The sequence below is a fragment of the Mustela putorius genome, unplaced genomic scaffold (genome assembly GCF_011764305.1).
Source record: "Mustela putorius furo isolate JIRA1106 unplaced genomic scaffold, ASM1176430v1.1 tig00000585_pilon_pilon_pilon, whole genome shotgun sequence".
Lineage (NCBI taxonomy): Eukaryota > Metazoa > Chordata > Mammalia > Carnivora > Mustelidae > Mustela > Mustela putorius.
Window position 1 is genome coordinate 628170 of NW_025421424.1, and position 287590 is coordinate 915759.

General features: G+C 41.5%; 9 protein-coding genes across 22 annotated transcripts; 4 read left to right on the plus strand and 5 right to left on the minus strand.

The window, feature by feature from the left end:
- The first annotated feature begins 1322 nt into the window (after window positions 1-1322).
- PIAS3 (protein inhibitor of activated STAT 3) lies at window positions 1323-11846 on the plus strand. 2 transcript variants are annotated; one of them, XM_004779642.3, is made up of 14 exons: window positions 1323-1530; window positions 4367-4784; window positions 4939-5023; window positions 5227-5277; window positions 5538-5628; window positions 6147-6281; window positions 6473-6578; window positions 7447-7520; window positions 7655-7815; window positions 9151-9284; window positions 9365-9533; window positions 9700-9833; window positions 10024-10061; window positions 10692-11846. In XM_004779642.3, the coding sequence occupies exons 2-14, from the start codon at window positions 4370-4372 to the stop codon at window positions 10956-10958; spliced, it is 1860 nt and encodes a 619-aa protein (XP_004779699.1). In that variant the 5' UTR covers window positions 1323-1530; window positions 4367-4369; the 3' UTR covers window positions 10959-11846. The 2 variants fall into 2 exon arrangements, with proteins under 2 accessions (XP_004779699.1, XP_004779698.1); XM_004779641.3 differs by lacking the exon at window positions 1323-1530 and adding an exon at window positions 2102-2240.
- NUDT17 (nudix hydrolase 17) lies at window positions 8980-16304 on the minus strand. 4 transcript variants are annotated; one of them, XM_013049515.2, is made up of 8 exons: window positions 14179-16298; window positions 13821-14007; window positions 13547-13572; window positions 13320-13412; window positions 12955-13053; window positions 12597-12733; window positions 12063-12215; window positions 8980-9520 (listed from the first exon to the last, which is right to left on the minus strand). In XM_013049515.2, exons 1-8 carry the CDS (start codon window positions 14368-14370, stop codon window positions 9517-9519), a joined length of 891 nt encoding a protein of 296 aa, XP_012904969.1. In that variant the 5' UTR covers window positions 14371-16298; the 3' UTR covers window positions 8980-9516. The 4 variants fall into 4 exon arrangements, 3 of the variants coding, with proteins under 3 accessions (XP_012904969.1, XP_004779701.1, XP_044937750.1); XR_006607252.1 differs by having other exon boundaries at window positions 12063-12210; window positions 13821-16303; XM_004779644.3 differs by having other exon boundaries at window positions 13821-16300.
- Window positions 16305-16458: 154 nt separating this feature from the next.
- POLR3C (RNA polymerase III subunit C) lies at window positions 16459-25839 on the minus strand. 5 transcript variants are annotated; one of them, XM_004779636.3, is made up of 16 exons: window positions 25702-25820; window positions 25100-25222; window positions 24560-24765; window positions 24012-24267; window positions 23716-23901; window positions 22476-22564; window positions 21836-21940; window positions 21610-21720; window positions 20217-20297; window positions 19919-19970; window positions 19508-19568; window positions 18904-19054; window positions 17991-18092; window positions 17818-17867; window positions 17251-17400; window positions 16459-16609 (listed from the first exon to the last, which is right to left on the minus strand). In XM_004779636.3, the coding sequence occupies exons 3-16, from the start codon at window positions 24704-24706 to the stop codon at window positions 16528-16530; spliced, it is 1623 nt and encodes a 540-aa protein (XP_004779693.1). In that variant the 5' UTR covers window positions 24707-24765; window positions 25100-25222; window positions 25702-25820; the 3' UTR covers window positions 16459-16527. The 5 variants fall into 5 exon arrangements, with proteins under 5 accessions (XP_004779693.1, XP_004779694.1, XP_004779692.1 ...); XM_004779637.3 differs by lacking the exon at window positions 25100-25222 and having other exon boundaries at window positions 21610-21702; window positions 25702-25839; XM_004779635.3 differs by lacking the exon at window positions 25100-25222 and having other exon boundaries at window positions 25702-25839.
- Window positions 25840-25985: 146 nt separating this feature from the next.
- Window positions 25986-99045, plus strand: RNF115 (ring finger protein 115). 2 transcript variants are annotated; one of them, XM_004779639.3, is made up of 9 exons: window positions 25986-26293; window positions 48004-48062; window positions 51697-51754; window positions 67267-67478; window positions 91706-91777; window positions 92963-93035; window positions 93968-94061; window positions 96699-96814; window positions 97760-99045. In XM_004779639.3, the coding sequence occupies exons 1-9, from the start codon at window positions 26192-26194 to the stop codon at window positions 97889-97891; spliced, it is 918 nt and encodes a 305-aa protein (XP_004779696.1). In that variant the 5' UTR covers window positions 25986-26191; the 3' UTR covers window positions 97892-99045. The 2 variants fall into 2 exon arrangements, with proteins under 2 accessions (XP_004779696.1, XP_004779697.1); XM_004779640.3 differs by lacking the exon at window positions 25986-26293 and adding an exon at window positions 48949-49000 and having other exon boundaries at window positions 48011-48062.
- A 10115-nt stretch (window positions 99046-109160) lies between these two features.
- Window positions 109161-123397, minus strand: CD160 (CD160 molecule). Its single transcript, XM_004779634.3, is given in 7 exon segments — window positions 109161-109881; window positions 109883-109971; window positions 114138-114189; window positions 114191-114465; window positions 115322-115579; window positions 123031-123175; window positions 123307-123397. Coding segments are annotated over 5 exon segments (630 nt in total). The 5' UTR covers window positions 115389-115579; window positions 123031-123175; window positions 123307-123397; the 3' UTR covers window positions 109161-109734.
- A 13720-nt stretch (window positions 123398-137117) lies between these two features.
- Window positions 137118-175217, plus strand: PDZK1 (PDZ domain containing 1). 2 transcript variants are annotated; one of them, XM_004779631.3, is made up of 9 exons: window positions 137118-137251; window positions 153529-153740; window positions 154403-154652; window positions 156739-156875; window positions 157725-157920; window positions 160247-160443; window positions 164983-165213; window positions 172315-172605; window positions 174106-175217. In XM_004779631.3, exons 2-9 carry the CDS (start codon window positions 153531-153533, stop codon window positions 174157-174159), a joined length of 1566 nt encoding a protein of 521 aa, XP_004779688.1. In that variant the 5' UTR covers window positions 137118-137251; window positions 153529-153530; the 3' UTR covers window positions 174160-175217. The 2 variants fall into 2 exon arrangements, with proteins under 2 accessions (XP_004779688.1, XP_004779689.1); XM_004779632.3 differs by lacking the exon at window positions 137118-137251 and adding an exon at window positions 147924-148031.
- Window positions 175218-175385: 168 nt separating this feature from the next.
- GPR89A (G protein-coupled receptor 89A) lies at window positions 175386-234970 on the minus strand. Of its 4 annotated transcripts, none has more exons than XM_004779627.3 (14): window positions 234740-234969; window positions 226696-226755; window positions 225393-225496; window positions 221227-221333; window positions 220696-220797; window positions 213881-214001; window positions 212947-213027; window positions 197913-198022; window positions 195354-195463; window positions 193538-193630; window positions 178905-179000; window positions 177153-177242; window positions 176169-176234; window positions 175386-176041 (listed from the first exon to the last, which is right to left on the minus strand). In XM_004779627.3, exons 1-14 carry the CDS (start codon window positions 234779-234781, stop codon window positions 175835-175837), a joined length of 1389 nt encoding a protein of 462 aa, XP_004779684.1. In that variant the 5' UTR covers window positions 234782-234969; the 3' UTR covers window positions 175386-175834. The 4 variants fall into 4 exon arrangements, with proteins under 4 accessions (XP_004779684.1, XP_004779685.1, XP_004779686.1 ...); XM_004779628.3 differs by having other exon boundaries at window positions 195375-195463; window positions 234740-234968; XM_004779629.3 differs by lacking the exon at window positions 176169-176234 and having other exon boundaries at window positions 234740-234970.
- An 11737-nt stretch (window positions 234971-246707) lies between these two features.
- On the minus strand, window positions 246708-248524 carry GJA8 (gap junction protein alpha 8). The gene has a single exon (XM_004779626.2). The coding sequence runs from the start codon at window positions 248522-248524 to the stop codon at window positions 247202-247204; it is 1323 nt and encodes a 440-aa protein (XP_004779683.1). The 3' UTR covers window positions 246708-247201.
- A 30050-nt stretch (window positions 248525-278574) lies between these two features.
- Window positions 278575-278935, plus strand: LOC101680377 (serine palmitoyltransferase small subunit A). The gene has a single exon (XM_004779625.2). It carries the CDS (start codon window positions 278578-278580, stop codon window positions 278782-278784), a length of 207 nt encoding a protein of 68 aa, XP_004779682.1. The 5' UTR covers window positions 278575-278577; the 3' UTR covers window positions 278785-278935.
- The last annotated feature ends 8655 nt before the right edge of the window (window positions 278936-287590 follow it).

Below are 287590 nucleotides of genomic sequence, written 5' to 3' on the forward strand. Positions count from 1 at the left end.
CCCTCCTTTATGAAACCACTAAGATTCAAGGTGAGGTTTACTTTTTTTCTTTTACATTTTTACAGCTTTAATGAGTTATGATAATTGACATTCAATAAACTGCAAGTACTTTGATAAGTTTTGACACATGTGTATACCCATAAAACCATCACACAATCAAGGTAATGAACATGTCTATCACTCCAGAGAATACCCCCCCCTTTTAAAAAAAAAATCCTCTCTATCCTCCTCCTCTCCAATCACTGAAAATTCTAGAAGATAAAAACTAATCCATAGTAACTTTGGACCTAGAGGTCTGAACAGAACAAAAGCTTGGGGCCTGATGAAGACAGTTGGGTTTTAGAACTGAATACTTGAGCTTGAATTTAGCTTTAAGTCCCACCATTGCTGGAAGCAAAGCATCAGGGAAAGAACCTGAGTGTCATGGGAAGGTACAGATCTTCCCCAGGGATACAAGCCACAGAGTAGCTGGGCATGGTCCAATTCAGCAGGTACCTGGGGGTATTGCCGGGCTGGTACCTTCATTCTTGCGGCTTGGAAGGGGTCTCATGGGAAGGATTATACTGAAGGTTTAAGCTAAATGAGAGGGTAATTCATATTATTTATGATTATTTTTATGACAATTACAGGTTTAACTATCTTGTTGCCGCTGCTAGATAGAGAGCTCCTGCAAGGCTTTTTATGTCCTCAGCACCTAACAATCTCTGAACAGCATTCTAATGTTTGTTGAACAAATGACATTATTGCTTCTGTCCCAGCCACTAACTATAAAATGTTATGAGTTTTTCCAGTAGGTAGGTTGGGTAAACGGCCCTAAAATTGGTGCTTTCATGGTACCTGCATGTGAGTGATGAGCTTGGTTGAGAAAGGGGTCTCTGGAAGGTCAAAGGCTTTGGAAGAAGAGCAGGCAGTTCAGAGGGGAGCAGAAAGATGAATATTGAGGGTAAGGAACCCCCCCCCTCTGTTCACCTTCAGCTACACCAAAGGCGTGGGGTCTCTGGTGACGTTCTATTTGGGGTAGGAGGATGGGGGACCACAGGTAGAGTTGGCGCTTAGGTACACTTTGGATTCTCGAAGCCCAGGCTTTCTCCCAGGCAGAAGAGGCTCATTTCAAGTAGGAACCTCCAACTGCGGGCAGATCCCCGTCCATCCGGCCACATTTGCAGCAGGACTCCACCCCAGGCGGGCGAGAATGAAGAGATCCAAGAACGTCCTCCCTCCTGACCCGCTCACTCGAGGAGTTAATCTCTCCGCTCGCGGCTCCGAATCCCTCCCTCTCCCGCCTCAGACTCCGCCCCCTCCCTCAGTCGCCGCGGTCCTGGCGGGCTCACCCCGGAGGGGGCGGCCCCAGCCCCAGCGCTGGGCCGGGCGGAGCTCCCGTCCGGGCGGAGCTGCGGCTGCAGCGTCCAGCTGCCGGACCGACCTCCAGCCTTGTAGACAGCGGGAGCGGCGCTGGGCCCCCTCCCCCCACCTCCCCAGTCCACCCTCCGAGCCTCCCGAGCTCCCTCCCCGCTCCGTGCAACTGTGCTGGTAAGTCCCGCTCATCGCACCAAACTTTTTTGCTGTCGAGTTTGAGTCCTACCGCGGGACCACGAGCAACACCGTAGCTGGTGGTGGTGGTGGGGGGGCTTGGGGGGACGTAGGATTGAGAACAGCCGTCTAGAAATGAACTATTCACAACTCCATAGCTTCTCTGAAATGATTCAGATCTCAGGTATTTCCCGAGTTGGTAGAACTCTTGACTTTAGCCGGTTAAACTTGTAGAAGAGATGACGGTATTCGCTCCAACTCCGCCACCCCTCCCCCATATCTCTTAAAATTTAGCAGTTCTCGATACTTTCCCTCCATATTTCAAGTATCTTTGGCTCCCTAAAAGCTCATCTCCTCCCAGCTCTGGCGTGGCAAAGCCCCCTCCCCCAGGCACTTCGGGTCCGCCTCCTCTTCATTACCCCCGGGAACCCCGCGGTCTTTCGGGCTACGCTCCCTCCGGTCTTGCACCGAGGCCAAAGACGTGCAGGGGCTGGGTCCGGCGGTGGAGGGAGGGGCTGAGGCTGGGGCCTGTCCGGAGCCGGGCGGGCGGGGCCGGGAAGGGGAGGTGTAGGGGGCCGGACGGGGCGGAGCAGGCGGCATTTGCGGCCGGCGCTGGGGTGGAGAGTTGTGCGCCGGTCCCTGGGCCTGAGCTCGGGCTCGGGCTCGGGCGCCTGCGATGTCTCAAGATGGCGGAGCTGGGCGAATTAAAGGTACCGGCCCCCTCCCCCATCCCCATCTGGACTGAGCCCGGCGGTACGCCGAGTCAGGGAAGCGACCGAGACTGGGTGCTGAGGGCTCGGGTGGGGTCTGGAGACGTGGCGGAGACTAGCTGCAGGGGGTGGGAGCCAAGTGGCTGTGGGCGAGGACCGGGCTGCGGCGGGTCTCCGGGGGCGGGGCCGCGGGGCAGATGTAGGGGTGGGGCCGAGGGGAATTGCAGCTGTTGGGGGCCGAGGCGCAGGGGGCGGGGACGCGGGGGTAGAAGTCGGATTTGGTAGTTGGGGCAGATGGAGGAGGAGGGCCAGGGGTAAAAGCTGCTGTAGAGGCGTAGGGGGCGAGTTGATCGATGCCAAGAGATACCACAGTAGGGGGCGGATGTGGGGATGGGACTGGGGGGCAGCTGTATGGAAGGCTCCTGGGGAGATGCAGCTGAGAGGATGGAAGCTTTGGGGCTGCTGTTGGGATCAGAGCCTTGGGAAGTACCAGTAGGCGGCTGAGATCTAGGGGGCGGGGCTGTGCGGGCGGCTAGATCGAGGGGTGGGGCAGAAGCATCCTGGAGGCTCAGAGGAAGGTGCTGCCTTAGTGAATCGGTGTCTTTGGGCAGAGACCGAGGAGTGCGAAACTATGGGATAGAAAGGGGGAGGTTCTTGATAAAGCTAATGGAGAAATAAAAACAGGACAGAGGAAATAAGGGTGGGAGAAAGATGGAAGAACCAAGTTTTTCATCACGTTCCTCAAAAGGGGCCCAAAGCCATAAAACCTCCTTTGACGGGGCGAATTGTGGAGGGCTAGCAAGGCCTGCCCATGACAGGGTCTCCCAGAGATTCACAGAAGGGTGTCCTTTGAGGAGAGAGTTTTTGGTGCCCTCCTACTGCCAGACAGTCTTGAGGGTAACCATATCTGAGGACATCTCACAGAACCTTGAACCGCTGGGTTCATCCCCCTGCCTCCTCGCTTTGTTCTGTTTTTTGAAATGGAGCCATAGCCCTTGGTGGGCTTGAGGTCTAGTCACTGGGCCCAGCTGCCTTTAGGAGAACTTGCAGTTTTGCTCAGAGGCCCCGCGCTTTCTCCTCATCCACCCATCTGCTTAGAGCTTTGCCCTCTCCTCTTCCACCGCTGTGGAGGGGGAGGATCATTTATTTTCTCTATGTAGGAGAGAAACAGGATATTAGTTCCTGGCAGATGGAGTAAACAGATAAACAAGAGGGTGGCCTGGACTCGGTGATTTACTGTTAGCCTCTTTGCCCCAAGTTTTGGTCCTTTGCCTCCCAGAAAAACAGGACTAAGGGAGGGGTGTTCATGTAAATGATGCTTAGAAAGGATTTGGGGGGAGTTACAAGTATTGAACCCTGACTTGAAAACCCTGGCCACAAATGCTTCAGAGGCTTGGGGAAAATAGCTGAGGTAGCTTGAAGTGTTGGGAGGGGTATGCCGTGGGGCTCTCTGGCCTGAATCCTTTTCTCCCCCTCCTTCTCCCTGTCTCCTATGCTCTTCCCAAGAGGCTGGGATGGGTATGAGAGTCTGAGAAAGAACAGGAGAGGAGATAAGCAGCTTAAAGGAGCTGCCAGGCTCAAGGCAGGGATGGAGGTAGGCTGTAGAGGACCCATTGGTGTGCCTATGGCTGGCTTGCTGTCTGCACCCTGCTCCACCTGACTGACCTACAGGCATGGGGAGTTAGAGTTCCTCAAGCTCTGGGGGGCTAGTGATATGGTTGACCTGAGGGTTCCTGAAATGGGACTGAGATGTCCCTTTGGCTAGATGGACTGTGTGGCAGTCATCCATTGGCTGCAGAAGGTCTTTCTGATGAGTGCCCCTGGGGAGGGGTGTGGGGAAGGGACACTGCCTACTTGGTAGCTCAGCCCCAGCCTCCTTGGCAGTATTCTTTTTTTTTTTTTTTAAAGATTTTATTTGTTTATTTGACAGAGAGAGATCACACGCAGGCAGAGAGGCAGGCAGAGAGAGAGGAGGAAGCAGGCTCCCCGCTGAGCAGAGAGCCCAATGCAGGGTTTGATCCCAGGACCCTGGGATCATGACCTGAGCTGAAGGCAGCAGCTTAACCCACTGAGCCACCCAGGCACCCCTCCTTGGCAGTATTCTTGAGTGTCTCTGTTCTCCACAGCATATGGTGATGAGCTTCCGGGTGTCTGAGCTTCAGGTGCTGCTCGGCTTTGCTGGCCGGAACAAGAGTGGACGGAAGCACGAGCTCCTGGCCAAGGCCCTGCACCTCCTCAAGTCCAGCTGTGCCCCCAGTGTCCAGATGAAGATCAAAGAGCTTTACCGCCGACGCTTTCCCCGGAAGACCCTGGGGCCCTCTGATCTCTCTCTTCTCTCTCTGCCCCCTGGAACCCCTCCTGTCGGCTCCCCAGGTCCTCTAGCTCCCATTCCCCCAGCCCTCTTGGCCCCTGGCACCCTGCTGGGCCCCAAGCGTGAAGTGGACATGCACCCCCCTCTGCCCCAGCCTGTGCACCCTGATGTCACCATGAAACCGTTGCCCTTCTATGAAGTCTATGCGGAGCTCATCCGGCCCACCACCCTTGGTATGGCTCTGTCTTCCTCAGGTTTCCTGCATCCATACCTCTCGCCCAAACCTTTCTTAGACTTTAGTCCTGTGGGATCAGCGGCCTAGGTTGGGGGCAGCATCTGTGGCTGCCTGTCACAGGCTCAGGAGTAACTGCCCCTTTGTGTTCTCAGCATCCACTTCTAGCCAGCGGTTCGAAGAGGCACACTTTACCTTTGCCCTCACGCCCCAGCAGGTGCAGCAGATTCTCACATCCAGGTACCTATCTCCCAGCCCTCCTACCTCATCCCAGGGTGGTGAACCCTGGACTCTCTTCTCCGACTCTCTTCTCTTCTGTCTTGCTCTCCTGCTTGTCCCCATCTTCCTGCATCTGCTTTGTCTCATTCTCTTGTGTGTCTCTTCTCAGCCCTGTCCTCTGGGGGCCATATCCTGACATGTCTCCCTCTCCTTCCCTGTCACAGAGAGGTTCTCCCAGGAGCCAAATGTGACTATACTATACAGGTGCAGCTAAGGTGAGTTGATCCTCCTCCCTTCCCTGCTGGGCTCTGCGGGGCAGGGCGAGGGGGCTGGTGGAGGGAATGCCATCAGGGTGTGCTGGACACGGCTAGGAGACAGCGCCGCTCTGTCACGTCCATCCCAACCCTGGGACTCGTCGGGTGCTAAGGGCTGCAGGTGCCGACATCTCTGACGGACCTTCAGAGATTCCCTGCCTTTCCACCAGAAAGAAGAAACCACCTCCCCCACTCTCTCATCCTTTCTTCTCGCTTACCAGGTTCTGTCTCTGTGAGACCAGCTGTCCCCAGGAGGATTATTTTCCCCCCAACCTCTTTGTCAAGGTCAATGGGAAACTGTGCCCCCTGCCGGTAAATGCTCTTCCCTTCTTCTGGCCATGACCCCTTCCCTCTTTCAGTTCTTAAATGTTCAGTGCAAACCTATTACAAAGGAGCCATGCCTAGCACAGTGCCTGGGTATGTCATAGGTTGTCCGTTCACTAAGGGATTAACACAATCTCAAGAATACTGAGATAGGGCTGATGCACAAAGGGTTCTGTCAGAACCCAAAGAGGCACATTAGTTCAATCCAGAGGTTGAGGGAAGACTTCTCTGAAGTGATGACCTTAGAGCTAAGAGTTGGAAGAAGTGGGGCATCCCTGTTCTTCCCTCCTCAGGAACTCAGGAAGTAGGTTTCTGTCTCCCTGGTCAATGAATAAGCTCTCCTTTGTCCCCAGGAACGAACCCCCCCCCCAACCCTCGATAGTTCTGTAGTTTTGCAAGTCACTGAATGGGCCCCCATGTTCTTGGTCACTGAGCGAGCTGGTCTTCCCTCCAGGAAGTGAGTAACTTGAGATAAAAGTGTCTTGACCCATGTCTGCCTTCCCCAGGGTTACCTTCCCCCTACCAAGAATGGGGCTGAGCCCAAGAGGCCTAGCCGCCCGATCAACATCACACCTCTGGCTCGTCTCTCGGCCACAGTTCCCAACACCATCGTGGTCAACTGGTCATCTGAATTTGGACGGGTGAGCAGGGCTGGGGCAGGGAACCTAGAGAAGCCTGCAGGGTGTGAGGGGGACAGCATCCAGTGTCGGAGTTGGGGAAAACATCTTCCTCTGCTCAGACCCACTGTCTGTGGTCCTCCTGGGACAGAGGGTTGGGAAGGTGGTGGTGATGTGCAGAACAGAGGCTAATTGCCTCCCCTCCCTCCATGTAGAACTACTCCTTGTCTGTGTACCTGGTGAGGCAGCTGACTGCGGGGACCCTTCTACAGAAACTCAGAGCAAAGGGTATCCGGAACCCAGACCATTCTCGGGCACTGAGTGAGTAACACCCTGCCCCTTTTCCCCCCCTGATCTGGATCTGAGTCTTCCTGGTCCTCCAGCCTTTATGGTCAGACCCATCCCCCTCTTGTGACAGTACACCTCACGTCACACACGAATCCAACCCTACCCCTAGCCCCTTACCAGTCTTTGTTGTTGAGAAGTCAGCCCAATCTCAGGCACTGAGGGACACCCTTGCGTTCTCAATTATACATCTGCTTTGCACCTCATAGACCCTGCTTCCAGCTTCTTTAGACTGGAGGCTTGTTTTAAAAAAGATTTTATTTATTTATTTGAGAATGAGAGCGCACGAGTGGGGTGAGGGGCAGAGAGAGAAGCAGACTCCCTGCTGAGCCACTGAGCCTCCCAGGCGCTCCTAGACTGGCAAGAGTCTTAGGGGTCCTCTGATCTGGGTGCCTGGGTGGCTTAGTCATTAAGCATCTGCCTTTGGTTCAGGTCATGATCCCAGTGTCCTGGGATCCCTGCTTAGTGGGAAGCCTGCTTCTCCCTCTCCCACTGCCCCTGCTTCTGTTCCCTCTCTTGCTATGTCTTTCCCTGTCAAATAAATAAATAAAAATCTTTAAAAAAATAAAAAATGAAGAAACAGGATCCTCTGATCTAACCCTCTTGTGATGCTTCAGTTACCTTTAAGTCATCTCTGTCCCAGTGTCCCACAGCTGTGTTTAAGCATCTTTAGGGACAGGGAACTCTCCCTCACAGCCAGTCTTCATGTGACATCCCCCCAGCCCCCAAAGGCACTCTGCGTGGCTGCCTCTCAGCCAGAGTCGTCTGCTTCTGGCCTCACTGCCTCCTGGGCTTCATCTCCAGCTTTGCTGACCCCGTGGCTCTGGCCTCATTCTTGTTTCAGTCAAGGAGAAACTGACCGCTGACCCGGACAGTGAGGTGGCCACTACGAGTCTCCGGGTGTCACTCATGTGCCCGGTGGGTACAAGGGAGATGAGAAGGGGGAGGGGGAGCTGGATTAAACTCTGGGCCCAGATGAGGGCTCCTAGGGCGACCAGAGTAAGGCCTCCTGGGATGTGGGGACTCTGACCAGAGAACTCCTCTCTTCTCAGCTAGGGAAGATGCGCCTGACAGTCCCTTGTCGGGCCCTCACCTGCGCCCACCTGCAGAGCTTCGATGCTGCCCTTTATCTACAGATGAATGAGAAGAAGCCAACATGGACATGTCCTGTGTGTGACAAGAAGGCTCCTTATGAATCTCTTATCATTGATGGGTAGGGCCACTCTGCTTCCTCTTACCTAGGACCTCCACTAGCAACCCCCCCCCATCTATATATGGAGAGACCTTCCTTCCCCTCCCATGAACCCCAGCTCTTCACCTATCAATCCCTTTATATGTATAGGTATAATTTTTTACCTTTATAATATACCGTTGACCCTTGAACAGTGTAGGTCCACTTTACACAGATTTTTTTTTTCAATACAGTACAGCACATATAAATTTATTTCCTCCTCTTTATGATTTTCTTAATATTTTTCTTTTGTCTAACTTACCCTATTATAAGAACGCAGTATATGATACACCTAACATACAAAATGTGTGTTGATTGTTGATGATATTGGTAAGGCTTTTGGTCAACCGTAGGCTGTTGTTATTTAAGTTTTGGGGGGAGTCAAAAGTTATCCATGAATTTTTTTTTAAATAGTAAAGACTTAAAAAAAAAAAAGATTTATTTATTTATTTGTGAGAGAGAGAGAGAGCGCGCGCATGTGCTTGTGAGGCAGGCGAGAGAGAGAATATTAAGCAAGCTCTGTGCCCAAAGTGGAGCCTGACATGGGGCTCGATCTCATGACCCTGAGATCACAACTCGAACAGAAACCAAGAGTAGGATGCTCAACTGCCTGCGCCACCTAGGCACCCCATCCATGGATTTTTGATTATGTGGGGTCAGTGCTCTTAACCCCCATGTTGTTCATTGTCAACTGTATATATTTCCAACATTGAGGATTTAAAGCATTAGGCATTATGCTGTGAACTTTGCATGCCTCATCGCATTGAATCCTTATAATTAACCTTGTGAGATGGGTATGGTCATTACAGGTGAGGAAGCTGAGGCCTAGAGAGATTATCTTGCTCAAAGTTCTCAGTGTTACTAAGTGGCAGAATCAGTGCATTGAACTGATAAAATATATCTCCTAGAACAACTACCTGACCTTTCATTGACAATGGCAAAAAAGTTCTTCTGAGGGTCTGTTATACTGATCTAGCTAATCCTAACCCTCGTCCAGAGCCTAAATGACAATTCTCGTTCCCAGTGCCCTCTTTGAGATGGTTTATAGAGTTCGGTATCTTTGCTCCTTTTGTCTTGTTGCAAGTACCACGTGAAACGTGTGCTTAGAATGTTTGGAAAATTAAGCATTTAAAGTTGGCAAATCTCTTTTATATTACCTTACTTTATTTGATTCCGACAACTCAAGAGTTAGTAGAGTGAATACAGACAAGGAAACCTCAGTTCCTGAGGTTCAGGAAGGTGAGTCCCAGAACTCCCCGGCTACTGTTCCCAGCCATCTCCCAGCCCCATGAATTCCCATCTCTCCCCTTCCCCCAGCTTATTCATGGAGATACTTAATTCCTGTTCGGATTGTGATGAGATCCAGTTCATGGAAGATGGATCCTGGTGCCCAATGAAACCCAAGAAGGAGGCATCTGAGGTTTGCCCCCCGCCAGGGTATGGGCTGGATGGTGAGTGACCCCCTGTCCCCCAGCTGAACTACATCTTGGATGGCTTCGTCTCTGAGACACAGTCCTCTTACCACCCGCAGGCCTCCAGTACAGCCCAGTCCAAGAGGGCAATCCATCGGAGAATAAGAAGAAAGTTGAAGTTATTGACTTGACAATAGAGAGTTCGTCAGATGAGGAGGACCTGCCCCCGACCAAAAAGCACTGTCCTGTCACCTCAGCTGCCATCCCAGCACTACCTGGAAGCAAAGGGTATGAGGAAATAGGCTGAGTCCACGGCAGAGAGGCAGAGGAAGAAGTCAGGAATGCCTTCTGATCACTGGACAAACCCTAGGGCAGAGAGGGGACTCAGGAGGCTGAGCTGGGTAAGGGCATCTGTGGTTCGCTGGCTGCCTCAGCTCTTCCTCTTTCCTCACAGAGTCCTGACATCTGGTCACCAGCCATCTTCGGTGCTACGGAGCCCTGCTATGGGCACACTGGGCGGGGATTTCCTATCCAGTCTCCCACTACATGAGTACCCACCTGCTTTCCCACTGGGGGCTGATATCCAAGGTAGGACACTGATCACAAGGTGGGCTGTTCCTTGCTACAGCTGCCCCCAAACGAGATCAGAACCCCTGTTCCTTTTCAAAGACTTCTGGCTCTCTTGCCAAGGCTATAATCCAAGGGACTTCTTTGGGGATTTTTTTGGCCATGGAGGGGTCAGACAGGAGATTGATTCTGATTTTTCTTTTCTTACCAGGTTTAGATTTGTTTTCTTTCCTCCAGACTGAAAGTCAGGTAAGTGGTCTCTTCTCCCATGAAGCTATCAGATCTCTGAAGATTCCTTTCTAGGCACTGATGCCCTGCCCCCCCCCACCCCCCTTTTCCCTTGAGACCTAAATCTGCTTCTCTGTGAGGAAAGGCAGGGGCTGGGAGACAGGGGCTGGGCAGTTTATTTCCCTACTAGACCCTACCTGTGCTTCTTCGGATTCTCACCCATGTCTTCTTTGATCTCCTGTTACTGTTCTGTCTTGAGTTTTTAAAATTCTGCCCCCAACTGCTCTCCCTCCAACCACCCCCTTACTGCCCCCACCCCCTGCCACCCACCCACCCACACACACACACACACACACACACACAGGAGTCATGTGTACTTGAGTGCTGTGCCTGCCCCAGAGGGACATTCCGTGCATTTCAGACGTCCACAAGGCCAAAAACCTAGCAAGCTAGAAGGGCTGTCTCAAGGCAGGGAATAGGGGCAGGGCATGGGTGGGGTGGGGAAGTGGGGGAAAGAGAGTCTCCCCTGCTTCTCAGAGGCTATTTGGGGATCCAGGGGGTTGATTTATCCCAGGATATTTCTGAGATGAGTGACTGGGAGGCGGGTGAAGTCAGGAGAAAATCTTAAACTGTGCCCTTGATTCCTCCCAGCACTATGGTCCCTCCGTCATCACTTCGCTAGATGAACAGGATGCCCTTGGCCACTTCTTCCAGTACCGAGGGACCCCTTCCCACTTCCTGGGTCCACTAGCCCCCACATTGGGGAGCTCTCACCGCAGCACCACTCCAGCACCCCCTCCTGGCCGTGTCAGTAGCATTGTGGCCCCTGGGGGGGCCTTGAGGGAGGGGCCTGGAGGACCCCTATCCTCAGGTCCCTCTTTGACTGGCTGCCGGTCAGACATCATTTCCCTGGACTGAGTCCCCTGGACGATGGAAACTTCACTGCCTCCCAACACTGAGCAAATACTCTGTGCAGTCCAGACTCCTGGCTACTCTGACCCATCAGGGGGCTTTGGCCCAAGGTCAGAAAGACCTTCATGGATACCTGATTTTGGCCTTCTCTCTGCCTAACAAGGCCAGCACCCAAAGGGTTAATATTTAACCTCTTTTTAAGGACATTTGGGTTCTATTTTTGGAAATGTTCTTTAGATGGCTGGCACATTCCTTTGGGTATGTTAACCTAGGCAGTGGGAGGCACATGGGTTGGGGTGTGAGTTGGGGGAGGGGCCGAATTGGCTGGAGCGTCATGGGGAAAGGGCCTTTCTCTTGTCCCCTAGATGCCCTCTCTTCCCCAAACCTATGGTTCTGTTCCTTCCCCACATCCATTGTCTCTTCATGTCCATTCCGTTCTCTTTGGTCAGACAGACAGGCAGACATAGGGACAGAGAACTCTATTTTGGGTTGTAGATTTTTTTGTACATAAACAAGAAAAACCAAAATACTCCAAAGATGATTTCCCCTGCTTCCTACTTCCCAGTATGACTGAGGAGGACATAAGGCCTTAGCTCTGATCCCCAGGGCTTTGGGAGCAGGGCCTGGCCTGTTGCCTCGGTCTCTCTCTATTTATATATTTAAGTTCACAATGTTTCATATGCTGACCAGCTTGGGCCATGAGCTTCAAAAGGCCCATGGCCCCATGGTTAGGTCTGGCTCATTCTGCACCTTTTCTGGGAGGTGGGAAGACCTCATGCTCTCCCCATTCTCCTTTTTCAGGCTCCTCCAGGGCCTAGGGCCTATGTTGTAATTTTACTTTTTATTCTCAAAGTTGTAGCAAAGTTCTTACCCATAATAAAGGTTGTGAATGTCTGTGAGTGTCTTGGAGGTGGGCTGGGGCCAGGGGAATTATGCACTTCCATTTCCAGAGCCCTGGTTTGCGGGGAGGAGGCCCATGTCCTATGCTTCCTTGCAGACCCTGGGCCTACTTTCACATGGGCGGGGTGTCCCACTGAGGAGTTCTGGGAGCATTTGTTCTTCCTTCCTCTCTTTCATAGAGCATTCGGCCCAATGTCGCAGAGCCCTTACCTGCCCAGATGTTGCAGCCAGAGCCTGAGGGCAAACTTCGTCCCAGAGCTGACCCTCTCTTTTCCTTCATCTGTGGTTGGGGTTGTCCGCAGCAGTGTGGACACGGGCAAGGCCAGGGGTCGAGCTCCTCCATCCTCCTTTAGTTCTACTATACTGCATAATGATGGCTCCTGTTTGGGCTGTGCTCCTGTCAGTGGCTTAGCCCTCTTCTATGGAACCCTCCCAGCCACAGGAGGAAAGGGGTGGGTGGGTGTTCCCCTCATTTACCAAAAGGAGCAGGTTCAAGGGGGGTTAAATGACTTGCCCCTTTGGGGGAATGGGACTCAAACCCAGTGGTCAGTGCTAGCCAGCTGAAGCAGGAACCCCTGGAGTTGGATGGACAGTGTCTTTGGTATCATGTGCCCCTTTCATCATCAGCTGACCAGCCCACTCCCTAAATGTCCCCCAGGACACAAAATCCCCCTGAGGAGGGGAAAGAGGTGGGACTATTCAAGTATGTGTTGGTGTGTTGGAGGGTCAGGCCAAAGCTCTTACAGGATGGAGGGTGGTAGCTCCTGGGAGAGATGCCTGGATGTCTCTGTACCATCCTCCATAGTGGCCACTGCAGCTGCTACATCTGGTCCCAGCCACATAAAGGCGCTCACTTCATTTGGGTTTGGTTGGATCCGGGCCTAGGCCAGATAGTTAGATCCCCTTAGCCGTGGCCTCTCTTAGGAGGCCTGTTCTTGACTGTGGCCTACCCACAAGTGGAATGGGGAGAGACTTGGGACAGGGGCAAGTGGGGGGGAGGCTATTGGATTTCTTGAATATCTCTGACACCCCCCCCCCCCGTCACAGAATTAGTCTGCTTGGGTCTCAAGCCCCCATTTCCTTCCTGCACTGTCAGCCCTACCTGCAGCTGCTGCTGTGACTCCTGGGAGACCACGAGAAGATAGAGAATGATGTGATGGTATTTGGGGAGACCCCAGCTCAGCCTTGGAGGGTAGGCAGACTAGGAGAGAATACAGCAAAAATGAGAACTTCCTAATTCTTTTTGAGACTTTGTAAATATAGCTGAAGAAGTAGAGGGTAGAGATGGTGCAGAAGGGACATGGGTGGGGATTGTGGGTTTGGGGATTCCAAACCATCCACCCACAGTTAATCATTTCTCCTCTGGCCCAGGCACGTGAAGGGCTGTTCTTTGGCTTTGGTGGGTTCAAAGTTGTTGAGGGCTCTTGGTTAAATAAGGAAGGGACCTCTTTCAGGTTCCTGTCTCACCTCCCATAACCCCAGAGGGACCCAAGAGAACTGGTCCTGGGGCAGCTGCAATCCACTCTCCTCCCAAAGCTCTCGGAGCCCTCCGTCTAACAGCTGGAAATGAGAATTGCACAGGTCTCCTTCAAGTCCTTTGTTTGCCCCTCCCTCAGCCCACACCCAAGGCAGCCCCAGCCAGAGGTCTCTGGTTTCAGGGCCTCCAGTAAAGGTCGGGTTAGCTGATTGGTTACCTCTTCATCAAGTTCCACGTGCCCACCTGCAACAACAGTGGGACCAATAGGTAAGTGGTGATGGTCTTGGTCAGGAACCACCCCTGTATCATCCCCCACCCCCCACACTATACTACCCCTCTCCTCCAGTCGGTGTAGATGCCATTGCAACTCCTTGTGAAAAGGGGACTCACCATATTTGTAGGCTGGCCTGTTTTCCTGAGACTGGGATTAGCACTATTGGTGAAGGGCCACTTTCTTCCTGAACTTGGAATTCTGTTCTCAGGGCACTCACCTGGGGGTACCCAGAGGTTGGGAGAAAGGCTGAGGGTGCTTGTCCTTCGGGTTAATAAGACAGTCTGGTCGCTGGACTGCAGAATGACGGCCACACCCAGATCCACACCTCGATTCGTGGGCAGCTCAGACCCCCGAGCCCTGAGCTGCTGCTGGTCCAGTGCCACAAAAGGGCAGAAAGGGGGTCGCTGGTGGGGGTGCGGGGGGTAGGTGGCCGTTTGGTTTAAGGCTTCAGAAGCCGGGCAAAAATTGGGCAACGCCGCGCGATGGGGGAGGAGGTCGAGTCTGATGGAGCCTGGCCTCTGGCGCCAGCTCCACACCCCACTCCTGCCCCCCACCCCGCTCCCCTTTCTCCGGACCTGGAGCGGAAGCGTGGTCGAAGCGCCTGGGAATGGCCGGTCCGAGAGGACGAGTCGTCCTCGCTTAAAGCCGCAGTGCGTGGGCCACGGCCCGAACCCTGGCCCGGCGCCCAGGAGGCGACACACACTCTGCACGAAGCTCGGCGACACAGGGCGCCCGGACAGGAGCAGCAGCACCCGCGAGGCGGCCATAACGCGGCTTCTGGGCTGCGGTCCGCCTGGCGCCCTCTGCTGGCCCAGCGGCGCCGCCCCGAGTGTTGGGCCGGGTCGGAGAGAGGCCGGGGAAATTTAGGCAGAAGCCTTGGGGAGGAGCCAAGGGTGCAATGCTAGTAAATGACAAAGAAGAAAGCCTCTAATTCCTCGGCTCCTCTTTTTCCTCCCTCTTTTCTTAAGGAGAGTGATTCAGACTGGATGATTTCTCAACTCACATGTTCCCTCCCACCAGCCACAGGCTGTGTATACTTAAGCACCCCTCTGTAGCTCTATACACCCATCTGCTGTAGTAGGTGTCACCTCGAATTAGTGTCTTGACCAGACACCCAGGAAACATTCTTTTCCCCTCCCCTCTCTTTCTTCTCACTCATATGGCAACCCAGTGCAGTAGATTCTATCTCCTTAAAATTTCTCGGATGTCTTGCTCTCTAGCCTCCATTGTTCTAGTCCTAGCTTTACTCCTATTCTGCCAGAGATACTACTGCACATCTCCAAATAGTCCTTCCCCTACCAGTTCATTCTCTAGGGTGCTTCCAGAGTGATCTTTCTCAAACAGATCTCATCATCTTGCTTCCAACTGCTTAGAAGATAAACTACTAAGCACAGTATATTGAGGACCCCCTCACCCCCAATCCCCCTTGCTCCTGTGGGCTGTCCAGCCTCAATGCTGGCAGGACTTAGGCCCTGTTTTCTGGTTATATCCTATTTGCACTTCTTCCTGGAACCAGGCTCTGCTTCCTTCTGGGACCCTTTCCCCCTCCTACCTGGCAAATCCTCTTCTTTCATAAGACAGATTATCACTTTCTCTGCGATTGCTTTCTTTCTTGACCCTTTTCCCTCTTGCCTCTCTGTATACAGTACTTTTCTGCTAGAGCCCCACCCAGTATTTCCTTGTATTTGTCTCCTCCCACTAGGCTGTGTGTATAAGGCTTATTCATCTTTGTATCCCTAAAGCCTAGCCCACTCCTGGGCACATAACAGTTGCTCAGTAAAGAATGGTGAGTGGCTTGAAGGCAGAGACAGCAACTTATTGATCCTGGTATATTATATCCAGTATAATGGCTAGCAGTTAATTGGCACTTGATCGAACAATTAAATTCATTAATCTTAATGAATTAGAGAGAATGGACATTGAAGAGGAAACTGAAGAGACTGTAATAGCACCTACCTGCTTTAAATGAACTGAAGCTGCTGGGACAAATTACATCAGGTAGGTTAATTATCTACCCAAGTCACTAAGAGAGAAAACTTAGAATTGCTGCTTTTAAGAAACCATGAAGAAGAGGAAGGCAATGACTTCTTGAGTCCTTACTGTATGCCAGGCATTGTGCTAAGTCTTACATACACGGTTTCAGATGTGCTAGAAGCCTGGAGCTGGCAAGTTGTATTTTATCCGTAGATTCCAATGTGAATGCTGGGGCCAATCTAGGTATCTTTCAGAACCTGCTAGTTCTGAAAATAGCTTTTACTTCCCTCTGTGTGGGTATCTTTCATATTCCCTACACTGTGTGTGTGTGTGTGTTTGTGTGTGTGATTACAACTTAACAAAATAAAGAATAGGGGTAGCCTTTTGAGAACAGAATGAACTGCTTAGGAAGAAGTTTCTTCCACTGCCATGGATATTCAAACACAGGCTTGGCTTAACTTAATGCATCTAATAGTTGATTAATCTAGTTGACTTGAGGCCCTTTCTCCTAATGAGATCTGATGAGTGGAGAATACAATGATGAGGATAATACAGGATCAGCAAACTTCAAAAAACATGTCAAACTCTTTCTGATGTTTTCTGGGCAGTAGAGATAGAGAGGGCATTTCAATATAAGAATCAGCAATGGGGGCACCTGGGTGGCTCGGTCGGTCGGGCAACTGCTTTCGGCTCAGGTCATGATCCCAGGATCAAACCCCATGCTGGGCTCCCGCTCAGTAGAGAGTATGCTTCTCCCTCTTCCCCTGCTCATTCCTACTCCTTCCTTCTCTCTCTCATGTGCACACACTTGCTCACTTTCCCTCTCAAATAAATTAAAAAAAAAAAAAAAAGGAATTTGCAATGTATCTCACTGCAGAGAATGCATCAGTCACCTCCTTTATTTTTCCTTCCAACTGCCCCAGATTTTTGAGAAAGGCTCTTCTTCTGGGTCATTGCCTCTTCATGGTGCTCTCAATATATGACTCCAGTAGGAAGATGGTTTCATCCACTTGGATTTCACTAGCATCCAACCTGAGTGAAAAAGTGAAAGCATTTACACAGACTGAACATTCATTATTTAAGATCAGAGGCCATGGAGAATGGCACTGAGGGCATTTTAAGAGATGGTTTGAAGGGGGAGGTGACTACAAAAGTCCAGGAAAGAAGTGATAAAGGCCTGCATGAGGACCAAGATGAAAGGCCAGATTTGAGACACATTATTATTATTATTATTTTTTAAAGATTTTATTTATTTATTTGACAGACAGAGATCACAAGTAGGCAGAGAGGCAGACAGAGAGAGAGGAGGAAGCAGGCTTCCTGCTGAGCAGAGAGCCCGATGCGGGGCTCGATCCCAGGACCCTGGGATCATGACCTGAGCCGAAGGCAGAGGCTTTAACCCACTGAGCCACCCAGGCGCCCCTTGAGACACATTACTGAAGTTAAATCAACAGACTTGGTGAACAAGAGTGTGCGATAAGGCAGTAGAAGCTGAAATGCTTTTAGAGTTTTTAAGCCTGGGAAAACAGGTGGATTAAATTCTGCCAACTGAGCTGGGGAAGAAGAGGGTGCGTTTAGGTTTGCTTGGGTGAGGTTGGAAGGGTAACGGGGTGTTGAGGTGGACTTGTCTGGAAGGTATTTTGAAACATAGGTTGGAGATTTATGATGCTTACTTGTTGACATTACGCTTCAGGGTTTCTAGCTGCTGGCGTTCAGGAGCTGTGATCATCTCCTCTATTTCTTGGAGCTGTGCCTCCTCTGCACCTGTAGCCTGCATAGATGCGATAATGGCTTCCACCCTCTGAGACTTTTCTAGTAGACGCCTGTCAGACAAACACAGCTCTGAGGCATGTCCCTCTTGTCGATTCTTTTACCATTTTGGCATAACTCCTTCTTCTCCCATGTTCCTGGTCAAAGTGGATATTGCCACCTTCCAAAGATAGTTTTTACAAGTTTAACTAGAAATATGACTTTGCTCCTGAAACTCTTACTGCCTCTCATTTGCACTTAAAGTTTAATGCCAATTTGTACATTTCCTATAAATTTAAACTGCAAAATTATTTCACTGGGGGTATATCATTAACAGTTTAGAATAATGTATGATTTATGTCAACCTAAGCCAATAATTCAATGCAACTAGATTTGTTATTGTCTCTCTTGGTTCTTATTTCTATAGGATATTCCCCTTCAAGACTTTGACCTTGAAAAATGTTAATTACTCAACTGAAAATGCTACTCACTTGTTCTCTTTGGTTTCAAATTGTCTCCTTTCTATCAAGTTGGCTATGCTCTGAGGGGAGAGAAGAAATGCACATGGTTCTATTTAGTAGCTCAAGTAAAATGGCTAAAGGGGGCATGAGGGTGAAGCCTTATCTGTGTGGAGGGAATGGGGAGAGGGTCCAGAAGAAATCACCTTGTAGCATCTGTGCAGCAACATTCGGGCAGCTGACAGGATGTTCACGGTATATAAATAGAAGGTCCTGGATGGGGCATGGTCTGGCGTTTTGGGAATTTCCTATTTGTCCATAGAAAGAAAGAGAAGAGAAATCACACTGTTCTTCAGAAATGGCAAAGTAAACACCTGTCCCATTCAGAGCAACTCAGCTCTCTCTCTTTCACTTATACTTTCCTCTTCCCCAGTCATTCAGCATTTGTGGCAAAATCAGCCACATGGAGAGCTTTTTCTATTTGACTGTAGGCATCCTCAGTGAGGAAGAAAGAGAAGGCAATTAACATTTTCTGAGCAATGCTTATGTGTCATGTTGATCATATTTGATCTTTAGGACAAATCATATTATTCTTTATACCATAGTATTCTTTTTATCATTGTTATTATCATATCATATATCATATCATATCAAATCATATTATTCTTTATATCATTTTACTGATGAGAAAATGATGGTAGGCAGCGTTAACTGGATCAGAGGCAGAACTATGATTCTGACTCCCAGATCCACTGTCTGTTCCCACATAGGGCATACTACATGGCTGTGCACATTGTGAGGACCCAATATAAACCATTGGCAGATTTCATCTATAATAGACTTAAGGGCTGAGGAAAGGACAAAGCGTAAGGACTAAGAACTAAGGAAAAAGGGCAATTCTGGGTGATTTCATGGCTGTGCCTCTTTTTAACCAGGCTACTTAAAGTTTCCCAATTCTCTTTCAAGTCCTTGCTATGTCTCTATAATTCTTTTTTTTTTCTCCTTTTCCTATCTCAGAGTTGGAAACAGAGTTTGCTTGGGGTTCAGGATGTTTGCCTCAGAAGTTTCTTTCACCCTCAGCTAGCTCCCTTGGTTGGGGACTGTTATGCCACTGATTACCTGGAGTGATATGAAATTTCCCGAGAGCATTTTGTAAAGCATATCCTTTGCCTCCTTTGCTGGAATCATTGCAAAGTCTTCTACCTGCTTCTGTTCCAGGTGTTTCTTTTGCAAAACTAGACGGAATATTCTGGCACAGCGAGACCCAAACCTGGGAAAGAATAAAGACTAAAGAAGGCAAATGGCATGACACAGATTAGTTTTAGCTACTAGTCACAAATGGCGGTTGCTCTGTATCCATGGAGCCAGGACCAGAGAGAGGAACAGTGATCGGGGATTTCTTTTACAACTTCACAGATAGTTAATGATACTGCTAATCACGATGGAGTTACCAACTGCTGACTCACCTGAGTACCTGAGTTCCTGCATTTTAAGTAAAGGCTTTCAGAAGCCTGGTTAAATGGCATCATTAGGAATTAGGCAGTAGGGTATTTAGAGTGAAGAACAGTAGTGGATGGGATCTATAGCAATCCAGTGGAAAAATGGGCAAAATGCACCAAGAAGTGTGAATACTGGGTGCCTACATAATGATCAAATTGCTTATTCAAATAAAGTGTGGAAAGGAAGTGTCTGACCCCAACCCTGAGCAGGGTGACCATCTTACCTCTCCTGTACGACAGACTCCAGAGTGGCTGTGGCTAGGGATCCGAGAGCTTTATGCAAGTCTTCATGCAGAGCATTAAGGTCAGTAATGTTTTGGCCTGGTCACTGTGATCTTAGTTTTAATCCTACATCTCTAATTCAAAATTGAAATGCTATTTTGTTTTTCACATTGGTCTCATTTATGGTATGTAAGTATTTCAATAACTCAATTTACTAGGATTTAAGTCAGGCTTTTGTTTAACTAAAATTTGGCTAATTAAAAGTCCTTTTTACTTCTTTATCATCAATGTATTAGTTCAATTTTCTGACTTATTTAGTCTACTGAATATTATCTAATCTTTTTTGCATTAAGTCACCATTCCTCTTCATAGTTCAGGCTGCCTGACTATAAGGAAATAATGGGTAAGGATACTGATGACATACATTCCTCCACCACTGTCGCCAGACTTTCCAACAAACTCTAGCTATTAAAACAAAAACAAAAACAGAGAGACACAAAGAGTGTTAACTGAATGGAAAGTCCAGTGATTCTATTTCCAAAGGAGCAAATCTGGCCAAGAGTCTGTAGCAGGTAGCCTTCCTATCAGATGATGGTAGAGAAACTATCTGAGCTAGGTAGGTAGAAAATGAGGCTACAGAAGAAGGATAACAGGTTTCAGTGGCAGAAATAAATTGTAAACACAGCAGGAGAAAAGAAAAAACAGACTTACTGGATCATCTGCCAGCAGAGTGAGATACTGATCAAGAACTTGTTTAGAGATGTTATAGCCAACAGGTAGGGATCTGAAGATCTATGGAGCAAAAAGAGATGGTGAAAATGGGTTTGGAAACTTAGAATTGCTGACATTATTGAAATAAAGATGTTTTAATTTCAGATATCATAAGTATAAATATGTCCAAATATACAGCGATATTGTTTCTAAGAGTAAAAAACGAGAAACAATCCAAATGTACAATAATAAGGAACTAATTAAAATAGAGTACAGCATGGCCACTAAATGGAACATGAAACTGCCATAAGAAATGAGATCTACATATATATACTGACATGAAAAAGAAGGCTTCAATACACTGTCATATGAAAAAAGCACCCTTAGAACAGTTTATAGAGTATAATCCTATTTTTTTTGCTAAAAAAATGCATATAACTACATAAATTTTTTTGCTAAAAAATATACATATAACTACATAAAATTTAAATATACATATAACTACATAAAAAATACATACAACTACTTTAAAAAATATACATATAGCCACATTAAAAAAAAGGTCTGAATAAATATAGGTATCAAACTATGAACAAGAATACCCAGGGCTGGGCTGGGATCACACAAAATTACATACATATTTAAACTGAGGTATGTTACATACAATAACAAGCCCAGATTTTAGAGGTTCAGTCTGATAAGTGTTGACAATTACATATACCCATGTAACTACCACCCACAATAAGATACAGAACATGCCCACCATTCCTAAAAGTTTAGGGGCTACAACTTAACAAATATTATACATTTCTATGTAGGTCATGTAATTACTTTTGCTGAAAGAAAAGAAGCCTGAAATTTTTGTTTAATAATAAGTTTAAAATTTTAAAAATACTATAAAGTATAAATACTATTTATACTATAAAATACTTCCATTTTATAAAGTGAAAATATAACTATATTTAATATGGGTAAATGTAATGAAATAGAATATAAATAAAATGTATTTGATACATTAAGTATTCATGTTTTAAGAAACACACATACTAAAAACAAATTTAAAATACGCAAAATAAGTACACTGAACAAAACAAATATAAGTGGCCAAATAATGTTTTGAGCACCAACAAAATTTCTCAGATTCCAAACAGTGGATTCTTAGAACAATTAGGAATAGCTTTACTTTGACCAAGAGAATGGTTTAGGTTCTTAAAGGATGGATCCCTGAGACCAAATATTTCAGTACCTACCACCTGAAGAAAATCCTTGTCTTACTTCAAACAGTAAAAACTCTTTCAAAGGCTCAGATCTCAACCTCATCCCAGGCTCTGTGTATAAGAATTAAAATATCCAATAGTCTGTCAGACTAGTACTACAAGAACATGAAAATCACCTCATTGGAAGACAATGGCTGGGTGAAGGGGGCAGCAGAGGGAGTGGTAATCTCACTCATCCGAAGCATAGTCCGCACGATCTCGCTGCTGGTCTGGGTTTGAAAAGTGAACTGCAATTCAGAATTCACTCTGCTGTGATGGCTCTGGCTATATGCCAATGGCCATATCTGGCAAATAAGTGAATGTTACTGATTCAGGCCACCGTCCCACCCACTTAGGTATCACCTGGTCCATCCTGTTGGCAACTGCGCTGACAATGGCTTGGTCACGGAAGTGCTGGTGGAATCTGTCAAGGTTGGCCTGCCAATAAATCCCATCATCTGGAATGGGCTGGGAGGAGAAAAGGATTAGAGGGAAACATTTAGACACAGTGTACTTGGTGAGTTTTCTGGTAAGGAGCTTGGATTTAACTGATCACTATTTCTTAGTAGCAATTACATGGAGTAGAAAAAAATCATTTAATCATGTGGATTAGTGCCTTGACAAGACAAATTCACAATATCCAAATAGAGATTCTCTAAACTCACTTATAATCTTTCTCTATCTGAACTCTTCTCTAGTATCCTAAAGTCTCCCATTTACCCCTCTCTTCTTGCTCTCAGCACATGACCTTGCCTCTTATTTCAGAGAGAGAAAACAGAAGGCCTTTTTTTGGCATAAGATGCTGCCTCTGTCCAATGACTGAAGTAAGTTAAGCCTCAGAAGGGAGACAGCAATGGAGTTTACACTTTGTTAGTTTATTCTTTGTCAATATTTAATGACGTTCATAATCTTACTACTTCTCAACCTTGTGAACTCTCTTGGGGCTTGTTATCTAGGTGCTCTTTCTGCCTTGCCTCAGGGTGAGGACTCCTAGTCCTGTTACCTCTTTGTTATCTGTGCTATGTTTTGATCTCTTGGCTTTTGGCTCCCCAGTAGCATCTTCATCAGATGATCTTCTCCTTTTACCCTTCCCTGCCAAATAAAACAGATGAACAGCTGGGTTACATCTCAGAAAATCACTGAACCTCAGAGCATGTGTCCCTCCATCCCAAGACATCTCCAGCTGCCTCTAGGTTAATGTTGCTAGGGAGGCTGAGGAGCTACAAGAAATTCAAGGCAAGGATGAAGTCATTTGAAGCTCAACATATGCAAAAAATAAAGTACTAACTTTCTCCCTCAAACTGCTCCTGCTCCAAATACTTCCTTTCAGTGAGTGGAGGAGGACCATCCTCCTCCACATGCAAGTCAGACACAGAGTCATTCTTGGCACCTCTGTCTCCTTCACCTTTCTGTATCTAATTTTTCACTGGGTTTGTCAATATTTTACCTCTACCCCATCCTTTCTGCAAGCAGGAAAATCTTTTAAAAATACAAATTAGATCATGTCATGTCCTTTAAATCCTTTAGTGGTTTTCCTTTACTCTTAGGATAAAGAACAGACACTGTATGAGGTCCTGCATGATCTAGCCCCTGCCTTTCTATCCTTATCACATGGCTCTCTTAGCTCACTGTCCCTTAACTACATTAACCCATATTTTACTTCCTCAACTATCCTATTTTTTTTTCTCACTGCACTTTTGCCAAAAATGTTTATCCTCTGTACCCCTTCATACATTATTTCACCGGTTAGTTTAAAATCTTAGCTCAGATGCTCAAATGCTATTTTCTCAAAAAAACATGCACTCTAAACTCCGATAAATCTAGTCCCCTGTTAAATATTTTCATAACATCTCATACTTTTGCCTGGGTGGCTGAGTCGGTTAAGCATCTGTCTTCACCTCAGGTCCTGATCCCAGGGTCATGCATCGGGCTCCCTGTACCGCAGGGAGCCTTCTTCTCCCTCTGCCTCTGCCTCCCCTTAACCCTGCCTATCTCTCATGAATGAATAAAGAAAATCTTTAAAAAGAAAAAAAAAAAAACCACACCTCATACTTTTCCTCCATAGTACTCACGTGGTTATTTGATTAATCAAAGTCTTTTGTATTAGACTTAAGCCCCAAAAGGACAGAGACTTAAGTATCTAGCACAGGGTAAATTTGTGATAACTGATTCATTCATTCATTTAACAATTATTGAGGAAGAATCCACAACTAGGGCAAGTCCCATGGGTCAAAATTCCTTACCAATCAAACTAAGTTTAGGAACCAGGTACATGTCCTTTTCACTGATGACAAGAATGGGGGCAGGTGGCAGTGGACCCGGGTCTGAATTCTCAGTGGCAGGCACCCAGGGGCAACGCTGTACAAAGTGTGTGTCTGCTAGTCGCATAAATGTGTTTGATACCTCAGCATAGTCCATGGTCTTGCCATCTGTACAATAGGAGGAAAGAGGCCATTGAGACGGCTTAAGTTAGCTGAGGGTCCAGTCCTGTAGCCAGCCAATCTACACTTTTGCTAACAGCTATGGATATGCTACTGACCCTCCATAGTCTCTGTGAGTCGGTCTGCCACTTTCTTCACAACAGCTGACATTGTCATTTTGCCATTCAGTAGCAGCTCCTCCACAATGAGCTCTCCAGTGTCGCTATACAGTGTTTTGGCGGTATAGATATACCGGGGATACCTAAGCATTCGCAACACACGGCTGCACTGGGCTTCATACTCCACTACACCACGTTTGTGCACTTGATATATCACCAGGTTATGCTGGATGAGCACACAAAGGGCTTTTTTCACCTAGATAGGACCCAAAAGAGACAAAAGATCTAAAGACACAGCTCATTTTTGTTGTCAATTTTTGTCCAACAATTTACTAAGTATTCAGAGATGGCTGGGGTGCCTGGGTGGCTCAGTTGTTAGGCCTTTGACTCAGGTCATGATCTCAGGGTCCTGGGATTGAGTCCAACATCAGGCTCTCTGCTCAGCGGGGAGTCAGCTTCTCCCTCTCAGTCTCCCTCTCTCTCTCAAAAAAATAAATTCTCAAAAAAAAAAATGAATGAAAGCAAATTAAAATGTCACCCACACATACCTGATCCAGCGATGTTCCTGTGTCGTGGGCAATTACTCTCAGTGGCTGGCTGCCTGTTCTGATTAGGTGGACTCCAATTTTTTCTACAATCTCTCCAAAATGCTCTTGCAGCAACAAAGAACAAAGTTTAATTTCTGCTTGAGTCATTGTACTGAGGAGTCTCTGATGCTGGAAGTAAAGCTGCTGAGTGTAAATTCACGTGTTTTCTGGAGGGCAATTTTGACATTAGAAATTTTTAAAATTTCATTTTAGATACTCTGTCTCAAGAAAATAATAAAAATGTCACTGTTATTCTCATTATAGTGATAAACTAGAAACAACCTAATGTCTAACAATAAGGAGTTAATTCAATAAATGATGGCATACCCACACGGTGGAATACTAGCCACCACTTAAAGTATAATACGTTTGAGCACAGAAAATTGTTCATTAAGTGAAAGAAATAGATTAGAAAGCAAAATGTAGAGGAAAATTCAATTATTACAAAAAAAAGTACATATACATAGAAAAAAAGACTGGAAGATTATATACCAAATTTACCTTTATGGGATTACGTATGATTCTAATTTTCCTTAAAAATTGGGTGTAAATGGTTTTGCGATGTCATAGACTTTAGATTCTATACTTCATTGATTGTAAGACTTAAGGCCACTGTTCACAGCCCTATGGGAATGAACAGGTAGTGTCATTCCCAGTCCATGAAGAAAATGACAACTTAGAAAAAGAAAATGAGGTAAAGGAAAGCTTCTCAACTGGGTGTTTCAAATAGGAGATGAAGTATGTTGTCTGAAGGGCAGTATTTAATTCTAAAATTCCTACTCCTTCAAAAAGCAGACACAAACAGAAACAGACACAGTTGATTATACAGTATAATTATTTCCTTATTATCCCAAGTGCTCCCAATCATCGGTTTGTTCATTTATTTGCCCAAATCCCCAGAGGCCAAGTCTCTGCCTCTCAGCTCAATATTCCCAACCACACGTCTTTGGGGAAGCATCCCCAGACCCTGTGCCATCCCGGAAAAGCACTTCCAAGGAGCTTAGCTCCTGGCTGTTCACTCCCTTCACGCAGGTCCCCGTTCCAGACTTGGTCCCTTCGTCTAGAGACAGGGCCGCTTCGTCCAGGTAGCTTTTTCCACTAACCTCTGGGTCAATGCAATCTAATGCTGCCGAGTCGCCCACGGCGGCTTCTTACGGCTCCCGCGGGCCGCCGGGGCAGAGGGGGAGCCCACGGCCCTTTCTCGCAGAAAGACGGACAGCCCGGAAGGAGGTAAAGAGGAACAACGCGGGCCGCTCTACCCCGGAGTTTCGGTGGTTTCCGGTGACGCTCTTTCTTTCTTCTCGCTGGAAGGCTGGAGGACCTGCGAGCCGGTGTCTGAAGAGCCGGCGGGCGGGCTGCGGCGGGCGGACTCTCCTTCCTGCGCCTCTTTGGTGCTGGGAGGCGGGCCGCGGGGTCGCCGTCCGCGCCGCCGGCTCGCTGGGCCCGGCGGGCTCACGTGACCGACGCGGGCTCTGGGGCGGTCGGCCGCGCTGAGGAAGCGGCGGCGGCCAAGGCGGCTACCGCAGGCGGGTGGTAGCGGCCTGACAAGGGACCGGCCGCTGCCCTCTCGGACAGCCGCGGCGGAAGAGAAAGATGGCGGAGGCCTCGGCGGCCGGGGCGGGCGCAGGCGCCGCTGTTGCCGCGCACCGGTTTTTCTGCCACTTTTGCAAGGGCGAGGTCAGCCCCAAACTACCGGTAAGAGCCCCGTGCCCTCTGCGCTTAGGTATCCGCGTTGACTTTTTGCCCCGAAGTCCCCGAATGGGTCTTCAGGTTCTCGCACAGCTCTGATTTCTCTGACACCCGTCTCCCTGATATCCTCTGCTCACTTTTCTGGTCGCTGGCCCCAAATCCCGGGCGTCCCGGCCCTGATTCCGGAACTCCCGCCCAGCCCACTTCCCCCACTTCTGATGTTCCACCTGCCCCTCACTCCCTTACCGCCCTTTACCTATCCCCCTCCATCTTTTTGTCTTTCCTAGCAAGTTCTCTGACAACTCTCCCCTCAGTTTTCTTTCACTCTTTTTCACCATGTCTCCTTCCCACGTTGACCTCCCTTTCCCCCTCTCGATACTCTTTCTCTTCAATTGCTTCTCACCTTCCCCTGAGGCCTCTTCCACTTTTAACCAGATCCCCCTCCCCCATCCCCAGTGGAGCCAAATAGCGGATTGCTGAAGATTGTCCCTGTCCGGTTGTCTCTAGGGAAGGAAAGAAGAAAGGAGAGAAAGAGAGGGTTGGAAGATAACTGTAGGGAGGTGAGGAGGATTTGCTCTTCCGTGGTTTCTAGGGTTCTTGTGAAAGTGAAAATAAGTATACTAACGACTTGCAGAGTGCCTGTGCTCCCTGTTACTATTGAAGGAAATGGGTTTAGGAAGAAGGCAGGACATACTGGTGCAACTTGGTTGTTTTGGTTGTCCTGCTGCCAGTGTCTTTAACATTACCTCCCTTACCTGCCCTTCCTGGGTTCTGTCTCTTCACGTAATAAAAAGATCCAGGCCAGAATGCTGAGGACTGGATCCTTGCCATAAAATTGGGTTTTACCAGTTTCTGCCAGGTTGTCTGTTAGTCCCTGGAGAGGTGGTGCTACCGTTGTGAAGAATGTGCTTCTGCAGCAGGCTTTCCGGCTACAACACTCCAAACCCAGCTCTTTTGGGTTGGATTACAAGCTACTGCAGGGAAACCCAGAACGGTGAATGTTCAGTCTACCCTTGGCCAACCGTCTTTAGAATTAGCTATAATTGTCCTTTTCCTTGGAAATAATCCAGGTTCAGCCTTAAGACAAGGTGGCTACGTAACAACTCACCTCTGTTATTTACTGTCTCAGATACAGTCCATGAGAAATCCTCCTGAAGGTGTCTGCAGTGGTGTCTTGCTCCTTAGAAACACAAATGGAGTCTAGAAATTCAGTGTCTCACGAGTATTTTAATAGCCTTTTTCACCCAAAAGTTCTGGTTTTTTTTAGGCTTTTATGGCATTTTCTTTCCTCTGTTTGCCCCACACCCTCCAGGGTCATAGTTTCATCTATGTGCTGTTTTACTTTTGCTTGTGGAATCCACTCAGTGCGTATGCGCAATTTTTGCTATATTTCAGTGCTAGGAAGAGTAGGTGCCTTGATTTTTGTTTTTTGTTTTTTTGTTTTTTGTTTTGCCAGCGGACACCAGAGCCTCCAGAACTCTCTAACCACAGAAAGGGAGTCTGGGAATTCAGCCAGTATGTGTGTGACCACTGACATGCTGAATGTGATGCCCTGTTGAACACTGCTGTCTTCTGATCTTTTGTGCTGTTCACTGTTTGTCTTTAAGAGTGAGAAAATGGTCTAACTCCCCACAACTTAATATATCTTCTCTTCTTAACATCTCAAGTTCCCACCTCGTGCTCTTGAAAAGGGATAGTTTGAAAGACTTGGTGGGTGTTTTTATAAGCCTTAGTTTGATGCCCAGAGGAGAAGTTCTTGAACTTTTTAGTCTCATTTATTATCTGTCATGCTTGATGTGTAAATTGAATACTTCCTGCATACATACAAAGTTCTCAGCTGAATGTCCTGGAGGCAGCACCAAGGAATATGTGGTTCCTGCCCTTCAGAACCTCAAAATTTTATTGGAAAGACAAGACAAATATGGAAAAAGTAACAACACAGGTGGATGAGGATGGATAGTATGTGGTTTAGAATTCAGTGAGAGGGGGATACAGTAGCATTGGTGATGTGAAATCAGGGAAGTGACAGTTGAGATAGGATTTAAATTGGGTTTTGAAAGATAGGTAGAATTCAGATTGAGAATAGCACAGACTGTAGAAAAGAGTAAATTGAGTAAGAAGGAAGAAACATTTAATAAATCATTGTTGTCATGCATTTTTAGGAAAAGGTGCAGTGAAGTCAGGGTTATAGTTTGATTCACACATGAGACAAGTTTTATTTTGTTTCATGGCTGTTTCTAGATCCTTAAGCCTAAGCTGTCACCTTGAACATGTTGGTTTTTTTTTTTTTTTAAAGAGTTTATTTATTCATTTGACACAGAGAGAGAGAGGTCACAAGTAGGCAGAGAGGCAGGCAGAGAGGCAGGCAGAGAGAGGAGGAAGCAGGCTCACTGCTGAGCAGAGAGCCCGATGCGGGGCTCAATCCCAGGACCCTGAGATCATGACCTGAGCTGAAGGCAGAGGCTTAACCCACTGAGCCACCCAGGTGCCCCGAACATGTTGGTTTTAAGAGTGATCAGATCAGATAAGTATCTGGCTCAGTTTAAATCGGACTCTGCTACTGAAAAACCAGCCCAACACTGGTAAGTCAGTAATATGCTTTTCATATGTATAGGAAAAAAATGAAGAGTTTTATAAAAGTAATTTTATATTTGAACTTGAGATTTCCTTCACTGTAAGTACTCAGCATATAGTAGGTGTGCCTTGAACTGGATGAATGTGATGGGAAACCAAATGTCTTTTTGAGCGTAGCCGGACCCAGGTTATCTGGAATAAAGTTTGTCTTTGTGTTGATATAATTTGCATCTCAAAAGGATGCTTAGTCTCGTGCTAGTTGGATCACAAGAACAGTCAGTTATTCCTGAGTGCTATCCTCTCTGAATATGAGAGGTAGAGTATTGACTTTTACTCTCAGCTTTTAATGAGCTATATTGCCAAGTGGCTTTCTTTCTTTCTTTCTTTTTTAAAGATTTATTTATTTATTTATTTGACAGAGAGATCACAAGTAGTCAGAGGCAGGCAGAGAGAGAGGGGGAAGCAGGCTCCCTGCCAAGCAGAGAGCCCAGGTGTGGGGCTCAATCCCAGGACCTGAGATCATGACCCGAGCCTAAGGCAGAGGCTCAACCCACTGAGCCACCCAGGTGCCCCTCCAGGTGACTTTCTTCACCCAGTCAATGGGAAGGACTGCTTGCTTTAGAGCCATCTCATCTCTTTGCCAGTTTAGGCCCCTGTAGAATCATAATGGTGTTCAGTGGGATTAAGTTGCAGGGTTTTGGAACTCTTATTTCTTCTCCCTTCCCCAGTTTCTAGGGTATAGCACTTCTTGATACATTCACAAGTGTGTGCAGGTAATAGCAATAGCTTACCCAGTGGTTCAGCCCTGAAACTGTTCCCTTAACGTTTTGGGTTATTGTTTTTCTTGTCATTTCTACTACTCTGAAAGATTCTCAGGCCCAACTAACTTTAGTGTCTGTATTAAAAGAAATAATTTTGGTTATAACTTCTGAGGGGGAATGGGATATGCCTAATGCTATGTAGGTTAAGTCACATTCAGTTGAATGAATTTGGTGAAATAACAAGTCTTACTGCTAATCCTGATCTATCCATTTTAACTTTGTGTGTTTTCACTTTGGATCCTCCCAGATAAGAGAACAAAATATTCATTTAGAAAAAAGATACAAAGAAATGAAAAATCAAGATAATTTTAGAATGAAAATATATTCAGTGGTACTGTTATCATTAGATATCAAAAAAGAATCTCTGTTGGGGTGCCTGGGTGGCTCAGTTGGTTAAGCATCTGCCTTCGGCTCAGGTCATGATCCCAGGGTTCTGAGATCGAGCCCCACATCGGGCTCTCTTCTCCACGGGAAGCTTGCTTCTCCCTTTCCCACTCCCCCTGATTGTGTTCTCTCTCTTGCTGTGGCTTTCTCTGTCAAATAAATAAAAATCTTTAAAACAAAACAAACAAACAAAAAACATAGCAGAAGCTTCTACCTCACTTTACTGTCCTCTCTTGAAAGACAATGTGAAGCCAAGACTGATGGAGATACTATGCTATATTGAGGGATGACCGAGTAGTACCATAGAAGGCTGTGTCATGCAATGTAATTACATCCCTACACTACACTGTCCCCCTTTTAAATCAAGGCCAGAGATTGCATCTGGTAGAGTGTTCATTAAATGGGTGAGATAAATCATATGCAGAGTAAACTATTTTTGGTATTGATGGACTAGGGTGATTCTTAAAGTGTTTTATGGAGATCAGAGTATCCAAATTCAGAGACCAGTCTAATTAAGGGCTGTCAAGGAATTATTCACCTCTGAGACTCTCCCTGAAGGAACTAAAAGGCTTCTCTTTCTCTCACACATCTCCTTATTATTCACCTTTGGTCTAATAAAATGTTATCCTTATAATAAGTTGTTATCTACTTTGGTTCGTTACCAGGTGCTATACAAGTGACTATCATTGTGCTGTGCTTGTAATGACTTTACTACAGGAAAACATTATTAAAGAAAAGATTTTATTAGAGAGAGAGAGAACGCACTTGTAAATGGGTGGAGGGGCAGAGGGAGAGGCAGAGTATCTCAGTGAAGAGTCTGAGGTAGGGCTGGATCTCTGAGATCATGAGTTGAGCCAAAACCAAGAGTCAGATGCTTAACAAGCTGAGCCACCCAGGTGCCCCAAATACAGGAAAACTTTCTAAGCACCCCATAGTAAGAGAAGCTAAAAAGTAAATTTCATTTTTTTAATTAAAAAATTTTGTTTAAGTACATTTCTAAAGGACTTTGTGATTCTTAAAACTCTAAGCTCACTGATCTTGCTTTTTAGGTTGCATTATTTGTTGAAAGGTAACAGAGCAGTATCCAAGTAATATTAGTAATGTTATTGAACTTGGGGTAGGAATTTAGTGTTTTGAGCTGGGCTAGAGAGGTTTGAATTAATAAGATATCTTATATTCTCCTGTTGGTGGTTCACCAGCTAAAAAGTCTGCTTGATTTTCTAACATCTATCTGGTACTGTGCTTGAACGATGTGATGAGTTATATTTAAAAGTAGTGGCTTTAGTGTTGTGAGATCTTTATCAAACTGGTTCCAGTGGTACAAAATATAGGTACTACTATGTGAAGTTTGAATATACAGTGTTAGTAAATATATTCCCTGCCAGGATCTAGAAACAAGAAATACGTATTCTTCTAAGTAGAAGGCTAGTTCTGGCCTTGAAATTCTGATATGTAGACATGTAGGTACTGGGGAAATCTGTGGGATTTTTTTTTTTTTTTTTTTTTTTTAGTATGAGGAAGAACAAAAATCTTAAACTCACTGCAGATAAAATCCCTTGTACTTTTTGGGAAGTACCAGTTGAATGCTAACACTTCATGTTTCTTTATGTTTACTTGGCTTTTTATGACCTTTAGGTACATTCAGGGAGGAAATGCTAAGGTCTTTCAGACATCTATCTTATTAGAAAAGGAAAGAAGATGTGGATTCCTTCTAATTCTCTATAGTCAAATTAGAAGGGGTCTAAGAATAAGCCTGTGAATGCTGACTTTTTTTCCCATCTTTTCACAGCCTAATAATGAACAAGAAAGGAGATAGCTTAAAACAGTGGTTCTCAACTGGAAGCAGTGTTCTCCTCAGGAGAACCTTTGGTAATGTCTGTAGTCATTTTTCGTTGTCAGGATTGCAGGACGTAGGAGGGAGAATTGTTCCTGTCGTCTTGTGGATAGAGGCCACGGATGCTGTTAACATGCTACATAATGCACAGGACAAACCCCCACAAGAAAGAATTATTGGGCCCAAAATCATAAGAGACTTGAGGTTGAAGAATCCTGGTGTAGAAAGATAAAGAGATTGTTCTCTTGTATCTGTGGTGTGTAAGGTTTTGTTCTGATGTGGCTTTGATTTCTAATTTTGGGATACTGATGAGAATTTTCAGTACGATAATTGAGACCATATAATTTTAGCCAAAGCCCTGATGGGAGGGATTATTTAGAACAGTAGTTAGTGGCTGCTATTCTATGATAGCTGTATCTGTTAGGGTCATTTTCTCTCCTTGTGGTTACTGAGACCAGAGGAATTGGATCACTCCTCTCAGGTTACACACTGTAGGGCAACTTCTAAAAGAAAAGTATCCACATTTTTTTGTCAGTTGGGAATTAATTGAGGTAGTAGCATCGCTTGTAACTCAGGAAGACATCTGGAAATTCCAGTTTGAAAACAAATCAAAAAGCAGACAGTAAGCTAACTTAGTTTCTTTGTAGTTCATCTTAGCATTAATCAGGTTTTACTTTTTCTCTTTCTCTTACAGCTCTCTTAGAAGTTTCATGAACTCAGGAGATTTTGTGTTTAAACTTTTAGTTTCTTTTCGCTCTCTCTTTTTTTTTTTAAAGATTGTATTTATTTATTTGACTGGGATCACAAGTAGACAGAGAGGCAGGCGGTGGAGGGGGGCGGGGGGCCAAGGGGGAGCAGCATGCTCCCCACTGAGCAGAGAGCACGGTGAGGGGCTCAATCCCAGAACCCTGAGATCATGAACTGAGTCGAAGGCAGAGGCTTAACCCACTGAGCCACCCTGGCGTCCCAAACTTTTAGTTACTTTAAACTCTTGGCTCAGAGGGTGAATTGAATGATCAGTCCTTATTCTGATACTGGTCATTAGAGCTGAGTCACCTGACCCTCTCTGTTTACCTTAGTATATACTATTGTAAAATAATATTGAGGTGTTACTGGGAGCCTGAATGAGCATTCAGAGAAATAGAGTTATGTAGTCTTGGATTGAAAGGTATTATAGGAACAAGCAAATACTTTCCTTGGTCGGGAAATAGGGTCTTTGCCATAGTAGAAACATTTTAGGTAGTTTTTCTTCCAGAAGTTTAGGTTAGATTCTGAAAGATTTTTTCTTTAATTCTACTTTTAAGTTCAAACGTTAGCAAGTCAAAATTCCTTAGAAGTGTCAAGGTGAATGTGTATCAAACAGGAGTAAGTTGGTTCTCATGATTTTTAGCTGAGCACTTCTTATATGTTAAATTGCTTGTCCGGCCTCTTTTCCCAAATAGGCCATTTAGTTTTGTTTTCCTTGAAAATCTGTTTTAAGATAGGTAATCTCTCTCCTTGACAGTTTCAGCAAGTGTCACAGAGAAGTTCTTATAGACAAGGTATTCTTTGTTTACCTCTTTGTCATTGTCTTTGATATTGTTTAGATTTGAACAGACTTTAAATCCAGAGAACTATCTTCCAGTAGAGGTTTCATTATGGTTACTTTTTTCCATGCTTAGAATATATATTGTCAAAATAAAGAGAAAAGTCCCATAGTTACATGCTCTTTAATGCCTTTTTCTGGATTAACTGAGACCTGCAGGTATCCTACAGTGATGCTGATCTTCTGGCCTTGTGGTTCTCAGACCTATTAGACCCAGTGCCCTCATTTTATAATAAATATTTTGAAATGCTCCTTTTAATGAAATTCACATAGCACAACTTTCCTACACATACAGTTTTTTTAAAAAAAATTAGCTGTAAGATAAAGAATAAATAAAAAGAAAATTATTCATGACAAAATGTTACACATTTCAGTCTGTAAATACTCAGTTGTCCATAACAGGAAGATATATATAATGTGGTAGGTACTGGCACCAAACATTTACATAACAACTACCTGAGTAGATGTTATAAGGGTATTTGCAACTTTCATGCCATGAAAAGTAAACCATCAGAACGGTGAACAATTCTTAGAAAAGGTACAAATAAAGTATAATTTTCCCTTTTTTTACTCTGAGTTGTTTTTCTGGACATTTAGTGCAGACTAAAATTATGCAGAAAGACTTGGTGTTTATCTATAAAATGAAGGTAGGACTGAGGCTTTGAAAAAGGTGTTTTTTAAATCTACTTAACTATCCGTATGAAGTTTGAGAATAGAAACATTTATTTGTGCTGCAGTTTTCTGTGTGTTCCTCCCTCTGTCCATTAAATGGACAATAAATTTTTAAATTGCTGTGACAGCTAGAACACTTCAAGAGATATCCAGAATGTCCCCTAGATGATTGTATTTTCCTCATTAAGAATACCTTCTAGTATACAGGAAAATATTTTCCCCTTTTATGTTTACTCTTCTTTTCTCTTACTTATTATTTCCTATGTTAGTGCAGTAAGTAAAGCACATGTTGCCAAGATTCAGAGTTTGTCCTTTAGATTTGGTTTATTTTTCTTTTAGACAGTTCCTCCTGTATACCTTTAAATTTCTTACTTCCTTACCACTCTTATTATTGCCATTTCCATATTCATCAGTGGTTAGAATGGTGCTTGGTGTGTAGTATTCATTCAATAAGCATTTGTTGAATGAAGGAATTGTAATTGGGGGCCTTTTCTTCATACCACTTTCTGGTTTTATACATGTTGAAAATCATGGGGGTACTAGTGTTCATACAACACACTAAAATAAAGCACAGACCTGTAGACCACTGAATAAAAGTTTGGCTCAAAGCAGGGGTCTAATAAACCACTTATCATTAGGTAGGGGCTAGACAGAGTTGAGCCTCTTGTTTTTTGAATGTAGCTTTGTTTGTGTATCTGACAGTTTATAAGTAGAAGAGCTTCCCAGTTACCTGTCCTCCATATGAGCAGCTGATTGGCTTTTAAAATTTATGATTTATTTATTTGAGACAAAGAGTGCACACACTTACACACGTGAGCATGAGCAGGGGGAGAGGCAGAGAGACAAGCAGACTCCCTGCTGAGCGAGCAGTACCCTGGAATCATGACCTGAACTGAAGGCAGAATGACTGAACCACCCAGACGCCCTATTTTTGAGTCTTTCAAGGGCCTTAGTTTTCCTTGTTTGTAAAATGAGGTAGTTGTGTTTATTCCTCTCTGTTGGTTAGTGATTTGAGCTTTTGTGTATTTTTGGATTTTGTATGAAGGAATTTTGTTCTGTAGTTTTCCACATAGATCATGTGATACCCACTGAATTCTCCACCCCCTGACTCCCCCACTGAATTATTCTTACTGGGATATAGATTTTACTTCTGAAATGATTCTCCTTTGTAAGTTACAAAGTATATTATCTTGTTTGATGATAATGAACAATCTTGAAAATGTTAGGATTGAGGACATCATAATATAAAGCAATGCTGAGATTTTCCTTTGTTAAATGAAAAAAACCGTATACTCTTATTGCTGGTAATGTTGATTGAATAAAGTAAAACCTCAAGTTTTGAAGACTTGGGATTCTTTGACAGGTAAATTTGGCCTGGGATAATTTCTTTTTCAGGTCTTTTCTTATAAAATCTTTGTTTCTTTTATTTTTTAAAGTTCTTCAGTTAATTCATTATTCTCTTACTTTGTAAAGCTCAATGACTGCTTTTGTCAGCCAGTTTGTATGTGATCTCTACTGACCTGAGAGTTCCTGAAAGTGAACTAGATCATATTTGTAAAGTTCTCTTACCTCACTGATGGAATGTCTATACTATTTTATTTAGATGAAGAGGTATCCATCAGAGGTTCAGAGATTGCTCTTGTGGGCACATGGTAGAAAGGAGGATGGTGCTAAATTATTTTATTTAAAAGGGTTTTACTTAATGTAATGTAATCTAAAGGCCTTTATTCCTTTTGGATTTTAAACTGATACTTTTTTTTTTTTTTTAAAGATTTTATTTATTTATTTGTCAGAGAGAGAGCAAGAGAGCCAGAGAGTGTGTGTGCAAGCAGGGGGAGTGGCAGGCAGAGGGAGAAGTAGGCTCCCTGCAGAGCAGGGAGCCTGAGGCAGGACCTGGGATCATGACCTGAGCCTCGGTAGGTAATTAATCGACTGAGGCACCCAAGTGTTCCTAAACTGATACTTTTAAAAATGAAATGATGATAGTAGCTGATGATTTTTTAAAAAAATGTTTTTACTTGGCAAAATAGAGTTGACAGTCTTGTGTGTGTCCTTAATTTCTAAATTTTAAAATTGAACTGCTTTGGGGTGCCTGGCTGGCTCAGTCGATAGAGCATGTGACTCTTGATCTTGGGTCATGAGTTTGAGCCCCATGTTGGGTGTAGAGATTACGTAAATAAATAAAAGCTTTAAAATTGAACTGCTTTATGGAATCTAAAAATCTGGAGATCAGGCTAAATCAGTATTTCTCAAAAATTTGTGTCAGGAGACTTAACTATGAATTCAGAATCATGGTAGAATGCGTCATACTAAATCTTGTCTCCATTCTTCCATTTCCCCTTTGACCATACAGAATGGTATATTAATGGTTCTGAAAAATCATTCAGTAAAGCAACATACTTTTTTTTTCCAAAGATTTTATTTATTTGACAGAGAGAGACACAGCTATAGAGGGAACACAATCAAAGGGAGTGAGTGGGAGAGGGAGAAGGAGGCTTCCCGCTGAACAGAGCCTGATGTGGGGCTTGATCCCAGTACCCTGGGATCATGGCCTGAGCTCCGCCTGAGCTGATGGAGCCACCCAGGTGCCCGTCAACATACTTAATAATATTGTTTAATTCAACCTTTTCCAGATTTGTTTTTTCTTTTTCTTAACAGACCACTGATTTAATATCCTGTGAAACATGGTTTAAGAAATGCTCTACAAAATTGCTTCCAGGAGTTTATTAGAATCTACAGTTAATTGAAAACTTTATGTTCCAGGTCCTAGTTCATTAATGAAGTGTGACTTGCTAAATATCACACAGTTCGTTTGTTTCTCTGTGCTTCCAGTCCAGTTTTGATTAAAGTTCACATTCACTACTTTTCACTGCTTAGGCTCTTCTGAAACATTGCTCAGTTCTTCTTTCAAGGCGAAGTACCTGATATGAGGATATTCAGAAAAGTTTGTTTTATTTCCGTAAGTGTGATTTCATTAAAACATATATTTTGTACCTGATTTCAGTGACTTCTAGTCCCAAGTTATTTTTCTTTCCCTACCAAGAATGCTTTCTTTTCCCTCAGTGTTTGGAATGGAGAGCTTCAAATATGTTTTCTGGGAGAATGAATGTTGTCAGTTTATGTAAGAAGATTCTGTCAGCCTAAGCTGAATGCAAGAAGATAAAAATTTTCCTCCAAACCAGTGGGATGCATCAGAGCTGAAGGCAAACTTTTTGGATCATTTACCATTTTATATCTTTGCCACTGGTTTTTCGTTCTTCCTGCTGCCTTCAGTGGCAGCAAGCACAGAACATTATAACTAAATCTGTTCTGGCTATATTGTGTTGTATGAAATTAACTTTTTCTCTGGTAATTTTTGTAGTTTAGTCTGTTTTTTTCTTAGAAAATTTGGCTTCTTGTTCATCTGATCAAGCTTGTATCAAGTAAAGTTTTGTCCTGTGTGACCTGATTTTCTGCCTTGTTACACAATGTGCTGAAGAAGGTTGATTGATTATACACTCCTGTTTGGAGTCCCTGATATTGTTGGTGTTCAGTCATGGCCTGGAATGGAGAGACAAAATTATGAAGGTTGTATATGTTACTATTCTTAGGGAATGAGACCATAAATGAAAGCAGTTTTGTTGGCCTGGAACTGAATCACAGCTCTTCAAACAGTATTTAAATTGTATAGGTATCCTTGTATAACACTAAAACTAACTGTAGCCTGATGTTTTTTTTTTTTTTTTTCCTTTTCTTTTTTCTTCTTTTTTTTTTTCTTGTGAACTGGTTTTCTTTCTGGTTAATAGTCAAGGGAACAATCACTTAAGATTTTTTGGAGTTCAAAATGCTTAAACTGAAAACTTTCATCTTCTTTTTGAATGAGTAGTTGGCCACATGAAAGAGTAAGACTTTCTTGTTTTTCTGAAGGAGAGTTGGGGGAGATAGCATTTGTGCTCTAGTTTTACAGATGGAGAAACAGGTCTTCACAAAGACCTGTTACCTTCACTAAGGTAATGCTGGAACTAGAGACAGAACTCAAGTTCTTTTGTCTTTGTTTTGGGGTATACTTGATGCTTATGAAAAGGGAGGAAGTGTACCTTGGTTTGAAAAGAAATAATCAGGGGATTTATGGAAAAGGTCTCTAGAAAAAAGCAGTATCTTTGATCTACACCTGTGAGCTGGCGGGAAATTCAGGGTGTGGTGAGTTCTGGTGTAAGAGCTGTGATGTGTTTCTAACAGTGTGTGTTCCTGGGGCACCTGGGTGGCTCAGTGGGTTAAGCCGCTGCCTTCGGCTCAGGTCATGATCTCAGGGTCATGGGATCGAGTCCCACATCGGGCTCTCTGCACAGCAGGGAGCCTGCTTCCCTCTCTCTCTCTGCCTGCCTCTCTGCCTACTTTTGATCTCTCTCTCTGTCAAATAAATAAATAAAATATTTAAAAAAAAAAAAAAACAGTGTGTGTTCCTAATCCTTCCAGTTAGGAATTTCTGAACAGTTCTGCCCGATGATACTCAAAGAGACTATGAACAAGAGGATATGAGTAAATATTGTGATCTTAGTTTTTGACTGTCAGACAAGACAGAAAATAAGCTTCTGTGTTTTTTTTTTAATTTAAATTCAGTTAATTAACATATAACATATAATTAGTTTCAGAAGTAGAGTTCAGTGATTCATCAGTCTTATATAATACCCAATGCTTATTACATCACGTGCCCTTCTTAATGCCCATCACCCAGTTACCCCATCCCTCCACGCACCTTCCCTCCAGCAACCCTCAATTTGTGTCCTTTGCTTAAGAGTCTGTAATGGTTTGTCACCTCTGATTTTTTTTTTAAGATTTATTTATTTATTTGACAGAGATCACAGTTAGGCAGAGAGGCAGGCAGACAGAGTGAGTGAGAGAGAGGAGGAAGCAGGCTCCCTGCTGAGCAGAGAGCCCGATATGGGGCTCCATCCCAGGACTCTGGGATCATGACCTGAGCTGAAGGCAGAGGCTTTAACCCACTGAGCCACCTAGGCGCCCCGTCACCTCTGATTTTGTCTCGTTTTATTTTTCCCTCCCTTCTCCTACGATCCTCTGTTTTGTTTCTTAAATTCCACATATAAGGGGCACCTGGGTGGCTCAGTGGGTTGGGCTCTGCCTTTGGTTCTGGTCATGATCTCAAGGGTCCTGGGATCGAGACCCAAGTTGGGCCCTCTGCTTGGCGGGGAGCCTGCTTTCCACTCTCTCTCTGTCTGCCTCTCTGCCTACTTGTGATCTTTCTCTCTGTCAGGTAAATAGATAAAATCTTAAAAAAATATTCCACATATGAGTGAAATCATATAATTGTCTCTCTCTAATTGACTTATTTCAATAGCATAATACTCTCTACTTCCATCTACATCATTGAGAAATGGCAAGATTTCAATTTTTTTTGGTGGCTGAGTAGTATGTCATTGTATAAATACACCACATCTTTATTCTTCTGTCTATGGACATCTGGGCTCTTTCCATAGTTGGCTATTGTGGACATTGCTGCTATAAACATTGGGGTAAAGGTGCCCCTTCGGATCACTGCATTTGTATCTTTGGGTAAATAAGCTTCTGTTTTAGATTTTAAAAACTACTTAGATGCTGATAGTGAACATTAAGAAAAGCAAAGCTGTGGGAATTAGGAAATAATTTCTAGTCTATTTCATGTTCTGAGTAAATATTGAAACAAATTTGCATAAAGTTCAAGAGTATGCACAATTCAGAGTGGAACTCAGTATAAATAAGTCTTGGCTTGTAGCTCATTGTCCTAAAACCTCATATGTTTTGATAATTAATCTTGAAGTATAAGAAGGAAAAGAAAATAATGCATTAAAACTACTGTTTCCCTTTCTCTTCAGTATTACAAGTGTACTCTTGTGCTGTTCATCAAAGTGGGTAAGAATCAGGGCTAGGCTATACTTAAGGAGTTGTTCCTGATTCAGACGATTAACGGTGAAAAATATTTCTGGTTATGGGTATTTTTAGATGGAATAGGCAGTGGAACATTTGAAGCAGTTCATTCAAGTGTTCTTGCCACTGGTATCTTCACTAGAGTTTTATACAATAAACTTTTAGACCCTAGGGGAAGCAGCTTAGTTGGGTACAAACAATAAGGTTCCAATTTCCAATGATTCTGGGTAATTAACCTAGATTTGTTATACTTCTCTTCTACAGATTAAATGATACAAATGACCTAATGAATTTTTTTGATAAGACTTTGTGACTGTGTAGACTGTATGTTGGCAGTATTTTGGTTGAGGGGGGGTAGTTAGTGTGGTGACTTGATGTGTTAATGTTGAAGCAGAGAAGAGAGATTTCCATAGTGCCAGACATATGTGGGTGCTTATCATTATCCTCCTTGGGAGGGCTTGCCCCTCCTCTTCTCTTCTAACACAAGCACCTTATGCTTAAAATTCAAAACTTTGTATCTGAATATCTGTGTGTGTGTGTGTGTCTATATATGTATATATGTCAGGATGAATGATTCTAAAGCCAGGATTTGGATGTGGGAGGAGTATAGAGGCAAAGAAAGACTATGTTTGCTTCCTGTTTGACAGCACCCCCCCCCCACTTTTTCTTAGAAAGATCATTTATTTATTTATTTATTTATTTGACAGAGAGAGAGAGAGAGCGCGCACGCGCGAGCCCACAAAGCAGGGGGAGTGGCAGGCAGAGGGAAAAGCAGGCTCCTGCTGAGCAAGGAAGGATCCCAGGGCAGGACTGGATCCCAAGAGCCTGGGATCATGACCTGAGCAGAAGGCAGATGCTTAACCAACTGAGCCACCCAGGCATCCCCTGTTTGATCCTTTTACAAATTTACCTTAATTCATGGACATTCCCCAGTTAAGGTTAAGATCACTCCTGGAAAAAAATTACGGAAATTAAAATGTAAAGTAGCCATCTTTAGAAGTGACTTGAGATAAGTACTTAAAATCCAGTCTGGTTGTAATATCAGTATAGGGTAAAACTAAACTGTGTTTGTAACTAAGAAAACATAGCTTAGTAATTTTATTATATTTTGTCAGAAGAAGCAGTATGTCTCTTAGAAGAAGGTGTGGGAATTGTTGGTGAACAGGAAAAGAGTAGAAAAAAAAAGTCAGAGGCAAACATCATCCTCTTCTGGTACTGCCGATGGGAAGAGGAAACCCAGGTCCTTGATTTTTGAGGATCTGGTTTGTATTCATGGTGGGGATGGGTATCTTAGGCTGTTGTAAAGTAAAATGGCATTTTGGGTTTTATATACATGGCCTCTGAATTTGGTTTTTATGTGAATCTTTTTCTTTCTTTTTTTAAAGATTTTATTTGCTTATTTGACAGATCACAAGTAGGCAGAGAGGCAGGCAGAGGCGGAGGTGGGGAGTGGGGGTTGGGGGCGTGGGGGGTGGGGAAGCAGGCTTCCCACTGAGCAGAGAGCCCCTTGTGGGGTCTATCCCAGGACCGTGAGGTCATGAGCCGAAGGCAGAGACTTAACCCATTGAACCACCCAGGCACCCCTATATGAGTCTTTTTTTAATTTTTAGGACAGATCTTCTCTTGGTCTGCTAACTTAGATTTCTGAGTCTGTAAGATTGAAGGTTTCAGACCTTGGATTGTGTGTTTATCATGATAATGCTCCTTTATGAGAGAGGGAGGGGGCTGAATGGCTGCTGAATTTTCCAAGGCCTTATTGGGCCTCACCATAAACTTTTTCATCCTGTCCTCAGGAAATTATAGTTTCTATTACTTTCTCTAAAAGCAAAGTTATTTTTATTTAATCAGTGTGGTATAATGAAAAGAATATATGAGGAAGAGAAGACCAAGACTGATATAACTTAAAACAAAAAACTTTATCATGAAAAGCTTTAAACATAACAAAAATAGACTAGGATAAGAAGCCCACATGAACCCAGCTTTAATAATTATGAATTTAAGCAAGTCATATTTCATTCATCTCTACCCGAAGTCCACATGATGTCTCCAGATAGTTTGAAACAGTTGTTACAATTTTTGAGTCTTTTGAGTGAAGGAGTGGCACCCTCTATGCAGCTGGAAGTTAGGAAGAGTAGGACTAGTGTGAATTGAGAAGAAAAAGGGCAGTATTAAGTCAAGTGCTATCAAGCCTTTAAAAAGAAAATCTAGAAACTGGAACTATAGCAACTTCAGAATGTTATTTTGGGATTTTCAGTCCTCCAAGAGAATGGAAGTGAGATAATTTTCTAAGAACAGACCTTTGTTCTAAGATCAGACTATTGAAGTATGTAAGAAACAAGAGGGCATTTTTCTTTTTACTTTGATAATTAGAGAATGATGAGGTTACAAATTTGAAAAAGTTCTCTGTATGTTCTGTAATGTTGATTGCAGTAGAGAAAATCCACAGCTGAGAAATCTATATGTTTTATAATTAGCTACTTTTATCAAGGATAATTTACAAAGCATTTGGAAAGAATTTTGGTTCTCTTCCTTGTAAACAAAATAGAATTATTTAGGAAGGTTTGATTGTGGAGGGAGTACCTAGGGATAGGAGGGAATCCATAGTACTTCTGCAATTTGGTTTATACCTCTGAAGTGTCCTGTTCTGTTGAAAGAGCTGTTTGTGGCTGACAGCCTGGTTCCTAGAACTGTGCCTGGGATCATGATGAGAAGACTTGTACATTTTCTCTACTCTAAATCAACGCGTTTCTTGTTTCAGAGTCTTTTTTTTTTGTCTTCCCAATAGTGATTATCTGCTTTTGAAATTACTCTTTCTGCACCATACATCTTTTTTTTTTTTTTAAGATTTTATTTATTTATTTGACAGAGAGAAATCACAAGTAGACGGAGAGGCAGGCAGAGAGAGAGAGAGAGGGAAGCAGGCTCCCTGCTGAGCAGAGAGCCCGATGCGGGACTCGATCCCAGGACCCTGAGATCATGACCTGAGCCGAAGGCAGCGGCTTAACCCACTGAGCCACCCAGGCGCCCCAGTGTAAATAACCTTTTAACGCCAAAGATCTTCATCCCTACTCCATTTTAGCCACCTATGCCAATTGATATATCTTGGACTTTATGATCATCCAGAACAGTTCTTCCTCTGAAACCTCTCAAGCTCTATTATCTTATGATCCAGCCATAACTTCTTAAGTTTTCAGCTCTTTGGGGCATGTGGGTGGCTCAGTTGGTTAAGCATCTGCCTTCACCTCAGGTCATGACCCTAGTTTCTTGGGTTCGAGCCCTATGTTAGGCTCATTGCTCAGCAAGGAGTCTGCTTCTCCCTCTACCTCTCCCCCTGCTTATGTTCTTTCTGTCAAATAAATAAAATCTTTAAAAGTTCTTAGCTCTTTTATTTCTTTACTTCCATTCTATGTGTTTTCTGATTATATTAGATTCTGGTACTTTAACTCTTATTTGTGAAGTATATGGCAAGTAATTTCATGTTCATGTAGTCAGTAAATATTGAGAACCTATCTGTCCTAGGCATATACTGGTAAACAAAACAGATCTGCACCCTTCTGTTACGAAACTTGAAGCTTACTGAATGGAGACAGACATTAAAAAACATCTAAATTGTGGGGATGCCTGGGTGGCTCAGTTGGTTGGGCGGCTGCCTTCGGCTCAGGTCATGATCCTGGCGTCCTGGGATCGAGTCCCACATCGGGCTCCTTGCTCCGCAGGGAGCCTGCTTCTTCCTCTGACTCTGCCTTCCACTCTGTCTGCCTGTGCTTGCTCTCTCTCTGACAAATAAGTAAATAAAATCTTTAAAAAAAAAAAAAACATCTAAATTGTGATAAGTGCTATAAAGTGATGAATGAGGTGCTGAGGAAGAAAATAATAGGGGATCAGAAGATGGGTGAAATAGGTGAAAGGGATTAAGAAGTGCAATCTTACAGTTATAAAATAAGTAAGTCACAGGGATGAAATCCAACATAGGGAATATAGTCAGTAATACGGTAACAACTTTGTATGTTGATAGGTGATAGCTACACTTACTGTGGTCATTTCATAATGTATAATGAATCACTATGTTGTACACCTGAAACCAATACTATATCTTATGTATTCTTCAATTACAAAAAAAGAGAATAGGAGGTAACCACTGTAGATTCCATGATGAAAGACATGACTTGGCATTAAAATGGAGGCTAAAGGATTAGAAATTCCTTGCTGTTCACAAAGTTAGGGAATAGTGTTTCAGTTACAGAAGCAATATATATGGAAGCTTAGAGGCATGATGAGCTTGATGAGGCAGAAAAACTGAAAGAAGGCCCTTGTAACCGTAATATACTGAGTGGGGGAGAGTAGCATGAAGTGATGTGGGCCAGTTGAATAGAGACCTGCTGAATCAGGGCCTTGTAGGTCATGTTTCAGAGTTTGATTTTATTCGGGGTGTTTTGGGAGATAGTTGAAAGGTTTTAAGCTGGGAAATGACATGGTCCATTTTTATGTTTTAAAAATCATTCTGACTTCAGTGTGTGGAAGAGATAAGGAAGAGGCTAGAAGAGAAGTGGGACGACACTTAAGAGTGAAGGTATTTCAGTGTCTAGGGTCACTGCTGGCTTAGGTTAAGATAGTGTGGCAGTGGGCAAGGAGTAGATTTGAGAAATGTGTTTGAGCTAGGAGTGCCAGATTTGATCATTAGTTGTTGGAAGATAGGGGAGATGGACTCCCAGGTTTCCAGTATGAGCAAGCTGGTATGTATGCCACATCTTTAGAGACAGAGTATGTGTGTATGTGTAAGGAAGAGAGAGAAAGAGCACTGAGAAACCTGGTCTGGGTTGGAGATACATGTTTGGGAGATGTTCCTGTATAGGGGGTATTTAAAACAGTGGGAATGAGCGAGAGGGAGAGGGAGGAAATCATAGGGCCCAGACCTATGATTGTGACAAATTACAACACTTTGTAATTGATTCCCTTTTTCTTTTTAACATTTGACATTAGAATAGGTTTAGGGTTAGCCTTCTAAAATCAATCTCATTTGTATTCAGATAAACTTTCTTAGTGGGAGAGAAAGGGATGGAGTTACTGATAGCTTGGAGGGTGGCGGATGAAGGAGTAGGGGGAGGGGCTCAGGGATTTATATGGTCTCCAGATTATTTTATTTCTGAAGTGTACAGTGTGCCTGTTTTGAGTGTTTCTCAGCCTTCCTGTGTATAGCAGAGCAAAAAAACTTGAGAGCTTCTGATGCATAGGTTAAAGCTCATGGTATATCTGAGGTTTTCCACAATGTGGTCCCTGCCTACCTATTGACATTCAGACCACTCCCCTTCAACCTCTGTGCCTGTTAGAGTCTGTTGTGTTAATCCTTAGCCCATAATTTCCTTTCTCGTGGAGCAAAAGACTAATAATTTAAGTCACTGTTTCAGAGAAAGCCTTGCCTGGCCTTTCCTTATATTCCAAGTGTGCATTAATTATAGCAATTATTTTATTAAATTTTAATGTTTCTTGGATTGACTGTATCCTCACCAAACAAATCTTGTTGGAAAGGATTGGTCTTTTTATAGCCCTTTGGTTTTCTTTTTATTTATTTTTTTTTAATTTAAAAAATTTTTAAAAAGATTTTATTTATTTATTTGACAGAGATCTCAAGTAGTCAGAGAGGCAGGCAGGGAGAGAGAGGAGGAAGCAGGCTCTCCTTGGAGCAAAGAGTCCTATGTGGGGCTTGATCCCAGGACCCTGGGACCATGACCTGAGCCGAAGGCAGAGGCTTCAACCCACTGAGCCACCCAGGCGCCCCGGTTTTCTTTTTTAAAACAGTATTTATTTCCTTTTTTAGAGAGCGAGAGAGAGAGCAGGAGGAGAAGGAGAATTTTTTTTTTTTAAAGAAACTTTATTGTTTAAAGATTTTATTTGAGATAGAGCAAGGGCGAGAGAGAGTAAGAGAGCATGAATGGTGGGGAGGGGCAGAAGGAGAAGGGAGAAGCAGACTTTCCACTGAGCAGGGAGCTTGACTCGGTGCTCAGTCCTAGGACCCTGGGATCATAACCTGAGCCAAAGACAGGTGCTCAACCAACTGAGCCACGCGGCACCCCCAGGAGAGAGAATCTTAATAAGCAGGCTCCCAGCTGAGCTCAGACCCTGATGTGGGGCTTGATCCCAAGATCCTGAGGTCACAGGTTAAGCGGAGACCAAGAGTAAGATGCTTAACTGACTGTGCCACCCAGGCGCCCCTCTTTTTATCTCTTTTAAGAAAGCATTTGAATATTTGAGTAACTATTCTGATTGTCTTTGACTAGCCAAATGTGGCTTACATCACTTTCTGGTAAGACAAAGTTTATATAGGGTTTACAGGGAGCAAGAAAATAGTTGAAAATGTCTTTCCCAGTCTATTTTAATAGGTAGTTAAAAATAGTTTTAGAAGTATGGTAAGTGGATGATAAAGGAAAGAAATACTTTAGGATGGTTAAAAAAAAAATGTATGACAAGGCAGTCTCTAAAGTGTATTCTTTTTTTTTCTTTTTTTTTTTAAAGATTTTATTCATTCACTTGACAGAGAGAGATCACAAGTAGGCAGAGAGGCAGGCAGAGAGAGAGAGGAGGAAGCAGGCTCCCCGCTGAGCAGAGAGCCCGATGCGGGACTGGATCCCAGGACCCTGAGATCATGACCCGAGCCGAAGGCAGCGGCCCAACCCACTAAGCCACCCAGGCGCCCCGTATTCTTTTTTTTAAATAAGATTTGCTTATTTGGATGAAAGAGTATGTGAGATGGGGGAGGGCAGAGGGAGAGAAACTCGAGCAGACTCCATGCGGAGTGTGGAGCCTGACTGGGGGCTTGATCTCACCAGCCTGAGATCATGACTTGAGCTGAAATCAAGAGTCAGATGCTTAACTGACTGAGCCACCCAGGCACCCTTAAAGTGTATTCTTTCTTTTTTTTTCTTTTTTAAAAAATTTTTTATTTATTTGAGAGAGAGAGAGCCTGTGCATGAGTTGGGGGTGGGTCAGAAGGAGAAGCAGAATCCCCATTGAGGGGAGCCAGGAGACCAACCTCGATCCCAGGACCCTGGGATTCTGACCCGACTCGATGGCAGACTCTTAACCGCCTGAGTCACCCAAGTGTCCTCAAAGTGTATTCTTTCTTATCAGTACTAACGCTTGATAAGATTCTTGGTACTGAAGGAAGTAGAAGCTTATTTGGAATTGTTCTAGTTATTTGAATTAACATTTCTGTTAAATACCTGAGAATGTTAAGTTTTATTTAGAGCCATTGGTAGTCAGAAAATAGATAAGAAATACTGAAAACTTCATTGTTAATTCCTAGTTTACCACTTGATTTATGTCGTGCTTCAGTTTGTGTCTTTTACACGTGTATAATATCAAATAGCAGTTTTTGTACCCATCAACTTTATAATCCCCCCCCGCCAAAGATTTTATTTATTTATTTACTTGACTGAGATCACAAGCAGGCAGAGAGGTAGGCAGAGAGAGGCGGGGAAGCAGGTTCCCTGCTGAGCAGAGAGCCCGATTCGGGGCTCGGTCCCAGGATCATGGGATCATGACCCAAGCCAAAGGCAGAGGCCTTAACCCACTGAGCCACCCAGGTGCCCCCAGTTTTATAATCTTAATACTGCTCTGATAACTAGTGGAGGTTTTTCATTAGATTTGAAGAGAAAATTAGATCATGAATTTATCCCAGTTTTTTAAAAAATCAACCCAAATTAAAAAACAAAAATCTGACATTCTCCCTTTCAGTGGGAGCTCTCAGAGGGAACCTCTTATGAAGCTATTCTGCAAACTTCTTATCGAATTCTTTATTTGCCAGAGTGTGATCAAAAAAACCGTCCTTGGAGTCAGCAAGTACATGTAACATTTCATCGCATCAGCTTGTATACTGCACATTACTCTGAAACTACATGCTTAGCTTTCTAATGAAAGATTCCTGTTTCTTTCTTTCTCTCTTTTATAGGAATATATTTGTCCCAGATGTGAATCAGGCTTTATTGAAGAAGTGACAGATGATTCCAGGTATTGTATAAGCTCGTGAATAAATCAGGCATTTTGTTATCAAAATTGTTTTCTGTCACCATTGACTGAATGAATAAAAGGAAAATTGTTCTATAACTTATGTTCTCTGCTAAGTGGAAGGAACGGAGGGAGGGAAGAAGAGGGAAGGGTAATAAAAATGGAAGAATTTGGGATGTGATGTGATAGTGGGTATGGTGAGATCCTCTGCTTCTGATTGTGTGTGGCATTCCTTTGAAATCTCTATATCCATATCAGAGGAAATCTGGTAAGTTTGCATTTGTTTTCTGAGTCTTTGGTGTCTTTTTAGATTATTGGGTGGTTTCAGTGACCACTCTGTTGCCTAAAGGTAAATGGCTGTTAAACCTCTTCGGTCAGCTTGGGACTGACTTCTGACAAAGATATCTAAGAAGGTAAGCAGGCTGGTCTAGTCAGGGAAACCGAGTTATTACTCTCTTTTGAGGAAAGCCTTTGGATCCTTCATCTTACTAAAATTATTGCAGTCAGACTTACGCCATTTTATAGCTGTAATATTAATTTGGTTCATAATGCTTGAAATCAGCTCTTATTGGTCTTTCTAGAGATATAAACCTTATAAAAGGGGAAGTGTTCCTGAAAGTGACAGTATTTTATATTACTTTTTGGTTAATATGGATAAAACTATAAAAACTTAATAAAAAGTAGAATAGCGTTGGTAGGATGGCCTTTTATGGCTAAACATAATGGCACATTTGTTCTTTTATGGCTGTTGGTTAGATAATTTGGTTGGACAATTGATGAAATACTGACTGGATGAAAAGAACCTGTAATCTGAAGCTTCTTTTAATCTTGGAGTGACTTTGGAGATTTTAATGGCAGTAAATAATTCCTTTGCTGTTGCTATTGGCAGACTCCAAAGTTGAAGGGCCCTTCCACAACCAGGAAAAACCACACATTTTACAGTATGTACTATTAGTTTAACTTTATTAATGAGTGGTGATTATATATATATAAATGAACTGGAGCTTCTGGGGCATTATATGGCATGGGATCAGGTTTGGTACACTTACATGGTGATCTAATAATCTTGGTTTTTGAATAACACAATACCAGCTTTAAACCTGTAAGATTAGCATGACAGCAAAATGAGCAATTTTGTGAGAATAGCATGCTAACTTGGGGCAGCTTTTTATTTGTGCTTTTATAATGGCATCAAATACTTACTGCAAACACTTACGCTCTGCATGTATTGAATAAAGAGCATATTGGTTATTGGGAGGCAATTGATGGGCTTACTTTTTTGTTCTAAGTTTTTAAGTAGTAATCCTGGTTTCTTTAGCCTTGTGTATGAAGTATGGTTATAAATGCAGATAGTGATTAGCTGTAGGATGAGTCGTTTTTTTAGAAGGGAACTATGAATTTTATGGATCCTGCTTTCACTTGATTTAATTCTTTTATTTGTGCCTTTGTAGGCCAAAGGTTGTCCACCTACAGGTGCCATTAGTAGCAAATACTCAATTGTACAGATTATATGTCTTTTGAAAGGTTGGTGTTCTAAATGGTTGAAGAAATCTTTTTCTTAGAATCAGTTTCTTAGAGGTAGCATGGTATTCCCTTTATATTAAGTTCATAAACATTGGCTGATTTTTGAATACTTAGCAATTACAGTGGTAAGTAGTAGATGGTAAAAATGAACAATAGGAGGTCCTTACGTATAAATATTGGGTAGTGGGCTCCATATGTTACTGGACATTGATCACAGGGGCATCTTGTAAGTTTTCTTAAGCTTTGTAACATCTCTCAGAACATGTGGTTGTTTTATTATCCCTTCTCTATGATTAGCCTTGTTACTCTTAAAATATGGAGGAATTTTAAGGAAAGGGAATGCTGAGGAAGTTTCAGGGGGAGCAGAACTGTAAAAGATAAAGTTCATAGCTTTAATTACCAGGGATATTTGAATCCCTGAAACAATATAGTAGGCTTGAGCAATAAAATGGGTATACAGTGGTAGTTGAATTATTTACTAATTTAGCATAAATGTACCAGTACTTCTGGGCTTATTCTACATTTGAAGTGTTTTTAACTTCTGAAACAAATGCAAGTGTTAAATGGTTTCTAATTAGTGAATAAGGCCTGAGCATGACTACATAGAAAATGGCATTAGCTTTGCTTTTTCACTTTTGGTTTCAGACTAACCAAACTGTGTTTGTTTCCTTATTGAGCTGAGTGCAGTTGGTGTTCTGAAAATGAAAGCTATCTGCAGTAGTTTGTAGACTTGTATTTGGAGTGACTATGTGTACATGTTCATAGGCGTGTGTCTTGAAGTAAAAGTGATACCTGGTAGTTCTTGTGATTTTTTTCCATTCCTTTCTCCACAAAATATTAGCCATTTTTCCTCTCCTTTTTTTTTTTTGCAGATTTCATGGGGACAATGGGATCTAATATTTCTCCCCAGTCTTCAGGAGTAGTTATTTTATTGTTTACACATTTTTTTTTTTTAAGTAATCTCTCCACCCAGTGTGGGGCTTGAACTTACAACCCTGAGATCGAGTCACATGCTGTACCAGCTGAGTCAGCCAAGCGCCCCTGTTTTCACATTCAGCAATTTTATTTTCAAGTTACCAATGTAGAGTATGACGTTGCAGGGTTTTTCAAAAATGATGAATGCTCTGTATAATGTTTTACACACAGTAAACACTTTACATGTATTTGTGGTATGAACACATTCTTGATCCTCTGAATTTATATGTATACATATGCTTTTTAAGGTTTTGTTTATTTGAGAGAGAGAGGGAGGGAATGAGCAGGGGGGAGGGGCAGAGGGAGGGGGAGAAGCAGACGCCCCACTGAGCAGGGACACCCCCCCCATGTGGGACTCCATCCCAGGACCCTGGGATCATGACCTGAGCTGAAGGCAGCCACTAAACCAACTGAGTCACCAGGCACCGTGAATTTATATTTATGAAAGGAGGGAAAGGGTTAGAAGGGGATGAGATAAATTCTAGATATTAATAAGGTAGAATTTATAGTCAGAGTCAGAGTGCAGAGGGCTTTGGATCCTCATTTGGTCGGTGAGTTCAGAAAAGACTTAATGGAGGAGGTAGCATTTGAGATGAGCCCTGAAGGATGGGTAGGATAATCAAAGAATAGTATAAACTATTAAAAGAAGAAAAAATATTTATTGAGATCTTTTATAATGTGCTAAGTATAGTACCAGGCCCCTTGTAGCACTGTATTTAATCATTCCCAAGTAGGCTCAAATGTTATGTTCATCTGGTGGTTGAATGATTTTTTTTAGCAAAACGTTATTTTGAGAATCTTGTTTTATTCCTTTGCCTCCTTGAGAATAAATGTTTTTTTTCTCTTGCTAGGTCAAATTTGAATTGCATTGCTGGCTGTGGTTCCTTCTTCCTACTCTGTGGTGGCCCCTCTTTCTAATTTTTCACTTAATTTATACTTGATTTTGTGGTTTGTTATAATATCTTTTGTAGATTAATCCACATGCCAGTTCTTCATAATTTCCTTCGTAGGTGTCACATTGGGATGAGTTATTTTTCCTTATTGGGCTTTGTTCTCATTGTACTATTCTATATTTAGCTTCTGGGAATGAAGCTTGTTCCTAGGAATAGAATCAGTACTCATTTCTTTTTCTCTTCAGTTTTTTAGGTGGTGGTGGCAGCCGGATAGACAGTAGCACATCAACACATTTTGCAGAGGTAAGTTTTCCTTTGGCTGTAGGGATTCTGTAGATAGTGGGTGGATGTTTAAACCATGACAGAGTTCCACCTGCCGCAAGTGCAGCAGAACATCAGAAAGTATAAGAAAAGTGTGGGCAAGAGTAGCCCTTAGAAAGATTTGTGTTTTTAGTAGTTGGGCCTTTGACATGTTACTTTTGGTAAACCTTTGACAAAGAGAGGAACCTTCTTGATCTGTGCTGTTTTAAACCTGGTGTTGTTTCCAATTGTTTTCTACTTCCTTAACTGTGTATATGGTGTGAAAGGAAAAAAAAACCTTGTGGTGTTTGTGAAATAACAGTGCTATAAACTCTGCTTTGGTGATGTGGCAGCCAAGGAAATAGCAGGCCAGAATGAGTTGTAATTGAAGTCACCATTCAGCTTTACACAGAGGTACTGGTTTTTAGAGATGGCCTCTAATAAACATGGTGGTTTGGTATGATTGGAATTGGGGGCCAGATTAAGTATATGGTATTTACTTGCCTTCCAGATCTCAAGGTGGGACCTATAGTTAATTTCCAATTATATACATAGCGTAGCATCCATAGTTTTGGGAAAAAAATCTTAACTATGATTTGAAAATGAGGCATTAGTTTCCATCTTGGAATACTGTTTTACATTAAATTGAGAGTAGTTTTGTTTTTCATTTTATTCATTAACTTAAAATCTCTTGCTTAGTTTTTTGGGGGATTATTTTAACCATTTTTAAGTGTACAAGTAAATGGCATTAAATGCTCTATTTTTAATCATTTAGAGACTATACCCTGTAAAAGACAGACCATCTATCTCATCCTATGAGAAACACTGGTTTGTTTTGCTTCTATTGCCAGACAACTTGGTTGGCTTTAGAAAGCTAACAGATGCCAAAAGAACAAAAAATTAAATCCCATAATCATGATGTTTCTATGTGTGTGTTTTGGGATCACATTAGCCTTTTCCAAAGATATCTCAGTTGCCTAGAAGCCTGGCAGAATTTTTTGTATTTATTTATTTGTTTGTAAAGTAAAACAGTTAGCAGTACATTGGACAATTGGTGTTCAAGAAGCAGCCCATAAAACCCTAAGCTCCTCTCCTTCATCCTCTGAAATTATCTCAAGACCTGTATTCCCCCAGATTTTTATGTTGTTAGAATTATAGTCAAGGGACACCTGGGTGGCTCAGTTGGTTAAGCAGCTGCCTTCGGCTCAGGTCATGATCCCAGTGTCCTGGGATCGAGTCCCGCATCGGGCTCCTTGCTCGGCAGGGAGCCTGCTTCTCCCTCTGCCTCTGCCTGCCATTCTGTCTGCCTGTGCTCGCTCTCTCCCCCTCTCTCTCTGATAAATAAATAAAATCTTAAAAAAAAAAAAAAAGAATTATAGTCAAGAATCTTGACAAAATGTTTGAGTAAAATTTCTGTTTTACTAAAGGTACTTCCTTTTACTTATGGTCTTTGTAGTTCTTAACATCCAGTTTTAAGTTTTTTGGTTAAATCTGAAATGCCTAACATGGGCTGGTTAAAGTGTGCGTTGCAAGACATTTTGTGTCTTTGAACTACTATTTTTATTTTCTCATTTTGATAGATTGAAAAACATTATTTAAAGTTTATTCTTGCCAGGCCTGGAAGCCTTTTTAATTTTATTATGTATTTCCCTGTGTGTGTTATTTCCAATAACATAGATTGTCACTTACTAATTATATATATGCTGAAGAAACTTTATCTGATTTTCTTTAAATGTTAGTTCTCTTAGGAAATGGAAAAACATTGGTCTGTCAGTTTTATAGATATGACTCACCAGGGGAGATGCATTAAGAAGAAAAATAAATATAGGTAGTCATTTTCCTAACTTTAGTAATGCTAAATCTGTCACTGATGGCATGAGCTATCCTTCAGGTGTTAAAAGTAATTTTGCTGAATCATAGCCTGTGGCTTCATGTCCCTTAGGGTTTATAGCAAGGGCATGTTTATGCCCAGTTTTCCCTCTGTAGAGATCCCTTGTTATCATGCCTGAGTATGTCAGTTTTTTCCTTTTCTAATTATATTTTGCATTTAAAAAATAGAAAAAAATCTGTCTTTATGATATAGAAGTTGCCAGGGATTTAAATCTGTCAGCTTCTTAGCTAAATGTTTTATACACAGCATTCTCCTAGCAGTAGGGACAAGAAGCAAATGTCATGGTTACCTTGCCTGCAAGGAACTTAAAATTTCATTGGGGAACAAGTGCAAACACATGAAGCAAATGGGAAAATAACAAAGAGTATACAGAGAGTGTGATAAGCTTATTGTGGGAGGTATATAACAAGTACAGTAGAAGGGAGAGATTGGTAGGCTGCAGCCTCTGGGAAGACTGAAGTGTTTAGGAGGAGAGAGGTCAAATGACACAGTAGTATGCCTGGAACAAGATTGCCTGAGTTCAAATTCTGGGTTCACCACTTAACTGGCTGTGTAACCTGGGAAAAATTACTTAGAATCTCTTTGTGCTTCTGTTTCTTTGTAAATTGGGGAAAATAATATCTACCTCATAGGTTTGTGAGGGTTAAATGAAGTAAGACATTCTAGGTGTGTAGGCCAATGTGCCTGCCATGCAGTGAATTTCAATACATTTTAGCCATTCTCAAAACTTTGTTGAAAAGGTAAAACTCCTTCATGAGGAAGTTAAAAGAAGGCATCAAGCATTGGAACCTTACATGGTAGACAGAATTCAAATACACAATGAGGTGAAAAAAACTATCTCAAAATAATATTCATAAGCTATAAGGTTTTAGACTCATGTCCCTGGATGAAACACTTAGAAAATTATAAATAGAAACCAAAGTTATTTTCCTTTTCCATATTTTAGTTTATAAGTTTAGCAAAAGCTTATGCTGAGTTTTGTTCAGTTTTCCTCAGCCAGAGTTCCTTGTACAAAAAAGATGTTATTTTCTATAATTAGCATTTGCTGATAGCTGAATTCTTAAAATACTAGGTATGTTAGAAGAGGCTTAGTCCAAGCAAAATTTTAACAAAGTTAGTATTGATTTTTAAAATTTTTTTATTAAGTGGCTGTTGGGTCAGGAAATAGAGTGGGTAAAGTTGGAGTGAGGGTGGGAGGAGGGTTGCTAGTTAAATGGGAGTTTTGTCTGAGTATTGTGTGAGGATCAGTGTAGAATGAATCTAAAAATGTTGCTAGCAGTTTTTAGGGAGGAAGGGCATTGCTGTATTGAGGTTCCTGGTGGTAACCTGGTGAATTGAGCCCATGGCTGCCTGAGGGTTTCATTGATTACTTGAAAGTTTCTGACCATGACCTGGTGCCATTGAGACATCTGATCTGAGAGTCTCAGCTTACCAAAATGGATCACTTCAGTGCAAAAGTGGCTGTGGCTGCTGCCTCTGATTAGCAGAAAATAAGATAGGTGGCTTCCTGGAAGCAGAACTCCCAGGTATATACATGAAGGTAGACTGCTCAGTCTGATTTGTATTTATTTAAATAAAATTTCTTTTGGTACATGATGTAGCATTAAAATGACAATAAAAAAATACTAAAAACATCTGGAGTCCCACTATTCCAGGAGCTTCTTTTCTCCACATATTTCCTTTCAGGTTTTATCTTGAGTCATTGGTACTGAAAGATACTATAACAGCATTAAGATTTTTAAAAATGAAAAATCTGTATTCTCATTATTTTAGCTTTATTTCTTTGCATATTTTACATTTTTCACCTACATGATTCATAACTGTTTCCAGAGGCATTCACAGAGTATACTATATTGAATTTCTGCTTTTTAACATTTACTTAGGGTTATGTAAAAAAACTTTTTTTGTCTCCTTGTAGTTAAAAGAATATAAAATTTATGAGTTCATATTGGTTCATGCCTGTACTGTGTTAAACTGTTATCCTATGTTAAACATGTCTGGTTATGTGTGATAGTTCATTGTGGATTGTATCTCTTCCCTCCACCTCTAAATCTAGAACACATTGAGAAATACAGAAGCCAGACAGATGGAAACAAAAATTTAGTTTTACTCTTCCCTATTGGAGAACATGGTTGGTTGATCTGTGGCCAAATGGACATCCAAAGTCTATATAGGATGACTTACCTAAGAATTAGAGGTTGCAGAGGAGGCATTCATACTCAGAACCATTTTTTTTTTTTTTTGCATTTGTGTAGCTTCCTAATAGGTGAACCCCATCCGTTGGAGAAATGAATGAATGGTGAATCAGCAGATGTTAGGCTCTTGCCACTCACCAGTCAGATACATTACTCCTCTGGTAGAGAAGAATAATGAGGAATGATTGAAGAGGTCAGCGATGGAAATGAGAGATCTGATTCTTCCCTCTTCACTCTGGGTTTAGTGACTTAACCCTGAAGTTAGCAGGAGTATGGGAGTAGTGACTGTGCCATCTTGGGGAGATCAATAATATGTGATAGCAATTTTGCCTTTACCTTCATGAAGAAAGACTCTGCTCTTTTGTGTGTGCTTCTGGGACCTGTGGAGAAGGCTCTGAAATAATAAAAAAACATTAAGTAAATTATGTTGAACTAAATAAAGTTGTTAATATTCTACTATTTTTGACCTCCAGAAATGGCAATTTTATTTTATTATGTTTTTAAAAAAGATTTATTAATTTTAGAGAGAGCATGTGCTCGCATGAGGGAGCACAGAGAGGAGCAGAAGGAGAGAGAGAAAATCTCCAGCAGACTTGCCACTGAGCACATGGTCTGATGTGGGACATGATCTCAACAACCCTGAGATCATGACCTGAGCCTAAATCAAGAGTCGGACACTGAACCAACTGAGCCACCCAGGCACCCCCACCAAAATGGCAATTTTACATGAGTCAATCTAGTAAAAAGAAGTTAAAGATTTTAAACCATCTTTCCCTGGGTTAACCATTCTTTTACCTGTTTGTTATTCTCAGTCTCAGCCAGATGCCAGTAGAGTTTGGGTTCTTCGAGCTGTTGCAACTTGGATTGAATCTTAAAGTTTGGATTAATTCAACCAAATCTTTGATGTGTCTCATTTTTTAGTGTGAAGAGCTCATTTCATGTTACCTGCTTTACATCCAGTCAGTTTGGAGATGTCAAATAAAACTCCTGAGCTTTTTGCAGTTGTTGAAAAAAATAACTCTTTGCATAATTGAGTGCATACTCAATTCATACCAATGACCACAAATTAGCAGAGACCACAAACTTAATGGTAACAGATGGAAAAACGGTAAAACAGAATATTCTTGGTGTCAGTCTTGCCAGTTGCCCAGAGTCCATGGCCTGTAAATTTAAACTTATTTGGGAAAAAGTACCTTTCAGGAGATTGTTTATGGCACAGTGCTTATATTACTGGGGAAATAGGGATGTGCGTCATATTTTTTGTGTGTGAATGGCATTTGAGCTCTGTATTTTGATCAAATTTAGGAATTCGACATGGTTGCAGCTACAGTGTTGAGGTTTCTTTTTGAGGGCCCTTTCTTTCCTAGGCAGTATAGTATAAACCTCTGAATTTCCATTTACTTTTATTTTTTTTTTTAATAAGAAGGTTTTATTTTATTTTTTTTTTAAGACTTTATTTATTTATTTATTTATCAGAGAAAAAGAGCACAAGTCAGGGAGGGGCAGGCAGAGGGAGAAGCAGGCTCCCTGCTGCAAGGAGCCTGATGTGGGACTCGATCCCAGTATCCTGGGATTATGACCTGAGCCAAAGGCAGATGCTTAACTGACTGAACCACCCAGCCATCCCTCCATTTACTTTTAAGTCTTATATTCCAGGTACCCCTGAGTTGAATTGAGGATGAGCATGTTTTTTACTTTTCTTTCAGTTATCTTCTCTGCTTCTTAAAATCATTCTAATGTTTATTACTATTGTTTTAAAAAATTATTCTAATTTTTCCTTAATTTATTGAACAAATCTATTTTCCTGGAGATAGATGTCTTAAAGTATGGGTCTATTAAATTGTCCTCTTAGCTTTTAGGTTTCAGTAATTTTATTCTACCTCTAAGTAGAAGCTTTGTTTCCATGGTAAATGGGACCCCTGCACTTATTTGCCTGTTGGCTAATAAAAGCTACTGCCTTTCTCAGGATGAAGATATAGTTTAGGTCTCCAGTATCTAAAAAGCAAGGATCAAAAGTTAGGCTCCTTTTGGGTTCACACACAGTTCAAAATAAGATAAAAGGTGGTTGGAGCTGGTAATCTAATGCCATTTAACTCTGCTACCAATGGCAGATTAAAGGTAGAATGCCTCTACAACCATTATAACCATATAATAACCATATAATCTTCCCAAATGGAATATTTTGTGAAAAGTTAAACTAAAAAGAATAAAAATTATATAATTTTTTGGAAATCTACTGATTAGACAGAAAATTGGTTTTGTTATATAGGTGAACTTATTAAGCAGTTGTTCAAACATTTCTTGAAAATAAAATTCTAGGGGGGACCTGGCTGGCTCGGTCGTAAGAGCATGTGACTCTTCATATCGGGGTTGTGAGTTTGAGACCCATGTTGGGTGTAGAGATTACATACCTACCTACCTACCTACCTACATACATACATACATAAACAATTAACTAACTAACTTAAAAAACACCCCAAATTCTAAAAAATAAAAATAACTTAGGTCCTTAAAACCTGGCAGAATTTTACAAGAACAGAAAACTATGGACCAGTATCCCCTTGTGAACATAGATGTGAAAATCCTCAACAAAATTTTAGCAAATAGAACCCAACAGTGTATGAGAAGGGTTAGACATCATGTTCAAATGAGATTTATTTCATTTGGAATGTTAGTTCATAATTTGAATGTTAGTTCAACATTTGAAAAATCAAACAACGTAACTCACCATAGTACACTACAGAGTAAAAACCATATAGTCATCTCAGTGGATGCAGATTAAGTATTTGACGAAATCTAAAAAAAAATTTTTTTTAAAGAGAGAGCAAGAGCACATACTTTCCTTGGGGGGAGCGGGCAGAGGGAGAAAGGGAGAATCTTAACCGGGCTCCATGCCCAGCACAGAGCCCAACCTGGGGCTTGATCTCACAACCCTGAGATCATGACCTGAGAGAAGATCAAGAGCCGGATGGTTAATTGACTGAGCTATCCAGGTGCCCCTAACATCAATTTTTGATAAAATCTCTGAGCAAACTAAAGTAGATGGCAACAGCCTTTATCTGACAAAGAACTTCTACTAAAATCCTGTAATTAATACCATTATTAATGGTGAAACACAGTGTTTTCTAGCTAAGATCAGGAATAAGACCAGGATGTCCTTTCTCATCACTTGTGTTCAACATTGTTTTGGAGGCTCTAGCCAGTATAATAAGGTAAGATAGGTAGAGACAGACAGATGTAAGTAGTATCCAGATTAGAAAGGAAGACGTAAAACTATCTATTCACAGTTGGCATGATCATTTATTTTGAAGGAATCTGTAAGAGAGCTGTTAGAACTAGTTAGTGAATTTATTAGCAAGGTTACAGGGTATGAAAAAACAAGCAAAAATCAATTATATTTTTACTTATTAGCAATAGTTGGAAATCGAAGTTAAAAAAATAATTTACAATAGTATACAAATGTGAAATACTTTTTCAGAAAAGATATATAAGATCCAAAAGTGGAGAATTACAAAATGTACTTAAAGAAATTGAAGAACACCTAAATAAATGGAGAAATAATGTCCCACTCAGGATGAACTTAATATTGTTGGGATGTCATGTATAATTTGGTGTAATTCCAGTAAAGATCCCAGTCAACTTTTTTTTATAGAAATTGACAAGCAGATTGCAAAATTCACATGGAGATGTGAGGTGGTTAGAATAGCTAAAACTTCTTTGAAAAAGAAGAAAAAAGTTGGAGGACTAATACCTGATTTTAGAGCTTATTATAAAGCTACAGTAATCAAGACTGTGTTATTGCCACAAAGATCAAAAGAGCAGAATATCCAGAATCCAGAAGCAGACACACACTATGGACAAGTGATTTTGACAAATGTACAAAGGCAATCCAGGAGAAAAAAGATGGCCATTTAAATGTGCTGAAACATTTGCAGTACAATAATATGAGCTTAGATACAAACTTTAAACTATATATAGAAATTAGCCCAAGATGGATAGCCCAAGATAGACCTAAATGTAAAGCTTTTTTATACTTTGAGGAAGAAAACACAGGAGGAAATCTTTTTTTTTTTTTTTAAGATTTTATTTATTTATTTGACAGAAATCACAAGTAGTTGGAGAGGCAGGCAGAGAGAGAGAGAGGAGGAAGCAGGCTCCCGGCTGAGCAGAGAGCCCCAAGCGGGACTCGATCCCAGGACCCTGAGATCATGACCTGAGCCGAAGGCAGCGGCTTAACCCACTGAGCCACCCAGGCGCCCAGGAGGAAATCTTTATAACCTTGGGGTAGGCAAAGATTTCTTAGATATGACACCAAAAGCGTGACCCATAAAAGGAAAAATTGAGAAATTGGACTTCATCAAAATTAAAAACTTCTTGTCTTCATAAGAATGAAAGGACAAGCCACAGTCTGGTAGAAAATGTTTTCAGATCATTTATCTCACGAAGGACTTGTATGCAGACTATGCAGAGAACTCAAAATGGAATAATAAGAAAACCCATTTTTTGAAAATGACAAAAGATTTGAACAATTTGCTTCTCCAAAAAAGATTTACAGATGGCAAATAAACATGCAAAAAAAAGGCTGAACATCAAAAAAAGAAATGCTCAACCTCATTAATCATTAAGGAAATGCAAGTTAAAACCACAATGAAATACCACTATGCAACTGTCTGAATAGCTAAAATTTGAAAGACTGGCCATACTAACTGCTGGTGAGGCTATGGAACAACTGAAATTGAATGTAAAAATGGAACAGTCACTTTAGAAAACACACTAGCTGTATATATAAAAAAAAAGATCTGCATATATAAATATGTGTACAGATGTTCATAGCAACTTTATTTCTAGTAGCTAAAAATTAGAAACAGCCCACATCAACCCATCAGCAGGTAGGTGGGTAGACAAATTGTGGTATAGTCACCTTATGGAATCCTACTCAGCGTAAACCACTGATATGGACAAATGTCAACATAATCGATTAAAAGAAACCAGAGTACATACAATATGATCGCTATTACATGAAATTCTAGAAAATGCAAACCGCAGGAAGATCAGTGTTTTTTTAGGGGCAGGAGGAAGGGATTACCTAGGGGTATTAGAAAACATTTGGAGCTGATAGGTATGTTCTTTATCTTGATTAAATGTTTTTATTTTTATTTATTTATTTTTTAAAGATTTTATTTATTTATTTGACAGAGAGAGATCATAAGTAGGCAGAGAGGCAGGCAGAGAGAGAGAGAGAGAGGGAAGCAGGCTCCCTGCTGTGCAGAGAGCCCGATGCGGGACTCGATCCCAGGACCCTGAGATCATGACCTGAGCCGAAGGCAGCGGCTTAACCCACTGAGCCACCCAGGTGCCCTTGATTAAATGTTTTTATAAAGTTGCTTGTGACCTTTTTCAAAATTGTACTGTCGATTGATTTATCTGTATGAGACTAGGTTTTGTTTTGTTTTTGAGATTTTATTTATTTAAGAGCGAGAAAGAGGGACCACAGAGGGAGAAGCAGACTTCCCTGCTGAGCAGAGAGCCCAGAGAGCCTGATGCGGGCTCTGTCCCAGAACCCTGAGATCATGATATGGGCTAAAGGCAAACGCTTAACCAGCTGAGCCACTGGAGACTGTAGTGTTTTTATTTATTTTATTTTACTTTTAAGATTTTATTTGTCAGAGAGAGAGAGCATAAGCAGGCAGAGGCAGAGAGAGAAGCAGGCTCCCCACTGAACAAGGAGCCCGATGTGGAACTCGATCCCAGGATCCTGGGATCACAACCCAGCTGAAGGCAGCAGCTTAACCCGACTGAGCCACTCAGGCTCCACTCCACTCCACTCCACTCCACTCCAACTGCAGTGTTTTTAAAGATATAATTCGTATACCCTGCAATTTTACCTTTAAAGTGTACAACTCAGTGGTTTTAGTATATTCAGTGTACAGCCATCCCCACTAATCTTCTTCTTTTTTTTTTTTTTAATATTTATTTATTTATTTTTTTGACAGAGAGAGAGAGAGAGAGATCACAAGTAGGCACAGAGGCAGGGAGAGAGAGAGTGGAAGGGAAGCAGGCTCCCTGCTGAGCAGAGAGCGGGATGTGGGACTCCATCCCAGGACGCTGAGATCATGACCTGAGCCAAAGGCAGCAGCTTAACCCACTGAGCCACCCAGGCACCCCCATCCCCACTAATTCTAAAACTTCTTTATCTTCCCCAAAAGTAACCCTGTATCCATAATCACTCCTTTTTCTCCCTAATTCCCTCAGCTCTAGGTAACCACCAATCTATTTTCTCGCTGGATTTGCCTATTTGGGACATTTTATTTAAATCATACATTACGTGACCTTTGTGACTGATTTCTTTCACTTACCATATTGTTTTGAGTGTTCATCCATGTTGTAGCATGTATCAGTACTTTATTCTTTTTTATGGCTATGTAATATTTCATTTGTATGGATATAGTACTACACTTTATTCACTCATCAGTTGGTGGGCATTTGGTTGTTTACACTATTTAGCTGTTATGAATAAGGAATATTTGTGTGTAAATTTTTGTGTGAACATATGTTTTCTTAGATATATAACTAGGTGTGAAATTGCTGGGTCTTCTGGTAACTGTTTAACTTTTGAGGAACAGACCATAGTATTTTAAGGGATGCTAATGTGATTATGGTTAGCTAATAGCAAATTCTGGAAAAGTATTGTCCATCCTGTTTTTTATATTGAAATCTGTAAATATTTCAGCATGGGTGTTTTCAGAAGTATTTGTCTTTTTACCTCCATTCAGAGTAACATTTCAGTTTTTCAAGCAAAAATTATCAAATAAACGGTCTCTATGAATCTTTTGGCTGTTTCACCAAAACTTTGTAATAATGTTCTCTGGTTTTACTTATACATAAGCCATGTGCTGAATATCCAGTTTTATAGATAGGCTTTTTTTTTTTTTTTTTTTAAACCTCTTATGCTTGTCTAAGTTTGCTCAGAGGCATATAGCCTGAAGCTGTTCTTTTCCTTAGTGTTGATTTGGTATAAATTTGTTTAGCACACTTTATATCCTGTGTTCTGGGGCCAGTGTACACTGTTTGGGACAAATACATTGTTTGCACTAATTGTCAGTTTCCAAACATATGCCAAATACCTCATGCTTGTATTGCAGCTGTTCCTAATCTTTGGCTCCTTTAGAATTTTTGTATGTATTAGATGTGATAACAATTTGTATAATTATCAATGCAGATTATTATGCTCTTGGTACTTGATTTTTCTTCTAGTCACAATTCTCAAATATTTAGTTTTTATGTTAATTATAATGATTGCTTTGAGAGTTCTTTTCTGTGAGCAGACTTTGTGGAACTTTATTCTTATAGTAAGGGTATTGTACATTTCCTGTATTTATGTAAGTGATTTGGATGATGGAAAACATGGAAGGGGTAATACTTTTCACTTATTAAAGGCAAGTACAGTTTTGGATATTTAAAAGTTGCGTTTACTTTGGAATTTGGGGTCATGAAAATGTTGTGTTTTAAGACCACTTTTCAGACTAGAAACCAGTAATCTTTACTGGGGGGGGGGGGACTGTCATTAGAAGGGGAGATAAGTCTGATGATGAAGTACAAATGGCAGTTAAAGTGTAAAGGTGCTTTATTTCACTTTTAGTGTGCGTATTATTTTTTGTTCATCTAGTTGGACATCAGAAGTTTTTGGAAGTTATTAAAAAACAGTGTTGGATGGGCACCTGGGTGGCTCATTGGGTTAAAGCCTCTGCCTTCAGCTCAGGTCATGATTCCAGGTTCCTGGGATCGAGCCCCACATCGGGCTCTCTGCTCCTTGGGGAGTCTGCTTTCTCCTCTCTCTCTCTGCCTACTTGTGATCTTTGTCTGTCAAATAAGTGAATAAAGTCTTTAAAAAAAAAAAAAAACAGTGTTGGCAAGAGTATGGGAGAATGAAAGCTGTTATACTCTGAGGAGTATCAATTGGTATAGCCCTTTGGTGGATGGCTTGGTGTAATCTAACAAAATTTAAAATGCTTATACCCAGTAATTCTTTATCTGTGCTACAGGATATCCATATGAAAAAGAATGATTCCTAATATATTTTACGGGGCTAGGATAACCTCATAGCAAAACCAGACAAGGAGAGTATACAAAAGGAACATTAGGGGCTAATTCACTCATGAACATAAGATGCAGAAATTTACCCAAACTCCAGAAATAGAATGCAGCAATGTATTATAAAAGCCAGCTTGTGTTCATCCTAAGAATTCAAGGTTGAGGGGTATGTGGGTGGCTTGGCTCAGGTCACGATTCCAGGGTCCTGAGATTGAGACCTGCATTGGGCTCTCTGCTCAGCAGGGAGCTGCCTTCTCCCTCTCCCTCTGCCTGCCACTCTGTCAAATTAAAAAAAAAAAAAAAAAGAATTTAAGGTTGGGCTAATATTAAAGGCTAGAAGGCAGTGATGTTATTTTAAAGTGCTGAAAGAAGAAACTGCCAGCCAAGAATGTGAAATCTGGCAAAAGTGGGGCGTCTGAGGGGCTCAGTTAGTTAACTGTCTGCCTTCATTCGGCTAAGGTTGTGATATCCAGGGTCCAGCCCCTGAGTGGGCTCTCTGCTCAGTGGGAAGTGGGGTGTCTGCTTCTTACTCCTCCTCTGCCCTGCCCCCGACCCTGCCTGTGCACTATGCAGTCCTTCTCTCAAATAAATAAAATTCTTTATTAGGGGGGAAAAAAAAAACCTCTGGCAAAAGTATCTTTCAAGAATGAAGGAAAAATTAAGACATTCCCAGATAAACAACATTTGAGGGATTTCTTTGCTGATAGACCTTCTGTATAAGAAATGCTGAAGGGAGTCTTTCAGGCTCTCTGCAGACCTATTGAATTTACTTTCTGGAGTAGAGCCAAAGAATATGCATTTTAAATAAACTCTCCTATTTATTCTTACACGCCAGGAACAAAAACCTTACAATGAGATACCATTTTCTATCTAGCAGATTGGTAAAAACTAAAAACAAAAACAAAAGCCCTGTGCTATCTAGTGCTTGCCAGGATTTGGTACAATGGAAACTCTTGGTGAATGTGTGAATTGATGATAACTTTGCAAAAATAGTTTGGCATTGCCTAGTAAAATTGAAGATATATAGACCATATAAAGTTGTACAAACTGCGAAATGGAGAGACTTTTCTATCTCTGCATATATGAATGTTCACACTGGCTGTTTGTAATAGCAAAAACCTAGAAACAATCTAGATGTTTATTGAGAGGAGAAAGTGTGGTGTAAAATGTGTGTGAAAATGAATGCACTGACATGTGCGACCAAAAATGCAAGTGCTTTCATAAGGCACTTTCATAATTCGTTAAGTCACATTTTATTAGAGATACATACATTTCTAGTAAAACGATAAAGGAAATCAAGGGGATGTTTAAAAATTATGGGTTGTGGTTACTGGAGGTTGGGACAGGGAGGGACACACAGAGGGTTTCAGTGGCTTTAGTGATGTGAACTAAGAGATGGTTATGTGGGTATATATTTTATTTTCTTAATGCCTCATTATGTTTTACATGTATCAAATACCAGTATCATAATAAAAATGTTAAAACTACGTGAAATATAATATAAAAACATCCATATTGTGCTGCTATTGAAAAGAATGATAGGACTTTGTATTCTGAGTCAGTGCCTCTTTTTCCTCTGTGGCTTTAATCCCAAACATCTACAGTTTCCTTTGCCTTCCATTTGTGGGATAGTATCTCTTCAACTTAAAAATCAAATCCATTGGGGCGCCTGGGTGGCTCAGTGGGTTAAAAAGCCTCTGCCTTCGGCTCAGGTCATGATCCCAGGGTCCACATCAGGCTCTCTGCTCAGCAGGGAGCCTGCTTCCTCCTCTCTCTCTGCCTGCCTCTCTGCCTACTATAACCTGTCTGTCAAATAAATAAAATCTTTAAAAAAAAAAATGAAATCCATTGAGGCAGAGGTGTTTTTTTTTTTCCAACATCTTATTTACTGCCATATCTTAAATAGTTCCCAGAAAGTACAGAAAGAGTATATGCTAAACAGGCATTTATTGAATGAAAGAATATGTGTGTGTTAACACGGAGATATTTAAAGATTGGAATTCTACACACTAAATTAACTTCTGAGTAGGAGAGTAGAACTGTATTGCACTTTGTATTTTATATTCTGCATTTGCATTTTTGTAATATATTTATTATGTATTTTTTTAATTAAAGGAGGAGGAAACATCTTTGAAAATCAAGAAGCAAAATGTAAACTGGAGAAAGATGACAAAAAATAACATTGTTGACAAACCTAAACAAACTCCTTAATTTCAGGAATTAATTTGACAAGTTATTAGATGTTAGGTTGAGACTGGAGTTTGGTCTGGAATCAGATCAACTTTAACATACAGCTGGGCTGGTATCCCTTTCTCTGAATGTTTCTGGAGGAGACTGTTGTTAGCATGGGTCTCTGGAAGAAATAACTAGTCTTGAGCAGATGGGCTGTGAGGATTTTAAGACCTAAGATCTTGTGCTGAGCAGTTTTGTGTCCCTGTAATTATATATACACTAAATAATGTGTTTTCTGTTGGACTTAAAATTTTGAAACAAAATGAAAAGACCAGGATGTAACCAGGGTTATGTACTTGGTATATAGTAAAATAAATAGTAGTCTCTCTGAAAATACCTGGTGTACAGGTAAATACAATTTAAATTTGGTGGTTTGTTTTTTCCATGCAGTCTTTGTTGAATAATTCCAAACACCTCCCCAACCCAACCCCCCCAACACTCCCACACACCCAACAACACCTTTGTAATGATAAAATGTGTACAATAGAATGGTCTTATCAAACATTCCTGCACTGCTTTGGCAGGCTTTGACAATGCCCCTTTCTGATGCAGCTTCTAGATAATAGAAGTATTTTATAGACCTCTGTCTCTACTTTGTGGTAATGGTGCTCTTTATAAAGTGTGTAAATACATCCATTTTATTTAAACCTTAGATAATTACATAGTAGAAATGTGGATGTTATTTGTGACAAAGCACAAGAATATGATGATCTACATGATTATGCCTAGGACAGAAGTCCATGATCATGTCTGGCTCGCATTTTTACTTCAGAAGGAGACACTGGCCAGAGGCATGTGGACATGAGATCAGTGTTAAGGAAAGGGTCCAGCTGTTGGCTTGTTTCTGTATGAGGAAAATTAACTTTCTCAGTGTCTAAGTGCCTCTCCTGCACACACATACACCATGCATGCTCTTGAAAGACATTTTTTTTTCTCCTTCATGAAACTAGGGAAACATACACGTCTTTAGTTTGGAGCTACTGAATTTCAAAGTGTTAAAAACTATTCCAAAAAAATTTTTTTTCCTCTTTTTCAGTATTTATTCTTTATCATTTCCTCTGATCTTGAAACCAGTAACGTGTTGTTTATTTCTGGTTTTTTACTAGCTCTGGGAGCATTTGGACCACACGATGTTTTTCCCAGATTTTAGACCATTTCTAAGTAGCAATCCACTGGACCAAGATAATAGAGCCAATGAGAGGGGTCACCAAACTCACACTGACTTCTGGGGACCAAGCCGGCCTCCACGGCTGCCAATGACTCGAAGATACAGATCACGAGGAAGTACTCGTCCTGATAGATCCCCAGCTATTGAAGGGTGAGTTTTTTATTTAAGTTTCTTTAAGGGTAGTTTCAATGAAGGACGTACTGGCATAATCTAATCTTTATAAGGTTCTCATACTTCTTACCTTTATGGATAAGATGGAAGTATAAAAACGGAATGAAGGTGAAGTTAAATAGAATGTCTCTTTTCAGCTGCTACCAATTAACAAATGATGCTAAAACTAATGATATAGGTCTCTGGTTAATTTTATTAATGTCTTAGATTAATATATAGGTGATACATTTATTTATCGGAAGATACTGAAAGGGAATATCCAATATATTGGGTGACGTTAGGATTTAAAAAGACCTCAGTAGATTGAAACAATGGACTTAATATGAAATTTCATAGAAATAGATATAGCCTAGGGGCTCCTGGGTGGCTCAGTGGGTTAAAGCCTCTGCCTTCGGCTCAGGTCATGATCCCAGGACCCTGGGATCGAGCCCTGCATCGGGCTCTCTGCTCAGTGGGGAGCCTGCTTCCTCCTCTCTCTCTGCCTACCTCTCTGCCACCTCGTGATTTCTGTCTGTCAAATAAATAAATAAATAAATCTTTTAAAAAACAAGAAATAGATATAGTCTTGTGATGATAAAAACATTCATGCAACAAATGTTTATTGACTGTCTTTTATGCTGGAACACTTCTGTTAGACATTGAGATACAGTGGTGAGCAAAACAGATGCTGGCCCTTGATCTCATAGAGCCCATTTTGTAGGAGTAATAAACATTAATTTTTAAAAATATTTGCCATATGCATGGGATTGAACTTCATGCTTTATCTGCTTATTTAATCTATATGAATTAGTAGGTGCTATTGCTATTCTTTTTTTTTTTTAAGATTTTATTTATTTATTTGAGAGACAGTGAGAGAGCATGAAAGGGGAGAAGGTCAGAGGGAGAAGCAGACTCCCCAAAGAGCTGGGAGTCCAGTGCAGGACTCAATCCCAAACTCCTGTAACATTATATGAAGGCAGTGGCTTAACCAGCTGAGCTACCACCCTGCTATTGCTATTCTTTTTTTTTTTTTTTTTTTTTAAGATTTTATTTATTTATTTATTTATTTGTCAGAGAAAGAGAGAGAGAGAGTATGCACAAGCTAGGCAGAGTGGCAGGCAGAGGCATCGAGAGAAGCAGGCTCCCTGCTGAGCAAGGAGCCTGATGCGGGACTCCATCCCCGGATGCTAGGATCATGACCTGAGCTGAAGGCAGAGGCTTAACCAACTGAGCCACCCAGGCATCCCACTATTCTTACTTTAAATTAAAATAAACTAAGACTCAGAGAAATAAAATAACCTGGATCAGTGGTAGACCCAGGATTTACTTGAATCCTGGGATATATGAATCCAGTGCTGCATGGCAGCCACTAGCCACACGAGGTTATAAGGATTTAAATTAATTAAAAGTTAATAAAACTCAGAATTCTTTAGTCATAGTAGCCACATTTCCAGGGTTCAGTAGCCAGAGATTGCTAGTAGTTACCATATTTTACAGCACAGATTATAGAACATTTCCATTATCTCAGAAAGTCCTGTTGGACAGTGCTGTTCTAGAACCTACATTCCCTCACATACATACACCTTCCACATTTTACTATTAATAGGTTACTATACTTGCTTTATCACATATCTATCCATCTATTTGTCCATTAGTTCATATTATACTGTATGAATTTCGGGGTTAGTTGTAGACATTTCCTCTTAGGACAATGATAGGATATAAGGAATCTGATTTAATGGGATTGTCTAGGACAAAAGCCAAAAAATTGCAGACCATTGTAATGATATATGGTGCTGAGATGCAAATCTGTGCCAATTAAACTGCATGTAGATTACTTTCCTTTCTCTATGTGGTATGGACCCCATTGTTGAACTCCTCAGCTACAGTTCATCTATAGTTTAAAACTCTTGTGCACTTATTTTCTCCGACCCACTAAACTGCCAATTTTGGATCAGTGCTGTGGTCTGCGTTTTCTTTGCTCCTCCCCTAAGGGATGGCTGAATATTGCTGGAGGAAAATCATTAATATTCCCATTGGTGCCCCTACAGCTGGCAAAGTCTGTTTAATCTCCATTAGACTGTCAATGCTTTTGATTAGTCTTTTAATTTGCATTCCCCTCAGGAAATATTTTGAACTTCTGCCAAATTTGACTCCAGATTTCCTGTCTGGTAGCTGATTCTCAGCAGCTGACTTGTATTCTTCATTTTAGAAAATTGGAGCCTCAGATATGAACTACCAAAAACCCTGGGTCAGATTTTTCTACATTAATATTTATTTCTCCTTCCAGTCTCCTGAGATGAGGTATCCTTCCTTTGTTTTCAAAATAACTCCATCAGTTCATGTTTCTGACTCATTCTTTTCCTGTTTCTTCTGAGATTTAGTTTCATTCATTTTCATCTCCTTGCTTCCTTTCACCTCTTTGCTGCTCCCCCCACCTCCCACACTTTAGCAGCTTGATTTTCAACTCTGGCTGTACATTAGTGTCTCAGGATTTTTTTTTTTTTTTAAGATTTATTTATTTATTTATTTGACAGAGAGAGATCACAGTAGGAGAGAGGAAGGGAAGAGATCACAGAGAGAGAGGAAGGGAAGCAGGCCCCCTGCTGAGCAGAGAGCCCGATGTGGGACTCGATCCCAGGACCCTGAGATCATGACCTGAGCCGAAGGCAGTGGCTTAACCCACTGAGCCACCCAGGCGCCCCTCAGGATATTTTTTAAAATCCTGATACCTGGTCCCTTTCACCAAGGATTCCATTTCAGATATTCTGGGTGAGATCTAAACATTGATAATTTTAAAAAGCTTCTGCAGTTATTCTGATTGTAGCGAGTTGAGAACCATTGCTTTAGTTACTGCCCAATCTTATTTCCTTCCTTTTCCAATAAAATTTCCTGAGAGGAGTCTGCTTTTACTTTGTGTACTTCCTTATCTCTCATTATTCCTGTACCACTGTAATCTGGTCCTCCTTCATTAAAATCCCTGTGTTGCAGGGGTGAAGACCCAGTAGGTACTTCAAAATCTTTATTGTATGGGTCTAATGTACTGAATTCGATATTTTCCCCCCTTGTGAAATTCTCTACTTTTCTGACTTCCATGACAGTGAATTTTCTTGATTTACCTCTTCTCTCACTTTTCCTTCTAGTGGATACTTCCTAAATACTGGTTTCCCAAGGTGTTTTCTTCATTCTGCTTTTCCTTAGTCTGCAACAGGGTTCTTAACTTTGGAGCTTAGTGACTTTGTTGGGCTGGGTAATTCTTGATCATGTGGGGGGCTCTCCTATAATGTTACATTGTTTAGCAGCATCCCTGGCTTCTGTCTACTACCTGTAGTAACCCCCCTTATCCTCCTAGTTATGACGATCAGAACTGTCTTCAGACCTTGCCAAATGTCCCCTAGGGAGCAAAATTGTCCTTGGTTGAGAACCACTACTTCATAAGTTCTCTCTGGCCATTCTTAGATTATCTCACAATTCTAATAATTACCTATATACTAAAGACTCCCAGATCTATATTTCTGTTTTGACCTTTCCCCTTAATTTGAGACTTGAATATATATCCCCTTGTTAGACACTTCTGTTTGGATGTTCCACAGATACTCTAAACTCACCAAGATGGAAGCTAAACTCATTTCTTCCAAACTGAATCCTTTTTCTTTATTTGAATTTGATTGGGGCTACCACTCTCTACGCAGTTTAGAAACTGAGGTCTTAACATAGACTCTTTTCTTTGTCCTGCTCAACTTTCTGCTATATATGCATCCAGTTACTTATTCTTCCTGATTTTTCTTTCCTGTTTCTCATCTCCTATTTTGTCCAACCATTTCCCTTTTAGTTCACGTCCATATCTCCTTCAAACCATTACCATTCTTAATTTTTTTTTAAAAGGATTTTATTTATTTGACAGAGGGAGACACAGCAAGAGAGGGAACACACACAGGGGGAGTGGGAGAGGAAGAAGCAGGCTTCCTGCCAAGAAGGGAGCCCAATATGGGGCTTGATCCCAGGACCCTGGGATCTATGACCTGAGCTGAAGGTAGATGCTTAACAACTAACTGAGCCACCTGGGCGCCCCACCATTCTTAAATTTGATCCCTTATTACCCTTGCAGGATTATCTACCTAAATTTTCAAATCTCTGTCACTTCTCTGTATAAAATCCATTGTCATAGGGTCCATAACTTCATATATAAGGTCCTCTATGTTTCTGAACTCTTCAGCCTTGTTTCCTGTCACTTCTGCTTTTCTTTTCTTTCACCAATACAAAACTTACCATTCTCTACATACACCATGGTATTTCTAGCTTGTTTACCTTTACTTAATCTGTTTCCTTTGGCAGAAATATCTCTACTACTTTCTTTTTTTTTTTTTTAAGATTTTATTTATTTATTTGACAGAGAGAGGTTGCAAGTAGGCAGAGACGCAGGCAGAGAGAGAGAGAGAGGAGGAAGCAGGCTCCCTGCTGAGCAGAGAGCCCGATGCGGGACTCGATCCCAGGACCCTGAGATCATGACCTGAGCCGAAGGCAGCGGCTTAACCCACTGAGCCACCCAGGCGCCCTCTCTACTACTTTCTTAACCCAATTAATCCTTTGGTGAATTTAGGAAGCCTCTTGTTACCTGAGGATTAGATCAGAAGCCCTTCTTTGTGCTCTCCCAAAGCACCTCATGTACTCCCCTGCCCTAGTTCTTTTTATTTTTATTTTATTTTTCATTTTTGTTATTATTATTTTTAAAGATTTTATTTGAGAGAGAGCACAAGCGGAGGGAGCAGCAGGCAGAGGGAGAAGCAGGCTCTGCTGAACAAGGAACCCAGTGTGGGACTCGATCCCAGGACCCTGGGATCATGACCCTAGCTGAAGGCCAGATGCTCAACCAACTGAGCAATCCAGATGTCCCTCCTACCATAGTTCTGACTATACCAGTTGAAGTTATCAATACTATGTACTACATAGCATTACATAGTAATAGTACTACATAGTACTATTGTACTATGTCAAGCTTGACATCCATTAGCCCATTTAATGTTCCCCAAAATACTGTGAGGTAGGTACTGCTGAGGAATATTGAAATTCTGGCTTATTAGAGTATATATTAGTTATCTGTTGTCACATAACAAGTTATCCTAAAACTTGGTTACTTGAAAGAGTAATAATCGGGGTGCCTGGGTGGCTCGGTTGGTTAAGCGTCCTGGGATCGAGTACCACATTAGGCTCCCTGCTCATCAGGGAACCTACTTCTCCCTCTCCTGCCTCTCCCCCCAACTTGTGCTCTCCCTCTCTCTGACAAATAAAGAAATAAAATCTTTAAAAAAAAGTAAAATCATGGATTATTGCTCACAGTTCTTCGAGTCAGGAATTCAGATAGGGTAGGAGGTAGTTTCTCTGTGCTGTGTGATGTCTGGGACCCAGCTACAACACATAAAGCCTGAGGGCTGAAATCATCTTTAGGCTTATTTGTGTACATGTCTGGTGGTAGGGCTAGCTGGTGGCTGGGCATTTAGTTCATGCTATCAGGGAAAACACATGACCTTCCTTAGTTTTAAGTCAAGTCTAATTTTGTTTTTGTTTTTGTTTTTTAAAGCTGTCCACTAATTTGAATTTGTCTGATTGTTTCTTCATTCAGATTAAATATCTGGGCAAGAGTATTAGATAAGTGATGTATCCTTCTCCGTGTATCACAACAGAGGGGGCACATGTCAGCTTGTGGGTAATGTTAAGTCTGACCATTTGTTTAAGGCCTTGTCTGCCAAATTTTTCTTATAAGGGTACACTTTCTTCTCTGTAATTAATAAATAATCTGTGGCGATACTTGGATATTAAATGGATATCTGGTTCCCTAAATAGTTTTTTTACCTAATGATACTAACATCTATTGATGATTCTTGCCTGAATTATTACCATAATGGCTATAAAATAATGATTTTTCTATTTCTGTGATTCCTTCTACAAATATCAATCTTTTGTAAATGAGCTTTTTTCTTCTCCTTGCCCTATCTTATCAATCTACTTACTTATTTTAGTGTGGACTCATAGATTTTATTTTAATCATTATTCATTTTGATGCTCATAATCCCAATTTGACCAGAGTAATTTATCTAAGCATTTTAGGCAGTAACCCTCATTCACAGCCCTTAAATTAATAAGAGAGTTGAGGTGTCAGAGTAAAGTGATCAGCTTGTGTTTCTCTGATTATTAGCTGGTAATTTCTGGCCTACGAGATGAACACAATTTCTGCTGGGGGTTCCTATAAAGGAAATAAAATTCTTCCAAGAAGAATTTTTTAGTTGCTACATAGGAATGAGGAGAATTATTCTAATTTGTTCTTTGTACTGTATGAATGCTTAAAAAACACAGTATGTATGTCCTTTGGCAGCCTTGTATTTTGTCCACAATCTGAGAAGAGAAGGTAACTAGCACTTAATCAAATGCTTAGAATTTTTCAGGTACTGGGCTATATACAATCTTTTTACAGAGCCCTGGAGCTCGGCCATGAATAGCTAAAGAAGGCGGGGGTCAAATTTTAATATCTTTTGCTCAGAAATTCCTTGCCAGATTAATAAAATAATCAGTGTGAACACATTAGCTTGATTCAGTCCTCCTTGATTGCTTTGCCACTTTATTCCATTGGAAATTGTGGTCTGCTCCGTTACTACATTGTCCCTTTAACTAATAGCAGAGTGGGAGAAGGATATAAGCTTCCTTTTCTCATGTGTTCTTTTTGATAATCATATTACCTGAGTAACATATAACCTGACTTAATGATAACTTAACAAGAGGTTTTTTTCCTTACATCTAGGGAGATGTCTATAGCTGGGTGGCAGTAGGATATTTCTTTATCTTAACCATGTTAGGGTTGAATCTTTGTGGTTCTCTTGGTCTTTCTCTCATGCTTACTGCCTTAGAGCTTCAGGAAAGAAGAAAGGGAAAAAGGATAGCGTCAGCTTATTTGTCCCCCCCCCTTTTTTTTTTCAGAAAAGGAAAATCTTTTCCATTGCCCCACTCCCAACTCTATAGTCCTTGCCAAGAAAATTCCACTCACTTGGCACTATGTCACATTTTCCCCATCCCCAGCTATAAAGAAAGCTGGGCGAGCATGGATTTAGCTTTTGAATCCTTTGTAGTTGGAGGTGGCAAAGGAGAAGGGTGTTCAGAATGGATTTGGAGTCAGTCAGCCAATGTCTGCTAATGAGATATTTTATTAGCTACTTTAGCTAATAGAAAAAAATAACACGTTACTTCAAATTAATTGTAGCATAGGGTTAATATTTATTTTACATAAATAATGTTTTAGCAGTCTTCTGAAGATTTTGATCTTGTAAGATAGGTTAACCATGGGCATCTCCCTCCCTTCCCCCCCACACCTTTTTTGCAGGGGGTGAGTGTCATGAACTTAGTGATTTTGGGCTCCAAATCAGCATTTTGTATATTTTAGTCATTTAACTTTTTTTTTTTTAAGATTTTATTCATTTATTTGAGAGAGAGAATGAGAAAGAGAGCATAAGAAGGGGAGGGTCAGAGAGAGAAGCAGACTCCCTGCTGAGCAGGGAGCCCGATGCAGGACTCGATCCCAGGACTCCAGGATCTTGACCTGTGTTGAAGGCAGTCGCTTAGCCAACTGAGCCACCCAGGAGCCCTTAACTTTTAAAAAATTTATTTAGAGAGAGAATGAGAGATTATGAAAGTGGTGTGAAGGGTAGAGGGAGAAAGTCTTTTAACTCTTGTTGGTTTTTTTCTCATTCTATAATTATTATTATAATTTAAAGTTTTAAAAATTTATTTATTTATTTATTTATTTGGGAGAGGAGACGGGGGTTTGGAGGGTAGAAGGGAAAGGGAGAGAGAAACCCAAGCAGACTTCTGTGCTAAGTGTTGAGCCCAACGTGGGGCTCAGTCTCACCATCCTAAGTTTGTGACAAATCACAATCACAGAGAGATGTCACCTCACATCTGTTAGAATGGCTGTTATCAAAAAGACAGAAAATAACTAATATTGTTAAGGATGTAGAGAAAAGGGAAGGAACCCTTGTGTACTGTTGGTGGGAATGTAATTTGGTGCAGCCAGTATGGAAGACAGTATGGAGATTCCTCAAGAAAGATCGAATATGATCCAGCAGGTCCATTTCTGAATATTAATCCGATAAAAATGAAAAGACTTAATTTGGAAAGATATATGTACATCCCCACCTGTTTATTGCAGCATTATTTTTAATAGCTAAGATGTAACCACCTGAGTGTCTATCTATAGATGAATGGATAAAGAAAACATGGTATAGATACATAATAGAATATTATTCAGCCCTAAAAAAAGAATAAAATCTTGCCATTTGTAACAGTGTGGATGGACCTTGAGGACATTATGGTAAATGAAGTAAGTCAAACAGAAAAACACAAATATATGATCTCACTTACATGTGGAATCTTAAAAAAAAAATCCAAATCCCCAAACCAAGCTTGTAGATGCAGAGAACAGATTTATGGTTGCCAGGGGAACAGATTTGTGAAGTGGGGTGTGAGAGGTGAGCAAAATGGGTGAAAAGGGGGTAGGGGTCAAAAGATACAAATTTCCAGCTATAAAATAAAGAAGTTGGGGATATAATGTATAGTAGAGTGTCTATAGTTAATACTGTATTGCATATTTAGAAATTACTAAGAGACCTTAGCAATTAGATCTTAGAAGTTTTTAACATGGTGATGGATGTGAACTGGATTTATTGTGATCATTTCACAATACATACAAATAACAGATTTTTAAAAGTCTTTTTTTATTTTTGAGATTCAAATGTTTTTCGATATTTATTTTCCCCAGAATTATATATATACACATGCACATATATGTGTGTGTATGTGTGTGTGTGTTAGTGTGGGTCATAGAAGCTATATATATACCAAAAACAAACAAAAGTAGACAAATTGTATATACCACTACTACTTTGTTATTTTTTTTCCATCTCCAAAACAAGTGCTTTATTTAACTTTTTTCCATTTTATTTCTTTTCAGTGTTCCAGCATTCATTGTTTATGCACCACACCCAGTGCTCCATGTAATCTGTGCTTTCCTTAATACCCACCACCAGTCTCACCCAACCCCCCACCCCCTCCCCTCCAAAATTCTCAGTTTGTTTCTCAGAGTCCACAGTCTCTCATGGTTCTTCTCCCCCCGCAATTTCCCCCAACTCACTTCTCCTCTCCATCTCCCCATGTCCTCTGTGTTACTCCTTATGCTCCACAAATAAGCAAAACCATATGATAATTGACTCTCTCTGCTTGACTTATTTCACACAGCATAATCTCCTCCGGTCCCATCCATGTTGGGTGTTCATCCTTTCTGAGGGAGGCATAATACTCCCATTGTATATATGGACCATATTTTCTTTATCCATTCTTTCGTTGAAGGGCATCTTGGTTCTTTCCACACTTTGGCAGCTGTGGCCATTGCTGCTATGAACATTGGGGTACAGGTGACCCTTTTCACTACATCAGTATCTTAGGGGTAAATACCCAGTGAAAGTCTTCTTTGTTAAAACTAGTTGTCTGAAGGTTGTTTCATGAATGTATTGCATGTTATAAAAGGTGAAGTGCAGTAATGTCTGAAGACTATAAGTGATGGTCTTTCTTGTTTCTAATAAGATAGACTTTTATCTTTGCTTATCATCTTTAGGAAGTAATATGTTAGTGTTTAAAATGCTGTGTGGTATAATTGTAAAACTCTTTAAAAAAGAGGGGTACAGAAACTAGCCCTGTGCATTTGTTGGTGCATGAGCTGAAATCTACAGCTTTTTTGGGGGTGATGGGGCATTCCGCAGGTTTACTGTCAAGAGGTGTGGTTTTTTTGTCTTTACGAGTTTTTGTTTTTTTGGAGTTCGGCAAGGACAAACTTTAAAATTGTATTCTGCTTGCAATGTGTAGGATGGCAGAAGGATATCCTAACCTTTTGTCATGATCATATGCAGGAAAATAATGAAAGTTGACTAGAGCCCACTTTTTAAAATTTTAATTGAGTACTTCATTTTTGTAGCTGCTGCTTCTGAAAGAAGGAAAGTTTAAAAGAATGTCAGTATTTTTAGGAGAATTGAATAAACCTGTTGCAATAGGCTTCTCTTGAAACAAATGAAAAAAAATCCTGATTAACCTGGTTAATAAAATTGTCTTGGTCTCTATGGTGCTTTTGAAATGCATTGACAGGAGAGTGTTATATTACTGAGTTCTCTCTCATCTACCACAAGCACCATTGCTCTAATGTTAAGATTTTCTAAAATAGTGAAGAATGCTTGGGAAAATTTTGGGGGGAGGGGGCATGTGTAATTTTTCCTTGATTTTTCACAGTAGTTGTATTCCTGGAAAATTCAGTATATTTTAAAACCAAGTAGGAAATACTTTATACATAGAATGGAGTTGAGTTTGGGCTCAGTAAATTATAGAGTTTTCCTCCAAGTGAATGTTCACACAGGACATTCAAAGGTTGTGCGTGTTGGAGACCACTGCTGGGCATGACTATCCTCCTATTTCTTGGAAGGTTACTGGCACTTGCGAGGTCCCTATTTACTAAATATAAATGGTACCTCCCCATTCATTGTAACTAGCAAAACTGTCTCCTTGGATTTCTAAATCAAGGGCAGTATTGAGAATTCCTGGTGTCATTTAGAAGTCCTTAGAATGGTTCTCAGTGATCAGTCACTGTGTTATCTTTTTTTTTTTTTAATATTTTTATTTATTTATTTGACAGAGAGAGAGATCACAGGTAGGCAGAGAGGGAGGCAGAGGCAGGGGGGCGGTGGGGGAAGCAGGCTCCCTGCTGAGCAGAGAGCCTGACACGGGGCTCCATCCCAGGACCCTGAGATCATGACCTGAGCTGAAGGCAGAGGTTTAACCCACTGAGCCACCCAGTCACTGTGTTATCTTAAGCTGTCTGTCTCCCTTTCTCTGTCTCTCTCTTCTGTGCTTTCTTGTATTGGCATCATTATTGGATAGCTCTCTCTGTTTAAAATGAAAGGTGACTGGTGGTAGCTCCAAGTTTTCAAGAACATTAGAGCATTCATCCCAGAGGGTATATCCCTCTTTTGACTCTCAGAAAGGGCACCTGGTTCAGCTTGGGTTTTGTGCCCACACTTTTAGTGGGTGCAGGTATTATTCCTGTGAATTTTTCTTTTTTTTTTTTTTTTTTTTTTTTTTTTTTTTTTAAAGATTTATTTATTTATTTATTTGACAGAGAGAAATCACAAGTAGATGGAGAGGCAGGCAGCGAGAGAGAGAGAGGGAAGCAGGCTCCCTGCTGAGCAGAGAGCCCGATGCGGGACTCGATCCCAGGACCCTGAGATCATGACCTGAGCCGAAGGCAGCGGCTTAACCCACTGAGCCACCCAGGCGCCCCTCCTGTGAATTTTTCTAAGTTAAGGATTCACCCCCCCCCCATATGAGTATCTAGCTGTTTGCAGTGTAAATCATTGAATCATCCATCTGACCTGAAATATATATCTTTTTATATATACATTTATATATCTATAAATATATATAATATATATCTTTATTTATATTCTATAGAATATAAATAAAGATATATATTATATATATTATATATAATATATATCTTTATATATATATAATATATATATATATTATATATATATTATAGATAATATATATTATTTATATAATAATATATAATAATTATAATATATTATATTATTATATTATGTTATATAGAAATGATATATATTATTTATACAATTATATATTTATATTAATAATAATATTTATATAGATAATATATAAAAATATATATAATAATAATTATATATATAAACTGATTTAGTTTTGGTGAAGTCCAGTTCATTATTGTCCTTCCTCAAAAATGCCCTGATGCTTTTTACCCTTCCACATGGATTTTAGATAAAATTTGTTAGTCTGTGCCCTCTCTCTTATCCCATTGGGATTTGGATTGGATATGCATGGGAATGCAGCTATGCTCACCACTATATCACCAAGGCTGATGCATCGGATTTATTTATTAACTTCGGGGCATTTGTCACTTTTTATAATATTGGAACTTCTCATCTAAGTCCACAGCTCATGTCTCAATTTATTTGGTTCCTTCGTGAGGTTATTCAGCAAAAAGTTTTATAGTTTAATTTGCCTTTTTAACTGATTATTGCTGGAAAGTTCTTTGTCACCCATCCCCTTGCTATTTAATTGAATTCTCTTATTAGCTCGAATAGGTTTTCCCGTTACTCCCTCGAGTTTCCTAGCTTAGCAGTTGTATCATCTACAGATAATTGTGTTTTTTTCCCTGTTTATGCCTCATTATTTTTTATCTGTTACATTGACTGTATTATCACAACAAAGTTGTTTAATAGTAGGCATCTTTGTCTTCTTTCTGATTTGAGTGGGAATGCATGTTTCTGTGTTAAGCATGTTTACCTCTGGTTCCTCAGATACACACTGTCAGATTAAGAAAGGTTTACTTTATTCCTAATTTATTAGGGGCTTTTAATTAGGAATGAGTAGTGATTTTTTTTTTTAAGATTTTATTTATTTGAGAGAGAGAGGTCACAGGCAGGCAGAGAAAGGGTGGGAAGCAGCCTCCCCACTGAGCTGAGAGCCCAACTCGGGCCTCAATCCCAGGCCCCTGAGATCATGACCCGAACTGAAGGCAGAGGCCCAACACACTGAGCCACCTAGGCCCCTTAGGAATGAGTAGTGATTTTATCATATGCCCTTTGTAGTCCTGTCCGAATGATTTTATAGTTTTCTCCTTTAAGCAGTTAATGAATTTTATTAACTAACAAATTTTCTTTTTTTTTAAGGTCACTTTTTTAAAAAAGATTTTATTTATGTGACATAGAGAGAACACAAGCAGGAGATGCGACAGGGGGAGGAAGAAGCAGGACTCCCCACTGGGTAGGGAACGCCAGATATCCTCTGGAATCATGACCTGAGCTGAAGGCAGATGCTTAACTAACTGAGCCACACAGGCGCTCCAACTAATAGATTTTCTAATATTGAAGCCACACTGCAAGCACTGAACAAAAACTACTTTGTCAAGAAGCATTAATCTCTTTAATACATTATTGGAGTTGATTTATTCCTAATCTTTTTGTTTGTTTGTTTTTGCATCTGTTCATAAGGGGACTCGTAATTTTTTTGTGTTGTCTTTATCACATTTTGGTATCAGGATTATGTTAGTTTGATAAAATGAACTGGGAAATCTTGCTGTTTTATTTTATGCTTAGGAATAGTTTAAATAACATAGGAATTATCTATTCCTTAAAGGTTTGATAAAAATTAACTATAATTCTGTCTCCATCTGGCATCTTTTGAGGGACCAGATCTGTTACAACTTTTGAAGTTACTTCTGGGTTTAATGCTCCAGGGTGGTGGTGTATTCATTTCTATTGCCAGCTTCTAGAATAGTGTCTGTTTTATAGTGGATACTAAATATATTTGTGTTGAATGAATGGATAATTATGTTCCTAAGAGGTATATGGAATATATGCATTAGTGGTAATTATAGCTAGGAGTTTGTGCCAGGCCCTAGTCTGAGTGCATTACGGATAGTAATTTGTTTAATCTTCTCCATAATCCTATGGGGAAGTTACTGTGAATCTCCATTTTACAGTAGAAACTGAGGCACAGAGTGGTTAGGTAAACTGCCTGAGATTATAATACCAGTTAAAAATTGCAGCCAGGATATTATACAAGTGATGATATTTGTATTTGGTAGGATTATGTATGTTTAAAAAATACTCTTTTTTTTGTTTGTTTAAAAAGTACTTTAAACAAATCTAATAGTATCATATAGACTTCCCAATTAAAAAAAAAAAAAGGCATTTCTCTAACTTTCTCAGAAACTTTCCTTCCAAAGCACACATACCCGTATGAGAGGGCTATCTCTCTGCGATCTGTCACCCCATTGATGCCAGGGTTGATTTAGCCGATCTGGCTGGCTAGGCTGGTGTCTCCTTCCTCCCTCATTGCTCCGTGTGCGTCCCTTCCCAAGCTGGTGCACTCGAAGAGGAGGACTTTCTCCCCATAGAGGAGGACCCTTCTTTGGTCAAGGATATACAAGTAGCTGCGATCCCCTTCTAGAACCTCCAGACAAGCTCCAAAGCACACATACCAATATGATAGGAAGTAGTACTTTTAGTTCACTTTCTTTTTTCCTTTCCTTCATGTGAATGGAACACAACATGCCTGTTTTGGTCATGTTATTGCTCCTGCTTAGCAGGTCTACCCTTTTTCTTCTACATGATTGTTACTCCTTTACATTAGTTGTCATTGTATGTCACCCAGTGGTTTTTTGTTGTTGTTTTTTAAGATTTTATTTATTTATTTGTGAGAGAGAGTGAGAACACAAGCAGGAGAAGTGGCAGGCAGAGGAAGAAGCAGACTCCCCACTGAGCAAGGAGCCTGGTGCAGGACTCTATCCCAGGACCCTGGGATCATGACCTGAGCTGAAGTCAGACCCTTAACCAACTGAGCCACCCAGGCATTCCCTCACCCAGTGTTTGGAAAGTACATTACAATTGCATATTTTATAGATTTCTTTTTTGTTAGATTTTAGCTTGGCTTCTTCCTAATGGGATAGTTCGTTCTGTTGATTTGAGAAGGAGTATAATGTTTTATTCTGCTCATCAGGTTTTCAACTGGTGGTTTCCGTCAGCTACATTGCAGGCTCCTCCTGTTCAGTCCACGGATTCCACTGTAGACAGAGTACTTTGTCATTTAAAAAAATCATATGTCAGAGATTAATTAGCCTTCATGGGATTATTAATGTGTTCCTTACACCAGTTTAAGGAGTTACTCTGAAGTGAGATCTGTTTTCTTTTTCAATGACATGAGTGAAACCTCTTTGCAAATGTAAGGATAGGTAAGTCTCACATTGTTAATTCATTTTGCAAATACTTGTGAGAGTGTCTAAAGTATGTCCTCTAATCTGCAGCTTTCAAATGATGTTTATCCAGGTGCAGTTGGGTCCTGAGTAGACTAGCTCATCCTATCTAACCTTAAATGAATCTGACCTGTGCCAGAAGACTAATTTATTAATTTGCAGCTGCGGGTATTCTGTTTCAGTGACTGAAAAACTCATTTCTGCTTGTTAGCATAATCCTGTCTTTGAATTTCCCAGATAACAAGAAATCAAAAGCGGGGCACCTGGGTAGCTCAGTGGATTCAGCCTCTGCCTTCAGCTCAGGTCATGATCTCAGGGTCCTGGGATTGAGCCCTGCATCAGGCTCTCTGCTCAGCAGGGAGCCTGCTTCTCCCTATCTCTCTCTCTCCCTGCCTGCCTCTCAGTCTACTGGTGACCTCTCTGTCACATAAATAAATAAAATCTTAAAAAAAAAAATCAAAAGCAGTCATGGTTGCTTGGTGTGTATAAAATAAACAAAGGAGATTGCACAGTCTTTAGGAGAAATTTCATTCAGGTTGGGACAAGTCTAAGGAATTACTGATATTTTACCCTAAAGAATTCTTTTTAGGATGGCGAAATATTTATATTTGTCAGTGCTTTTTCCTTGTCTCTGTTAGATCAACACTAACACAGTCATACTTTCCAGACTTCATAGAGGTTACTCATTACTTTGCACTTACTACATTAAGACCTGTCTTTATTTTAGTTTGTTATACTCCTTTAACATTTGTTTTTTACTGTTACATTTTAGCCTGGTTTTTTGATCGGCTGTCTCTGAATCGCTTTGTAGGGCAGGTTACTACTAAGGTTTGCTTCCTTAAAAGTATGTTCCCCTGAAGGAGATTCTGAGACCATAGTATTCTGACCACTGATCACTGTTTATATTTTGAGAATTGACTTTTTTGGTTATTTAAATATATTAGGGGTTTTTCGTTTGTTTGTTTTTTGTATTAAAAAGGCAGCATTACCCAGTTATACCCTGATGCATAATCTTGTGGAACTTTTTAAATATTACACCTACATCTATATAATTGAAATGGAAATCATACTGTACCTACATTATCATCGCCCCCCCCCTTTTTTTTTAAAGATTTTTATTTATTTACTTATTTGACAGAGAGAAATCACAAGTAGATGGAGGGGCAGGCAGAGAGAGAGAGAGAGAAGCAGGCTCCCTGCTGAGCAGAGAGCCCGATGCGGGACTCGATCCCAGGACCCCGAGATCATGACCTGAGCCCAAGGCAGCCCTTCATCCCCCTTTTTTATCTTAATAGATTAGATAGGTCTTTCACTGTATTTCTGGGCCCTATCTTTGGGTCTTTTAATTAACTCAACAAACATTTGTATATTACTTTGCCAGGTATTATTCCATGTATTAACTATACAGTAGTGAATGAAACAGTCAAAAGTTGATTGCCCTTGGGGAGCTTAATAAGGGGAAAGTCAGACAAGCAAAATAAGTTAAATCAGTAGGCTGTTAAGCAGTAGTAAAGGCTATGGGGAAAAAAAGGCAGAGTAGGGAGTGTGGGAGAAGTGAAGTTTCAAAAAGTATAGTCAGCTAAGGCCTTACTGAGAAGACATTTGAATAGACATAAATGTAGTGAGGAAATGAGCTAGGAATGTGCCGACAAGAAGAGGCCAGTCAGGGGCACCTGAGTGGCTCAGTGGATTAAGCCTCTGCCTTTGGCTCAGATCATGATCCCAGGGTTCTGGGATTGAGCCCCACATCTGGCTCTCTGTTCAGCAGGGAGCCTGCTTCTCCCACCACCCCCTGCCCCCTCTGCCTGCCTCTCTACCTACTTGTGATTGCTCTCTGTCAAATAAATAAATAAAATCTTAAAAAAAAAAAAAAAGAAGAAGAGGCCAGTTAGAGCAGAGTAAGTGAGGGGGAATAGTAGGAGATAAGGTCACAGAGAAGGTGGTTGGGTGTGGTGATGGGGAAGAGAGTATTAGATAATGCAGAGCATGGTAGACTAGGGTTTTTGGGTTTTGGTCTGATTGCAGTGGAAACCCAATGGAAGGTTTAGGGCAGAGAAATGACATAGTCTCACTTCAGTCTTAAAATGATCATTCTTACTGCTATTTTGAGAATAGAATGGGGGGCTGCAAGGAGTACAGGGGCAAGGGCAGAAGCAGAGAGACCATTTTAATAGGCTGTTGCATTAATCGAAGCTAGAGATGCCAGTGGCTTGGTTGAGGGTACTGAGAAATGTTTGAATTCTACATATAGTTGATAGTGGGCATAATAGTATTTGGTAGCAGATTGGATATAAGGTGTTAAGAGTTGCAGATAATTTTAAAAAAGAGTTAAGGATGTACTAAGGTTTTTTATCTGAGCAGCTTGAAAAATGGAGTCACGATCAGCTGAAATGGGGAACCCTGGGAGGAACAGATATGGGGGAGAAGATTCAAGAGTTCAGTTTGGGACGCAGTAAGTTTGATGTGCTTATTACGCATTCAGGCGGTCAGGTTGAGTAGGCAGAGGTCTTGGGTGGCGATAAGATTTCGAAATGTGGCTTGTATGTAAAACTGGGTGAAATTGCCAAGAGTCAAAATAGAAAGAAGAAACGCTCAGAGAATTGAGCCGTAGGTCCTGACTGATTAGAAGTTTGGAAGATAAAGAGGAATAAGCAGAGAAGACAACCAAGGAACAAAGAGGAAAACCTAGAATACAGCTCTAGAGACTGGATGAAGATTCTTATATATATATATCGTCTTAGCATATGTCTTCCCCTCTAGACTGTGTGGATTGATTTTTCTCTTCTTTGGGTTAAATACACATGCCATCCTTCCCATCTTTATTTTAGCTACCTATTACTTTAACAAAACAAGATTTTATGTTTTTAACAATAAGAAGATCATTGTAAGTACTGCATGTATCAGCTGAAGATAATGTTCTCAGAATAACTCTTACACTTAGAGTCCACCCTGAGCAGACTCTGCAGGGATGTGGGACCAGCATCTGACTCCCAGGGAGTAAACAGCCAAGAGAGGGGAATCTGCAGCTAGCTCCTCAGCTGAGGTGTCCCTTGCAACTCTAAGCATTTTTGTAGGATCAGCTTCAGAACCAGGATTTAGGCTCTTTCTCAGTTAAGTACTGCCACTACTTACTGATTAGTTCAAGCACGTGATAATTTACTCTTCTAGTTATTAGCAAGCAAGGAGGGTATATTATTTATTACTGTGTAACAGATTACCCTGGAATTTAGGTGCATCCAGCAACAGACATTGATTTTCTCACAGTTTCTGGGGGCCAAAAATTTGTGAGCAGCTTAGCTATGTGGTTCTGGTAAAGGTTTCCATGAGGTTATAATCAAAATGTCAGCTGTGGCTGCAGGCATTTGAACACTCAACTGGGGCTGGAGGATCTACTTTCAAGATACCTCACTCCCATGGCTGTTGGCAGGAGGCCTTAATTCCTTACCATGTGAACCTCTGTAAAGGGCTTCTTTAGTGTCCCCATAACATGACAGCTGGTTTCCCGAGAGTAAGTGATCTGAGAGAGAAAGGAAAAGGAAAGAAATCATAATGCCTTTTATATCCTGATCTTGGAAGCCAAACACTGTCATTTTGGCCATATTTTATCTGTAGGAAGTGAATCACTAGGTCCAGCCCACATCCAAGGGGGGAAGAATTAAACTCCACTTCTTGAAGGGAGGAGTATTAAAGAATCTGTAGATTTATTTTAAAACCTACCACATTTCACCTTCTGGCCACAAATTACTACGGTTCTCTCATGTGCAAAATATACTCCCATCCTCCCAGCACCTACCTAAAGCCTTGCCCCTTTATAGCATCAACTTGAAATCTGGGTGGTTGGTCCAGTATGGATGAGGCTCCTTTGGTTATAGTTCTGCAAGTACAACTTCTTTTGATGTGAACACCTATAAATTAAATAAGTTTTCTGCCCCTCATGCACCCGGCATATAGTGATGGGACAGGCATGTGCTAAACAGATACAGAGATTCCTATTTAAAAAGTGAGAAAATGGGAGGCACGAAGAAGTCACTGACTCATAGCAAATCCGATTTTATCTGGATAAATGTTGGAAGTTTCTTGATTAGGACTTAGTTCTTCTTTTGCCCAGGAATGCTGCTCTATGGCTCGTTTCCTCCTTCAAGGCACTTGGTTTCACCCTGTGAGTTATCTTTTTTCTTTTCCATGAAAAGTAGCCCAGAATTGCAGTTGCATAGTTTTCTTACTCTGCTTCTTGCCAGTAGAATTTTGAGGGTCCAAGAAGCTTCTTTTCATTTTGTTTTGCCTCGTACCTTTCAGTGTAACCTGGTAACGTTTCTTTTTAAAACTTAGGGTCTTCTGTGAATGTTACTGAGATTCCTGCCATAAACAAAAGCCACACCCACAAATCTCTTCCAGATAATCTCCTTTCTCCCTTGGGCTTTTGCTGGGTTTGCTGAGGGACAGTACTTGCAGTGGATAGAATTTTACCCTCCAAAAAGCTATGATCAGGTCCTAACCCCACACAACTGTGACTGCGACTTTATTTGGCATAAGGTCTTTATAGATATAGATATAATCAAGTTAAGGTGAGATTGTATTGGGTTAGAGTGGACCCAACTGCAGTTGTTGGTATTCTTAGAGAAATTTGGACACAGAAGACACAGGAAAGAAAGTCACCTGAAGACCAAGGCAGAGATTAGAGTAATGTGTCTGCAAGCCAAGTAATAGCAAAGATTGCTGGGAACCACCACAAACTAGAAGAGGGCCATGGAACAGATTTTCTCCCAGGGCCTCCAGAAGGAAGTAACCCTAACAACATCTTGGTTTCAGACTCTGCCTTCCAAAACTTTTTGAACTGTATAGTTTGTGGGAATTTGTTATGGCAGCCCTTGGGAACTAATAGAACACCTACTTAAGCTTCTTGGAAGCCCAGTTGTTTAACTGAGTAGTTCTCAAGGCTATATAAATCTTTCAGAGGTCTTAACAAAGGATTTTTATAGCCACATTCTAGGCTTCCTTGTTAACCATTTTCTTTCAGCAGTGCCCTGAATTTGATATTCCATAGGAAGCCATTTCTTTTTATTTTTTTAATAAATTTTATTTTATTATTTTTTAAAGATTTTATTTATTTATTTGACAGACAGAGAGCACAAGTAGGCAGAGAGGCAGGCAGAGAGAGAGGAGGAAGCAGGCTCCCCGCTGAACAGAGAGCCCGATGCGGGGCTCGATCCCAGGACCCTGGGATCATGACCTAAGCCGAAGGCAGAGGCTTTAACCCACTGAGCTGCCCAGGCGACCCTGGAAGCCATTTCTTAATTTTAGTATCATTTACCATCTGGAGAGGCTGGGAATTTTCAGAATTATTTAATCTTGACTCCCTTTTTGTTTAATTATTCTTCTGCATAGAGGTGTCTGGCTGGCTCGGTTGGAAGAGTATGTGACCTTTAATCATGGGGTTGTGAGTTTGAGCCCTGTGTTGGGTGCAGAAATTACTTTAAAATTTTTTAAAAAATAAACTTTATTCTTTCCTTTAATTTATCCCTCTCTTCTTACATTTTAATGTAAGCAGCAAGAAGAAGCCAAGAGGTACCTTCAGCATCTGGACAATTTGTTAGCTAGACCCAGTTCATGAGCCACAACTTCTACTTAGGTGTTATGATGGACAACTTTTGCTACTACATAACAAGGATCCCTTTCCCTACAGTTTCCAAGACTTTTCTCACTTAAAGCTCCCATCCATAAATTTCTCAAAGGATATATCATACTTCTCTTTCTTCAAGGCTCTTCAAACTTTCTCTGATAATCTCAGAATCCTTCCAACTTTTACCCACTGTTGGGGTCTAACTCTATTCCCATGTTTTAGGTTTTTGTTGTAACAGAACACATTTCCAGGTATCAAAATCTGAATTAGTTACCTGTTGCTGTGTAACAGATTACACTAGAGCTTAGTGGTTGAAATTAACAAGCATTAATTATCTCATAAGTTCATTGGGTTAAGAATTTGGGGGCAGTTTAGCTGGGTGGTTCTGGCCCAGTGTCTTACGAGCTTTTCATCAAGACATTAACTATTACTGCAATCATCTGAAGGATCAACTGAGTATTACTCATACTCTGGCAAGTTTGTTCTGGCCATTGGGGAGGCTTCAGTTCCATATCATATAGGCCTTTACCAGACTGTTGGACATAGCACTTTTTCCAAAGGTGATTCAAGAGAGAGCAGTGCTCTTTATGACCTAATCTTGGAAGTCACAGATTATCCTGCCATATTCTATTGTTAAGAAGTAAGTCACAGTATGATATTGGCTTAAAACAGACACCTAAATCAATGGAACAGTTTAGAGAGCTTAGAAATAAATTCAAAAGCCAAGAATATATACAGCAGGGAAAGGGTAGTTTCTTCAACAAATGTTGGGAAAACTGGGCCACTATCTTAGACCATACATAAAAATTAACTCAGATGGGATGTAAGACCTGAAACCACAAACCTTTTGGAAGGGAACATAAGTGATTACCTCTTTGACATCTGTTTGGTAATGATTTTTTTAATCTAACTTCAAAAGTAAAGGCAACAAAAGCAAAAATAGACAAGCTAGGGGCGCCTGGGTGGCTCAGTGGGTTAAGCTGCTGCCTTCGGCTCAGGTCATGATCTCAGGGTCCTGGGATCAAGCCCTGCATCGGGCTCTCTGCTCAGCAGAGAGCCTGCTTTCCTCTCTCTCTCTCTGCCTGCCTCTCTGCCTACTTGTGATCTCTCTCTGTCAAATAACTAAATAAAATCTTTAAAAAAAAATAGACAAGCTAATAAGCTAAAGAGCTTCTGCACAACAAAGGAAATTGTCAACAGAATGAAAAGGCAGCCTATTGAATAGGAGAATTTGCAAAGCTGATAAGGGGTTAATAGCCAAAATATATAAAGGTCTCATACAATGCAATACCAAAAAAAGAAAACCAGTCTGATTAAAAAAGGGATCAGAATATCTGAATAGTTGTTTTTCTGAATAAGATACACAGATAGCCAAAACATACATGAAAATGTGCTCAAGATCACTAAGCAGGGAAATATAAATCAAAACCATAATGAAATGTCACTTTCCACCTGTTAGAATGCCTGTTATCAAAAAGACAAGAAAAAACAAGTGTTGGCGAGGATGTGAAGAAAAGGAAACCCTCATGAACTATTGGTGGAAATCTAAATTGGTGCACCCACTATGGAAAATAGTATGGAGGTTCTTTTTTTTTTTTTTTTTTTAAGATTTTATTTATTTATTTGACAAAGAGAAATCACAAGTAGACGGAGAGGCAGGCAGAGAGAGAGAGAGAGGGAAGCAGGCTCCCTGCTGAACAGAGAGCCCGATGCGGGACTTAATCCCAGGACCCTGAGATCATGACCTGAGCTGAAGGCAGAAGCTTTAACCCACTGAGCCACCCGGGCGCCCCTAGTATGGAGGGTTTTTTTTTTTTTAGATTTTATTTATTTATTTGACAGAGAGAGAGATCACAAATAGGTAGAGAAACAGACAGAGAGAGAGATGAGGAGAAGCAGGCTCCCTGCTGAGCAGAGAGCCCCATGCGGGACTCGATCCCAGGCCCCTGGAATCATGACCTGAGCCGAAGGCAGAGGCCTAACCCACTGAGCCACCCAGGCGCCCCTAGTATGGAGGTTCTTAAAGAAATAAAAATAGAGCTACCATATGATCCAGCAATTCTACTTCTGGGTATTTATCTAAAGACAAAAACCTTAATGTATCCTTATATGTTCGTTTCAGTATTATTTATAATAGCCAGAACATGGAGCCAACCTAAGTGTCCATTGATGGATAATGGATAAAGAAATTGTGACTTGTATAAATATACACCAACACACAGACACACACTGGAGTATTACTTGGCCAAAAGAAAAGAAAGAAAGAAATCTTGCCATTTGCAACAACATGGATGGACCTTGAGGCTGTTGGGATAAGTGAAATATATCAGACGGAGAAGGACAAGTATCTTATGATCTCACTTATATGTGGAATCATAATTTTTAAAAAAGCTTATTGATAAAGAGAATAGATTGGTGGTTGCCAGAGGCAGGGGGTAGGATGTGAACAAAATAGAAGGGGACCAGAGGTACAAATTTCTAGGTATAGAATAAGTAGTGGGGATGTAATGTATAGCATAGTGACTATATCATCAGGGAAATGTAAATCGAAACCATAAAATTATTATACTTCATTATAGTAACAAGTAACTAAAGTATTATAGTTAATATATTACATATTTACAAGTTGCTAAGAATGTAGATCTTAAAAGTTGTAATCACAAGAAAAAAATTTTGTAACTATGTTTGGTGATGCATGTTAACTAGTCATCTTCTGGTGGTCATTTATAATATATAAGAACATCAAATGATTATATTGTACACCTGAAACCAATACAATGTTCATGTGAATTTTACCTTAATAAAAAACAAGAAGTCACTAAGTCCAGCCTACACTCATAGGAGGATCATAAAACAATTGTGTACATTTTTTTGGTGTGGACATATTTTAAAATACATAGTCTAGTTAGCTTTAGGAATAGGGAGAGTCTAATATTGGCTACTGTCATTGTTATATCAATTGAGCCTAATAAAGTGGGAACGAGGGGGTTAAAATTATGTAACATGTCAGTTATGTCTCAGTAAAGCTGGACGAAAAAAGTGCATATCGTTCACAAAACAAGAGATTTAGGAGAAAGATTTCTTGTCTGTCTTTTGCCCACTATTGCTTTGGGTAACAAAGATCAACTCCCTAATATAAAGGACTGGGTAAGTATGCCATCCTTAGTGTTCAGAATGACAAGATTCAGGTGTGTGTATGTTTGAGTTTGTTTGTGTTATAGGCAATTGAAACACCTTTTGAGGGCTGATATAGCATGTTGATAAATGTTGGTAAAGTGGGATTATTATCAAAAAAAATTTTTTACAGGGCTTTTTGAATAATAGCTTACACAGAAACCCAGTGTGTAAAAACATTTAAAAATGGAACTACTGTTGTTACAGGATGGGCCCAGATCCCACTGATTTAGCATCCCTTTCAGCCTCGCTGTCAGGGATCCAAGGAACATCATTTGAAAACTACACCATGTAATCAGTCCCTTTCAAGCCTAATTCACAAAAAAATCTATTAATACGTAAGATGATAGAGCTCATCAAGAGCCATAATAGCAGAATAGCCCTTTACCACTTTACCAGTTAGGAGACTGATTTCTGGTGTTATCTGCTATATAATGGTCAGTGAAAACCCATCGTGATTTGGAGAAGTAGTCGATGATTGGTCAGCCATTGATATCTGTAGAATACTTTCATTAGTCTGTTGTCTCACCTAACTGTTTTTTCCTTCAACAGAATAATACAACAGATCTTTACAGGATTCTTTGCAAATTCTGCAATTCCTGGATCCTCACATCCTTTTTCCTGGTAAGTAACTAAATGCCCTGTGCCTTACTTTGCTGGAGTAGCAGCAGCGTTTTAGGTATCCATACCATTGTGAGAGAGAGCAAGAGCTGCACAGGTGAGTATATAAAGATATGATTGGCATACTGATTGCCTTTATTTGCTGAGCCCAAACTTAAATCAGAACTTTTTTTTATTTTTCAGTCTCCTGAGGGCCATCCTGGTCCCCCAGGATGTCCAGGCACTGGATGTGTCGGTTTTGGTTCATATTCTGGCCTGAGAGTTGTGTTGAGAGGGGAATGAGACAGTCCCACCAGGCCTGGTATCTGGACTTTGCAGGTTTCTTTTCTAGCTCATATGGGAAGATTTTATTCCTTAAGAATTTCTGTAATTAAGAACATGTTGCTTAACTTTCTATTCTCAAAGTAAGAAGGTTTGTCAGAAGAAACAAAGGCTGTAATTCAGTATCAGAGTGACACTTAAGTACGATAGGGGTTAAGATGGAATTTCCTCTTGTCTAGACAATTACGTGCCCCTTCTGTCTCTGCCCCAGAAGGCTCCTTTGCTCAGAGGACCTCAGTCCTTCCACACAGTTACCCTATTTTCCAGCTGCTCGTTTCTTTTAACGTGTTCCAGCCAAAGAGTCTGGGCATCTGTTATCCAGGGTAGTGCACAGGCAGCTCCAGAAAGAGGTGCTGCCAAGTTCCTTTTGTAATTGCTCTAAGTTGTGATTCAGAGAGACTGCTGTGGCTGTTACTCGACTTGAAAGCTCCACATTGTCAAGGGCCACGGGCAACTTCTTTGAATGAAGGAAGTCTGCTATAGATTTTGGCCAATCACAAAGGGAAAACTCTCTTTAAAAAGCAGCTCCATTTATGTTTACTGTAAGTGGGCACAGAGAAGACAAACTTTTCTTAGCCAGTAGGCAATGAGTCACACTTTTTGCTTTGGTGTGTCATGTGGTATTTTAGGTAGCTTCACATTTTATGTTCTATTCGGTTAAATAAAAATTCCTTACTTAAGAGAATAAGAGACTACTTCCGGATAATCTGTTTGACCTTTAAATATTGAGAAATTCTTTGCCTCTTGATTTTAGAGAACTAGTGACTTTCCAGCTCAGAGGGAGAGCAGGATCTGCCAGTATTTTCTGTGGTGTAAGGCAGAGACTGGTCACTCCATCTAATGCTGTCTGTCTCATCTCCTGTGTAGGAGCGGGATGCTGCACTCCAACCCTGGGGACTATGCCTGGGGTCAGACAGGGCTTGATGCCATTGTAACCCAGGTGAGGAGCTACCTTTTGAGGGTGTCTGTTCAGTGTGTCTCATGGTTCCACAGGCTTCCTGCTTTCCTTCTGCTACTTTCTGAAATGGCAGTCACTCTGCTTTCCCTAGTATTTTGAGCTTGTGGGTTTCCATTTTACAGAAGGAATAAATGGCTTATGGGTTTAGTTTAGCACCCATGTACCTTCTAGGTGCTAGGGACTTTTTGGAAGATGGCTTTACCTCCATAGGAAGAAAAGACTTCTATAACAAACAATATTTTGTATTTTTGGCCTCTTTTTCAGTCCTATGAGTTTTTTATAAACAAGTGCTTCACAAAAGAGGAGGGTCTCCTCACATGTTGAAGCAGGGGTTTCTGCTAGTTGGAGCAAAGTAGGGGAAGGAAGCAGAGAAAAAGGTATTCCCATGCCATGTATAATTGCTCCCACTTATTTATGTTTATTTTAATTTAATTGGGTTTTCATTTCCCTTATGGATTGCTGAGGATAGAAAGCATGTCATTTATATCCAAATCTTCTCATAAGTAATAATTTACCTATTTCTTGGCTTACTTTATGCTACTTTCCATACTCCCACCCTTTTTTTCTTCCAGCAGAATGAAAGTTTTAGAGCAGTTAAGTATTACTTTTTGTTCAGTTATAGTTTTATTCCTGACATCACAATCCTTATGCTGCCTCTGAAGTTGCTTTATGCCCAGAGGCGGACCTTGCAATGACAGTTTTATCTTTAGACTTACACTATTGTCACTCTGAAATTGTAAAGGAATTATGAGTGTTCTGGAAGCAGGAAAGAGGAAACCGAAGCCTCTCAGAGCCTTGCAGAAATAAGAGCAACTAACATTTCTTACATATGTACTGTTTATTCTCAGTTGGAGGAGCTCCCTCTCCAGGGATAATCTCTGCCACTTCTTCTTTTTCTTTTTCCTTTTTTGTAGCTTTTGGGACAACTGGAGAACACAGGGCCTCCCCCAGCTGACAAGGAAAAGATCACATCTCTTCCAACAGTGACAGTAACTCAGGAACAAGTTGGTAGGTTCAGTTCTATACTTACTCTGTCAACTTCTGATTCAAAATTCCAGCATCTTCCTATACTAAGGATCTTCAGGTGAAGCTATAGCACTCCTAAAATTCCTGCCTGGGTGTCATATATTTAAGATGTCTGCCTTTTCATTAGGGTTAGTCATGTTGATGCAGAATTGGACAAACCTTTTTTTAAATTATAAAGAGAAAGAAGGCTAAGTTAGGACAGTTGCTGATGTTGCACAGTTTTTAATAGAGAAGAGGGAGCTCCAGGGATAGACCATTTGGTGAAGGGTTATGTATGTTTGTTTGTTTTGAGGTAGGCTCCATGCCCAGTGTGGGGCTTGAACTCATGACCCTAAGATCAGGAGTTGCATACTGTACTGACTGAGCCAGCCAGACACCCATTTTTAATATAGTTGGAAATCATTATGATAAAGGACAGTTCAGAAAGTTACAGACTTTATCTTACGTTTTTAGTACATGCAAATCTGTATGACTTTAATCTTATGGGAACAAGGGAGTTTTTTGTTTTTACCTTTGGAATGTTCCTTTTTGGTTATTATTACTATTTTTTAATAAGCAGGTGTACAGTGTGTGCTCAGGATAGAAGTAGAGCCCATGCTTTGATGTTTTGTGGAGTCATTTTGACCTTGGTATGTAGATTTCCTGGGGCCCAGGAGAAGGGTCTACAAATGTTGAAGGCTGAGAATTTCTTTTATGAGCCAGTAAGTATTTCCTCAGCGGCTGCCATCTCCTTTTTCTAGGTGCCATGGAGGAGACAAAAGAGGTACAAGATAAGCCTTGATTTCTTGAAGAGCTTAGCAAGGAAACCAAGACTCAACTGAACTATTAGAAAACAGTATAAAAAATAGTATTGAGCAGATGATACAGAGAACGAGAAAAAATGGGGGGCTGGGAATTTGTTTCCTATTTACTTGCCTGATACAATTAGGTACTTTAGACACAGATATTATTTTTAAGCACTGAAGGAATTTAGTGACAAGGAACATTATATTGAACTTAAGCAGTTCTTTCCCCACAAATTCCAGATTAAGTTAGAGAAGATTTTGAAGACAGGATAGGCCATCTTAGAAGGGTCATTTTGCTCAAGGAAAAATATGAACCAATGTGAGAATGTCAACATGGACATAGTGTCTCAATCAGGTATAAGGAGAGTCACCTTATTAGCCCTGAAATAGAATCTGGTTTGGGGTTAGTGGGAAGCGTGACTGGTTAGGGGCCAGTTTGTGTGGACCTTGAAACTGGCAGAGTAGTTAGGGCTGGATATTTTAGATAGGAGGCAGGTTTCATAGCTCCCCAAGTGGAGGATTGCAGAACTTTAGGTAGTCTTTAGAGATGATTAGTTTAGAGGTGGTGTCTCAAATAGATTGGAAGGCAAAGAAGGCAGAAGCAGGGATTTAAGGGGCTGCTGCCACATGTTGGGGGTGCAGCTAATGGTGGCAGTGCTGACAGACAGGGAGGGGTAGACTCAGGATCGTTTTGAAGAAAGGCTTTCCTCACTGATTGCATAATAGGATAAAGAAGGGAAGAAGGTCAAACAAAGAGTACAGAAGGTTTTGCAGCTGGGGAACCACAGAGCTGGTGCTGCCATCTGGCAGGGGTGGGGGAATTGTGAGCAGGCCCCAGTTGGGTTATGGAAGTGATGTGATATTTTTAATTTTAAACATGTTGATTTTGAGTTATCAGCTGGGAATTCAAGTAAAGATGAGCTGGGGATTGCTGTGAAGCTAGTATTAGGGAAAAGTAGCTGGTTGCAAAGCTTAGGAAAATTTGGAGGGTTGAAAGCTAGGGTCGAGGATACTACCTGGGGGATTGTTCCAATAGACCAGACATTAAGAAATAATAGCTAGAATTGAGGTGAAGGTGTTAGGGAATAGTGGAGAGGGAGGAGTAAATCTATTAAGTGGTAGTCTCACTCCAGATCCTTGACTGCTGCTATGGGCACGTCGCACACCCTGGCCACTGGAGAGAGAGACTGTCTGGTATTGTTAGCCAGACTTGGGAAACTCTGACTCCGCTGCCTGGTACTCCCAATTTAGTTTGCGGCTGTTCCTCACAAAGTGTTTCTTGTCTCTGGACTTGGAACCTGAGCTTTCCTTGGGCTTTGCAATTCTGCAGCACCACCTCCTGGTATAGCTTTTAATTAACAACTTGTACAGAGGCTTTAGGACAACCACCCTGAAAGAGAATGCAGAGTGTGGAAAATAGCAGGGTAAAAGTGGCTTGAGATACTGACTAAGAGGCCCCCTTTTTTTCCTAAGTAGACACTTGAGTCACTTATACTAAGTAGAAACTGCTAGAAGTCTATCACACGTCTGGGAAGATGTTTTTCCTTTTTCACTTAGCAAATAATCTAAGCCTGGGGATATTTTTTTCCAAGTCTTGACTTTGAAAAGTAGACCTTAATAATTTCTATGCAGTCCTTACCTAAGCCCATTCATGTCCCTGTCTACTATCATGTCCTCCCGCATTTTGAAATAAAATTCCTGCTTCCTACCTTCTCCAGTGGCTCGGATGCACTTTGTATTTTTTCTTTATGCATTCCTTTGGTTAAAGACTGGGCTGGTTTTTTCTTCTTTCCTTTTGCTCACTTACTTTAGAATGCATTTCCTCCTCCAACAGATATGGGTTTAGAGTGTCCAGTGTGCAAAGAAGATTACACAGTTGAAGAGGAAGTCCGACAGCTACCCTGCAACCACTTCTTCCACAGCAGTTGTATTGTACCATGGTTAGAACTGGTGAGTATAGACAGCTGTCGTATGTGATGGGCTGTCTCTGCCAGTCCCATCTCTTCATGGGAGCGGGGGGAGGCGGTGGTTTGGAGTTCATAGAAAACCAAGCAGAGCAGATATTAGTCCCTGGCTAATTCCTGCTGGTGCCATTACCGTTTTTTAGATCACTGTGTGTTTGGAACTTCTCTGACCACTAGTTACCAAACCACAGCCTACAGGTCCTGGGCCTGCCACCTGTTTTTGTAAATGAACTTTTGTTGGAACATAGCTACGCTTATTTGTCGACAGTTGTCTATGGCTACTTTTGTGCTGTGTCAGCAGAGTTGAGTGCTTGCAATATAGGTGGTATATCCTATGAAGTCTAAAATATTTACTATCAGTCCCTTCACAGAAAGTTTGCTGACCCCTGCCATCTCAGGCCACTTTCTTTATCTCTTTCTTTCTTTATTTTTCTTTTCTTTTCTTTTTTTTTTTTTTTTTAAGATTTTATTTATTTATTTGAGAGAGAGCATACATGTGGAGGGGGGATTTGGGGAGAGGGGAGGGAGAGGGAGAAGCAGACTCCCCACTAAGCAGAGAGCCCGACACAGGGCTCAATCCCAGGACCCTGAGATCATGACCTGAGCTGAAGGCAGACGCTTAACTGACTGAGCCACTCAGGTGCTCCCAGGTCACTGTTTCTGGTTAGTTCTGTTTGGTGATGTGTGGTAGCTGTTGTTAAGTTGCTGTCCTAGAATTCTCTCTGGCATTTCTGTTTAAATTCTTTCGAAGATGTCCTGGTGTTATACCTTCGAGCCCAGCATGCACTGTGTGAGAATACATGCCCTTTCTGTTTTTCTGCCTGCCAGCTCTCAAGATTTCTTAAAGTGTTTAGCATTTCCAGCTTCTCAGGTCATGCTATTTACTAGGCATTTTACTATTTACTATTTACATGGTATCTTTGTGTTTCAGCACGACACGTGTCCTGTATGTAGGAAGAGCTTAAATGGTGAGGACTCTACTCGGCAAACCCAGAGCTCTGAGGCCTCTGCAAGCAACAGATATAGCAATGACAGCCAGCTACATGACCGATGGACTTTCTGAAGCTAAAGCCTGCATCTGAGCCAGGGCTGTGGTAGTCTTCTTATCACAGCTGTCAATTGTATCAAAACAAAAAAATAGTAGGTGGATTTAGGAATTGCATAAGAAACCCCAACCCATAATATTAATGCAGTGAGTGTTTTTCTTCTCTAAATTTAAAGTTAGTATCTGCAGATGGAATCGTATCTACAACCAAATGCTTCTTATTCCTGAATTCAGAGTGATACTTTTTTAAGTGTGAAACTTGATTATGTGGGTTTCCCCCGCCAGAATAGAATCACTTTACCTTAAAGTCTAGCTAGGGTCCCACTATCTGTCATGTTCTCCTGTAGTGGATGTTACCACTTCCTTCTCTAACCTCTCCCCTATCATTAGTATATTTTATAGTACATGCAGTGGAACCACAGCCCTAAAGTCCGCTGATACAAAGTCTTCCTGTTTTAATTGTACAAAAGCATCTACTCTTGGCCACAGAAGCCACAAAGCAAGAACAGATTAATTCAGGAATCTGAGACTAATGATTTTGTTTTGTTTTGAATTCTCAGAAAATCAAAGGAAAATTAGAGTGGGGAGGAGAAAATGGCTGATCATTGTACTCTTTGATTTTCTCATTTTAATTTTTAAAGACTACTTCACAAGGTGCAGTTTCTGTAGAAGCCAACATGACATATCTTAGGAATCTTAAATTGGTGGGAATCTGATTCTGGTTCCCTTTTGAAAATGGGTTGGGCAGCATATAGGCACAGAAGAAAAGGCATTTGAAATCTTTGGTTCTGAGGTTCCTTTAATAACCCCCAACTCATTGTTTACTGCCTTTTGTCATGGAGACCTTAAGATAATTTCCCTCAGAAATAGAATTATTTCATTACTGCTTCTACAGCCAATTCACTGTTTTTAGTAATTCATTGGCCTTCAGGAATTGAGATTTCACATTGTCTCATTTTAATTTTTTAAGCCCTTTTATCATCTCTGAAATCTTTCTGTTCTGCTTGATTCTGGTTGTACTTGGAATCAAACTGATTATTGTGATCATGCCTAAAACAGCTTGGCCTTGGAGAGGTGGGCCTTCTATTTTCAGCCTAACAATGTCTCATTGCACATGCACATGCTCTTTGAAGCATTTAAGTGTTTAAAGTTGAATAAATGAAGAAGATCAAGAATGTTGTTGGAACTTCAGAGTCTCAAAAGGAAATGATGGGGGCATGTAACCACTGTTAACTCAGCATAGAGGGTGATGGGGGTTCCATTTGTCTGGTCACATCAGTCCTTGACAATTTGGAATGATTTGAACAGGAAGGCCACTCTTTGGTGAGTGTCTTTCTTGGATCGGAGTCTTTCTTCAGTTTTTGCTGACTATCATACACTGGTTTTGGGGTGAAGGAAGGGGGTTAGGGATATCTTTGTACTTTGGTAGAAGATAAAGAAGTAGGGGAGGGAAGAGAGAAAGTGGGAGAGTGGCTTGCTGAATTAACAGCCTGCCTGTAGAATTGTGACCGTAAGGTCTGATTCATGTTGGGCCCAGGGAACCAAAGATGTTTTCTCCTCTGCCTCTTATGTAATATCTCTGCAGAGATCATTTTTTGGAGAATGTGAGCTATTTACTATGGGTATCAGTGTGTATCCTGAAACTACAGATTGGTTTGAAGGTGGAGGGAAGCTTGGGGAGAGGGGTGAGAGGTAGATTCTGAATATTTAATTGCCACTACGTAGATGGAGAAAGGCCATGCTGAAGTTGGAGCACATCTCAGTTTTCAAGTAGAATAGTGTCCACTTTCTCAGAAAAATTATGACAGCCAGAAATTATTGTCTCTCTGTTAGAGTCTAGAGATGCCAGGACAAACGATTGTATTTTTACTATGACTAGAAAACTAGAGAACCAGAAAGGATCTGAGTAGCTCACAAAGGGTCAGAAACAAAGTATTGGATTAGGGGGTTACTTTTTCAATACACAGAATAGTGTCAGTCTCAGTTATCTGAGATTTTGATAACTTTCTTTGCTCTGATAGAGGCCACGAGGCTCCTTTTGCTATTTCCTGTATCCTTTCCACTTAATGATTCTGTAGCATTTCTTCCTAGGAGCTATCTTGGAGTTTAAGGTTAATTTAGGTTAAGGAGTATACTAGGGTTCTCCAGAGAAACAGAATCAGCAAGGCAGTAAAAGGTGTGTGTGTGTGTCTGTGTCTGTAAAGAGATTTATTATAAGGAATTAGCTTGTGTGATTAAAGAGGTTAAGAAGTTTTAAGAATTTCAGTCACCCAGCCAGTTGATCTTAGGGTGTAGTTGTAGTCTGATTCCAAAGGCCTGAGCACTAGGAGAGCCAGTGGTATAAATTCCAATCCAAAAGCTGGTGGAAGTTTTGAGACCAAAGAAAAGCCAGTTTGTTTGTTTTTTTAAAACATTTTATTTATCTGAGAGAGAGCAGAGAGAATGGGAGAAGCAGACTCCCTGCTGAGCAGGGAGATGGGAGCAGGGCTTGATCCCAGGACCCCAAGATCATGACCTGAGCCAAAGGCATGTAGTTAACTAACTGAGCCACCCAGGTGTGCTGAAAAGCCACCTGTTTTAGTTTGAGTCCAAAGGCAGGAAAAGATGAATGTCCTAACTCAAATAGGCAAGGGGACTTCTCTCTCTTGCTACTGGAGTATCAGACATTGTGTTCTAGTTGGGCCTTTAATTGATGGGATGAGGCCCACTGACATTGAGGAGAGCAGTCCACTCTAATTAGGCTACCAATTCAGATGTTAATCTTACCAGATATACCCTCACAGACACACCCAGAATAATCTGTGACCAAATATTTAGGTACTCCTTGGTCTGGCGAAATTGACATAAAATTAGCCATCATAGAAGGGAAAGTAGAAATGCACAAAGGGAGACAAAGCATGGGACTCTTGATCATAGGAACAAATTGAGGGTTGCTGGAGGGGAAGACGGCTGAGGGGTGCCGGGTAACTGGGTGATTGACGTTGAGGAGGGTATGTGTTGCAGTGAGCACTGGGTATTATATAGACTGATGAATCACAGACCTGTACCCCTGAAACAAGTAATACACTATATGTTAATTAATTGAATTAAAAAAAAAATACAGAAATGCACACAGCAGAGTGATACCCATCCCACTTAAGTTTTGCCAGATAAACAGTGTGTCTCTATGAGAAATGTCTGCTTTGATTAGAGACCTCAGTAATAGGGTTGAAAAGTAGAAGAAATACATATGCGTCAAGGGCAAATTTGCTGTGTGCAACGTACCTATTTTTTCCTTAACCAAAATTAACCTGGAAGTCTGAGATGCGTCCCATTCTAGGAAGAAACATTGCAGATTCATTGATCTAATACCGGAACATGGCTTGGGTTAAGAGTTAGTTTTTAGGAATGTCTTGCTCTTAAATGTTTCAAACAGTTTTGGATATAGTGCCCAAGGCAGAGGGCTGCATAATCCGTACTTACATAACTTCATTCCTATACAGTTGGAAGGTTTACAGACTCAGGAATCTGGAGCCTTGATAGGAGTCAAAGGAGAGATGATTTAATTCTTCCTGATTGTCAGAATAGGAAACAGTTGCATTTTCTGATCTTTAACCCTTACACTTGAGGCCTTTATGTTCATATTAAATGGCCTGTGGATTCCATGCAGAGCCGAACTTGGCTCTGCCAAGATTATTTTGTTTTGTTTTTGAGAAAGAGAGCATGTTCACACAGTGGGGGAGGGCAGAGCAAGAGGGGAAAAGAGCGTGTAGCGTGGAGCCCAGTGAGGGGCTGATTTCACAACCCCAAGATCAAGATCATGACCTGAGCCAGTTAAGAGTCGGAGGCTTAACTGACTGAGCCACCCAGGCACCCCAACAGATTTTTTTCTTGTTTATGAATGACTTTTCTTCTTTATCTTCCCTTTGCCCACTATAGTTTGAAAATAGAGGGGTGCCAGGGTGACTCAGATGGTTAAGTGTTTGCCTTTGGCTCAGTTCATCTCCAGGGACAGGGATCGAGCCCCACATTGGGCTCTTGGCTCAGCAGAGTCTGTTTCTCCCTCTGTCTCTGCTCCTGCTTGTGCTCTCTCTGTTCCTCAAATAAATAAATAAAATCTTTTAAAAAACATTTTTTTTTTATAAAGAGGGAAGAAAACTATTTTGTTAGCACATAATTAGGAGGGAATGTCCTAGAGATTGGTAAGCTTACAAGTTGGGAACTGAAAAGGCAAATCCTTGCTGGCCTCCAAGTGATGATTGCTTCTTGGGTAGTTTCCAGGGATTTGTTCAACTCAGGTTCCTACAGGTTAGCTGGCTGGATAGAACTGGGAAGTTGGGTGGGAAGAGAAGAGTGGTGAACATTTAGCTGAGATCTCGAACGTCTTTAACACTTTTTTTTTTTTTAAGATTTTATTTATTTATTTGGCAGAGTGAGAGATCACAAGTAGGCAGAGAGGCAGGTGGGTGGGGGGGTGGGAAGCAGGCTCCCTGCTGAGCAGAGAGCCCGATGCGGGGCTCAATCCCAGGACCCTGAGATCATGACCTGAGCTGAAGGCAAAGTCTTTTTTTTTTTTTTTTTTTTTTAAAGATTTTATTTATTTATTTGACAGAGAGAGATCACAGGTAGGTAGAGAGACTGGCAGAGAGAGAGAGAGGGCGCGGGAAGTAGGCTCCCTGCTGAGCAGAAAGCCCCATGTGGGACTCGATCCCAGGACCCTGAGATCATGACCTGAGCCGAAGGCAGCGGCTTAACCCACTGAGCCACCCAGGTACCCCAACACTTTCCCAGCTGGGAGCAGGAAGAAAGAATAACTCTGCCTTTAAAAATTCATTTTCCCTCAGAATTCCTACTGCCAGTTCCCTAAAGAGTTGGGAAACGGGGAAAATCCAGAATGGCATTTTGTCCCTGTTGTTGTAACTCCTGAACTCTTCCTTACAGTGTTTTAATTTATAAGAAAAAGGTGCATCTCTAGGCAAGAGATGCGGAGACGGCTATAAATGAAATAGCTTCCTTAGCTTATTATAAATTTTAGTTGTCAACATTTGCAGCAATTGAACAAGTGCTTATTAGATGTTTTCTTTGAGCAGTACACTCTCTGGTCCAATAATTATTTCTCAAGTTCGAAGGAAGTTTTCTGGGGAAGAATTTGTTTTTTCCCCCGATAACTCTCACTTTGGTTTAATAGCTAATAGGAGAAAAAAAGTCCTTGTTTATGTCTTTGTGTTTCACATTTGTATGTGTGTGTGTGAGAGAGAGAGAGAGAGAAAGAGAGAGGATATGTGCGTTAATGGATATACGTATAGATGCACATATCACAGTAGAGGAAGAAAGGGATGTGGTGGCCACTGGCATAATGTTAACAGGTACAGCAGAGGGCTGGAGCCTCAGTGCAATTCTCTCATTATACATATACTTCAGGCCCTTTTGTTTCCATAGTTCTCTCTTATGGGGCATTGTTGGCTTGGTTGCCAGCCAGACATCCTGCTATATGGTATGAGGCCCAAGGGATTCACTGGAGGTAAAAGCCTTGTCATTTCTAAGGGTTGAGGGGAGAAAAGGCTTTGAGGATAGCCTTTCTCTGTTTCTGTAGTAGTAGAACACAAATACGATTATCTATTGCTTTTTAATTTTTTTTTCTTTCTTTTTTTTTTTAAGAAATTACTGTTACCAAATTGACTTTTCTCTTGACCTTCTGCATGCTTCAGTTTCTTTCAATCTGATATCCACTTGCTCTTTCCTCAAGCAAATTATATCAGTCTTAACAAAAACTAATCAGGAGGGAACCGTAGTATGTGTCTGTTTCAAACAAAAACCAAACAGCCTTTGGGGTGTTGGAAGGGAGGGGCTCTTCAGACTTGGTTGTTAGAGCAGATCTAGGCTAGCTGGTGATGTCTGTGAAGGAAGATGATTTTAGTGGGAGGAGCAGGATAAATAAATAGTAGCTTGAGAGGAAAGCCCTCTTCGGTTTCTGAGGTAAAGAGGTGGGAAGATGAGAATGCTTTTCATCAGAATAAACCAACAGGGATTTGGGAGTTAGGAGAGTAGACTTTTTTTTTTTTAAGATTTTATTTATTTATTTGAGATAGAGAGAGGAAGAGAGAGCACAAACTGTTGTCAGAGGCAGAGGGAGAGGGAAAAGCAGACTCCCCACTCAGCAGGGAGGCCGATGTGGGGCTCCATCCCAGGATCCTGGAATTATGACCTGATCCTAAGGCAGATGCTTAACCAACTAAGCCACCCAGGCATCCCTGGAGAGAAGACTCTTATTAAGAGTTTCCAGAATGAGTCTCACATAAGTTCTGAGGCAGGAAGTTGAGAGAATGTATCACAAGTGGCCATTGTGTGGGGGGAATCATAGCTAACTGGAATGTCAGTGCCTTAGCACTCAGGCCAGGAACCACAGGGCTGCTCCAAGGTTTAAAGTAAAATGCATAGAATACAATGTGTACAACTAGAGATATTTTCTAGGATCCAAGTAGAACCCTTGTCTTAACCAAAGGACATAAGGTTTTGATCTTCCCTGCCAGATAAGTGGAATTACAGACATTCAGCTCTAAGATTATATACATATAAACTTTGTAAAGTTTTGACAAATTGCTCTTAGTTGGTGTCCACGGAAGTAGAGTCTGTGTTGCCTTTCCCCTTTCAGTGGGATATCTGTGACTCATGGGATATAAGCTTGTGCTTCTTTACCTTCTCTAATAAGGTGTGCTGTTTTTTTAAGGTCCAATAATTATTAGACTCTTCACAACATGAAGATAGCTATGTTTTTTTCATCAAAAGGGTATCTTTTAATGAAAAAAATACATAACAAAAAGCTGCTGTGATTTGCTTCCAGTGATGCTTTTTTAAATTAAGTGGTTTTTTTTCCCCTCAAGAATCTACACCCCGGGGCGCCTGGGTGGCTCAGTGGCTTAAGCCGCTGCCTTCGGCTCGGGTCATGATCTCAGGGTCCTGGGATCGAGCCCCACATCGGGCTTTCTGCTCCGCAGGGAGCCTGCTTCCCTCTCTCTCTCTCTCTCTCTCTCTCTACCTGCCTCTCTGCCTACTTGTGATCTCTGTCTGTCAAATAAATAAATAAAATCTTTAAAAAAAAAAAAGGATCTCTACACCCCATGTGGACCTCAAACTCAGGACCCTGAGATTAAGAGTCATGTTTTTCCAACTGAGTCAGCCAGGTGCCCATCAGTAATGCTTTTAAATCCATTTGTCTTTATTAGTAACACCATAATCTACATCTGGTTGAAATATAGTATATAAATATTTGTAAGATATATATTCAGATGAAATATAGTGCTAATACAGATTCCTTGTAATAGCTCCATGGCCTCAAGGAAGTACAGATTCCATGCATGGGTTGTGAATCACTCATTTGGATTGAAGTTAGGATGTGTATTCAGAAAATTACCTATTCATGCATGGAAAATTTGTAGGCTTATTTGAAATCAATGATGTCAATAATTTGGATATAAATATTTCACATTTATGTTTAACCAAGTCTTGAGATAAGCAGAATACAAGAAATGGGACTTCTAACTTGCTGTTGCTTTGTTTATTCTGCTTAGTTCACATCAGAGCTAATAGTCTAATGCTCTTGAAGGTCTTAACAAGCTTGGACAGCGGTCATGTATCCTTTTGCAGTTTTTTGTGTGTGAACTACAATTAGTATAGCACAATGGATACAACGTTTTCTGTAGTAGGATGTGGCTTCTTTGTGAGACTTCCAGTGATTATGTAATGCTGAGAAGTTTCAGAAGATTCTTTTAATAGTAAAAAGCAAAAGACAACATCTCCACTCACATGCAGCTTAAATTTAGTTAGAAACAAAACCTACATAAAACAGAGAAAGATTAAAGTGAACATAATTTAATGGAGAAAACTTTGGAGTCAGAATTCAAGTGGCTGTGGGTTTAGAATTTAGAATCTCAGATTTGATCCTCAGAGCAATCCTATGGAAACAGAAGATAGGGTAGACAAGATCCCATTTAGAGATAAGTAGACAGAAACGGCATCTCAAAACTTCCATTTGCCCCAGGACACAGAGCTGGTACACTCAAGAGCCAGATTTTGAATCCAGGTGTTTTGACTACATGGCCTAGTCTTTTTTACCTTCCATAAGGCACAAAATCCAGAGTCCTTAGTTTGAGGGTCAACACCAACACTAATAAGGGTCTAAGCCATCTTTTTCAGCCTTTTCTCTCTCTCTTCCCACAAAACTTCGTTCCCACATTTGGCAGGTCCTGGCCAAGGATCGCAGGTAAGCTGTTTCCTTTTGATGGTTTGCTATTTAGCTCCAGTGAAATTGTCTGTGTTCTTAGAATCTCCCGTTGATGTCGTCCTCCACCCTTCCCCCTTCCCCCACTTGACTATGACAAAAGGTCATCTGTCTGAAGAGAAAGACAAGAGGATTTGTGAATTTAGGAGAGAAGAAAAGGCTGCAAATACTGCTCTGGGCATTTATTTAAAAGGAAAGAGATATGACCAAAGAGGCTGACCAGTACTTGGTTGAAGCTGGGCGGTTTTGCTTTGTGGTGCACCTGGGTGCACGAAACTTTCTTGTGCTGTGGGGGTGCTGTTGAATGCCAGGGTCTCTCAATTTCTTCATTTTCATGCCAAGTCAGTCACTGGGCTCTGGCTCTTTTCCTATCCTACATATCTTTGCTTGTTTCTTTTCTCTTCTTTTTAGTGTTAAATAAAAATTTCTTCCAAAAAAAAAAATTTGTGTTCTCATTTTGTTTGGCTGCCTTCTTTATTTACCATGTTAGAGAAGGGGGAGGAAGACTTTCTTCCGTATAAAAACACACATACCACATACTTATCCAGCATTTTAGTGAGAACTGTCCACAAGCCACTTTTGTGAAAGCTGTTCTTTATTTTTTCTTTTTTCTTTTTTTTTTCTTTTTTAAGTGGTGACAGAGGGAGAAAGAAAGGCAGGTTTCCTGTGGTGATGAGGAGGAGAGGTCAAGGAATACATTCATTTGTCCCACCTTGCATTCCCCAGATTCTTGGCATATTTAGCATCTCCTCCCCTGTGCAGTATCTTCTCTCTGTATTTTGTAATGTGAAAGGTAGCAAGCTAAAGAGAGTCAGGTTTATCTTGCTGTAACTTTGTTTTTTTTTTTTAAGTTTCTGGCACAGGCTTACAAAGCTGTAGAAAGAAAAAGGAAGGTTATGTTACTGCCACACAACTTAGATAGCTTATGTAATTCATTGTTTGATTGGTCCTAGTGACTAGGGAGGAAATGGAAACGGAAAGGAAAGAAGGAAGGGGTTATAACCCTGCCCTATAATCAGTTGTCTCTTACTGCTAAAGTGCAGATGGGACCTCTAGCAAATCTGACTAGTCTGGTTGAGGTGGGGAGGAAGCCAACCTTTGATTTCTCCTTGCGGGAAGGTAGGGCAATCAAAGAAGAAAGAGTTGCCTCCCCAAAAGTTTCATTGGTTTTCCATGTGAAGGCTGGCACAGTGATAGGACAGGGATACTGACTGAAGGTGGTTTTATGAGCTGAGGGAGGCCCAGAGATGCAGGAAACTAACTTCCTTCCTTCCTTTTTCTTCTCTCTCTCTTTCTTTTTTTTTCTTCTGTTTTTAAAGATTTTATTCGTTTACTTGAGAGAGAGGGAGAGCACAGAGGGAGAGGGAGAAGCAAACTCCCCACTGAGCAGGGAGCCTGATGAGGCTCTCTATCTCAGGACCCTGAGATCAGGACCTGAGCTGAAGGCAGGTGCTTAACCTCCTGAGCCACCCAGGCGTCCCTTCATCCTTTGGATAAACGTAAGCATCCTAACTTGATCTACGTGATCTCTCTGGGCCTGACAAAATTTATTCTACTGAACTAGAACCTTTTCATAGTTATGCTAAGCCTTGAGTTGTGGGGGAGAGGGATAAAAGGCATCAACTATCAAAAGTTCATTCTCTTCACCTGACTGGAAAGAGTTTTTGAGAGTTTTGAGAGAGTTTTTGCTCTAGTATAACTTGGGAGCCAAAGATAGTAAGTAGTCATGGGTTGCATGGTTAAACTCAATTTCTTTCTCAGAGTAGTTGTTTCTGTATGAAGAAATACAATTTATTTTACTAACAGAGTAGCTAACTATCTGAGGGATAGTTAGCAGGTCCTTGCCAAGTAACACAGATAGGTCTGTTTTCTTGTAATAGTTTCCAAATAAGAGGCTGGAATAGTGGGATGCCTGTGTCACTCAGTTGGTTAAGCATCTACCTTGAGCTCATGTCATGGTCCCAGGGTCCTGGGATTGAGGCCCATATTGGGTTCTCTGCTCAGCGGGAGCCTTCTCATTCTTCCTGCTGTTCCCCCTGCTTGTACTCTCTGTCAAATAAATAAAATCTTTAAAAAAAAAAACTTTAAAAAAAAAAGTCTGGACTATGGGAGTGTTAGGTGATCCTATTTCTGGAAATGGGAGGAGGCAATCTAAGAGTGGGGAGGGTGGTGAAGGAGAGAGAAAATACTTAGCATATAGTAGATAATTACTGAGAGCACATGGTTTTGGAGTGAGAAGTTCCTCTCTTAATTCCTGTGAACTAGAGCAATATTAAGCTCCTTGTGCCTGTTTACTGATGAGAAATCAGGGAATGTTTGCCTGGAAGGGCTATATGGGGCAAGAATCACCATATATAAAACCTAACCTATCACACAAATTGTTTAAACAAATTTATTAAGAGCTTACTATGCCTGGTACTGTCTTTTTGCTGGGGTAAATGTGACAAAGCCCCTGCATTTATAGAGCTTACATTCTGGTGACATGCAAACAGTGGTAGTTATTAATAAGAGGAAAGCTTAAAAGAATACATGGAATTAAGAATGCCAAGGACAGGGCGCCTGGGTGGTTCAGTGGGTTGAGCCGCTGCCTTCGGCTCAGGTCATGATCTCCAGGGTCCTGGGATCGAGTCCCACATCAGGCTCTCTGCTCAGCAGGGAGCCTGTTTCCCTATCTCTCTCTCTCTCTCTCTGGCTGCCTCTCCGTCTACTTGTGATTTCTCTCTGTCAAATTAATAAATAAAAGCTTTAAAAAAAAAAAAAAAAAGAATGCCGAGGACAGGTGGGGTGAGCCTGGGTGGCTCAGTTAAGGGTCTGCCTTTGTCCTTAGTCATAATCTCAGGGATCTGGGATCAAGCCCCATGTGGGGTTTCTTCCTCTTCTGTTGTGCTCTCTTTCAAATAAATAAAATATTAAAAAAAAAAAATGCTGCCTTTGGCTCAGGTCATGATCCCAGGGTCCTGGGATGGAGTCCCTGCTCAGCAGTGAGCCTGCTTCTGTCTCCACCTCTGCCTGCCACTCTGCCTGCTTGTGCGCTCTCTTGCTCGCTCGCTTGCTCTCTCTGACAAATAAATAAATAAATAAAATCTTAAAAAAAAAAATGCCAAGGATGGGCAAAGAGCTCCATCAGTTACTGGTAATTGCAATGGCAAATCATTCTGAGTTCCAATCTCTTATCCAATAGGGAAAACCGAGATCTATATTGATGTGACGCTCAGAGGACTCATCTGCAAATGTTTATACCCAATCCACCCATCACCCTTTGCCAAGAAGTTGCATTTTTAAAACCCACTTCCAGACCCAGTCTAACTCTTGCCTTGTTCATCTTCACATAATAGGCAAACATCTGTTACCTTAACTTGTAGCCTTCTGTTTGTCCCGTGAATAGAGGCAGCTGTATTTATTTCTTTGCCTCTTCCACAAGCTTTCTTTCCTAATAGGTCTGATCTCCTGGTCTCCAGGTCTGACAGATGTGTTTCATCTGTCTTCCTCTGATTAGTATAGTCTTGAGTCCTTTTGGTCCAATTTTGCTCTCATGTTGGTTTGATGTTTTCCTGTGGATAGCAGGGGCCTGCCTTCCTTCACTCTCCCACTCTAGGCTTCCTTTCTACCCTACCTGTCTCCTCCTGGAGGATAAGCAAGATGTCAAAGGTGTAGCACCCTCATTTCCTGGGCTGCTGAAGACTCTTTGGAACATACTTTGAAGGGCCAAGGTCACCTGGCTAGTGACCAGCATCACCCAGGCGTTTTCTTGGCAGGAAGCCTGAACTGAGAATGCCTTTGCTGTGACTGAACTTGGGGTGTTCTGTTCGTTTCAGTCCTTTCACTGTACAGTTCCCTGTCTCTAGTTCAAAAGAAAATTAATTGGTCAGCAGAGGGTTTCAGAAATCATTAATACCTCCTTTTGTGTCATCTCAGAACATGTTTTTTGATCTCCAAGGATAACGCTCAGCACAATTTATTGCCCAAATAAGTATTTTTTTAAACATTTCTGGGAAATGATGATGAGGTACTTAAACAGCAAAAAAAATAGATACAGAATTTGTCACACTGGGGATGCAAACAAGCCTACCTTGAAGGAACTTTCAAGTCTTGTTAACTAAAATAGCTTAGGTACCTTGGACTTGGGTGCCCCTTCACGTAAAAACCATCTTCCAGAGTGTGTCAAGCACTTTGGTCTAAGTTAAAATCTGGGCTTTGGAATAGATCTGGATTTTTATTCACCATTTACTAGCTGAGTAAAATTACCCTCAATTACCTTTGAGCCTGACTCTTCACAAGACAACAGTAGCTGGAACTTCAAAAAGGCAGTGAAGACTAAATGAAATAATCAACACATCATTCAGGACAATGCCTGGCACATGGTAAGCACACAGTGAACAGTAGACGTTATTTACTGATATTATATGTTAAGCGTCCAGCTTTGTTAGTTTCACCTTCCAAGAGGAAGTTTATCATCTCTGCATTTGGTGCATGTGCTGACTCTAATACTTCAGTATTAGAGTCTCAGAGTACTGAGAGGCTGAGAGAGGCTAAGAAAGGCAGTTTATCTTACAGAGCGCCATCACCAGTAGAAAAGCTTAGGATGTATTAAAAGAATTATAGACTATATATAGATTAGTTTATAAAGAGTAAGGGCCTTGTTGCTCCCCCCATTCTGCTCTCCAAGCTCAGCACTGCCTGTGGGATGCACAATCAATATGAGAAGCATGAGAATGACAGAGGAGTTTCCCCTCGTGAGGTAAACGGGAAGAGAGTATTCACATAAATAGAATGGCATTTTAAAAAGCCTCTGGAGTGAGGCAAAAATAATTTAGACTTTGTCCCATAGCAAGTTAAAAGCTGGGACGCCTGGGTGGCTCAGTTGGTTAAGCAGTTGCCTTCGGCTCAGGTCATGATCCCAGTGTCCTGGGATCGAGTCCCACATCGGGCTCCTTGCTCCGCAGGGAGCCTGCTTCTCCTTCTGACTCTGCCTTCCACTCTGTCTGCCTGTGCTCTCTCTGCCTGTGCTCTCTCTCTGACAAATAAATAAATAAAATCTTAAAAAAAAAAAAAGAAAAGAAAGTTAAAAGCCATTAAAACTGGTGGTGTGGCATGTACAAATTAGCATTTTAGAGAGGTTAGCATTTTAGAGAGGCTGTTTGGTTTGGAGGCAGAGATATTATTTAGAGCTGATGGATCATTTATTAGGTAATAGCTTAGTGCCAGGCCCTGGGGTAGGTGTGGGAGGAGATACAAGGTTGAGTAAGACATGGTCAGATCCCAAGGAGCTTGTCAGACTATTGGGATTTTTTTTTTAAGATTTTATTTATTTGACAGAGATCACAAGTAGGCAGAGAGGCAGGCAGGCAGAGAGAGAGAGAGATGAAGGGAAGCAGGCTCCCTGCTAAGCAGAGAGCCTGATGCAGGGCTCAATTCCAGGACCCTGGGATCATGGCCTGATGATCATGACCTGGGATCATGACCTTAAAGCCAAAGGCAGAGGCTTTAACCCACTGAGCCACCCAGGTGCCCCAACTGTTGGAATATTTTAAGTGTGAGACAATGAAGACTTGGAGAGCCCCTTTGGAAAGAAAGGAATAAAACGGGAAGAACTAGTTGTACTTAGTAACCGACTGTATGGAGAAGAGGAAAAAAAGGCACCAAGATTTTGACCATAAATCGTGGGCAGAACTAGGGTCTCAGGATAGGTTTGAGTCTGAGGAGATGGCAGAGCAGTTAGAAGCTAGGAATCCAGTTGTCAGTGAAAATGTTAAATTGAAACTTAGGAAAAGATTAGAGCTGGAAGAGTTGATTTGTGGATCATTTTGCAAGAAGGGGCAGGTTAAAGTCATGAGGGTGAATGAGAACTTGGGAGAAGCAGTAGGGGAAAGATCAGAGAGATGAGGAATGAGACTTGGCGAATGAATTCTCATGTTTGAGAGGTGGGAGGGGGAAATGGAGGCAGAGAAGGAGCAAAAGAACCCCCAGAAAGGCGGGAAAACCAGGGAAGTAGAGTCGTAGAAGCCAATAGGGATGGGCGTTTGTTAAGGGAGAGAATGTGAAGTGCTGGACGCTGTAGTGAGGTCAGAGTGGAAGACACCAGGAAGAGACAAGAAAATATAAATCAATTTAGAACAATGTAGAAAATGTGAATTAACTGCTAACCATAAGAAATGATTAAAATATTTGTTAAAAGACTCGGCTAGGTTTTTATTTGGGAGGGGGTGTAATTTTATTTTTTATTTGTTTTCTATTATTTATTTATTTACTTACTTATTTATTTTTTTGACAGACAGAGATCACAAGCAGGCAGAGAGGCAAGCAGAGAGAGAGAGGAGGAAGTAGGCTCCCCACAGAGCAGAGAGACCGATATGGGGCTCAATCCCAGGACCCTGGGATCATGATCTGAGCCAAAGGCAGAGGCTTTAATGCACTGAGCCACCAAGGTGCCCGTTTTCTATTTTTCTTAAAGTTAAAATATAGTATTTGAAAGTTCATAAAGAATAATAGCAGTGTCCTTTTTTCCTCCTAGGTCTATTCCCCCGAGACAACCATTGTCCGCTCTGAGATGTTTCACTGCATTCCTAAATAGTATGCTTATGTTACCACTTCTTGATGATAAAATTTGGGCATTATCTATTGATTTTCTGTTAAAGGATGAGGATATATTTCTCTTAAGCTGCTACCCACTTCCCTTCTCTGCATCTTTCATAAATCATTATATTACACATTGTAGTTAAATGAATTATGTAATTTGGATTCTGTAAATGTTACATTATTACGGAACCAAGTTGTGTGCCGTGATAGGTTTCCTTTTGTAAAATTTAGTGTTTTCCCTGGAGATGATGATTACCTTATTTTTTTTAACCAGGCAGAATTTTCCATATCCATATCTTTAATCCTTTATCCAATCTATCACAGGCCTTCAAAAAGATGATCTATCAATTCTGTTTTCACCTCCTCAAGATCTTCCAGAGTCCTCTTTCTTTTTTTCCTTTTGGACTAATTGTTTTGGCCATTTTTCATTTTAGAATTTTCTTATCTCCTTTCTCCTATTAGAGTCTTTCCGTTCCTGGATCCCATTTTATCCACTCTACCTGTTCACTACCTGTTTTTCTGAAGTACACCTCTGGTGGCTCCTTAAGATCACATGGGAGGCAATCTTTTTTTTTTTTTTTTTTTTTTTGAGTCATTGCCTGTCTTTATTCTTTCCTCACATTTGACTGGCAATTTGGTTGGGTATAGAATTCCAAATAGAACATAATACTTCGTTTTGAAGGCTTGTTCCTTTGGGAATATAGAAACAAGAGTCACTCTCTGCTGGCCGTATGATGAAGTCACATATAAAGCTGAGTCTAGAGGGGACCATGTTTAGGTTTTGTCTAAGTAGTAATAGAGTAGAGGAGTATGCACAAAATAAAGGAAATATGCAGAGATGAGAGACCTTGCTGCCCCAGAGATTGAGACTGTCACTGTTTAGGTTCTGTTGGCTTTCTGGTTTCTGATTTCAGAACCCGGATCTCATGAGGGCTTTATTCCTTTATTCCTGCTTTATTATTTGTTCCTTTTAACCCATGGCAGCTTGAGCAGATTCTGTTTCTTTACAACTAAACGTTTATTAAGGCAACCATCCATTTTATCTCAAATCCATCTCTGTCACAGCGTGAAGGCTCAGTGTCTGTATTTAGAACTAGGACCACATTTCTGAGAGATCTCTGAATTAGAATCAAGAAAGCCTAAATTTCAGACCTCTATCTGCTTTACTGGCACTGGTCAGCAAGACAAATTGAACAAATTGCTTTACCTCCATGTAACCCATAAAAATGAAATTATTTATCTCAATAAGATTTTTAAAATAAAAGACAGAATGAGATCACTTTTGTATTCATGCTGTGAGCATTTGCCACTACAGTGGGACTGTAGGAAATGACTGAGTCATGGGAAGGACTCTGAAGTAACTATTTCTGTCTCCAGTTGCTGACCCTGCTTATTATCTCATCTGGTGGCATGTGAGATGTCAGAACTCACCTGTGACTAAAATAGAGAAAAAGTGACCCTGGAGGCAGATGTCTGGCTTCCGGGCTTGTGGCACAACACTGGTAGGACCCACTGTCCGATGGTGTGATTTGGTTTATGGTGAACACCAAAGGAGATGGTATTTCACTGACACCATCTCTCCCGGGATTCCGTTTAAATCTCAGTTGCTGCAAGCTGGTCTCGGGGAAGCAGTCAGAAGATCTGTTCTTGCACAAAAACACCATAACCCCCTCAGCCTCTTCTTTCTTATACTGCAAAGTACAGATCAAGCGTAGTTGTTTTCCTTCCTGGTGAAATGAGCTTTGGATCTGCATGCCCCCTGGAATGGGAAGGGAGAAGAGTTAGCCAGGGGAAGTTCACTCACATAGACTAAGTGCACTCACCCAGAAATGTTGAGGCAGAGGAGGCGGCTGCCCAGCCTACATTAAATACCACCTCCTGGAAGAGTAGTTTACGGACTATACCTGTATCTGAGGGAGACCTGTAATCCCAGTTACTTGTTAATTCAGAAATGGTTTAGATTTTATTTGTACTCCAAATGGAACTTGTATAGGACCTTAATTAAAGTGCATTTATATACATCTAATCCTCGGTATAGCCCTAGAACCACGTACTGATGTTCTCATTTTATAAACTGAGCTACACAGTGGTTTAGTGGGTTGATAATGCTGACATATATATTTCAGAGAGAGGAGAGGCAGAGGGAGAGGAGAGAGAATCCTAAGCAGGCTCCACGTCCAGCACAGAGCCCAAAGCAGGGCTTGATCTCATGACCCTGAGATCATGACTTGCCTCGAATCAAGAGGTGGATGCTTAACCAACTGAGCCACCCAGGCGCCCTCAAGTTGACACACATTGTAGTATCTGGATCTCAAACCTGGATTTCATAAATTCAGAATGTATAAGATCCTGAAAGTATCTTAGATTGAGGGCCAGATTACCAGGCTCTTGGCAACACATAGCAGAGGCAGAATGTCTGATGGGGAGGGCAAAAGCATTAGTTTTAACAGAAAAAGAAAAACTATATTTTTCACCCTTCCATTAGTGTCAAGAGGGAGTGGGTCCTTTTCTTCCCTACAAGAAAAAAAACCTTGGGATCCATCCCTCCTCCTGAATCCAGGATTTTCCCTGATGGCTATCTCTGTTCTGGGGATCTGAGGAGGGGCTGTCCTCACCACCAAGCTGGGTGTCCACAATTGCCAGCAGAATGGCCAGGGCGAAGCATCCTCTGCCAGATGCCATCAGTGTCCTGCACAGTGTCAGCAGCCACAGGAACTTGAAGCGAATGTTGGCTCCAAAGATGTCCTTGCCTCACTTTCCTGAAGCACATGAGGACTCCTCCCAGGGCTCCAAGACCATCTCCATGTTCCAGGCCCTAGCTTAAGTTGGCTAGAGTCTGGTGGTAAAAGGCTTTGGCATGAGAGTCCAGCTGGCTGGGAAGCGAGAAAGTTAATCAAATGAGGTTCACTGGAGAGAAGAGAGGAGAAAAGAGGGAAGAGACAGAGACACTAAAGGCTCTATTTTCAGAATATGTTTTTCTAAATTAAGTTGCATTACTAGGTCAAAGACTAGGAACACAATTTTTTTTTCTACTACATATTATCAGATTGCTTCCCAGAAATATGGTTGAGATTCAGATATTCAGCAAGAATGCGCTTGTTAGGGCGCCTGGGTGGCTCAGTGGGTTAAGCCTCTGCCTTCAGCTCGGGTCGTGGTCTCGGGGTCCTGGGATCGTCCTGCATCGGGCTCTCTGCTCAGTGGGGAGCCTGCTTCCCCTCTTCTCTGCCTGCCTCTTTGCCTACTTGTGATCTCTCTCTCTCTGTCAAATATTTTACATTTTTGCCAATTTTGAATGAAAAATTAGATTTCACTGTTGATTTATTTTGCATTTCCATGACTAGTGAGGGTGAGGCTCTCTTCTTACATTTATTCGTCATTAGTATTTCCTCTTCTATGAATTGCCTGTTCATATCCTTTGCTTTTTTATTCCCAAATCAACTTTTTAAAAAATCAGCTTTTCTCTATATTAGAGAAATTACCCTGACTTTTTTTTTAAACAAATATTTTCTCCCAATTCATTGTCTCTTGAAAAAATGTTTTTTTCCATCAGGAAAATTCACATTTGCATGTAGTTAAATACAGTGCACCTATCTGTCTTTTCTTTTAAGTGATCTATAGTTCTTTGTATTGTTTAAGAAAGTTTCCCTCAGGGGCGCCTGGGTGGCTCTGTGGGTTAAGCCTCTGCCTTCGCCTCAGGTCATGATCCCAAGGTCCTAGATCAAGCCCCACATTGGGAGGCAGGGAGCCTGCTTCCCCCTCTCTCTCTGCCTGCCTCTCTGCCTACTTGTGATCTCTATCTGTCAAACAAATAAATACAATCTTAAAAAAAAAAACAAAAAACTTTCCCTCAGGTTGAAGTTATACTTTTTCCCAATATTTTATTGTTTTGTCTTTTATGTTTATATGTTCTTTTTTAATGTTTATATCTTCTAATCCTGGCTAAGAAAAAATGCTTTCATCTCAAAAAACCCAAATTGAACCCAAAGCAAAAGCAAGATAAAACCAGGGTTTTCATCAGTTGGAAATCCTTGAAGAAATTTTGAATCATTCATACAGTAGAAAATCATATATTATTAAAAAGAATGAGTTCTGGGACGCCTGGGTGGCTCAGTTGGTTGGACAACTGCCTTCAGCTCAGGTCATGATCCTAGGGTCCAGAGATCGAGTCCTGCATCGGGCTCCCAGCTCCATGGGGAGTCTGCTTCTCTAGCTGACCTTCTCTTCACTCATGCTCTCTCTCAAATAAATAAATAAAATCTTAAAAAAAAAAAAGAATGAGTTCTTTAAATATGAGCTTGAGGAGGGATCAATAATCCACCATTATATCAAAAAAGGCAAATTGAAAAAAAAAAAGGCAAATTGCAGGGCTATGCATATAAAATAAATATTCTTATTTTAAAAAATCCCCTCTCTTTATATAAGTGTTTTTAAAATATATTCAAACACTTTAATCGTTTATAACTTTTTGGATAGATAATTTTATTCACAGGGTTCAAAGGGGTAGAGCTGTGTAGTTAAAAGTTTCCTTCCTACTCCCACCGCCAGTGATCTATTGCCTCTTCCCAGAGTTAACCAATGCTGCCTTATTGGGGATACTTCTAGAGCTATTCTATGCATATTTAAGAGGTTCCATTTCTTTCCCTTTGTAAAAATAAATAAATAAATAAATAACAATGAATGATAGCATACTGTATATTCTGTTCTATATTTTGCTTTTTTCACTTACCAGTGTGTCCTGCGGAGACATTCCTTATCAGTACATAAACAGCTTTCCCTCCTTAAAAATTGTTGCACAGGGACGCCTGGGTGTCTCAGTCGGTTAAGCCGCTGCCTTTGGCTCGGGTCATGATCCCAACGTCCTGGGATCAAGTCCCGAATCGGGCTCCTTGCTCATTGGGGAGCCTGCTTCTCTCTCTGCCTCTGCCTGCCACTCTGCCTGCTTGTGTTCTCTCTCTCTCTCTCTGACAAATAAATAAATAAGTAAATAAATAAAATCTTTTAAAAAAAGTTGTTGCACAGTGTTCATAATTATGTGAATTTATTCTCATAGATTCCTACCAGTGAAGATTTTGATTATTTCTTATCTTTTTATAGAGGTATAATTGACATACATGATATGACTTACAAATAATGATTTGACAATAGTTATGCACTGTGAAACAATCACCACAGGAATTCTAGTCACCATTGATCACCATAAAAATTTACCAAAAAATGTTTTTCTTTTGATGAGAACTTTCAAGATTCACTTTGCTGGCCACCTTCAAATGTGCACTACAATACCATTCACTGTAGTCCCCATGCTGCGCACCATATCCCCATGACCTGTTCATTTCACAGCTGGAGGTCTGTACCTCCAGACCCTGTTCACCCATTTCACCCACCCCTTAGTCTCCTCTTCTCTGACAGCCACGATTCTGTTCTTTGTATCCAAAAGTTAAGTGGAAAATATTAAAAGAGGTGAACTTTAAGTGGGGAAGGGCAGTTCCTGTCAGTTGGGAGGCACATAAATGTAAGGAGGCTTTTTTTCCTCATATAACACTCTTCCACTTAATGTAGTACTACTACTTCTTATTTTTTTTATTAAAAAAAAAAGATTTTATTTATTTATTTGACAGAGATCACAAGTAGTAAGTAGAAAGGCAGACAGAAAGAGAGGAGGAAGCAGACTCCCCATGGAGGACAGAGCCCGATATGGGGCTCCATCCCAGGACCCTGGGCTCATGACCTGAGCCAAAGGCAGAGGCTTTAACCCACTGAGCCACCCAGGTGCCCCTACTACCACTTTTTAAAAAAGTAGTTTTATTTACTTTTGCGTGCGTGAGATAGAGAGAGAAATGGAATGAGCAGGGGAGACAGGCAGTGAGAGAAGCAGGCTCCCTGATGAGCAGGGAGCCCAAAGTGAGTGGGACTCGGTCCCAGAACCCTGGGATCATGACCTGAGCCAAAGGCAGATGCTTAACCAACTGAGTCATTCAGGTGCCTCTTAGTTTGTTATAATCCTAATGAAAACTCCCAGTCGTCTGGCCCCCAGGGCTACTGCCCTAGCCTTGACCTTGTGTTCCTTCTCCTGTGTGTTGTCTTACTTTCATGCTCTTCCATGTCTCCACCAGATTGTCCTGCTGACTCTTGAAACAAAACATTGAATGACATGCTTTGTGTCTAGCCACAAAGTATTATCTGATTTGAAAAGGAAGATAAAGAAATGAAATTTCGTCATTTGCAAGGACAAGGAAGGAACTGGAGGGTATTATGCTAAGCCAAAGTAGTCTGTCAGAGAAAGACAACTATCATATGATCTCATTCATATGTGGAATTCAAGAAACAAAACAGAGGAACATAGGGGAAGGGAAGGAAAAATAAAACAAGATGAAATCAGAAAGGGAGACAAACCATCAGAGACTCTTAATCATAGGAAACAAACAGAGGTGCTGGAGGGAAGGTGAGTGGGGGGATGGGGAAACTGGGCGCTGGGCATTAAGGAGGGCACGTAATGTAATGAGCACTGGGTGTTATATAAGACTGATGAAACACTGAACACCACCTCTGAAACTGATTATACATTATATGTTAATTAATTGAATTTAAATTAAAAAACTTGAAAAAGGAAGATGAAGAAGAATTACAGTTATTCATTTAGCCTAGGTTTGTGGTTTAAAGCATAGACTCTGGAACCAGACGGCTTGTGTCCCAACACTTACTGATGCCAGATCTAAGGAAACACTTATACTTAGGCTCCTGGGATAGGAACCATCTTCAGCCCTTAATAAATGAATATATTTGATAAACACCTGAACAACTATGATGTGTTAGGCACCACAGAGCCCAGAGAGACAACTAAAACAGAGGCTGATTCTCTCAGTGGTTCTATGCAGCCTCTAGTCAGAAGGACCCATCTGTACTCTGGCTTTGGCAAGTTTCTTACCTCTCTGAAAAGCAACTTACTGAGCTGTAAAATGATGATCATATTCTCTTTCCAGGGTTGTTCTGTGGGTTAAAGGAGGCAATCCATGTAAACTACTTACATGGTTTAATGCCAGGGTAGTGGCTGGCATAAAGACTCAGTAAATGTTAGCCATGATTATTTTTATGCTTCCTCATATTTGCAGCAATTTATAGTGTCCCAAACACCTCCACATCCACATCCACAATTGTGTTTCGTTCTTATAAAGCACGGCTTTTCTAGTTATTTAAAAATGTGTCACTTTTACCAAGCGTATGGAAGCTTAGAAAGGCATTGTGAGGAGCTTAAAAATCACAGCTTCTAAGTGAAGGAGCTAGGATTCTAACTCCCAAGTTATGCGGGTCTTTCATGTCCTTTGTCCCTCTCATTTATCTAGCCACTCAGGAACGACTGCAATCCAAGGAAGGCTGTGATAACAATAACAAGGTCATAAAGTATATCAAGGAATAGGAAAGGAGAAATTCTGCATGAGAGGTCTGGAAAGGCTGCAAGACCGGAATGCAGTTGGGCCTTGACAGATGTTTGCTGACTGGGGATCTGGTGGTGAGGTAAGGCAGGGAACGATCTGGAAAGATTGGGCTTCCAGTCCCGGCTGTGCATTAGCTAGCTGCGAGATGTTGAGAAGGTCACGTCCCCTCTCTAGGCGTATTTCCTGAGGGACTGGTGCAGCGGGATGGGAGGGGCGTGGTAGGGACCGCTTCCAAGAAGAGAGCGGCAGAGTGGCGGGCGACTCCCAGGGGCTGATGCCGGAGTGGCCGCGCTTCGTGGTGCCTAGGGCCGAGCTGGAGCAGAGCGTGTAAGTTTATCATGGGCCGTTCAGGGGGCCTGGGCAGGTGGGGGCCATGGGGAAAAGATGCTCTTGGAGTAGGTGACCTTGGTGCCTGGAGGGGGAGCACCCCGGTGTGATGCAGGCAGGCCGGGTGGAGAAGGTACCGTTGCTTCTGCATTATGACCACTAGAGGGCGCTGCCCTCTAGTTGAAGCCGGAGGTGGCGCGGGGTAGGGTGTGCAGGCTAGCTGGGGAAAACCTGAGCTAGTGCTGGAGGTGTGGGCGGTGCAAGATCCGGTCTGGGGGGTCCTGAGGACACAACCTATACTAGACCCCTGCAAAGCGGGAAGAGGTGTTGGGGAGCGAAAGGTGGGGACTTTCTGGGTCCACAGGGTAGATGCAGGTCTCTTCTTCCTCATAAGACATGGAGAGCCCTGGAGTTGGCAACGATGAGGGTCCAGGTTAGGCTGGCATCGTCACCTTTCAGCCTTCCCCGCGGTCCCTGAACTATGCTGGGTGCCCAGGACCTCTGGACTCTGAGGATGTGCCTCTGGAGGTAAACACCCTCCTTCTCCCTGACCTTAGAAAGCAGGAGGCACCTGGAGTCCCAGACTCAAATCCAAGCTTCATATGATCTGGGGCATGTTACCAACCTTGCTCAGCCTTACACTCCTCTTGTCTTTAAAGCTCCCTCCTGTGAATGTTGCGATAATTAAATGACACGTGGGTCTGTGCCTGACATTTTCTGCGGAGTGTGGACCCACTGCTGGTGGGTAAAGACTGGAAGGAAGAGGCTCTTCTTTTTGCTACCAAAGTCCTGATCTAACCTCTCAGAGGAGCTGGAAGGTTAGCAAACAGCTTCACAAATATTCGTTTGCAGATTGCCATTTGCAGATCTCCCACCAAGCTGGAAAAGATGCCCCAGACCCAGAGATGGGATTTCATCAACCACCACACACCCAACTTTCTTAAAATAGAAACAGATTAGTAAGTAAACTGAAGTCAGTCTCAGAAGGCCCTTGGAGCACTTGTCTGCTTTCTCAGGCTTGAGGCCCTGACCTGCCATGACACACAGAGTTGGGCTTCTCAACCATAACATAAATGCACCACAGACACCTTTGGTTGTCTGGTGAAGCCTGTGGGTCCCCTTCTCAGAATAATTTACAAATTAATAAAACAAAATATAAAGGATAACAAAGGAAACAAATTATATCAAAATAGTCATCTAAACATTGGAACATGTGATAGTGTAGTGTGTTTCCTAAGATCTAGCATCAGTAAATCATCATAATCTCATAGTAGTGATGAATCTATGTGACATTTTGAGAAATATGTAACAACTGTAATGAGATTTGGAAATGTTTCTGATTTCTATTGATGGCAAATTCTATTGTGGTTGGTTTCCTACATTCATAATTGAAACAAATGCTAACTTTCAGCTAGAAACTTGTGGAAATAAAGATATAATGTTTCTCTCGGGTTTATGAATCTCATGAATGGACCCTCAGTTAAGAACTCCTACAGAACAGGCTCCTTGTTTTGTAATTAGGGAAACTGAGGAAACCAGCTTTCCTGATTTCTAGATGAAAAGTCTTCCACTAAAGTGCATAACTCTGGAACTTAGAGGAAAGCCCTTTCTTTCTCTCTCTCTCTTTTTCTTTTTCTTTTTTTTTATATGGGCCTTAATTCATGACCCTGAGATCAAGACTTGAGCTGAGGTCAAGAGTCGGTTGCTTAACAGACTGAGCCACAACAGGTGCCCCAAGGAAAACTACTTGTTCTGGGACGCCTGGGTGGCTCAGTTGGTTAAGCAGCTGCCTTCGGCTCAGGTCATGATCCCTGCGTCCTGGGATCGAGTCCCACATCGGGCTCCTTGCTCAGCAGGGAGCCTGCTTCTCCCTCTGCCTCTGCCTGCCATTCTGTCTGCCTGTGCTTGCTCTCTCCCTCTCTCTGATAAATAAATAAAAATCTTAAAAAAAAAAAAACTACTTGTTCTTCTTTCTCTCTTTTTTTTTTTTTTTTGGATTTACCCATTCATTTTACAGAGAGAGAGAGGGGAGGGAAGGGGAGGGGAGGGAGGAGGGAGAGAATCTTAAGCAGACTCTGCAATGAGCATGGAGCCTACGTGGGTCGATCCCACGACCCCAAGATCACAACCTGAGCTGAAACCAAGAGTCAGACAGTCAATTGACTGCACCACCTGGCATCCCATGGAAAACTATTTCCAAATCATTATTTTCACTCTGGAATTCACAAGTTTATTCTGCCAAAAAATGCCAGTTGGCCTGAAGCCTCTCTTGTTGGTATTCCCCCTCCCAGAGCATACATCTGGGATATAAACTTCCCTTGGGGTGCTTCACAGGACCAGTCTGAAGCTCCATGGAGCCCAGTGGCTTGTCCTAGGCCAGGTTTTGAGGGATCCGGAGGACAGTGGATCCAAGTCTTGAGAACTTTCCTCTAGTGACCATGTCCTTTTTATTGATAAAAATGACCCTTTGTCCATGAACATTGACCAAAAAAAAAGTGGCCTGTAGGATTTAGAACAGCATAAGAGATTTGTGCTTGGTCAGGTTTGTTACTTCGGGAGCTTACCTGGATTTCCCTCCCATGAACATGCAGTACAGTTCTTTCACGTTTGAGGCAAGTGTTAGAATGGGGCCCGGATCCCTGGAAGCTGACTTGGGAAGAGCAAGCATGGTGCCCCAGCTGGCACAGTAACACTTCTCTTTCTAGCGTCCTAAGGGTAAAGAGCATTGCAAAAATTAGGGGTTCTCAAGGACCTCACTGGAAGCCTGTCCTTACCTGAGCAGTTCAGTCAATGGTCCCATTCCCACTCCCAGACCCCAGTTCCCCAGTGGGCCTCATTACCTTGGGACAGAAGTTCTTCTTTCTTGCTCTCAGCCTGGGTGCTCTGGTGAAAGCACTTTGAATGAGCTCTCAGCCCCTGTCTTGTTCTTTGGTCATCTCCCACTTCCGTCATTGCTCACACCTTCATGACTTGTATATATGGTCTTTGAAAACCACAGCATGGGTTTTTGTAGCAATCAGGGGTCTTCCTGCCTCTCTCTCCTCCACCCCCACTGTGAACTTTTTCTTTTCCACCTCATCCTCTGCTGCTTTTCCTCTTCCTTTTTGTGTTAGAGACAGACTATCTGCTGAGGGGGCTGAGAAAAAGCACTCTTTGAAATTGTTTCCTTCACCTTGGGGGACAAAGATTTTTCACTGATAATTCATAATGAAGGTAAGACTGATGATAGAATGACTGAGCATGTGCTCTCAAGTATAAAGAAGGGTATCAAGTCCTTTCTTGAGAGAAGGCTTTGCGTAAGGACAGGACAGAGGAGAAAGCAGCTCCAGGCTGAAGGGGGAAGCGGGTGGCACAGTGAGGGAACCCGAGGGCGGCGTGGAGGATGGAGAGGGGGACAGCCCAAACGGTCCTGCATGGGGGGGGGAATGAGTGGGTGAATGGCTGACCTTGTTTCCCCATCTATGACCCCTTCAACCCATTTCCATTCTGTTCTGATCTGTTCCTCCTTGGTCACTGGCATCCAAGGGAGGTCACTGGGAGATTGCCGGGATTATCCCCGAATTCTAGTGTCACGCACCTTGATGGAAAGAGCATCGGTCTGAGAGTGAGAAGTTTGGGGTTCTAACTTCTGCAAGGCTGGGCCAGGCTCCATGCCAGAGAGGACCCAGCACAACGAGAAGCCCCATGGTTCTGAAACAAATAACCAACGTGATTGTTGACAAATGCCAAGCTACCCAGGAGCCCAAGGACTGTCAGAAGAAGAGGGGTCAGGGAAGTTTTTCACGACAAATCTAGAGTCACTCACCCATGTGTGGACAGGGATTTCCTGGTTTGTAGTACTCTGTGGTCCTTAGACCTGAAAAGTGCTCTGGGGTTTGTGGTCCTTTCAGGGGACCCACCAAAGCCATTGTCATGTTATCAGGTGAGACAGGCATCAGCTCCATCTCCTTATTCTGTTAAACTGCTCAGCTTTCACAACAGAATGTGTGGGTTCCTGGGGGATGGAAACCAGCTGGGTGGTGGGAGGTTGCTGGGATTGCTGTGGGGTGGGGGAGGGGAGTCTCTCCTCTCATCTGCAGGTCTCTCACCATCATCCTGGGCCCAGGACCGGTCCACGACAGCCATAGGACACTGGGCCCCACAGACATGAACTGCTGAATGGGGTCTAGTATTTTCTATCCCAGCCCCTACAAAAGTGGCCAAATTTATGACTTCTCTGTTCCTTGAAATGGAGAATTGCTGGTGCTCCTCTCTGTGGGACACCCAGAAGTTTGGCCATGACACCCTTCAGTCTTTGTCATCAGCTGGAGGCTATGCAACAATGAAAAAAAGTCAAAGATAACAAAACTGTGGAGTTGCAACTTTGGGGCCCCTTGAGCACCAGCAGACACACGTGTGCTCACAGTGGTTGTTGCAAAACCCTCAAAATTCTGCAAAGACCTCAGGCTTGAAAGCGAATGGCAGAGGACTTCCTTCCAATCAGGGTGCATCTGCCCGTCGTGCAACACCTGCGTACATGATTTCCTCAAGATGCTGCTTCTGCTCCCTCCTCACTGAATGTCATTGTGTTTTGGGCCCTGCGGGGTTGATGTGACGGAGCACCAGCTGGCCTGTTCTCAAAGAGAGCACGCTTGGTGGTGAGGGACAAGGTGCTGGCCGAGGCAGAATGTGCCCGGTGCTGCAAGCACCACACAAGTGAGAGGAAGCCCAAGGAAGAGAAGGAATGAGAGAGGAACTGGAGACTGTCCCCGTGACGGACAGTGTGGGGCACTTACTTCAGTGGACAAAGTGACGTTTGAATTAAACTCTGAAAGGAGGTGGAATTTCAAAAGGCAGTGGTAAGCATTTTTCAGGTGTACGAACAATATAAACAAACATGGTATAGGGGTAACTTGACAGGCTTATTGGAAACCAATGAAGCCACTGAAGTGACCGGAGTGTCGGCTGTGTCCCCTTGGGGGGCTTGGGGCAGCCTCCGGCCCACAGCCTCCCAAATATTTATCCTGTCAGTCTTAGGATGTCTGAGGTATCTGAGGCCAGTTGTACAAGCTACCAACTGATACGTTGTGTTCTGGGTATTACTAGGAAGTGCTCAACATTAAAAGAAGATCTTGTTGGATGTTAAATAATCTCTTGCTTCTGGAGAATGGTGAGGTCTAGTCCAGTCGCTGGCAGGGTGCAGAAAATTCTAGGCCAGTGATTCTCAGACTTGAGTGTGTATTAAAGCCACTAGACAAAGGTTAAAATGCAGATGGTTGGGCCCTGCCATGGAGTGTCTGATTCCATAGGTTTGCAGTGGGGTCCAACCATGTGTTTGTGTCCCTCACAAGCTTCTTGGTGTGGCATTCGCCGAGTTGCTCCTTGCGAACTGTTGTGTGTGATCCCTCCTGCAGACTCTGCTTTCTTCTCTCTGGTGGTGTGTGGCTCGTTGCCATCCAGACTACCCGTCCAGCGTTCTCTCTGAGCACCTCCAGTTTACAAATTCTTTGTCGTATTGCCTTCAGATCTGCCTCCCGTTCACTTCCAACCATGGCTCCCTGTTCTGCTGAGGGCCACACACAGAACATGTTCTGGATGGTGGTTCAGCCCCAGGCACAGGAGTCAGACTGCGAGGTTCATCTTCTGACTCCATTTAGGAGATGGCCTTGGGCAAGTCACTCAACTTTTCTTAATTTCCTCCTCCGTGGATTGGGCCTGATAATAGCACTTTTGTCATGGGATCAATAGCTAGTTTCAATGAGAAAATGTATGGAAAACAGTTAGTGTGGTACTTGGCACATAGTAAGTACTCAGTTAATGTTAGTTATTGTCATTACCTAGTTTCCCTTCCTACACAGAAGTCCATCAAACCTCTGAAGAAAGGTCATCATACTAGTTAACACTTCTCCTTTCAGGGCTAAGTGTCCCCGGCTCCTTCAACTACTCCTTATGGTCCAGTGTCAGTGTGTCCTTCAGCCTCGTCATTCTCTCTGAACATAGTCTAGTTTGTCCCGTTCCCTTGTCAAGTACATGGAGCCTCAGACCTGCCCCCTGCCTAGCATAGTCACAGTCTTGTCTAGTCAGTGTAGTCAAAGATCGTTTTAACTTTGGTGATGAATTCTCACTTTTCACTTGACCACATTGGACTTTTAGGCAACGAAGATGCTAGCGGCTGACATCTGCAGGCAGAGGGAAAATTCTGTCATTGTGTCACATTCCCCCTGAGGCTTGCCTGGTTGCAGCCATGCAAGGCTCTTATTGTGTGGGTTTGTGGGGGTGTTGGTTGGGGAGAGTACCTCTGATCCTTGATCGGACTTGGGGCTTACACCTGTTTCATGACTGGTGTGATGGTTAGGAGCCCAAGTGACAGTGAGGAAGGATGTCAGAAGCTGAAGGATCTATATCCCTCTCTGCCGTGGCCTCAGCCCGTCCTGGCTCCAGGGACTTCGTGGGAAACCCAGCAGCTCCCCTGGAGAAGATGAACTGAGCCCTCTGCTGCAGCCAACAGTTCTCTGGAAGGAAACCAATCTCCAGGCCAGGGGACATTTAAAGCAAAGCTGTGTGGGCATTCCAGTCCTCATCCCCAGCCGCTGTCACCACTGGCTTCTTGCCCAGAGTCCTTGGTAAAATGTGAGGAGGGAGTCAGGGCTGTTTCACTATGGAGACCGGGTTTGAGTATCAAGATGGCAGAACAAGCCTTGGGAAGGATGTCTCTCTCAGTTTCACTTCTCATTTCCAGTCTTTAGTGAATGGTTCCCCAGGAATATTGACCTGAAGTTCTGTCTTGTAAATAGAAGGCAGAGAAAAATCTCCTCATGTCACTATGATGCACTAGAGAGTCTATCTTTTTTTTTTTTTTTTTTAAAGATTTTATTTATTTATTTGACAGAGAGAAATCACAAGTAGATGGAGAGGCAGGCAGAGAGAGAGAGAGGGAAGCAGGCAAAGAGCCCCATGCGGGACTCGATCCCAGGACTCTGAGATCATGACCTGAGCTGAAGGCAGCGGCTTAACCCACTGAGCCATCCAGGCGCCCCTAGAGAGTCTATCTTGTCTGTCCCTGGTCCCAGAGGACACCAGCCAGGTCAGGCCTTGTGCTGACAGGGGACCAGGCCCACAGGACCACTGGCTCAGCTGTCCAAACCCTGCCACCGGCTCACGCACTGATCTGCACAGAGGCGCACTGAGCTCTCCAGGACACACCAGCCTCATGGTAGAACTAGCCACAGTCTCAGCTCTGTCTGTGTTCTGTCTATGCGCCCCCTCACTGCTACCCCAGAGCCACGCTGTGCTGTGTGAATAAATAGGAAGAAGTCTTCTCTCCGCAACTCCGGGTACACTGAAGTCATATAACACACAACACTGTGGCTACAGATGCCCCATCCTCCTCTGTCTCCCACCTCCTGGGAGCAGCCGCATGAAGCTGTTGCCAAGTTCCTCCCTGAGGCTCCTGCCAAGCTCTGCCTTTGGCCACAGGAGCTGAGGAAACCAGCCTCCCATGCTTTGTGACATCTGCACTTTCTCAGCCTTCCCACAGCCCCCGGGAACCTCAGGCCTTCCTGATGCCCGATTCTTTGAATCAGGGATTCACATTTTGTCCTCCAGGATATTTTCAGGCTGATCTAGGGGAAAGGTAAAAGATGGTGTTTAGGGACGCCTGGGTGGCTCAGTTGGTTGGACGACTGCCTTTGGCTCAGGTCATGATCCTGGAGTCCCGGGATCGAGTCCCGCATCAGGCTCCCAGCTCCATGGGGAGTCTGCTTCTCTCTCTGACCTTCTCCTCATTCATGCTCTCTCTCACTGTCTCTCTCTCAAGTAAATAAATAAAATCTTTAAAAAAAAAAAAAAAAAGATGGTCTTTAGCAAAGAGTACCCTGCCAACAGAGGACTCGCAGGCAGTCTTCTGGCTGGCTGGGCACAGAGGCTGTGCTCCACCTAACGGCAGATCAGATGGGACTCTCCTGGTCCAGACTTGGGCTTTGAGAAGAAAATGTACATTCTTCAGTGGATAACGAAGGCAAGCATCACTATTATCTTTTTTCTGGCAAGTTAGAATTCTTTTTTTTTTTATTTTAAATATTTTATTTATTTACTCAACAGACAGATCACAAGTAGGCAGAAAGGCAGGCAGAGAGAGAGGTGGAAGCAGGCTACCTGCTGAGCAGAGAGCCCGATGTGGGGCTCGATCCCAGGACACCGGGACCATGACCTGAGTTGAAGGCAGAGGCCTCAACCCACTGAGCCACCCAGGTGCCCTGCATGTTGGAATTCTAAACAGTGGGAAAAAACAAGGTCTACATAGATTAGTGCTCCAAACTGGAGTGTCAGGAGGCACTAGAACCATCCCAAAGGAGGCAAAACTTTGAGGTAGTGGTGTCTTTAATTTTCATTCATTCATTCATTCATTCATTTTAAGTAGGCTTCAGACCCAGTGTGGAGCCTGACATGGGGCTTGAACTCTGAACCCTGAGATCAGGACCTGAGCTAAGAGTCAGATGCTTAACTCACTGAGCCCCTGAAGAAAGGGTGTCTTTTTTTTTTTTTTTTTAAAGATTTATTTATTTATCTGACAGAGAGAGGGAGATCACAAGTAAGCAGGCAGAGAGAGAGGAGGAAGCAGGCTCCCTGCTGAGCAGAGAACCCAAAGCCAGGCTAGATCCCAAGACTCTGAGATCATGACCTGAGCTGAAGGCAGAAGCTTAACCCAGTGAGCCACCCAAGTGACCCAAAAGGGTATCTTTTAAATCATGCTATAGACTTGGGACAACTAGGCTGCTCCTGGTCTTGATTCTCTCTCACTGGCCCTTCCGCCTTGGATAGTCTCTCCGTGAAGGGTAGAGGCTATAACCTCGAGAGGCCTGGTACTTTCCTTGCTGTTCTCCTGTTCCCGAACTTGTCCCTCTGGGGCCCTTGAGAAGGGGTCCAAATTTCCCAAGGACCACTGATCTTCTGTTTCTGTGTTTCTCAGAAAGACGCAGGTGGAGACCCAAATCCAGACTCTGAGAGGACTCAGACTTGGTCCAGGCAGGAACCCAAGACTGTTCATGTTCTGCACCTCAGTTTTCCTTTTAGTGGAAAAGTATTGTGTATTCTGCCCCCTCAGCTGGGAAAAAGAATGAGGGAGGGAATGACTGCTAAAGTATCATTTGCAGCCAGCTTGCAAGTGTTAATAATTCACAGCTCTCTAGGGGTCCTCGGGCCTCCCCTGACCTGCCACCTTGTTGCGGAGAAAAACGAGAAAGTTCAGATCAGCAATCATGTGGGGCTCCAATGTGCGATGTGGCGGGGGACAGTGGCCTTGCACCGCTGTAAAACATTTATCTCAGGTCTGCATCTGGACCCTGGCCTAATAAATTCCTCAGCAAGTATGCAGACTACACAGATCGTCTCTTCAGGTGGTGGATGAGGCCAAAGTAACATGGGGAGTCCAAGCGGGGGGAGGACTGTCATAAATACTGACTCAGGACAGGGACAGAAACCCACTGGAGCTGAAAAAGCTAGACTCCAAGTTAATGAGCTACTACAAAGACAGGGTAAGACAGGGATAATCAGATCTGAAGTTGGAGTAAAAATTTGGGGGTATCAGGGATGAATCTTAGAAATTCTTTTTTTTTTTTTTTAAGATTTTATTTATTTATTTGACAGAGAGAAATCACAAGTAGATGGAGAGTCAGGCAGAGAGAGAGAGAGAGAAGGAAGCAGGCTCCCCACTGAGCAGAGAGCCCGATGCAGGACTCGATTCCAGGACCCTGAGATCATGACCTGAGCCGAAGGCAGCGGCTTAACCCACTGAGCCACCCAGGTGCCCAGGGATGAATCTTAAAGGTGAGGATTGGAGGCTGTTATCTTGTACTGAGCCGGGCAGATTGGTGTAGTAGGAAAGGGCTTTGGCCTTGGGAATAAAAGTGCTAGGTTTTAGCCATGGGTCTGCTATGAACCTGAGGTGACCTTGGCTAAGTCACTTCACCTCTCTGGATCTTGGTTGCATAGCCAAAAAATTGAGACTGTACAACTCAACAAATAAAATCAAACAAGCAGATTAAAAAATGGACAAAAGACTTGAGCAGACATTTCTCTGAAGAAGATATACCAAAGATCAATAAGCACACGAGAAGATGCTCAGAAGCATTCATTTTCAGAGGAACATCACTCAAGTGAGATGTCACCTCACACCCATGAAGGTGACTATTATTGGGACACCTGGGTGGCTCAGTCAGTTAAGCATCTGCTTTTGGCTCTGGCCATGGTCTCAGGGTCCTGAGATCGAGTCCTGCATCGAGTTCCTTAGTCAGCTGAGAGCCTGCTTCTCCCTCTGCCTGCCACTCCCCTTGCTTGTGCTCTCTCTCTCTCCCTGACAAATAAATAAAGAAAATCTTTTTTTTAAAAATCAGGATGACTATTATTTAAAAAAACCCAGAAAATAACAAGTATTGGTGAGGATGTAGAGAAATTGGGAACTTTGTGCTGTTGGTGGGAATGTACATTGGTGCGACCACTATGGTGGGTTCCGAAGGACTCTAAACAGAAAATCACCACATGATCTGAGAACTCCACTTCTGGGTAAGTACCCGCAAGAACTGAAAGTGGGGACTTGTGTTCATAGCACCATTATTCACAATAGCCAAAATGTGGAACTAACAAATTCATCACCAGACGAACAGATAAGTGAAATGTGGTGTGTCCATGCAATGGAATATTCTTCACCCGCAGAGAGGGAGGAAATTCTGACCCATGCTACAGTATGGATGAACCTTGAAGACATTTGCTAAGAAAAATAAGCCAGTCACAATAAACAGATACTATATGATTTTGCTCATGTGAGATATCTAGAGTAATGAAATTCATAAAGACAGAGAGTAGAATGGTGGTTGCCAGGGCCTGGGGACAGGTGAAAATGGGCAGCTGTTTACTGAGTATGGAGTTTTAGCTTAGGAAGAAATAAATGAGAACTGAAAGGAATACATCAGAACAATTTATTGGAAAAGACCAAATTTTCCCTCTGTTCTTTGTCACAAATCAACTGTTTTTATTTGTTTGGGTCTGCTTGCGGGGGATGGTTTCCGAGTCTATTCCGTTGGCCTATTTGTCCATCTGGTGCCCATGACATATTGTAGTAATTACCATCACTCTACTGTCTTGTTATCCAGGAGGGCTTCCTGAGTCTTATTTTTCAGAACTAGCTTGTCAACTTCCACCAAAAAACCCCAACCAAGCAAGTAAACAAATATGCCCCGCGGGAAGTTTGATGGGAAATACATTAATCTGTATGTCAGTTTGGAGAGAACGAACATCTTTACAGTGTCGAAGTTTCCGTCCATGACTATGATATAATCTTCATTTACTTAAGTTTTCTTTAGTGGCTCTTAGTAATATTTTATAGTTTCCTATGAGTGTGGCAAAGTAGCAATCCCTTTAACCTTTAAGGAGTTTGGGAGAGCTTAGGGAAGATGGTCCTAGATGAGTCACTCCAGCCTTGAAGAGCCTCATCTGTTTACCCTTGTGAACTAGACAACTGTTAATTTCTGTGTGACATGGTGGGGAAAGTGTTGGGAAGCACTGGGAGGTCTTTGTGTTTTCTGTTTTCTGACCAGTTTTCTGTTTCTGATCAGTTGCACAGAATGCTGTGCCTTGGGCTGGCAGGCGTACCATCCATAATGCCCCCAAACATCCTGAACTCCTGACTTGCCCAGGGTGTACTCCTAGCCTGTTTGTTTATATGAGCTCGTCTGTACAATGTGTGCCCATAAATCAGGAGAGCATGACTTGCAGAAACAATAGTAGTAATGGTATTTTGTGCTGCACATTTACTAGGTTCCGGGAGATCAACAAATGTCTTTTCACTTAAGCCTTCTAAAAACCCTATGAGGTTGTTAATATTACTAATATTTATAGAAGAAGAAGCTGGAGCTTTGAGAAGCAAAGTAACTGATAAGTGGCAGAGTCATTTCTGGAAACATGGAAGACTGATAACCTGAAAATCTTCCCTCCTCATAGAAATGCTGGGTTAAAATATATCAAACAGTTTTTCAATAGATAGTTAAGCTTGCAAGAAAGGAAAGAAATTTCTAAGGTCCGGAAGTGAAGAGGAAGCTGAAAAAACAGCAAGCAAGCAGTTTGTTCTCATAGTGATGAGGGAGCAGGAGGCTGGCTGAGGACAAAGCAAGAGCTGGCGCCTTGCACCCCCCCCTTCATCCGCTCCCCTCCATAGGTGTAGCATTCCTCAGGCACCCCTGACTGCCATAAAATGATAAATAGTTAACTTGCAACTAAGCCTTCAATATTCTGATAGTATTCTTTGCCCCAATAGCCCTGTGTCCTCACCTACCCAACTCCTGCGTATATAACCAACCACCCCTCACAACCCGGGGCAGCCGCATCTCTGCCTGCCCACGGGCCCTGTCCCCGTGCTCTAATAAATCACCTTTTGCACCAACGACGTCTTAAGAATTCTTTCTTTAGTCGTCGGCTCCGAACCTCCTCACCCCACCGAACCTGACTTAGGTTCTGGGACTTCATCAATAGGGTCACTTTGGGATAGGAGATAAGACTGAGGAACTGGGACCCTAGATAGAGCTGAGACCCCAAAAATCCACCTTCTTAGTAAAAGGGCCAGACTAAAACCAAGCTGGCAAAATGAGATGCATATTTTCACTCCTTTGCTCAATTTCATTTTTTGAAAAGCTTGCTATAATTTAGGCTCCTATTCCAGGCACTTGGGATGCAGTGACAAATATAATCTTGTCCCTGGGAATTTATATTGTGGTGGGGGAGGGACATAAAATAAATAATAAACACAATATAAACATATGATGAAGAGGGATCTATTTATGGAAAACACAGAATAGGGAAGAACTGATCAAGGATAGCAAGGAAACCATCTATCTTGGCCTGGACTCTGTCAAGAAAAAAGAATTTCCTCCTGTGAGTTCCCAAACACCGATTTGCCTTTAGAAAGGGCTTGAGTAGAGATGTTTGGGTGACTCAGTGGGTTAGGAGGCTACCTTCGGATAAGGTCATGATCCCAGGACCCTGGGATCGAATCCCACATTGAGCTCGTTGCTTGGCGGGGAACCTGCTTCTCCCTCTGGCTGTGCGCTTGTGAACACTCTCTCTCTTTCTCTGACAAATAAAATCTAAAAACAAACAAACAAACAAAAAGAAGGCCCTTGGGTTGGGGGGCCTGGATGGCTTAGTTGGTTAATCATCTGGCTCTAGATTTTGGCTCAAGTCACGATCTTAGGATAGTGAGATCGAGCCTTGTGTTGGGCTCTGTGCTGGGCATGGAGCTTGCTTAAGATCCTCTCTCTTCCTCTCCCTCTGCCCCTTCCCTGACTCAAAAAAAAAAAAAAAAAAAAGAGAAGGGGCTGGGGTTGTAACTGATGTGAATTGTTTGCATGATCTAGAAACACTAAGGCAAGTAACTAACACAAATTGGCCCTGTTGTCAGTGTCTTTCTTCATCATTCTAAGGGATGAGGGGTGGGCTGCCTCACAGAAACAAAGCAGACCCTCCACCCAGGCTGCCAAGAGCTCCTGCAGATAAAGCCCAAACTTGAGCTCACAATAAAAAAACACAAACCCATCCAAACTATTAATGGCAGAGTTAGGGTTCACTGCAACATCTTTTTGATGCCGGAGCCCATGCTCACGACCCTCAGCCATACGGCCTTCCACATACACACCAGGGCTTACAGCACACACCTTCCTGGCTCAGCTGTCTTAGATCCGTGGTGTTCAGCATCTAACAGATACACAGCCATCCACCTCTGCTTGAATACCACTATGGAGGAGAGCACATTCCTTCTTGGGTGGCTGGGGGCCTTTTTGTACAGGTGCCACAATGCCCAGACAAGCTTCTCAGTTCTTCTGCACCAAATGATCCCAGACAGAATAACTGACCACGTGAGTTTTCGCTTTTCTTATCTGTGAAATAGAGATATTGGCCTTAATGATTGTGCCCTTTTAAACAGAATAGTGGATATAAAGGCTTACCAGGTACATAATAGATAATGCTGTTTGCTCTTCTCATTAATGTCTAGGTCTAAGCAATCAATAAGACCAATTCTGCTTTGTATTAATCAGATCAGATCCATTCATAGGCAGGAGAGCTTTTAAAACTCAAGCTCTTAGGGGCCCCTGGGTGGCTCAGTCATTAAGCGCTGCCTTCAGCTCGGGTCATGATCCCAGAGTCCTGGGATCAAGCCCTGCATCAGTCTCTCTGCTCAGTGTGAAGCCTGCTTCTCCCTCTTCCACTCCCCTGTTTGTGTTCCCTCTCTCACTGTCTCTCTCTGTCAAATAAATAGATAAAAGACTTCTAAAAAAGTAAATAAAATTCAAGTTTTAGTGAGGTTAAACCACATTTCATTCAACATTCCACTGAGAAATTCTTTAGTCACTTAAAAAAGATGTTTGTTTCTATTTGATTTTGAACCAAAGCTTTCTCTGCATTTCTTTCTTTCTTTCTTTCTTTCTTTCTTTCTTTCTTTCTTTCTTTCGAGTTCTAGCAGCGAGGAGGGACAGAGGGAGAGGGAGAGAGAGAGAATTCAAGCAGACTCTGTGTGGAGCTCAACATGGGACTTGATCTCAAGACCCTGAGATCAGGACCTGAGCTGAAATCAAGAGCCTGACGCTAAACGGACTGAGCCCCTCAGGTGCCCTGCTTTCTCTGCATTTCGATGTCTTTTCTGTTTCCAGTCTCAAAGATTGTGACTATTTCCCCTTCTGCACTGGGATGGAGGGCCAGTCTGAGAAGTCTCCTGATGAGTATATACTCCACTGGGAGGGCTGTTTTCATTTGATTTCTGTCACCCAACTTTTTAAATTTTACAAGTGTCAAGAATAAATATTACTGATGTAGGCTTCTTAGCAATTAAGATATCTTTTATATACAGTGTGATTCACCCTTTTACATGTATAGATTGATGAAATTTGGTAATTTTAGACAATCGAATAGCCACCCCCACATTCAAGATAGAGAACAAGATCTACAACAATTCCCTCACCTTAAAGTTCCCCCTTTAGACCCTTGATTTTAAGAGGCAAATTGGGGACACTTGGGGAGAAGCCATGAAGTCATGGCCTCCGCAGATAGCCTTAGGGAATAAGGGGCATTCACTTTATCCCAGAGAAAAGGTTTATGGAGAGTATAACAACCTTCAAATATCTGAAGGGCTGCTATGTAGAATAGAGTAGACCTAGAGTAACTCTGGAGGGAAATATTAGGATTTATGGACAGAAGCGAGAGACCTTTTGACTCAATATTTAAAAAAAAATAAAAACCTCTAAAAACAATATAATTACAATTATTTACAGATGATGAAGGTTAAGTGAGACTCTGAGTCAGAAATAAATTACTCTAGGGGCACCTTGGTGGCTCAGTGGGTTAAAGCCTCTGCTTTCAGCTCAGGTCATGGTCCCAGGGTCCTGGGATTGAGCCCCACATCAGGCTCTCTGCTCAGCAAGGAGCCTGATTCCTCCTCTCTCTCTCTGCCTGCCTCTCTGTCTATTTGTGATCTCTGTCAAATAAATAAATAAAATCTTTAAAAAAAAGAAAAGAAAAGAAAAATTACTCTAGAGAGTAAAGCCCCGAAATGGCAAAGTCATCATTTGAACACAGGTATTCTGATCTTCAGTCAAGATTTTTCCCTTCTCCACGGCCATTTAGGAAGAGACACAGGAGGCCCCCGGGGCAGGGCAATCCAAACGGACAGATTCTGATTTGAGTTAGCTGCTCAGATGTTTGTCATTTTTGACCATTTACCCTCTGGCTTGGGCCAAGCCTTTCTTGGGAAAACCTAAGGCCCATCCAAGGTCAGTAGCCCTTTAGGCATGGGTGGAGGAGGGGGTCTCCCATTCACGGACTGGGGTTAGTTAGCTTCGCCTTACTGCCTGGAGCACTTTCTCGCCCTCATTTGCAGTGTGGGCTGCAGATCCAGGTCAGTCAGGAGCCTGGCTTGGGTCTGCCTGTGTGGGTGCTGCTGGTAGGGCTGAGCTGCTGCTCTGGGTGCCTGGAGCCCTTCCCCACTGCCCAGGCGGTCCTCAGCCTTCCACCTTCCCTCACTGGGCTTGCCGGAGAGGGAAGTGGGTGGAAGGGGAAGGCAATTTTCAAGAGGCTAGAGCATAGAGACCGAGCATCCTCAGGTGAGGAAAGGGAGGGAGGAGAGAGCAGGTAAGAGGAGCGGAGTCTTGGAAGTAAGAGCAAAGGTTTTGAGTGTAGGTAAAAACTCCCGGGGACGCGCGGAGGAGGGCGCCTGAGGGGCTTTGCTCCATTTACTGTGGCTTGTCTGCCTCAGGTCTTCTACTAGGTAGGGGCTCTCAGAGGTTCCTGCTCCCCAGGGAGGCCTCCGTGCTCGAGGGTCCTCTGGTGGTGGCCTGCAGCGCCCCCACAACCCTGGGATGGGGCACGGTGGAGGGTTCTAATTCACTGAGTGTTGCTTGGTGTGACCAAGGCCTTTGCCAAGGGAGAGAAATGAGGAAAGCAGAGGAGCCTCCTCCCCCAATGCCCCTTCTCTTCTCCCCGCCCCCCCTTCTTTGGGAGGGGCAGACGGGCAGCAGCGTCCCCTCAGGGCTTAGGTGGGCGGTGGCACTGGGCTTGCTGCAGGTTGTCTCAGGTTTGAGCTGCTCAGGGCCCACCAGCTGGCAGGAAGCAGGACAGAGGTCACTTGAACTCAGACCACAGGTCCCTGTTAAATACATCAACTTTTAAATCAATCTTTGTTCAAAGTCCAGTGAGTTCCAAGACTAGAGCTCACCAGCAGAGAGAGAATTCCCCGGTGAACGGACCAGCTTTTCTTCTTTCCACATTCAGGTAAGAGCTGACTCTGGTCGCCCTGAGTGAGGGCACCAGCTGCCTGGGCTTGAACCTCCTTCTTTCTTTTCCTTTCTCCTTTTCCAAGCAGTGGCTGGCTATCCAGGGCAGAAGGGAGGCCTATGGGGAAGGAGCCAGGGGCCTTCTGTGGTGGGGGTGGCGGGGGGAATTGTTCACACTCTGAGGTTCTCTCTGCTCGTGATGCCTGACCCTCACAGGTTAGGGTCTGTTTCACAAAGGAATTGGTAAACTGATCCTCAAAAAAAGCTTTCCCTCGGTTGCCTAGGGGGTTGGCGAGCGGCCCAAAGGGAGCATGACAACAGACCTCACAGGTCACCAGGGGGATCCTCCTCTGACCTCCCCACTAGGCAAGGGCCTTGTGTATTAGAGATTTTCTTCTGGAAGCATCCCTTCAAGGGTAAAAGCTAACTTAACTTTCCCACCCAATAAAAACGGGCATCTCCTCTTTTCATCACATAACAACACTAAGAAATGAGAAAAAACCAGTGAGTTTCTAGGTGGCTGAGTTTTCAAGTAACCTCCCCAGGCTCTACCTTTTGAAGTTTATAATTCTTTGGGTCTTGTGTGGGTCTGAAAATCTTGGTTTCTTTAACGTTCCAGACGATTCTGGTGTGCAGCCAGGTTTGGGAACCACTGGTCTCTTCCTAAGAGGAAGAGACTAAGGGACTTAAAGGTGACTTTATATAAGGGTTTTCCAGCGGAGGAGACCCTTGATCCGGGCAGGTTCCTTCCTCCTCAGCTGTCCCTGCAGCATTGTTCAATGTGCTTGCTCTCAGTCCTATATCCAGAACTCACAGGCGTGCGGGTGTCTAGTCACCTGTAGTCACATGTTCTTTCCTGCAGCAAATAACTCAGGGACTTTGAGTTTGTGTGTTATGACTAAGTAAATTGTTCTTATCTTTAACTCTTTTGTATGTTCTCTGCACCATAAACTATGTAGTAGCTAGTAATGATGTCTTGTGTTTGTAGACAGCTGCTTCTCCTCCAGGGGAAAGGACACGGGACTGGGGCACAAAGAGCCCGTGCTGTTGTTTGGTTAGTGGTGACAGTCCGTTAGACAAGACAGCTGGGGCTTCAGTTTCACCATCTATCAGTGATGGCCTCGCTTTCCCCAGGGCTGTACTGAATATAAAATTATAAATGAGACATGTTTGAGGGGATTAAAAGCATAAACGTAAGGTGTGTACATTTCCAGTGTGAGTACCAAAGGCTCTGTGGGAGGGAAACAGGCTGTGGTCAGTGAAGGCACCTCGTCCTCGTGTTTTCATCTCAACAAGCCTCTCTGGACTCCCCTATAAATCGGGAGTTGGGACTAGATCACGGCCAATGTCCTCTTCAGCCCACCAAGTCAAGGTGGAGCCCTAAGTATGAGGACTTCATTATCCTGCAGCTCAGAAGGCTGGCTCCTTCTCATCGTCTGGGTTTGAATCGAAATGCTACCTTCCCAGGAAGGGCTTTCCAAGTCAGCCTCCCCCTCAGTCCCACCACCACGTCTCCTCGTTCATAGCCTTTGTCACCAGAGGTCCTCTCGTTTACTTTCTACTGGTCACCCTTGCCAGACGTCAGGCTTCAGGAGAGCCGAGATCTCCTCTTCTGTGTTACTGCTCTAATCCCAGCTCTTAGGAAGGCACCTGGCATAGAGCAGATGCTTAGCTATTCAGCTAAATGGGCTGCCGGTTAGTGTGGCGGGGAATGGGCTGCAAGAATGGAATCAGGGTGTTTTGAGAAACCGCTCTCCAGGAGAGGATGCTTAAGCACTCTGATACTCTTGGGGAATCTGAGGGCCTGGCTTTGATCATGTAGGGATGCACATCTCTGGCCACAGCACGGTTAAATGATTTTCATATTTGTTGCATATGAGCATAGCAAGTTCAACTTAGATATGTTTCCTCAAGATCGTGGCAACTCCTCTCCTTGGCATTTCATGAGGGGCTGCCTCACGATTTCTTTTCTTTTCTTTTTTTTTTTTTAAAGATTTTATTTATTTATTTGACAGAGAGAGATCACAAGTAGGCAGAGGGGCAGGCAGAGAGAGAGAGAGGGAAGCAGGCTCCCTACTGAGCAGAGAGCCCGATGCGGGACTCGATCTCAGGACCCCGAGATCATGACCTGAGCCGAAGGCAGTGGCTTAACCCACTGAGCCACCCAGGCGCCCTGCCTCACGATTTCTTACTCTCATTGGCTAAGTGGTGCAGAGCATGGATGCTGGAAAGCTGCACTGCAAGCAGACATATTCTTCTTTTCTGAGACTCTGTGTCCTCCTCCGTCAGACAGGCACAACCACTTCATTGTGGTGTCTGGAGGATTAGGTGGGAGAACGTACCTTGGAGGGTCTCACACACTGTGCTACTGTTATGATGATTTTTTTTTTTTAAAGATTTATTTATTCACTTGAGAGAGAGCACAAGTGGCAGGGGACGGGGCAGTGGCAGGGACAGGGGCAGGGGGAGAGGGAGAAGCAGACTCCCAGGTGAGCGGGGATCCTGACCTGGGGCTCGATCGCAGGACCTAGAGATCATGACCTGAGCTGAAGGCAGATGCTTAACCATCTGAGCCGGCCAGGTGCCCCTGTTTGATGGTCTTCAGGCAACTCTGTGATGGGCACAGCCCCAGAGAAGGTAGGACCCCAGGTAACGGCAAGGAGTTTTGATAAATAGGAACAATAGCCTCTAGGCAGCTTGAGGGTATCTCTGCAGGGTTTGCTCCTGGTCTGAGGCAGCCTCCAGCTTCTGAGGCTCTAAACCTCATGCAGCACGAACACTGGAGATCTCCTGTAAGACTGAGCCCAACGTGCTTCCCAGGCTCACCTGAACTGCTTCTTCCTTTCGACATACACTTCTTCTCCTGGCTTTCTGGACTATCCACTCTTCCTTTTACCTGGGCTGCCTGCCTCCTTCCAGTCTAACTACTTGTGTCCCCTAACACAGCAGATACCTCAGGGGTGGGAGGCTGGGGAGATGGTGAAAGAAGCCTAGACTCCAGGGGGTTTGAATCCAGGCTCTGTGGCTTATCCAAATAGCCATGGGAAACCAACTTAACTCTTCAGAGTCTTTTTTTAAATTTATTTTTTACTGGCGGCATGGGCCATTAGGATTTCCTTTTTTCTTTCTTTTTTCTTTTTCCCCCTTTTTCTCACTTTTATTTATTTATTTATTTATTTAATTTATTTTCAGTGTGGACCATTAGGATTAAATGTAAACCATAATAGAAACAATAAGCACCTAGGCTGGTGCTTGGTGCTTAGTAGGATCTCAATAAACACATTTAACAATAGCAAGACATTTTCTTTTAGATATTACTGTACCCATGCCATTTTTGGATAATTGTGTTTCTAACTTTCCCCACTGCACTCCTGGGCTCTGTGAGGGCAGGACAGTGTCTTAATTTGATTAGGGCCTTGGGATCTGTCTGTCCCAGAACCAAATATACCTTGTCAATTGTATAAATGATACTTAAAATTCAGACAACAGAGTGATGCCCTCAGACTGTGGTGCTCAGGAAAGGATTTATGTTTAAAATTGACCTGAGCCTTGAAAACAGGTAGGTTTTAGATTCATTCACTTGGAAAGAATGTTTACTTAGGAGATACTATGTATAACTAATCAGAGTGGGGAAGGTACTCCAGGCATGAGCAAAGGGCAGGCTGGGTGTGGGTGGCCATGCGCAGGCCAGCTGGGTATCTGCTGAGGGCCTAGAGGAATGAGGTAGGGCAAGATTATGCCTGAGCAAGGAGTCTGGATTCTGCTTCTTGAATGATTCTTTTGTTTTTATTTATTTTTATTATTCTTTTTCTTTTAGAGATCAAGAGGGCAGGGGAAGGATAGAAGCAGAGAGAGAATCTTAAGCGGAGCATGGAGCCTGACATGGGGTTAGATCTCACAACTCTGAGACCATAACCAAAGCCAACATCGAGAGTCAGATGGTTAACTGAGTGAGCCACCCAGGTGCTCCTTGAATGATTCTTTTAGAACCTGATAGGATGATGGCAAGATCTCAAGGCAGTAGGTGGGAGAGCCTGGGGGCAGGAGGACTGTGGAACACTTGAAAACAATGTAGGGGTAGAAATTCAAGGTCAAGAGGTCTTGTAGAACAAGATGCCAATTTGAGGGATAGCCGCTGTTCCAACCAACCCTCAGGGTGATTTGGTTATTCTCAGGTTTTACCAGCTTTACCAGGGGCAAAAGTTATCCTCTGTGAGGGCGTCTTTGTTCCCACATAATGTTGACTCTGTCCTTCTCCCAGCTTGCAGAACTCTTAGGTAAGCAAGTCAAGTGTGAAAGACCTTGACCTCCATCCCAGAGTCATGTAGGACAAAGTGTCATTCATGATGCCTGGGGACTGGGGGTAGTATTTGGTACCAGCTGGCCACATGAACTTTGAGATAAGCAGATTCATTCCTTATCATAAATGAGGAGTAAGAATTAACTCCCTGGGCCTGGAGTCACTCTTTTCCACATAATGCTCAGTGGAATGCATTTCACTAATTTCCCACATTTGAAATCTCTTGCTGGCTAAGACCAAATGGTAACTGTGACAATGGGAAAGTAAAGTTAGCAAATACATATCTTAGGCTCCCGCTTATCCTTCTGTTTTTGACACTAATTCTTTAAAATGAAGACACTTGAGTGTTTGAACTTCCACAGGTCTTGCTTTTCCAAGGAGGAACCCAGGTGGTCCCAAGTGAATTATCTGCAGTGAAGACCTAGAACCTGCTCCAGGTGAAATGTTTGTGAAGAAAGATGAAATCTTTATCTCTTCCTTGCTGGGGACATCTGTCAATCCCAGCAGGGACACGATAGGATTCCTCTTATGCCGTTGGAAGAAACTGTGTGTCTGAGGCTCTGAGGCTGCCCTTAAAGGAAGGCAGACACGCCAGGGCAGGAGGAGGCCTTGGTCAGGGCCGATGGCTGTCAGGGATTCTTGGCCTGTCCCTGTGCTGACTTAACTATCTCATAGTCTCCACCAATGGCATTTTTCTGATAGAACTCTAGTGTTTGTCTGTCTCACTCATGACACAGATGCACACCAGGGAGGGAGGGACAGTGTTCTCCATGAGGACACAATGTGCCCAGATGCCTGGTCAAGGTTCCTGGGAATGTTGCCTTCTCGCTGAAGTTCCAAGGGTTTTATAGACTAGCAAGGAGTTCAGTGCAAAGCGAATACCATCCGGGTTGAATGTTACCCTGGGCTCCCACCCTCTCTTCCCTTCATGCCTTGATGAAACAGAGCGATTTCTCTGTGGTACATCCTAGTTCTACAAAGAGCCGTCCACAGTCACAATTACTAGGGTTAAACATTATTCACCTGCTGCGTGGCTCAGTGACTGCTGTGTAGTTTTCCACAGTTCTGGTGTTGGTTACATAAGTGCCTTTTGAGGAGAGACTGTTTTCTTTGTGGTCTGGTACTCCCTGCACCACTGGTTCCCAAGTATTAGACAAGATAGCACTGGATCCATCGTGACTAGTGGCTGTAGGCACCGTGTTTGTAGACCAGTCCTGCTGCATCCTAGCCAGAAGAGCCCACCCCTTCCTTCCTGGAAGTCCTTGCACCAGGCTGTGGGTCACAGCTGACAGTGCTCTTCTGTTTTTCTGCTTCCAAACGGAATGCGTTTCTCCCATGCCCTTTCTTGAATCTTTTGGAAATTCAGGGATGTGGCCTGGCGGGTGAGCCTGCTCACTAGTTACTGCTTGGCTGCCATGGTCCCTACCTGGAGAAGCTTTCTGGGTACAAGGTCCCGCTTCCCTCATGCACCTTCTCCACCCTTGTCTGTTCCTTGGTGCCTGTGCTGGTTACCTCGTGTGCACACCTGTTAGAGCTCATCTGCTTCTGGCGGCGCCCCCCACAACTTGGTCTGGAAGTTTTGTAAAGCTCCCCAGAATCTTATGCTTCTTTGTATATGGTATTTGGTTCTATTTTTGTAATTCCCTGGCTTTCAGACTTACGTGCTCCTTCTGGGGTCGGTTGGAGAAATCGGAGCTTATTACATGAGTTTTAGTTCCCGAGGAACAAAATCTTCAGCCCTGTCTTTCCGGTGGTTAATGCTAACTTTAAAGAGTAGGGCTGCTGAGAACCCTGGCCTGATGATCAAGGGGCCCTCTTAGCCCCAGCCCAGCCCTTCTTGTCTGCTTTAGAGAGAAAACCGGAAATACTGCTCAAGTGTTCTCGCAGAAAAAGGGATTGGGGCTCCCACCAGAGGACCAGGAAGACAATGTGCATGGCTTGCCTTCTATGTCCTAGATACTGTGCTCAGATGCTTTACTTGGTTGATCTTAAGTCCTCTTCACCATGTCTATATGCATTTCCTATTCCAGGTGTACCTTTGTCTTCAGCTCAAAATTAAAGAAGTCACCCATGTTCTCACAGCTAGAAAGTGGTGATGCTGGGGTTAAAAACTGGGTCATCTCCAAAACTCTAGTTCTTAATAATGTCCTTTACCGAGACTTGAATGATATGGGAAGATAGAAATAAAAATACGGATTCCCTTCACATCAGCTATATACCTAGACATTTCTTTTAGACTTTTCATGACTAGAAATTACTCTGTCTTATAGATCTTTTAGGATGACCTTTCCTCTGTTGATCCCTTAATTTTTGAAACTACTCCTTCCATTCCTTCCTTCTCCCCATTTGTCCTGCTCAGCCAGTCCCTGGCACTCTACATCTCTCCAGCCCTACCCTTTGACTACTCTTACCTGCCAACTCATGTTGGTCGAACATTCCAGCTCTATGCTCATTGTAAGTATAGAAATCCTCATCTCCAAGCTTTCTGTTTTTTAAACATGTCTAACCCCAACTTACGGTAAAAGTTACCACTTTCTCCTTCTATTCATGGACCCTGTGGTGAGGAAAAGGCCATGAGAAGCCATCCTGATTGGTCTACTGTCAATTAATGAGATTGGCCTATCTATCTAATAGGAAAACATTAACTTAAGTTGTTTCTTAGAAAATTGTATTCAATTTGTTGACTCATTGTAGTGAAGCAATGCTGTGGCTATTGGAAATCCTTTTTGGCCAGTGGTTATAAACTGACAGCCCAGGGGCTCAATTCTGTTGGGTTTACATGGAGTTTCTTAAAAATTTGAAATAGCTGTCAGCTTTTTACAGTGGGGAAATTTTGCATAAATCTGGATTTCCAGATTCTCTTGAGAAATTGATAGGTCCAGCATTCCTGGTTCCTATCGCCTCCCAGCAGCTGTCTCAAAGTGCTAAATAGCAGAGCAAATCCACAGGCCTCTCCTGACCCTAGCGATTTGCCAGTTTGAGCCCACTGGACATTTTGGTCCATATCCTCAGAATTCCTGATTTGTCTTAGTTACTCTGCAGGAGAGATTGGAGCCAAGGTAAGTGACCTTCTTTTCTTCTTCATCTCTCTTTTTTTTTTTTTTTAAGGTTTTATTGATTTGTCACAGAGAGAGATCACAAGCAGGCAGAGAGGCAGGCAGAGAGAGAGCAGGGAAGCAGGCTCCCTGCTGAGCCGAGAGCCTGATGTGGGGCTCGATCCCAGGACCCTGAGACCATGATCTGAACTGAAGGCAGAGACTTAACCCACTGAGCCACCCAGGCACCCCTCCTGCCTTTTTTTTTTTTTTTTTTAACTTCGGCCTTTGTGGAAATATTCTACCCATCGAGGTAAAACCCATTTCCTGTGCTCCCTGTATCCTTCCTTGATACACTAACACACTGCTCATTTTTTTCACAGAATAAAACCACCAGCCCTGCTCTTCCCCTCAAGCTATTATCCCTGTTCTGTCCATCATCTGTTTCGAGATGTGTCTATATCTGTTGTCTCTGTTACTGTTCACTAGCTTCTCAGGCCCTTCTCCATCCTGGACTCCTGTGTTCTAAGTTTAGTGACATGTTCTGTTTTCATTCTCTTTACCTCTTAATGTCATTTTGCATTGTCACTTACAATCTTGAAATGCTTTTCATTTTGACTGCACTGTAAAATCTCAGCCTTCTGCTTATTCCTTCTCTGCTTCCTCTTCTGAATGCCGGGATATAGGATTACCCCAGGCCTTATCTTGGGTACCTCGTCCTCCATGTTCCCACTCGGAGGCTTTCCTTAACTCTGCGGCACATGCCCAGTCCTTTGTCCTGAGCTCCAGGCCCATACTCCCGGCACTCTTCTGTTAGTCATCAGGGCATGGGCTTCTCTGACGCCCTCCCTTGGCAACATCATACCTGAGTGGAAAACTCATTAGTCTCCTTGCTGCTATAATCAGAGTACCACAGACTGAGTAGTAGAATGTGTGTGTGCTTAAGCAGCAGAGATTTAGTTCTTCACAGTTCTAGAGGCTGGAAGTACAAGATTAAGATGTTAGCGGGGCTGGTTTCTTCTGAGGCCTCTTTCCTTGACTTGCAGATGGCTACCTTCTGTGGGCTCACATGGCCTTTCTCTGGGTGCGTGCACGTCTCTCCTGTCTCTTCATCATCTCACAAGGATTACTGGATTATTCCCTACCCTGTGACCTTATTTAACCTTCCTTATCTCTTTGTAAAGCCCAGTCTCCAAATACAGTCACCTCGAGGGTTAAGACTTCAACATCTGAATTTTGGGAGGGACACTTCTGTCCACACAGAAAGGGAGTCTAGGGCTTAACGGAGGAGAGCTCTCAGAGTTGGGTAGCAGGAAAAACTGAGCTAAGGTCATAAATCCAAGTAACACGTGGCCTTTATGGAGCAGCAGACGGAATGGGAAGATGACTGCAGAAATCGAGTATCCTCCTAGCTCAGAACGGGGAGGAACCAAAACACAGCCATGGTCTGTGGCCTCAGGGGCGGCCTCAGACGGCTGTACTGCGCATGTGCCGCTTGGCGTCCCCGAGGCACCTTCCTGGTGATGTGGGACCGCCGGCAAGCTGCGTGGAAGTAAGGTCCGCAGAGGCTGGGGAGAGGAACAGGGACCCCCCCCCCACACACACACCCAGGGGCTGCGGTCCTTTTGAACCTCCTTGTTCACTGGTCACAGTGAGTGTATGTAAATAAGTATTTTGGACCACTGTGTTTCAGAAACCTCCCTGTCTGTGGCCACCTCTGCATGGAGAAATTGGAGAGAACAGGATTGAAGAACTGATACACTCTGTCCTCGCTGTAGTTCCCCCACCACTGTCCCCTCCTCTCTGTTCTCACAGCTGCCATCCTAGGGCAGGGCCTTACTGGATAATCCTCACTGTGAGGAGGATTAGGCAACATCCTCTTACCTGGCCTCCCCACAGGGCATCTTTGCTTCAGTTCATCCCACCTGCGATTCTTGGAGCCCAGCTCTGGTCCTGTCATCCCTCTGCTTATATGCCTTGAGCTCCTTGGGCTGACATTCGAGGCCCTTACAGGCTAATGTGTCACCATGACGGAAGGACACATTGGCTGCTGTCCCTCAGTCACACTGAGTTCTTAACTCTTCCTTTACCGTACCCCAGCACGTTCCCACTTCCACAGTGGAGGTTTACATTATTCTCTGTTTAGAATGTTCTCTTCCTACTTTCATATCTGCTGAAATCCTACCTATCTGCTGTCAAGGTCTACATCAAGTCCTACCTAATCCATGGAGCTTTCCTGAGCTTGTGTCATGTTGTAGGACGTATGGCATTTATACTTTGTTCATGGTGATAGCTATTTTTGTATTAAAACTTTTCCTTCACTCCTATTCAACTACAAAGTCCCTTGAGAATAGAGGTGGTTTTTTTGTCTTTATCCCATCAACCACTGAAGAGTGTTTTGCATTTAAGTGTGAGGCAAGCACTGGTGGGATGGACTAATGAAATCAGCTTTAGGGTTCTAGGTCTTCTTGATGTTCAGGAGAAAGTTGAAGGACTTTTGTTCATGATGCTAAATAGACTTCATCCACTCCCATATGCTAAATGAAGAAACTATGGCGGAGGGATGGGGAAGAGGTTGATAGGGAGCAACAAACTGTGAGGTAGAGCTGGCAAGCATCACCCCTCCCCAGGGCCTCACAAGATGACTGGTAGAATCACAAGATGACTGGTGGGGCCTCAGACAAGGATGGAACTTGAGACTCTACCTACAGGGTGATGGGGGAGGAGGCATGGCCTCTGTGATGGTTAGATTTAGGGGTTGGGGTATGGGCCCACACACTTAATTCATAGAGTAAAGAGCACATGGGAGCTGTTCAAGGTTGGTTTCATCCGTTTTGTTCTTTTTTTTTCTTTTAAAATAAACATTTTATTTATTTGACAGGGAGTGAGCAAAGCAGGGGGAGCAGCAGGCAGAGGGAGAAGCAGACTCCTTGCTATGCAAGGAGCCTGATGTGGGACTCGATCCCAGGACTCTGGGATCATGACCTGAGCTGAAGCCAGGCACTTAACCGACTGAGCCTCCCAGGTGCCCCCCTCTGCTTGATTTTGTTTGGCTCAGAGCTGGGACTTGGGGGAGGGAGGCACAAGGCCCAGACTAAGGTCATCACACACTCCTATACTGTTGGCCAGGACATTGGCCATGGTCAGAGCTGGATCCCAAGGACCACATAGGGTGGCAACGGCCTCCCCTAACCAAGCTGCCCACTTGGTTTTTCATGTTGACTAAGGGTGAGCTTAAGGTGGTGGCTGTTAATAGTTCACTCAACCTTGACATTTTTTTCTGACCCATGAGGGTGTTATACCAAGACTGAGGAGAGAAAACAGGAGTTAGGAGCAGCAAAGGATGGTTTTAAGCACTAGTTTCTTAAGCTAGTTGGGTGGGAGTGGTTCTCAAAATGTGCATGTTCAGGTTCAAGCTGGGAGATTGAATCAGTAGATCTGAGGTAAGGTTTAAGCATCTATTTTTATAAATCTCTATAGGTGATTCTGGGGGCCAGTGGGGGTTGGAAAATCAAATCTGTAAGGTGATGGGGAGGGTTCGGTGAGGTTCTGTACCATGCCTGACATGTAGTGAGTTTTCAAATGGCAGTGAGATTTATTATTGCTGGCCTCACCTGAAGGTCTATGAATTTATACTGTTTGAGCTAAATATATCTTCCCTCTGATGAAACCAGATGGTGCCTTTGGGCATGAGTGGACGACCTCCAAGTCTGAGATGAATGAAGATCCTATATTTTTTGCTTTAATTTTCTAGGAGCTGTCCTTTCTTTTTCTTCCTCAAGAATTTGATCTCACCTGACTTGTGTTTTATGTGATCTTTGGCAACCTCAGGATTCCTTTACCAAATAATACCTGGAAGCTCCCAGGTGTTAGACAAACTCTGTGTTAGAGTAGGGCAGTGTTTCAGAGACTGTTGTATTGGGAAATGCTTTGTGTTCTTATCAGGCTCCCACTGACCTTCAGACTCTCAAATACGTGTAGATCATGGATTTTTTTGATGAGCCAAGTGGCTTTAAAATCTCTTCCCTCCTACCCCAGTTTCCTACACTGGGTACACTTGTGAACGTTCATGCCTATGATAGTTTTTTTTTTTTTTTAAAGTAGGCTCCACGTCCACTGTGGAGCCCAACACAGGGCTTGAACTCATGACCCTGGGATCAAGAATCAGACCCTCAAACGACTGATCCACGCCAGGTGCCCCTTTATGATAGTTTTTAATTAGAAATTTCCACATGTAGCCATTGTTAGAACAGAGTGTTCTATTTTTTTTAATTTTCTTGAGGTATAGTTATTGACACAGTGTTACATTAGTTTCAGGTGTACACATAGTGAGCAGACAACTTTGTTATGATATGCTCAAATGTAGCTGCCATCTGTCCCCCTACAGTGCTATTCCAACACCACTGACTGTATTCTCTCTGCTGCACCTTTCATCCCCATGATGGCAAGCCTGTCTCTCCCACTCCCCTTCACCTCTTTTGCCCACCCCTACCCCCTTCCCCCTGGCAACTGTCTGTTTGTTCTCTGCATTTATGGCCCTGTTTCTGCTTTGTTTGTTCCTTCTTTAGATTTTACATATAACTGAAATCCTGCCCTATTTGTCTTTCTCTGATTTATTTTATTTAACACAATACCCTCTAGGTCTATTCATGTTGTTGCTAATGGCAAGATCTCATTCTTTTTTATAGCCCAGTGAGATAGAGATATATATATATATAATATATTTATTTATTTTTGTTACTGGTCATTCTGACAAGTGTAATATGATGACTCTTGTGGTTCTGATTTGCATTTCCCTGATGTTAGTGATTTGAGCAGCTTTCTGTGTGTCCCTTTGCTCATCTGAATGTCTTCTTTCTTTCTTTTAAAGATTTTATTCATTTATTTGGCAAAGAGAGAGACAGTGAGAGAGAGAACACAAGCCAGGGGAGAGGGAGAAGCAGGCTTCCCTCAGAGCAGGGAGCCTGATATGGGGCTCAATCCCAGGACCCCCGGATCATGACCTGAGCTGAAGGCAGACACTTAACAACTGAGCCACCGGATGCCCCCTGAATGTCTTCTTTGGGAAAATGTATATTGAGGTCCTCTGCCCATTTTTAGTGATCAGATTATGATTATGATTATGATTATTTTGGTAAAACAGATAACTTTTTGATGTGCAAAGTGACAGGGCAGGCACACTTTATTGTAAGTCTCACTGGCATAGAGATCAGTCTCACTGTGGCCCTGGCTAACCCTGCTGAGGGAAGTCCTGTAGCTTCCAGCCCCAAAGAGGCAAATGGAGGGCAAAATGAGATGACTTCTTAGCCTTGGCCAACTAAGCTGAACTCTCCTGGCTTTTTGGGTTTTGTTTATGTAGATCACGCTCCCCTCAGGAACACCTCCTGGCTTAGACTTCTGCTCTGTGTGAGGGGGTGTTGACTCGGGGTCAGAGATGGGCCCATGTTGATGGCTGCCTGGGAGCTGAGATGCCTTGGCCTGCCTTGGACTCAGAAGAGTCCCTAGTTTCCACCAGATATTTCTTTCCTAAGGAAAACAGCTCAGTAGCTTCAGTTCTTTCTTGTCTGGCCACCTCCAGAGGTCCTGCTTGCCCTCCTCTGTTGTTATTGTCCTACCTGCCCAACTCGTAAAGTGTGCCGAACTTCCCTTCTTGACTATGGAAATATTACTCTTTCCTGGTAGCAATAATCTAATTCTTTTGGAAGAAGGGGTGGGTCTAAAGGTGTGATTAATAATTAAGAATGATTAAAAAGAACCCTGGCTTTCCACCCTGACCACCAGCCAGCACTTTGTTCTCTTTCCCACAGACAAGCAACTTTGTTGCCAAGAGTTGACTTTCTTCCCAGAGCTCAGCAGGGGTTAGAGCTTCCTTTCATTTCCAGTATTCTATTTTGGCTATCTGAACTGGGGGAAAAGGCTGCTGAAGATTTAACAGACTCCAGCATTCGATGACTGCTGGTACAGTATTATGGAAATCCATATGCCTTCACTAGTTAACTCCCTGTTCACCATAGGGGTCCAATCTGGATTTTCTCCGGAAACAAGATGGGGGCTGGGGATGAAGAAACAGGAATAAGTATCTTTAAATACAAAGATCCTTCCAGTTAGGCCCTGTTTTCCAGAGTCCCAGGCATCCTCATCACGGAGCAGGGATAGTCTTGCTACAGTCATGGATCCCAGCCCCGATTTAGGGGCGGGTGTAACACCAGATGGACCCAGATCTGGAGCTGGACTAGAGCCAGGCTCTTTGGCTTCTAGTTGAAGTGTCATTTAGTGAGATAGCAAAGGAAATCATTTTAGGGCACCAAGGGTCCCACGGAAGGCCTGGCTTTTGGGGTATCGATCTGCTTTTCTTTTTTGCTATGGTTGATGGGGTTAAATATTTCATCAGCGTGGCGTGGGCCCGGGCATCAGTGGCTGGATCTCGTGGAGGGGCTGACATGGTGGCAGGAGCCCGAGGGGGCTCAGAGCGGTAGCCATCTCCTGGCCCGCACCCGAGGCTTCAAAGACAGGTGCAGATCTGAGTGATTGCTGTCTGGTTGTTTGAAAACTTTCACCAAATAAATAAACAACTTGGGATTTTGCCAAGAAATAGAGCTTTGTCTTTCCTTGTGGGTCTCCTTGGAGACCTAGGAAAATGACGCCTCTTTCCCCTTCCCTAAACATGGGACTAGTCTGGCTGACAAAGAGTTTCACTTTCTATCCTCGTAGAACTTCAGAGAAAGCAACTACGATACTGTGGCTGACACCCAGGGTGTGAAGTAGCTGAATTTTAGGGGTGGGTGCCTTAGAAAGGAGCGTGTATGTGCTGACCACAGACCCTCTCCTCTTTTGGTGAAAACACAGTATTGAATGGTCTCTATTTTGATTATAAGGACATGTTGTGGATTTTGCAGGTTTTGGTTGAAGTTTCTCTATAATTACCCCCAAATTTCAGAGAGCCTTGGTTTTTTTCAGTTTTTAGTCCCATGAAATTGAAAGTTGAGAGGGATCTAGAGGTGAGTTTGGACATAGATGTGGGTTTGAGCTGGAAAATGGAACTGATAACACGCAGGCCAGATGCTCAGCCAAAAGAAAAATAAAGGTTCCGGGAGACCAGGCGCCTGCACGTGAGGAAGCCCCTCGGGTGCTGCCCAGTTCCCCCCAGTACCCTTCTTCCCGGTCTCCTTCCACAGCAGTGTCTTCCTGGCAGCGGGTCATGCTTCGAGAGCTTGCCCGTGTCCCCCCAGGGGTGGCCGCTGCCCACACGATTGTGGCTCGACTTTTCTTTTCCTTGGAGATGCAGTGGGGAGGGCTCAGTCCCTGGGCGAGAGGTCACTTGAAACCATGTCTCTTGGTTTGTTTTCTTGGCTGTTTAGTCATTCCTGCCACTAATGGCGTGGCTGCCAGACTCAGCTGAGACGACTCCCTGCAGTGGCCAAGCTGTCAGGCAGTGGGAGCCTTTCTGCCTAGTTTGTACTGTGTGTCTCCGTGGGCATGAAGGTCAGAGATGGCTATCTGGAATCACTGTGCTGCGGCTGCTAGGGAGCCTGGAGCACTTTGCTGTCTCTCCTCCACCCCACCCTCCATGCTCATCCGTCCCTGTCCCTCTAGGAGGGAAGGGACAGACGGTTTATTCTCCGATTTACTGGTAGGCAGCCGTGACGAGCCAAACATGGCTCGCCCTGCGGGCAGTGGCAGCAGCAGAGGCCGGCCTTCTGCTCCCCGCCTCCGCCTGGCACCAGCCGTTCTGGTCCCCACTCTTATTCACCTGTGAAAGAAAACGCTGCAGCCAGGAGAGATGGGTGACACCAGCAGCAGCCTTCCCCGTAGGGAGTGGGTGCCCAAGCACAGGCTGGTGGTTTTCACGCTTGTCCTTTCTTCTGTGGCCCCAGACCTTGCTCTGGCAGTGGGGCCAAAGGAAGCGGAGGGTGGATGGAGGCAGAGGCTGCTTCGGGTGGGGGAAGTCAGGCCTGGCCACGGGAGCTCTTTCTCTGCGGGGCATCTCTACTCTGCTTGGGCTAGTGCTTCAGGGTCCTGGTCAACCGCCTTTCTATCTCCGCTCCAATAGATCAGGCCAGCTGTGAGGGCTGCTGTCTTTGTTCTTACTTGTTTGAGGTCTTCCTGACCCTGCCCTCCCTCCCCTGACTCCCACCCATCCTTCAGGTCTTAGGAAAATCATTTTCCCAGGAGGCCATTCTTAATTCTGCCTGTCCCGCTCCCTACTCCCAACATCCTCTGTTATACTCTGCCTCATCAAATCTGTTCTTTCCTAGCATATCATTCACTATGTGTTGTGAAAATACGTTCTCCCTGATATGGGGGCAAAGGATAGGTCTGTCTTGCCCACAGATTTATCCTCAAGTCCTAGTCCTTGGGAGGCTTGTCACCTATTTGAATGAGAGTGGGCTTGGATTTTCTTAAAAATTTTTAGGTCAGGGGTGCCTGGGTGGCTCAGTGGGTTAAGCCCCTGCCTTCGGCTCAGGTCATGATCCTAGGGTCCTGGGGTCGAGTCCCGCATCGGGCTCTCTGCTTAGCAGGGAGCCTGTTTCCTCCTCTCTCTCTCTGCCTGCCTCTCTGCCTACTTGTGATCTCTCTGTCAAATAAATAAATAAAATCTTTAAAAAAAATTTTTTAGGTCAGGTATTTAGAGCTACTTTTTTTTTTTAGATCAGGGGACAGAGAGGAATTTAGTCTTAGACCTATTGAAACTGAAAAATCTGTGGTCCAGGACACAGCCAAATACATGGGTCTGAAACTCAAATAAAGAGATCACCCTTGGGGAATAGATTTGGAAATCATTAGCAAGTCCCAGAAGGTGGGCCCCTGTGCCCCCAGTGTTGGCTGCAGTCTAGGTTTGGCATGGTTAGAAGAATAGGATTATGGGGGATGGAGGGCAAGGGTTCTATCTCCAAGCAGATTTTCTTTCCTATGGGTTTATCCATTTGTTTTTCATCACAGAAATGGCTTCCACCTTCCATCCGCGAGAATGTGAACTGTCTAAACAAGAAGGACAAAGCTATGGCTTCTTCTTGCGAATCGAGAAGGACACTGACGGCCACCTGGTCCGGGTGGTTGAGAAGGGGAGCCCGGCAGAGAAGGCGGGCCTCCAGGATGGAGACCGAGTTCTTAGGATCAATGGTGTCTTTGTGGACAAGGAGGAGCATATGCAGGTGAGTGGGCTATCTGGGGTTCTTCCTCCAGGATCTCTACTGATTAGTTTTGGGGGTTGGCGGAGAGTTCCCAGCTGCCACTGGCAGGGCAGACCCCTTCATGGCCCTACCTTCTGCCTGCTACTCAAGTCCCTTCCAATGAACTGGGAACTGTAAAACTAGTCCTAGATTGAATAGTGTCAGAGTCCATAGGCATCATGTTTGCTATATGCCAGGAGCTATGCTAGGCAATTTCATATTCATGATTTTGTTGAACCCTTATCACAACCCATGAGCTTCCATATCACATGCCACAGAAGAGGGCTCAGAGGCTCAGAGAACTTCGCTTGCTCATGTGTTCATGCAGCGAACCCATGGATGGTCTGACCTGCTCCAGTTCTCCCTACCCCCTAGTGGATGCTCCTTCCACTATGCCATGCTGTTTCCATTGGCCCAGCTGGGACTGGGCCACAGTCTAGGTTACAACAGTGCTAGAGCCCTGTCCCCTCCAATCTGCCCCTGGATCTTAGGAGGGATGGGGTACGGATGGCTGGGGCCCCATCTGCTGACTCCTTGGGCTTCAGGGGTCAGCAATCTGAATCTCTAGATGCAGAGAATGAGCCAGATGGTGAGGATCCCCTATGGGGGCTTCTTGGTTAAAGTGATCTTTTTCTTCTTCCTAGGTTGTAGATCTAGTCAGGAAGAGTGGGAATTCAGTGACTTTGCTAGTCCTGGATGGGAATTCCTATGAGAAAGCAATGAAAAAACAGGTAGACTTGAAAGAGTTGAGTCAAAGTCGGAAGGAGCCGAGTTTGAATGATAAGAAGCTGCCCTCTGTGGTGAACCAAGGAGCACAGACTTGGACCCAGCCACGGCTCTGCTACCTGGTGAAGGAGGGGAACAGCTACGGCTTCTCTCTGAAAACTGTCCAAGGTGAGCTCGAGGGTGGCCTTTCCTGAAGAAAGATATTATCGGTTAATGACTTCTTTGGCAGATTTTTCAGATGCTCTGGCTGTCCAGCTGCAGCTTCTCCCTCCCATCCTCCCTCCCTCCCTGGCCTTTTCCCTTGCTTTGACAATTGCGCAATGAGGGATCCAAACACTGGACCCAGCCCAGGGCAGGGAGGGGCGCTGGGCACTGCTGTGCCCCAGTGTTTGTTGGGCTGAGCCTTAGAGGCTAGAGGGTGAGAGGCTGATGCTTCTTTGTTATTCTTTCCTTTCTGCCTTAGGGTGAGGAGGGAGGGGAGAGGGAAAGAAAGGGCAAGAAAAAGGAGATTCTTCATCATAGCTACTTTCGAATAGCTACTTTTTCACTTCTGAGTGCCCAGATGCTCCTTTATTCGGCAAATTCTGGAGCACCTGTTGATGAGGCAGACCCTGGTCTAGTTTCCGAGGAGCCTATACTAGTTCCCACCCTCTTGTGACACTGAAGTAGTGCCTAGCCTCCGCTGCTCTGAGGTGCCTCTGTCTGACAGGAAGTACTAGAAGTACTAGAAGATCTGTTTCTAGAATGAATAGAGATGCAGGCTGGCTTTTGCTCAGTTGCCCATGGTTCTGTGATGGTGTCTCTGTCATGTAGGTGGGAGACACAGAGGCTACATAAAACTTTTGGGTTCGACCTTGAATGTTGCTCCTCCCACGTTCTTTCTGCTACTGGAGAAGCACGGGTCATAACTGAGTAAATCATAAAGAGCCGAGCAATAGTAGACATAAATTGTTTCCAAGTCTGATTTAACCTATAGCAAGTGATGTAAAGTAGCTATAAGAGGTACTTCTCCGGGCGCCTGGGTGGCTCAGTGGGTTAAAGCTTCTGTCCTCAGCTCGGGTCATGATCTCAGAGTCCTGGGATCAAGTCCCACATCAGGATCTCTGCTCAGCAGGGAGCCTGCTTCCCTTCCTCTCTCTGCCTACCTCTCTGACTACTTGTGATCTCTTGTCTGTCAAATAAATAAAATCTTAAAAAAAATGTACTTCTCAAGTTTGCCCATTATTAAACATAATGGTGCAGGTGGTCAAGGGAAGCTGGGTGTTTCATAGAAGTCCATTATCAGCAAAATGGTGTAAAAGTTATCATAATTCAGGTTCTACTCCTTGGACTCTTGTGCTAGTATACATAATAAATGGTTTCGATTAGCTTTATAAAGAAAATCTTTTCTTCGTGACAAATATATAATAAAGCAACCGGAGAAATTTTAAGGCAGCAGTTTATACTGTTATTCCTTATAAATCACTTATGTTGTCTTTATGAAGTTACCCTTTGACCAGGTTGAAATATTAGTATTTTTTTTTTAAATTTTTTTTTTATTTGTTTATTTGACAGACAGAGATTACAAGTAGACAGAGAGGCAGGCAGAGAGAGAGAGAGGGAAGCAGGCTCCCCGCTGAGCAGAGAGCCCGATGCGGGACTCGATCCCAGGACTCTGGGATCATGACCTGAGCCGAAGGCAGCGGCTTAACCCACTGAGCCACCCAGGCGCCCCGAAATATTAGTATTTTGAAAGAATTGGCAGCATTTCTATAAGAAGTACCTAAGTCACATCATCTATTAATCCAGACTGACTATGTGTGCCTGCCCTTCTGCGCCTCTGTTCTCTTAAGCCGGAATGAGTGAGATTTCGGGACTTCACTGGTGTATGATGGTTGGCGATAGTACTAATTAAAGAGGACAGAGTGGAACAGAAGCCTTCTAATTCCAAAGGCAAAGAATGGGAGTAAGGCACAATGAAGCAGCAAGGGCACAGCTTGGTGCTTTCTGCCTGAAGAGGCCACTGCCCTCTGAGATTCTTTCCTTGCATTCAGCGGGGCTCAGAAATTGTACTCGGATTAATAGAAACCAGCCAATCAACATCCATGTCAAGCTTTTGTGCCAGGAGCTATAATTTTAATTCCAGATCAGAAGCCCCAGGCTATTTGACTTAGCCTAAAAATTGGAAGTTGTAATTTTGCCTTTTTGGGAGAAAACCCTTTATAATTGGACTTTCCATGGAATAGAGTTGTAATGCTTGTCCATGCCCTTTCAGGTAAAAAGGGAGTGTATATGACCGATATAACGCCTCAAGGTGTGGCTATGAAAGCTGGTGTCCTGGCTGGGGATCACTTGATTGAAGTGAACGGAGAGAATGTTGAAGATGCCAGCCACGAGGAAGTGGTGGCAAAGGTATAGCCCAAAGGGGACTTTCCTTACTTTTCACTCTACTCTTACTGCAAGTGACAGGAAGACACGAATGGCAATTTATGATGGGAGGATTATAGTGATGAGAGGTTAACCAACCCTTTGCATTAAGAGGGTCCAGACACACTAGTGGTGTCAGCAGTGTTAACATGGGGTTCTGGAATAAGGCCTTTGCTGGTTTCAGGTTTTTGGAGAAAAGCATTCTAAAGTATTGTTAACTTTAGCTTTTGGATCTTATTTGTACCTGATTGGGAGCCCCCTCCGAATTTATAACAAAGTCAGTGTTCTAATAAAATGTTTTAATACGAGCTGGCAGATAACCAATGTGGTGATGGATAGAGAGCTACACATAGAGAGTATTGGAAGACATGTTACCCCAAATCTTATGTTCCAGCACAGTTCCCTGACACATGGATAGTCCTCTGAGGTTTTCCTTTGTGGTCATATGGAACCTTGAAAACTGACCAACTTAATCTTCTCTTGGTAGAATAATTTTTCAAAGTAGACCTTTTCATGCTTTTCCAAACTCCTTTTCTAGACTTAAGAACCTCACTTAAGTACATTTCTGGGTTTTCTGAATTCTAGCTCTCACTTGGATTCAGTTAGCATCTGTGTGGGTGAGGTCATACTTAGCAAAGGCAGACACAGTTATGGACATGGAGATAGCGTTGACCAGTGAGATGGTAGGAAAGAGTATCATAGTTTAAACTTGGGCCTTACATTCCATTATTTTCTATCGAGTCCAGAGACTGTGTGTCTCCAGGAAGAAACTTTCCTGCTTCCCACACTGTTCTTGGCGATGGCTGTGGGTCTTACCTGTGTGTGCTGTTGCAGGTGAAGAACTCTGGAAGCCGTGTCATGTTCCTGCTGGTGGACAAGGAGACTGACAAGCTCCATGCTGAGCAGAAGATAAAATTCAAGAGAGAGACAGCCAGTTTGAAATTGCTACCCCACCAGCCCCGGGTTGTGGAGATGAAGAAGGGAAGCAATGGCTATGGTTTCTATCTAAGGGCAGGCCCAGAACAGAAGGGTAAGGTACTAGAAGGACAGAAAACTTGGTGGTATAACCATCTAGTTCTTCAGCCACTCTGACTCCGGAGTTCTTTTAGGCCCTCAAGTCCCTACCAGCTGCTGAGGGTCAGCGAGAGACTAGAGAGCATAGCTGGATCATTTTCCATGGGGGCCATGGTGGGCATCTCAAGGTTTCCTTAGCAGAATGATGAGGCAGAATTTTGGATCTGGGCAGTAGTATGCTGTAATTTGCTCTTGGGAAAAAAAAATGCCCTAATTTGTAGCATTTGTTGATTTTTTTTTGTTTGTTTATATTTTTTGTGGTGAAAATACTCCCAATTGCAAGCCACGAATGTGCTGTCCTAGCATGCAAAGTTGAGAATTCTTGAGCAGAATTAGTTCCGGATCTGAGTAAGGGGTGTGGGTTGGGGTCTGGGAATCAAATAGTATCCGAAATCTTTCTGATTCCTTCTAACTCAACAAGGAAAGAATTAAGGTCCTTATAGGGAAGTTGACTATATATATAAAGGAATGCAGGGTCAGGCCATTAGCAAACTGTTGTTCTAGACGTTGCTATTTTCTTTTCATCATGTATATTTATAGTAATATGAATCAAATTAACATTTGATGAATTATATAAAAACATCTTCAGGGCCTTATAGAATATCAAGTGACTCAAACAGGAATTCTTCAGTCAAGGAGCCTACTACTTAGTAGAGGAGATACAACACGTATGTCCATGACTGAAGGTGGAGGGTGCGGGGCACCATAAACTGGGGTAGAGTACTATTGGAATTCAAGGTTGGAGCAAATTTTTCCTGCTAAAAAAGTACTGGAAGGCCTCATGGTAGAGATAGCACCTGAGCTCAGGCCTTTGTAGTGTGAATAGAATTTGAACAAGTAGATGGTGTGGGGACAACGAAGGCCATTCCATGAGGATAGGATTGTGTGAACCACTCAGGGAAACGTGGGTGCAGTTTGATCGGCATCTGATCTGTGGCACAGAAAAGCATGTCAGAAAGGCAGGTTGGAAAGAGATGATGAGGACCTTTAATGCCAGGCTGAAGAGTCTGAACTTGGCTCTGTAGTTGATGGGGAGTGAAAACTTTTTTCAACAGTGTGAGAGACAAAAATTAAGCCTGTAGCATCTTGGGGGCTTTAGAAATCTCCGTTACTCCTAATAATTCTGCAAGAAGAATTTCTGAAACTGAGGGCTGGGAAAAGATACAGGAATTATTATAAGGGACAAAGAGTTATAGTTTAACTGGGATCAAATTTAGATCTTGTTCCGTTCTAGAGTCTGTGCTTGTGCTGTTGTACCCAGGAAGACTTGGTCAGACATTGCATCAAGATGAATCTGAAGGCAGACCTGCATTGGAGAAAGCAAGGATTAGGGACAGGGAGAGCTGTTGGTAAGGTGCGGTAGTTGTTAGGTAGATTTCAGGCAGGAACTAGATGAAATGTGTTTAGGGAGAAGAAGTGGGACCACAGAAGAGATGTGTCAAACATTAAGGTAGCATCAAATGACCTAGCAGTTGATTGGAATACGGGGAGTGGATACTGTGGAAGAATTGATGTCAGTGACTGGGGTGATGGTGCTTTCATGAATAGGTGACTGAGGGGAGGAGCTTTGGGATGGGGGAGATGGGCAGAGATAACTTTTGGTTTGAACATGTTACATTTGAGGGGACTATGGGCTATCTACTTGGAGATGCCCAGCAGCAAGCTGGAAAAGTGAAACGAGCTTGTTAAAATCGTGGGAGGAACAAAAAAAGTGTGAGAGATCTAAAGGCATCTGGTGAAGGCAGTTCAAGTGAGGAGAGGAAGGGTAAAGATGCATCTTTGAGGCATGCACACACAAACACATTCATAGTTGAATACATCCAATTGCTACTAAAATACCAGCATGTGTTTCTTAGGCTCTGAGTTCTTTGGTTTTGTTCTTCTTTCTTCTTTCTGCCCCATTTTAATGGCTTAGCATCTACATAAGATGTATGGGTACAAGGATGCTCACTGACTTCCTGGGAACTTGCTCACTCTTAATGCTTAGCCTGCGGTTTTGTCCAGATTATGTCTCAGATGTGTTTAGTTACAACATGATTCTTTTCTTTAAGATCCTTTCATCGGTAATGGCTGAGTTTATTCCTGGAGTAAGTTGTGGGCAGGGAATGTGGCTGGATGGTGTGCTTGTCATCTTCCTTGGATGCTGGTGGGCGGGGCAGTAGTATTCAGAATGACTTTTAAATCTATCTCATCTGATAAAATAAATGGGTCCCAGCAGAGAAATGCTACAGCTTAACTTAGGGGCTTTTCTGATGATTTTATTTCACTTTTGGGGAGGGTAGGTCAAGTCATCAAGGACATAGATTCCGGAAGTCCGGCAGAGGAAGCTGGCTTGAAGAACAATGACCTGTTAGTCGCTGTCAACGGCCAATCTGTGGAATCCCTGGATCATGACAGTGTGGTGGAAATGATTAGAAAGGGAGGAGATCAGACTTCGCTGCTGGTGGTAGACAAAGAGACGGACAACATGTATAGACTGGTAAATAATTTAAGGCTATACATTCACGCATTAAGGTTGGCGTCCATGCCCTCAAGTCCTCAAACTTTGGCTAAGTTACCACTTTGATTTTCAAATTGGAAGGGCATAGCAATCATCATTAAGGCAGCACTGAAGTTCAAACTGGTAGTGATAAGAGAATGCCAAGTAGTAGGTACATGAGTTTTAAATGCTTAGATTCAAAATTTTGAAAGAATTTGCAAATGTAACTAAAGAATTACTCTTGGTGATCTAAGAAAAATCTATGAACTATAGCCTGGGAAAAGGCGGATGTAACCCTAGCTTTCCCAAATAGGAAGCAATGGAATTTTAAACCATAGGCCAATGAATTCCATTAACCCACATAAAAGACTAGAAAGGGTTTTTATTTTTATTTTTTTTAAAGATTTTATTTATCTGACAGAGAGAGAAAGACAGTGAGAAAAGGAATACAAGCAAGGGGAGTGGGAGAGGGAGAAGCAGGCCTTCTGCTGAGCAGGGAGCCCGATGTGTGGGCTCAATCTCAGGACCCTGGGATCAGGGCCTGAGCCAAAGGCAGATGCTTAACAACTGAGCCACCCAGGCATCCCTAGAAAGGATTTTTAAATAGCTTCTAAGCCCTTAGCAAGGAAATGGAATCACGGACTCACCAAGACTAACTAACCCTAGTGTCAAACTAACCTTATTTGCTCTCAACTTTTAATCACAACTGGTGTTATCTGAATGTTTTGTTTCTTAATAATCTTTTAATTTTATCACAGGAGGTGAGGTGTTCAGACTAGTTTAACAGACATGTGGGGGTCTTCTACGTACCATCGCTAGGTCATGGTCATAAAGATGAACAAAGATGGACTTGTTCCATGCGATACACAATAATGGAAGCATCTGAAGGTGCATAAATGATACAGAGGAGGAATGTGGTAGGGTGTGGTATTAGTCCCTTTTTATAGATTAGCAATTTCTTAGTCTCTTTAAACTTCATTTAAAAAAAATGTCACCCACTTTTTAAATTTGAACCCAACCTGAATTTGAACGCAGGTTCTTTTTTTTTTTTTTTTTAAAGATTTTATTTTTTTATTTGACAGGCAGAGATCACAAGTAGGCAGACAGGCAGGCAGAGAGAGAGAGAGAGAGAGAGAGAGGAGGAAGCAGGTTCCCTATAGGGCAGAGAGCCTGATGTGGGGCTTGATCCCAGGACCCTGAGATCATGAACCAAGCCGAAGGCAAAGGCTTAACCCACTGAGCCACCCAGGCACCCTGAACGCAGGTTCTTAATTCATTATACCATATACCCTCTCAGCACATTTTGATGAACTATTTCAAGATACTTGCGTAAAGAAGATTAAAGAGTGAGCTGGACTGGACGATAGAACAGTTAATGGGTTTTTAAAATGGGTTTTAGCTAGTTGTACAACCTTACCTGAAGAATCCTTGATATTGGAACAGTGTCAGTCTGAATAGATGACTCCAGTGGTAGGCTTCTTATCTTCAGCAAGTTTATTACCAAATTTGGATGACAACATGGAAAATACTCAACATACTTAAGTCATATGGACGGCTTAATGTATTGATGGGTAATTAATTTACTAGAGATTGTATTCAAAATATCCAGTCAGAATAGAAAGAAGGGTAAAAACTAATGAGTTTAAGTTTAAACAGGAATAAATTTCAGGTACTAAACTAACTTAAAACTAAATTGTATGAATACCAAATGGTGAGACCTGATTTGAGGACTACAAAAAAGACCAGAAACCTGATTATACTCTAAGTAGCCACCCCCACCCCCCAAAAGGCAATTTAAAGTTACCTTAACTGACACTTGGCTTTTGGAGATGATAGTCTTTCTGTCCGGAGTTGTTCAGACCATACTTTAAATGACCCATAATGTGATCTTGGGCAAGTTACCCTCCCTGTGTTTGCCCTTAGTTGTAAGATCGGGATTGCTACTGTGAAGGGTTATATGAGGTAGTATTTAGAACATTTAGAACAATGCCTGGCACATAGATATGTTATGTTTGTTAAGACAACACTGTGTCCAGCTCTGAGAACATAACTATAAGAAGGCCAGTGTCCAGAAAGGAAATCAGGGCAGAGTTTTTGGAGATCACCATATGAATATTTAGTTTGACTAAGCGTAGACTTTGGGGAAGAAAGGAGAACATTTTCAAGAATTTGAAAGGCTAGGGATGCCTGGGTGGCTTAGTTGGTTGTCTGCCTTTGGCTCAGGTCATGATCCCAGGACTCTGGGATCAAGTCCTGCATCGAGCTCCTTGCTCAGCAGGGACCCTGCTTCTCCCTCTGCCTGGCGTTCCCCCTGCTTGGTGCGCTGGCGTTCTCTCTCTCTCTCTAACAAATAAATAAAAATTAAAAAAAAAAAAGAATTTAAAAGGCTAAATGGTAACTATGTAAGGTAATAGATATGTTAATTACCTTGATTGTGGTGATCACTTTACAATGTGTACATATGTATCAAATTACACCATACACCTTGAATATATACAATTTGTTAATTACACATTAATAGAGCTGGAAAAAAATGAAGCAAACACTGACAAAGTTGAAAGTAGAAATAGACAATTCTACTATAATGGTTGGGAGACTTCAATATCCCATTCTCTATCATGGATAGAGCCACCAGTCAGAAGATAAGGAACTCAGGGGCTTGAACAAAAGAAACTAACTAGATCTAACAGAAATACAGAGCACTCTGTCCAGCAACAGAACATATTCTTCTCGAGGGTACATGGGCCATTCTCCAGGACAGACCATATGTTAGACCACAGATTAAGTCACAACAGCCAAAAGATGGAATCAAACCAAGTGTCCACTGACAGATGAATGAATTTAAAAATGGTGGTAAATATAGTGTGTGTATATAAAATTAAAAAAATATATTTAAAAGAATTCAGAAGGTTATTACATGCAAGAAGCCCCTACTTTTGGGGTTTTCTACAGGGCATAGCTTAACTAAATAGAGAATGTATAGGGAGCTAGCTTTTGGCTTGACACATGAAGCTGCCAGGAACAGGGTAGCCATTTTTGCCAAGTGGTGACCTTCCAGCTTGTGGAAAAGTTTAGGCAGAAGTCAGGAGGTCACTGCTCTGGCTGCTGTAAAGGGGATTCTGGCATCAGTTCTTTTCCAGTCCCTCCTGATTTTATGACAATGATTTCTCTGTAATGTTCTGGTTTAATATAAGAGAGAACTTTGATCTGAAAAGATGCCTGTTCCCCCCCCCACCCCGCCCCACAAAAGCCCTCTAAAGTAGGTTCTGTACAGTGCTTGCTTCGGCAGCACATATACTAAAAGTAGGTTCTGTACAGGAGTGGGTGGCTGGTGGTGGGGGGAATCTTTGAGATCTATAGGTGAATCGAACAAACCAGTTCTTGGCACATACTAGGCACCCAAATATATGAAAGTGCATAAAACCTCATGAAGTGTTTAATGTTATGGTACTTCAAGGTCAGCTGCTACTATCTCATACAGCTGATTTGCCTGTTGGGTAGTGATGTCAGGTATTTTTGTATGTAATGAGTCACTGGTAACTTTCCACATTGTAAAGACAGAAAGAAATGTGGGACATTTGCAAGCACATCACTGAAAGCTCTGGAATTTAGTTGACCTGGATAACTTAGGAGTTCTTAACTGGTGCTACTCTTGTTTAGAAAGGAAGATGTGGTCTTGTGGTTAGTGAGAGAAATGATAACCAGAGGACCCTATTCTAATTTTAACCAGGTGGCTGAACAGTACAATCTGGGGCAGAGCACACATTGTACTCACTTGCAATTGCTTGATTTCCTACTCCTTGCCTAACAAATGTCCTGGATACTTGTAAGCAGTGATTTAACTGCTGATCCAGGATCTTATCATACCCAATCTACCCTATTAGTTCTCTCAGTTAAAACCCACAGTCTACTAAGCTTTTAATTCTTTTAAAAAAATCAGTCATGTGTTTCCTGTTCTAGGTCTCTTTTGTATTCAAGACTTTCACTCCCTTCTTCACATGGATGGTCTGAGAGAGGAGATGGATTAGAAGTATTTAAAGATGGTGAGGAGTTGGGCCTAACAGGAGTGTCAGCTAATGATTACAACAAAAAATAGTAAAATGAGTACAACAAATTACTCTGTGTACTTCAGATGGTGATAAAAATATTGCTCTGTTGCACTTTCTCTGATGTGTTCAAGGAGCTCTGAAGACCATCTTATTGAGGAGGAAAGGGCCCGATGAACCTATTATGCAGGAGTTACAGGGCAAGTCACAAGAAACTAGCATTTTTGTTACTTATTTTGGGATCTTTGCGTGGCATTCTGTACACTTTTGGTTTTTGTGTATTTGTGCATTTGTTTACTCCATAGCTAAGCTCCATCTTTCTTTACATGTTTTGCGGTTGGGGTAGTATAGAAATTTTCCCAACCACAATCAGATGTATCCGCCAGGCTTATGGAACATGGGTGACACCTTGTGAATGAAGCTAGCACTTTTCGTAAAGTATAACTACTCATACTTAACAATTAATGTTTTTTTCCCCCTTTATTTTCAAAAGGCTCATTTTTCTCCATTTCTCTACTATCAAAGTCAAGAACTGCCCAATGGTTCCATCAAGGAGGCTCCAGCTCCGATGCCGGATCCCACTCCTCCAGAAGTGTCAAGTCCAGATACTACAGAGGAAGCAAGAGATCATAAGCCTAAACTTTGCTGGCTGGTTAAAGGGGAAAATGGCTGTGGCTTTCACTTAAATGCCATTCAGGGTCAGCCAGGCTCCTTCATCAAAGAGGTATGGTCCTCTAGTTCTAGCAGCCCAATGAGCACAGCCACTGATGGCGTAGTAAAAAGCTTACATGGAAAGCATACACTGAGGGTTTAAACAAATGCTGTCATGGTCCTCACCCTTTAAGACAGCGACTAGTACAGCCTAAGCTCACCCCTATTCTTTCTTTCTTTTTTTTTTTTTTTTTTTTTTTAAAGATTTTATTTATTTGACAGAGAAAAATCACAAGTAGACGGAAAGGCAGGCAGAGAGAGAGGGAAGGAGGCTCCCCGCTGAACAGAGAGCCCGATGCGGGACTCAATCCCAGGACCCCAAGATCATGACCCAAGCTGAAGGCAGTGGCCTAACCCACCGAGCCACCCAGGCGCCCCCTCTTTTCTTTTTTTTAAACACCTACTTGTCTTTAGATGCTTTCAAATCAAATAGAGTGATTCGGCGTGACTGTAGTTGACAGTCACTGTCAGCTCTGAGTGGGAGTGATACTTGGTAACTTACACATTTGGCATAATGTCCCTAGCCTGTAAGGACTGACCATGAGAAGACCATCCTTATGGCTCCTAAGTTGGGAATGCAGAAAGGGAACCTATGAAGAGGAATTAGTGCCTTCAACTCAGATCTATAGTATGACATTCAATCACTGTAATGCTACACATTTTTTTTTCTGATGCTTTTAATGATTTTTTTAAAAAATTGAAGTATAGTTGACATACAATGTTATATCAGGTGTACAACATAGTGTTTTAATAATTATATATATTACAAAGGCTCATCATTGGTTAAGTGTAGTTACCACTGTGTCATACAGTTATTAAATATTGTTGACTATATTCCTTAAGCTGTACTTTTAATTCCTGTGACTTATTTATTTTATAACTGGAAGTTTGTACTTCTTAATCCCCTTTGCCTATTTTGCCCATATCCCCCATCTATCTCTGCTTTGGCAACCCGTCAGTTTTTTTCCCTGGATTTGAGTCTATTTCTGTTTGTTTTGTTTCTTGGATTCTGCATATATGTGCAATCATAAGGCACATGTCTTTTTCAGTCTGACTTATTTCTAAGCATAATATTATCTAAGCCCATCCGTATAGTTGTGAATGGCAGGATTTTTTTTTTTTTTTAATGGTTGAGTAATACTCTATTGGGACACATGCACACGCCACATCTTCTTTATCCATTCATCCATTAGTGGGCACTTAGGTGGTTTCCATACCTTGGCTAGTAGAAATAATGCTACTATAAACATAGGAGTGCACAGATCTTTTCAAATTGGTGTTTTTGTTTTCTTTGGGAAGATACCAAAGTGGGATCAAAGGGTCTTATGGTATTTCTAATTTTAATTTTTCGAGGAATCTCCATACTGTTTTCCATGGGGGCTGCACTGATTTACAATCCCCACCCGCAGCAACACTGGGGTTCATTCCCTTTTCTCCACATCCTCACCAATACTTGTCATTTCTCATCTTTTTGGTACTAGCCTTTCTGACAGGTGTGAGGTGATACCTCATTGTGGTTTTGATTTGCATTTCCTAATTAATAATGTTGAGCATTTTTCCTGTTTCCTGTGTCTCTTGGCCATGTGTGTGTCTTCTTTGGGAAAATGCATATTCAGGTCTTCTGTCCATTTAATTGGATTATTTGTTGTTATTTGTTGTTGTAGGAGTTTTTATATATTTTGGACTTCAACCCCTCATCAGATATATCATTTGCAAGTATCTTCTCCATTCAGTGGGTTGCCCTTTCATTTTGTTGATGCTTTCCCTCTGCTGTATAAAAGCATTTTAGTTTGGTATAGTCTGAATAGTTTCTTTGTGCTTTTCTTTCCCTTGTCTGAGGAGACAGATCTAGAAAAATGTTGCTAAAGCTGATGCCAGAGTTAATTATTGCCTGTGTTTTCTTCTAGGAGTTTTAGGTCTCATATTTTTAGTTTTAGTTTTCAGGTTCCATATTTATAGGTCTTAATCCATTTTGAGTTTTTGTATGTGGTATGAGAAAGTGGTCCTGTTTCATTCTTTTGCATGTACCTTTCCTATTTTCCCAGCACCATTTATTGAAGACAGTCTTTTCTGTACCGTATATTCTTGCCTCCTTTGTTGTAGATTAATTGATCATATAAGCATGGGTTTATTTCTGGGCTCTCTACTCTGTCCCATTGATCTATGTGTCTACTTTTGTGCCAGTACTACACAGTTTTGATAACTGTAGATTTGTGGCACACCTTGAAATCTGGAATTATGAGACCCTAGCTTTTTTTTTTTTCTTCTTAAGAGTGCTTTGCCTATGCAGGATCTTTGTGGTTCCATACAAATTTTAGGATCTTTCCTAGTTCTGTGAAAACCACTATTGGAATTTTGATAGGCATTGCATGGAAGCTGTAGGTTGTCTTAGGTTGTCTGGACATTTTGACACTATTAATTCTCCTAATCTGTGATCATGGAATATCTTTCCATTTATGTGTGTCATCTTCAGTTTCTTTCTTTAATATTAGTCTCACAGTTTTCAGAGTATAGGCCTTTCAGATCTCCTTCTTAGCCTTCACTGAGTTTATTCCTAGGTGTTTTATTCTCTTTGATGCAATTGTAAATGGGATTTTCTTCCTTACTCTATATGTTATGCTAAGCTCAACCACAGCATAGCTACCATCTGTCACCATACAACATTATAGCTGTACCTTTTACTTCATGATTTATTCATTTTTCCACCATTTTTGTATGTGAGAAAGTGGTCATTCTCTTAGGTAGCTGTCCAGTTTTCATATGAACTTTTATTGAAGGGACTCTCTGTTCTCCATTATATATTCTTCCCTCCTTTGTTGATTCATTCACCATATAAGTGTGGGATCATTTCTGGGTTTCCTATTCTGTTCTATTGATCGACATGTCTATTTTTTGTGCCAGTACTACTGTTTTGATTACTGTAGCTTTGTAGTGTATCTTGAAATCTGGGATTGTGATATACCAAATTTTCTTCACCCATCTCAAGATTGCTTTGGCTGTTTTGCTTTCTTTTGTGGTTCCCCTATGAATTAGCATTATTTGTTCTAGTTCTGTGAAAAATGCTGTTGGTATTCTGATAAGGAACTGCACTGAATCTATAGATTGCTTTGGGTAGTTTGAACATTTTAACAATATTCTTCCTATCTATGAACATGAAATGTCTTTCCATTTGTTTTTGTCATTTTCAGTTTCTTTCATCAATTTCTTTTAAGTTTTCAGAGTACAGGCCTTATACCTTCTTGGTTAAGTTTATTCCTAGGTATTTTACTCTTTTTGGTGCAATTGTAAATAGAATTGTTTCCTAAATTTCTTTTTCTGCTACTTTATTAGTGTATAGTAACACAACTGATTTCTGTGTATTCATTTTATATCTTGTATATTTACTGAATTCATTTATTTTAATTTTTTGGTGGAGTCTGTAGGGTTTTCTATGTATAGTATGTTATCTGCAAATAATAATAATTTTGGATTTGGATGCCTTTATAGTCTGATTCTTACAGCTAGGTCTTACAGTGTTATGCTGGGTAAAAGTGCCAAGAGGGAACGTTGTCCAATTTATTGGCTTCTAAATTTTCGTAATAGTTTCTTATAATCCTTTTTATTTCTATAGTGTTGGTTGTGACTTCTTTCGTTTCTCCTTTTGAGTTCTTTTTTTTCTTGATGAATCTACCTAAAGGTATACAGTTTTGTTTATAGTTCAGAGAACCAGCTCTTGATTTCATTGACCTTTTATGTGTGTGTATATATATATATATATATATATATATATATATATATATATTATATAGTCTCTATTTCCACTCAGATCTTTTTCTTTCTTTGACTAACTTTGGACTTTGTTCTTTTTCTAGCTCTTTTGGACATAAGGTTAAAGTGAAATGTTCTTGTTTCTTGAGGTAGGGCAGCATTTCCATAAGCTTCTTAGAACTGCTTTTACTGAATCCCAAAGACTGAATTGTGTTTTGTCTCCATGTATATTTTTTTAATTTTTAAAAAAGATTTTATTTATTAACTTGACTGAGAGAGATCACAAGTAGGCAGAGAGGCAGGCAGGAGAGGGGGAGCAGGCTCCCCACTGAGCAGAGAGCCCGATGCGGAGCTTGATCCCAGGACCCTGAGACCATGACCTGAGCCGAAGGCAGAGGCTTAACTCATTGAGCCACCCAGATGCCCCATCTCTATGTATTCTTTTATTTTCTCCTTGATTTCTTGGTTGACCCATTGTTTAGTAGTACGTTATTTGTGTTCTTTTTAGATTTTTTCTTGTGATACCTAGTTTCATACTGTTGTGGTTGGAAAAGATGCAGGATATGATTTCAGTCTTAAATTTATTAAGACTTACTTTGTGGCCTAACATGAGATCCTAGGGAATGTTCAATGTGTACTTGAAAACAACGTGTATTTAGCTATTTATTTTTATTTTGTATTTAGCTATTTTGGATAGAATGTTCTGTATATACTTGTGAAGTCTATCTGGGCTAATGTGTGGTTCAGAGTCACCGTTTCCTTTTTAATTTCTGTCTGGATGACATATTCATTGATGTAGGTGAAGGGTTAAAGTCACCTATGATTATGGTATTACTGTCAGTTTCTTGCTTTATGTCTATTAATAATTGCTTTATGTATTCTGGCACTCCCGTGTTGGGTGCATAGATATTTACGATTGTTATGTTGGACTGTTCCGTTTATCATTAGATAGTATCTTTGTCTCTAGTTACTGTCTTTGTTTTAAAGTCTATTTTATCTAATGCAAGCATTGCTACCTTGGCTTTATTTTTGGCTTCGATTTGCATGGTGTGTTTTCTAGTCTGTCACTTTTAGCCCGTGTCTTTAAGGCCTGAAGTGTGTCTCTTATAGGCAGCCTATAAAGCAGTCTTGTGTATTAAGTTGATGGTTAGTTAATTTCAAACTTTTTTTTTTTTTTAGAGTGAGCAAGTGAGAGCACACAAACAAGCACAGAGGAAAGAGGGGCAGAGGGAGAGACAGAATCCTAAGCAGGATCCATGCCCTGTGTGGAACCTGATGCAGGGGGATTGATCTCACAGCCAAGATCGTAACCCAAGCCAAAATCAAGAATCAGATGCTTAACCAACTGAGACATCCAGGTTTCCCGAATTCAAATACATTCTAAAAGCCATACATTTTTATTCCTTTCCCTCCACATTTAGTGCATGTCTTATTTTACATCTTTTTATTTTGCAAATCTTATTTTTTAAAAGATATAATTGGTTTTACTACTTTTGTGTGTTTCAACCTTCATACTAGGTTTCTACTACCTTACTATATTTTTGTTTTTATTGGTGAAATTTTTTCCTTTCATAATTTTCTTCTAGTTATGGCCTTTCTTTTCTGCTTGGAGAGGCCCTACATTTCTTGTAAGGCTGATTTAGGGGTTTTGACTTCTTTAACTTTGGTCTGGGGAAACTCTTGCCTTCGATTCTGAAAATAATCTTGCTGGGTAGAACATTCTTGCATGTAGGTTTTTTCCTTTCAGCCCTTTGCAGGCTAGAGGGGGAGTGGGATTATATATATAATCGCAAAGTTTCTACTGAAAAAGCAGTTGACAGCCTTTATGAGATTTCCCTTGTATGTAGCTAGTTGCATTTCTCTTGCTGCTTTTTGGATTCTCTATCTTTTAATATCTTTGACATTTAAATTAGGGTTCATCTTGCTTGGGATTTTCCTGGATGTCTGTCTCCTTCCCCAGGTTAGAGAAGTTTTTAGTTATTTCTTCAAATAAGCTTTCTGTCCCTTTCCCTCTTCTCCTTCTAGGGTCCTTATGACATGAATGTTACTATGCTTGATGTTGTCCCAGAGATTCCTTAATCTAATCTCAATTAATTTTTTTTTTCTTTTTGTTGTTCAGCTTGGGTGCTTAACTGTTTTTCCAGATCACTGATCTGTTCTGTATCATCTGCTGATTCCCTGTAGTGGTTTTAAAATTTCAGTTACTATAAAAACCAATCAGAGATAAAGAATATATTTTCTATTTCTTTAAGTTCTCACTGAATTCATTTACTCTTAAGTCTGGTGAGCATCTTTATGACCATTACTCTGAACTCTTTCTCAGGTTTGTTGCTTATCTCCGTTTTGTTCTGTTCTTAGGTTTTGTCTTATTTTTTCATTTGGAGCATATGCCTCTGTCTCATTTTGTCTCCCTTTTGGCTTGTTTCTATGAATTAGACAAACCTTTACCTCTCCCTGTCTTAAAGAAGTAATCTTGTGTAAAAATGTCCCCAGTGTAGACTGTGGGTACCTAGTGGCTTTGGGTGGAGCCAGCTCTGGTGGCATGGCTGAAGCAGGCATGGGCTGGGGTGATCTTGGGGTGCCTATGCCATGACTGATTTGGTGAGACAGCTGAGGGTGTCCTGGTGTGTGCTATAACGGGCCCACCTTGAGCTGGTGTGAGCTAGGGTCGAGGGTTTGCTGTGGTGGCAGAATGGCTAGAGCACCTGGACCCTGGGCCTGTCTTACACTGTCAAGGTGCAGAGGGAATGTAAATAGTGGTATTTGCTAGTACCTGTGACCCTGGAGAGCTACAGCAGTTTCCCTACCATTTGGAGGATGCTCCAGGGTTAGTAAAATGCTTCCCTTCATCGCCCAGTTGCTCTTTAAACTGCTATTTTTTTCCCCTGTGCCCCAGGTCTGGGGAATCTGTGTGCAGATTCCTTCATGCTCTCCCTCCCTACTGCAGTCTGTAGTGTCAAGGGTGAGGGTTTCATCATTATTGTCTCCATCTCTCCTGCTGTCCTCTCTGTGATCTAGCCTATCTATTTTTTTTTTTTTTTTGGTGCTGAAGCCGCTCCATCAGCCCTCAGTTCTTCAGGAGGAATTGCTATTTATGTAGGTATAGATTTGGTGTCTGTAGGAGGAGGTGAGTTCAGAGTCTCCTTGTGCTGTCATTTTGGAGCCCTCTTCCCAATGGTACTCATTTGAGTATGGAAGTTGGAGCTTTCAGAAGCAGAAAAGCATCATAGCACCTTTCTTCTATATCTCAGGGAGAAATAACATGGTTAAGAATACATTTTCAAGCTCCTCTCTCCTCTGAAGGGAAGCTAATCTAACATTCTTTTATCCATGTTTGGAAGTAGTAATTGAGAACCTCTTTTCACAGGTACAGAAGGGCGGCCCCGCGGAGCTGGCAGGGCTGGAGGATGAGGATATCATCATCGAAGTGAATGGAGTGAACGTGGTGGATGAACCCTATGAGAAAGTGGTAGAAAGCATCCAGAGCAGTGGGAAGAATGTCACATTCTTAGTCTGTGGAAAGAAGGCCTATGAATATTTCCAGGCTAAGAAAATCCCTATTGTTTCCTCCATGGCTGATCCACTGGATGCCCCCACTGATTCCAAAGAAGAAACACCGGCAGAACCAGAGCATGATTCACACATGGCAAAAGAACGAGTGAGTGACGGTAGAATTCCTTCAGTGATGTAAACTATCAGGGAATGATAAAGTCCTTAATAAGTACACTTCAGATCGAGGTTTACCACAGATTTCCTAGAATACTAGAAAATTACAAAGGCAACAAGTAAATAAAATTATTTTGGTGGAGAGGAAGTGGTAGGAGGACAAGCTACTTTTTCACAGCATGGAGTTGACAGTAACTCTTCAGATAGATATCAATAAATAAAAGCTTATCAAAATTACAATGGAACCACCAGAAGAACCTGAATCAGACTCTGTATAAATTCTGGTTCTGCCACTTAACAGCCCTGCAAATGGATTTATTTGATCTTGCTTCACTTTCCCCACCTGTAAACCAAGGAGGACTTGTAGGATTATTATTAGGATTATATTAACTAAGACTATTTTAAAAATTACTAATTTTTAATTTTTAAAATTTAAAATCAATTCGTTTCAGAGGCAGAGTTTGGTGATTCATCAGTTGTGTATATATAACACCCAGTGCTCATCACATTAAGTGCCTTCCCTAATGCCTGTCACCCAGTTACTCCACCCCCCTACCCACCTCCCCTCCGGCAGCCCTGTTTGTTTCCTATTAACTAAGATTAACGTGCTTCAAACAGTACCTAGTTAATAATGGTAAGCATAAAATGCATGGTTTTTAAGATAATTGGTAGGTATTTGTGTTTTATTAGTAGGGAGGAATAAGCATTACTCTGTATTTGTATTAAAATCCTTGGTAAGTCTATTTTTGTCCATGTTCATAGAAATGTATGGCAAAGCCAAGACTCTAAAAATTTTATATCATTCTTCTTTCCATTAAATTCTATTCCATTTACATTAATTTTACGGATTGGTCACAAATTAAATACTATTTATTAATGAATACACACTTGGTTTAGGGTGCTATAATAAAATACCATAGACTGGTGGCTTACAAACAACACACATTTATTTTTCTGAAGGACAAATTTGATGTCTGGGGAAGGCCCTCTTCCCAGGTATAGGCAACCAATTTCCTGCTATGTCCTCACATAGGGGATAGGGGGCGGGTTCTTTACAAGGCATTAATCCCAATCACAAGGGGGCCACCCTCATGACCTAATCACCTCCCAAAGGTCTTACTGCTTAATATCATCACCTGACTTTAGGATTAGTATTTCAATATATGAATTTTGGGGAGATACATTCAGACCACAGCACACACCATAGCCACTGACCTTGCATTCTTGATTGCTCAACAAAGAAAGCATTCTATGTGTCTTTAAAAAATTTTATATTTCCATAGCAAGTCAATAATAGGCCTGTGCTAGCTTTATAGAAAAGATATACAGATATTAAGAAATGTTAGTGTCAAACAGCAAGCTGGAAACAAAGCCAAGTGTAAAATTCAGGTTCCCTGGCTTCTAGTGAGTGACTCTACTCCCTGCCTTAAGTCATGCAACTGTTGCCATTCACGCTCTCCCACTTACAGATCTTTTGTTTTCTTTTGCACAGGCATACAGTACAGCCTCACATTCTTCTTCCAATTCTGAAGATACGGAGATGTGATGAGAGCAAATAAAGGCTTTGGCCGACAGCTGTTTCTGGGTATTTAGTAGGAATCCTTTCCCTAAGAATGAGCTGCCACCCATTTACTGTTTCTGTTAGAGAGAAACTCCTCTGGGAATCGGTTCATCATGTGGGACTGTCTTCTGTTGTCATTTGTCTTGGGGGTGACTACTGCAATAGATGGCTTATTTATGGTCAACTTAAGGCGGGGACCAGATTCTTTTCATGTGATCTCTTTCAAGCTTTCAGCTTCACTACATTTCTCTGTATGACAATTATCTCTTAATTTTATAGGCTCCCTGAGCACTAATGATGATTCATAAATCTGTATATGTGAGAGCTGCTACAAAGTTCTGAGCAGATAAGCCTATTAAGACTATGCTTTTGTAAGAATGCTGTGGCTGCTAAAATAGATATGCCATTAAGAATGACTTTAGAGGGCACCTAGGTAGCTCAGTGGGTTAAGCCGCTGCCTTCGGCTCAGGTCATGATCTCGGGGTCCTGGGATCGAGTCCTGCATCGGGCTCTCTGCTCAGCAGGGAGCCTGCTTCCCTCTCTCTCTCTGCCTGCCTCTGTCTACTTGTGATCTCTCTCTGTCAAAATAAATAAATAAAATCTTTAAAAAAAAAAAAAAGAATGCCTTTAGAGTATATTGGAATCTTCCATGTTAGCTGATAATGTCTTAATAATGCTTTTGTTTTTGGTAAACTTGCTTTTACGCTTTAACCTTCATTTTGTCTCCAGAAACCCAAAACATAATAAAATTCAGAGTAAGATCTTAAGAGACTTCCTGGTAATAAAACTAAGGATTTCTTTAAATTGCATTTCTCAATGTTCTATAAACTTTCCAGCATTTTCCTTTCACAGGTGGAGAAAGTAGGGGCTAGAATAGGAAAATTACTTATTCCATTTAAGAGTTATTCATTGTTTTACCCCACAGCATGAGGAAGAGATGGAAAGGGAAAAAAATGAGACATTGTCACCAAATTGAATGTACGGTAATTCACTCTCAAATAATACTAACTTAAAAGGAGATCAATAAAGATAATATACCTGAATGCTCTCTGTAGAATCTATTTCAGTAGCACATTGTCCCGTCTCCAGATAAGAACAGAGAACCCGTTGGTTATTTTAAGGGGACAGGGTCTGGCACGGGGATGCCAACCATGTTAGCTTGCACAAGCCCACTACACCAAGCTATCCTTGAGAAAATGAAGCTAAGGCCAAAGGGTTACAATCTGATTTTAATGATAGTCAATATCAAGGGAAAGCCACGTGAGTCTTGAACAGAAATTCTGGGAGCCTCCTCCCTGTGAGCCTTGAACAGTTATTCTGGGTGTTTGGCCCAGCCACCTGAGACTTCCCCTTATCCCAGAGTTCCAGTGTATTCCCTCCATCTAGTTTCTTGGCTTTCCCACCCCATTTCTCCCTGTGTTGCACCAGCTGACGCTCTCAGCTGAGTGCTAGCTTAAGTTTACTTCAGGCTCTCATGTTCTAGCCAATGCTACTCATGATCACAGTATCCACAGAGGAGGAAGACGTAAGCTGAAGGTAGAATATGCTACCTCAGCAGTTTGATTGTTTAAGAAAAGTTAGGCCCTGGTCCCATCCATTTTTTCTCTTATATCCAAATTCTGACACCACTGGCCTGTAGCAGTCTGTAATAGGCATGAGTTCAAGGTGCCATATGCTTTTCTGGTGCCTGTTTGTGAGCCAAATAGAGGAACAGTATGCTGGAGAGAGCACTGACCAGGAAGATCACATCAAACCAACGGTGATAGAAGTTGAATTGCAGCTCTCCGAGGACTTCGGTGATTATGGTGCGGTATTCCAGAGGCATGCTCATTCGAATCAGTAGCACGGAGGAGACAAAGTACATCCCCTGTAAGTCAATCCGGAAGTCACTCTGAGTGCAGTCAAGGACCAAAGGGAATTGCTGAAATACTGAGAAGTATCAACACTTCCGGGACTTTACAGTTGTGAGGATAAAACTGGGTCATCAAACTTACCATTATCTGTGCTAATAGCAGGACAATGACGTTGGAGGACTTACTGCTAGAGATGGCATAAAAGAACTGTCAAGAAAGGGAGAAGAACTTAGGCAGTGCTGCTAGATTCTTGGGTCAAGAACGTTAAGTAGCAACAGTTAATGAGAAGTGCCTCTTCCCCATAGCAATCCAGTACAGAAAACTGATATGATTAATGCTGTTAAGAAGAGAGACAGATTGAGAGCGAAGGATCCAGCTACGATGTCCCCAGAGGGAGGGTTGGTGGTTTTAAGAATTACATTACCACACGGAAGGATTCCAACTGCTATCAAAATTTTCAGAAACTATGTGATACATATGACTGTCAGATCACTATAGAATATTCAAACGGATATCTAGGCCACCCCAAGACCTTGTAATTACTAGCCTCCTGAGCTCTTTCCAAAATTGTGCTAGATACCTGGAGAGCCCTTCTCTTCTCTAACTTCTTCACTCCTTTCATTCAAACAACTCTTGGATCTTGGGCTTCCTTATACCTCTTCTCCAAGAGAAAATTTACCTTCTGCCTCCACAAAGCCTTTCTATGTTGATCAGAAAATAGTCAAACATTCTGTTTCTCCTACTTACATGTCCTCCTTATAAGTGGCTCTTAAAGTTACTCTAACATCAAACAACTATCTTGTTCATCCATTCCAAGTATCTCTGGAGCTCCTACCATGTGCCGATTTCTACTCCTAGATTCTGGTGCCACATCAGTGAACAAAACAGGCCGTGAACTCATTCTATGACCTTTGGTACATGTACTCTTCTGACTGCCGTATGATATAAGTCCATCACCATTGGTTTATTGAGCAGTTTCACTTAAAAAAAATTTTATTGTACGTCTTTTAAATATTTGTGACTGTTTAAGTTCTCTGAAGGCAGAAATCTTAATCAGGTAAAATTTTCTCATGATGCCACATGAAATGTCGCAAATAATACCTTAAACTCAGTGCTACAACTTACCTTGGTAAGAGTGATCAGTAAACCTCTGATAGATGTGACGATGATTATTCCAACCAGAATGAAGGAAATGTGCTGAGACCAGAACTTCACCTGCCACCATAAAAGAAAGGAAAAGTACGAGTGAAATCTCTGTTGAGAGACATGTGAAGGCTATTCTTCTGATGCATTCTGATCTCTTATGTGACTGAGAGGGAACTTCATTAGGCCCTGCCTGATTTAAAAAAAGGAAGAATGCAGTGGATATCTTCATAAGCAGACTTAATCAAAACTTAGGACAGCAGCAAGCAAGTGCAGTGGTGATGAAAATAACACCAGTCAAAGAAACACAGATGGAACTAATGGCACAGCTTCGATGTGTTAAGTAAAAAGCACTAAAACTGCACTAAAACACTTCGATGTGTTAAGTAAAAAGCATTAAAACTGCACAATTTTTTAACATCTGTGAATGTAGTCCCCCGATCACCCAAAACTTAAAGAAAATTTTCTTTTTATAATAGAAGAATATGTAAATAATCTCAGCTATTGGTCTAGGAAATAGTTGCCCTTCACTTGAATCACATGATATGACCTTTTTCTCCTCTTGGTTTGCTTCAAAGTAGGAAGGCAGCTTTGGGACCCTGTGCTTGATTCGGGTCTGAAATCTGAAAATTATCTGTGGGGGAACTGCTATTACTAATATCTAAAAGATGTTATTCAGAATTCTGAAGCGTGGCGTATACAGATGGATTACAGATGAAATAGACACCACAGCAACTAGCCTCAGAAAGTGCTGATGAGGAAGAACACTTCTAATAATTGAGCCTAGTAAAAATTGTAAAAGAGGAAAAGAGAACCATATGTGGCAATAGTGAAGCCTATTTTATGGTATAATTTATAAACTACTTGGAGGAAAGATACCATGCTCCCTCACATGAAAAAGTTTACACTATTGATCTAGCATCAAAAAATGGGTACTCTTGAGTTGTTCGTCAAGGACTGGAGCTCAGTTTGCTCTAGTTTACTCTCATTTTATCTAACTACTCGGAGCATATCTAGCTGAGGCGGATGGCTGGGGGGAGCGTGTGGTGTGTCACTAGATTCACAGCATAGCTACATGGCCCTCAGAGGAACTAAGAGGATTCTGGTCTTACTATCACATCAAAGTGCTAATCAGCTGGAATCACTGGCCATTTATACATATATACACACATAGATTTAGAAAATATATTCTATAAATAAAGACATTAAACTTAAATTGGGACAAGAGTGTGTTTAACGATAGTGGTATTATAAAACAGGTAGAAAGAGGATTAAAACTGCACAGGTTTCAGTTACCATCTTTAGCTCAAAGTCCACATTAATTAATTGGTAGTTTTTTTTTAATAGCAGACATAATTTCACTTCTAACATGAAACACTAATTGGTAGTTAATTTTCTACTAGAGGAATCAAAGCTGAGTTTTGGATTTGACGATGTCATGTATCACAGAGAGAAGTATCCAATATTTGGTGGGGAGAACCTGGGGAGGGGTAGTTGGCTACAGAAAAGCACAGGAGGACTACAGAAATAATCAGCATCTAAGATAATAATAAGTACCAGCCATCACTTATGGTTTTATGTCCTTCACAAATTTGCCATATGAGTATGTCAAAAAAATAGGGAAGAGTGGGAAGAACAAAGGCAGAAGAAGAAAGGAATTAGAACCCTAACAATTGTAATTTATAGCAGATAAAATTGAAATGTCTCAAACCAGGATCTTGGTACAACTCTTACATCGAACTGGATCCCCAGATAATTCACAGTGATCTCAATGCCTCTTGTGACAGGATCAGTTTTCCCAACTCGGTCAAAAACGATATTAATCGTTGCCTGCAAAGATATGGACCTTTATATTAGAGCATCTCAATAATCACTATTTCAAAAAGTGACACAAAATAAATAATCAATATAACATGTCTTACAGGTGGGTATTCCTAAAAAATGCAGTACTGGTCTCAATCTAAATCACATATAAGACATTTATTTTGGCTACTCAACAGACAAAAAAAGTTATCTACCCTATCTTTCTTTTCTGTAAAGAATAAAAGGGAAAAAGGCTATGGCATAGACATCTTAATTTCACAGAAGTTAGAAAGGTAACATTCTGGTGGATAAAGTCTGAGTAAGAGAGTCAAGAATTCCAGGGTCATTCACTCTGATTATTTTCTGAATGTTCTAAGAGCAATCCCTATAATGAAAAGAGAGAGCTAACAAACCAACAACAGATTACACAGAATTGTGAAAAATACCCAATTAATCCAAAAGAAGGCACAAAAAAGAAAAATGAAAAAAAGAACAGATGGGATAAATAAAAAACATGTAGCAACACAGTTGTTTTAAATCCAATCATATTAATAATTGCATTAAATGTAAACAGTCTAAACTAGTAGCTGGCAGACTCTGGCACTGCAATGATAGTAGTCATAGATGATGTGCAGATTCATGAATGGGCCTGGCTGTGTTCAAATAAAACTTTATTTACAATGGCAGGTGTTGGCTGGATTTGGCCTATGAGCTGCAGATGGCTGAATCCTGTTCTCAACATGCCAATTAAATGGCAGAGACTGTAAGACCTGTAAGACTGGTTAAAGAAGTAGAACCGACTATATGTTGCTTACAAAAAAACCACTTTATTTATTTTTTTTAAAAGATTTTATTTATTTATTTGACAGAGAGAGATCACAGTAGGAGAGAGGAAGGGAAGAGATCACAGAGAGAGAGGAAGGGAAGCAGGCCCCTGCTGAGCAGAGAGCCCGATGTGGGACTCGATCCCAGGACCCTGAGATCATGACCCGAGCCGAAGGCAGCGGCTTAACCCACTGAGCCACCCAGGTGCCCACAAAAAACCCACTTTAAATATAAAGATACAAATAGGTTAAAAGTACAAGAATGGAAAAAGACACATTATGCTAACGCTAACCAAGAGAAAACTGTAAGGTCTATGCTAATATAAAAGTAGATTACATGGTAAAAAATATTGCCAGGGATGAAAATGGTAATTTCAGAATGATAAAAGGATCATTTCAACAAGGAGTATACAATGACCCTAAAGAAGCAAGTACCAAATAATACTTTAAAATACATGAAGCAGGGGTGTCAGAAGATGGTGCAGTAGGAGGATCCTGACCTCATCTTGTCTCACAAGCACATCAAGGTAATAGCTACCTCTGTACAGCTATGAAAATCACCTGAAAACCAGCAGAACAGACCTTTCGCAGTTAACTATTGAGAGGAAGCTACACTGAAAAGGGTAGGAGGAGCTGAGTCACACCTGGGAACCAAACTCCCCGTGAGACTAACCATAGAGAGGAGGGACACCACAAGCCCAGGGAAGCAGAGAGGATCAGACCCCGAGCAAGGTACCCTAGGCCGTGGGGTGATGAGTTCCCAATAACATCTGGCTTTGAAAACCAGTGGGGATTAACTTTAGGAACTTTTAAAATCAGCAGGGCTTAAGTCCAGGTACTTTTAAAATTAACAGGGCTTAATTCTGGGAGAGCCAGAGGGCAATCAAAAACCACCTGCTCTTAAAGAGCTAGAATAAATAACAGCCTGAGAGACAGCACAGAAACAGCAGTTTGAAAAGTGCTTGGGTATATAAAAGATATTCATTTACTAGTCTCACCACGTGCTGGAGGGCCAGGGAGTCTTCTCTTCAGGAGACTTCCAGAACAAAAGTGCTGGTGGGCACCATTTCTCTTCTCCTCCCCCAGCCTAGAGAGCCAGACACTTGTGGGAACTAGCACTAATACTCTACCTATCCTCCTAGTGCCCTGTCCCAATTTTCACCTGGGGACCTGCCTGCCTCAGCAGGTGGTCCTTCAAAACCACTCCTGCCCCACCACACCCTGTAAGCAGCCTCAGCAGGGACCCATACCACTCCAAAAGTGACTGCAGCCCCGGAGAGAGAGAGATAACTCTAAATATCAGTGTGTCCACAGTTACAAAAGCTGAGCCTCTCAGTTGGCTATGTAGGGACTAAACCTTGCCCAGTATGACCACAGCAGGCAAAGCAGGTCACTGTAGCCAACTAAGGCAAATGCAACTCAGCCGCAACAGTAGAGTGCATGTTGCCCACACAGAGACCCTCTTGGAGCACCTGGTTCTAGTGCTTGGGGGCACTGCACTACAGGGCACTATAGGACCTAGACACAAGGCCATTACTTTCAAGACCAGGAATCATAGCTGACCCCCTAATACAGAGAAACAAATAGAGAGCTAGACAGAATGAGGAGATAGAGGAAAATGGCCTAAATGAAAGAACAGGACAAAATCACAGCAAGAGATCTAATGAAATGGAGATAAGCAATACGTTTGGATAAAGAATTCAAAGTAATGGACATAAAGATACTCAATGGACTTGAGAAAAAAATGGATGAATTTAATGAGAACTTCAATAACAATATAAAAACGAACCAGTCAAAGGTAAAGAATTCAGTAACTAAAATTGAAAAAAACACACTAGAGGCAATCAACAGTAGATTGGAGGATGCAGAATGGATCAGCAATTTGGAAGACAGAGTAATGAAAGCAATCACGCTGCACAGCAAAAAGAAAAAAGAAAAATAATAAAAGGGAACAGGTTAAGGGAACTCAGCAACACCATCAAGTGTTATAACATCCACACTATAGGCATCCCAGAAGAAGAAAAGAGAGAAGGGGGCAAAAAATTTGTATGAAGAAATACTAACTGAAAACTTCTCTAATCTGGAGAAGCAAACAGGTATCCAAATCCAGGAAGCACAGAGACCCCCTAAAAAGATTAACACAAAGAGGTCCATACCAAGATATGTAATAATTAAAATGGCAGAAAATGATAATTTTTTTTAAAGATTTTATTTATTTATTTGACAGAGAGAGATCACAAGTAGGTGGAGAGGCAGGCAGAGAGAGAGAGGAGAAAGCAGGCTCCCTGCTGAGCAGAGAGCCCGATGTGGGGCTCGATCCCAGGACCCTGAGATCATGACCTGAGCCGAAGGCAGAGGCTTATCCCACTGGGCCACCCAGGCGCTCCAATAATGATAGAGAATTTTAAAGATTTATTTTATTTTTGAGAGAGAACAAGAGCATGCACAAGCAGGGGGAGGGGTCAGGGAGACGGAGTGAAACTCAAGCTGAGTTGGGGACCTCAATGTGGGGCTCAATTTCACAACCCTGAGATCACGACCTGAGCCAAAATCAAGAGTTGGATGCTTAGCTGACTAAGCCACCTGGGTGCCTCTAAAGCAAGAATTTTAAAAATAGCAAGAGAAAAAAACAGTTACCATGAGGGAACCCTATAGTTATTAGTTGATTTTATACCATAGCTATTAGTTGAAAGTTATTAGTTGATTTTGTATGAGAAACTTTGTAGGCCAGAAGAGGGTGGCAGAATATATTCAAAGTACTGAAAGGAAGACCTGCAAACCAAGAATACTCTACAAGGCAGTTATCATTCAGAATAAAAGAGAGACAAGGGGCGCCTGAGTGGCTCCGTGGGTTAAGCCTCTGCCTTTGGCTCAGGTCATGATCTTGGGGTCCTGGGATCGAGCCCCACATTGGGCTGTCTGCTCAGTGGGGAGCCTGCTTCCCCCTCTCTCTCTGCCTGTCTGACTACTTTAAAAAAAAGAAAAAAAAAAGAGAGACAAGGGACACCTGGGTGGCTCAGTTGGTTAAGCAGCTGCCTTTGGCTCATGTCATGATCCCAGCGTCCTGGGATCGAGTCCCACATTGGGCTCCTTGCTCGGCGGGGAGCCTGCTTCTCCCTCTGCCTCTGCCTGCCATTCTGTCTGCCTGTGCTCGCTCTCTCCCCGCCTCTCTCTCTGATAAATAAATAAAAATCTTTAAAAAAAAAAAAAAAAGAGAGAGAGACAAAAAGTTTCCCAGACAAAAGTTCAAGGATTTAATCACCACTAAACCAGCCCTATAAGAAATGTAGGGGCTCCTGGGTGGCTCAGAGGGTTAGGCCTCTGTCTTGGGCTCAGGTCATGAACTCAGCATCCTGGGATCAAGCCCCACAATGGTCTCTCTGCTTGGCAGGGAGCCTGCTTCCCCCTCTCTCTCTCTGCCTGCCTCTCTGCCTACTTGTGATCTCTCTCTCTTTGTCAAATAAATAAATAAAATGTTTTTTTTTAAAAAAAGAAAGAAATGTAAAAGGAAATTATTAGAGCAGGAAAAAAAGGCCATAATTATAAGAAAGTTATGAAAGGAAAAAATTTCATAGGTAAAAGTAAACATATAATACATCTAGTAGATTAATCACTTATAAACCCAGTCTGGAGCAAAAGTAGTAAAATCATTTATTTCTACAAAAGCCAGTCAAGAAATATGCAAAATAAAAAGTAAAATATGACATCATATACATAAAATGGGGAGGGGGAGTAAAAATGTAGTACTTTTAGAATGTTTTTGAATTTCAGCTTGAACTTAAGTTTAACCATCAACCTCTGCTATACACCTAAGATATAATATATAAGCCTAATGGCAACCACAAATCAGAAACTTGTAATAGCTACACAAAAAAGAGAAAGGAATGCAAACATAACACTACCATAAGGGGAGAGAGCAGAAGGAACAGAGAAGAACCACAAAAACAACCAGAAAACAATTTACAAGATGGCAATAAATACATAACTCTCAATAATTACTTTAAATGTAAATCATCTAAATGTACCAATTGAGAAAGACAAAGGGTGACTGAATGGATAAAAAAACAAGCCCCATCTATATGCTTCTTTAAGAGACTAACTGCAGACCTAAAGATACATAGAGACTGAATATGAAGGGCTGGAAAAAATACAACATGTGAAAGGCAGGAAAAAAGCTGGGATAGCAATACTTAGTATCAGATAAAGTAGATCTTAAAACAAAGACTGTAGCAAGGGACAAAGGAGGGCGCTACATAATGATAAAGGGATCAGTCTAAAAGGAGGATATAACAACTGTAAATATCTATGCCCCCAACATAGGAGCACCTAAATACATAAAGCAATAATTAACAAACAAAGGGAGAAGTTGACAATAATACAGTAATAACAGGTAACTGTAACATTCCACTTGCAACAGTGTAGATCATTCAGACAGAAATCAGTAAGGAACCAGTGGCTTGAACAACACATTAGAACAGATGTACTTAACAGATACACACTGAACATTCCATCAAAAAACCACTGCATACACATTCTTTTCAAGTCCATGTTAAACATTCCCCAGAAGAGATCACAGCTTAGGCCACAAAACAAGTCTCAATAAATTTAGTAAGACTGAAATCACATCATGCATCTTTTCTAATCACAATGGTAGGACACTAAAATCCAATCACAAGAAAAAAATCTAAAAAGAATACCAATACATGGAAGCTAAATAACATGCTACTAAACAATGAATGGGTCAATCAAGAAATCAAGGAGGAAATAAAAAAATACATGGAGACAAATGAAAATGAAAATATAATGGTTCAAAGTCTTTGAGAAGCAGTAAAAACCATTCTAAGAGGGAATTCTTTTTTTTTTTTTTTTAAGATTTTATTTATTTGACAGAGATCACAAGTAGGCAGAGAAGCAGGCAGAGAGAGAGGAGGAAGCAGGCTCTCCGTTGAGCAGAGCCCAATGCGGGGCTCGATCCCAGGAACCTGAGATTATGACCAAAGCCGAAGGCAGAGGCTTTAACTCACTGAGCCACCCGGGCGCCCCTAAGAGGGAATTCCATAGCAACAAAGGCCTAATTCAATAAACAAGAAAAATCTCAAGTAAACAACCTAACCATACACCTAGAAAAGCTAGAGAAAGACCAAAGCCCAAAGCTAGTAGAGGGAAAGAAGTAATAAAATTAGAACAGAAATAAATGAAAGAGAGAAAAAAGGATCAATGAAACTAGAACCTGTTTCTCTGAAAAGATCAACAAAATTTGTAAATCTGTAGCCAGACTCATTAAGAAAAAGATGCAAATAAAATCAGAAATAAAGGAGAAGTAACAACTGACACCACAGAAATAGGTGAAAATAGGATTATAAGAGACTGTTATGAAAAATTGTATGTCAACAAACTGGACAACCTAGGAGAAACAGATTCTTAGAAACATAATCTTCTAAAACTGAATAAGGAAGAAATAGAAAATCTGAACACGGCAATTAGCAGTAATGAAATGGAATCAGTAATAAAAAAAACTTTCCAAAACAGAAGTCCAGGATCAGATGACACAGGTAAATTCTACCAAATATTTAACAAAGAGTTAATACCAAAGAGGTGAAAGACCTACACTCTGAAAACTGTAGAACACTGATGAAAGAAACTGAAGCTGAATCGAACAAATGGAAAGACATTCCATGCTTGTACATAAACTAATGTAACATTGTGTATCAGGTCTACCAAAATAAAGAAAGAAGAGTTAACATCTACTCTTCTCAAATGATTAAAAAAATTTTTACTGAGTTATTTTGAAGAGAGGGGGTGGGGGAGGAAGGGACAGGAGGAGGGAAAGAATCTCAAGCAGAACTCCACACTGAGCACTGAGCCTGATGCGGGGGTTGATCTCACGACCCATGGGATCATGACCTGAGCCAAAACCAAGTTGACTGCTCAACCAACTGAGCCACCCAGGCACCCCTCTCCCCAAATGATTAAAAAAAAAAATAGAAGAGGAAGGGAACTTCCAAATTCTCTCTATAAGGCCACCATTTCCCTGATACCAAAACTGGACAGACACTACCAAAAAAGAAAACTTTAAGCCAATATTTCTGAGGTACATGGATGCAAAATTCCTTAAAAAAATTATCAAACTGAAAAAAAAATTTAGCTAACTGAATTCAATAATACATTTAAAAAACTGTTCACCACAATCAAGTAGAATTTATTCCAGGAATACAGGGTAATTCAATATTCTCAAGTCAAACACGATAAACCACATCAACAAAATAAAGTATAAAAACCATATGGTCATCTCAATAGATGCAGAAAAAGCATTTGACAAAATACAACATCCATTCATGATAAAGTGGATTTAGAGGGAACAAAGTGGGTTTAACAAAACACGTGTCGGCATAATAAAGGCCATATATGAAAAATGTTCACTGGTGAAAATAGGCATCACACTCATTTGTGAAAAACTGAGAGCTCTTCCTCTAAGATCAGGAAGAAGACACGGACATTCACTCTTACCACTTTTATTCAACATAATACTGAAAGTCCTAGTTGTAGCAATCAGACAAGGAAAAAAAAAAACGGCATTCAGAATGACAAGGATGTTAAACTTGCTATTTGCAGTTAACATGATCATATAGAAAAACCTAGAAACTCCACCAAAAACTATTAGAACTGATAAATGAATTCAGTAAAGTTGTAGGATACAAAATTAATATACAGAAATCAGTTGCATTTCTACAACAACCAAAAAGATTATCTAAGAACAAACTTACCCTAGGAGGTGAAAGACCGATTACCCTAAAAACTATAAAATACTAGGGTGCCTGGGTGGCTCAGTGGGTTAAAGCCTCTGCCTTCAGCTCAGGTCATGATCCCAGGGTCCTGGGATCGAGCTCCCCATCGGGCTCTCTGCTCACCAGGGAGCCTGCTTCCTCCTCTCTCTTTGCCTGCTTCTCTGCCTACTTGTGATCTCTGTCAAATAAATAAATAAAATCTTAAAAAAAAAACCTATAAAATACTGATGAGAGAAATTGAAGGCAACATGAACAAATGGAAAGTTACTCTGTTCTCATGGACTGGAAGAATTAATATTGTTAAAAATGTCCATACCACCCAAAGCAATCTACAGATTCCATACAATCCCTACCTAATTACCAATAGCATTTTTCACAGAACTAGAATGAATAACCCTAAAACGTGTATGGAGCCACAAAAGACCCCAAAGAGCCAAAACAATCTTGAAAAAGAACAAAGCTAGAAGTCTCATAGTCCTGGAGTTCAAGATATACTTTAAAGGTGTAGTAACCAAAACAGTGTGGGACTGGCACAAAAGCAGACATATAGATCAATGGAACAGAACAGAAAAATACATGATTGGGTAATCCCACTACTGGGTATTTACTAAAAGAATATGAAAACCCTAATTTGAAAAGCTATATGCACCCCTATGTTTACAATAGCTGAGATATAGAGGCAACCCAAGGGTCTACTGATAGTTGAATGCATAAAAAGATGTGGTGCATATATGCAATGGAACATTACTCAGCCATAAAAAAGAATGTGAGCTTGCCATTTTAACAGTCTTAAAGGGTACTATGCTAAGTGAAATAAGTCAGACAAGGAAAGACAACACATGATTTTACTTATAAACAGGATCTTAAAAACGAAACAAATGAACAAAGAAACAAGCAAACAGACTCTTAAATACAGAGAACTGGTCAGAGGGGAAGTGAGTAAAGGGATGGGTGCAATGGATAAAGTGGTTTAAGAGACACAAACTTGGGCGCCTGGGTGGCTCAGTGGGTTAAGCTGCTGCCTTCGGCTCAGGTCATGATCTCAGGGTCCTGGGATCGAGTCCCGCATCGGGCTCTCTGCTCAGCAGGGAGCCTGTTTCCTCCTCTCTCTCTCTCTGCCTGCCTCTCTGCCTACTTGTGATCTCTCTCTGTCAAATAAATAAATAAAATCTTAAAAAAAAAAAAAGAGGCACAAACTTTCAGTCATGGAGATGAAATGTATAGCGCAGAGAAGAGTCAATATTAAAATAACACTGTATGGTGACAGATGGTGACTACACTCATAGTGAGCCCTCTGTAATGTATAGAATTGTTGAATCACTATGCTGTACACCTGAAGTTAACATTGTATATTAATTATAGTTGGGTAAAGAAAATATACAAAGCAAAAACTGACAGAATTAAAAAGACAAATCAACAACAATGGTTTGAAATTTCATCACTGATGAAACAACTGATAAATCAGAAAATTAAAAGGATATAGAAAACTTTAACAATACTATCAACTAATTTGACCTAATTGACATTTATACAACATTCCAGCCAACAGGAGCAGAAAACAAGTCTCAAGAAATTTGAAGAAATTTATATCATACTAAATATGTTCTCAGATCACATGGAATTAAATTAGAAATCAATTACAGAGGGAAATTAAGAAGATCCCCAAATATTTAATAACAGACTTCTAAATAATGCATGAGCCAAAGAAGAAAAATTAGAATTATTTTGAACTGAATGAAATAAAAATACAACATATCAGAAATGTTATATTTTGTGAGATGCTTAGCAAGAAATCTATAGCACGAAAACAACTATATTTAAAGTTTTGAATCAATGATCTTAGCTTGTACTTTACAAAATTAGAAAAAGACCCCAAACAAGCAGAAGACAAATTATAAAGATCAGAGCAGAAATTGATAAAGTAGAACACAGAGAAACAATATAGAAAATCAATTAATCCGACAACATGGATGGAACTAGAGTGTATCATGCTTAGTGAAATAAGTCAAGCAGAGAAAGACAACTATCATATGATCTCCCTGATATGAGGAAGTGGTGATGCAACATGGGGGCTTAAGTGGGTAGGAGAAGAATCAATGAAACAAGATGGGATTGGGAGGGAGACAAACCATAAGTGACTCTTAATCTCACAAAACAAACTGAGGGTTGCTGGGGGGAGGGGGTTTGGGAGAAGGGGGTGGGATTATGGACATTGGGGAGGGTATGTGCTTTGGTGAGTGCTGTGAAGTGTGTAAACCTGGCAATTCACAGACCTGTACCCCTGGGGATAAAAATATATGTTTATAAAAAATAAAAAATTAAAAAAAAATCAATTAATCCAAAAGCTGGTTCTTTGAAGCGTTCAATAAAATTGATAAACCTTGATCCAGACTGATTAGAAAAAAAAGACAAGACACAAATTACTGATATCAAGAATGAGATACCACTTCAGCCACCACGATGACTCTAATTAAAAGATAAGTAAGTGCTGGTGAGGCTGTGGAGAAATGACAACTGTTACACTGCCAGTGGGAATGTAAACAGGTGCAGCTGCTTGGGAAAAGAGTCTGGCAGACTGGCAGTTTATCAAAAGGTTAAACAAACTGGTAGCATATGACCCAGCAATTTTGCTTTCACAGGCATGTACCTAAGGGAAATGAAAACATATATCCACATACAAATTTATCAAAAAATGCTCACAACAGCATTATTTATAATGGCCAAAAAGTGGAAACCACCCAAATGCTTCTCAACTGATGGGTGGATAAATAAAATGTGGTATATCTATATAATGGAAAGAATGTTATTCATCTATAGAAAGGAATAAAGTGTTGCTAGAGGCTACAATATAGATGAACCTTAAAAACATTTACTAAGAAGCCAATCACAAAAGACCACATGTTGTGTGACTCAATGTACATGAAGTGTCCAGAATAGAAAATCTATAGAGACATAAAATAGATTAGTGCCTGCCTAAGGCTAGAGAAGAAATAAGGAATAACTGCTAATGAGTATGGAATTTCTTTTGGGGTGACTGCATTATTTGTGTGCACAACTTTTGAATATATTAAAAACCACCAAACTATACATAAAATGGGTTAATTATTTTGTATGTGACTATCTCAATAAAGGTGTTATACAAAAGAAGAGGGGTGATATCACTACAGATTTTATAGATATTGAAAGGATACTAAGGGAATATTAAGAGCAATTTTATGCAAATAAATCTGACTTCAATAAAAATGGACAAATTCCAGAAACTACAAAAGCTCACTCAAGAAATATATAACCTGAATATAGTCTATTAAAGAAACTAAATCCGTAATTAAACGATTTTCCTGCAAAGAAGACTCTAGGTCTAGATGCCTTCACTGGTGAATTCCACCAAATGTTTAAGAAAGAAATTATAATAATTCCACAGAAACTCTTCCACTAATTGGAAGAGGAAGGAATCCTTCTCAACCTCTAAGGTTAGCATCATTCTGACACCAAAGCCAGAGACATTACAAAAAAAGTATACTCTGATATTTCTCATTAACACTGATGCAAAAATTCTTAAGAAAATATTACTAAGTTAAATCCAACAACATACACCATGGCCAAGTAAGGTTTATTATAGGAATTCAAGGCTAGTTTAATATTAAAAAATTAACCAAAGTAACTCACTATATCAGCTGAATAAAAAGGAAAAGTCATGTGCTTCTCTCAAAAGATGCAGAAATAGCATTTGACAAAAATCAAACACACTTTCATGATTAAAAACACTCAATAAACTATGAGTAGTAACTTCCTCAACCTGCTAAATGGGAGTCCAGGAAAAGCCAACCGCTAATACCATATTTAACAAGATCAGGATGACTGCTCTTACCACTTCTGTTTAATTTTGTACAGGAGGTTTTGGTCAGTGCAATAAGGCTAAAGGAGGAGAAGAAAGAAGAAAGATGGGATAGGACAGAAAAGGAAGGGAAAGAAAGGGAAGAAATAAAAGGCATCCAGATAGGAAACAAGGAAGCAAACCCCTTCATTTGCAGAGATCTGATTGTCTACGTAGAAAAAATCCTATGAAATCTATGAAAAGCTTTTAGAATAAGGGGATTTAGCAAGGTTGTGGAATAGAAGAATCAACTGTGTATCTATATACTAGTAATATTCAGGATCTGAAATTATAAAAACAGTCCTATTTATAATAGCATCAAAAATATCAAATACTTGAGATAAATCTAATGAAAGATATAAAAGACCTGTACACTAAAACCTAAATATTGTTGAGTGAAACTAAAGAAGATTTACATAAATGAAGAGTTACACTGTGATCATCAAATGCAACACTCAGTATTAAGATGTCATTTCTCTTCAAACTGATCTCAAGACTCGACATTCTAATACATATTTCAGCAAGTATTTTGTATTCAGCAGCATTAAAAAAGCAGCTTCTAAAAATTCATATGGAAAAGCAAAGGACACAGAATGGCCAAAACAAGTTTAAATAAGAAGAAAGAGTACTTAAATGATTTGATTTCAAGCCTTATTTCGGGGTGCCTGGGTGGCTCAGTGGGTTAAAGCCTCTGTCTTCGGCTCAGGTCATGATCCCAGGGTCCTGGGATGGAGCCCCGCATCCAGCTCTCTGCTTGGCAGGTAGCCTGCTTCCCCCTCTCTCCCTGCCTGCCTCTCTGCCTACTTGTAATCTCTGTCTGTCAAATAAATAAATAAAATCTTAAAAAAAAAAAAAAAGACTTATTTCAAGACAGAGTGGTATTGGCATAAATAAAGGCAGACATACATAACAGTAGGAAAGAACAGAGTACAGACACAGACCCACCCATATGCGGGCAATTAGGTTTTGACTAAATTGCAAAGACAACTGAATGAGAAAGGATAATCTTTTCAGCAAATGGTGCCAGAACAAGTAGATATCTATATGAAAAAAATGAACTCGGATCCACATTCCAACACTGTCTGAGAAAATTAACTACAGATGGATCATGTGCTGAAATGTAAAAATCTCAAACTATAAAATTTATAGAGTAAAAGATGAAAAAATCTTGGCGACCTTGGGTTAGCCAAGATTGCTTAGGTACAACACCAAAAGCATAACCTATAATAGAAAACAAAAGACACATTGGACTTCATCAAAATGAAAAACTTCAATTCTTTCAAAGACACTGTGCAGAGAATGATAAGCTAAGGTAGTGACTGGGAGAGAATATTTGAAAATCACAAAGGGTTTCCAGAATATAGTGAAAACCTTGCAAAACCCAATAAAAAGAAATCCTAATTTAAAAACTGGGCAACAAATCTGAATAGCTCTATCTTCCTCCTCCCTCCAAAATATACAGGCGGCAAATCAGCACATGAAAAGTTGTTTAGCACCATTAGGCATTAGGGAAATGCAAATTAAGCAATCTGTATCAGCTCATATCTACTAGAATGTCTAAAATTTAAAATACTGACTACAAAATGTGAGCAAGGATGTGGAGTAAATAAAACTCTCAAACTATGCAGGTGGGGATGTAAAATGGTACAACATCCTTTGGAAAAGTTTGTCCATTTCTTCAAAGGTTTAACATCCATCTGCCATGTGACCTAGCCATGCTATACTGAAGTGTTTTCTCCTAAGAGGAAAGACAGCACATGTCCACATAGAAACCTGTACACAAATGTTCATAGCAGCTTTACTTGTAATATCCCCAAACTAGAAACAAATACCCAACAGCAGGTGAAAAGATAAACAAAATGTGGTATAATCATACAACAGAATACTACTCAGCCATGAGAAGGAATAAACTACTGATCGCATGATAACATGAATGAAACATGAGATAATTCTGCTAAGTAGAAGTTGTCAGAAAAAGGGTATCTACTCTAAGATTTCATTTATATAAAGTTCTAGAAAATATAAACTAATGTATAATGAAAGCAGATTGGTGGTTGACTGGGGATGAATGCAATACGTATTTCATTATAAGGGGACACAGGAAACTTTTTGGAAGTGATGGATGGATATGGTCACTACCTTAAGGGTGGTGACAGTTGTTGCAACAGGTGTACACATCTGTCAAAACTTACCCAACTATACCCTTAAAATATATGCAGTTTATTAAACATCAATTAAACTTCAATAATGCTGTTAAAAAAGGATATATTCCCCTAAAGTCTATAACTCAGGAAAAACTTTTTAGTAGCTTAGCTAACTGAACATACTATCTTCATTTATCTTCTCCCACTGTATGAATTAAGATTAAAAATTGTTCTCTGAATAGATATTGACATAAATTTATTATAATATTAGATCTATTAAAATCCAGAATCTTTCATTCATCTATAGAGGCCAAAATTAACAAGCTAATAAAGCTCCTCTTTATGCAAACACAGCCCCAGGAGAGTCGCAGAACCAGAAAGTCCAATTAGTCTTTTCTGTAATCACACTGAAACCCATGAATATCTACAGATGAGTCATAAGAAGAATGTACATAAAATGAACATAAAGAATAGAGCATTAAGAGAGAGCCAAAAAAGAATGAGAGCCATAAGCACCTAAAATGAATTTATTTCCAGAAATATAAATGTTTTACTTGTAGAACTTACTTTAGATTAAACTTTTTAAGGTGTATATAGATTACTAAAAAGGAGAGGTAATTTCTGTTCTGAGCTGAAGGTAGGGATTGTGTCACATAGATATACTCAAGGGTAATATGGAAAACAGAGTGTAAAATAAGAAACTTTTGTATTTCCTTCATATAGTTTATAAACTATATCTGATTAATGATTTCTGAATGAAGAAATGTTTAGGTGACCTAAAAAAGAGAGGGAAAGGAGTCAGGCTCAAGGATGTGAAAGACAGCATTCTGTGTGACTCGACTGGATTTAGTTTAGTGCCTCAGTCAAACCCACTTTTCTCTCTGCCATTAGCAGGGAAAATAACCTCAACCCTGACAACTAAAACTAATATACTTACCATGAAAATTTTCCAAACACAGTAAATAGAGAAAAAGTAACCCAAAAAATTAAAGTATTTCCCCTTGAAAGTTTTGGAATATTCTATTCTCTCCTGAGGGAAAACAAACAACAAAACACTGTTAGTCTCAGCAAAATGTAAACTTATACTCAACCAAAACATTCCTGCTTCTATGAAATTACTGTTTTGCTGGAGTGAAAACCCCATACATTACATTAATCTTAAAATAATACTAGTAGGCAACATTTATTGAATGCTTACTTTAAGCCTGAAGTTGGGAAAAACACCTTACATACATTATCTACTTTAATTTTTATAGCAACTGTTATATGTTCTATTATCTTAATTGTACACATGAGAAAACTAAGGCTTACAGGGGTTGGATAACTTGCCCAAGGTCACACAGCTAGTAAGTAGAGGAATTTATGCTCAGGTCTGTCTTCAAAGCCTATGTTAATCTCTACCCTATATAGCTATTCCTATGAAGGGATCCTTGAAAAGGATAAAAATAGTCTGAATGAACTTAACTAATAGATTTTGTATCATTTGTTCAAAAAGTTACCTTACCTTCACTGAAGTTTCTTGTATCTTTGTAAAAAATTAGTTGGGCATACTTGTGTTGGTCTGAGTTTTCTACTCTGTTCCATTGATATGTCTATACCTTTGCCAATATCACATAGTTTTGATTAGTACAGCAATATAGTAAGATTTGAAATCAGACTGAGTCTTTCCATTTTATTCTTTTTCAAAACTGTTTTAGCTGTTCTAGTACTTTTGTCTTTCTATATATTAGAATAATTTTGTGTAGATCTACAAAAAATCTCGTTGGGACATATGTGAAACCTGTGCATCAATGTAGAGAGAATCAGTATCTCCCCTATTTTGAGGCTTCCAATTGATAAACCTGTTACAACTATTTAGATACTTGGATTCTTTCATAAAGTTTGCCGCATGTGAGTCCTGTATGTGTTTTGTTAGACTTATACCTTTCATTTTTACAGTGATTGTAACTGGTATGGTATTGTAGTTTATATTGTATCTAATTACCAGTATAAAGAAATACAGCTTATCTCTGTACGTTTATTTTGTACCTTGCTATTCCTATGAAGGGATCCTTGAAAAGGATAAAAATAGTCTGAATGAATGTAACTAATAGATTTTGCATATTTAAGTTATATTGCATTTTAGATAAAAATAGGAAAACTACTTCTTATAGTTAGGTCACTTCTTGATCTGGATCCCTTCCTTTTTCTTTCTTTCTTTTTTTTTTTTTTTTAAGAGAGAGAAAAAAACCTGGCTGGTGGCGGGCACAGGGGCAGAGGGAGAGAGAGAATCTTAAGCAGGCTCTACACCCAGTGCAGAGCCTGATGCAGAGCTGAATCTCAAGACACTGAGATCATGACCTGAGCCAAAATCACAAGTTGGACACTCAACTAACTGAGCCACCCAGGTGCCCCTTAATCTGGATCTTTTAAAACATGGCTAGCTCACGGCACTGCTCTTAAAATATCACTAATTTATAAGAAATAAAACGCAATCAGAGGAGCTACCATCTTGACCCTGAATCAGTAGGAAGTGGTGTGTGCCACTTTTGAAGTTGAAAAACCTCTTGATTATCCTACTAATTTCTATTATTGAGTGTTCCAGTACGAATTTTGCTGTGGGTTGGAGCAATGTCATAAAGGATGCAGACTCCTAAAGCTTCATGGCTGATACTGGAGCGATAAGGTCACTTTCACACTGCTTGGCCATAGAGGACACTAAAAAGCTATTTAGTCTTGTTCTTTCTTCTGGTAGAAACTGGTAAAAATCATACTTTTGTTTCCTTGCCTTGTACCTTGGTAGCATATAGATCAGCTGTTTCCAGAAAAAGCTGCCTGCTTAGTTCTTCCAAAGCATCCACTTCCTGTTGAATAAGAGTAAGATCTGGCACAAAATGGGCATCAAGGCTTAAAACACATAGAAGTTTCAAGAAATAGTAATGAAGAAAGCATATGCTTTTGGTTTTTCCTATAGTAGATCTTAGGAACTGCCTATATATTCAATTTCCTGCTTCATGGACAACAGTACTCCTTTAGAGCAATTTCCCCAATCTCCAACACAGGTGTGTAAAAGCTTCTCCATTATCAAACAACTACCACTCAGTTTCTCACTAGTTCAAGTGGCTCAGACAGATGGCTTTGCTCACTGTTGCTTTTCTTTGATCAGTTAAAGTCAAATATAATTTTGAAATCTCAAATAGTTATACAGTAAAACACCTATAATACAATATAATTTCCCCTAAATTATCTAATAAATGTAATATTAGGAAAGGGAACTAATACTACTGAGTTCCAATACAGGCTGGGATTTATAAATATGACTTTTTGGTTCTTTATAGACATTATCTTCTATTGTACTCCTAACAGTCTCATGAAATAGATATTATTACCCATTTTGCAGATAAGGAAAGCAAAGCTCAGAGAGTCAAGTAACTTGCTCAAAGTCATGCAGCTAACAGGTGTGGATGCAAAGTCAGATCTGCTCTCCTTCAAGGCCTGTTCTTTCCATTACACTATGCTACTTTCCAAGAACTTACTGAGGTCCTATTAGTTTCTCCATTTAGGAGACAGGGCCTCAGAGAAGTGAAATAATCCTGATACTTTTGCTGACTTGACTTATTGTCATAAAGACAGTTTAAACCTAAACTTTGGCTTTTATGGACTTTTAAGTAATAAAAATAGTGAAGACAGCCCACTACAGGTATATCTCATTCTGTTGTACTTTGTAGATTTTTTTTTTTTTTAAACAAATTGGAGGTTGTGGCAATCCTGCGTTGGGCAAGTCTACTGGTGCCATTTATGTCTCTGTGTCACATTTTGGTAATTCTCACCTTATTTCAAACTTTTTCATCATCATTACTATTATTATTATTATTATATTTTTTAATAGGGATTTGTGATCAGTAATTACCACTCACTGGAAGTTCAGATGATGGTTAGCCTTCTTTATACACTTTTAAAAAAAGAATGCTCTTACACACTCAATAGGATACAGTATAAATATAAGTTCTATATGTACTGGGAACCCAAAGTATCCATCTGACTCCCTTCAATGTGATAGCCACTTTTTGTGATGTTCTGGAACCAAAACTGTAACATCTCTGGGGTATGCCTGTAGTATTCAAATTACTGAGTATCCTTCTGCTCCTTCCTCAATAAGGAAGGCTGCTATTCTCATGGTTCAGGCAGTCAAACAACAGGGTTTAACTAGTTCCATGTCTGCCTCTCCCATGATTAGACAGCTTCTTGAGAAAAGAGAGTATACTCTGTTCATCATTTTATCCCTTAGGACTCTGCCCGGAAATGGGAGATGTGAAATAAATGTTTCTAGATTAAATGAATTCAATGTAATCCTTTCTTTCCTCTCTCATGGTCACGTCACCCTGCCTTTCTTTGCTCTAAATCTTACCTACATTTGACACCAGAAAGATGTGCCACAATTTATAGCAAGAACCGACTACATCCTTTTCCTAGAGCTGAAGCAAAAGGGAATTTGTACTTCCACAGGCAGAGGAAGGAAGTAAGAATATGCTATCTCCCTCCAGGTGCCCCAAGTTTTAACTTAATAGCCTGGCAGCCACAAAGAGATTTTGTTTCTCAATTTGGGTGTCAGCTGAACACTGCAACCAGCTGGGACAAGAACAATCTTTAACCCAATCTCCTTAATTCTTTAAACCTAAAGTCACTGAAGATACAGCGCTGCTTAAAATTTGTTTAGAAATACTTACTGCGGGGCACCTGGGTGGCTCAGTGGGTTAAGCCTCTGCCTTCGGCTCAGGTCATGATCTTATGGTCCTGGGATTGAGCCCTGCTCAGCGGGGAGCCTGCTTCCCATTCTCTCTCTGCCTGCTGCTCTGCCTACTTCTGATCTCTCTGTCAAATAAATAAGATCTTAAAAAAAAAAAAAAAAAAGAAATACTGACTGCTTTAGAAATAGGCCCTTACCGTCCCATACATATACAAGCCATCCATTTTAGGGAGCCACTGTGTTTTAAGCTGCTTGTTCAGACTTGGGAAATAGAAGAGCGCAGTGGAAAGAACCAAGAGGAGGTCCTGTCTTTGCCACAAACCACAGTGTAAGTTAACCTCTCTGGGTCTATTTTCTCATCTGTAAAATGGAAAGAGTGACTTTTAGGACTTCAGCTCAAAGACAATGGTTTTATGATCTTTTAGAGGTGTAGGAAAGATGACTCCGTATTTCCTAAGCCTAGCCCTGGCCAGCTGGACTCTGATGTAGTCAAGTACCGTAAGAGAGACCATCCCAATACTACTTTTTTCTTCTGGCCTTTGGTTCAGAGTTGAGAAAAAGAATCAAACAGAGTGATAAAGGATACTTTCACTTCCTGGTGCTGAAGTGGTAACACTTTTTATCATTCCCCAGAATCCTGATGGTTTGTTATGCACCTCCCCCTTCTGGAACATAGTTCTCCGTGTCATTGCCATCCTGAAATGAAAGAAAAGATAAAACCTCAGCAAGGGAGCTTGGAGCCTCATGGTGTGTTCTCATCTACCTTCTAGTCTCATAAGTGCCCCTTTCCTTTGCTGAGCTGTTCAGGAAAGAATGCAAACTCTGGAGTCTCGCTTTTCTACTGTTTACAACTGAAGGGCAACTATACACTCCCAAGAAGCAATGTGGCCTAGGCAAAGGAGCACAGAATTTGGAGAAGACAGTAAATGTGGAGACTGGCTCTAACTGAGAAGCTGTGAGACTTCAGAGTTTCTATTTATTCATCTCCAGTAGGTGTGAGATTACTGAAATCATATATAAGAGTTCTTGTTATCAACTACAAGGCACTACACATATATTAATAATTATTACTGTTATCATTTAAGGACAAAATAGTCAACACACCTAAAGGACCAGATTCAGGATAGGAACTAAAAAAGTTTATCCTTCCTTTTCAAAAGCAGACCAAAGAAAAACAACAAAAAATCCCAGTAAGATACACTCTTCTAAAACATCATTCTCTAACTCTAATCCCCCCCCCCAACTATTGAATAAGTCAACAAGAAACTTACTACTATTCCTTCCTCTTGTCCTCTCAGTTCTATGGAGAACTCACCGCCTCAGCAGCAGATGCTGGCATGTTCCAGCCTACCACAATGGTGTTTTAGAACAGGGTCCTTGCAAGCAAAAGGAAGATCACTTGTACATAACGGTTACTTGAAGGGTATAACGGGCTAAGTCCTTCCAGTTTAAAATAAACCAGGTTAGGTGTAACAGAGATAGAGTAGTAGGACTAAAGAAAAGTTGAGAAGAAGATGGAGATTTTTGGGTGACAAGAGACAGAAGTGGTAAGGAGGACAGACGGCATTAAAATTTACAGTTGGAACCAATACAAAATGGTACCAGTGGTACCAAACAGTATTTCCATGGACTAATTCTTTTTTTTTTCTTTTTAAGATTTTATTTATTTATTTGACAGAGATCACAAGTAGGCAGAGAGGCAGGTAGATAGAGGGGGAAGCAGACTCCCTGCTGAGCAAAGAGCCCGATGCGGGGCTCGATTCCAGGACCCTGAGACCATGACCTGAGCCGAAGGCAGAGGCTTAAACCACTGGGCCACGCAGGTGCCCCTCTATGGACTAATTCTTTAAGCTACTGGTTAAAACAATATTAAGAAGAAGAACATTAGGTGTATTGGGCCATGCTGACTTAACTGTTTCCTCCCCTAAATGATCTCTGCCTGAATACTGAGTGAATAAAATATAGCTCCAAGCTTTAGCTCTTCTTTAATTACAGATGTTCACTGTAACTCAGCATTATTGGAAGATGTAATTAGCAACCAAGAATAGGCTCAGACCTAGGGAGATTTTTGACTTGGCAAGACTCCTAATCCTTAGTTTTCCCATTTTCATTGGTGGAAAAGCTGGAACAAGTATATGAAGAGGGAAGAGGTTCTATCTCAACTCATTTAAAAGTTCACTTCAGTTTAGCATGCTGGAATAAAGGACAGGCCTTGGAGAGAGAGGACACACAGAGAGCCATTTCTATTATCCTCAGTTTTCATGTCTTAGTACAATAAACACAACAACTGTGGAGTGGAAATGGCTGATTTTCTAAAGGTGACTGACACTATCATGGCTCCATAACAGGCAGAGAGAGAGGAATAACCACAAGAAGTGAAGGTTGTCTGCACACAGCAAGCATGACCTTGTTTTAAACAACTTACTTTCACTTTTTATCACTCAGCTATAAATTAGGTTTGCTCTTACCAAGTTAGTTGCAGATGAACAATAAGTATATATTTTCAAAAGAAATAGTAACAATATCAAACTCCCCGAGATGTGGTAAAAAAGGAAAAAAACCAGTATGAGATACTAGCGAAGTCACTAAGTTTTATATTAAACTTTTGTCACTATCCTCACCAACCCCACTGTGAGCATCACCCCTATTGCTTCATTATAACGGGTAGTCCAGATCAAGAAATTATCTCTTCATTATTAGCTGAACACCATTAAAAAACCCATAGTCTGGAAAGACACATGCACCCGGCTGAGATTTAGTGGTAGATTTCAAGTCAAGAAGTTGCAAAATATCTACTGTGGTTTAAATATGCCATTCTGTGGTTTTCTGATGGAAACCAGAAAGATGGGAATTCAGCAATCGCTTTTATAATTAAACATTTTGAGATAATTGTAGATTTGCATGTGGTTATAAAAAAAAAAAAGATCTCAATTACCCTTCACCCAGCTTTTCCCAGTGGAAACATCTTGCAAATTTATAGAACAGTATCACAACCAGGGTACTGACACTGATAAGAGTCAAGATACAGAACATTTCCATCACTACAAGAATCCTTCATGTTGCCTTTATATAGTCCACTTCCCTCCTCTCAACTCCAACTCCTCTTTAATTACCCAGCAACCACAAATTTGTTTTCCATTTCCATTTTGTCATTTCAAAAAGGTTACATAAATAGAATCAGATAGTATATACCTTTGTGGATTGGCTTTTTTCACTCAGCCTAATTTTCTGAGAGTCACCCAGGCTGTTTTATTGATAGTTCATTCCTTCTGGTTCCTTAGTAGTATTCTGTGGTATGGATGTGCCACACTTTGTTCAACTATTCATTCATTAAAGAATATCTAGCTTATTTCCATTTTTGGCTACTATGAATAACACTGCTATACACATCAGCGTACAAGTTTTGTGTGAACGTAAGTCTTCATTTCTTTGGGATAAATGCCCAGAAATGCAAACTGCTGGGCTGTGTGGTCGTTGCATGTTTAGTTTTTAAAGAAACGGCTAAATGTGATCCAGAATTACTATTACGACATTTTAACCAGCAGTGTATGAGTGATCCAGTTCTCTGCATCCTTACTAGAATTTGGTGTCACTAATTTATTTTAGCCATTCTAACACATGGTTATCTTGTCGTTTTAATAGCATTTCTCTAATGGCTTATGATGTTAAAACATCTTTTCATGTACTAAATTGCCATCTGTATATGCTCTACAATGAAATATCTGCATGTCTTTTGCCAATTTTTTTTCTTTTTTTAGATTTTATTTATTTGACACACACAGAGAGAGCGGGAGACAGTGAGCATAAGTGGGGGAGCGGCAGGCAGAGGGAGAAGCAGGCTCCCCGCTAAGCAAGGCGCCCAATGTGGGACTCCATCCCAGGACCCTGGGATCAGGACCTGAGCTAAAGGCAGATGCTTAACTGGCTAAGCCAGCCAGGCTCATTTTTAAATTGGTCTTTTTATGTTTTTTAATTGTTTTGAAAGTTCACATATTTTAGTAGTTTTTTTTCCCCCCAGATAATGTGGTTTGCAAATTTTTCTCCCAGTCTGTAATTTGTCTTTTCATCCTCTGAGCAATGTCTTTCCCAGAGCGGAATTTTTTAGTTTGGATGAAATCCAACTTATTAATTTTTCCTTTTATAAAGTACGCTTTTGGTGTCAAGTCTAAGAACACTGCCTACCCCTAGGTCCCTCCTATGATTTCCTATGTTTTTTTCCCCCCTAGTTGTAGAGTTTTATAATTTGAGTTAATTTTTGTGTAAGATGAGAGCTTTATATTGAAAAAAAAAAAGAAAATCTACGGATGTCAAATTGCTCCAGCATCATTTGTTCAAAAAGTTACCTTATCTTCACTGAAGTTTCTTGTATCTTTGTAAAAAATTAGTTGGGCATACTTGTGTTGGTCTGAGTTTTCTACTCTGTTCCATTGATATGTCTATACCTTTGCCAATATCACATAGTTTTGATTAGTACAGCAATATAGTAAGATTTGAAATCAGACTGAGTCTTTCCATTTTATTCTTTTTCAAAACTGTTTTAGCTGTTCTAGTACTTTTGTCTTTCTATATATTAGAATAATTTTGTGTAGATCTACAAAAAATCTCGTTGGGACATATGTGAAACCTGTGCGTCAATGTAGAGAGAATCAGTATCTCCCCTATTTTGAGGCTTCCAATTGATAAACCTGTTACAACTATTTAGATACTTGGATTCTTTCATAAAGTTTGCCGCATGTGAGTCCTGTATGTGTTTTGTTAGACTTATACCTTTCATTTTACAGTGATTGTAACTGGTATGGTATTGTAGTTTATATTGTATCTAATTACCAGTATAAAGAAATACAGCTTATCTCTGTACGTTTATTTTGTACCTTGCAACATTGTTAAATAACCATTAGCTTGCATGGTTTGCCTGTATGTAACATTCTTCTCTTGCTGCTTATAAAACTTTCTTTGTCTTCCTCTTTTATCAATTTGACCATATGAACTCGGTGTACTTTTGTGTTTATCCCAGTTGGGGTTCTTTAAGCTTTTTGGATCTGTAAACTAACATTTTCCTCCAAATTTGGGAAGTTTCTGGCCATTATTTCTTTAAATACTTTTTTGCATCTTCCTCATTCTTTAGGACTCACAACTCCATGTTGAACTGTTTGAGAGCAGAGAGCCCGATGCGGGGCTTGATCCCAGGACCCTGGGATAATGACCTGAGCCAAAGGCAGAGGCTTTAACCCACTGAGCCACCCAGGTGCCCCTCAGTTACTGTACTTTTTAACTTTTGAATTTCTTTTTGTTTTCTTTTAAAAATACAGTTTTCATTTTTCTTTTGGGATCCTTTATCTATTCACTAATATTATGCTTACCTTCATTTCTTAGAATTTATAATAGCTGCTTTTAAGTCTGTTTGCTAAATCTATTATCTGGGCTCACTTTAAGTTAAATGTCCATTAACTGCTTTTTGTCTTGAATATGGATTGCATGCCCCTATTTTTTGGTACATATAGTAAGTTTTAGCTAAAAACTTAACACTGTATATATTATGTTGCAGTGCTTTGAAATCTGTTTTGTTTTTCTGAGGATTTTTGTTGTTGTTGTTGTTGTTGTTCTATTAAGCAGTTAAATTCCCTGGGCTCAAATTGTGAAACTGTCATATCCACTACATGCAGCAACTAATGTCTTTGCTTAGTTTTTCAGCATCCGGCTACTCTCTTTTTGGTCTGACTCTGATGGTCTCTGTTGGCCACAGACCTGCTTAAGCTCAGCAAAGAATCTGAACAGATTTTACAGTCAGATTTTAAGGTTTATCCTTTCTCTGGTCTCTTTGTTTATAGCAATCTCTCAATATTTCTAAGTGCTTTGCCAGTTCTCAGTTCTACCTTGTGACACCTCAAGCCAGTAAGAATATTACTGTCATTTGAGCTCTGTGCCATCTTACACATAGTTCAGACAATGCACTCAACCAAAGGCACAACACACTTGCAAATCATAGTAAGAGGCAGTTATGTCTTTCAAGGGTACACCCCCTTCTCGTTTCTCCCTACTTTTTCTCAGGTTCTCTGGTATTTACTTTGCAAATGCATGGTTTAGTGATGAGTGTATTCAGACAGTTTATACTTAGATTCTATTATCTTAGTACTTCTGCATCTCTTTTGTCTCCAAAATTTCACTTCAAAGTTCAAATCAGAGTAACTGGAAATTTATCAGTCTGAGTGGGTGCTAGGAGAGCCGGCAGTGGTTAAAGAGCAACTCCAGGCAAGAAAGCCACAAACATGAAATAATCTGATACTCTTCTCAAAATTTTCTCTCTCTGTTCATTTTCCAGTGCATTTGAATATTATTATTATTATTTATAATTTTTCTAATTTTTATGGTTTTCTGTCAAAGGAATTAGTTAAACTCTTGGCAGTGCCATACTTTGAGGGTAGTTGTGGCTGGTTCTAAAGTTTTACCAGTGAATGTATTTTTTTTCTCTATCCCTACAAATTTTCAAGAGAACCTAAAAGAAAAAAAAAAAGAAAAATAACAACCAACTAGAGAGTAAAGGTTAAGAATTTTTCCTCATAGTAATAGCTTGCATTAAACTTTTACATGCTGTAATACTCTAATTTTTGTGTAATCCACAAGCGAAAATTATAAATTCAGAATTTATGGGCTGAAAGGAATCGTAGAGACCCTTTAGTTAACCCCATCATTCTATGAGGAAACTAAGACCGTCAAGATATGCCCAAGATCATTTAACATGCTTAATATAAAGTGATTGTCTAGGGGTGCCTGGGTGGCTCAGTGGGTTGGGCCTCTGCCTTTGGCTCAGGTAACAATCTCAAGTGTCCTGGGATCGAGCCCCACGTCGGGCTCTCTGCTCACCACGTTGGGCTCTCTGCTCAGCAGGGAGCCTGCTTCCTCTCTCTGCCTGCCTCTCTGCCTACTTGGGATCTCTTTGTCAAATAAATAGGTAAAATCTTAAAAAAAAATAAAATAAAATAAAAAAAATAAAGTGATTGTCTAGTTTAAGTTCTTTTCATTATACCATAGTGTAGTTACATAGTTGTATTTTCTATCTTCCACAGGACCACAATTTCAAAATTGTATTAATATTGTTTGTGAATACAGGCTATATTCCAGCTATATCAAAGATTACCAAAATAAAAGCTTTAATATCTAAGTCAACAGAAAAGCAAAACAATGTAACAGATGACTTAACTCTCTCAGCCTGAAAAAAGATGAAGGTTTTGACCACTAAACCAGCATGTTCATACTAACTGAACTAGGTTTTTGAGGAAGGTTTTTCAAATACTATAAACCTCATCTTCTCTTTAGTGTTTCAAGTGAGAACGCAGTGTGCCTCTTTCTTGCAATTTTCAGCCATTAACTCTTGTAAATAACAGATGTTACTTTTCTTGCATGCCATCTCACTATGGCCCTCTGCTGTTAAATTAAAAAATGGTTTTCTGGCCACTACTCCCCAACTATTAGTGTTTGTGAAAACAGTTTTTCTAGTATGAATCCCAAGGGCCCCAGTGTTGTCATGTTAGTTGCCTGTCTGACCTATTAGCTTCACTGCTGTGCTAATTAGGCCAAGTTGGAAGGCTGACTTTTCTGAGAGCCACTCAAATTAGTAAGATCGATTGCAGGACCACAAACCATCCCAGATTCCAACTAGACAGAACCTACAGGGATACATGTATGGCTCAAGGCCAATTCCTAACCATGGGAAAGGAATTCCTAACCACTATGATAAAATGGCTTAAAAGAACACATCCAAGGAAAAGGCTGAAGATGGTGATGTAGGAAGACTCTGAACTTTCCTCCTCTATAGACACATCAAATCTATACCTATTTATAGAGCAATTCCTCCTGAAGAATAACTGTGGGCTGACTAAACAGCTTCTGTATAAAAAAAGATAGACCAGGGGCGCCTGGGTGGCTCAGTGGGTTAAGCCGCTGCCTTCGGCTCAGGTCATGATCTCGGGGTCCTGGGATCGAGTCCCGCATCGGGCTCTCTGCTCAGCAGGGAGCCTGCTTCCCTCTCTCTCTCTCTGCCTGCCTCTCCGACTACTTGTGATTTCTCTCTGTCAAATAAATAAATAAAATCTTAAAAAAAAATAAAAAAGATAGACCACATAGAGAACAACAAAACAGACGGAGACTAAATTAAAGGGAACCCCTCCACCCCCAATGCTGTGAAATATGCAGCAGGGGAGAATGGGCAGGGGGAAAGAATAATACTGAAGGATCATGAGCAGATTTGTCTGCTCCGAGGCACAGAAAAAAAAGCTGTGGTTTAGAATAGCAAATAGAATATAAAGGAACCAGCTCTAGAACCCTATCAGACAGCAGAGGAACTGCTGAAACTCCCTTCAGGTGGGAGGGGCTGGCAAGCACCAGAGTTTATGTTTCCCCTCCACCTTGACAGTATAGACAGGAGCAGGGGCTGGGCACATTAGTCAGATTACCATCTCAGTGAGCCCCTTGACCACATCATCCCCAGCTGTCCCACCAAGGGAGGCCCAAAACCATGCACACTGGGACACCCTGGTCACTAGAGCTCCACCCATTTCAGCAGGTAACACAGGAGCAAAGGTGCAAAGCACCAGGCCCACACCAGTTCAGTTGCAGATGGCTTGCTGGGGTCCCCCTGATGCAGAGCACTCTGGGACCTCCTAGCTCATGGATGCTTTAGCTCTCGTTCTAGCTACCCTGCCAGGGTACCCACTGTGTGGAGCACCTTGGGAACCCCTAGCCTGTGCCTACTTCAGTGCCAGCTGTCCTGCCAGGGCACTCCCTGAATGGAGCATTCTGGCCTGTGGCAGCTTTGGCTCCAACCACCCCTTCAGGGTGCTTCCTTTGTGGAATGCCCTAAGACACCCTAGCTTGTACTCATTGCAGCTGCAGCTATTTTGCAGAGCTTTCCGCAGAGCGAGGCCCACGACACGTGCCCCCCACCCCAATTTACCTTCAGCTATCTTGCTGAGGCACTCTCTGTACAGAGAGCCCCAGGACCATCCCGGACCACACCCACTTCAGCTCTGAACATCCCAGACCCAGAATGGAGTGCTTCAGGACCCCCAGCCCATGCCAGCCACAGCTCCAGTCAGTTAACCAAAATTACCAGTCACACAGTCTACACAGAGGATGACCATACACAGGGGCATTCCCTCAAGTTTAAGAGAAGTAGCTGTTCTACCAAATTCATAGAACAGGCACAGAAAGGCAGGCAAAATGAGAGAGAGGAACATGCTCCAAACTAAAGAACAAGATGAAACCTCATAAAAAGAATGGAAGGAGATAAATGAAATGGAGACAAGCAATATGCCTGACAAAGAGTATAAAATCATGATCATAAAGATGTTCACCAGACAGGAGAGAAGGGTGAAAGAACTCACTGAGAACTTTAACAAAGAGATAGAAAATATAAAAAGAACCAGAGTTGAGGGATATAATAACTGAAATGAAAAATATACTAGAGGGAATTAACCCAGATTAGTGAATGCAGAAGAATGAATTAGTGATCTAGAGGACAAGTTAATGCAAGCCACCTAAGCTGAACAGCAAAAAGAAAGAAGAATTAAAAAAAAATAAGGGAAGGTTAAGGGATTTATTGGACAATATCAAGTAAACAAACACTCATATTATAGGGGTCCCAGAAGAAGAAAGAGAGAAAGGGGCAGGAAACTTATTTAAAAAAATAGCAGAAAACTTCCCTAACCTGGGGAAGAAAACAGACATCTTGGCCTAGGATGCAAAGAATTCCAAACAAGATAAACCCACGGAGGTCCACACCATGACATATTGTAATTAAAATGTCAACTATTGAAGAGACTCTTAAAAGCGGCAAGAAGCAAATAGTTATACATAAGGGAAATCCCACAAGGCTATTGTCTGATTTTTCAGCACAAACTTGGCAGAACAAAAAGGAATGGTATAATATATTCAAAGTACTGAAAGGGCAAAAACCTACATGCAAGAATACTCTACTTGGCAAGGTTATTCAGAATAGAAGGAGAGAGTTTCCCAGAGTTAAAGGAGTTCAGCAGCACCTGGGTGACTCAGTCATTAAGCATCCACCTTCAGCTCAGGCCGTGATCCCAGGATCCTGGGATTGAGCCCTGCATCAGGCTCCCTGCTTGGTGGGAAGCCTGCTTCTCCCTCTCCCACTCCCTCTGTTGTGTTTCCTCTCTTGATGTGTCTCTTTCTATCAAATAAATAAATAAATCTTTAAAAAAATAAAAGAACTTAAAGGAGTTCATTACCACTAATTTGGCCTTAGAAGAAATGTTAAAGGGACTTCATTAAATGAAAAGAAAAGGCTCTAAGTAGAAGAAAAGGATGATATGAAGATATATATCTATATGTATGTCTAGATATATTGATATATATATATCTATAAAGTTAATATAAAGTTAACTTTATAAAGTTATAAAGTTATATCTATAAAGTTATATAAAGATTTATATATATATAGAAATCTTTACATCTTTATAACTATATACCTTGAAATCTATATAAAGATAGAAAACATGACAACATATACATGGAATGGGGGAGCAAAAAAAGTTCTTTTAGGGACGCCTGGGTGGCTCAGTTGGTTAAGCAGCTGCCTTCGGCTCAGGTCATGATCCCAGAGTCCTGGGATCAAGTCCCGCATCGGGCTCCTTGCTCGGCAGGGAGCCTGCTTCTCCCTCTGCCTCTGCCTGCCATTCTGTCTGCCTGTGCTCGCTCTCTCCCCTTCTCTCTCTCTGATAAATAAATAAAATCTTAAAAAAAAAAAAAGTTCTTTTAGAATGTGTTTGAACTTAAGTGACCATCAACTTATAGATTGCTACATACTTGGGATGTTATATATGAACTTCATGGTAACAACAAAACCAAAATGTGTAATAGATAACAAAAAAATAAAGAGAAAGAAAGCCAAGCATACACTAAAGAAAGTCATCAGTCACAAGAGAAAATAGCAAGAGAGAGCAAGAGAAGGAACAGAAGAACTACAAAAATAGCTAGAAAACAATGGACAAAAGGGCAGTAAGTACATGCCTATCAATAATTACTTTAAAATGAAAATGTTGAAATGCTCTAATCAAAAGACATAGAATGACTGAATGGGTGAAAAAACAAGATCCATCTGTATGCTACCTACAAGAGGCTCACTTCTGACCCAAAGACACATACAGACTGAGAATGAAGGGCTGGAAAACATATTCCATGCAAATGAAAGTGGGGTGAGGCGTGGTGGGGAGGGGGTCAGGGTAGCAGTACTTATCAGACAAAGCAGACTCTATAACAAAGACTTTAACAAGAGACACAGAAGGGCATTATGTAATGATAAAGAAATGAATCCAACAAGAGGATATAATAAGTGTAAACATTTTTGCACACAACATCAGAGTATGTAAGTACATAATACAAATGTTAACAGACATAAATGTAGAAATTGACAGTAACACAATAATAGTAGAGAACATTAATACCCCACTTACATCAATAAAGAGAATATCTGGGCCAAATAAGGAAACAGCATCTCTGAACTAGACCAGATGGACTTAATAGATACAGAAGATTCCACCCCCAAAACAGCGGAATACACATTTTTTTCAAGTGGACATGGAACATTCTCCAGGACAGATCACATGTGGGCCACAAAACAAGTCTCAATAAATTTAAAAAAGACTGAAATCATACTATGCATCTTTTCTGACTGCAATGGTATGAAACAAGATATCAATCACAAGAAAGCAACTGGAAAAAACACAAACACATGGAGGCTAAATGCTAAATGCTCCTAACCAACCAATAGGTCAATGAAGAAATCAGAGAGGAAATAAAAAATATAGAGAGACAAATGAAAGTGGAAAAACAATCATTCAAAATCTTTCAGATGCAACAAAAACAGTTCTAAAAGGGAAACTTATAGCAATACAGTCCTATCTCAAGAAATAAGAAAAATCTCAAACACTTTAACCTTATAACTAAATGAACTAGAGAAAGAACAAACAAAGCCCAAGCTTAGTAGAAGGAAGGAAATAATAAAGACCAGGCAGAAATAAATGAAATAGACTCTAAAAAAAGAAAATAGAAAGATCAATGAAACCAAGAGTTGGTTCTTTGAAAAGGTAATAAAATTGATAAACCTTTAGTCAGATTCATCAGACAGGGCCCAAATAAATAAAACCAGAAATAAAAGAGAAGAAACAACAACTGACACCACAGAAATACAAAGAATTATGAGACCACTACAAAAAATTATATGCCAACAAATGGGACAACCTAGAAGAAATGGATAAATTCCTAGAAACATACCAAATACAATACAAACATACCAAAACCAAATGAGGAAGAAATAGAAAATCTGAACAGACCAATTACTAGCAACAAAATTGAATGTGATAAAAAAAACTCCCAATAAGCAAAAATCTAAGACCAGACAGAATCACAGGTGAATTCTACCAAATATTCAAAGAAGAGTTAATACTATTCTCCTCAAATGGTCCAAAAAATAGAAGGGGAAGAAATTCATTCTATGAAACTAGCATTACCCTGATACCAAAATCAACCAAAGACACTACAGAAAGAGAAAACTACAGGTCAGTACTCCCAATGAACATAGATGCAAAAATCCTCAACAAAATATAAGCAAACTCAAATCAAGACTATATTAAAAGGATCATTTGCCACAATGAAATGGGAATTACTCCAGGGATACAAGGACGGTTTAGTATAAACAAAACCAACATGATACATCACATCAACAAAACAAAGGATTAAAAATAGGGGTGCCTGGGTGGCTCAGTGGGTTAAGCCTCTGCCTTCAGCTCAGGTCATGATCTCAGGGTTCTGGGATCGAGCCCCACACTGGGCTCTCTGCTCAGCAGGAAGCCTGCTTCTCCCTCTCTCTCTGCCTGCCTCTCTGCCTACTTGTGATCTCTCTGTCAAATAAATACATAAAATCTTAAAAAAAATAATAAAATATTGCAAATTGTGGTCCCAAGGCAATGTACAGATTCAGTGCAATCCCTGTCATATATCAATAGCATTTTCCATAGAACTAGAACAAAGTGTTCAAAAATTTGTGTTGAACCACAGAAGACCCCACGTATCCAAGTCAATCTTGAGAAGGAAGAACAAAACTGGAGGTATCACAGTCCTGGAGTTCCAGATGTACTACAAAGCTATAGTAATCAAACACAATATGGATCAATGGAATGAAATAGAAAGCCCAGAAACAAATCCACACTTACATACTCAATCTATAACAAAGGAGGCAAGAATATACAAAGGGAAAGGACAGTCTCTTAGATAAATGGTGCTGGGAAAACCTGACAGCTACATGAGAATGCAGCTGGACTACCTTCTCACACTATATGTAAAAGTAAACTCAAAATGGATTAAGACCTAAACGTGAGACCTGAAACCATAAAACTCCTAGAAGAAAACACCAGTGGTAATCTCTTGGACATTAACTTTAGATATATTTTTCTGGATATGTCTCCTCTGTTGAGGGAAACAAATGTAAGAATAAACTTTTGGGACAACATCGAAATAGAAAGCCTCTGCACAGCAAAGGAAACCAGTAAAACAAAAAGACAACCTACTTAATGGCAGAAGATATTTGCAAATGATGTATCCAAGAAGGGGTTAATATCCAAAATGAATAAGGAACTTATACAACTCAACACCAAAAAGACAATCTGATTAAAAGTAGGCAGAGGACCTGAATAGACATTATTCTAAAGAAGACATACAGATGCCCAACAGATACATGAGAAGATGCTCAACATCACCAATCAAGTAAATGCAAAACAAAACCACAATGAGATATCACCTCATGCCAGTCACAATGGATATAATAAAAAAAGACAAGAATAACAAGTGTTGGCAAGGATGTGGAAGAAAAGGAAACCCTTGTGCACTATGGGTGGGAATGCAAACTAGTGCATTGACTGTGGAAAACAGTATGGAGGATGCCTGGATGGCTCAGTTGGTTCAGCAAGACTTCAGTTCAGGTCCTGGGATTGAGCCCATGAGGGGCTCCCTGCTTGACAGGAAGCATGCTTCTCCCTCTCCCCCTTCTACCTGCTCGTGCACTCGTGCCCTCTCTCTCAAATAAATCTTAAATAAAGTGTACCTCCACATTTGACATGGGTCATTACTTTCATCTCTCCATATGAATGAAAGAAGTATAGTATATGGGAGAACAATCACAGGAACCAAAATAGTATTATTATAATCATCTTTCAATATTGAATAATGCTGCTTTTACTGTTATGTTTTTTAAATCTAAATTTACATTTTTATGTAAATAAACTGTATAGAATCAATGTGAACAAAATGCAAAGAATAAATGTATATTCAACATGTGAATCAATACTCTAGGACAGGTATACAGAAATGGAGATCAATAATGAGCTGGTAAATCAGGCCCTCCTTATCATTCTAAAGTCTATGTTATCTCTTACATTAAGCCTTCTTTGACGTGACTCTGGGTCTTACTACAGAAAAATGTTGAAAGACAAAACATGAAATGCAGAAACACTCATGCAATTTAGAACCTCTATGTCATTGTTTTTATTTGGGTAATAGAACTTTAAAAAAGACAGTAGACTAATGAGCTTCATGAAGTCAGTAACTTATCTTTTTTTAAGAAAGATTTTATTTGTTACAGAGACAGAGAGGAAGCTCACATGAGAGAGAACCCAAGTTGGGGGGTGGGGAAGAGCAGAGGGAGAAGCAGGTTCCCCACCAAGCCGGGAGCCTGATGCCTCAGGGCTTGATCCCAGGACTCTGGGATCATGACCTGAACCGAAGACAGGCGCTTAACCAACTGAGCCAACCAGGCACCCCAGTAACTTATCTTGTTCCTCATTCTATCTCTATGAGTTCAGCATTTAGTGCAGTACCTAGCATAAACTAGGCTTCCTATAATTACTAAGAGAATGAAAATACATGAATGAATAAATGAAGATAAAACACAAAAACCTAATGACTGTCCTCCAGAGATAATATTAGTATGTTCAATAGTATTCCTCAGCTCTGTGTGGTTCACTGTTCTAAGAGTTCTACATGTCAACTCATTATTTCCATTTTACAGATGAGGAAACCAAGACATAAAGTAACACCTCAAGGTCACACTATGAATTGTGGGCCAAGGATTCAAATTCAGACAGTCTGAGTATACAGCTTAGGCTGTGACTCAATGTGATAGATTTCTAGAAATGCCACTTTAGGAGTATACATTGTAAAAGTGCTTCTTAAATGATAAAATGACAATAGCTAGAAGACTTGAAGGATTTTTCAAAGCGGTTGGAGAAAAGGAAGTTGAAAAGATTGAAATCAGGCACGCAGAAGTTTATAAAAATGTAAGGCAATAGACTTTTAGAGCATCCAACGCAGAATACCTTCAAATGTAAACATTATATTAATAGCTAATCTCAGGAGAATTTATCTAAAGTCAGGAAATAAGTGGAATTTGAAAATTTCTTTCATGCAAGACTAGACATTAAGTCTTTGATGGTACTTTAATTTATTACAACAATAAGTAAGATGAAATTCCCTGTTAGCCCCAATTCATAGTCACATTTCTTGTTGAGAAATTCTAGGAGTACAAGTTTTTTAATGTGCTGATATCTTACCTTTTCTTTTTGCTGATGATCATATCCATGGTTTGGAGCAGTCGCCGTTCCAGGGCTAGAATATCTGCATCAGTCACATTTCTATAAATAGGCGCAAACTGTTAGCAATGTTTGGGGATCCCATCCTTGGGCATAATAAATACAAGACAGCTGGAGAAACACATAAACCTTAGTTGTTACCCAGTAATTCAAGGACCTTTTCTAGAGAATACTAAAATGACTATAAAAAGCAAAAATGCTTTTGCTTTCATTTTTTTTTATAGTTAAAAGTTTTGCAGTCTCAGGGCAATAGAAGGTAACTGGCTCTCTTATAGTCTTTCTTAGCTTATGATGCACATGTAAGCACTCTTACAACTTACAAGAAGGGATTGCCTTCTACCATTCTACTTCTAGGAGGAACTGATTTACAGAAGTGGGGATTAGCTCACATTGCATGAGACATGCGCCTTTAAAAAGTGTAAGACGAAGTAAAGAGAATCTGACTAAAATCACCATTTTTAAAAAGATTTATTTATTTTAGAGAGAGACAGAGAGTGAGTGTATGCCTATGAGTGGGGGTAAAAGGAGAGGGAGAGGGAGGATCTCAAGCAGACTCTCTGCTAAGTGCAGACCCCAATGTGGGGCTCAATCTCAAGTCTCACAACCCCAAGATCATGACCTGAGCTGAAATTAAGAGTGGAACACTCAACCGAGTTACTCAGGTGCCCCGAAATAACCATTTTAAAAATAAGTGAAAGTAGGACAAACAAAGGGCAAATAATATAAGATTATTTATTTGGAGAGATTCTTAGGATAATGCCTTTAAAGACAGAGGGAAAGAATTTAAAAAGCAGTGTCACAGATCTCATATTTAAGTATTAATGGTGATGGCATGCTAGGACATATGTATTCATGAAGTAACAGGAAAAAAAAAAAGAGACAAAATTCTTTTTACCTGAGGAAATAGGACATGTACGTGTATGGGCAGTTGACAGCACCAAATCCAGAAAGAAGAGCCATGAGAGTCACACCAATTACACCTACCCGGCTGATGAGCTGTTCTATGGACAAAATCCCTAAAAACATCAAAGTGATAAAGATAAAATGGCATTGCAAGGGGAAAAATGACAGAAAACCTCAACCATTACATACAACTTAAATAAGCGAAATTTTAATTATCAATATTAAATTTAAAAATTCAATTATCAATATGTAGATCTTCCATAATAAATATATAAAAGTCTACGGATTTTCCTCCTATCCCATATGCTTCCAGAATCATCTCTATTGCTAGGCGATGGTAATGCTAAAGTAATATTTGCAGATAATACTTTTTCACTTAAGGTAGTGTGAACTCTAGCAAAGCACTTTTAGTAGTAAAAGCTTTGGCAAAATAATGTTAGGAAAGTAAATCTGCTGGAAAAGTAGAAATACCAGGGACCACTTTCCACTATACTTACCATCAAGATACACACTTCCCCCTTAGGTCATAATAAGCTTATGTCTTACTCATTTTTGTCCATAAACACATAAGGTATCTCACAGATGAGCTGAATTTATACGTGAGTATCTTAAAGGCAGATACGTGAGTTTTAGATTATCAGTTGTATTCTAATTATCAATTGTTTCTGATTATTTGAGAATGCTGATAATTAGTAGTTAAAATAAATGCCATGTATATTTGGGATAAATGAGAGAAAGCAATGCTGAAGAATAAGCCAGGAAGCTTGGAATCACAGAACAAAACTAGTTTTGTTTTCCCTTCCTGTTTCAAGAATGGAATCCACTTCAGCATTATTCACTCTGGCCTAACACCAGAGCTGCCATTCAGGAATTTTGTTGGCTTTGAAACCAAAATTCCAATATTCTGGTCCTCCTGCTCCTGTGCTTCCACTACACCATTTCAGAGCTCTTTGTGACCTCTGGTCTCTATAATCTTCTGCTTTTTCCTACCTTCCATTTCTTCCTTCACAGAGTCTAAGCTCCAAGTTTACTTGCTTCAACTTCTCTCATTAGGACACTGTCCTGACTGTCTTTCTTTAGCGCTGATCCTAAAAACTCCCTATCTTGGATCAGTCTAACACTCCATCTTCCCTGTGCCCATGACTGAGCTGCTAAAACAGCTAGAGTGCATTGTGATATTGGTGCCATTACAGATTTATGGTCTTTAGTCTTAATAGAACTTACAACACTACTGAGGAATTCTTCTCCTGCCCTTGGTCAGCCATTTCTTCCCAATTCCCTCAGCAGACTAAATCTTAAAAAAAAAAAATTATTTTAGGGGTGCCTGGTGACTCAGTTAGTTAAGCATCTGCTTACAGCTCAGGTCGTGATCTCGGGGTACTGGATCCAGCCCCATGTCGGTTCCCTGTTCAGAGGGGAGTCTTTTCTCCTTCTCCCTCTGTTATCTCTCTCTCTCAAATAAATAAATTAATTTAATTAAATTTTAAAATTTTATTTTAGAGAGAGAGAGAGAGAGAGTGTGAGCGTGCACAAGCACATGGTGGGGAGGGGCAGAGGGAGAGTGGGAGACAGAACCTCAAGCAGACTCCCCACTGAGTGCAGAGCCTGATACCTGCCTTGATCTCACAGAATCTCACTGAGCTCATGACCTCAGCTGAAACCAATAGTGAGACATGTATCTGCCTGAGCCACCAGGTGTCGCACCACTCCCATCCAGCAGGAAACCTTGAATTCATTTTCCAAATCCTTGTTCTCAGTAGCTAATGCCCCTATTATAGAAGTTATTAGATATATACTTCCTTCTACTATATTCACATCTGCAATCATCCTCCCAACTTGTCCCCCTCAAACAAGACAGTGTGCAAACCTAAGAATTCTCTACCTGTGCTTTGATCTTATTTCCTTTCTACTGCCTCCAGAATCTTGTTCCATCACCTGTCCTCTCTATCTTCAATATTTCCTTCCTGGCTGGTTCTTTTCCTTCAGTTTCAAGTCTCTTTCCTAAGAAAGTCTGTCCATAGCCTTGAGTTTATCTCTAGTCGCCAATCTTCTATTTCCCCCATAAAAGCCAAACTTTTTGAAAGGAACTCACACTTACTATCACCTCTTCTTCACCTCCATTTATTCTTCAACTGGCTGCCATTCGGCTTCCATTCCATTCTCCTACCTGAAGAAAATTGCTTTCACTAATAATCATAATGGCAATAGTAGAGCAACATTCATCAATGCCTATTATGTACCAGGAACTGTTTGAAGCAGTATTAACTCATTTACTCCTCATGACAGCCCTGTGAGGCAGGTATTATGAAAAACCTCACTTTGTGGATTCAGAAACAGAAGCACTAAGAGGGTAAGTAAGTAACTTAGTCAAGGCCACACAGCTAGTGGCAGTGTCCTTTTGAACTCTTGTTCAAAAACAAGCAGTGTAGCTCTACAACCTATGCTCCTGGTTGTAAAATTCAATGACATTTTCCAATCCATGCTTTATTCGATCTTTCATGACATGAATTGTTGTTTAGTCTCATGCTCTACTAACTGAGCTAGCCAGGCAATTGAATCATTGTTATTTAAAATTATTTTTCTTTCTTGGCTTTTATACCATTTCTCTCAGTTACCCTTTAACTTTTCTAGTTATTATTTTCTCGGGTCTTCTCTGCTCAGAATGGGCCCGAAGCTATTTCATTTCACTCTATACATTTTCCATGGTTAAGCTTGGCTATTTTCTCAGGTTTATCCAATGGTGTTTAGCTGATGGTGCCTAATTTTTTTGATTCCTGGAATTATTTCCATAAGGACTAATAAATCCATACCTTCCTCTTAAGTTGCCAACTGCCTGCTGAATCTCACTTGGATGTGCATAGGCAACTCAAATTCAACATATGCCAAGTTTGAATTATCTTCCTTCTTCTGCACTACCTTTCCTAGAAAATGATATCAACTATCTAGTCACCAAAATAGAGAAGTCTATACCACTAGTCTCCATTCTGCCTCTTGCTCCCCTTTGAATGTACCAGTCTTTTTTTTTTTTTTTTTAATTTTTATTTATTTATTTGACGGACAGAGATCACAAGTAGGCAGAGAGGCAGGCAGTGAGAGAGGAGGAAGCAGGCACCTCCCTGAGCAGAGAGCCCGATGCGGGACTCAATCCCAGGACCCTGGGATCATGACCTGAGCCGAAGGCAGAGGCTCTAACCCACTGAGCCACCCAGGTGTCCCTAACCTGAGGGTTTTACATGATGTCTCTTGTGCCTTCTTGCTGGGTCTAGCTTTGGTCTTGTCCTTTAAATCTCAGCTTAAATACTTCCTCATAAAGGCTGACTTTAACCACTAGCATCTAATTTGACATCCTTATCTACATTGTTGTCTACCACAGTAACCTGTTTTCTTTTTTTTTTTTTTAAGATTTTTATTTATTTATTTGACAGACAGATCACAAGTAGGCAGAGAGGCAAGCAGAGAGAGAAAGAGAGGAAGAAGCAGGCTCGCTGCTGAGCAGAGAGTCTGATGCGGGGCTTGATCCCAGGACCCTGAGATCATGACCTGAGCCAAAGGCAGAGGATTTAACCTGCTGTGCCACCCAGGCACCCCAACCTGTTTGCTCCTTAATAATAATCACAACTGGCAATTATTTGTTTATATATTTACTGTTCAGTCCTCTCCGCCAGAGGGTAAGTTTCAGGAGGGCAGAAACCAAGTTTGTTTCATTCATGGTTGTGTCCCCAGCACTTAAAATAAAACTAGGTATTCAAAAAATATTTGTGGAATGTTATATGAATGACTAAATCCTTATTCAAATTCTGTTCATTCTACTTCCCACATACCTCTTTACATCATCTTTATAGGAAGGAATCATGTCTTACTGATCTTTGATTTTCTTACTGCCTGGCACATGGAAGGTGTTTAGCAAATGTTTATTGACTATAGATATAAAATTATCCAGTAACAAAAAAAAAATCAAGGGATTAATGTAGGTTATTGAATATTAAAAAACTAGAAAAATGCCCCCTCTACTTTTATTCCCTTTAAGGTGGTATCCCTTTAGTAAATATCTTTTCCTGGTCTAAAGTACTTTGAAGATATGATCTACGTAATCTTAGCAGTTCTATAAAGTTAAGGTCAATTGTTACTTGTCTTCTGGCTAATAAGTATAAAGTCAGGTGGATGAAGTGGCATGCGGAAAACCATCTCACTGTTGCCATCTGCTCACGCAGATTCATTCTAGCTTCATACACTTTTTATTTATTATTTATTATTTATTTTTTTGTGCACTTCATAAACCTTCTTAGCCTCCTTTACTCCTTCCCAGTATGGAATGCCTTCTCATCTTCCTTGGTTCAGGCACTGCACGAGGAGTACTTCCACAGAAATCTTTTCATTATAGGTAAGGATGGGGTCCTGCAGTCTTTTTGTGGTCTCTACAGTAATAAATCATACTGATTGTTGGGGTAGTCCTAGAAAAGCTCTAAGATGGCAGGGTAAGCCTGGCTGCTTCTTATCCATTGCCTAAACTGTTCTTTCTACTTACTTCTTTTAGGCAAATGAATGACTTCATGGAAAACTAAAACAGAAACTATTTCCCCAGCTCTTCCTGCTAGTGTCTTCTTTAGGATATCTCTACAGAATTTTGAAAAAAAGATGAAGATACCAAAGATGTGATGGTCTTCATCTCCCTTCAGGCGTGGTCTGGCTACACAGGTCGTGTGAACTGACTGCTCACAAGAAGAAAGCTGGAGACAGACACCAGAGTCTTGTCTTTGGGCTGCGTGTTAGCTTGTGCTATTACTGAAAGCAGCCTTGGGGTCCTTTTATAATTCTTGTCCCTCATTTCTGATATCACAAATTTCTCTCTCTTGGGCTTACTTGAAATAGTTTATAGGAGAGCTATATTGTCAGGGCCTCTGTACTCCAAATTTTTCCCTATATGGACATGCACATGCTAATCATATTGGCAAATCCTAAAATCCTATCCAGAGTGTTACATTCTTAAACTCATCTAGTACCTTGGAGAGACTAAGATTGTTTTTTTATTCACTGATTCAATAAACATGCATTAAACATTTATGTGCTAGGTTCCACTCTAGATACTGGGGATAGAAAGATAAGATGTAGTTTTTGACCCCAGGGTCCTCAGGGGGCTTATGAGTTAATGAGGAAGTTAGAAAAGGTAACAAGTAATTAAAATTGTTATAGGTGATATAAGTACACTGAGGTGGGAGCAATTAGTATCTTCATGATGGCCAGAAAAATCTAGAATGGACAAGAGTTAAATATTGCAAGAATAGGTATTTTCTAGAAAAACAAAAGGTGAAGGAATGTCCTGACTGAGAGCCACCCAGGCATCCCTGTATATGCTTTTTAAAACTGTGCATTTTCTCTGATCCTCCTGCAGCACAATCTTATAACCTCTTTCCTCGATCCCTGCTACAGGGAAGGAGTAGACACAGATGGATTCATGGTAGATTCTAGATACTGTTTTACTCAACATTCATTCCAATGCCTTTCAGGCATGTCTTCTTGTATTACAGAATCTGGAAAGCCAAATATTCTTTCTCAGATTTCCTTGAAACTAAGGTTCTGAATGTACCTAGGCTGTATCCAATTCACATGCCCATGTGAGACATCAGAGGCAGAAGTGAATAACATGGGAGTGTGGACAGCATTTGGGACTGCAGCAGTCCTACTATCTGATCCCTGATGTCACAGGTCCCCAGTGGTAGTGACAACTTCAGTGGGGTTTTCTCCAGTGACTACCGTTGTATGGTTGAATGTTACTCTTCACTGCAGCATTTAAGTTTGACATCTTGCTTTCCTAAAAATTCTATTAACTCCTTGATATCCTGAAATAAATTACTTTCTGCTTTAAATTTGTTAGAGTAGATTCTGTTTTCTGCTCTAAGAATCCTGACATAGCAGGACAGTGGAATGAACAGACGTGTATTTTTTTTAAACCTCCAGTATCAAAGTGCCAATATATTCACTACAGGTGGCATAGAGATCTATACCTATATTCATGTATATATTTCTGAAGTAGTTCTGAAAGGACTATTAGATGACAGATTATTGTTCCTGGTTTTTAGCACAGAAAATAGGGCTCTATTATCTGCTCTTGTATTTGAAGATTTCGTTAAGTTTTATTTACGTAATCTCTACACCCAGCAAGGGGCTCGAATTCATGACCCCAAGATAAGAGTTGCATGCTCTACCAACTGAGCCAGCCAGGCGCTCCTGCTCTTGTATTTAAAATGAACTTTATTGTGTACAGAGAGACACTGATACCTAGAAAGCTTTTCTTTATCCACTAATTTTTAATGTTTTATGTCACTGCTCTTTCCTAAAATACATATACTCCCCAAAGACAGTATTTATCATTACTTGAGCAGCGGTCATTTATCTTTTGGGTCACTGGCCCCTTTGGGAATCTAATAAAAGCTTGTGGATACTTCAGCTCCAAATATACATACAAATATTTCCTGATAATTCTACATGCAATAACAGGAATTTTAAATATATAGACAACTTTCCCCTCCCCTTACTCTCTTGAAGTTCATTCACTAACTGAAGGTCAAAAACTCCTGCTCTAAAATCATAGAAGTAGTTTCCAAAGCCAGTATTTGATATTTCCTAGGATAAAGGGAAATTCAGTTTAAAACCACACTGTTAAAATAAATAATAATAAAATAAAACCATACTGTTTTTAGAGAAGTAATTTGCTATATTTCCCACAATCAGAAGTTTAAAAATAGTTGTTTTTTAAAATTAGGAAATGATAAACAATTATTTCCTTCTCCGCACCACATTTATACTTACCATGTTTTGGGCTGAGAATGGGAAATGGATCTCCCAGTTTCCAGAAGAAGTACATGAAGGTCAGCCACAGGAGACAGGAGAAGAGCAGACGCTGTTTATGTACTAGGAAAGAGGAGAAGGACAGTAAGGTAAAACAGATCTATGTTAAAGAGCTTGTTCTACTTACAGATAGGGAATCATACTAATATTTGGCTGGCTTGTTCACTTGACAAATGAGTGATGGAATAAAAGTTTTTAGAGAAAGCATCCTAATCACTGTAAGAGGAATTTGGCTGAAATTAAGATGTGGGTTAAGGGAGATACTATAGTGGAAATAGAAATACAGCTGTTGCAGCACAAATTGTCTAATCAGTCAACATTGATTTTGCGCCAAACTTCTTAAGATGCTATATGCGAGGCATCCATAAACAACAGTCGCTACTGAAAGTAACGTAGAAATGAAGCTCTCCACAGCCTCAATCCCCACAAATCCTTATCTCAATCTATGTGCTGACACGAGAGGGTAAAATACTCACGTTTACAAATACTCACATAGTCGGATGTTGCTCACAATAAAATAGCCAATGTAAAAAGGCACCATGAAAACCAGGATCAGAAGGATTACACACAGGTTCATTTTCCAGTGAAAATAACGGGAACTGAAATAAATATTAAAGAATATCACTAGAAGGGGAAGAAGGCAGCAACTTTCATTCTCTTTAGTCTTAAAGATTTCTTACTCGGAACTCAATACTGAATATATCCCATCCACTTAGTCAAGTAGGCTGTTACTGTCTGCTTCTTTATAGAGGTTAAAGAATATATTATAGAGTCCTGAAAAGTATATATGAACATCCTAACTTTCTAAAAATTTTACTTATTTAAATGAGCATGGAAATGATCTAGTTATATTCATAGGCAGTGTATAATAACATATCAACATATACTATTACTGGTAGAATATGACTATTGTTTCATTTATCACTGGGAGTCTCATAATTAAAAGAAAATAAATGTCAATAGTAATCGCTATAAATAGTAACGTGCTATAAAGACTTAAATATTTCTTTTGCATCTTCAATATAAACATTTGATCTGCATGACTACTTTTATAAATGCTTATGAACTGTATTTTGTGAATTGATTAAAATATTTTTAGGACTTTTATTTTTGATGCTATGGCTTTTATTCCCATGACTTATGCATTTCATAACTAGAAGCCGGTATCTCCCACTCCCCTTCACCAATTTTGTCCAACCCCGGACCGTGGACGTTTTTTTAAAATAACAATTTTATTGAGATAGAATCCACCCATTTAAGGTGTACAATTCAATGGTTTTTGCATATTCATAAAGTTGTACAACCATCATAATACATTTTAGGACATTTTTCATCACTCCATAGTGAAACTGTTCCCATTCGCTCTCCTTTTCTCCTCACTGCCCCAGTCCTGGGAAACCCCCAATCTACTGTCTCTATGGATTTGCCTATACATGTCATCTTATGTCTGGCTTCTTCCACTTAGCATAATGTTTTCAAGGTACTTCATTCTTATTTATAGCTAAATAATGTTCATTCAATTGTATAGATATGCCACATTTTGTTTATCCATTCGTTAGTTGCTGGACATTTGGATTGTTTCACTTTTAAGCTATTATAAACAGTGATGCTAGGAACACTTGGGTATGAACTTTTGTGTGGACATGTTTCATTTCTCTTTAGGTATGTACCCAGGAGTGGAATTGCTCGGTCATATGATAACTATTTAATTTTTTGAGGACTGCTGCTATTTCCCAGTGGCTGCACCAGTTTACATTCTCCCCAGTAGTATAGGAAGGTTCCAAATTCTGCACTGTCTTGCTCACACTTGTTACTGTCTTTGATTATAGCCATCTTCATGGGTGTCAAGTGGTAACTTACAATGATTTTGACTGCCATTTCCCTTCAAACGACTGATGATGCTGAGCATCTTTTCATATGCTTATTGGCATACATGTATCTTATTTGGAGGAATGCCTAGTTAGATCCTTTACCCACTTTTCAATGTGTTGTCTTTTTATTGTTGAACTAGTAAGAGTTCTTCATATATACTAGATAGATGTCTCTTATCAGGTAAGTAATTTACAAAAATGTTTTCCCATTCTTGGGGAATCTGTTCACTTTCTTGTTCGTGTCTTTTGTATTTGCTAATTTTAAACTTACACTTGGGCCTTGTTTCAAAAAGTTAAGAGGTTAAGTGGCTTATGAAGATATATAAAATATAGGATAATAAAATAAACTGTAAGAAAGAAGAAAAAGAAAGGAAAAACAAGGGAAAAGATAGGTATAAAAGAAGGCCAGGGCTGATGAGTAGTATTACGAAAATGCACACCACAGAGCTCTAGAAACATGGTATCAATGGATCAAAAATTTAGCTTGAAGTCTCTAATGGTTGATGTGAAATAGAAAATTTGATCAGTTAAGTAAATGACAGTGTTATAGGAAACCAACTGCTTCAAGGAAGTATAATTATTACTGATTTACTATTACTGAAGTATACCAAGACAATGAAATTACTCTAAAGATTTCCTAAAGAAGAAATGTGAAGGCAGTTAACAAGGTCTTCAACAACATCCTTTAAAGAGAAACATCAAAATGAGTTTCAGAGGGTGGTTTTTTACTGTTCCCCCCAATACAGGTGAAAGCCATTATAAAACAAAGAGCTATTCATTATAAAAGCTGTGCTACAAAAAGCCAATACCATTTAGTCTAGATCTATTGACAGCCTTTTATTTCTCTGGATTAACCCACTTTAGAGCATCTAGAGAAACAAATAAGCTACACATTTTCTAGGCAACTGTACTTAGTATTTCAGCAAAATTTCTAAAAGATATTGGGCGGTGGTGGGTTTGAAATGACAAGTGTGACCCATATTGCCAATTAAAAATGAACACGTATTTTAACTTTTTTTTTTAAGCTGAAAGTAAATGACATTCTCTTGAGAAAATTAAGGATCCTAACAAGATTATATATCTAAGTAGGAGGCCACAGCATTTCTGCTCAGAGGTGTCAAACTGCTCAGAAGTATCCTAACTCTTTGTTAGGACCAAGATTCTTTTTTGAGAACTATTCTGAATGAAGTCAGTGCACCAAAATAACACATGATCAAGGTCCATATTTCTGTTACATAGTAGGGCCAAGTGTTAGTATAAAAGAAATAGGTGCAACTGAATGTGTCTCAGTCTATACAAACCCAACCCCCCCAAAAACAACAAGATTTTAGTAATGCAACTTCCTATATTCTTTAAGGTTAACTATTTAAGAAATAAATATCAAAGTAACTGAGTGATGTGTCTTACTCTATGGATTAATTATAAAGGAGTTAAAAGGGGGGGACTTCATCTACCAAAAACAATTTTGATTGTAGAATATTTGAGGCATACTCTTTTCTTTTCATACTTAGAGGATGGCAAACTATGGCTTGCCAGACACCTGCATTCATTCATTTATTTAGACACTTGCTTTTATAAGTGACATTTTATTGGAACACAGCCACACCCATTTGTTTATACATCGGCTTTGGCTGGCTTTCACTCTACAACAGCACAGCTGAGTAATTGTGATGGAAACCATATAATCTACAAAGCCTAAAATGTTTATTATCTGGCCCTTTACAGAATGACTTGCTGACCTCTGGGTAGAGAGCAGTGGAAGTTCCTGGTTGTGATTAATAATTTGTAATTAGTAAGTAAAAGAACATTTGTCTATTCTTGACAGTCATAGGATCTATATCCTGCTCATCCAAAAAAGGTTTGGATTATTAAAGAACTAGTTAAAGTAAGCGTCAGGATACATTCTTGTTTTATCATACTACAAATTCTTGATTTATCAAGAGACATTAATTATCAACTCTGATTCTCAAAGGAATCTGAGAACACCATCTCTCTATAAGTCTCAAGTATCAGGAGTCTGGAACAAGTTATACAGCTCAGTTCAGCACTGATTCCTGATTATAGAGTCAAATGCCACTTTATTAAAAGATTTTTCCATACAGAGATAAAAAATTACAAAAGTCAACATAGAATAGCTGATGCACTCTACACACAAACAATGGTCTAAAAGAACTCAAGCTTGTAGTTAACAAGCAAGAAATATTTTGGACAGGCTGTCTAATAAACAGGCCTGTTATTTGGAGGGGAATAGGAGTTGCTTTTAAAAAATGCTTTAAAGAAGACTAAGTTCAATCAGACTCTAAGTTCAATCAGACTCGACCACACCTGTGAAATCAACAAAGGTAACTTAAGTGAAAGCTGGAGTTCAGACTTCAGAGAAGCCCATTCATAACTAAATCTGAGCAATTCTCATCTTTTCAGGTAGAGATTTTTTTCATTAGCACAACAATATGAAGGGCCATTAGCAGGATTCAAAGAGCAGCCTGAGAAGAATAAAACTTCTGGGTGAAGCCTGGGACCTAGGTTCTCACAGCTTCATTCTCAATTAGGCCTCTCAATTGGCTCTCATTAGAGCTGAAGGTCAGACTTTTTTTTTTCTTTTCTCTTATTTCACAATTGGTGTCAAACCAGTTACTAGATGATTGGGATCCATACTTGCTATGATTTTTACAGTGACTGAGACTAAACTAACCACACGGTGGATTTTTTTAGCTATGGAATTCAGGTAAGTCTTCCATCTCATCACACAGTTCTCTCCATGAGAAGGGCTGATTAGTACTCACTCACCTGCTGTTCAATACTTTTAAGATTTCAAAGATGATGAGCTCAAACATGGTACAAGAGAATGCAAAGGTCACAGAGAAGATCACCTGTACCACATACTGACGAACCTATTAAAAGTCAAATAGAGAATACAAGTCATTTCCTTGCGTGAAGTATTGAATTAATAATCTGGTCACAAGTTGGAAAACTTAATGAAAAAATTCTCAAGTCATTGGAAACAGGGCTATAATAGCAACTTGCTTGGAGCTAAAGAAATAGATGGAAGTAGGTAGTATTTCTAAATCATGGGCACTATTCCCATCATCCTCTTGTGGATGGAGAATTTAAAGCACAGCCTGAAGTGACAGGGCGAGAAGCAGCACTTAGAATTCCTGATGTGCACTGACTTAAAAAAGATCACACACACACACACACACACACACACACACAGAGGTTAGTGCTAAAAGGGTTTCTGGGTTTCTTCAACACTCTTCAGACCTTGGACCAGTTCTGGAACCTGCCCTCGGAGGCCTTGAAGTATTGAGCAGAGCAGACTCTCTAGAATCCTGGGCTCTTTCAGACCACAAACCAAACTCCTTGGAAAGGTTTACTGGTGAACATCCTAGAAACGATCTAAAAGTAGTACACAACCATTGAGCTTATCACTAAATAAAGATTAATTAGGAGATGTCCAGTCTGGGCTGGTGTTTCTATGAACTTCTGGCTTAAGAACCAGATCAGCCTTAAGATTTTGGTATTAATTTAGGATGACTTAGGTTATTAACACTGAAGGTCATATACCCAAATGAATGGGAAGATTTATAAGACCCTGTAAATTAAATTCTCTTCAAAAAAATAACTGTCTGCTGTTGTTCTTTATACTGATATTACTAAGGCATGTCAGTTTTGCTCCTGAGTTACATAGAGCCTGCCTTTATTTTTTATTTATTTATTTTTTTAAGTCAACTAATCATAGTCTCCAATTTAAGAATTATATAGTACTCATTTGGCTAAAACTTCCTACCTTGGAAGGGAACATGACCTTTCTTGGACAGAGGTATTTTTCTTGTCCATTTTATTTTTATTTATAAAGATTTATTTCAGAGAGAGAGAGCACACTTGCACAAGAGGAGAGAGAAACAAAATCTCAAGCTGCCTCCATGCTAAGTACAGAGCCCAACAGGGGGCTTGATTTCCTGACCCTAAGATCACAACCTGAGCCAACTCCAAGAGTCGGATGCTTAATGGACTAAGCCACCATTCGTGCCCATTTTAAAACAATCTAGATTCATACAGTAGCAGTATAACCAAAATGAACTCTTCTTACCTCGTAGTCCTTAAACAGTTGGCGCATGAAGAAGAGCCACCCAAATCCGAAGAAAAGTATCTGGAGGAGAAGGAGATCAAATGTCAATATACATAATCTTTTGAGAAATGCCCAACACAGATTATTTTGAGATAAAAGTTCTGTTAACCAGACAATTAACTTGTTTCCAAGATTAAAGACAAGATCCACTTATATAAGATCTATTTATTAAAACCCACAACACTGGGAGAAGGTTTAAAATGCTCGTCAATTTTTGAAATTATCCATGTTTTAGAACATTGTTTATGTTAGGCAAAAATAAAAGTATATTTTTTTTCCGGCAATTTGCGATTATCATTTTAGCTAGAGAATCTAGCAAGCAAAAAAGGAGCCAGTGAAACTTGCCTCTTATATTATATCCCTGTTTGCAAGTATTTAGAAAAACAAAACTTAATGGGAAAGGAGTTAAAATTAAAAAAAAAAAAAAAGAGGAAAGTGGTAGAAAAACTGATTTTTTTAATGTACTTTCTTTCATGGAGCTTTCTTAGCTTCTCCACAATATGGTTTCCCTAACAATGTAAAGCCAAGAGATTGCAGGATCCCACTTCATCAGTTTTGGTTCAAGCTGGCATCAGATGGTAGGCACATGACAGCACTGTTCAGTGTTCTAAAAACTGTTTTTTTTTTTTAATTGGTGAGCAGAACCTTCTCTGTATACACACACACACACACACACACACACACACACTCTGACACAGCTCCTCTTTTTTTCTTTTTTGTTTTAAACAGTTTTGTCTTATTTTTAAAGTCATCTCTACACCCTTTGTAAGGCTCGAACTCACCACCTAGAGATCAAGAGTCAGATGCTCTATCAACTTTGCCAACCAGGTGCCCCATAACTCCTCTTTTCTTCTGCTGGGAACGTTAAGAATAAAATTCTTTAATGCTTCCCACGAACTTTAGGAGGAAGCATAAACTCTTGAGCATGGTTTAGAAGACTCTTCCAGCTTCTTGTGTCCCTCATATTCACCAAATTCATATTTTCAGCCATGGAACTGCCTATGGTTCTTTAGACACAATACTCTTTCCTTCCTATAAAGTCTTCTATGCACATTGTCCTTTGACAGGAACTTCTCTTCAGTTCCTACAAGTCTTAACTTAATTATTACTACCTCTGGAAGGCCGCCTTTGACCTCTCAAAGATGTATTGCTCTTTTTATATAATCCTATTCGATCTTGTATTTCCAAAGCGTTTGCCACACAGTTTTGTAATGTCTAATTTAAACACACTTTCTTAGATGTTAGCTCTGCGAGGACAAGGGTGTTTGAATACTAATCTGTATTCTCAGCACCCTGCACAATGCCTGGCACATGGTAGGCTTTCCATTAATGTTCGCTGAATAGGTAAATGGTCCAAGGTGAAAGATGGTTTGTTCTTAAGGAAGAGTCAACCTCAATTTTTTGGTGATAATTTATATGTGCTGTGCTAAGTGCTGGGGATACAAAGATGAGTAAGATAGTCACCGCCCTCAAGGAACTTGAAGTGTAGTGGTGGAGACACTAAATAATTATAATGTCACAAGGGGCATACAATGGTAGAAATATATACATAATGTAAAATACGGGAAAAGGGAGATCAAACAGGTATGTAGAGAGATAGGATGCATTTAGGATGCATTAGGAATACCTTAGTTGAAGGAGGTTTTAATTGCACATGAAGCCTGTATCATGTGCAAATTTGAGGATTATATGTATTTTTCTAGACAGAGGCTCTAAGGTATTTATCACACATTCGAAGGTTTCCACCACCCCTAAAATAGTAAAGAACTACTATCTTCATGGATGAAAGAGCAGTAAGTAGGAAAAAGACAGGGGATGGGGGTAGAAAGACCTGGCTTTCTTTGCAGGTAGGAAAGAACATGAGTACAAGCACAGAACTAAGAAACTGCATGATATCTACATGGGAGTATACTGGGAATATACAGGGGTATATACATGGTTTGGTGCTGCTGGAAGCTAAAATTTCGAGAAGGAAGTGGGTGAAAATGAGGCTTAGAGAGGAGGAGCAGGAGACCAACTCAGAGGCCTGAAGACCACTCTAAGGAGCTTGCAGTCTGTAGGTTATGAGTCATATTTTAGTAGGAAAAAGACACAGCCAGGTTTGTTCTATATGGACTATGGTGGCCATGTAGAAGATGCATTTGAAAGAAACAATACTGCAGAAAGATACCATACAGGTGGTTACTGTGGCTGTCCAGATGATAGATGCTAAAGGACTGAACTAAGACACTGGTGGCTGGAGAGGAGACAATAGGTTAAATCAGCAGGGAGGAGTCAAGCTTGACTAGTCTGGAATACATGATGAAGAGTGAGGCCACCCAATTTATACAAAGAATATTGGATAAAGAAAAGGTCTGGGAACTAGGATGGGAGATTAAGAGAAGAGTTCAATTTAAGATGTGCTAAGTGCCTAAGGGCCATCCACGTCAACATAAAAGAGATTATGAAGGCAGAACTCAGATACACCTTAGAGTTGAAACCACTGAAGTACGTGAGATCACCCAGGAATAGTATGTACAGTGAGAAAAACAATATGGCAAGAAAACAGTGGAGGGTAGGAATGGGAAGAACAGAGCAGGAAGGAGACAGAGAAGGAGTGGACAGAAAATAGACCCAGGAGAGGGTGGTATCCCGAAACCAACCTAATAGTCTGAATGAGTGTTAATTGAAGCAGGGGGCAATAAAACCAGGAATGAAAATTATTCAAAGGATTTGGTAACTTGGAAGTCAATGCTAACCTATGGAAACCAGTGAATACTGAAATGGAGGCAGGAAACAGATTGCAGGTGGGCTGAGGGTGAAAAGGGTAAGGCAACAGAGACAATAAACACAAATTAATCTAGGGAGAGCCAAGACAGAAATACCGACAGCACTTTTCACAAACAAGAACAATACTAAAATCTTACAAAAGACCCTGAATAGCCAAAGCAATCTTGAGAAAGAAGAACAAAGCTAGAGGTATCACACTCCCAGTTTTCAAGATACACTACAGAGCTGTAGTAATCTAAACAGTATGGTACTGATACAAAAATAGACATATAGAACAATGGAATAGAATAGATATCCCGGAAATAAACTCTAGTTTACATGACCAATTAATCTATGACACAGGAGGCAAGGATATACAGTGGGGAAAAGCCAGTCTCTTCAATAAGGGGTACTGGGAAAACTGGATAGCTATATGCAAAAGAATGAAACTGGATCACTTTCTTACACCCTACCAAAAATAAACTCAAATGGATTAGACTTAAATTTGAGACCTGAGACTATAAAACCCCTAGAAGAAAATACAGGCAGTAATCTCTTTGACATTGGCCTTAGCAACATTAATCTAGATAGGTCTCTTCAGGCAAGGGAAACAAAAGCAAAAGTAAACAATTGGGGGGCACGTAGGTGGTTCAGTTGGTTGAGTATCTGAATCTTGGTTTCCACTTAGGTCATGATCTCAGGGTCATAGGATCAAGCCCTGTTTTGGGCTCTGTGCTCAGCATGGAGTCAGCCTGAGATTCTTTCTCTTTCCCTTTGCCCCTCTCCTTACTCTCGCTTCCTCTCTCTCTAAAAATATATAAATAAAATCTTAAAAACAATACAAAACAAAAACTACTGGGACCATATCAAAAAAAGCTTTTGCACAGCAAAGGAAAAAGACAACCTACTTAATGGGAGCAGATATTTGCAAATGATCTATCCAATAGCTAATATCCAAAATATACAAAGAATTTATTCAACTCAACAACCAAAAGACAAAAATTCCAATTGAAAATGGGCAGAAGACCTGAACAAACATTTTTCCAAAGAAGACAAACAGATGGCCAAAAGACACATGAAAAGATGCTCAGCATCACTAATCACCAGGGAAATGCAAATTAAAATCACAATGAGATATCACCTTATACCGATAAGAATGGCTACTATTAAAAAGACAAGAAATAACAAGTGATGGCAAAGATGTGGAGGAAAAGGAATCCTTGCGCAATGCTGGTAGGAATGCAAACTGGTGTAGCTACTGTGGAAAACAGTATCGAGGTTCCTCAAAAATTAAAAACAAACACACTAATTGGCAAAGATATATGCACCCTTGTGTTTACTGCAGCATATTTGCAAAAGCCAAGGTATAGAAGTAACCTAAGGATCCATATGAGGATGAGAAAGATACCGTGTTTGTGTACATGTGTACATACACACACACACACAGGAAAATACAGCCATAAAAATGGATGAGATCTTGACATTTGAAGAACATAGATGGACCTGGGGGTATTATGCTAAGTGAAATTAAGTCATGAGAAAGACAAATAACATGTGTTTTCATTTATATGTGGAATCTAAAAAACAAAACAAACAAACACAAAGCAGAAACAGACCCATAAATGCAGAGAACTTATGGTTGCCAGAGAGGAGGGAGTGGGGGGATGGGCAGAATGGGTGAAGGGGAGTGGAAGATACAGGCTTCCAGTTATGGAATGAACATCACAGGGATAAAGATACAACCTAGAGAATATAGCATTGTATGGTGACAAATGGTAGCTACACTCGTGGGGAGCACAGGGTAACTCAGAAGACTGGTGGATGACCAAGTACTATTTGGTACACCTCAAACTAATGTAACTTTGTGTATCAACTATACTTTAATTAAAAAACAAAACAAAAAATTGTTTAAAAAGTATGAAAAAGAGGAAACATTAGATAGCAGCCTAGAGAAGGAGGTGGGGAAAAGAAAGTTTATAGGCCTTGGGGAAGAAGTAGTAGAGTAAGGGGCAGGTGAACACATGTGAGAAGGAATCTACACTACATATTTTGGATGTATTCAAATATTTCATATTTCACAATAAAGTCTTTTTAATTTTGTTATTCATTTTTCACATTTCATTATGTCCTTTTAAATCAGTGCCCCATTTTATTTTCGGTGAGTTTATATTTTACATAAAATTGCCTTAAGACCAGTTAGTTCTGTAGCAAAAATACTTGAGGCAAAGGTGTTTACAAGGAAAGCTAATCGACAGTGTTAATAATTTACTATGATGAGCAGCAACTAACATTTATTGACCATTTACTATATTCCAGGAACTCTAAGTACTTAGCACTGTAATCTCATTAAATCCTAAAAACCTGAAGTATGTGTGATTATCCTCACTTCAGAGAAAGCTGAGGTTTATAGAAGTTAATTCATTTATAGTAATTGTCAAAATCAGGATCAAATCTGAAGTTTGTATGGCTGATTTCAAAGCTTGTGCTTTTAAGCACTTTATAATAAGCTGCGCTAAGATCAAAGGTACAGGTGGAGAGGATGACCTTAAGAAGGGGTAAGGGGCACTTTATTTTCTGATATGGGAGGAAGGCAGTTGGGATGGTTGTAGACATACATAATGGCTTAGATTAAGACCTAGGGCATAGAAGGAAATTATATCTTTTGTCCTCACTTTTACTGATACAGGAGGCAAGGTTACCTGCTAAGAGTTTTAAGAAATGAGGAGGGAAAGGGAGGCTTTGAGGACAGTGATAGAGATTCAGAGAAATTAGGAGGGGAATGGCACAAACAGCTGACCATTTCAAGAAAAATAAATAAAGTCTGAAATATATATTTAGTTAATTTTATTTAAGTAGGCTCCATGCCTAGCATGGGGCTCAAACTTATGACCCTGAGATCAAGAGATGCATGCTCTACAGACTTCATTTAAACTAAACCTTTCAGTTCATATAAAACAGGAAAAATGAGGAAGAGGGGTTTCTAACATAACTACATCTCTATTTACTTAATATTTACTAGGCTTCCATGTATCAGCAGCTGATTTAGATGCTGGGGAATACTGCAGAGAATAAGAAAGAATAACCTGGACCTCATGAAGTTTACAAATAGCAGACACAAATAATAGTGATAGAGGCTAAGAAGAAAATAAAACAGGAAAATGGGATTGAAGGTGGCTAGGATGGGTGCTACTGTGATGGGGGTAGGGAGTCAAAACAAGCCTCTCTAAAGTGATATTTTTACTGATACCAAAACAATGATGAAGGAGCTACATAAAAATTAAGGTCAGAGAACAGTCCACACAAATGATTCTTTGGGTCTTAGTTCCTCACTTGTAAAGAGCATTAAATATTTAATATTGCGTGTGAATTCATGTGTGAAAGTTAAAGTACTGTATAATGTAAAAAGATATGAAGGCCACTTTCTTGCTTTAACTTATTATGTCTGTGTTAAAAATCTTAAGATGCTACAATATAATGCCAATTTCCTCACCCACATTCTTTTTTAAAAATTGAGTTAAAAAAAAAAAAAGCTACTGAAATATTGTCATTTTTCCTAAGTCAGTAGTAGGGCTGAAACCTGAATTGTCACGAAGGGCAATTAGGCTTAGAAAAATTAGAAAAGCTTAAGAAAGTTAGAAAAATAAGAGAATTACGTGTCCAGATTTTTGTGTTAATAAATTTGAATATTATGCAGCCAATAAAAACAATTATGAAAATGATATAAAGGATGGTAAATTTTAAAAGTTATCTTATTAGCGTGTCCCTTGTTTCATATTTTCTAAAATGTTGTATTTAAAGTTTTTCAAGAGCCAAGGACAGTGCTCTGTTTCAAAGACAGAAACATTAGGATGAAGGACTATGGAAACTGGATCAAAGATTTAGTTTAATTTAAACCCTCAAAACTGTTTCTGTCATTTGCCACTTGAAATATACTCTAAACTATTGGGGAAATTAGGAAGTAAAAATCAATAATTAGATAGTCTGAGCTTCTACAAATATTAACAGTTGGCCAGCCAATACCTGTGTTTAGTACTTGTACTTAATGGCAGGGGGATAAGACTTGGACAAAACAGGACCTCAAAAAATAAATACATAAATATCAGAGTTACGATAAATGCTATGAAGAAAACAGAGTAGCTGAACGAATGAAAGCTGATAAAAGCAAGAGGCTTCCACTCTATCGTCCAGCAATGGCACTACTAGGTATTTACCTAAAGGATACAAACATAGTAATCGGAAGGGCAAAAATAAGTCATTCAGAGGAAGACAATTATCATATGATTTCACTCATATGTGGAATTTAAGAAAGACAACAGAGGATCATAGGGGAAGGGCAGAAAAAAGTAAAGTAAGATGAAATTAGAGAGGGAAACAAATCATAAGAGACTCTTAACTATACGAAATAAACAAGGTTGCTGGAGGGAAGGTAGCTGTGTAATCAGCATTAAGGAGGGCACCTTCGATAAGCAGTTGGGTGTTATATGCTACTGATGAATTACTAAACTCTGAAACTAACTAACTAAATTTTAAAAAAGCAAGACACTTCCTAGACATAATTTGTACAGAACAAGGAATTAGTGTTTATTTAGGTTTGTACCCGCAGAGTTTTTATAAAATGGTCGATAAAAGCCTGCGGACTGTGCTAATTAATGAAGGTGACCAATGGGTAAAAAAGGGAGGGTTAAGAAAAAGATCCGAAGCAGAAAGAGTGTTAAAGGATGAGGTATTGGTGCACAAACCAAACCTTAAGTACTTTTAAGGTCTCTGAGCTGACCACGGCAAATTCCTGCAAATGGGGATTCAGGATTTGACAACTAACAAGCGAGGTCCCCACGTGTCCCCAGGAGCCAGCTCCCATTGGCCTGCTCCGTACTCCGTGCGCGGAACCACACTCTTCCGGGATCCGTGGGAGAGAGGCGCAGGCCAGAAGCTTTGGGGGCTTTGGGGACCGCTCTTTTCTCCCGGCCCCCGCGCTGAGCGCTGAGGCCGTGTGATTCTCTCCAAAAGTGGACGAGAGAGGGGAGATACAGGGTGGGTGGGGGAGCGGACGGCCGCAGGGCGCCTTCCCACTATGAGGCTAAGGAAATCGGACTCCGCAAATCCCACACTCTCCCCCAGCTCTGGGAACCGAAGAGGCAGGTCCAGACGCAGGACGAGGACAGCGAGATTCTGGGCCAGCCAGCACCACTGAAACTCCGAGAAGACAATTCACGGAGGAGTGGCTGAGGGGGTCCCGGGGTGGGAGGCAATAGCTCACCTGAGAGGTAATCATGATGCTGGAGTCAATCAGGAAACTCATGGTGTAGGGAAGGCTCGTGCCTCCACTTTCCACTCCCTGTGACCGCAGCAAGCTCGGGCTACAAGCCCTTTCACAAAGGCGGCCTTCGCCCGGGTGACACCGCGGGGACCGCGGCTAGCCAGCCCGACGCCATCAAGCTGCGCCCCAGTCAGCCAATCCGCGCCTCTAGCCAGTGCTTCCCGCCCTGGGCTAAGAGTGGGCGGGGCGGACGCGAGGCTCTTGGGAGGAGAGGCCCCGGGGGCGGGGTCAAGGACCGGAAGTTCTGGGGGTGTGGCTCAATTATGGATGTCCTGGCTAAAAGGGGCGGGATACAATTAAGTGGTTTGAAAATCCCAAAGCTGATGTAATGCAAGGTAGCATTTTATTTATGAGGCCAAAGTTGGTGGGACCTGAGGTAATATCTTATTTTAAGTGGTAATTCCATTTTGTAGTGTAGTGGTCATGGTTAATAAGATGAAGTTAATGATTATAATGAGCTAGATAGACCATAACTGAGGCATTGTGTTTTAAATGTTGTTACTTACACTTGGCTACCCAAACAACTACTTAATTACAGGTAAGGAAGAGTGGAGAGGCAGATGATATTTTTAGCAAATATAGATAAACAAGTAAATTTCTGAGGTGATAACAAAAAAAAAGCACACCATCTCTAACAGGAGTGATAATCTCAGCGAACTTGGTAACAATCAGCCCACACCTGGAGTACTGCACTTTTTGTACCACACTTTCAGAGGCACAGAGATGTATTGGAGCATGCTCAGAGGTGAGCCACCAGATGAGGACAGATGGAAGAAACTGAAGTAAGGAGACTCAGGAACATGATAGCTATCTTTGTGTGAAAGAATGGGTAGAATTGATGCGGCCCCTGGAAATACATGTTAGACAAAGGACTGGAAGTTAAACGAAGCTAGATTTAACTCAAAACAAGGAATAATTCTTTAAGGGTCTGAAGATGAATTATTTTAGGAAATAGTCCCCCTCCCTTGGAGTTGCTCAAATATGGACTTCATCCATTTGATACTCATTTCATGAAGGCTTAATGCATTGCTTTGTGGCTTATCCTTTTCCCCTCAGGCTCTAGGTAATCCTGGAGTGCCTGTAGTCTCATAGCACTGGAAGGTGGCTTCGTATGAGGGCAATGACCCAGTGTGGGAGCTGCTATAGTCCGTACCTGGAAGCATAGCCTTTAGTGCACCTGGCATTGAGGACCTGAGTGTTTAGACTACTGCAGTCTGAGTAACTGATTTATTACACGCAATTTATTGGAATTGAACTCTGCCGTACTAAGCAGTCCAAACTACCTTTCAGATGTCCAATCCTTTATCCAGAAGGCTAGGAAGCCGTGGAGGTAGCCCTACTATGGCAGAGTCAAGTCAAAGAACTTTGTGTCCTTGGCTACATCTATCAGGGAGGCAGGTAGATGACCAAACGGATGCTACTTGATGAATTAGAATTTCATCTAATTCATCTGAGATTCAAGGCTGTGTGATAATGCAGAATTCTGGGAGAGCATATCAAGGCTAAGAGTTCACCTTGGTGGCTTACTGGAATGCATGGTGGGGATCAGGGTCTCAGTGAACTTGGCAAAGCAGAGAAAGGCATGCCATCCCGCTGGGCCCAGCCCTGTGCAAAGCTCTGAATGGCACCATTCAGGATTTTCCCTACTGTAACACCTGTATCCAGGTCAAGGACAGGTCTTGGTGACCCAAAGAACTACTACCCTTGCTTTTGATTGCAGAATGTGACTAGAAACCTTCACACTAGATTTATGTCCAATTGATTCACCTCTCAAAGTACTGGGAGGGATGGCTGAAACTGAGAGCTATGAGTTCTTGCTTTTTTTGTCCTCACCTTTGCTTCTTTCCCCTTAGAGCTATTACCAATCCCCATGACCAACAATGGCCTTTGACAGGAAAGGAGATCTTTCCTCTCAATCCCTCCAGGCCAAGTGCACAAACCCTTCCCTTAAATCTCTGAATCCCAGCTGAGCCTAAGGTACAGCATTTAACAATAGAACTTTGTGGGATGCCTGGGTGGCTCAGTTGGTTGAGCAGCTGCCTTGGGCTCAGGTCATGATCCCAGCGTCCTGGGATTAAGTCCCACATGGGGCTCCTTGCTCAGCAGGGAGCCTGCTTCTCCCTCTGCCTCTGCCTGTGCTCACTCTCTTTCCCTCTCTCTCTCTCTGATAAATAAATAAAATCTTTTTTAAAAAATAGAACTTTGCCAGACATATGTCACAAGACTATGGTAGTTATTATATCACATAGAATAATATTTATGATGGTGATAATAGCTAATATGTACCAAGTGCTTACTATGTGCCTATTCTTAGATCTTGACATGTATTAACTCATTAACTCCCTAACTTAGTCCCTGATTTGCCTCTATATGGCAGACATGGTTGTTTTGTTTCTTTTGGAAGCATATTGAGCACATTGGCACTTGTTGGAATGAGTTGAAATGAGAATGAGGCTCATGGAGAGAAAGGAGTTCCTTCTTCTTTCTATTTCTTTTCTCATCCTAGAATCTTTCTCTTTTCAGGATTTGACATTGAAATATCCATTTTCTTCACAGGAAGCCTCGCCACCTATGGGGAGTATAGGATCCTATCCTATGTTCATAACTGGACTAGAAGGTGAAAGCACAACTATTTATTAGCAGTACACAAACATTATCAGGAGCTGTTTTCCTGTATTTCTAAATTTGTAGGATTATGTCTGTCTACTTGCAAATCAAGATTTGTCTAGATTTTTTCCCCTGGGACATAATCAGTTCCTTCCAATTTATGATTTCAGGTCTTTAATCAGACTTTCTAAGAAAGCTTTTTCCCATTAGATCTTTGATGTTTATGGTTCTCTTGTCCTGACTGTCTTTCAGGAGGACCCATATTTATGTTGGATTTCTATGGCCTTCACTCCATGTCTATTACCTCCTCTGTGATAATTTTCATGCCTTTGTTCCTCCTCTTGGCATTCTGGGAGACTTCCTGATGTCGTGATTCTTTAAAGTACTGCTTTTGCTTTATGTATTGCTAATTTTGCTCCTTATTCTTCAACTCTACTGAGTCTACTGAGACTTTGCTTACTAACTCTGCCAGCTTCTTTTCCAACTCAGTTTACTATCTTATTATCTTCTGTTTCATTTCTTGCTTTACAGAGTTCATTTTTTCTTTTAAATTCTTTGAGCTCACAAAACAGATTTTAAGCTTACTTATTTAAGCTTAAGTAAATATCTTTTGAAATTATGCTATTCTTTTATTTCTGGTGTCCACTGTTTGTTTTCTCCAGGTTGTTAACGGTCTCTTTGTTATTATTTTCCTTGTCTCTTACTCATCTGTAAAGATGAGCGTCTCATCTGTCTCAGTGTATGTGTGGAACCCAACTAGACACAGTAGTTAGCTCAACAGGACTTTTAAAAAGTCAAGAAGGGTCTTTGGCTACTGGATAAGTGAATAGCTAAAAATATTTAAAGGGAGGACAATTCGTATGCAACTCTAGAATAATAGAGTTGTCCTAGAATTATGGTTTCAGTCTGATACAATCATGAAAAAAGAAGTTGGAGAAAGTTGAAGTTCTGATCTGAGATACATTAGAGATGTCCATATTTGTCATAATGCCATAAGAATACCCCTTGTTGTTGTGTCTGCCTTAAAGATGTGATTGAGGATTTGGGGGTCACATTATATTCTGTGGGTTTAGCTCACTTGCATTTATTTGATCTCATCCATTTTCTGTTGGTTTTATTAATCTAATTAAATTCTGGAGATTCCTTGGTCTTTCTTCCATCAATAGGTCCAGCCAGTGCAGGGATGATAACTGTAACAAGTGAAAAATGTAGAAAAATAGACCTGGAAAACCTGGATGAATTAGAAAAGCTGAACATTTTTCAGGAAAGCTGAGTGTTAGAGAAAGAGTAGCTGCAGGGAGGGGAAGCCCCTCGAAACTCTGTTCCCCGCCTAAGGAGACATCATCCATGGCTGAGGGCTTTCCTCATGGTTGCAACTGCCCAGCCACCTGGAATTAGCATTATAGTTACCATCTGTTCAAATCCTGCCCACTTCCAAGAGCATTTGGAGCAGATTAAAACACATATCCTATATACAATGAAATCATTAAAACAAAGAAAAAGGAACCATACTTGATGGCTTTACCTCAAATCCTCCTCACTAGTTCATTCTTTCCACAGGAGTTGGAGCAGTCTGAGGGCAAGTAGCTAATAAAATATGATGGAAGGAATGGTATGTGACTTCTAAGTTTTGATCATAAAAGACCTGGAAGCTTTTGCTTGATCTCTTGGATCACTTGTTCTAGGGGAAAGCAGCCACCAGCTCATGAGACCCTCAAGCAGACCCAAAAGCAACCAACCTGCCCACGCTAACTCACTAATCATGTAACCGTGTGAGTGAGTTGGTCCTACCACCCCAGCTGCAGGCCCTGTCAGTATCTGTCTGCAACCTCATGAGAGGCTCCAAGCTTCTCCAGAATTCCTGACCCACAGAAACTGTGAGAGATGATAAATGCTCATTGTTGTTTTAAGCCACTAAGTTCTGGAGTGATTTGTTATTCAGCAACAGTGAGCTAATACATCAATCTTACAGGTGTCATTTTTACTAAATATTTGCATGGCATAGCCTTGTAGCCTTTGATTTTCATTTCTTCTTCATTCACTGTTCAATTGGTAAGCCAAAGCAACAGATTTTAGGTTTTTGTTATAACCACATGTAACCTCAATTTCTATCAATAGATAATGTATTGCTAGATCCTGTAATGGATACATCTTGAGATCTCAGAGGACTAACACAATAGAGTTTATTTTTTATTTAATTAGAAATTCAAATGCCCAGTTAGAAATTGACAGGGATGGGAAGGCCCTCTGATCTACAATCATTCAAAGACTGACTGCCATCTTCAACATATGGCTTCCAAGTTTGGTCTAGGGGATGACATCCAGCAATTCATATACTGCTCCCCCCATTCCTTTATTTATGACAAAGCAAAGCCTCTTTGCTTCCAAACCTGGAACCCCTGGGACCTTTAGGGAATCTCTTCCTCAAAAATTTTCCTATGTAGTGTCAGCCTACAGTACATCCCTTTAGTGATGGGGAGTGCTTGGCCCATTTTCTCCTTCCTGCCTTGGGAGATGTCTCAGTACTCATTCAATGCATTCACCAAACATTACTATGTTCCAGGCACTCTGCTAAGTTCTGAATATTCAAGCTACATAGGATGAAATCTCTATCCTAAATTTGCTTGCAGTCAGATGAGAGAAAAGGGGGAGATAAAACAATGTGATAGACAATTTGGTAGAAGTGTAGATAAGTATTGAGGGGTCACAAAGAAGGGAGCAACTAACTCTGTCTCGAGAAGTTTGTGGAATTTCATAAAGAAGGATACAACAGAGCTGAATGTTTAAGGGTGAGAAGGAACTGACCATGGAGAAAAAGACAGGCCACGGCAGAGTCTTGAAACTTCATGGAATTCATTTGTCACCATGGACCAGGCCTGCCTGTACTAGGGACAGGCCAATGGTCCCAGAAAGTTGGGGCACATAAGGGTGTAGGTAGATGTGGGAGATGGGGCTACAAAGATGGTACAGCAGTTGAGACCTTGCAAACAACAGAGATAATTTGGGCTAAGGTAAAATAAACAAACAAGCAAAACTCTGGGATAGTTCAGCAAACTGGAGGAAGGCTAACAACCAGGATCTGGAAAAAGAGGAACCAAGCATGGCACAGAAATCTAGATAAGCAGGAACTCACTGTGGGTCTGTTCAGTGGCTTCTGTCGAGATCAATGTTTTTCAACCAAGTTACAGTCTCTCCGTTACTCCACTCAAGATCTGCATTCCAGGGAGAGAAGTTATGATTGGCCCATTTGGGTAAAAAAAACAGAACAAAAACAAAAAACCCCCAAAAACAAAAACCTGACCCTTGACCTGATCTAGGAGAAGCTCGGTAAACATAACTTAGAGTTCTACCAAGCCTATCTCTAACTGAGGAAGTGTATGTCCCCCAGATAAAATTGAGATGTTATTATAGGAAAAGGGAGTATAGATTCTGGGCAGGTAAAAACAGATGTTCTATCTAGGTGAATTGAAGGTAGTTATAAAGGCTTTGTATGCTGTGTTGAGGAAATTATAATTTATTGGGTGTGTAATGAGGAGCTGTTGAAGGATTTTAAGCAGAGAAGTGACATGGGAAATCCCAGGCAGAATTTTTTGGCCAATTTTATTTTGAGTAATCTATTTATTTTGATCAGTAATGAATAACTTTAACTCTTCCTATGGTTGTCAGAGACATTGGTGAGAACAAATCCTATTCTTTTGCTTCTTCTCAAAAGGCCAAGAAAGTATACTTTTTGATTTTTCCTGATGTTTGTGTAGAGAAAAATAGGGAACAAAGTGGCCAAATCTAACTGATAAGTTAATTAGAAATTAACTTTCTAATCTTTCAGATTCAGAAAGAACATTAGTTCTTTCTGAATCTGAGTGTCCTCCATTCTCAGTAGTGAGCTGGAACTGGCCTATACTGGCCCATAAGAATCATTTGCTAAGTTCCCTGGAATTTTGTGAGCTAGTTGTTAAACACAGTCATCATTAACAAATTACATAGACTTAAAGAAAATATGAAACACAGGATAATAAATACTCAAAGTGCATTGCTTCTTAATTATTTTATTACTATCTATGTTAATGGGTTATTTGTATGTATTATAAGGTAGAGATATTTTGTAATGTTGTGCTACTATACACCTCTCCTCAGCTATGTGCTCAGTGACATTAGGCTGGGAAATTAACAGGCAACGGTAGGAGAATTTACACCAAGGAAACTGGCAAACATTATAAACTGGGAGGGACCTCTTTACCCTGCAGAGAGCAGATTGTGTAATGTTTACCAGAATACCATTGCCCCCTCCCCAGACCCCAGGCCTCTTGTTCACCAACCTCTTAATTCCAAAGGAAGAATAACCAGAAACGGGGGCAGTCCTTCTGCCCAAAAAGGCCTTGACTTTTCGCCATCTTTGTTTTTTTCTTTTGACTTGTCATCACAGTCTAGTTGTGTTGATAAGTCAAAAGAAAAAAACAAAGATGGCGAAAAGTCAAGTTAGTTTTATTTGTTTTGCAATGGTCTAACATGTGACTATTAGCTCTAACATAAGGATGTGGAGGGTTGGAGAATTCAGGACACAATCCCAATAAGGTCTCTCTCCCTTGCCAGAGATCTCCCCAGGATGTTTGTTATGAATATGCTTCTTAGCTGAGTCCTTACTAATTCCATCATAGATGGAAACTTTTGCAGAAAAAGGCAATGAAGGCATCTACTTTTCCCTCCAGGAAATTTCATGTATCTCTTTGTCTGCCCTAGAGAAAGAACTTCCAGAAGGAAGTGGGGCTGGAGCTTACAGTATATCCCTGTGGCTGACTTTGGGAGCTACAGCGTCTGGGGCAGCAGAGTGTGACTTGTTTTTTATAAAAACATTTCTTTCATTTTTTTTTTAAAGATTTTATTTATTTGTCAGAGAGAGAGCACACACAAGCAGGGGGAGCAGCAGGCAGAGCAGACAGAGGGAGAAGCAGGCTCCCTGCTCCGCAGGGCTCCATCCCAGGACCCTGGATCATGACCTGAGCTGAAGGCAGATGCCCAACCAACTGAGCCACCCAGGCATCCCAAATCTTTCTTTTATTTTATCTAACCGTTGAACCTACAGTTTTGTTTCCTTTTTCTCCCTCCTTCCCGGTTACATATTTAGTTAAAATACAATAGTTACAAGAAGGGAAGGTCTTCTAGTCACACACTCTGCTTTGTTTTACAGACGGTATTTACACTTAGAGGAGTTTTCCATCCAACCAGGCAAAACCTTTTTCATCTAAATTTTGCTAACTTGGGTTGTGTGGTTGTTTGCACATGGTATGCATAGAGCGAAAGTTCAGGGTCAGGGGAAGAAGAGAGGAAGAGAGATGTGGAGTGGGAGGGGATATGCTGCATGGGTGCTATGTTCCTTTTTCACCCTGAGAATGAGCCCAGGACCCTCCTCAGGAACTCCTGAAGAGCAACTGCCCACACTAGCCTTGCCCCAGGCTTTTCCCATGGCTTAATCCCAAAGAGTTCTTGCACGTAGCTCCAGGGGCTCACTGCTGCTGTGAGTCAGAGACAGTCTTAGGGGCTGGTGCGTCTCTACAAGTGAGCTCTGGGAAGCCAACTGTCTGTAGCACCACCTGGAGAAGTGACTTCTCTCATGATAAAAAAATGTTCTTTTTTAATAGTGTCATTCTTAGAAATTCAGGACAACAGAAATATTGACCATTCCCCCTCCTCATTTACTTCCTTCCCTTTACTTATTAGCTCGATTTTTGTCAGGATTTTAGTCAACAATCTGTGCGGTGTTTGAAAGTGGTGGCTGTCATTGCTTCAGTATACATTTGACAGTAAGGACTTCTCACAAATTTGGATAAGGCCTTCCTCCCCTTCCTTTTATTTCCAGATTAGTGAGCTTTTAAAAACACCCACTTCTTCTAGTACGCTCAGTGTTTCCTGGATATCAATTTGCTGTTCTGTCTTGTGAAGGAGGGGCAAAATTTGTTACACCCCATTCACCTAGGGAAGTGACATTGTGATAAGTGACACTGTGGGGTCCTGAGAGTCAACAAGGGGCAGCCAACGCTTCTGAATTAAACTTCATTGTTTTTTGTGGGAAAATCTTATCCCCAGGTCACACTGACCTTCAGGAGAATTTGTCTAATTCTGTGTTGGATGTGTCACCTATGTGGCAAGTGGCAAAGTCATGGTGGGAAAAGCAGATACAATACAATGCCCCAAATGCTAGGCCTAGGGATTACAGAGCAAGGTTTGACGTTTCTAACTGAACTGCGAGTAACTCTGTCCCTCCTGGTCTCCTGGTCACAGATCATCTCTGACAGAGGTGTTGTTAACTGCTCTTAAGCGCCTAGCGCTTTGCCTCTGGGAGGAGCTGCACTTCGGCTATCCAGCTGTCCATTGCTTCTTTTTATTGGTAGATCTATGTGCCCTAAGGGTTTTAGTCTAACAAGAGAAGGACCAGGAGTAGGATTTAAAGCCAGACCTAATGGAGCCCAGGTGGGGATTATAATCCTGAGTCGGCCATAATTATTTGTCCCACAACATATACTGAGGGAGCCAGCTGTATAGGGTAAGGGCCTCAGCAGACACACAGCTACCTGGGAATAGACCCTGGGACATTTCTCCCAAGGATGAAAGCAATTACCAATCTGTCCCCCAGGCATTTCTCAAGGCCAAAGAGCCTCAGGTTCCTACTAAACATGTGCGGTCCAGATTCTGTTTTGAGTCTTCTCTGAGAAAACTGACCTCCAGAGTGTCTATTCCATGTTGAAAAACTCTCATTAGGTAACTGCAAGGCAGGTTGAGAGGGTGGGAAGGAAACCACCCACCTCCCTTCCTTCCCAGTCTCCCTGTGGCTGGGGGAATCTTTCAGGGAGTGGCAACACTCGGCAGGCTCCAGACTTGGCAGCCGACTCATTACCCTTATGACACCATTGGAGGTAAGTTGGTGGCGACTACCATCTGGAGTCTGTAGACAGAAAACTAAGACACAGAGAAGTGAGGGGATGACAATAACATAGCTACTGAAACCAGAAATAGAAAAAAAAAATCCTGGTCCCTTGATGCCTATGTCTATTTCTCCCCAGGTAGTCTTCCTCATTTATTGGGAAGACTGAGAGGGAAAATGGCAACTTCCATGGTTGTGGGGTAGGTATAGACCGTGAGGCAGGAGGCTGTTTCATCCTAGGAGATACACTCACTCCCAGGCGTCTGTCCTCGCTGAGACAAGGAGACCAGCTGCCTTCCTCTAGACCTTTACCACTACTTCCAAACAGCACCATGAGGCTTTTTTCTGGAGTATGGTGCCCTTCTCTTTTCCTTTTTTTTTTTTGGATTAGGTCCGAGTTGAGACAGACACTCCATTCTGGTGATGATCAAGCTCTTCTCAGGCACTGAGTTTATATCTTCTTAAAATGAGTCTTCAGGAGTTAAAACTGTAGAAGCAAGGGTGCGGCCACTGGGATGAGTGTAGTGACCCAGTCTCTCGAGTTCTCAGGCCCCAGGACTGTGCTACTTGTCTCCCCAGATGGAAGGTCTGGGTGGAATAGTGGTGCTGGCAAGGGGCAGATTCAAGCCATAGCCAGAAAGTCACATGTCTTTGAGATAAATATACCTCTTCTATTCAACTATCCGCTGCCTGATATGTTCTTTCATTGAAAGTTTGTCACTTTGGATTGACATAGGTAAAATATATTTTAGGCTATCTTTTTTTTTTTTTTTTTTTAAAGATCTTATTTATTTATTTGAGAGAGAGAGAGAGCATGAGAGGGGAGAAGGTCAGAGGGAGAAATATACTCTCCATGGATCTGGGAGCCCCATGTGGGACTTGATCCTGGGACTCTGGGATCATGACCTGAGCGAAGATGGTCACTTAACCAACTGAGCCACCCAGACACGCCTATTTTAGGCTATCTTTTAAGATGTAAAATTTCCTGGAGGGATGATCAAGCAATCATACCTTAGGATGAATTTAATTTTTAGACCACTTTGTTTTAAAATGGGGCACTAAGGAATGGGAATATTGATACCCGGGGAGGAATAGTTTTGCAGGAGGCTTTGCTCTGGAAAAGCATATCTTGAATTAATATTGTAAAAGGAATGTGATAACCAGAGGGTAGCACAGGAGATTTGCATGCTTTGGGATGGTGCTGGTTGGGAAAAAGAATTAAGGCAGTTTTCTGGGTACTTCTTTTGGGTTCCCTGGTGGTCCCCTACCAGATCTCTGCCATGTCATCTTGGTTTCTATCCCTCCTTCTATAACCTTGGCACTGCAGCCCCATGATGCTAGCTTTGGTTTAGATAAACTGTCTTGGTTATCACTTTGACCTTCAGCTCTGGGAATTGATTGGCTCCTTGTGTTAAATGTGTACTTGTACTTGAGGATTTCCCTGGACAGGACTCTATGTTTGAGGAGTGTTGGTTGTGAGGGTAAAGCGTAGGAGAACTTCGAGGTCCCTCTTTTTCCCTTTAGTCTCTATGTCCCTTTCAGGGATGATGCCTGGTCTGGGACTAGACTTTGGGATTCTGGCTGTTTGAGCTCCCACTTCATAAGAGGCTCTCCCTAGTATGACTGTGATGGTCCTCTTTGTACACATCTCATGTCTCAGCAAGGCCTGAGAGCTGACTTTCCTCAAGACAGGTCAGTGAGCGGATTATCTCCTGACTCAGACTGGCTTGCTCCCAGCCCCTGATGAAAGGAGGTGTTGATTTCAGGGTGAGCCCTCACTGATATTGGAAGAGGAGAGAAAAGAAGGGGACCTTCTTTCTTCAGGGAAGAAAAATGCGACTAGCCCTCAAGGCCCTTTCAGTTCAGGGAGAGGGTGAGATTTTTGGTCTTTCCCTAATGATGCCCAGGGCAGAATCCCCACCAATTCAAGGGATAATTAAATCAGAACCCAGGGGCTACAGTGACCCAAAAGGAAGGTCATTGAGAATACTGGGTATCTCCTGAACTGATGATTTTAAACTGAACACTTCAAAACGGTGAACTGAGATTTGGAAGCCATAGACACAAGTTGAGACCATAAACAATATGACCAATTCCACAGGAAAGCTGGGCTCGCTAGTGTAGGCGAACTTTGCAAACTAGTACCCCAAAGCTTAAACTTGGCTTGTGCACATTTTGCTTGGTCCACGTGGTATATTTAAAAATTTAGTTGGCAGTGTTAAAAATTTCACTGAGAAGTTTGGACTTCTGGATTCTCTGAAAAAATCAGATGGTCCGGTAACACTGCCTGATAATCAGTGTCTGGTACTGAGTGGCAGCTGCCCTCTGCCCCCCGCCACCCCCCCCCCGCCCCAGTCTTCACAACCCTAGACATCCCATGGCATTAGAACAGGCCCACCCCAACCATTGAAAGCCCCTGCCTGCACCCCATAGACATCTGAGCTTGGGCCCCCTGATATATGATCATATGGTATCTGCTAGGGAAGTGCTGGTGTGATAAAAATCCGGCTGAGCTAGTGAGCTTGAGTCGGACTGGCAAAAAGCTATGAGGCAACCACAATTCTGATTGGAGGGATTTCTGTGGAGACATGAGGATTAAAGCAGCGCTTCCCATTGTAGTTGAGCTGGAGGGGCAGGGCAGTCATTCGAGACTGGGAACTTTGACAGGTCAGTGACTTTTTCTTGGTGGCCCTTTTATTTGGGAAATGTGGTTTCCTAGTTGTATAGCAAGTGCTGTGTCCTCTGCAGCTCCTGTCCAACCAGGGGTGGGTGTGAGGGGAGGGACAGAAGACTTGAATCATGGTGGCATCTTTATGTTTCATCTTGCCCTATGTTAACTCTGGTGTTTTCTTTTCTTTCTTTCATTCTTCGGCCCCACTTCATACGGTTAGATCGTCTGACCTTGCTCGGCTGCTGGCTTTGCTCAGCCTGCTCAGCGGTCTGGTGTCATCTCTCGTGAGGTCTGGACACAGGGAAGGTGACTTCTCTGCCAGCAGCCCTTGCTTTGATACCTTCTCAGGCTGTAGGTCTTCCTTCTCACCCTCCTTCCCCACCTCAGGAGTCTCAGCTTTCTCCCCCTCCAGCACTGCTGTGGTCTCCAGCCCCTCTGTGCTCACTGTCTCCCCTTCCTGCCTCTTGTCTCCCACCTCTGGTTCGGCCCCCTCCTCTACAGGCTGCTCCTCCACCTCCCCCTCCTGTGCCCCCACCTGAGCGTAGGAAGGCAGTGTCTCTTGGTAAGCTCGGGACAGGTCCCCGAGGGGCCCCGCACCCATCTTCTCCTCGAACTGACTAAAAGGTTTGGCCGAAAGTGGGCTGGTCTCCACCATGCCGACCTCAGTCAGGGGGAAATAGTGGGACACGATTTTCTCTTCTTCCAGCAGCTGGTAGCCCTTGGCCTTCTGGATGGAGGAGACGGCAATGGAGTGGAGGGACTTCTCGGGTATCTCCCCCAGGGGCTGCTCCACGGGCCTCTTGAAGGCAGACCGGATTCTCTTCAGGCCTAGGTGGCTCATCTCCAGGATGTTGAGGAAGAGGGACACCGAGGCCACCGACAGCATGAACAGGATGAAGATGGTTTTCTCCGTTGGCCGCGACACGAAGCAGTCCACCACATTGGGGCAGGGCCACCTGCTGCAGCGATAGAGGGGCAGGATCCGGAAGCCATACAGGAAGTAGTGGCCCACGATGAAGCCCACCTCGAAGAGAGTCTTAAAGATGATGTGGCAGATGTAGGTCCGCAGCAGGGTCCCTTCCAGCCGGAATTTCTTGGTGCCTTTGCTGCTGTTGCTGCCCTTCTTGATGCTGCCCTGGTCCGCGGCCAGCGGCACCCTCTCGCCACCGTCGCCCGCCGCCTGCTGGCACAGCTCCTCGGCCTCACGCTCCTTGCGCTTCTCCTCCATGCGGACGTGGTGCACGGCGTGGCCCACGTACACCAGCGATGGCGTGGACACGAAGATGATCTGCAGCACCCAGAGGCGGATGTGTGAGATGGGGAAGGCCTCGTCGTAGCAGACGTTCTCGCAGCCGGGCTGCTGGGTGTTGCACACGAAGTCGGACTGCTCGTCCCCCCACACGAACTCCGCGGCTGTGCCCAGGATGAGGATCCGGAAGATGAAGAGCACGGTGAGCCAGACTCTTCCGATGACCGTCGAGTGCTCGTTCACCTCCTCCAAGATGTTCCCCAGGAAACTCCAGTCACCCATTTCTCACCCACCTGGAGGAGGAAGAAGGCAAGAGCTGATCAGCCGTGGTGCCATCCCCTGCCAGTCTCTCTCTGTTAACGCTTGCTCCCTGGGGGTAGGGTGGGGTACCTCTCCTTTCTGAGTTGCTGGAACCATCAGTATGTAAAAGAGCACCTATCGAGTGGAGTGCCTCCTCTTGCGTGCTGGGATGAAGGGACAAGAGCGGTGCGAAGAATCTTCCTCATCTGCAAAATGGGTTTAATGCTAATACCTGCTCTCTGTCACTTGCAAGGGGTGGTCTGAAAGTGTAGATGAGGCGATATGTGTATCATTCCTTGAATTCCACCCCAAATAAGGGCTCGTTGTTGACCATAGATAGAAACCCATGTTTACATGGGTTTAAATCAAGACCACAAGCTAAACTATGCTTTAAGAGGCATCATACTGAAGAAAACCCTATACTGTGAGGGGTCTGGGCCCCCAACAGAATTCTTGGATGTGTGAAACTGCCTGTAGCCATTTTACCTGGACTGTGTTGAAATGTACAATGATGTGTTTGGAGGGAAGTGGAAGGATTTTTTGAACATCTACTTTGTGACAGGCTTTTGACATTTCATTATTTCATTTAATTGGATCCTGCTAGACTATAGTCTTCATAAGGCTATGGGCCATGTATGTTTCATTCACTGCTGCATACTCAGGGCCTGTCACAGAGCCCAGCACCCAGTGAAAGCTCAGGAAGTGTTTAACCAATTTGATTTGAACACATGAGAAAACTGAAGTTCAGAGAGGTTAAACAAACTGGGATCAGACAGTTAAATAGCAGTCGTTTTGTCTGCCTGGTCCCAAGGGCTGAGTTCTTTCCATGACACCCTGGAGATACACTGCTTTCGATCTAAACTACATAATTCTGCAACTCCTGGTCTCTTAATTTATGTTTCTTTCTTCTCTATGTTGACATCTGCAAACCATTCTTAACAGCATCACAAATGGAGAGTACTGTCTTTTTTTATATGATTATTATTAGTCTTTTAAAACCAAAGAATGGGGAGCATGCTTCAGGGAGGAATCACGTTACACGGTGAGGAAAGTCCACTGAGACACTTTTAGTGTCTCACAGAATGAAAATGTTTTAGGTTCTGTAATGTGTGCCTACCTTAATAGAGCTAAAAATTTGTCAACAACAACAAAAATACCATTAAACATGATAGCATATCATGCCCCTAGCAACAGCATGATTAATGCACTGGGGATCGAACTGACGGGGCTGATATGTGTAAACTGGGACACTCACCCAGTGCAAACCTGTGCTAACCTAAGGGACTATGATCAAAACTTCTACATTGGGGCACCTGGCTGGCTCAATCTGAGGCGCATGGGATCCTTCACCTTGGGGTTGTGGGTACGAGCCCCACATTGGGTGTAGAGATCACTTAAATAAATAAATAAACTTAAAAACAAAACAAAACAAAACTTCTGTCTCAGCCTGTGGCAAATGCTCCTCCAGCCTGAACATTTCTAGTGTTGCAGTGTTTTCTCAGTGTGGCTCTTAGACGGTGGCAAGAGCGCATGCTGGAGATGTTGCTCTGGGCTTCTTTCAGCCTTGTCTCATCCTATAGCATCAGAAGACCACTGCTTTAATGACCGGGATACTTGTTAAGCACTTGAACGAGTGATGAAAAGTGATATCTTAAATAAGGTGTGATTTTCATAGATTGGAGTCTGTGGTTTGGAGTCCAGCCAGACGGTACGGGAGGCAGACAGTGATTGCAGGCGTGAGCAATGCGCACGCTGTGCTCTCAGGGTATGCACAGCTGTGGCTGCTTTTTGTTGTAGAGCAGAGGGTGTTGCTCCTCTTGGAGCCCCAGAAACTCCCAACTAGGTAGGGTACCCAAGAGCAGCTTCTGTCCTCCTGAGAAGGTGAGAGCATCTGCGGCTCCCCAGTCATGACTCCAGCATTGGGAAGAGTTCCTTGTAGGTAGGGATGGGGGGCTGAGAGTGGGAGAGGGTCCTCCACCCAGAACCAGCCATTCAGAATCCCAGCCACATGTGTCTAGCTATACTTCTGCTTTTAACATTCCTCCGTGGGCAGTTAAATCTAGTGCTTGCCCTGTAGTGAAGGGCAGCCATTTCCATTGCCTTCAGAGGGAAAAAAGATGGGAAACCTCACAATCAGGTAAGCAGCCCAGGCATAAATCCTACTGTTGGCAGAGCCAGGAAAACCCCAGTTTCCTATCACATGGTTCAATCTAACATTCATGTGAAAACAGCAGTTTATGTAATTTATTCTTATAAGATCAAGTCTGGCCTTAACGTACTCTACATCTAGTGTTGTTAATGTCTTGTCCCCATTGATGTATCAACTCAGATTTGACACTCTTCCTTGTATTGTACTGTATTTGTCCTTTGGGATTTCCGTGTGTATTTCACTCAGGTACCTATGTGGACGTGTGCAGTGAGCACACACTTTGAGGATAGCGTGTCTATCAATCTTGTTTCTCCCTTTGAGAATCAAAAGCTCTTGGAGACCAGGGATCATTTTATCTTCATCTTCTATGAAACGTCATGACACAAAACAAAGACCTTCACAGAGTAGGCGCTCCATAAATAACCAGTACATGGGACCAATGGTAATAATTTGAAATCTGAAATTCTCAATCTCTGAGTGCATATAATACCAGTATTAGTTAAAGTCTAGGAAACTCCAGTCTTCTTGCTGCAGTTAGCAGTGGCAGACAGAGAACTTGCAAAGAAAGCCTAAATACCAAAACAAGGATTGCAGATTGATCCAAAACTAGCTGTTTTGAGAGACTGTTTTGTATAAATAAACTGGAAGGCCAGTGATTTTTGACATGTTGTGACTGTTGTGGCATATTCATGAAACATGAAGATCCTCCCGACCACCCCATCAGTAGTTTCCAAATTAAGCCAAATTTGTGTCCTTTCATACCCTACTCTGCAATGCTAAGACTGAGTGTGTGAATGTGTGTGTGTGTTTTAATGTCTAGTTACAAAGTTTCTCATGATAATGGAAGAAGAGAAACTAACTTAGGAAAAAATCTTTCCAATTCCATGCTGTTGAAACAGACCCATTATTCTTTTAAGAAGAGGAGCTTTAGAGGTGCTAAGAGAAAATGCCTTGGGTCCTTGACTTCTACCAATGAAAATTATACATAAAGGAAGTCAGATAAGAGTATATCTGAACAAATTATTCCACTGGAGCAGGGAGTAATTTAAACCAAAGGAAGAATATTTCTCTGCTCTTCTGCAAAAAGAAACAGATCTTTTACAGATAGAAAGTAAACCGATGGAGTTCACGCATCCACCCCAGGTCATCCAACAGAATGTTCCACCAGAGGATTATGGTTTTATTTTTATTTTTATTTTTTTAAGATTTTATTTGTTTATTTGACAGACAGAGACCACAAGTAGGCAGAGAGGCGGGGGGCGGGGGGGCGGAGGCAGGCTCCCTGCTGAGCAGAGAGCCCGATGTGGACCCTGGGATCATGACCTGAGCCGAAGGCAGAGGCTTTAACCCACTGAGCCACCCAGGTGTCCCAGGATTATGGTTTTAAATAATGATTAAAATGACACCTTATGTTTGGGTATCCTTTGTCTATTTATAACTGATACACTTTTCCATATCTTATTTCAGTCCTCATAAGAACCTGTAAACTAGGCCAGTAGTTCTCAAACTTTGACATCATAGACTAGTAAAGTACCAGCAGAACAGGGGGGCCAACACAGAGTTACCAGCTCCTAATTTTGCCAAGCAAGGATATAAAAATAAGAAACTTGGGGTGCCTGGGTGACTCAGTGGGTTAAGCCTCTGCCTTCGGCTCAGGTCATTGTCTCAGGGTCCTGGGATCAAGCCCAGCATCAGGCTCTCTGCTCAGTGGAAAGCCTGCTTCCCCCCACCCTCTCTGCCTGCTGCTCTGCCTACTTGTGATCTCTCTCTCTGTCAAATAAATAAATAAAATCTTAAAAAAAAACTTATTAAATCACAATTATGACTACATCATTTCATAAGAGGGGGAATATCATACCACAAAACCAGAAAAGACATAATTTCAGAATAAAAGTCCTTTAAATGGAACACATTTAAGTTGGTGAAAAATTTACTATATTGCTTACTACATTATTACTACAGGCTTCTGGAAGGTTCATCTTGGACCAGAACTGACAGGTCCGCAGGATGACCATTTAGAACCAGTGAACCAGGCATTTTCAGCCTCCATTAACAGATAGGAAGGCAGGCAGGGAGGTTCACTAAGTCTGCCAAGGGGGCTCAACTAGTGAGGGCAGAGCAGGGGTGGGAGCCCTGCTCTTCTGGCTTCAAGCCCAGGGCAATCTCCAATACAGAGAAGTATCCTCTTCTCTTGGCTTTGAGAAGAGGCAGAATACCACACTTACACCTGTGTTAGCCAGTTACCCCAAAGGATTACATGGCCACTTACCAGTCTGGTTGGTAAGGGAGTATAAATGGGTCTCCCTTCATGTCTCTAGAGCAGCTAGACTCTAGAGCAAAGAGAAGCTTTCCTAGAGAAACAGCACAGCCTGCCCCCAGGAAGACTGTTGGGGTCTTTAGCTAGACCTATTCTTATGCACCATTAAATGCCCCAACATCGAAAATGCAGCGCATGAAGCCTCCTCTCCACCCACAGCACTCAGAAGTAATTACTGTTACACCTATCACAGAGATCAAGGAAAAAGTATAAAACTCTTTCATAAATACCAAATACTTATTTTAGATCTCTCGGGATTCCTGGAGGCATGTTAATTCATTCTGAAAAAATGAGAAAACCTTAAAAAGTCAAATTGTAGTTAGAATTTGGGCATCTCCCCTCTCATCCCCCTCTCCCATTCCTACAGTCCTTTCCCTTCCGAAACTCTGCCCACTCTCAGGCCAGTCCCAAGAGGATTTTCAGAATTGGACTCTAAGTTCAGCCATCCCAACCCAAGACCAAACCTTAGTGACAACGTTTTTCCTTTTGTAGAAACCCCGATCTGGCCCTTAGATTAGGCTAGAAAAGAAGCCCAGGTTACATGGCAGGGAAGGCGACAAACCAACGTAACCCAAGGAAAACTTGCCAACAGCAGTAGGGTCCCCCGGAGAAATATGTGCTCTCTTTCTCTCTTGGCACTCAGCAGCAAAATGGCAACTTTGTCCTCTTTCCCTTGGCGCCTAAAAGCCCACCTCCCACTTCTCTATCCCGCCCCTACCTTGCTGCACGACTGAGCAGATATGACTGGATTGGCCCTGATGGGTAGGTTTTACTGTCCAGCAATATTTTAAGCTCCCAGCCAGACAGCTTTTATGAAGGGAGGGATGTTTGGAAAACAATAGGAGAGAGAGAGAATGGGAGAGCTGTGTTGGGCACAGAGGGGAGGAGGGGGGGAAAAGCTGATGTGGGAAAGCTTAGATAGGCTTCTGTAGCCTCCCAAAGTGTCTTTTAGCTGCAGACCTGGTCCTGTACTGCAGAAAACCTTCGGCTTCTCTCCAGAGGGGGTATTTTACCTGGGGGTATTTTCTCAGTGCCTTATCATCAGCTTAGAGAATGCTTGGGGTGTAGGGACAGTAAGAGGTCACTTGCATGCATCCCCTGCCCTCAGTCAGACTGTACCAAAGCACCCCCGCCCCCAAAGAAGAGTGGTTGTTTCTTTTCAAGGGTTGATCTATCGTTCTCTCTTGGGGGTTTGTTCTTATGTCTCCAAGTTTCTTTCTTTGAAAGGAGCCTGCATATGCCAAAGAATTCTGGTGCCACTTGTCAACATAATAACATTCCCCACCTTGTTTTACTCATAATTACAAATACTTTTGAGGAACTGCAGAGTCAAGGGGACTATGCAGTGTCAGCTAATAGTTGCAGACTCTCATGCCTCCAACTGCGAAATGGGGGTATGAGGTTTGGGTCACCAAGAAGCTCTGGGTTGAAATACCTGTGCGGCCTAATGAGGAATGATGTTTAGGAAGCTAGGTCTGGGGCATGAACGCATGCCCTCTGCCTCCCCAAGTCCCACCATCTTCCCAATGTCTGGGACTCACCATTGCATTGGTATGAAAGATGGTTGTACTGACCACCTTTCCAAACCCCAAACTGGGGCATTTTATTATATAAGTTGATATATGGAAACAATGGAGCAAACATAGTTGAAACTGGGATGGTTTTAGGAAACCTACAATGTATAATTACTGAGCCGAAGGCAACTTGGAGGGTAAACCAGAAAAACAGCATCTAAGTGCTTGCCTCTTCTCTACCCTCATTTCCTGCCCTTTCTGGTGTCATGGGCATACTGCATTTTGATGGTGGTGGTTTGAAGGGGGATGTTACCAAAGTTGTTTGAGTCTCCAATTCCAATCATATCCTAATGTTCACTAGCCCAAACCTTATTTACTTTAGAATTCTGATTTCTTTCAGAATTCAAATTTGAAGGATGAGTCTAACTGGAACAGAGCCTTCTAGAGAATCTGTCAATTAAAAGCAACTGGCCAAGGCTCTTCCCCAGTATCAACGAGGCAAGAAGTCAGAGGAGAGAGGGAAAGAAATCTGATCAGTGTTTCTTCAGAGAGCATTTGTTCAATGTTGATTCCTGAAGCTTGAGCTTTCTCTGGGATTTTCCAGAAACTACAAACTTCTCTTCAGATGAATTTCTCTCATGCAGGGCTTTCCAGGACAACTTGGCTTGTGTGGTAGAGCAGTCCCGTCTCCTGACATCATTGTGTGAGAGACAGTCGTAGAGGATGTGTTCATGTCTGGAAAAATAAAGAATCTCATCAGAGCTCAGGTTTGGACAAATCTAGCTTTGCAATTTAGCACTTTCTTTGCTTATTTCCTCCATGGGTGTTGAAGACAACTCTACTAAGAGTGCCGAGGTGATTGAATTATTTTTGTTGTCACATCTTCTGTTTGCAGTCTTTGAAAACATAAACACTCAATCCCTTATGTCTTGAGGAACATTTTGAAAGAGGTGGGAGAGGGCCTCATCCCAGGTTCGTCTGTGGTTAAGAGATGTCCTAACCAGAAATTAGAGTCAGTTTCTTAGGTCTTTCAGTGGGAAGTCTTCTTGTGGCGGCTCTATTGTTTTATCTGATGTAAACAAAGCTCTGGAACATGGGATATAACCACATTTGAAGGCAAATCCCACTTTTATGTTCTGTAATGTGGATTATTAGATCATTGATGTTTGGATAGTTCAACGGTGGCGTTCTTTCACCAGGGTATGTTTTGGAAGCAGTGAAGTAGTTACACATGGGAAAATCGCGGGATTTTCAGTGGGAAGACCTGGCTCTTGGTGTGGCCCTTCCTGAGCAGTTTGCCCAGCCTCTCTGGGTCTTGGCTTTCTCAACTACGTAAGAGAGTTGATAATGACCGCCTTTCCTGTTTTGTGAAAAGTCCTTTTAGTAATGATGGTGGCGATTGCTCTAACCCATGCAATGCTGTGAATCCCTATCCGCTTGTTAGTTATTCACTGTGATCTCCTCCCCTTCTGAGTCTGGCTGTGTCCTGTGCCCCCAGGTCCTGGGTTGGCTTGTTTCTAAGTGTGTCTTGATTACAGTCATAATATGCTTTCCTTCCACAGGGAAAATACCAGGACTGGAAAAGACCAGAAGAAACTGTGGGCCTCAATTTCCTCATTTTACAGATGAGAAGTCAGTTCAGGGTGGAAATGACGTCTTGAGGTCGTGGTGCAACTTAGAGGCCCAGGCATTTTCCATGGTTCTGGATGCCTCCATGTGGGGGTAGAGACTCACTCAGCGGTAAGGCTCTTTAGGGAGAACCAGGTGAGCCCTATCATGGGTAGAAAGCCAGGCAGACAGATGTATGGGGCCCGCAGGGACCATTCTCAGTCAATTGAAATGATTGGAATTAGGAGGCAAAAAACCCTCTCTTTTCCAGCTGCTTGGGTGTGCAAGGTAGAATGAATCTCTAAGAAACCCAGGGCCAGGGGCTATGGGTGAATTGGGTTATTTCCCTGAATATCCAGGCCTGGCTCTGACTTCGTGGGCAATGTTTGGTGATTCATTTTACAAGCATTTTCTGAGCTCCCACTCCATGAGGTGTTTGGGACCCACCAGTGGGTAAAACAAAGATCTCTGCCATAGCAGAGCTCACAGTCTTGTTGGGGAGGCGGCTGATTCTCATTAAACGCGATAACTCAGGGAATGACACAGGAGGTTAGGTGATAGGAGCTAGCACCAAATGGAAAAGTATGGGGGGCAGGGAAGTGCGAGGCAAGGGATTGGGAGAGCCAGTGGAGGGGAGATGGTTCCCACACAGACCTCACTGAGGTGAGGTGGAGCCCACTTTAAAGAGGGTGAGGGAGGGAGTGGTGAGGGTATGGGGTAGGTGGTGGGGGGGGGGAGGGGGAGAGTAAGCCAGGCCAAGTCCTGCAGGAGCAGGCAGCCCAGGGCTGGGCTGGAACAGTGGGTGCAGACAAAAACTTCTGGGAAATGTAATTTTTGTCTCCTGATTGTTCATCCATGTGTGGCTTGATCACCTTCACATCTCTAAAGCATCGACAACACCAAGAAAGGAGATACCCAGCCTCCAACGTGCAACTTTGCCCTTCTCTTCCACCACACGCTTTGGCGAAGTGGTTGGTGTGAGCCTGGCCCTGTGCTGGGAGGACAAACTTGGATAAAACCCTGGGATGCCTAACCCAAAGCGCGTGCAGAGAGGCCTCACACCCATCTGCTCAAGGAGATGGAGGACTGGAGGGGGCTCTGGTCTCCTAGACCCCAGTTCCCGCATTGGGCCTTAGAACGGGGGCCTTCGTCTTTGAGGAAGCTGAACAGAGAAGCACTGAATGGCCAGGCTTTGGAGTGAGTTTGGCTCAGCATTGCCCCGAATAGGCTGCCCAACCTCGCTCACGTGACTTTCCTGGGCTCCTCTTCAGTTTTTCTCCTGTGAAAATGGGAACCAGCATCTCCTCAAAGAATCAGAGTGATTCAGTAAAACAATATGCATAAAACCGAGTTTAGTACTTGACATTGGGCCAGTGCTTGCTAAGTAGTAATGGCCATTACCACCCTTTGGAAGAAGGTTTGGCTACTACTGACCGAAGGAGGTCAAGTGTTCCTTCCATAATTAACCAGCGGGGGGCTCAATGCTTGCTTTTTCTTGTTTGTACCACCTGGAGAGGCCCAGAGGTGAGCCATGGCCCTCTCTAACCCTCCTCCCTGGCCAGCTGGGTGTGAGCCAGAGAGTCTTCTGTACGACAACCATTTGGCTGGGATTCAAGAGCTCCTGTGCCCTGAGGGGCAAGGGGTGGGCTGGAGGGGAGGGACAGGGGTCACTTTCACCGGTGACAGGATTTCCCGCACAGACAGTTGTCAGGGCAAGGCTGGGCACTCTATTGAACAGAGCAGCTCATGCATGAGAGCAGACTGTGCCAATTCTATAGAGCACGACCCCTCGGCCCTGGGATCTTCTGCTAACAAAGTTATCTTTCCCAATCTGCTTAGGCAGAAGGGGGACACACTTCCCGTCCTTGTGCTGAGCCTGCAGAACAATAGGACCCAGGCCAGGCCGAGATCTGGCTCTCAGCATGTTCCCCTCATTTCCTCCCCTCTTCCCACGAAAGGTCTTGGGTTCTCTTCAGCAGCCCTGGTCGTCACCTTGGGGAGATGAGGCTGCAGAAAGCGGCCATTGGCTGGGGATGGGGGAGGGGAGAGACCAGGGAGTGTCCTGACATTCTAGCTGCCTGGGGAGGGACAGAGAGAATATCCCAGAAGAGGGACAGGGAAAGAGGCTGATGGAACCTCAGATTCGCTGGGGTGGGAGCAGTTGTGAATGTTGTAAGCCCATAGGTCTCTGACTGCAGTTCCCTGGGGCCAGCGGTGGCAGCATTGCCTGGGAATTGGTTAGGGGAGCGAGCCCTGCCCCAGGACCTACTGAATCAGAAACTCTGAAGGTGGAGACCTGAAAACTGTTTTTAAAAAGCCCTCTGGGGGACGCCTGGGTGGCTCAGTTGGTTTAGTGGCTGCCTTTGCCTCAAGTCATGATCCCAGTGTCCTGGGATCGAGTCCCACATGGGGCTCCTCGCTCAGCAGGAAGCCTGCTTCTCCCACTGTCTCTGCCTGCCACTCTGTCTGCCTGTGCTCACGTTCTCTGACCAAAAAAAAAAAAGTTAAAAAAAATTAAAGGGGAGCCTGGGTGGCTCAGTGGGTTAAGCCGCTGCCTTCGGCTCAGGTCATGATCTCAGGGTCCTGGGATCGAGTCCCGCATGGGGCTCTCTGCTTGGCAGGGAGCCTGCTTCCCTCTCTCTCTCTCTCTCTCTGCCAGCCTCTCTACCTACGTGTGATCTCTCTCTCTGTCAAATAAATAAATAAATAAATAAAATCTTAAAAAAAAAAAATTAAAAAGCCCTCTGAGAAACAAACTGAGGGTTTTGGAGGGGAGAGGGGTGGGGGATGGGTGAGCCTGGTGGTGGGTATGAAGGAGGGCATGTATTGCATGGAGCACTGGGTGTTGTATATAAACAATGAATCTTGGAACACTGAAAAAATAAAATAAAAACAAAGAACAAAAAACAAAACAACAAACCCCCCCCCCCACACATACAAAATAAAAGCCTTCTAGGCAATTCTAGTGTATGCTAAAACTTTAGAGCCACTGCTCAATGTAACCCTGGCCGCTAGAATTGGTGGTGCTGGTCCCCGGTGCCCAGAGCCCTCCCCTAGTCCCCATGGCCGGCACTTTCTGATACCTGCGTCCACCACGAGGCCCTAGACACAGGTCTTTGGGTCCATCCAGAAAACAAACCATCAAGTCTTGTGGAGTTCCCTGTAGTCTCTCAGCTGTTGTAGTAGCCCATCCTACATATATAATAAGTCAGAAGGGGAGAAAAATATTTTGCAAATACATGGTGTAGGCAGCTGTACCTACAGTGAGGGGTGGGCCGATTTGTCTCCATTTTACTGAGGCTCAGCGAGGTTAAGTAATTTGCCCGCGGTCATGGAAAGAAAGGGGCAGGGTGAGGACTGGAACCAGATCTGCTCGACTCCAAAGCCGGTGTTTGCTCTGGCTGTCCGTGCTGTCGCCTTTAATTGTGAGATTCAGTTCAACAGTGCTGACCTTTCAGAGCATTTTGGGGGGTCTCCGGTCTTTGTGCTAATCAATTAACATTTGCATGTTCAGAAAAGGTTTTTTGTTTGTTTGTTTGTTATTGCAGTTGTTGTTGTTTTTGTCCTGAAAAACCCACATAGCTGCAAACATTGTCTACATAGAGGAATTCACTTTGTACCTATCTGTGTGCCTTTTAAAAATGACAAACCTACAGGGTGAAAGCTTGCATGATGGAAGGAATCAAAACGGTAGAGGGACATGCAGGGTAAAGAGTAAAGTTCTCTGCTTACCTTCCTCTTCCCACCTCATCACTACAACCTTGCTTAACTGTTTGGTGTGTGTCTTTCCAGACGGTTTTTGCTTTTTTAAAGATGCACTTCATATATACATATTAACATATGCCTAATATATCTTGATATCTTTGCTGTATATGTCTGCATCATTTTAATGTCTGCAATAGTATTCCATCATAAGGACATCCTGTAAATTTGTTCAGTCTGGTCTCTGTTGAAGGACATTAGGTTGCTTCCATGTTTTTTGCTATGACAAACTTTCAGAAAAGGATAAACATCTATATGTCCGTATTTTAGGGGCAAATGAAGGAATAGTTTTGGAGGATGGATCCCTGGAGGTAGAATAGATTACTCAAAACATAGGAACGACTTGAAAGTTGGTTAAGTGACACCAATTACTTTCAAAACAGACTGTGCCTGACTATACGCTCAGAAGAGTGTGGGGGCAGGCATTTTGTGTTCTAGTCTTACTATCACCAGCTGTTGTCTCTCTTTACATTTTTTTTTTTTGACAGTGGTATGAGCAGGACATAGTCTTTATTTTAATTAGCAGTTTTCTGATTATCGAATGACTCATATATTTATTAGCCATTTACATTTCTTTTTTTCTGGATCATGCACTCAGATCCTTTTTCTCTTTTGGGGGAGTTATTTTCCTTTTCCTTGTTGGTTTATTGACTCTTTTTATAGACCATAGCTAATATTTGTCATAAGGATTGTGAAATTTTTTCATATGATGACTTGTAACTTTGCTCTTAAAGTGTTTTGCTGTAAAAGAGGACTTATATTTTTATCTAATCAAATCTGTCATTAAAAAGTTTGTGGTTTCTCATTTTTGTGCCTGCTTAGAAAGGCTTCTGCATTTCATTAAAATTCAGAAGACCAGTGAGGAAAGAAATTTGCCAGAGTAGATTCCGTTTCAGTTCAGCATTTAAGCCTGGAAAAACTGAATTATCAGAGCAATACAAACCCTGCCTAATTCTCCTCCTAGTTTTGTCTATAGTGGCCATTTAATTTTAATAATAAAGGAATTATGTAAATTGCATTCATTGTCTTGGTTCATTTGGCAACAGATTTCATCATCATCATCATCATCATCATTTTCCAGGACCCGTTTGATTTGCAAATCAGAAAACCAAACCTGTGTCATTTTGCTTCTTGTAGGTACTTTTGTTTTGCCTCTATGGTTTTGGATGCCTGATCTGTACTTCTATTCAGATATCACGCGTGGGTGGAGAGAGAGCATGGAACATTATTATTTTCTTTTTCACAGGCTTATTTATGGGGAGGACTTTTTTGTCTTTTTCTTTTTGCCATTGCCTTTTCTTTGTGGCAAATCAAATAGCTGCAGTCTGGGCCAGTTACCCTGAATTCCAAAAAAGCCTGCTTCTTTTTTAATCCATTACTACTTGGTTTCTTTTTGCCTTAAGTAAGAGGCTTTACTCTGACCAGATTCGTTGGGAAGAACATGGTTCTGGTAGCTGGAAAACTTCAGTCTGTGGCTTAATCTAGTTGGTTTCTCCATCACTAAGGACTTGGGTTCCTCTGTCTTTAGTCAATCTTCTGTGTCATCTACCCTGGTTCCAAGTCCAAAGACTCAAAACAAATATTGTTCTCTGTCTACTGTTGAGTCCCCCAATAATGGGTCCGTGATCAAAGGAGGGAGACTGACACAAAGTGAAGGTCAAGCAAAGTATTTTTTCGCGCCAAGCATGGAGAATTAAACTGACTGGCCGGGGCTGTCTCTTATAAGAGGTGACCCCTCCCTGCCTTACAGACTAACTTTTTTTTTTTTTTTTAAAGATTTTATTTATTTGACAGACAGAGATCACAAGTAGGCAGAGGGGTAGGCAGAGAAAGAGAGGAGGAATCAGGCTCCCTGCTGAGCAGAGAGTCCGATGTGGGGCTTGATCCCAGGACCCTGAGATCATGACCTGAGCCGAAGGTGGAGGCTTAACCCACTGATTGACCCAGGTGCTTTCAGACTAACTTTTATAGAGCAAAGGCTATGTGGTTGAGCCTGGCCACACACAGGTGGTTAATGAGATTGCAACATACAGAGAAAGCCGCACAGTCATGTTAGGTCACACACGGGTGGCAATTGAATTACAATTTACCCCATAGTAGCAATTTGAACTAGCCTATCACCTTGGTCAGAATTGGCACCCAATAGGCGCCTAAAAGGCAGGGCCCACACTCCTTGGTAGCTAGGGAGACAGTATGCGCACCCCACTGATTGGATGTCTCCACCTGGCCGGATTCACCCCTGCATTCGGGCTGTTATCTCCATCCGACCTGACCCACCCTTGTATTTGGACTTTGTTTTGTGGGACTGGTTTTCCGGACTTGCTTTTAAGTAAGGGGCGGGGGCAGGGTCAGTTTAAGTTTTACTGCATAAACAACAAAATCACTGTTTAATGGAATGGAATCGCTCTGGCTAAATAGGCCCTTACATCCATCTCTCAGTTTCCTGAGCCATAACATGGGTAAACAATGAGACATACCTGGATGAGTTGTTTTGAGGGTTAAATAAGAGAATACAGAATTTTATAAACACTCGTGACAAAAAAGTGGTTCTTCAGAAGCAAGTTTCATTTCTTTCGGGGGTTATGCTGAGCTCGTGCCACTAGATGGCGTTACCAACACAGCCAGCTGGCTAAGATGGTTCAGTATGAAGTCCAAGCTGGGGAAAGGGGATCCCCACTTCCTTTTCTTCCCTATGAATGAAATATATTTAGCAGCGATGGTTACAGATGTAACAAAGAAGCTTTCATTTTTGCTGTAAATCATTTGTTACCGTCAGAGCTTTTCTTAGGCAGCAGACTGCCCTGAGCAATGGTTGCAAGGAGACCCAGAAGCCAGAGTACTCTTTTGGAAACAAATTTGATCATGTCTTTCCCATACTTGAAACCCTTCTATAGCTTGCTAATATAAACAGAGGTACTATTTGATATTTTTATTTTAAGTTCAACCTTGCTCTGGAATTGAGGGTATAAAATAAGTCATTCAGGTCAAGGGCAACATGCCCCTAGTCCTACCTCTCAGGCACCACAGGAACCCTGAAGCTCTAGAAAATAAGGCTCAAGAATCGAGACAAAGTGAAGCTTGTGGCCTTGAATATATCGCATAGAGTCCTCTGTCTGCAGCATGCCTATTACTCCAGCCCATATCTTGCCACCCATTGCTTTGCTCCTGACCTTCAGCCGCTATTAACCTATTGAGCTCCCTATACATAGCACCCTGATTCTTGCCTCCGTGCCTCTGTCCCTGCAGTTCCCTCTACTTTGAACCTCCCTCCTCAACTCTGACTCATCCAGCAATGCTCAGTTTAGGCTTTACCCAAAAATTCCTTCTTCAGGATTTCTGTCCCCATCTAGGTTAGATTTCAAGAGGTCCTTCATGTGTCTTTCTCCTCTACTAGTCTATGTTATTTGTGAGTGCAAGAAATGTGCCTTTCTCGTATTTATTTTAGGAGGGCCAGGCCAATGAGAGAACTCAATGGGTTTTTGTGGAAAGAATCAATGAATGAGTGAGGAACAGAGAGAAGGGCATTCCAGATAGACAAGATAGCAAGATGTAAAGGACAAGATGAAGATGTAAAAGTTGGAGAGGGAGGTGACTATTGCAGGGAGTGGATGGTTTGAGTCCAGGAGTAAGGGGATTTCTTCCCACAATCCAGGCTGAGCCACTCACTGGAGACCAGGGTGAGCCCTGTCCTCTCAAAGTGCCAACGGCAGCCCTCATGAAGTCATGGGGGGGGGGTATGTAAGGTGGGGATTGTATGGCAGCTGTAAGAGAAGCCCCAGAAGTAACCTGCTTCTGGGAATAATTTTGGCAGTGACCTTCAGTGGCCTGAAATTGAGGGTCTAGAGCTGCTCAGACCCTCTATGGTAAAGGTGAGGACCCCAACACAAATGACCTTTGCCAGAAATATCACACACACACACACACACACACACACACACACACACACTTTCTTTCTCTGTTTTCTTCCTCTTCTGAGACCGGATCCTCTTTTTCTTCTGAGGGTCCCTGAGAAAGGTATAGGACAGGGCTCCTCAGGTTAATGAGGGTGATCTCTCTCAAAGGGGCAAATGCTCGGGGAGCAGCCCACATGATTCCAGGAGGAAAAGGGGCTGGGAAGTGGGAAGGTGGTTCTTGTCCCTTGTTATTGCAGGCACAGGAATCAGTCCTGAGCCAGCTTTGTGTGTGGGAACCAAGACAGCGGACCATCAAGTTGTCACCCTCTGGGCTCTGGACCTGTGGGGCATGAGGGCTTCAAAAAAAACTAGAAGATTTACTTTCCCCCTAAAAACAGAGATGGTATTACCATATTACCTCACTGTGGCAGCTTCCTAAGCAGCAGACTCAAGGGCCAAAGTGCTCCAGAGCATACTTTAGAGGGAGAATGTTGCCTTTCTGTTGTCTCAAATGGCACCTCCAGCCCCTGAAACTGGAGTCTTTATTAGCTTGTACCTGTGAGGTGATACAAAACTGAAGAAGCTTCAGTCTCTGGCCAGTTTTATCCTCCATCTGGGAAGAGGCTGCCCATTTCCCAAAGACTTGCTACAGGTCCCTGTACCTGCTTAGGTCCTGTGGCTACTAAGGATAGCTGGGATTTCCCTCAATTTCTGTGCTACTGATGTAACTTGCTGAGGCCAGTCTCTTCGCAGACCCCAGGTGGCTTTTCTCCAGATAGTCTGCCAAAATAGTTTGCAGTTTCCAGTCTCACAGGCAAGAAGGGACTCTGGACGTGTAATGGAGAGTGTGGGAGCCCCAGAGGAGAAACATCTAGCCCTTCTGGCATTACCACAGTCATAGGGCTTCAAATGTGCCCCCGCTCCCCGACACATGTTAGTTACCCCCTCCAAACTGTAGAGGGAGGCATAATGGTGACCAGTCCCATTTTACCTGAAGTGTGAGAGCTTGCAAAGGCTCAAGAAGAGTGTTGACAAAGCAGAGAGGGGAATTCTAAATCCTCCGAATTTCTAGGAGTGGGTAAATGAGCTCATAGTCCACATTACGCAGCCTGCCCAGGACTCCAGGGAGGCGGACCCCTTCCTCTTTTCACTCCAAAGGTGAACCTCCCTGGAAGGCAGAGGCCGCTCTTGACCTAAAACTGGGAGAAAAACCACTTGGAATTTTTTTTTTTTTAATTGCTTCTTCATTTTCCTTCTGGATCGGGTCCCCAGGCATCCAAACAATGCCTCTCCAGGCACTGCTGTCATAAAATGCAATTGAAATCCGTATCTATGGAAACAGGCTGGCTCCTTTTGCCTCTCTCCCTCCCTGCGTCTGTGTGGGCCGGGGTGGGTCTAGACTCTAGGCTCTTTGCTCTGATGTAGGGGGCCATTCTGGTTGTGCCCTGCCTGCCCTACTGAGCCTGGCCTCCTCCCGCCAGCCAGCGGAAGGAGAGTGAGCTAGGGCTGGGGCAGGGCAGTAAAGCTTCAGATAGGCCCAGAGAGGCAGGGCAGAAGGAAGATAGTGTGTCTGTCTGGGGCTCCGGGGACAGCAGGCAGTGACACTCAGCAGGGACAGCATTGACCTGGGCACTCAGAGCTCCATGCTGCTCTCCTGGCTTTTGAGCTCAAGACCCAGACATTTACTCAGTCAACAAAGTTCTTCCCCACCTTCTTCATGCACCCCAGGCTTGGCTACAATTCTCTGGGCCTTTCTTCCTTTGCCTAAAAAGGCAGTTCATTATTCCTTAGGGGTACATATGTGATGGTGTTTGGTTTAAGAGGTTTTTTTTTGGTTTTGTTTTGTTTTTGGTTTTTTTGGATTTAAGACAAATGAAAATCAGTCTGCTTCAACTTGGCAGAATGGACTGAAATGGAAACAAAGACACCAGAGCTCTCTTCTCATCCTCAGCCCTAATCCACTGACTTACCAAATCACATGTTTTCTTGCAGGGGCAACCTGTCTTTAAACCAGGCACTGCAGACAGGTCTAGCTCATGAGTTGGGAAATTAGCGGGGGTAGGGGGGGTGGGAGGGGAAGGTGATGGTGTTGGGAGCCCTCACTACCTGATGAAATGTGTCATGTAACAGAGTTTCCAGGGAGATCATTTCCAATCCAGCATTGTGCCTCTGCCTGGGTAGCCCAGGAAAGCATCCAGAACGCCACCAACACTGTCCTTGCGTCACTAGGGGGCGATGCTGTCTCTCTTTTATTCCATGCGGGTTTTGTTTTGTTTTGTTTTGTTTTGCTTTTTGGGGGGCTACTTCTTCAGAAATTGTGGGCTAAGAAAGAAGCCCCTTTCAGATGTGCCTCAGAGTAGAAGAACTCTATTCATCACACCAGAACAGAAGGGCATGGTTCAAGTGTGAGTGGCTGAGAGGATGGGAATGCAAAAGGACAAAGCCGGGCCTTAATTTGGGGGATTGTTGTGGGGCCATATTTGCTTGCCTTCCCTCACTCTCTTTAGTGAGCGGGTACCCCAGAGGGTATCCCCCACTCCTCTTCTTTCCCTACTCACTAGCTCCTCTCATCATTGCAACATTTGCCCTATTTCTCATGGTCCCCCTAAACCGTCAAACCTGAGAATCCTGTGAAATTCTCTGCTATACCCCCTTCCCTCTCTCAGGCCTGCCCTGTTTCCTCTGTTCCTGAACTATTTGACAGTATCCCTGATTGTACCCCCGGGAAATATTTGATTGTGAAAAGGCAAAAGTATATGGTGTATCGTTGGTTCATGGGATGGCAAAGCCAAGAACCTCAGCAGGTACCTTTCTCTGACTTCAGAGATTAGAGGCCCCGGGGCCAGCAGCACTCTGGGGCCATTCTGGCCAGAGTAAGGGAGAGTCCATTTTAAGAGTTATGGCTGAGAATGTGTGAATTTGGTTCATCCAGCTGCTTGGTACCATTCTGGGAAGCCTCTGTAGCTGGAGGCAGAGTTGGTGGAACTCTTGGAGCTGCAGAAGGTGTTTGGGCGGTGGCCTCCTCGTGGGTGAGCTGCCTACCTTGGACTTGCCCTCCAAGAGCCCGCAGGATGATCCACAGCCAGTGTGACAGCCTGCACCAACACAGCCAGTGTGACAGCCTGCACTAACACAGCACCATTGATTCATGCTCTCCTTGGCCTGTCCGCAAACCTTTGTGGAGACTTCCGAGGAATTCCTCTGCCCACTAGATCCAGTAGGTACATTTTCATGTCCTTTTAAAGGGTGAGGGGGCCTTGTGTGGAAGACTCTGTCGTTGGAATTCATCACTGGCATTCTCAACATGATGTGTAGTTTTTCTTGGCTCTCAGACTCTATAACTAGACAGTCCGACTCTGAACCTACCACTTCCTGGCTATGTGATATTTGGCAAATTAACTCTTTGAAATCTCAGTTTTATCATCTATAGATGAAGATGATTGTAATGGGGATATAATGAGATACTCTATATAAAGTACTTGGCCCAATGGCTGGCATGTAAATGGTCACTGTCATTATCTTGAAAGGCAGTAGAGTGTAGTAGCTAAGCCAGCTGGCTCAGATTGGGACTCTACCACTTCCTAGCTGTGTGATAGCAAGCAAATAATTTAATCTCTCTGTGCCTTGGTTGCCTTATATATAAAATGTAGTTGATAACGATACCTATTTGTTAGGATTGGCTAGCTAATGCATATGGTGCCCTGAAAACAGTTCCTGGCACATAGTAAGATCCAAATAAGGGTAGCCCTCATCGTCTGCAGAGCAACGGCCTGAATTATCCAAGGATGCCTCTGGAGTACTGTGATGAACATTTGAGGAGAATTATTTTCTCATTTGACTTAGTTTAACGAAGATGAATCTGTATTTGTTGCTTGTACAGCTGGTAAGTGCTGGGGCTAGGGGCTCAGAACATGGTTGAGGGAAGCCTGTTGGAAATGCAAGATATGAAGCAGGGAGTCCAGAAAACGAATCATTTTGAGGCACTTATATGGCACCTTTTGACCAGGGTCCTGGATGTCTTTTCTTTTACTATATATCAATGTGGAAAGATTATATTGTCATAGCAGTTTTGCAAGGGGAGAAATGGGTGACCAAGACAGATGATGTACTGTGCACAATGTGTGCAAAGGCGGGATCCATACTTCCACCCACACACCAATTACATTTAAAAATAAAAATTAATCAAAGCAGCTTTTGGCACTGCCAGACAGAGAGGGTCACGGACAGTGTGTTTGACATGTCATTCAACCGTGTTGGCAGCCGCAGGCACAGCTACAGTGAATCTGGGGTAATGCCAGGAATAAAGCACAGCTCAGGGCCTCCATCACACCTCGCTGATTGTTCATTTATTTTTAGAGTCTCCAACAAGAAAATTTTAAAGAAAAAAAAAAAGAAAGATAATTCTGTGAGTGGGAATCAGGAATGAGCAATCTAGAAAAATCTGAAATTTTTCTAGAATTGTCAAAAGATATATTGTAAATTTCAGAATACTTTCTAGGTGCTGGACTGCTGGGATAAGACAATCTCTAAAATGTGTCACTATCTTCTGGGAGGAGAATCTTGAAGGATAGAAAGACCAGAATGAGGGCAATGTGCCATCATTCTTTCTAAAAAAGTAAAAAGAATTAATCTGGAAAAATTACCTATTAGGGCTGACAACTGTTTAAGTAAAACTAATGAAATGGAATTTGGAAGAAAACGCTCTCCTGGCTTCTTCATTGGCATGATGATTCATTAGCAGCAAGAGTTAGGGTTGTCCACAGTCCTGTGCTGATCATTGGTGAGCAGGTTATACAAAAAGATCTTTGGGAAATATCATGGTATTTGTTTTGGCAGTAGATTAATTTTTCAACTAAACCTGTTAACTCAGTTACAAATATTTTGTTAGAGAGTGATGGGCTTATGTGTGCTCTAACCTCCTTTTATTCAAGAAATGTTTATCGATGGGGCACTTGGGTGGCTCAGTCATTAAGCTTCTGCCTTTGGCTCAGGTCATGATCCCAGGGTCCTGGGATCGAGCCCCACATTGGGCTCCATGCTCAGTGGGGAGTCTGCTTCTCTCCTCCCTCTCCCTCGGTTTGTGTTCCCTTTCTCACTCTCTCTGTCAAATAAAGAAATAAAATCTTAAAAATAAAATTTATTGAGGACCCACTCTGGGCCAGGTGTTGGCTAAGGAGCTGGCAGGACAATGCTGCCCTCACTAGACATGTCCCCCATTCTCCTGGAGATGGGTATTGGACAAATAACATACGTAATTTTTGAATTAATATTGTGTCAGTGAAGCAGACATATACAGCATGAAATATACATACTATGAAGAGTTGGCTTTCCCAGAGGGTTAGAAATTTGAAAGCCCTTGGAAAACTATGAGGTGTTAACTAAAAGTTGGAGCAATGCCCTACTCTATGCTTTGTTCGGCTTCATGGTTAATTTCTGAATGGGCACAAGTTTGCTCCTGCCTAAAGCCCAGGCCACTGTTTCTGGTGGAGCTTTCTCTCTTGAAGAATGCTAACTTCCTTTTCTGAACACCACGTGGTCAGTGGGAAAGGCCCCAGAGGGGGTGGGAATAGATTGAGAAATGGTTCTGTCAATTACTGGAGCAGAGAAATTGGTCCCAGTCTCTTCATCATCCATTTTGGTTGGAAGTTGGACCAAAAAATAAACAGTACAGGAATCCTTGATCAAAACTCTAAACAAGAAGGTCTGCTACTGTCCATCACTCATGCTCTAAGGGACTGACCTGATGCAGTCCTCATTTACCAATTCTATCCTAAGAGATAAATGTGGATGTGAACGTCAATGTTATTATGAGAAATGAAAACATTACCCACCTAAAACAGAAAAGTCTCTTTTCTGATAGTTAGCCCTTATCAAATGCACATGTAAGAGCCTGTCCTTTTACAAAATACATCATTTCATTTAATCAGCACGTAAATCCTATCAAGTAGCTATTTTATTCCCATTTTACAGATGGGGGAATGGAGGTTAAATGCATTAGTTCACTTGGCCAAGGTCACAGTGCCAAGAAGTGGCAGAATCCGAATTTATACCCGGGCCCCCAACTGAATGTTAAAGCCTGGGTTTTTTTCCCTTTACACTGTGGTACACGTCCTTTGGAGAATGTAGAGGTAGAGATAGCAGCTGGAGTTTGAGACTGGTAGCATGACTTGCTTTCTCTTGATAAAGAAACAAGAGTGGGGGTGGGGTGGAGGGACCCTATGACTGAGCTTTAAACAGGGGATTGGTGGAAGCCGATCTTGCCTCATTTTGCGTTCAGCACATTTTGTGGGGTGGGCCCTGGTGTGAAAGGCTAGGAAACAAGATGTCTGCTCCCAGGTTGGGGGAGAAGATCCTGTACCCTCCTGTGCCTGTTAAAATGAGAGATGGATTGTCATCTGTCAGGAGAGGGCTCTGGTAAAAGAAACCAAGAGGCCTAATGGACAAATAAAAGAGAGCATTAAAAGGACCAAGACCCAGAGGATGACAGACAAAGGGGACATATAGGTCCTTGTCAAGCTGGAGTTAGTTTTGTTTCAAGAGACACCAAAGTCCTCCTCTAGCCCTTTTCCCTCAGTCTTGGTAACCTGAAGCGAGTCATTTACGCTAACATCGTCCCCTTCATGGCTCCCCGTATAAGATCCAACCTTTTAGGGAACAGCATCCTGGCAGAGATGTCTTATGGTTTATGCATAACCCAGTTCTTTTCATGTTTCCTGCTGTAAATTTTTGCTTGTAAATTGCTTTTTTGAAACCCCATTGTAACCATTCCTGGGGGTGGGACTTTTTTTTTTTTTTGGATAACCAGACCAGTTGGCTGCTATTTGGCAGACTGCTAAAGTAGATTGGAAGAAGAGGCATAAAAGAACTGTGCAGAGACAGCATGAAAAATACACTGAGAAGATTAGTGTCCAGGGATTTTTGGTCTCTGATCTTTCTTCATTTTGTACTGTCTATAAGAAATCAGCCTTGGACAGCCTTCTCCAGCTGCCTTATAAAACGTTACCCTTCCAATTGTATGATTTTGCCTATTGCCATTTCTTCTATTCTTGGAAACATAAAAGCTTTGGTCCCCAAGGGATCTTTTTTCTCTCTCATGTTAGTTTTATGTTTAATGATTTTTCATAACCTCTTTAAACTGGTCTCTTTTCCACTAGCATAGTCATATGGAGTTCGTGTTTATTCCTGCCTAGAAGTTAATTAGCTTAGTTTAAGAATGGACTTAATGTGGCTCTAACTTTAACTTGAGAACAAGTGAAATCAGGGCACCTGGGTGGCTCAGTTGGTTAAGTGGCCAACTCTTGATCTCAGCTCAGGTCTTGATCTCAGGGTCATGAGTTCGAGCCCTGTGTTTGGCTCCACACTACCTAAAAAAAAGAACAACTGAAATTAATCACAATAATCATAACACTGAATATAACCAATGAAAACAAACCCTACTGTAGTAGGGGCTGGTGGTTGATTCATTTGTAGTATTTGTTCGACACACTTATCTGTTGGGCCAACACAGATCTAAAACCCATTATTCTTGACAACCTGTTCAAAGTCTGAAAGTGTTTACAGTGAAAATGATCACTCTCATTTCCTGAAAAACATGAAAAAGAAAAATAGCTAATTATCTTTTTGTTTAGTTGGGATGATCCCATCCTCTTTATACCTCTGTTACAGAATTTATTAAATTACATGATGATTATTAGTTAACTTGGTTGGCTCCTCCAATAAAATATAAGTTTCTTGAAGGCATGTTAATTAAAACGAATTTAAAGAAGATTTTGCTGATCCTTGATTAAATTGTGTCCAGAAATTCACTAATAAAAAATGAGCAGTCAAATTAATTGGGTGAATGAGATAACTGGGGCCAGCCAGCGCAACTAGCCAGCAGGGAGTTCCCATCGAGATTTATCACCACCTGACTGTGTTTTGGCAACTCCTGGTGGCAGTTTTCTAGCTTACATGTTGATGGGGATGCTTCTGGATCCTGTTGTTTATTTCCAGGGCAAGAGCAGTGATTCCAGAAATCTCCTGGGTAGTGGTACCCATATGTAGGCCCAATTTAAGTAGATTGGTGAGGATGTTGGAACACACCACTTCTCTGATTTCAAAGGCAAATTTGCCTACAGTTACACCAATTTTCCCCTGTCCTGCCTTCTCCCTTGCACATTCCCTCTCTTTCCCCCCAAATAATAAGGAATTTAGAAGGCTTCATTTGAGAATTGGGGTTGGATAGAGGATAAGAGTCAACTTATAAGTGTAATAATTCTAATTCAGTGTCACTCCAGGATTTTACTGTATTGGGTCCTCAAAAAGTGTTTGAATCAATATAATTTTTCTCACTCAACATGACTAAACCATGGGATAAACTTTTTTGAAAGACAACAAAATGGGTAAACAACCAATGAAAGGGATCATTACTACATCCTGGGTACCCAGTGTATAGACTAGCCAATGATGTACTAATGATCTACAAGCAACTGCAGATTTGAAAAACTGAAAGAGTATATCCAACAGACTAGCCTGAATTCCATAATCAAGACTATGCCTAGTTCTATCCTGAAGAAAGGCTTGCATGTAAGTGAAGCAAAAAATGGCTGTGGTTGTTACTCAGGATTGGACAACTCAGCTGGAGCTGAAGTAGAGCAGAGTGTACCAGAGCATCCACCAGAATTGATGGCAGGAGCAGACAACACATGGTGATGAAGGAGACAGAAGACTCTTCATTTTTAAATACATATCATTAGAATCTGGGACCACAGAATTCTTTGAACTATGCTAGCAAAGATTGTACAGCCTTTCATATACAGTATGTAGGAGAAAGAACGTTCAGATGTATTGGAAGAGAGCCATCATAATCGATCAATAAATCTTGGTCAAAGACAAACTAATTTAACAAATAATAATAACACTTAGTATTGATGGTTAGAGGGTAAGTCCATCTGTGGCTCAAGATGAGAAGAGAGCACAGGGGTCTCTGGATGGTTCGGTTAGGTAAGTGTCTGCCTTGGGCTCAGGTCATGATCTCAGGATCTTGGGATCAAGCCCCATGGCTGGCTCCCTACTCAGTGGGGAGTCTGCTTCTCTTGCTTCCTTTGCCCCTCCCCCAGCATACACACACACACACACACACACTCTCTCTCAAATAAATAAGTAAGTAAGAAAATATTAAAAAAAAAAAAAGAAGAAGAAGAAGAGAAGATGGTACAAACGTGATGGTTGAGAAATGTGGAAGTGTTTCCAAATGTGGAAGTGGTTGCCTCCACGAGGCATGCAGCTTTGGGAGCTGGGGTTTCTTTATATGATGTTATCAATTTAGGCACTACTTCTTTAGAATCACCAACATATTTACCATTTCTGTTTCCTGTTTTCTTTTCTGTGTCTTCAACCTACCATCTAGGATGATTTTGTTTCTTCCTAACGAAATAACTTCAGTGTTTCTCTTAGTGCTAGCCTACTTTTGAAGAATTTCCTATTTTTGTTTATAAATGAATTAAATTAAACTTCATTTGTGATGACAGAATTTTTTCTGATGGGTTATAGAATTCTAGACTAGCATTTTTTTTTTCTACAGTTTAAATAGGTTTCTACAGCTTCTGTTGGAAAGTCATCTGCTAGTGTTGTTTCGTTCCTTTGTAGGTAACGTGATTTCACTCCCCCTCCCTCACCCATGGCCCCAGATGCTTCTGAAGTTCTTTTCTTGGTCTTGATTTTCAGCAGTTTTGCTATAATGTGCCTAGTTGTGGGTTGGTTATGTATGTACGCATGCTGCTTGTGTTCACTGAGATTCCAATATGTGGCTTGATGCCTTTAATCAGTTTTGGAAAATTCTTACCTGTTATCTCTTCTAATATTGCTTCTTCCCCATTCACTCTCTTGCTTTTTCCAGACCTAAATTACATATCTTTTAGACCTTCCACCATGTCCTGCAGGTCTCTTATGCTCTTCTATTTCTCCCCCTTTCCCTCTTGGTACTTTCTATTGACCTATTTTTTTCCAGTTCACTAACATACTTTTCAGCTGTGTCTAATCTACTTTCAAAGTTCTCCACTGAATTCCTAATTTAAATTATTGTATTTCTTTCAGTTTTAGAATTTCCATCTGATTCTTTTTGAAATAGATTCCAGTTCTCTGGATGGAGAAAGTTTCTCACCTATTTTTGAACATGTTAGTCATAGTTACTACAATTTGAATTTTTCCCTCTTGTTGTTCAGACATTTGGTCTTGTCTTCTGATACATTGTAACATTTGTTTGAATCTTAGACATAGTGTATAAAACATTGTAGAGATATTTTGAGACTCTTAATGATGTTATTTTACTTTAGAGGATATATACTTTTGCTTCTAAAAGTAACCAGCCTAGGGGCAATTTATCTCAATCCAATCTATAACTGAGTTCATTGAAAACAGATTTATTATGATTTTTTGAATTACCATATAATGTATTACTTGTTTCAGTATACAATTACTTGTTTTAAGTTTAACATATAATGTATTACTTGTTTCAGTATACAATTAAGTGTAATACAGAGCACAACCTGGATTAGTTCTTGAGGGACACAGCAGTGCTCTAGTATCTGACTTTTGAGGGATTTCTCCTCTGCTTTCTCCAGTCACATGTGTCTTCTAAGATATTTGAAGCACGTTATAAACGTAATCATGTCAGTGGTTTCCTATAGAATTGGTCAGAGAGATAACCCCTTAATATCCAATTAGCAAGTGGAAAAACATCTTCAGCAAACCACAGGGCGATCCTGGCATCAGAATACAAGATGGTTTCACCCTAGTCTGGGGTTAACTTTCTGCTTTATAGCCCTGGGAGGTGGCTAGATCCAGCCAGAATGAATACTGCTTTGGCAGTAGTGTCCCTCTCCTCATCTAGAAGCACTGCAGCTATCCTTTGGAGACATGGTGCTTGGCCTTGAAGGCCCAGAATCCTGCCATTACCTTCACTAACCTGCATACCTACTACCCTTCATATTCTGGATCAAGATGAGTCTTTACTGAGAGAACATGCCATGGATGTTTCTTGGTTAGCAGAGCCTAGGGAATCATTTACAAACCCAGTTTGTTATATATACATTGTATATGATCATACTATAGTATAGTGGTTAAAAGCAGAGGCTTTAGAATCAGACGGATCTGGGTTTGAATACTGATCTTGCTGCTTACTAGTAAAATATTTTTACTCTCTGGGTTTCTGTTTTCTAATTTCAAAGTATGAATAATAATATTATGTACCCCTGGAGTTCCTGGATGGCTTAGTCATTAAGCATCTGCCTTTGGCTCAGGGTTCCGGGATCTAGCCCACACTGGGCTCCCTGCTCAGCAGGAAGCCTGCTCCTCCCTCTCCTACTCTCCCTGCTTGTATTCCCTCTCTCCCGGTCTCTCGCTTTCAAATAAATACATAAAAATCTTAAAAAAAATAATATGTACCCCTAGTGTTGCTGGAAGGAATAAATAATATACTTAAGGTACCTAGGTCAGTGCATACATAGCTCATAGTAGATATTTAATCAATATCAATGGTAAGAAAATATACTCTTTTCTAAGTTTAGCTTTGGTTCTGGGCAATCATTTCATTAGGTATGCCTCAGTTTTCCTTCTAATTAGAGGGGAAAAGAGACTCATTCATCTCCTAAACTTTGCTTAATTAAGATTAGGAAATGCACATGAAGACTTTGAATGAAATATTCTAAGTTTTGACATAACATATTCCCAGATGTGTTCAGACGACAATTGGTTCATCCGACTAGAAACTATTTCCTAGACTATCCAAGTTCATTCCTCTGTCTACAAGCATTACTTGATTATATTTTAAAGAGAGACAAGGATCTTTTCTATTTTAAAAAATTTATAAGAAAGAAACATAACTCACAAAATTCCTGTGTTTAATAACTAAGCAAGCCCTTCCTTAGAGCGAATCTAAATGCTTTGTGCTAGAGCTCAGATTTATTTCTTCTCATACCTTTGCTAGATGGGTAAATTCCTCCAGAATGGGTAAATTGCTCCTGTTCACTATGGTATCCCCAGGACTTGGCATATAATAAGCTTTCAGTATTTGTTGAATGAATGAATGAACGAATAAATGAAAGAGAACCCCCAAATTCTGAAACTTTGAAATTCTGAACACTAGAATTTGATGAAAACATGTATGGTGACTATCCTATCCTTGTGCCAAAGATAGGACCATCTTCCCCAGCTTCCTGATAGGGATCCCTACTGATCCTTTTTGAATACATCAGTAACAGGTAACTAACTTCTTTGAGACAGCCTGTTTCATTATTGAACAACTTTGGTTATTAAAATGAATTTTATTTAGGTAGAGCTCAAAGATTGATTAAAAAATTTTTTATTGTAGTGTTTTATGTGTCAGGCCTGAGGATAGCACGTGTGGCTTCCATTTACATGTATGTGTCTCCAACCTAATAAGGGGGTCAGTTTAGCCAATTTTGCAGGAGAAAAATAAAATCATCTTGGTGAACACATAGCACTGCCTATCATACAAGTCAGGAAGGTAATTTTTAGGTTTTTTCCCCTCCTAGAAATAAAATATACACATATTTTAAAATTCACTTTGTACTGTAGGACTAGATTGAAAAACAGGTACCCCATCTCTAAGTTGCATTTTCCAGGGGCAATTAGACATTTCTTTTGGTATTTATCTCATTATTTCATAATACAAGATAAGCATGCAGCTTTCTTAATATCATTCCTTTTCTCAAACATTTTCCCCCTTTCCTCAAATTTTGATTGTGCGTATTACATTTTTCCAGATGACATCTTTGGGAGATTCCCAGATACCAGGAGACTGGCATGTTTAAACAATCTTTTTCTGTCTCATGCTCAAGCAACAGTTCACTTGAAACGCCATTCTAGGTTGGAATCATTTTTCTTCAAAATTTTGAGGACATTTGTCCATTATCCTCTGATATCTAATTTTGTTTTTGAGAAGTCCAACACTATTCTGATTTCTGAACTTAAAAAAAAAAATCTTGTATTTTTTTCTTTTTTTCTTCTTTCTTCCACGGAAATCCTGGGATCTGATCTTTATCACTACCATTCTTAAATTGCACAGTGATGATATAAGTCCATTTATTACATAGATTTTTGGTGGGTTCTTTAAATTGTGAAATTTATGTCCTTCAATTTAGGGAACTTTTCGGGTATTATTTCTTTGGTGATTTCCTTCTCCATGTTTTTTCTTTCCAAAACTTAATTTATCAGGAGTTGAACATCCTGAATTTTATCTTCTAATTTTGTCTTCTATTTTTATGTGTTTCCTTGTTATACTTTCTGAGAGATTTCTTCAATTATATCTTTAAATATTTTTATTGAATTATTTTGCTCCTGCTTTTATATTTTAATTTCTAAGAACTCTTTTTCTTTCTCCTCCTTCTTTTTTGAGTCCCTGCTTTCAAATAATTTGGTTACATAGGTAGGAGTGGATTTACTCAATCATAAGGTAATTTTAAAAAATCTTTTAAATGTTTTTAAAAAAATTATTCAATTTACTTAAACTAAAAAAATGATCGCTCATTTTTCCCACCACCCTTTCCCTGCCTCTGGCAACTACCAACCTGTTCTATATATTTATGAGCATGTGTGTGTGTGTGTGTGTGTGTGTGTCTCCAGATCCCACGTGTAAGAACAATCATAGGAATTTTTCTTTCTCTGGCTGACTTCTTTCACTTAGCAAAATGTCCCCAAGTCCCAACCATATTATTGCAAATGACAAGATTTCATAATTTTTTGTGGCTGAACAACATTCCATAGTATATATCACAATTTATTAATTTACTTATTCATCTATCAATGGACACCTAGGTTGTTTGCATATCTTGGCTATTATAAACAATGAAGCAATGAACATGGGGGTGAACATACCTTTTTGAAGATCAATTTAACTATTGTTAGATATCTGTGCATTTTCTCTTCATGATTCCTCCCAGATTTCTTATATAATATTTCTTTAATCTTTTCTCATGGCTTTTTTCCCCCACCTCTTTATTCTAAATATATAATCTCAACACTGCCAAGGCCTTCATTGACTTCTTTATTTGGGAAAATATGAGGTCAAACAGAGCATATAAAAAAAGAAATGATTCAAGAAATTTAATCTACAATCTGAACATACTGGTCCAATTTTCAATATTCATCAATTCAATTCCTATTCAGGAAATTATAGGCAAACTGCTGAAAATAAAAAATAAAGAGAAAATCTGGAGATAAGCCCATACTTATATTGTCACTTAATCTATAACAAAGGAGGCAAGAATATATAATGAGGAAAAGGCAATTTTTTCAATAAATAAAGACATTGGGAAAACTGGATGGCTACATGCAAAATAAATTGAAACTGGACCATTTTTTAACATAATACACAAAATAAACTCAAAATGGACTAAAGACCTCAATTTGAGAACTGAAACCATAAAACCCCTCAAATAAAACATAGGCAGTAATAGACATTGATTTTAGCAACACACTTATGGACGTGTTTCCTCAAGAAAGGGGAAAAAAACAAAAATAAACTATTGGCACCACACCAAATAAAAAGCTTTTGCATAGCAAAGGAAACCATCAACAAGATGAAAAGTCAACCTACTGAATGGAAAAAGATGTTTGTAAGTCATATATCCAATAAGAGGTTAATATCCAGAAAATATAAAGAACTTCTACAACTCAACACCAAAAAGACAATCTGATTTAAAAATGGGCAAAAGAGACCTGGATAGACATTTTATCAAAAAAGACATACAGAGACTGATGCTCAACCTCAATGAGGGAGGCCTGTGGTGGGCATGGCACTGGCATGGGCCTGGAAGCAAATGTCCTGGTTCTACTACCAGTATCTGCTGGTCACGGCGCTCTGCATGCTGGAGCCCTGGGAGAGGACTGTGTTCAATTCTGTGCTGGTTTCGATCATGGGGATGGCCCTGTACACAGGCTACATCTTCATGCCTCAGCACATCATGGCAATACTGCACTACTTTGAACTCGTACAGTGACCAAGACGTGACCCAAATTGAGCGGCTCTTTGGGGAAGGACCATCCTCTGAAGGTGGAATGAAGCCTCATCAGATGTCATAAGAAACTCTACTAGATGTCAATACAACCAACCCTATGAATATGAAGACTAAAATCCATGAGTAGAATAGGAAAATGATCTCGACTCATGTGTGTTCTTTATTTTTTATTTTAAAAGAGGCTCTTGTGTACCCAACTTTTGTAGCAACATGAATGGGACTGGAAGAGATTTATGCTGAGTGAAATAAGTCAAGCAGAGAGAGTCAATTATCATATGGTTTCACTTATTTGTGGAGCGTAACAAATAGCATGGAGGACATGGGGAGAAAGGGAGGAGAAGGGAGTTGGGGGAAATTGGAAGGGGAGGTGAATCATGAGAGACTATGGACTCTGAAAAACAATCTGAGCGTTTTGAAGAGGCGGGGGGTGGGAGGTCAGGGTACCAGGTGGTGGGTATTATAGAGGGCACGGATTGCATGGAGCACTGGGTGTGGTGCAAAAATAATGAATACTGTTATGCTTAAAATAAGAGATAAATTAAAAAAAATAATAAATTAAAAAAATTCAAAAATAAAAAAGGAGGCTCTTGTATAATAGTTTTTGTCTATTTTAACATTGTAGTCATTTGCACTTTGTTATCAGTATTTTCTTAACCTTTGTGACTGTTTCAGTATTACCCTGTGAAAGCTTTTCTTAATGTAACTTTGAGTACATTTTAATTGCTTTCTATTTCTAAAACCCAAAGACATTAGCTGGCTGTACTGTTCTTGCTTTCATATGGCACATACATCTGCCTGGATATATTTCTATTCTTGACCAAAGTTTTATAAGAAACAATACAAGATCCGGGGCAGGGAGATGGGCAGGGAGGATATTTTATCAAGAACTATTTGAGGAGGAGTCAAGATGGCGGAGAAGTAGCAGGCTGAGACTACTTCAGCTAGCCGGAGATCAGCTAGATAGCTTATCTAAAGATTGCAAACACCTGAAAATCCATCGGCAGATCGAAGAGAAGAACAGCAATTCTGGAAACAGTAAAACAACCACTTTCTGAAAGGTAGGACCGGCGGAGAAGTGAATCCAAAGCGACAGGAAGATAGACCCCAGGGGGAGGGGCCGGCTCCTGGCAAGCGGCGGAGCAACGGCGCACAAAATCAGGACTTTTAAAAGTCTGTTCCGCTGAGGGACATCGCTCCAGAGGCTAAACTAGAGCGAAGCCCACACGGGGTCAGTGTGGCCTCAGGTCCCGCAGGGTCACAGAAGGATCGGGGGTATCTGAGTGTCGCAGAGCTTGCGGGTATTGGAACGGGAAAGCCGGCTACAGAGACAGAGCCAACAGTAAGCTCGCAGCTCGGGGTGACCTTGAACCGGTCGCAGGCTTGATGAGCTCGGAGCGCGGCCAGAGGTCAGGCAGACGGGAGTTACTGGGCGCTGTTCTCTGAGCGCGCACTGAGGAGTGGGGCCCTGGGCTCTCGGCTCCTCCAGGCCAGAGACCAGGAGGCCGCCATTTGTATTCCCGTCCTCTGGAACTCTACGGAAAGCGCTCAGGGAACAAAAGCTCCTGAAAGCAAACCCCAGCGGATTACTCACCCTGGCCCCTGCTAAGGGCGGTGCAATTCTGCCTGGGGCAAAGACACTTGAGAATCACTACACCAGGCCCCTCCCCCAGAATATCAACAAGAAATCCAGCCGAGACCTAGTTCACCTACCAAGGAGTGCGGTTTCAATACCAAGGAGAGCAGCAGAATTCCAGAGGATGAGAAATCAAAGCACGGAACTCATGGCTTTTTCCCTGTGATTTTTTTTTAGTCTTGCAGTTAATTTAATTTTTTTTTCTTTTTCATTTTTTGTTTTTTTTCTTGCCTTCTGGTAAAATTTTTTTTAACTTTTACCTTTTTCTTTTTTAACGTTTTTTAACCAGTTTATCTAATATATATTTTTTTCTTACTTGTTTTCTTTTTTTTTTAAATTCTTTTCTTCTTTTTTTTTCTTTCTTCCTTTTTGAACCTCTTTTTATCCCCTTTCTCCCCCCTCATGATTTGGGATCTCTTCTAATTTGGTTAAAGCATATTTTCCTGGGGTTGTTGACGCCCTTTTAGTATTTTACTTGCTCCTTCATTTACTCTTATCTGGACAAAATGACAAGAAGGAAAAATTCAACACAAAAAAAAGAACAAGAGGCAGTACCGAAGGCTAGGGACCAAATCAATACAGACATTGGTAATATGTCAGATCTAGAGTTCAGAATGACAATTCTCAAGGTTCTAGCCGGGCTCGAAAAAGGCATGGAAGATATTAGAGAAGCCCTCTCGAGAGATATAAAAGCCCTTTCTGGAGAAATAAAAGAACTAAAATCTAGCCAAGTTGAAATCAAAAAAGCTATTAATGAGGTGCAATCAAAAATGGAGGCTCTCACTGCTAGGATAAATGAGGCAGAAGAAAGAATTAGTGATATAGAAGACCAAATGACAGAGAATAAAGAAGCTGAGCAAAAGAGGGACAAACAGCTACTGGATCACGAGGGGAGAATTCGAGAGATAAGTGACACCATAAGACAAAACAACATTAGAATAATTGGGATTCCAGAAGAAGAAGAAAGAGAGAGGGGAGCAGAAGGTATACTGGAGAGAATTATTGGGGAGAATTTCCGCAATATGGCAAAGGGAACGAGCATCAAAATTCAGGAGGTTCAGAGAACGCCCCTCAGAATCAATAAAAATAGGCCCACACCCTGTCACCTAATAGTAAAATGTACAAGTCTCAGTGACAAAGAGAAAATCCTGGAAGCAGCCCGGGAAAAGAAGTCTGTAACATACAATGGTAAAAATATTAGATTGGCAGCTGACTTATCCACAGAGACCTGGCAGGCCAGAAAGAGCTGGCATGATATTTTCAGAGCACTAAATGAGAAAAACATGCAGCCAATAATACTATATCCAGCTAGGCTATCAATGAAAATAGAAGGAGAGATTAAAAGCTTCCAGGACAAACAAAAACTGAAAGAATTTGCAAACACCAAACCAGCTCTACAGGAAATATTGAAAGGGGTCCTCTAAGCAAAGAGAGAGCCTACAAGTGGTAGATCAGAAAGGAACAGAGACCATATACAGTAACAGTCACCTTACAGGCAATACAATGGCACTAAATTCATATCTCTCAATAGTTACTCTCAATTTTAATGGGCTAAATGCCCCTGTCAAAAGACACAGGGTATCAGAATGGATAAAAAAAACAAAACCCATCTATATGTTGCCTCCAAGAAACTCATTTTAAGCCCGAAGACACCTCCAGATTTAAAGTGAGGGGGTGGAAAAGAATTTATCATGCCAATGGACATCAGAAGAAAGCAGGAGTGGCAATCCTTATATCAGATCAATTAGATTTTAAGCCAAAGACTATAATAAGAGATGAGGAAGGACACTATATCATACTCAAAGGGTCTGTCCAACAAGAAGATCTAACAATTTTAAATATCTATGCCCCCAACATGGGAGCAGCCAACTATATAAACCAATTAATAACAAAATCAAAGAAACACATCAACAATAATACAATAATAGTAGGGGACTTTAACACTCCCCTCACTGAAATGGACAGATCATCCAAGCAAAAGATCAGCAAGGAAATAAAGGCCTTAAATGACACACTGGACCAGATGGACATCACAGATATATTCAGAACATTTCATCCCAAAGCAACAGAATACACATTCTTCTCTAGTGCACATGGAACATTCTCCAGAATAGATCACATCCTCGGTCCTAAATCAGGACTCAACCGGTATCAAAAGATTGGGATCATTCCCTGCATATTCTCAGACCACAATGCTCTATAGCTAGAACTCAACCACAAAAGGAAGTTTGAAAAGAACCCAAATACATGGAGACTAAACAGCATCCTTCTAAAGAATGAATGGGCCAACCGGGAAATTAAAGAAGAATTGAAAAAAATCATGGAAACAAATGATAATGAAAATACAATGGTTCAAAATCTGTGGGACACAACAAAGGCAGTCCTGAGAGGAAAATATATAGCGGTACAAGCCTTTCTCAAGAAACAAGAAAGGTCTCAGGTACACAACCTAACCCTACACCTAAAGGAGCTGGAGAAAGAACAAGAAAGAAACCCTAATCCCAGCAGGAGAAGAGAAATCATAAAGATCAGAGCAGAAATCAATGAAATAGAAACCAAAAAAACAATACAACAAATCAACGAAAGTAGGAGCTGGTTCTTTGAAAGAATTAATAAAATTGATAAACCCCTGGCCCGACTTATCAAAAAGAAAAGAGAAAGGACCCAAATAAATAAAATCATGAGTGAAAGAGGAGAGATCACAACTAACACCAAAGAAATACAAACTATTATAAGAACATACTATGAGCAACTCTACGCCAATAAATTTGACAATCTGGAAGAAATGGATGCATTCCTAGAAACATATAAACTACCACAACTGAACCAGGAAGAAATAGAAAGCCTGAACAGACCCATAACCAGTAAGAAGATTGAAACAGTCATTAAAAATCTCCAAACAAACAAAAGCCCAGGCCAGACGGCTTCCTGGGGGAATTCTACCAAACATTTAAAGAAGAACTAATTCCTATTCTCCTGAAACTGTTCCAAAAAATAGAAATGGAAGGAAAACTTCCAAACTCATTTTATGAGGCCAGCATCACCTTGATCCCAAAACCAGACAAGGATCCCATCAAAAAAGAGAGCTATAGACCAATATCCTTGATGAACACAGATGCGAAAATACTCAACAAAATACTAGCCAATAGGATTCAACAGTACATTAAAAAGATTATTCACCACGACCAAGTGGGATTTATTCCAGGGCTGCAAGGTTGGTTCAACATCTGCAAATCAGTCAATGTGATACAACACATCAATAAAGGAAAGAACAAGAACCATATGATACTCTCAATAGATGCTGAAAAAGCATTTGACAAAGTACAGCATCCCTTCCTGATCAAAACTCTTCAAAGTGTAGGGATAGAGGGCACATACCTCAATATCATCAAAGCCATCTATGAAAAACCCACCGCAAATATCATTCTCAATGGAGAAAAACTGAAAGCTTTTCCACTAAGGTCAGGAACACGGCAGGGATGTCCATTATCACCACTGCTATTCAACATAGTACTAGAGGTCCTAGCCTCAGCAATCAGACAACAAAAGGAAATTAAAGGCATCCAAATCGGCAAAGAAGAAGTCAAATTATCACTCTTTGCAGATGATATGATACTATATGTGGAAAACCCAAAAGACTCCACTCCAAAACTGCTAGAACTTATACAGGAATTCAGTAAAGTGTCAGGATATAAAATCAATGCACAGAAATCAGGCATTTCTCTACACCAACAGCAAGACAGAAGAAAGAGAAATTAAGGAGTCAATCCCATTTACAATTGCACCCAAAACCATAAGATACCTAGGAATAAACCTAACCAAAGAGGCACAGAATCTATACACAGAAAAGTATAAAGTACTCATGAAAGAAATTGAGGAAGACACAAAGAAATGGAAAAATGTTCCATGCTCCTGGATTGGAAGAATAAATATTGTGAAAATGTCTATGCTACCTAAAGCAATCTACACATTTAATGCAATTCCTATCAAAGTACCATCCATCTTTTTCAAAGAAATGGAACAAATAATTCTAAAATTTATATGGAACCAGAAAAGACCTCGAATAGCCAAAGGGATATTGAAAAAGAAAGCCAACGTTGGTGGCATCACAATTCCGGACTTTAAGCTCTATTACAAAGCTGTCATCATCAAGACAGCATGGTACTGGCACAAAAACAGACACATAGATCAATGGAACAGAAGAGAGAGCCCAGAAATAGACCCTCAACTCTATAGTCAACTCTCTTCTACAAAGCGGGAAAGAATGTCCAATGGAAAAAAGACAGCCTCTTCAATAAATGGTGCTGGGAAAATTGGAGCCACATGCAGAAAAATGAAATTGGACCATTTTCTTACACCACACACAAAAATAGACTCAAAATGGATGCAGGACCTCAGTGTGCGAAAGGAATCCATCAAAATCCTTGAGGAGAACACAGGCAGCAACCTCTTCGACCTCAGCCGCAGCAACATCTTCCTAGGAACAACGCCAAAGGCAAGGGAAGCAAGGGCAAAAATGAACTATTGGGATTTCATCAAGATCAAAAGCTTTTGCACAGCAAAGGAAACAGTTAACAAAATCAAAAGACAACTGACAGAATGGGAGAAGATATTTGCAAACGACATATCAGATAAAGGACTAGTGTCCAGAATCTATAAAGAACTTAGCAAACTCAACACCCAAAGAACAAATAATCCAATCAAGAAATGGGCAGAGGACATGAACAGACATTTCTGCAAAGAAGACATCCAGATGGCCAACAGACACATGAAAAAGTGCTCCATATCACTTGGCATCAGGGAAATACAAATCAAAACCACAATGCAATATCACCTCACACCAGTCAGAATGACTAAAATCAACAAGTCAGGAAATGACAGATGCTGGCGAGGATGTGGAGAAAGGGGAACCCTCCTACACTGTTGGTGGGAATGCAAGCTGGTGCAGCCACTCTGGAAAACAGCATGGAGGTTCCTCAAAATGTTGAAAATAGAACTGCCCTATGACCCAGCAATTGCACTACTGGGTATTTACCCTAAAGATACAAACGTAGTGATCCAAAGGGGCACGTGCACCCGAATGTTTATAGCAGCAATGTCCACAATAGCCAAACTATGGAAAGAACCTAGATGTCCATCAACAGATGAATGGATCAAGAAGATGTGGTATATATACACAATGGAATACTATGCAGCCATCAAAAGAAATGAAATCTTGCCATTTGTGACAACATGGATGGAACTAGAGCGTATCATGCTTAGCGAAATAAGTCAAGCAGAGAAAGACAACTATCATATGATCTCCCTGATATGAGGAAGTGGTGATGCAACATGGGGGCTTAAGTGGTAGGAGAAGAATCAATGAAACAAGATGGGATTGAGAGGGAGACAAACCATAAGTGACTCTTAATCTCACAAAACAAACTGAGGGTTGCTGGGGGGAGGGAGGTTGGGAGAAGGGGGGTGGGGTTATGGACATTGGGGAGGGTATGTGCTTTGGTGAGTGCTGTGAAGTGTGTAAACCTGGTGATTCACAGACCTGTACCCCTGGGGATAAAAATATGTTTATAAAAAATAAAAAATTTAATTAAAAAAAAAGGACTATTTGCAAAAGACTTACCTGTAAGTTTGAACTCAGGAGTATGGTTTTAGCTATCTAGACTCTACTCTTAACAGCTTTTGCTTTAAAGCTACTCAAGTATTTCTTAACAATGAAAAAGAAAGATCTTGCTAAAGTTAGAATAAGGAACATTTCACCTTTTAAATATTTAGTTCTTATGTGGACACATTTCCAGAAAACTTCGGTGGTGATTCTTAATGACAAAAGTTGGTTAAATAACATTATTATGTAATGCTTATATACCATAGAGTTTTTAGGAGAAAGTAAATCAGTTGCCTCTGAGGGCTGTTGTAAACAATGTCCTTCCTTAAATTTAGATTCCTGATTGTAATGGGAGCTGCAGATGCATTTGCACATTGCAATAAGATGAGATGAATTGTTAAAAACTATAACAAAAAGAATGTAAACGTGGTTAAAATCCTTTCATTCTTCGTATTTTTTAAAAAGATTTTTATTCCTTAAATGTAAAATGACTACCTGATTTTTTTATGTAAACTCATTAAATTCAAAGAAAAATTAAAAAAAAAGACATACAGATGGCCAACAGACACATAAAAAGATGCTCAATGTCAGTAATCATCAGGAAAATGCAATAAGATATCATCTAACATCAGTCAGAATGGTTACTACTAAAAAGACAAGTAATAACAAGTGTTGGCAAGAATGTGGAGAAAAGGGAACCCTTATGGACTGTTGGTGGGAATGTAAATTGATACCACTGTGGAAAGCAGTATGGAGGTTCTTAAAAAAATTGAAAATAGAAATACCGAAGGATCCAGTAATCCCCCTGGATATTTGCCCAAACAAATGAAAATACAAATTCAGAAAGCTATATGCATCTATATGTTTATTGCAGCATTATTTACACTAACCAAAATATGGAAGGAACCCAAGTGTCCATCAGTAGGTGAATGGATAAAGAAGATATGGAAGAGTGGGATACACACACACACACACACACACACACACACACACACGCACACAAGAATATTATGCATCCATTAAAAAGGATGAGATCTTGCCATTTATGACAACATGAATGGATCTAGAGGGTATTTTACTAAGTGAAATAAGTCAGAGAGAGCGACATAAACACCATATGATTTCACTTATATGAAAAAACAAAACAAATGAACAAACAAAAAACGGACTCTTAAATGGTGGTTGCCAGAGGAGAGGTGAATGGGGGCATGGACGAAATAGGTGAAGGGGAATAAGAGGTACAAATTTCCAGTTATAAAGTAAATAAGTCATGGAGATGGAAGGTTGAGCACCATATAGTCAATAATATAGTCACATTGTATGGTGACAAGGGTTGACTACACTTACCATACTGAGCATTTAGTAACGTATAGAATTGTTGAATCACTTTGTACACTTGAAACTAATGTAATATTATATGTCAACTATATATTTTTTTGAGTTCACTATGTCTTTTTTTTTTTTTAAAGATTTTTATTTATTTATTTGACAGACAGAGATCACAAGCAGGCAGAGAAGCAGTCAGAGAGAGAAGAGGAAGCAGGCTCCATGCC

Coding starts and splice junctions, on each gene's coding strand:
- PIAS3 (XM_004779641.3), top strand. CDS start 2,217: ATGGCGGAGCTGGGCGAATTAAAG. Junction 6,579..7,446: donor AGACCATTCTCGGGCACTGA/GTGAGTAACACC, acceptor TTCTTGTTTCAG/TCAAGGAGAAACTGACCGCT. Junction 7,521..7,654: donor GGGTGTCACTCATGTGCCCG/GTGGGTACAAGG, acceptor CTCTCTTCTCAG/CTAGGGAAGATGCGCCTGAC.
- NUDT17 (XM_004779644.3), bottom strand. CDS start 14,370: ATGGCCGCCTCGCGGGTGCTGCTGCTCCTGTCCGGGCGCCCTGTGTCG. Junction 13,413..13,546: donor ACGTGGAACTTGATGAAGAG/GTAACCAATCAG, acceptor TCTCATTTCCAG/CTGTTAGACGGAGGGCTCCG. Junction 12,216..12,596: donor GAGCTACCACCCTCCATCCT/GTAAGAGCTTTG, acceptor ATCATTATGCAG/TATAGTAGAACTAAAGGAGG.
- POLR3C (XM_004779635.3), bottom strand. CDS start 24,706: ATGACTCAAGCAGAAATTAAACTTTGTTCTTTGTTGCTGCAAGAGCAT. Junction 19,971..20,216: donor CTCTGCTGGCAGATGATCCA/GTAAGTCTGTTT, acceptor TTGTTTTAATAG/CTAGAGTTTGTTGGAAAGTC. Junction 17,868..17,990: donor TGCTGCACAGATGCTACAAG/GTGATTTCTTCT, acceptor CTCTCCCCTCAG/AGCATAGCCAACTTGATAGA.
- RNF115 (XM_004779639.3), top strand. CDS start 26,192: ATGGCGGAGGCCTCGGCGGCCGGGGCGGGCGCAGGCGCCGCTGTTGCC. Junction 48,063..51,696: donor GAAGTGACAGATGATTCCAG/GTATTGTATAAG, acceptor TTTTCTCTTCAG/TTTTTTAGGTGGTGGTGGCA. Junction 93,036..93,967: donor TTGATGCCATTGTAACCCAG/GTGAGGAGCTAC, acceptor CCTTTTTTGTAG/CTTTTGGGACAACTGGAGAA.
- PDZK1 (XM_004779631.3), top strand. CDS start 153,531: ATGGCTTCCACCTTCCATCCGCGAGAATGTGAACTGTCTAAACAAGAA. Junction 153,741..154,402: donor ACAAGGAGGAGCATATGCAG/GTGAGTGGGCTA, acceptor TCTTCTTCCTAG/GTTGTAGATCTAGTCAGGAA. Junction 165,214..172,314: donor CAGGCTCCTTCATCAAAGAG/GTATGGTCCTCT, acceptor CTCTTTTCACAG/GTACAGAAGGGCGGCCCCGC.
- GPR89A (XM_004779627.3), bottom strand. CDS start 234,781: ATGAGTTTCCTGATTGACTCCAGCATCATGATTACCTCTCAG. Junction 177,243..178,904: donor ATCTGGGGATCCAGTTCGAT/GTAAGAGTTGTA, acceptor TTATGGTGGCAG/GTGAAGTTCTGGTCTCAGCA. Junction 176,042..176,168: donor TGCTATTAGCACAGATAATG/GTAAGTTTGATG, acceptor ATTGACTTACAG/GGGATGTACTTTGTCTCCTC.
- GJA8 (XM_004779626.2), bottom strand. CDS start 248,524: ATGGGTGACTGGAGTTTCCTGGGGAACATCTTGGAGGAGGTGAACGAG.
- LOC101680377 (XM_004779625.2), top strand. CDS start 278,578: ATGGCACTGGCATGGGCCTGGAAGCAAATGTCCTGGTTCTACTACCAG.